Source organism: Glandiceps talaboti, chromosome 20 (genome assembly GCF_964340395.1).
Source record: "Glandiceps talaboti chromosome 20, keGlaTala1.1, whole genome shotgun sequence".
NCBI lineage: Eukaryota > Metazoa > Hemichordata > Enteropneusta > Spengelidae > Glandiceps > Glandiceps talaboti.
Window position 1 is genome coordinate 8,125,300 of NC_135568.1, and position 245,559 is coordinate 8,370,858.

At 36.1% G+C, this 245,559-nt stretch overlaps 12 protein-coding genes across 19 annotated transcripts; 5 read left to right on the forward strand and 7 right to left on the reverse strand.

The window, feature by feature from the left end:
• Positions 1-11,150: 11,150 nt before the first annotated feature.
• Positions 11,151-71,879, reverse strand: LOC144450515 (mitogen-activated protein kinase kinase kinase 2-like). Of its 2 annotated transcripts, none has more exons than XM_078141157.1 (15): positions 71,390-71,879; positions 41,506-41,623; positions 27,095-27,186; positions 26,454-26,494; positions 25,058-25,169; positions 24,004-24,171; positions 23,076-23,312; positions 22,310-22,371; positions 21,418-21,569; positions 21,130-21,225; positions 20,053-20,204; positions 19,407-19,532; positions 18,137-18,266; positions 17,521-17,695; positions 11,151-16,617 (listed from the first exon to the last, which is right to left on the reverse strand). In XM_078141157.1, the coding sequence occupies exons 2-15, from the start codon at positions 41,519-41,521 to the stop codon at positions 16,377-16,379; spliced, it is 1,800 nt and encodes a 599-aa protein (XP_077997283.1). In that variant the 5' UTR covers positions 41,522-41,623; positions 71,390-71,879; the 3' UTR covers positions 11,151-16,376. The 2 variants fall into 2 exon arrangements, with proteins under 2 accessions (XP_077997283.1, XP_077997282.1); XM_078141156.1 differs by having other exon boundaries at positions 21,004-21,225.
• Positions 71,880-75,599: 3,720 nt separating this feature from the next.
• Positions 75,600-81,421, reverse strand: LOC144450841 (uncharacterized). Its single transcript, XM_078141580.1, has 4 exons — positions 81,133-81,421; positions 80,467-80,612; positions 76,508-76,853; positions 75,600-76,148 (listed from the first exon to the last, which is right to left on the reverse strand). The coding sequence occupies exons 1-4, from the start codon at positions 81,347-81,349 to the stop codon at positions 75,997-75,999; spliced, it is 861 nt and encodes a 286-aa protein (XP_077997706.1). The 5' UTR covers positions 81,350-81,421; the 3' UTR covers positions 75,600-75,996.
• Positions 81,422-81,556: 135 nt separating this feature from the next.
• Positions 81,557-86,481, forward strand: LOC144450804 (uncharacterized). Its single transcript, XM_078141533.1, has 4 exons — positions 81,557-82,002; positions 82,836-82,987; positions 83,756-84,038; positions 85,002-86,481. Exons 1-4 carry the CDS (start codon positions 81,675-81,677, stop codon positions 85,145-85,147), a joined length of 909 nt encoding a protein of 302 aa, XP_077997659.1. The 5' UTR covers positions 81,557-81,674; the 3' UTR covers positions 85,148-86,481.
• An 8,944-nt stretch (positions 86,482-95,425) lies between these two features.
• LOC144451041 (uncharacterized) lies at positions 95,426-125,278 on the forward strand. Its single transcript, XM_078141799.1, has 17 exons — positions 95,426-95,475; positions 103,442-106,140; positions 106,647-106,690; positions 108,213-108,336; positions 110,294-110,361; positions 111,087-111,346; positions 111,995-112,193; positions 112,579-112,656; positions 113,370-113,453; positions 114,392-114,537; positions 115,852-115,966; positions 116,397-116,501; positions 116,936-117,094; positions 118,065-118,199; positions 119,847-119,948; positions 120,588-120,732; positions 121,295-125,278. The coding sequence occupies exons 2-16, from the start codon at positions 103,482-103,484 to the stop codon at positions 120,714-120,716; spliced, it is 4,407 nt and encodes a 1,468-aa protein (XP_077997925.1). The 5' UTR covers positions 95,426-95,475; positions 103,442-103,481; the 3' UTR covers positions 120,717-120,732; positions 121,295-125,278.
• A 2,891-nt stretch (positions 125,279-128,169) lies between these two features.
• LOC144451078 (dnaJ homolog subfamily C member 13-like) lies at positions 128,170-192,681 on the reverse strand. The gene is made up of 57 exons (XM_078141853.1): positions 192,617-192,681; positions 191,317-191,419; positions 189,601-189,676; positions 187,849-187,995; positions 187,065-187,109; positions 186,551-186,697; positions 186,017-186,070; positions 185,337-185,479; positions 184,621-184,780; positions 183,796-183,887; positions 183,233-183,399; positions 182,691-182,770; positions 181,750-181,816; positions 181,135-181,240; positions 180,339-180,438; positions 179,617-179,724; positions 178,900-179,055; positions 178,124-178,180; positions 177,291-177,488; positions 176,318-176,410; positions 174,503-174,604; positions 169,330-169,400; positions 168,762-168,807; positions 168,262-168,473; positions 167,422-167,581; positions 165,797-165,961; positions 164,672-164,776; positions 164,219-164,421; positions 163,691-163,775; positions 162,958-163,112; positions 161,814-161,859; positions 161,151-161,305; positions 160,429-160,630; positions 159,823-159,938; positions 159,359-159,437; positions 158,561-158,693; positions 157,563-157,747; positions 156,896-156,970; positions 156,227-156,343; positions 155,433-155,612; positions 154,772-154,939; positions 152,725-152,754; positions 151,585-151,698; positions 150,782-150,898; positions 150,358-150,411; positions 147,336-147,468; positions 144,431-144,522; positions 143,874-143,973; positions 143,403-143,477; positions 136,405-136,605; positions 135,310-135,391; positions 134,174-134,390; positions 133,546-133,725; positions 132,501-132,641; positions 131,616-131,756; positions 130,910-131,009; positions 128,170-130,393 (listed from the first exon to the last, which is right to left on the reverse strand). Exons 2-57 carry the CDS (start codon positions 191,391-191,393, stop codon positions 130,296-130,298), a joined length of 6,708 nt encoding a protein of 2,235 aa, XP_077997979.1. The 5' UTR covers positions 191,394-191,419; positions 192,617-192,681; the 3' UTR covers positions 128,170-130,295.
• LOC144450854 (uncharacterized) lies at positions 138,936-142,895 on the forward strand. The gene is made up of 3 exons (XM_078141595.1): positions 138,936-139,069; positions 140,621-140,793; positions 141,034-142,895. The coding sequence occupies exons 2-3, from the start codon at positions 140,646-140,648 to the stop codon at positions 141,798-141,800; spliced, it is 915 nt and encodes a 304-aa protein (XP_077997721.1). The 5' UTR covers positions 138,936-139,069; positions 140,621-140,645; the 3' UTR covers positions 141,801-142,895.
• Positions 192,682-194,639: 1,958 nt separating the features above from the next.
• LOC144450812 (uncharacterized) lies at positions 194,640-199,254 on the reverse strand. The gene is made up of 3 exons (XM_078141547.1): positions 199,161-199,254; positions 197,424-197,501; positions 194,640-196,966 (listed from the first exon to the last, which is right to left on the reverse strand). Exons 2-3 carry the CDS (start codon positions 197,497-197,499, stop codon positions 196,260-196,262), a joined length of 783 nt encoding a protein of 260 aa, XP_077997673.1. The 5' UTR covers positions 197,500-197,501; positions 199,161-199,254; the 3' UTR covers positions 194,640-196,259.
• On the forward strand, positions 198,638-203,389 carry LOC144450811 (uncharacterized). Of its 2 annotated transcripts, none has more exons than XM_078141545.1 (3): positions 198,638-198,813; positions 201,284-201,385; positions 202,510-203,389. In XM_078141545.1, exons 2-3 carry the CDS (start codon positions 201,292-201,294, stop codon positions 203,262-203,264), a joined length of 849 nt encoding a protein of 282 aa, XP_077997671.1. In that variant the 5' UTR covers positions 198,638-198,813; positions 201,284-201,291; the 3' UTR covers positions 203,265-203,389. The 2 variants fall into 2 exon arrangements, with proteins under 2 accessions (XP_077997671.1, XP_077997672.1); XM_078141546.1 differs by having other exon boundaries at positions 198,813-198,876.
• Positions 203,390-204,290: 901 nt separating this feature from the next.
• On the reverse strand, positions 204,291-208,409 carry LOC144451042 (ras-related protein Rab-5A-like). The gene is made up of 5 exons (XM_078141800.1): positions 208,277-208,409; positions 207,786-207,937; positions 206,130-206,252; positions 204,980-205,073; positions 204,291-204,403 (listed from the first exon to the last, which is right to left on the reverse strand). Exons 1-5 carry the CDS (start codon positions 208,407-208,409, stop codon positions 204,291-204,293), a joined length of 615 nt encoding a protein of 204 aa, XP_077997926.1.
• A 3,283-nt stretch (positions 208,410-211,692) lies between these two features.
• Positions 211,693-217,571, reverse strand: LOC144450667 (ras-related protein Rab-5B-like). 2 transcript variants are annotated; one of them, XM_078141315.1, is made up of 6 exons: positions 217,364-217,571; positions 215,306-215,567; positions 214,742-214,893; positions 214,336-214,458; positions 213,359-213,452; positions 211,693-213,007 (listed from the first exon to the last, which is right to left on the reverse strand). In XM_078141315.1, exons 2-6 carry the CDS (start codon positions 215,457-215,459, stop codon positions 212,907-212,909), a joined length of 624 nt encoding a protein of 207 aa, XP_077997441.1. In that variant the 5' UTR covers positions 215,460-215,567; positions 217,364-217,571; the 3' UTR covers positions 211,693-212,906. The 2 variants fall into 2 exon arrangements, with proteins under 2 accessions (XP_077997441.1, XP_077997440.1); XM_078141314.1 differs by having other exon boundaries at positions 217,356-217,571.
• Positions 217,572-222,141: 4,570 nt separating this feature from the next.
• On the reverse strand, positions 222,142-233,246 carry LOC144450876 (ras-related protein Rab-5B-like). Of its 2 annotated transcripts, none has more exons than XM_078141622.1 (6): positions 233,086-233,246; positions 227,284-227,562; positions 225,251-225,402; positions 223,781-223,903; positions 223,242-223,335; positions 222,142-222,744 (listed from the first exon to the last, which is right to left on the reverse strand). In XM_078141622.1, the coding sequence occupies exons 2-6, from the start codon at positions 227,438-227,440 to the stop codon at positions 222,632-222,634; spliced, it is 639 nt and encodes a 212-aa protein (XP_077997748.1). In that variant the 5' UTR covers positions 227,441-227,562; positions 233,086-233,246; the 3' UTR covers positions 222,142-222,631. The 2 variants fall into 2 exon arrangements, with proteins under 2 accessions (XP_077997748.1, XP_077997749.1); XM_078141623.1 differs by lacking the exon at positions 233,086-233,246 and adding an exon at positions 232,846-232,991.
• Positions 231,302-242,056, forward strand: LOC144450875 (EF-hand domain-containing family member B-like). Of its 4 annotated transcripts, none has more exons than XM_078141621.1 (9): positions 231,302-231,319; positions 233,718-233,843; positions 234,343-234,549; positions 235,082-235,265; positions 235,747-235,987; positions 236,378-236,684; positions 237,486-237,789; positions 238,110-238,291; positions 239,341-242,056. In XM_078141621.1, exons 2-9 carry the CDS (start codon positions 233,757-233,759, stop codon positions 239,509-239,511), a joined length of 1,683 nt encoding a protein of 560 aa, XP_077997747.1. In that variant the 5' UTR covers positions 231,302-231,319; positions 233,718-233,756; the 3' UTR covers positions 239,512-242,056. The 4 variants fall into 4 exon arrangements, with proteins under 4 accessions (XP_077997747.1, XP_077997745.1, XP_077997746.1 ...); XM_078141619.1 differs by lacking the exon at positions 231,302-231,319 and adding an exon at positions 231,526-231,563; XM_078141620.1 differs by lacking the exon at positions 231,302-231,319 and adding an exon at positions 231,909-231,925.
• Positions 242,057-245,559: the final 3,503 nt, after the last annotated feature.

A 245,559-nucleotide genomic window follows, 5' to 3' on the forward strand; every position in this document is an offset into this window, starting at 1 on the left:
CAATTTTTTTTTACGTCTGTGAAGAAACGGGCTTTCATGATGTATACTGCCATCTACTTTATATTCATATTTGTATTTCATTGAATAATTTCCCATCGCAGATACATATTTATCTTAAATTATCAAAAATCCCTCCTAAATTTTATGTTTCTGCATTAAAAACTTCTCTTATACGTATACTTGGGCCATGGGCACAGTGAAAACGAATTATCACTTAACAGGTGAGAAATGTCTTTTCTTTGTATTGCTAATAGCAACAGGTGATCCCAGAATCAACCCATTCCGGCCTGGGACTGTATGGTACGCCGTAATAGGGTGCCCTCAACCATCGCTCTCTAAATGGTTTAAGAATTCTGATTTTTTTTATTCATGAGGCGATGAAACAAAAAATTACGGGAATCAGTTCGCACCACGGCCAAAATATAAGCCTAGAGGTAATGGGTATGGTTCCGATGTGTTCATATGGGGCTTATAAGCTCTGCAATCGTCTCTGGTAGTTTGCAAAGGTTTCTATTGTTCAAACATGTGCCGACAGTTACCGACAAAACCGTGATTTGCTCTTCGGCAACAATCGGTCTTTGCTTCTTTGTTCGGCGTCGCTGTGGAAATCAAAGGCGCCGATAGTTCCCGAAGAGCAAATCACGGTTTTCTCGGTAACTTTCGGCGTATGTTAGAACAAAAGAAAGCCTTGCAAACTTCCAGAGACGATTACAGTGCTTATAAGCCCCCTATGAACACATCGGAACTATACCCATTACCTCTAGGCTTATATCTTGTCTGTGGTGCTAATTAATTCCCGTAATTTTCTGTTTCATCGCCTCATGAATAAAAAAAATCAGAATTCTTTATCAGACTTGTCACAACGCGATAAGAGATCGATGTATGAGGGCGCCTCATCACTGCCAACCATATGTAAAGACAATTTTTTTTACGTCTGTGAAGAAACGGGCTTTCATGATGTATACTGCCATCTACTTTATATTCATATTTGTATTTCATTGAATAATTTCCCATCGCAGATACATATTTATCTTAAATTATCAAAAATCCCTCCTAAATTTTATGTTTCTGCATTAAAAACTTCTCTTATACGTATACTTGGGCCATGGGCACAGTGAAAACGAATTATCACTTAACAGGTGAGAAATGTTTTTTCTTTGTATTGCTAATAGCTACAGGTGATCCCAGAATCAACCCATTCCGGCCTGGGACTGTATGGTACGCCGTAATAGGGTGCCCTCAACCATCGCTCTCTAAATGGTTTAAGAATTCTGATTTTTTTTATTCATGAGGCGATGAAACAAAAAATTACGGGAATCAGTTCGCACCACGGGCAAGATATAAGCCTAGAGGTAATGGGTATGGTTCCGATGTGTTCATATGGGGCTTATAAGCTCTGCAATCGTCTCTGGTAGTTTGCAAAGGTTTCTATTGTTCAAACATGTGCCGACAGTTACCGACAAAACCGTGATTTGCTCTTCGGCAACGATCGGTATTTGCTTCTTTGTTCGGCGTCGCTGTGGAAATCAAAGGCGCCGATAGTTCCCGAAGAGCAAATCACGGTTTTCTCGGTAACTTTCGGCGTATGTTAGAACAAAAGAAAGCCTTGCAAACTTCCAGAGACGATTACAGTGCTTAGAAGCCCCCTATGAACACATCGGAACTATACCCATTACCTCTAGGCTTATATCTTGTCTGTGGTGCTAGTTAATTCCCGTAATTTTCTGTTTCATCGCCTCATGAATAAAAAAAATCAGAATTCTTTATCAGACTTGTCACAACGCGATAAGAGATCGCTGTATGAGGGCGCCTCATCACTGCCAACCATATGTAAAGACAATTTTTTTTACGTCTGTGAAGAAACGGGCTTTCATGATGTATACTGCCATCTACTTTATATTCATATTTGTATTTCATTGAATAATTTCCCATCGCAGATACATATGTATCTTAAATTATCAAAAATCCCTCGTAAATTTTATGTTTCTGCATCAAAAACTTCTCTTATACGTATATACTTGGGCCATGGGCACAGTGAAAACGAATTATCACTTAACAGGTGAGAAATGTCATTTCTTTATATTGCTAATAGCAACAGGTGATCCCAGAATCAACCCATTCCGGCCTGGGTCTGTATGGTACGCCGTAATAGGGTGCCCTCAACCATCGCTCTCTAAATGGTTTAAGAATTCTGATTTTTTTTATTCATGAGGCGATGAAACAAAAAATTACGGGAATCAGTTCGCACCACGGCCAAAATATAAGCCTAGAGGTAATGGGTATGGTTCCGATGTGTTCATATGGGGCTTATAAGCTCTGCAATCGTCTCTGGTAGTTTGCAAAGGTTTCTATTGTTCAAACATGTGCCGACAGTTACCGACAAAACCGTGATTTGCTCTTCGGCAACAATCGGTCTTTGCTTCTTTGTTCGGCGTCGCTGTGGAAATCAAAGGCGCCGATAGTTCCCGAAGAGCAAATCACGGTTTTCTCGGTAACTTTCGGCGTATGTTAGAACAAAAGAAAGCCTTGCAAACTTCCAGAGACGATTACAGTGCTTATAAGCCCCCTATGAACACATCGGAACTATACCCATTACCTCTAGGCTTATATCTTGTCTGTGGTGCTACTTAATTCCCGTAATTTTCTGTTTCATCGCCTCATGAATAAAAAAAATCAGAATTCTTTATCAGACTTGTCACAACGCGATAAGAGATCGATGTATGAGGGCGCCTCATCACTGCCAACCATATGTAAAGACAATTTTTTTTTACGTCTGTGAAGAAACGGGCTTTCATGATGTATACTGCCATCTACTTTATATTCATATTTGTATTTCATTGAATAATTTCCCATCGCAGATACATATGTATCTTAAATTATCAAAAATCCCTCCTAAATTTTATGTTTCTGCATTAAAAACTTCTCTTATACGTATACTTGGGCCATGGGCACAGTGAAAACGAATTATCACTTAACAGGTGAGAAATGTCATTTCTTTGTATTGCTAATAGCAACAGGTGATCCCAGAATCAACCCATTCCGGCCTGGGTCTGTATGGTACGCCGTAATAGGGTGCCCTCAACCATCGCTCTCTAAATGGTTTAAGAATTCTGATTTTTTTTATTCATGAGGCGATGAAACAAAAAATTACGGGAATCAGTTCGCACCACGGCCAAAATATAAGCCTAGAGGTAATGGGTATGGTTCCGATGTGTTCATATGGGGCTTATAAGCTCTGCAATCGTCTCTGGTAGTTTGCAAAGGTTTCTATTGTTCAAACATGTGCCGACAGTTACCGACAAAACCGTGATTTGCTCTTCGGCAACAATCGGTCTTTGCTTCTTTGTTCGGCGTCGCTGTGGAAATCAAAGGCGCCGATAGTTCCCGAAGAGCAAATCACGGTTTTCTCGGTAACTTTCGGCGTATGTTAGAACAAAAGAAAGCCTTGCAAACTTCCAGAGACGATTACAGTGCTTATAAGCCCCCTATGAACACATCGGAACTATACCCATTACCTCTAGGCTTATATCTTGTCTGTGGTGCTAATTAATTCCCGTAATTTTCTGTTTCATCGCCTCATGAATAAAAAAAATCAGAATTCTTTATCAGACTTGTCACAACGCGATAAGAGATCGATGTATGAGGGCGCCTCATCACTGCCAACCATATGTAAAGACAATTTTTTTTACGTCTGTGAAGAAACGGGCTTTCATGATGTATACTGCCATCTACTTTATATTCATATTTGTATTTCATTGAATAATTTCCCATCGCAGATACATATGTATCTTAAATTATCAAAAATCCCTCGTAAATTTTATGTTTCTGCATTAAAAACTTCTCTTATACGTATACTTGGGCCATGGGCACAGTGAAAACGAATTATCACTTAACAGGTGAGAAATGTCTTTTCTTTGTATTGCTAATAGCTACAGGTGATCCCAGAATCAACCCATTCCGGCCTGGGACTGTATGGTACGCCGTAATAGGGTGCCCTCAACCATCGCTCTCTAAATGGTTTAAGAATTCTGATTTTTTTTATTCATGAGGCGATGAAACAAAAAATTACGGGAATCAGTTCGCACCACGGGCAAGATATAAGCCTAGAGGTAATGGGTATGGTTCCGATGTGTTCATATGGGGCTTATAAGCTCTGCAATCGTCTCTGGTAGTTTGCAAAGGTTTCTATTGTTCAAACATGTGCCGACAGTTACCGACAAAACCGTGATTTGCTCTTCGGCAACGATCGGTATTTGCTTCTTTGTTCGGCGTCGCTGTGGAAATCAAAGGCGCCGATAGTTCCCGAAGAGCAAATCACGGTTTTCTCGGTAACTTTCGGCGTATGTTAGAACAAAAGAAAGCCTTGCAAACTTCCAGAGACGATTACAGTGCTTAGAAGCCCCCTATGAACACATCGGAACTATACCCATTACCTCTAGGCTTATATCTTGTCTGTGGTGCTAATTAATTCCCGTAATTTTCTGTTTCATCGCCTCATGAATAAAAAAAATCAGAATTCTTTATCAGACTTGTCACAACGCGATAAGAGATCGATGTATGAGGGCGCCTCATCACTGCCAACCATATGTAAAGACAATTTTTTTTTACGTCTGTGAAGAAACGGGCTTTCATGATGTATACTGCCATCTACTTTATATTCATATTTGTATTTCATTGAATAATTTCCCATCGCAGATACATATTTATCTTAAATTATCAAAAATCCCTCCTAAATTTTATGTTTCTGCATTAAAAACTTCTCTTATACGTATACTTGGGCCATGGGCACAGTGAAAACGAATTATCACTTAACAGGTGAGAAATGTCTTTTCTTTGTATTGCTAATAGCAACAGGTGATCCCAGAATCAACCCATTCCGGCCTGGGACTGTATGGTACGCCGTAATAGGGTGCCCTCAACCATCGCTCTCTAAATGGTTTAAGAATTCTGATTTTTTTTATTCATGAGGCGATGAAACAAAAAATTACGGGAATCAGTTCGCACCACGGCCAAAATATAAGCCTAGAGGTAATGGGTATGGTTCCGATGTGTTCATATGGGGCTTATAAGCTCTGCAATCGTCTCTGGTAGTTTGCAAAGGTTTCTATTGTTCAAACATGTGCCGACAGTTACCGACAAAACCGTGATTTGCTCTTCGGCAACAATCGGTCTTTGCTTCTTTGTTCGGCGTCGCTGTGGAAATCAAAGGCGCCGATAGTTCCCGAAGAGCAAATCACGGTTTTCTCGGTAACTTTCGGCGTATGTTAGAACAAAAGAAAGCCTTGCAAACTTCCAGAGACGATTACAGTGCTTATAAGCCCCCTATGAACACATCGGAACTATACCCATTACCTCTAGGCTTATATCTTGTCTGTGGTGCTAATTAATTCCCGTAATTTTCTGTTTCATCGCCTCATGAATAAAAAAAATCAGAATTCTTTATCAGACTTGTCACAACGCGATAAGAGATCGATGTATGAGGGCGCCTCATCACTGCCAACCATATGTAAAGACAATTTTTTTTTACGTCTGTGAAGAAACGGGCTTTCATGATGTATACTGCCATCTACTTTATATTCATATTTGTATTTCATTGAATAATTTCCCATCGCAGATACATATTTATCTTAAATTATCAAAAATCCCTCCTAAATTTTATGTTTCTGCATTAAAAACTTCTCTTATACGTATACTTGGGCCATGGGCACAGTGAAAACGAATTATCACTTAACAGGTGAGAAATGTTTTTTCTTTGTATTGCTAATAGCTACAGGTGATCCCAGAATCAACCCATTCCGGCCTGGGACTGTATGGTACGCCGTAATAGGGTGCCCTCAACCATCGCTCTCTAAATGGTTTAAGAATTCTGATTTTTTTTATTCATGAGGCGATGAAACAAAAAATTACGGGAATCAGTTCGCACCACGGGCAAGATATAAGCCTAGAGGTAATGGGTATGGTTCCGATGTGTTCATATGGGGCTTATAAGCTCTGCAATCGTCTCTGGTAGTTTGCAAAGGTTTCTATTGTTCAAACATGTGCCGACAGTTACCGACAAAACCGTGATTTGCTCTTCGGCAACGATCGGTATTTGCTTCTTTGTTCGGCGTCGCTGTGGAAATCAAAGGCGCCGATAGTTCCCGAAGAGCAAATCACGGTTTTCTCGGTAACTTTCGGCGTATGTTAGAACAAAAGAAAGCCTTGCAAACTTCCAGAGACGATTACAGTGCTTAGAAGCCCCCTATGAACACATCGGAACTATACCCATTACCTCTAGGCTTATATCTTGTCTGTGGTGCTAGTTAATTCCCGTAATTTTCTGTTTCATCGCCTCATGAATAAAAAAAATCAGAATTCTTTATCAGACTTGTCACAACGCGATAAGAGATCGCTGTATGAGGGCGCCTCATCACTGCCAACCATATGTAAAGACAATTTTTTTTACGTCTGTGAAGAAACGGGCTTTCATGATGTATACTGCCATCTACTTTATATTCATATTTGTATTTCATTGAATAATTTCCCATCGCAGATACATATGTATCTTAAATTATCAAAAATCCCTCGTAAATTTTATGTTTCTGCATCAAAAACTTCTCTTATACGTATATACTTGGGCCATGGGCACAGTGAAAACGAATTATCACTTAACAGGTGAGAAATGTCATTTCTTTATATTGCTAATAGCAACAGGTGATCCCAGAATCAACCCATTCCGGCCTGGGTCTGTATGGTACGCCGTAATAGGGTGCCCTCAACCATCGCTCTCTAAATGGTTTAAGAATTCTGATTTTTTTTATTCATGAGGCGATGAAACAAAAAATTACGGGAATCAGTTCGCACCACGGCCAAAATATAAGCCTAGAGGTAATGGGTATGGTTCCGATGTGTTCATATGGGGCTTATAAGCTCTGCAATCGTCTCTGGTAGTTTGCAAAGGTTTCTATTGTTCAAACATGTGCCGACAGTTACCGACAAAACCGTGATTTGCTCTTCGGCAACAATCGGTCTTTGCTTCTTTGTTCGGCGTCGCTGTGGAAATCAAAGGCGCCGATAGTTCCCGAAGAGCAAATCACGGTTTTCTCGGTAACTTTCGGCGTATGTTAGAACAAAAGAAAGCCTTGCAAACTTCCAGAGACGATTACAGTGCTTATAAGCCCCCTATGAACACATCGGAACTATACCCATTACCTCTAGGCTTATATCTTGTCTGTGGTGCTACTTAATTCCCGTAATTTTCTGTTTCATCGCCTCATGAATAAAAAAAATCAGAATTCTTTATCAGACTTGTCACAACGCGATAAGAGATCGATGTATGAGGGCGCCTCATCACTGCCAACCATATGTAAAGACAATTTTTTTTTACGTCTGTGAAGAAACGGGCTTTCATGATGTATACTGCCATCTACTTTATATTCATATTTGTATTTCATTGAATAATTTCCCATCGCAGATACATATGTATCTTAAATTATCAAAAATCCCTCCTAAATTTTATGTTTCTGCATTAAAAACTTCTCTTATACGTATACTTGGGCCATGGGCACAGTGAAAACGAATTATCACTTAACAGGTGAGAAATGTCATTTCTTTGTATTGCTAATAGCAACAGGTGATCCCAGAATCAACCCATTCCGGCCTGGGTCTGTATGGTACGCCGTAATAGGGTGCCCTCAACCATCGCTCTCTAAATGGTTTAAGAATTCTGATTTTTTTTATTCATGAGGCGATGAAACAAAAAATTACGGGAATCAGTTCGCACCACGGGCAAGATATAAGCCTAGAGGTAATGGGTATGGTTCCGATGTGTTCATATGGGGCTTATAAGCTCTGCAATCGTCTCTGGTAGTTTGCAAAGGTTTCTATTGTTCAAACATGTGCCGACAGTTACCGACAAAACCGTGATTTGCTCTTCGGCAACGATCGGTCTTTGCTTCTTTGTTCGGCGTCGCTGTGGAAATCAAAGGCGCCGATAGTTCCCGAAGAGCAAATCCCGGTTTTCTCGGTAACTTTCGGCGTATGTTAGAACAAAAGAAAGCCTTGCAAACTTCCAGAGACGATTACAGTGCTTATAAGCCCCCTATGAACGCATCGGAACTATACCCATTACCTCTAGGCTTATATCTTGTCTGTGGTGCTAGTTAATTCCCGTAATTTTCTGTTTCATCGCCTCATGAATAAAAAAAATCAGAATTCTTTATCAGACTTGTCACAACGCGATAAGAGATCGATGTATGAGGGCGCCTCATCACTGCCAACCATATGTAAAGACAATTTTTTTTTACGTCTGTGAAGAAACGGGCTTTCATGATGTATACTGCCATCTACTTTATATTCATATTTGTATTTCATTGAATAATTTCCCATCGCAGATACATATTTATCTTAAATTATCAAAAATCCCTCCTAAATTTTATGTTTCTGCATTAAAAACTTCTCTTATACGTATACTTGGGCCATGGGCACAGTGAAAACGAATTATCACTTAACAGGTGAGAAATGTCATTTCTTTGTATTGCTAATAGCAACAGGTGATCCCAGAATCAACCCATTCCGGCCTGGGACTGTATGGTACGCCGTAATAGGGTGTCCTCAACCATCGCTCTCTAAATGGTTTAAGAATTCTGATTTTTTTTATTCATGAGGCGATGAAACAAAAAATTACGGGAATCAGTTCGCACCACGGGCAAGATATAAGCCTAGAGGTAATGGGTATGGTTCCGATGTGTTCATATGGGGCTTATACGCTCTGCAATCGTCTCTGGTAGTTTGCAAAGGTTTCTATTGTTCAAACATGTGCCGACAGTTACCGACAAAACCGTGATTTGCTCTTCGGCAACAATCGGTCTTTGCTTCTTTGTTCGGCGTCGCTGTGGAAATCAAAGGCGCCGATAGTTCCCGAAGAGCAAATCACGGTTTTCTCGGTAACTTTCGGCGTATGTTAGAACAAAAGAAAGCCTTGCAAACTTCCAGAGACGATTACAGTGCTTAGAAGCCCCCTATGAACACATCGGAACTATACCCATTACCTCTAGGCTTATATCTTGTCTGTGGTGCTAGTTAATTCCCGTAATTTTCTGTTTCATCGCCTCATGAATAAAAAAAATCAGAATTCTTTATCAGACTTGTCACAACGCGATAAGAGATCGCTGTATGAGGGCGCCTCATCACTGCCAACCATATGTAAAGACAATTTTTTTTACGTCTGTGAAGAAACGGGCTTTCATGATGTATACTGCCATCTACTTTATATTCATATTTGTATTTCATTGAATAATTTCCCATCGCAGATACATATTTATCTTAAATTATCAAAAATCCCTCGTAAATTTTATGTTTCTGCATTAAAAACTTCTCTTATACGTATATACTTGGGCCATGGGCACAGTGAAAACGAATTATCACTTAACAGGTGAGAAATGTCATTTCTTTGTATTGCTAATAGCCACAGGTGATCCCAGAATCAACCCATTCCGGCCTGGGTCTGTATGGTACGCCGTAATAGGGTGCCCTCAACCATCGCTCTCTAAATGGTTTAAGAATTCTGATTTTTTTTATTCATGAGGCGATGAAACAAAAAATTACGGGAATCAGTTCGCACCACGGCCAAAATATAAGCCTAGAGGTAATGGGTATGGTTCCGATGTGTTCATATGGGGCTTATAAGCTCTGCAATCGTCTCTGGTAGTTTGCAAAGGTTTCTATTGTTCAAACATGTGCCGACAGTTACCGACAAAACCGTGATTTGCTCTTCGGCAACAATCGGTCTTTGCTTCTTTGTTCGGCGTCACTGTGGAAATCAAAGGCGCCGATAGTTCCCGAAGAGCAAATCACGGTTTTCTCGGTAACTTTCGGCGTATGTTAGAACAAAAGAAAGCCTTGCAAACTTCCAGAGACGATTACAGTGCTTATAAGCCCCCTATGAACACATCGGAACTATACCCATTACCTCTAGGCTTATATCTTGTCTGTGGTGCTAGTTAATTCCCGTAATTTTCTGTTTCATCGCCTCATGAATAAAAAAAATCAGAATTCTTTATCAGACTTGTCACAACGCGATAAGAGATCGATGCGTGAGGGCGCCTCATCATGGCCAACCATAAAGACAAATTGTCTGATTTTTTTACGTCTGTGAAGAAATTGACTTTCATGATGTATACTGCTATCTACCTTATATTCATATTTGTATTTCGTTGAATAATTTCCCATCGCAGATATATATTAACCTTAAATTATCAAAAATCAATTCTAAATTTTATGTTTCTCTATTAAAAACTTCTAACATATTATTGGCCTGGGTCATGGGCACAGGGAAAACAACTTATTACGTAAGAGGTGAAAAATGTCAGTTTCTTTGTTTTGCCAATAGCAACAGGTGATACCAGAATCAACCCATCCCGGCCCGGTCCGGTCAGTATAGTATGTTGTAATGGGCGCCCTCACACATTGGTCAGAGTCTAATCATGAGAAGATTTTAAGACATTCTGATTTTTTTTATTCATGAGGCGATGAAACAGAAAATTACGGGTATCCGTTAGCACCACAGGCAAGACAGGAGCCTAGAGGTGATGGGTATGGTTCCGATGTGTTCATAGGGGGCTTATAAGCTCTGTAATCATCTCTGGAAGTTTGCGAGGGTTTCTATTGTTCAAACGTACGCCGAAGGTTACCGAGAAAACCGTGATTTGCTCCTCGGGAACCATCGGTCTTTGCTCCTTTGTTTGGTATTGTTGTGGAAAGCGTAATTTTCTGTCTAATCGCCTCATGAATAAAAAAAATCTTATGTAGTACTTGACTACTTAGTATAGGCATGGATTAGGATTGCTAGATTGAAAGTCAACATGTTTTAGGAAAGCTGGGTTATGTGTCATTCAGGTGTTGTCATAGCGGTACTCTGTTTAACATTTATGTTGATAATGTGAAGACCTCGGTAATTACAATTTGAACTGATTTAAACGACTTCCTTTGAATAGCGTTTTCGTGATTGTAATCAGGTTATTCGGCACAATTTTTCAAAACGTAAGTTTCACATTCTCGACACAAGTGTGGTATGAGAGACAAAGCGAGTACCATTACATGTAACGTGCGATCTAGAATGTAGTGTGAACAAAAAACAAGACCAGACACAACATTTCTTATAGTCATCCCACCCCCATGTTTTATTCGATTGTCATCATCACTAAAAGTCAAGTTTACAGAAACTCAGCATACAATTTAGACACTGTTAAATTCTGTCATATACAGTAGAATCTCAAGTCAAATAAAACAAGTCATAGGTCACAGGTCAAAGGTCATATCAGAATAGCCTACAAAAGCCAAATTGCACTTCATTGTAGTTGTAGCAATACTTATCAAATCTGTGATGATCAGAAGTGTAGCCTAGTTCTCCAGGAAGGGTCTGGGTGACCAAGACTAGATTATCTATGGTCAAAGCAATGTAACAGTTTAATTTAATTTGTTCATTGGTGGACTTGTATTCCCAGAATGCATCATTCAAAATGACAGATACGATGTACTTCCCATGCATATCCACTATTCAAGATGGCTGGTTTGCAAGTTCCATTTTATGATTGATAGTCGTGGTTACCCAGAATTCTTTGACTTCTGTCGACACCAGAGACTAGGACAATGCTGTATTAGTGATTGTAACATAAGATGGTGACTGTGACTTTCATTTTCATCAGCTCTGTATATATTGCATGAAAATCACAATACAAAATTTTTTGAAGGAAATCAACTTAGTTTTTAGCAAGAGTTGCCACTGTGTGATATTACTACAGAGTTTGTCATGTTGTCGGTCAGCCTCGCTGTGCAGCCATCATGGTCCAATCACTTACGTAGCACTCCTCCAGACTTTCGGGCGGTGATGGTGAAAGTAAGCAGAGTCTGAGAAACCAAGACTAAATTAATGATAGCAGATGGAATGGTAAATACAACCGGTAACAGTCAACTAAAGCATTTGCACTGCTTGTCATAGTCATTTACAGTATACATATCAAGTGTAAATGTATACTGTTACATTTACCAGTCCAGTATGTGGAGGTGTCTCTTAATGTAATCAGTGTCATAACTGTGATTATCAATTGTTCTAAGTCAAACCAAGACATCTTGTGACATTTAGGTTTACTCACTAGTCATTTTATGACTAACTTGTTCTTTGTACTGATAACATTTCGCTGCGTCAGTGCAGTAAGGTCGTATCTGCTAAGCAATTGCATAGGCAGATACGACCTTACTGCACTGATGCGATGATTTTATGTAAAACATTTTCATTCTTTATTTTGTAAAAAAAAAATGTGTGAAGCAAATATAAGTCAGGAGTATATTTTTACACTTGATGTGGATTCCATAAACGATGATGACAAACAGTAAAACACTTCACTTGACTGCTACTAGTTGTACAATATTTACTGACTGGAATGGCATAATGTGTTCTTGAGTTCAATGACACTGGAATTCTGAAGTAGATAATAAAATAATACCCACAGTAGCAAATCTTTCTGGGACATTCTTAAACAGAGTAACAAATTTTAAAGATTTTACAGTAAATATAGAAACAATTTGAACAAGAACACGGAATTAAGTAGCAAATATGTAAAAATGATGATAATTAATTCTCCTAAGTCACATTTTTACAATGTTTCATCATTCACCGTGAGCATCATTTTTGAAATATTTTGTAGAAAATGATAGACGTTATTCCAGAATGACAGTTTCCTTTTTGTTTTGTAGGTTTTTACTATGATTCTGTTTTATTTGTTTGAGATTCTACAGTACTTGGTGTATAAAATCATGACCATATATGGTTAAATTGAAACTGGCACAGTAATGACCATATATGGTTAAATTGAAACTGGCACAGTAATGACCATATATGGTTATATTGAAACTGGCACAGTAATGACCATATATGGTTAAATTGAAACTGCCACAGTAATGACCATATATGGTTAAATTGAAACTGGCACAGTAATGACCATATATGGTTAAATTGAAACTGGCACAGTAATGACCATATATGGTTAAATTGAAACTGGCACAGTAATGACCATATATGGTTACACTCAATCTGATTAAATTCTGAGGGTAAATATGACTTGATTTCTTTATATACCTCTATTTCTTTCATTTTAATTTCCGTTTGTTTTCAATTTTATTGTTCCAAGTTTGAGTGCTTTCGGCATTCACTCCTGGAACAACAAAACCAGAAAAAAATAACAGAAAAGGAGGTAAATACAAAAATCGATTTCACAACATCAGATTTTAATCCGATGGGTTACACTATAATTGTACACAATAATGACCATATATGGTTGTACTGTAATCGGTGTAGGTTATGACCATATATAGTTACACTGTAATTGGTGTAAAGTAGACCATATATGGTTGTACTGTAATTGGTGTAAAATGTTATGACCATATATGGCCGTACTGTAATTGGTGTAAAAAGTTATGACCATATATGGTTGTACTGTAATTGGAGTACAAATTTATAACTATATATGGTTTGCTGTATTTCAATCTTAGCTCGTACAAAGTATTTCTGTACACATGACATTTTGGCGGTATGATTCTAATATTTCACACCAATCAATGACAAGAATGTATGCCTCAAATTGCCTATCTTCTTTGAAATTAACAACAGGATTCATTTGTCCATACAATGTAGGTCACACAGACAAATTCTGTTCAGTATTAGGCCGGAAAAGTCATGATTCTCATTTATTTATGTGTTTCTCATGTTTTCGAATAAAATTACTGAAATCTCGCATGAGTGAAATTTTGAGTAATTGCATAACATCATGACTCATGATTGGACGCTTCTGTGTAAAAAAAAGTTTTGTGATGTTCACGATTTACGAGAAGTGAATATTGCAGACATATTTTCATAACGAGGTGTCTTTTGTTACCTGTCATCTGATTCAAAAGGTCACCTAATTCGGGTCAGATTTCGTCTGCCTGTTGCTATGGGGTGAAAGTTGTGACTGTATTAAAACACAATGCTTCACCATGATTGGTCTTTGCACTTGTCAATCATTCACACAATTAGCATAATTACTGGTACCAATTCACCACCGATGAAAACAGAAGAGTCCTGTCATGATTTTGATAAAAACGATGTTATGCAATCATGCGAAATTTCAGTCACACAAGATTTTTACTTTCAAACATCAGAATTGAGGAAAAAAATGCATATATAAATCAAAATCATCACTTTGCCAGTCTAGGTTCAACATGTGTATGTTGCCAAACAAATGAATCCAAATTCATATAAATAGCGCCCTCTATCATTAAGTTTTCTGCAACTGTTGAATTGTCTACCCATTAGCCAGGATGCATTTGATTTGCATATTCATACTTTGATTTGCATGTTCATGATTAGATTTGCATATTTATGATTTCTCATGATTAAAATGTCATTATTGCTAATTAATAATAATTACGATTATTTAAGTAAAATATTTATCATCTCAACCTCTCTGGGGACATAAATTTTATTCAAATATGCAGACAGCTTGGGTAGTCTCTTTGTGGGTGGCCTAATACAAAGTGTATCAAAAGAGATAAACACATTTCAAGATGTACATTTGTTTTCCACCATAGAAAAAAATCCTTTAAACTGATAGGTCATTCACAATTTTACTCGCATCATACTTTGTCATTTTAAAATTTGTCCTTCCTTCCTTCATGCGTATCTTAATGCAAAACTACTGTCAGCCATTTTGGAATCATTCTCCCATCCGCCATTTTGTAATCAATATGTCGTCTGCCATTTTGTAATTCATAATCTATGTGAAATCAAGCCAATCATGGTTTGTGATTTCTAAACATGATAGTGATCAATAAATCATACCCATGCAAATCAAAAGACGACATTACTGCAAAGCTTGAAGCAGCCTTTCTTGAATATGCAAATTATGACCTGCAGATTCTAAGTTATAATCTAAAACAGGAAGTTGAGAGGCTAGAGTGTAAAGAGATCAGTTGTGAATGGTCTGCAATAAAATTGGTCGACTTAGAATTGTATTTCAAGTTAATGGTATCATCAAACTAGTTATTTTGATATACTTTTTCTAGAGACAGGAAAATTGTTTCAAAAAAGTAGATAATAACTTCTCTTTATGATCTTTTTCTGTATAATAACTTCTCTGTGATAGCCACATTCTCTTGGAATACAGGTTTGAGGCAAGTCAACAAAATTTTCCATTAAAACGATAGGATTTTTTAAATGCATCCCCACCATTACCATTAGAGGGCGCTATTCAAACAAAGTAATCGTAAATTTAGTCAACAGGGGGCGCTATTCATTTGAAAATTGATTTGACCTGAACTTTTCCACCATATTATATCTACAAGCCTACAGCAATGACAGTTGTTGAAGAGACAAGTGAAGTGAGCTGAGGTACTCGTCAAATACTACAAAATAAACAATTTTTAACTACATTTTTCATTGAGTTCATACATTGTATCAAATTATCTCGACACCGATCCCCTTCGATTTATATTTATACAAAATTATGTTTTTATAATACAAAAAAAAATGACTTCATATAATACCGTACTTAGCATGGAAACAATTCATACAATAAATTTTACATCATAATTTCAAAATTATCATATGAGAATCACTGACCAATCAGACTGACAGTATTTTTAAAAATTGCAGAATGTAAACTTGATTGGTTAAAAAAATGCCTCATGCTATGAATAATTCATGAAAAAATTCCATATATGGAAATACTGATAAAACCAAGAAGACGTCACCAAAAAAGCAATGATGAGCAGTATGCAAAAATAAGCATTAATATACACAGATATTGATTCTTTTGTTTTTATATTCCTAGAAGTCCTGAAACTAGTCACTGCTTGGGTTTCAAAATGCCGTTATATTGGACTGATACACAAAATACCATTTTCCACTTCTCCAATAAATGTTAGTTGAGAAATCAACCACACTGGAATCCAACAAGTTTGTGTGATCATTTGTTTGCACAATATTCGTCGTTTACATCCATTGTTTAACATTCGTTCCTGGGTCTCCATGACAACAAGCTGACCAGGGTTGTAAGGCAGTGGTCCTCTTCATACTCCAACCACACATACTTTTCTACCAATTTTCAAAAGACTCCAGGGCTTTAATAGTTCCATATTTGATTTAAAAAACAACATAGAAATTGCTCTGGAATCACAAAATGCGTACCAAAAGTGGACAATGTTTTGCTCCTTGTAACTTTCCTTTGATCAAATCTGCAGCATTTTACACAGTAGACATCATATCTTATCAATTAATCATTTGCACATTCACAGGCAGTACATTCACCATATATTTCCAGTGCGTAATTTACAGCAGCAACATTCAGTTTGCTGATTATCAATCACTCAGTTACCAAGGAGACAGTAACAAATGGATGTCTTAACAACTCTGCAGCACTAGGTCTGTCCTCTGGAATCTTACTAAAAATGAGTTTTAGGAAGTCTCTGGCGTCCTCTGACACGTAATGTGGCAAATCTGGTTGTGTTTGCTGTGTTGCAATTTTAAAAATGGCAGCCATGGCTTCAAATTCAGCCCAGGGTGGGTTCTTTGTAAACATTTCTACAACGGTACAACCAATGCTCCTACAATCAAACAAAAAAAAATTATCAGAAAATTACAAGGCTATGGAAAGATACAACTGTGGAAATCACGCTATAGGCAAACTAAGATACAACTATGGAAATCAAGCTATAGGCAAACTAAGATACAACTATGGAAATCAAGCTATGGAAAGATACAACTAGGAAATCAAGCTATAGGCAAACTAAGATACAACTATGGAAATCAAGCTATAGGCAAACTAAGATACAACTATGGAAATCAAGCTATAGGCAAACTAAGATACAACTATGGAAATCAAGCTATAGGCAAACTAAGATACAACTATGGAAATCAAGCTATAGGCAAACTAAGATACAACTATGGAAATCAAGCTATAGGCAAACTAAGATACAACTATGGAAATCAAGCTATAGGCAAACTAAGATAAGCACAAACTAAAACTACAGCTGATATAAGCTATCGATGGAAATTGATGTAGTTACACTCACAGTGGGGTGGCATATCTGATAGCAAATTTTAAATGCTTAACCCTTTAATGACTTGGTTTCTGTAACTCTATGTAATTACACCCTATATATAGGGTATCAGGCTTTAATGACTTGGTTTCTGTAACTCTATGTAATTACACCCTAAATATAGGGTATCAGGCTTTAATGACTTGGTTTCTGTGTCTTTACATAATTAAAAGAATTGCGTAAAAAGTTTGTTATCGTACGTACAACGACATACATTTCACATATATCTTTAATGATTTGAAATTTATATTGAGTTAAAAACAAGGACTGGTATATGTTACTTCACATTGTTTTTACAAGTAGAAAAACATACTAAATTTGTTTTATAAATTAAATTTCCAAAAACAAATACCCAATTCTCATTCATATGATCACTTTAATATTTCGTAAGACATAGAGTTAACGTACCAAACATCTGCCTTTCTTCCGTAGCCTTCACCATTGATTACTTCTGGACTCATCCAGTTAGGTGTACCTGTGACAGACTTCATACCATTCAATGTGCAAATTGTTTGTAGCCTTTTAGATGCACCAAAGTCAGCTAATTTGACATTACCCACAGCATCTCGTAAAATATTTGCACCTACAAACGAAAACGTGTAGTCTGTTAATCTATATTAATTTAGCCAAAAGCCTTGTCTTGGTGTTAGTATCTCAAGAAGCTCTCTACACCAAAAACTGTCTTGGTGTTACAATCTCAAGAAGCTCTCTACACCAATCTGAAATCTAAAAGTTTTAACATTGATAGAACAGAAATCTATTTTGAAGTGAAAATACCACCTGTGCTGTAACTTACTGTTGATAACCTGTGTACAATATGACACCCCCCCTTCCCCCTCCCCATCCCCTTTGATAAGTTATGTAGAAATAATGATTCTAACATTTGATATCACATGTAAAATGACTCCCTAACTTATTTTTCATATCCCTATGTGCAACATGACTCTCTAACTTACTGTTTATATCCTTATGTGCAACATGATTCCCTAACTTACTTTTGATGTCCAATGACTCCTTAACTTACCTTTGATATCCCTATGTACAATATGATTTGAATGAAGATACGCAGCGCCCTCTAGGATTTGTTTGGTGTATTTCCTTGTAACAGCTTCAGTCAATGGTCCATACTGTTTTAATTCATCTTTTACTGACCCCTGTATAGAGTAATATAAAGACAGTTGAATTCTCTGTCAAACTAACTTTGACTAACTTTTAAAAAATTAAGTATTATGATTCATTGTGGATGTTAACTTGTACCGTACCCCTGGCACCCAGAGTTGCACTTCTCTGAAGCACTTTACATAACACAGCTTTGCTTAGGGACGATCAAACACACAAACAATATCAACCAGCTCAATAAACAAACTTCGTTCGTTAAAGGGGGCGGGAGTCTGGTGTCAATGTGATTGCTGAACTTCATTTTCACACTTCTAACCAAATTTTGAAAACTTTCACACCTTCAATGATAACAAGGTCTGTATTTAATATTGAGATGTTGATAAGTTGATTACAATTTACTTCTAATGTGATATACTACAGTGCTGGGTTTCCGGTAGTATTTTAATGTGTTTACAATCATGTTTTCACATCATATCGATCGATGGTAGTGGTGTGACCGCTACAATTTTCATCATGGTTTTACATCATACATGTATATAAACTTGTCAATGTCACATTTGTGGACATTCGTTTATGGGGGAGGGGGCGGTGACTCTGTCCTAAATGAACTAAGTTTACTTAATGAGCTTGCCAGACATTGTGCAATTGTCCCTTACATGTTACATACATGTAAGTTACATAAAACAAGTTTGTTACATAACAAAGTTTTGCACCTATCCCCCTCATTGCTTTTACATGGAACATAAGTTACATAACACAGCTTTTGCTTAGAACATATTATGTTATATAGTCTGGATGCCAATGTGGTTTCTAACTAAACCATGTCTGGGCAAAGTCCCTCAATCAGCACAAAAAGTTGTTTGTCCAATCAGTGAACCCCAACTATTATAGTGACATAAACAGTGTATAAGTAGCATCCTGAGCTTGACAAATATACCATATTTAGACATTACATAACTGCCCCTGTAGACACTAAATTTATGAGGGACTGTGTTATCGGTTAGAATTTTGTGATTGATTAACAAAGACATGATGTTAATGACTATGTGCGTGGATGTGGATGAAATTTAAATTACATCTCATGCAACTCAGGACTTCTACAGTAATGACTTTGACTATACCATGAGGAATCAATTATAGCGATACCGTATCGGAATATGTTATATAAGACTCACCCCAGGCATAAGTTCCATAAATATTGATAAAGTCTTCTCATCTTCACTACATCCAAAATATTGTACTATCCTTTCATGTTGAAGATTTTTTAATAATTCTATTTCAACTTTTAATGCTTTTACTTCCTGCAAAGAAATTAAAATCATAATAAGGTCAGTTTGTTTTAATTTATCACTTTCCAACACTATGCACAAAGTGCTTTATACAATCTCTAAAAAAATACTGGTGCATTTGCTTGCTTGCTAGTAACCACTCGTAAGCTCCAAGTAGCAAGTGGTTAGGGGCGAGATCAATAGTTCAATGTTGGATAAAAAACTAAATTCTAATACTTCAGACCCTCCCGCTCCCCCAACTAAATTCATCTTAATTAGCCAAAATTGAAAATTGCTTCAAACCACACAATCGATTTCAAATCAGTTCATAGTAGTATGTAGTGCTATGAATATAAAGCCAGTATGTAGTGAGTAAAAATAATAGTTCTTTTGTTGACACAGGACTTTATTTTAATGCCATGTATTTTTTTTATACAGCAAAAATTTTTCCCTTTCTCAATTTGATATTTTTTAAAGAAATATTTGTATTTAGGGGTACAAAACAGAGTAAAATTGATCTGTAGGATTCGAGTCTAGATAGATAGAGGCTTACCTTTCTCGCTACTTCTGAGCTGTCTCTTTCTAATTGTACTTGTTTTACGGCTAATTCTCTGCCTGTATCAGCATCATAACATATGTAGACTTGACCAAAAGCACCCTGGCCAACTAGTCGACCACGCCTCCAATTAATAGGCGCTCTTGGTGCTGCAAATACGAATATCAAATCAATTAAATAATTGAATATTAATGAGCAATTGTCTGAAGGAAGTAAATCAATTACAACTGTCTGTCAATTCGTGATGGATTACTACTGACATGCACCGTTTACCATTCCCCCAGATGCAGTGAGTGGTGTTGATTGTAGTAATAGTAACTTGTACTGTATAGGAACTAGAGTGATGGTAGAACTGCATGCAATGTAAAGACAGCATATTATACCTCCAAATCAATACCCACATAATAATCTATTTTCTGAACTTGTCCACACAACAATGTGTTTTCTTATTTACAGTATTTAGCATTATAAACTTGTGGAATATTGCGGGAGTTCTTTGCAAGTGTAACATACAGTATAAAGCAATGCCATCGATGATCTGATGGAAGGCGTATGGTTGATGGGTGAGGAAAGCATTAGTATGGTGTAAATGAACACACTTTTGCACAGCATCGAAAAAAAAAAGTTTGATAGTGAAGATAGATAGATGTAATGGTGGTTATTTGGCAGTAGATAGATGGAATGCATTATGTAAAATAATAAATAAAGAGACACTTGTCCAGAACAGAAAAGAACGGAACAGAAACAGAACAGCATCTAGTCTAAATACCACACAGTTTATTGATCCTTTCACCCCTCCATGTGCAGTGACAATGGTTTAACCCCATTGCTTACATGCTTATACAGGACATACAAAAGGGAAACAGAGGAGGTAGGTGAAAGGGTTAACAAACAAGTGGACTCTACACTACATTTTGATGTTTTTTTGGGGGGACTGCATTGACCTACATTTGGCGTTTTCTTTGAGACTAAGATCTTGTAAGGTTTTCATAAGTTGTAGGTCACTGTTTCTGCGTTCCATTTTTTCTAAAGCGTCGATATCAGCACCAATACCACTACTACTACTGCTCTTACTGAGTGATCCACTGCCTTGTGGACTGAACTGTTGATCTCTTCGTATTGCTGTGGGACTTGGTGCGGGAGGATGACGAATTGGAAATGTTCTCCTGCCTACAAAACGTAACGTACATAATTATATATATACCAGAGATTACTTGCATTGGTGTGCATACATACTAGTGGTATTTGAACTTCTACGCTCGTGAAACTACAGACACAAAGAACACTTGAAAATAATAATGGGGTTGTCATATTGCATAGAACTATGTGTCTATATATATAATAACATTCAGTACATCTTACCATCACCATAGTCTCTCATATAGGATTGTTGTTTATGTATTCTTGGATATGTACCACCCTTTCCAGCCTTCTCACCATTACTATACTGGATATCACCTGATGTAAAGTCATCGTAACTATTACTCTTTGCACGGAATGTCCGCCCAGTCACACTGCAAAGGATAAACAATACCAATCAATCAATCAATCAATCAATCAATCAATCAATCAATCAAACGATCAATCAATCAATCAATCAATCAATCAATCAATCAATCAATCAATCAATCAGTTAATTCATAAAGCACTAGTTTAAACTTTCCACATTCAGAGGCGCTGAATATTGTACATCATGTCAACATGACGAACTGAAATCGGTATATTACTTTCCATAATTATTACGCTGTGCAGGAAGTGTCCACCCAGCTATGCTACAAAGGTACACAGTACACCATGTTGGCATTACAAACTGATCAGTAAATTACTCTGGTGTTGTAACTCTTACTGAGAATATATCAATAAGAACAGCTAATCTTTTGGTTTAAAGATTCATTTCCTGAGGGGTCATGGTATACTGAACTATACTTTAATCAATTAATAATATGGTAAGTTTTGTCTGTGAGGTGGTAAGTGGACTGCCTGTCCAATCAGTTGCTTGTAAGTCACTTACCATCCCAATGACCTACTTTTGTATGCACTATCTGAAGTGTCAACGACTATCTATTTAAGTCAACTGGTAAGTTTATGGTAAGTACATATACCTTCCCAACATATCTATCTTTTTATGCACTAATGAATGAGTATGAAGCCTGATTATGTGATATGGTAATTTATGGTAATTTATGGTAAATACACTAATGTAAAGAGTACAAAGCCTGGTTATTGTATGGTAATTTATGGTAAATACACCTACCTTCCCAATGACCTGCTTTTGTATGCACTATCTGAAGAATGTTGACTCATGTTGTCTACATACTGTAATCAAACAGAAAATAATGGAAAGAAATGATGAAAATGTATGTAATACACTGAGGTATTCATTGGAGTTGTTACGGTGTTCTCTGTGGTCCAAGTTTAATGAATGAATTGAGTAAAAAGTGTAGTAGAATCACTGCATGCATGAGTATTACTGATGTCAAATTCTGTGCGTTGGGTTCATTTTTAGAGAATAAACACCACTGGTTATTAGAAAAGTGACATATATCAACATCAATGTTTGAATGAGACAATTTATTTACATGTAATGAATGTCATCATCAACATAACACAGTACAGGCTAAATCTGATGCTAGCATTGCCTCCTTCCTGGTCCAAAAACATGCCTATCGACTCCATTCACTGGCGTGACAGTATATTTGGGTTTGGGTGAATGTCATTTTCAACCACACAACCAAGTCTCTGGGTTATGGATCATAGGTGAAGCATTCAATGTACTGTTGTACTTAGCTGAAGTGGGCAGACATTTCCAAAAGATGCCGTTGAGGGCGCACAACACTAAGATATGTGCAATGCAATTTACAGGCATTGAACTACCTCGATCTCTGTACATTGTAGGCATGTTCATGTATTTGCCCCAAGTACATAAAGTTTATCTCACTTCATCCCAACAAGTGTCTGTGTTTTATGTCAGTATTTTGACTTGTAAGAGTTTAAGCTTCTGCCACTTTTAATACACTTACATCATCATATATATCATCTTCTGGAATAAATCGTCCACCACCACAAGACGAACCGTATGATCCACTGGTTGGCAAGTCTTCACTATCAGGGGTAATACCAGGAGGTGGTGAATGGGACTGTCTTGATGGCTGCACAGGTGCTGAATGTCTCTTGGTTCCATCTCCACCAGGTTCTGGAATATCTTGAGGCACTGAATTGGATCGCAATGGAAGGGCTTTACTATTGTTATTGCTGATCTGAAATGTACAAGAAAGGGTTTACATTGTTATTATAGGTATGAAGTAATCAAGAATAGGTTTACTGTGGGTTTAAATTATTATTGTGGGTATGAAATATACAATAGGAATGGGTTGATAATATTACTGTTGGTATGAAATATACAACAGAAATGGGTTGATAATGTTATTATATATATGTAATATACAACAGGAATGGGTTGATAATGTTATTGTATATATGAAATATACAACAGGGATGGGTTGACAATGTTATTGTATATATGAAATATACAACAGAAATGGGTTGATAATGTTATTATATATATGTAATATACAACAGGAATGGGTTGATAATGTTATTGTATATATGAAATATACAACAGGGATGGGTTGACAATGTTATTGTATATATGAAATATACAACAGAAATGGGTTGATAATGTTATTGTACATAAGAAATATACAACAGAAATGGGTTGATAATGTTATTGTACATAAGAAATATACAACAGAAATGGGTTGATAATATTATTGTATATATGAAATATACAACAGGAATGGGTTGATAATGTTATTGTATATAAGAAATATACAACAGAAATGGGTTGATAATGTTATTGACAATATTGTATATATGAAATATACAACAGTGCTGGGTTGATAATGTTTTAGTTGACATGAAAGTCAATAGATGGTAGAAAGTACTTACATGTGTATCAAATAGAGCACGTAGAGGCTGTGGCATACTTGGTGTATGGACCATATCTGGATTGGTCAGATAGATACGTAAAGATCGACTACTTTTACTCCGCGATCCGCGGTCCATCAACTCAATGGCCTGATCCAAATCAGATTGCGTTTTAATAAGAATTGTCAACTGAAAGGGAAAAAAGGTCACACACTTTTCAGTCTACACCCTGCTCTGAAAAAAACAACTTGTTAAAACAATTAACTCCCACGTTCACATTCTGCAGGGAATTAAGTTTTCACTTCTTTCATTTCAATTTCTCTGGTTTCACTTGTATTTAGATAATCATAAGAAATTGTAGCACATGGTAACAACAGCTGCTCAATCAGAAAGCCTGTATTGTTGTCATGGTAACAAGGTACATTGTTGTTATGGTAACAGTGTATACTACATCACTGATGACTACATACCACTCATCTGAGAGATGTTGTTTGTGATGTAATCACCATACAGGCTATCGCTACTGTTATTTGTACAAACTCAGATGCAGTCAACAAAATTGTTCTTGCAAAAAGCTGTTTTTATGCAATTTTTTTAGTGGGTGGGCACAATTTTTTTTGTGATCAGTAGCGGGAGGGGAGCAGACAAAAAAGTACTGTGGCAGGGGAAGTTCTGATTTGATACAGTGAGAGGGGAAAACTTGGAATTGTGGGGGGGGGGGGAGGGGCACACATTGTGTAAAGCACAACAGTTTTCCTAGTGGGGAGTGGTTAAATCATTGATAATATTGGGTTGCCAGTGAGCTGGCAGGTAAGATAAAACCCAGTGGGAGGGAGGGAGGGAGGGAGGGCACATATCCTTCACCACTAGTGGGAAGGTACATAAGAACAGCTAAACACCCCCGCCCACAATTTTTTTTTTTTTTTTTTTTTTTTGGGGGGGGGGGGGGGGGGGGGGGGGCAATTCTATTAAAAACATCATTTTTGGTGTGAAACAACATATAACTAATGAAAACCACAAATATGCCCCTTGCAAACTGAACATTACTAATTAGAGATATCAAACTATGTATTACCTCATTGTTGTAGCTGGAGTAATGCATAAGAAGTGGTATAGCCCCTCCATATGCAGTCTTTGCTCGGTTCAGCAAGTCAGTGAAATTGACTGGACGTGGTACAAACACACATCTGGATAAAACACAAAATCAGTGATTTTAGCAAAGTCAGTGAAACTGAACACAGTACAAACACACATCTGAATAAAACACAAAGCCAGTGACTTTAGCAAAGTCAGTGAAATTGACTGGACATGGTACAAACATGCATCTGGATAAAACAGCAAGTCAGTGAAACTGAACGTGGTACAAACACACATCTAAATAAAACACAAAGTCAATGAGACATGTAATATTGACAAACACTTAATACATATGTCAGCACAGCTTGAGAGACATTATAGTAAAGTCAAAGGTGAGGGGTAGACGATAAACTGAATCAGCCGCCCACGCATGTACATTGCAAAGATTCCACATGTCTTTAACCACATGAACACACAAATTCCTTGGGATTGACACAAAACTGACTTTCACCTCAATCTACCCATACTATTAGATACAGTTAACTTTTCAATCTATAACACTACATGAAGAACTGAAGTGATGTGACCTCTGACCTTTGATGACCTAGCATTTGAGGTCAACTGATAGACCAAATTCAATGATGGATTGATGAAACATCTGTTTATGGGTCTTTGCAAGTAATTTTTTCGCTGTGCTGTATATTTGATATTGTGTTTTCCGATTCAATTTATGTTTTCATACTGACAGAGTTGACAAATAATGTTATGCTCATTCATGTACTGTTATGTTGGTCTGCAATGTGTTCTTTTGTCATATGGTATTATTTTTATTCTAAACGTCATATTTCATAACTTAGTTCTGTATTGTTACATAGTATTGTTTTCAACTGTTAAAGTGTTCTATCTATTGTTACATTGAATAGATAGTTTTGTATTTAACAAATTATGTTTACTGGATCACGTTGTTACTTTGTTGCCATGTAGTGTTACTTTGTTGTGGTATTGTTACACTTCTTTGTCTTGTCCTGTTACATTGTTGTGTGGTTACATATTGGTGTCTTGTTACATTGTTGCATTTTTTTAAAATTGCTGTGGTTTTGTTACATTCTTGCATTTTTTTGCATTTAGATTGTTGCAATGTTTTGTTATTTTGTTGCATTGTCTTTTGTGTTGGTTTCTTATACTGTTTTTTATGGTTAGATTGTTGCAATGTCATATTACATTGTTACAATGTATTGTTTTGTGTGTTTACATTTTTATCCATGTTTGCTGCATTGTATTGTTCTATTGTGTACTTTACGTTATAACTTTTTTATTGTCGTATTTCATTTCTTTCTGCTCTATTTTCGTCCAATTAATTTCCTGTAATAATGTTCCATTTCACTACTCCTTACCTCTTTTCACCTTGGTACTCAAACTTGACTCTGACATCATTCTGCAGGATTAACAAAATACAGAAAGAAAGAATTATTGTTTGAATTATTGCCATAGTAACTGACCTTTATAACAACTATACTGCATTACCCTAGGGTATATGTTGTAAATATTGAGTGAAGGAACTGCAGCGCTAAACAAGGTAAAAAAAAATGTTCACATCCTACTGTTTTGCTCTCTGTTTTTAATGTACGTAGAGTGTATTTTCGTCATTTCTGTTCACCAGTCTGAAGACAATTTTCCGTGTTTTATATCAAGACAATAAAGTTTTAAATTCAATTCAATTCAATTGAAACACACTGTTGCTATGACAATAGCCTCTTTATACGTAGGGGTCCTATCACAAGTTTACCTGGAATCTACTACAAGTGGACAGTTTGTGTTTCTATCTTAAACGGTAAAAGTTTTTGAGTTTGTGCACGTTCACATACTTTTCAAGAAAAGTTCAAGGTAGTTTGAACAATTTGCCTGCATTAATGCCATTTCCTTCCTGTAGAACAGGACAGTATCAATTCTGATAACAGAGAGGACTAACTCTGAAATCATTTATTCCTGGCTAACGCTGAAAGTGTAAAATAACTTTTTAAAATCAACTACTCACAGCTGAGGATCCCCTCAATGTTCTTTGTCTTGTATTTTCAAGATAACCAGCCGCGAGATCTGACTTGATCACCTCCAACACTTCTTGTTCCTCTGAAAGAGAAAAAGAAGACAATTACATAAATTAAATACAAGAACTGGGTGACAGTATGTAGTAACCACAACAATAGTTGCCATGACAACAGTACAAGTATCATGTCCCAAATGTGTACAAATGTAGTAACACCCCAGTATTATGAAGAGTTAGTTGAATTAGGATTAAAATCTACGTGAGAAAAACAGTTGTCCGACAGTGGTGATCTAGAAAAAGTTGGCCTGAAATAAAAGAATGATCCTGTGTAATCCTTATGGCTCTACTGATAAAATAACACAAAACCTGGGATTGTAATCCCTAACCTTAAACATTTGCTGGGGGCCCTGAATTGTAAAACATCACCTTCTAAAATGATGGGTTAGCTCTCAGAAAGATGCCTCTTTTATCCACAGTGTTAGTTCATTAAGTTTAATCCTCTTTCTCCCAAGGTGGTTTTTGTTTGTACACAAGTAACTACTCATTAGTATTCAAAGTTATTTGAAACAGCACATTTGTGATCAAGGCCCATAACTGGATCAAACGCACAATCGTTTCAAAGTTGCAAAGTAACTAGATTTTGTTACCACATAACTAATCATTGCAGTAGAAAGACTGCATGGTGTAAGATTTACTTGTCAAGGCCTAACACAAGGATTTCACAGGATGTACAACTATTGACATCAGACCGTAGACAAACTAATTCCATCATTTGATAAGAACATGGCCACTTTACATAACACATTCACATTCACATTCGCAAACACATTCACAAACAAATTTCAAGATCTCCCTGCAATTCATGTACACATAAAGAGGCCGTAAAACTGTTCTTATCAAACCGTGGCGTGTAATACAAGTCTCTGCTGTTCCAACATACTGAGGAAAGTGTTTTTAATCTAATTAATTTGTTTACTTTCCCTGTTTGTAACAGATTGTGTTCATCCATCATGGTCTGATGTTGGCAATTATAAATGCCCTGCCAACATGTTATAATACACTGTTGCTATGAAGTTATTATTCAATTCTATAATAAATGAGAGGTAACATGTAATAATATGTCTTTTATTATAAACATACAGTACAATTTAATAAAGTCATTAATGATGGTTTATTGTTGATATACATGTGTGTGTGTGTGTGTGTGTGTGTGTGTGTGTGTGTGTGTGTTTGTGTGTGTGTGTGTGTGTGTGTGTGTGTGTGGTCTAAATTCTTTGCAATTATTTCTAATGTCAATCTATAGGACTTCCATGTCATTTTTCACGCCATCATACTAAGAACGGAAAGTGAGTGAAGCATAACCTGTGTGGTACGTATATAAGTCATAGATGTGTATAAAGCAAAATCTTTAATGACCCACACTGAAAATGGGGTGAGTGCTGATGGAGGAGGGATATCCCATAATTTAGTAGTTTGTATGTTTCCTATGTCATACTTTACATCTGGTATATCCCGGTACCTACGTGGAATGTTGAATAAAATAGATTCCAAATTGGTTCCATGTCCTTACATGCAGGAAAATCAGTTTGAAGTGATCTGGTTGAATCGGTTCGCAACCCTTTCACTCATAATGGTGGCTCAAGGTGATTTGAGGTACATTTCTTTAAAACAATGCAAAAGCAAATTGATTCAAATTCATTGCTCACTGTTTTCTTGTGGGGACAAAAACTGATATAACTAAAATAAATCAGTTTGAATAGGTTTTGAATTGATTCAGATGGAGGACCAGGCTTATATTTTACGATCACGACACGGTGTACTTGAAAAAGTCGGAGTTGCTCAACAGATCAGAAATCCACACCATCTTTGTTCCTAAATACTACACATACAAGATGAAACAACCATTGCTGCACGTTTTCCTAATATGCAAGTACAAAGAATTAAATGAATTCCTACCTTGTCAGGGTCATAACAACACACAGAAACTGTGAGAATACCAACCTATGTCATGTAATGGTATGTCAACTTGTTGACCTTTTGACCTCTGACCTTATGCATATTATTATTCTTTCTCTATCATAACTGGTAATGATTTGGTGTACATAGCAAACATATTTGTGATGACATCTTGTACATATTAGTAATAATACCTGGCTATCAATCTTTCTCTGGTACAGAGTATCTATCAACAAACTCTAGAATCTACTCATAGGAAGTTCTCAATGTGTACAACCGTCTACTTAAAGGTGCATGATTCAATCCCAGGTTCCCACATTAGTGATATCTTATCACTGGAGCCATGTGGAATACATAGGAGAGTATTAATCTGTTCTGGGCCAACATTTTCTTCAGCTCTCCTGAACAACTGTTTTTCAAACATTTTGTTTATCCTACTCCTAACTGGGTCTTAAACTGCAACTGTACTTACACTAAAATGGCATAAAATGTTTTACGATGACAAGATTATAAAATTATACCGCGATGACAAGATTATAAAATTATATCTGTTAAAAGATTCCAACACAAGAGGGATGGTATCCTATAATACCCCCCTCTATATCTCTTGAGCTGCCATTCAATCCACCTGTACTAGCAGGCTATGCACAGCTCAGGTTGTCAGGGATACAACTATCCTATTGAAAAATAGTCGTAAAATATAGCAAACATTTACACCTGATGTAACTATTTGACAATACTATACGTTGTTCGTTTTTTAAATATAAAGTACTGTCAAATTTTGGGTTTTAGTTCTTGACTTTGGTTGAACTTTGTAATATTATTCTAGGACATATTTTTAAACTTTAGCGGAACACATTAGGTGAAACAGAAGGTGTACAACATTGACGGGTTTGTTACTCCAACTTCCTACAAATTCATCATGACTGACTGTAGACTAAGTGTTAAGTACATGTACATGCAGCACTGTACTTCCATGTGTACACGTATGCCATAAGTGAAGTACATCCAGTACCAGACTTCCGTGTGTATGTCATAAGTCAATATCCATTCTAAATTACCACCTGAGGGTGAAAGCAAGTCTGTTTTGTTTTACACAGTACAGCAATGATGTTATCACCACACAATGTGTTAACTGCACTCTGCATCCAACTGAGTCATGGTGTCACTTTACTCCAGTGTAAAATAGGGAACTATATCAATTCTGTTTTCTCAGATATTGAGACCGCTAGAAAATAAATACTAGCCTAGGGCAGTGTCAAGATAGGTCATACCTCAACAACTGTTAGAGTAGTACAAGTAACATAGACTGGTTGACATGACCTGACTGGACTCAAGTCCAACTCTTTATCAGACAGTCTAAGCTTGCTGTAAGCACTGTATGTGTGTGTGTGCATGTATGTGTGTGTGTGTGTGTGTGTGTGTGTGTGTGTGTGTGTGTGTGTGTGTGTATGTGTGTATGTGTGTGTATGTATGAATGTATGAATGTATGTGTGGATATGTATGTATGTATGTATGTATGTATGTATGTATGTATGTATGTATGTATGTATGTATGTATGTATGTACATGTATGTATGTATGTATACGTGTATGTGTGTATACGTATGTATGTGTATGTGAGCGAGTTAGTGAGTAAGTGAGTGAGTGAGTGTGTGAGTGAGTGAGTGAGTGAGTGAGTGAGTGAGTGAGTGAGTGAGTGAGTGAGTGAGTAAGTGAGCGAGCGAGCGAGCGAGCGGGCGGGTGGGTGGGTGGGTGGGTGGGTGGGTGGGTGAGTGAGTGAGTGAGTGAGTGAGTGAGTGAGTGAGTGAGTGAGTGAGTGAGTGAGTGAGTGAGTGAGTGAGTGAGTGAGTGAGTGAGTGAGTGAGTGAGTGAGTGAGTGAGTGAGTGAGTGAGTGAGTGAGTGAGTGAGTGAGTGAGTGAGTGAGTAACACGTACATATGGACATACATTATGCCTAACATGACCTGACATGAACTTAAATACTGGAAAATTGTATATGAAGTTCTATTACTAAACTCTATTTCAGTCAAGTTAAGACTTTCCTTTGCATACATTCACATTACTGGTTTTTACCATCACGTATCAGCTGAAACTTATACAAATTCGATTCATGTTTGTACTGAATACACCATTGTTTAAGAGCCTCCAACCAATGACATTTTAAAAAAAAATAGCTACCACAACACTTGCGTGCATCTGTGTATGGTGTCGGACATGACCTGAGAAAAACACACACTATACCACTTGTGACAAGTATCAGTAATAACATGGCTATAGATAGATCAGTCCAATATCTAACTATGTTATTACTACCCCATACATACATTGTCCTTATGGTTACAAACACGTACTGCTTTTCATTTGTATTCTACATCATCTTTTGTCTTTATCACGAACCCAAACTTTACACAAAACCGACTTTAAAGAAAGTGAGAAGGAGATCATCAAAATGAATGAAGACCTTGGCCTAATTCTCAACACTTTTTATCTCTACCTACTTCACTGTATGACAGTTGTAGTGTGCATGTATAATGCTATAACCAGCAGAACGTGATGTGATGTAGTTTCTCTTAATCTAGCACAAATTGAGCTTTTTACTCACGTCAAAATACTATACACATACAGCTAAAAACAGGTAGTGTTTGCCAGAAAATATACATGTCCACCTCAATCATTTATCAAATTGTAGTTGTGATATATATATATACTCACAAGACAAGAGAACTTTTATTGAGACTGAAGAGAGTTTTGTTTGCTTTCATTCAGTTTTTTTTAAATTCCCCTAATAATAATCATGCTGTGTTCAGTTGTAAGTCAAGTAAAATGATAAATTCTGATTACAAATGTATATGTTACATACATACATATAGCTTTCTGGTGAACCCTGCCTGTTTTCGATGTAACAGAAAGTACATAAACTATTGCGATGTTAATGTCAATGCATGCCTTCTATAACATGACAATAAATCTTCTGCATTTTGTTAAAACAGTTGATTGTGTAGTACTAGGGATTCCCTTGACATGTTTTATACCTATGATAAATTATGTCATCTAATATTTGATAATTAGATGTTATATTCCCCAATATTTTTCTTAGTTCAGCCAAGGAAAATATGAGTGGCCTAAGGGGCCTTGTCAGTAAGAGTCGCTAGACTCGTAGGGACAACCTTTAGGTCACGAGTATTTTCTGGCTGAATGAAGAAAAATATTTGAGAATAATATAATCATACCAGCACCAGTAATATCAAAGAAAAATCAGGGAAAGTAATGACGACTTTGAACTCATACTTCGAAAACAGCAGAACAAGTGATGTAGACATGTGTTGTCGTGACATAGATGCGTGATGTCATGAGGTAGAACGATCAGAGTATATATTACATATTTTTGTTCAACTTGGCTCACGATAAGTTATCTATATCTGCCCTTCAAGTTGGATATGCTTGCAGAGAGAGATGCCTTGCAAATCTTCTTTAAAATGATTATTATTACTATGGTCTGAGTTCACTTAATTGCAAGTGATGATTAAGTATGCTTCAGTACGTAGAATATATTTAACTACATTTTAAATATGCAAGAGAAAGTACACCCCAAAAAATGTATATTAAAACTCTGCTTGTGCCCCTTTAATGTTAAGTGGTGTATAGTCACGTACTCAAATCTTAACATGTTGATGAAGGATGAGGTGACAAATCTATTAAATATGGAATCAATATAAAACATATCAACAGATCTATCTGTGTCATTATAGTAGTGAAATATGTTAACATCTGTTTTAAACATTAATATTACTATTAAAGTGAAGGGATTATACACTATATGCTTCATATTCGAGTTCAAGTACTATACTACCATTGCATTGCCACTGTGAATTAATAATCGGGTGATAATCAATCAATCAATTAAACAGTCAATCAATCAAAAATAAGTTATATCCTGCCAGAGTCTAAAACCATAGTTCTGTTCATTGGTGACAAAATGGGTCATTGCTGATGTCAAATGTCTGTTTGAACAGATGTGTCTTTGATTTGTTCCTCAAAGTTTTGATGATTGCCTCATCTCCAATGGTAAAGAGTTCCACAATGGTAAACTGTTCCACAGTCTACAAGTGCAGTTTGAAACTTACTACTCTTGTCTCAAGACCCTGAAACAAAAACTGAGAATGGAGGCTGACAGTACCTCTGAAGCCCTCGGCAGCATCTTTGGTGCAGCGCAACATTTGGTTGCAGTTAGCAGAATTTCCAAAGAGTCTAGCAGTTAAAATTAAAAAATTATCAAATCACAATATCAGTGAATCTATATACATTATCATGAAAGGTCACGGGTCAAGATACTTCTAGTAAGAACTGACCTTCACTTCAAAGTTTGTCCCCAACAGTTTTACATCTGTTTACATTAGATAGTTAGTTACCATGGTACCCAAGTCATCATCATTCTAATGTGTTTGCCGGTCTCCATTGACAACAACTGGTTTGGACGTCATTTAGATATAAAGCTAATCACAGTATGCCTTCCTTTCTGTGTTACATTTTTAGCAATCAGTAACTACAGTACATTGTCCTATCTTTGTGTTATATTTATAACAACTTACAGCCACCGTGTACTTTCCTGTCTTGGTTCTATATATAGCAAGTCTAGGCATGGATTTCCTTACTGAATGATAACTTCTACAACTCAAATACATAGTTTCATTATTTGTAGTGCTTTAGCGACGATCGCACAATGTCACACAAGCTCAATAAACCAACTTCAATCCTTTTGAGGGGAGGGAGGGAGGAGGTCCTTTTTTATTTAGTACTTTAAAGCAAGTATGTATGTGGGGGGAGATGTCATTTGCTTGTTCATGATTGGCTCTGTAGTTGTCTTCACTGAAGTAGGGAGGGTTATTTTTGTGTTTTTCCCCCCGGATCCGCAGACTACATGGGCTGGACAAACACATGAAAAAGACCGACGCAGGGTATTTAAGTGTTGCACATGCTGACCAGAAACAATATTTCTTTTTTGGCCTAACAGTACATGTAGATTTAGTTTTCATATTTGCAGTCATTTCAGCAAGTTATGTCCATTGTATGCCTGAGGTCATTTATTTTAAACAAATCTATGTAGTGTTAGTTTTCACAGCTGAGATATATTTTGACCAAGTTGTGTGCAGTTCACTGACATACATGTAAGTTAAGTTACTTTTCCTATTTGTAACTTTAGCAAGTGATATGTACCATATAATATATCATTAAAGATCTTCATTTTTCACAAATGTACAGAATGCAGAGTTAAGAGTTCACAGCTGAGATACATTTTTACCAGGTTGTGTACACTTCTGTCAGATAAGTTTTCAGTAACATGTATCTACTTGACAACGGAAGGGTTTGGTTTAGTAAGTTTCAATGGCTAAGTGTCTGTGTGGCTGTGTGTGTGGGTGGAAAACCAATCCTAATCACATCGTGACTATAAACTTTCATTAACATGTAACTTACACCAGCTTCACTCCCACGCTGACATTTACCAACATTTTAGGGAATTCTAAATATTGAAGTTAAATATTCAATGGAAGAATCGAGAAACAGGAAATGACTTCAGCTTGGACTGTAATATCGAGAGGTAGATTTAGATTACTGAGTATAGTCTCGGTTACCCAGACTCCTTTGCCACTGGGGGCTTTGCCTATGAGACCGCCCCAAGCAAGAGTCTGGGGAAAACCATGTTTCAACTACTCCGCACCAGAAGTCATAGTACATTTCTTCCAAGTCATAAAAAAATGGGCTTATGAGGCCAATTTGTTGTAATTAAGATGTATCACTTGCTTGAGAAGTGATAACCTGTCGCGAAAGTACCTAAATTGTTTAGCCTGCAATGTTGGAAGTGAAGTATTCCCCAACATGCACTGCTCTAGAAGCTACTTCCTGCACGGGTGACTTGGAATCTCGTTTCCCAGACTCTCACTTGGGGAGGTCTTGTAGGCAGAGCCCCCAGCGGCAAGAGTCTGGGTAACCGAGACTATACCGAGTACTAAAAGACAACACAACATGTATAATGTGTACGATCAAATTATCTTATCAGCTATTATTGGTACACGTAACCTAGAATTCAGTCACATGGAGATTTTAAGCTCTTGCGTTTTCCATATGCCTGGCATTTTGCTACAACAGTCTTTCATTCAAACCTACAGTTAGATTACAATTTCCTGCAGCAACGTTGAATATGGTAATCATGATACAGTTCACCCTTCCGAGACTCGTTGCTTCTAATCACTTGGTTTCACTATGATGTCATCTCACATTGGGAAGAATTAAAAACCCGATAAGAATTTGCACCTATTTTATGGATGGACGAAGTTTCATTTAAAGCAATGAGTGATTAGCGAAATGTCACGTATAGGGGAAAATCAAGACCCAAAATTCCCTAGACGACTGGGTACTAGGCTATAGTACATGTAACAGAACTGGAGAAGTATAGTATGAACATGTTATATACTTTTCTGTATTATCGTTTCACAAAATATATAATTTTGTTATTTTTGTATTTCAGGAATACACTTTTGTACCATAATAAATAAACAGTATTGAAAGTTCCTTTCTTTTCATGTTTTCATGGTTATAACTTTATTCAACATTTGTTTTTGTTTTTAATTTGACTTTCAGGAGAGATAACTGTCAATCTAAGTGCAGATATAAAAAGTGTAGGGTTGGCATGTAAAAAAAGTATGGTAGATACATGTACATTGTATTTGTAAGTATGCCATCTTACATTATTTGTGCCCTTGGAAATTGTACAAATGAAGCCATAAGTCAAACCTATCTGGTATTCCACATTACACAATTCACAGATAGATACTATTACAGTCTATGTAATGACACACATTAAATGTCTCCAGGATATCTGAAATGATGTGATTAAAATCTACAGACAAATCTACTATTGCCAAGAGCTAGTACTAGGATCTCTCAGTCTGTATATACATATGTAATTAACCTTTCTAACCATTTCAAATTCAAATGCCTGCTTTCCTTACACAAGGCAATACAATATCTATATACCCTAATACTATTACAGAACCCCCATGATGTGCCAGTACCAGTGTGGCATGGGTTATGTGTGTACCGATGGCCAGCTCGGGTATGGGTATGTGGCCAGTGCTGGAAACCCCTCGCCCCATTTTAGACCCAAAAGCAATACCCCATTTTAGACCCAAAAGCAATACCCCATTTTAGATCCAAAAGCAATACCCCATTTTAGACCATTACAGGTTTCTAAAAGATGAAAGTTTAGACCTAAATACATTTTCCTTAGGAGGCAACATTTTGGGACAATTGATGGCAGTTATGATTTCGTAAAGGACAATGGACCACATTTTAGACCAAGCAAAATAAAAAAATAATGCAAAGTTTTAGACTCTTCAGCTCGCAAAAAAAACAAACCTCATTTTGTACTGAGTGATAGTGCATCAGAAAACACCACAAGCTGAATATTAATAATACCCTGAGTATTATAATATTAGGGTGAATGTCCATTCCAAATGACAAAGTTTGCTTCCCTTGTGAACGCCAATGCAATATCTATATACCCATATACTATAACTTAACCCTATGACGTGTGAGTACCAGTGTAGCATACTTCAGCTATTTGTACAAGTGTTTGGGGTATTCTTAGTTTCTGTACTTTCAGCGTAACAAGTCAACGTACAACAGAAAACACCACAAGGCATGAGAGCAAATACCCTGAGTACCTACCACTGGCAGTTACAGGACTGTTATTATCACATACACTGTATGTTGATCAAAAACAGCAAATTTCATTTTTAAAAGTACAATTTTTCATATACGTTATTTCACATACACGGAAAGATCACAGGATAATTGCTCTATAGTATAATGTTTTCAGTATTATACCGCAATGCAAATACCAAAAGTACAATTACACTGCAGTGAAAATACCAATGCAAGTAATCATCCGTATATATGTAATACTATATAGTTCACCAAACTGTACTTCTTAGATTCCAAGAATGTGGTCACCCCCGGATGATTCATTCTGTTCTGAAAGTTCATATTGGTGTATGCATTGCAGTTGTTTTAAGATTTAAAGGCCAACTTCACATTAGAATTAAAAGTTAGATGTGGAGAATACTATTTTTCTGATAGAGATATGGAAAACCTGGTCCAGGGCAAAAGGATGGTCCCATATAATGACCCCATTTGACAATATTGGAGAACCCCACAGTTACAAAAGGTAATTTGTATTAACATGTACAACACTGTACATAATAGTCTTGGGGCTGCAAAGTCAACATAAAAGCCCTCCAAAAATTAACATATCTCTGAATTGTCTGTACAAGGTCATTTGGTATTCACTTGTAGCGCCATAGTTCACAGTATCTCCCTAGTAAACAAAGTACTCAATGTCATCAGTGAGTGAAAGTAGACATACACTACTGACTGGAAACAAAAAAAAACAATGTATTTGCATATACTTATGTGATTATGAGTGAACAATCTTGACTTTACAGGTACAAAAGGTGAAAACATTCCACATAAGATTACCCTCTGTGAATACAACAAGTGACATGAGAATTCACTATGTCTGAAAGCCTCAATCTAAGTGGTTGCATTACTGTTATTGTAACTGTTGTTTTTTGTTTTGCTTTATCTCCCTCTTCCTTTTTTTTCTTGAGGGGGAGGGGTGTGTTCTTTCTCCTGCAATCACTTTCTGACAAGACCAGCATCACACAAGCTCAGAGGCGTCATTGCTGTTATTGTTGTTTTTGATTTATCCCTCTTTCCTCTTTTTTTTTGGAGGGGGAGGGAGGCAATGTTCTTTCTCCTGCAATCACTTTCTGACTAGCCGAGCATTAGGTGAAATCAGTGCTAACACCAAACTAGCACAACTCCTCATAAAATGTGTGGAATGGGTTTAAAGCCTACACCACTGCATTAGTCTGTATTGGTCAAACAGACAGACACTTAGCCAAGAGAGTTGTCTCGGTGTTACTATCTCAAGAAGCTCTACATTGTACATACTTTGGTGTAGAGAACGTCTTGAGATATCAACACCAAGACAAGCACATCTCTCGGCTTACAGACACTAGGCTAGCAAATCAGGAAAGGGTTCTTTAACGATACCTATAGTTTGTACGATACCGTGTCTCATTCTATCAGTCTGAACTCAAGACTAGACCGACGATGACAGAACGATACAACACATCTTACAATCAATGGTACTGTCTACTGTAGATATAGTGGACCATACTTCCCTCTTATCTCAAGTTTTGCAGGTGTCTTTTGTCTGGTCCTACAAAACTCCAAACTGAATTACATTCTTATCATCACTTTCCTGCTATCTATTCGTCAAATCTACATGAATGAAACTTGAGCTGAAATAATCTCTACACCTAAGAAATTTTAAATCCCGTGGGAGTAAAATATTCCAAGGAATTTATATATACGTCTTCTGATACACAGAATACTCCTGGAAAACGTCAATGGTTGTATGAAGACATGGAATGTGGTATTGCCAGTTCTAGTCGAAGAATTTCAAACTTGGTATGCAGTACAGTAACAACACACACGCACTAACATTACATCTAGTGTAGTCCTATGGTAAACACTATAACATAGTTTGACATCACTGAATAGTTAACATTCACTTGTAATTCATTTTCACAACTATAACATTTTTTTGGTTTGGGGATTTTGTAAGTGTGGCTTTACTTGAGTTTATACATTTTGGGAGGTCATTATGCTGCATACTTACAAACCTATTGAAAGTATTCTACTGACAAATGTAAGGCAGAACTGAAACCAGTTATTTTTAAATTTATAAGCATAAAGTACAAATGATTTCAAGACATGCAAGAAAAAAAACAAAAGAAAAATGGATGAGGAAAGCCATATACCATCAACTATACTAACACTACCAGAAGATAATTTTTAATGCCATCAAAGGTATGCATTGGTTTTACCATTATACAAGATCAATTAAATTGCTATATTCAAGAACTTTTTTTTTTTAAATCGCCTGTTTTGTGCCACTTTTAATTAACTTTTAAATGTTTTTAAATACAAGCAAAAAGAAATTGCAAATTGTTGAATCAAATGAAAACAAAATAGCAAACTTATATTTTCAGTATCAAATGTCAAATAAAATAGTCAACTTTTGTCGTAAATGCATGTCAAATCCCTCAAAAAAAAACAAGTTTTCTAATGTCAATAGAGTAATGGGTAGAAAAAGTCTCTTTTAAAAAGCCATCTAAGTTATTCAGGCATTTTATCAGGGTTCCAAAAACAAAAATAATGTAGAAATATATGGAAACTTCACCAGCTTTTCCCCTCTGTTTCCAGGTTTCTCACACCTTGCAAAACACAGAATAATGGCAGAAAAACAGAATCAACATACCAATATGGAGAACAGCACAGTATAGTAATATGCAGCATATTACAGTGCAGTATGCCAGGATGCGGTGCAGTACAATATACTAGAGAGCGGTAGGGGAAGAGTGCCGAGTACAGACTGACAGTGTGTTGAGTATAGGCTCACCGCATCAGAACCGAAGTGGCAGCAGAGGTCACACAGTAGCCAAGAACATGACAAGTAAAGTCATTCACTACAAGTTCAATACAACAAAACCTGGACAGCTAACACGTACAGTAGCCAAATAGTAGAACTCCACACCAAGAAACATCAAACTCTCTTCAGTTTCATCTCATTAACACTGTATGTACTAAAAGAGTATGTGTGTGTTCTTTTATCACTTGACACACTTTACATTACAGCTGATATCAAACCCTGCAAGAGGTCATAGCCTTGACCATGACATGCACTCCATACCATTGAAGTGTGAATGGCTAATAAACTTCACACAATACTAAGTACTGGACATACTTTCTTGGTAATATCTCCGTGCATCACCACGTATACAGCTTAGGTCTACACATTATAGCAGGACCAACTTACACTTTACAGTAAATGTAAAATTAGCTGGCATCTTGTGCAGTAAAATAACATACATGAAATACTACACCAAGAGGATGTTACCCAGTCTCAATTTAAGGCACTCTAGCCAACACAGTAACATTCTAAAGCATATCATTTATTATGATCTGAAAAATATGCTAAAGATGATATGCAAATTAATATGCAAATTTGGCCACCTCTTTATTGGTCAAAATCGTGGAGAACCCTGCACTTGCTCTAAAGTACTTAATAAATAGAACAGTAACTGTCGTAAATAGTAGACTGAGTGACAGGTTTACTGAGAATTTTTACAAAAAAAAAAAAAATTGCGTCGTCACACCATTTTAGACAGACTGTCTTGACCAGAAACAATTCTCTTTTTTTTTTGGCCTAATACAGAATTTTTGTTAACGGCAGTAGGCAGGTAAAATCTACCTGAGTCCTTCAGGAATTTTACTGGAGTTTCCCACCAAATTTATGATACAATGTATTCAAAACTTTGCAAATTTTATGGTATTTCCCTACTCAGTTAAGGAGGTTCCCCAGACCTTAGCAGAAACATTGAAAACACCTATAAACTCTAGTTCACATTCACAAGAAGAGAAAAATCACCATGACATATAAGAACGTACGTCTTCTCAGTCTTACTGCAATTTATCTTTTTGGCACTCCGAGAGGTCTTCCTTTTCTTTCTCTTTTCTACTTGTTCACTGAGCTGTATCGGTTTTATCTTTGTAATGGATAGCATTCTATTAAACTGATCACTAGTTGTAGTAGTAACCCTAGGCAGTGTTCTTTAAATCTTTGTTCTATGCTACATGACTTGTAACCGACCTACTTTATGTGTATGTAATGTTTGTGTCTCTGTGTATGTATGTATGTATGTATGTATGTATGTATGTATGTATGTATGTATGTATGTATGTATGTATGTATGTATGTATGTATGTATGTATGTATGTATATGTGTGTGTGTGTCTATCTGTCTGTCTGTCTGTCTGTCTGTCTGTCTGTCTGTCTGTCTGTATGTATGTATGTATGTATGTATGTATGTATGTATGTATGTATGTATGTACGTACATATTTGTACATGTACATGTATATATGTACTTACTGTGTGTATCTGCATACATGTATGTACGTACGTATGTACTTACGTATTTATATACATATGTATATGTATCGAGTATCTAAATATCATATGTACATGTATGCATACATGTGTATCTATGCATGTATGTATGTATGTATGTATGTATGTATGTATGTATGTATGTATGTATGTATGTATTGTGTATACTGTATATATGTGTATTGTGTGCATATGTGCATATCACATGTACACATATATGTATCTGTATACAACTATATCTATGCATGTATCTACGTACATGTATGTGTATCTATCGTTTCACTCATTCAAACAGTACTATGCATCAGACCATATTCACCAACAGTTGAAACATCTCGTCATAAAAAGATCTGAATCAAGACTTACCGGTGGTAGTCATCATATCTGTGGAACTGTCATATGCAATGACAGCATACCCTTACATCCCCGTCAATAAAGTCAACAGCTTTGAGATGCTATTTTTCTGGAAATCTCTCAGTAAAACCTGCAATAAAATGAAGAGAAAACAATATTTATACTTCTATGAATAGTATGGAATGATTAATTTTTGATATAGAAAATAATGTAATGGACACACTTTTTATATGAAAGCCATTTCTCAGATAAATAGGAACTTTTGGCAATGGGTGAAAGCGATCTGTAGAAAGCTGTGCATTTCAGGGAAGATGAGGGGATGGAAATATCAGTAGCATACACCACCCTCCTGCTGTCATACGCCAAGTATGTGTGTCATTGAATTATACACAACATGAACTGAAGAAGGCTGAATGCTTGAGGCAAAATATACCAGGTAAATTATTTACGCTCTGAGCTCAGAACTAATACAAAATTACAAGCTTAAGAGTACATCAAACCGATCATATCACATCTAATATGAATAGAAATATCACATCTAATATGAACAGAATAGAAATAGCAAGAAATCAATCGAATGTTGTCTGAGCTATGAAAAACCTGGTAAAGAATAATAATAGTAATTTTCAATGGAATGACCCAGGATAGTGATGTAAGCACATACATTGTCATGACCAGAAAATCAGTATTTTTTGTTTGAACAGGTATAACCTGGTTTGCATGTGATGTAAGACATCATTGTCTATTACTGTTTTATTCATTATGGCTTTATACTCACATACATGTACATAATTCATACATAAATAAAGTTACAGTTAAACAACAACATGTACACAAAATCCTATGTGTATGTTTGCATATGAATACATGTATAGTTTTCTATTTTAATATAATATTCTATACCAAGCCTTGTTTTGTCCATGTAAATGGAGAACTCTTTCCCATACTGTGAACAAAGTGCTTTACAATTAGTATCCCTTACTACCCCAATAATAGCACAAAAGCCAATCAAACTCGATCAATTCCCATGTGAATTGATCAAACTTGATCAATTCACCTTTCTAACTTTTTACAATGTGCTACTATTGTCCCTGTTCAGCGCCAAACAACATTACGTCATATTGGATTTTGCGGCGTTATACATGTTACAAATTCTTTTGATTGATTGATTGATTGATTGATTGATTGATTGATTGAGTATACAATCCATTGCAGCCTCTGTAATGTGTAAGCACATAGGATTAAAGCATTCACAGTACAACCTCTATCCTACCAGCTGGTACACTGGATGTTGTACTGTGGTTCAAATCTTGGATTACTTACTAGGTACAATGTAAACGGGCACCTTCAGTTTTAGAATTTGGGTTCCATGGGTATATTTGGGTCCATGGGTATATTTTGGTTCCATGGGTATGCAATATAAAGCCAATTGCATGGGTATCTGCAGGCTCGTATCTGGGTTCCATGGGTATATTTGGGTTCCATGGGTATCTGGGTTCCATGGGTATATTTGGGTTCCATGGGTATGCAATATAAAGCCAATTGACTGGGGATATCTAGTATGAAAAACTAACGTTTACATGTGCATGTATGGCTAATTTAGGCATAATATATACTGTAAGTTAAGTCTGTAAGATGCAGACATTCGTATAAAACCAACTCATTTAGGGGTGTTTATATGGCTCAAGATCCAACCTATCATTTATGGATTATCTAGGTACAAAGTAAGTGGGCACCTTCAGTTTTAGAATTTGGGTTCCATGGGTATGCTGAATAAAGCCAGAATGTCTGGCACATTATCAAAACTAGGACCGACAGATCACATAGGTACAATGCAAGCAGACTCCTTCATTTCCCGAATCCAGAATATCTGTGTTCCACGCAGCGATGCAGTATGTCATCAACTATCTTGTATTAAACCTGTATCACTGAGAGATCAACATGAACATAAAGTAGGCACCATCAGCTACAGAACTTGGGTTCACTATACAAGAGTCAACCAGTTGGAGATGTCTAGCTCATTATCTGTGAGAAATTGAATTACTCCAAATTTCAAAGATATATCAGATAATGAGAAACTCTTTGCTTCAGAGTACTACCAATTTTCTATACCACAGGGGTTCTAAGTACAGAGACTGAGAAAGACTAAATTGTATCCCTCAAGGTTTGCTATTCAAAGCTAATGGGCCACCTTGAGGTATGGAGCCAAAGGTATTCATGTGTGAGGGGTAGTACAACAGTACCAATGTACAGTACCTTGGTAAAGGAATGTCACCCTGAACAACACATAATGGAACATCTTCAACAAAATTAACTAAGTGTACAAAGGAGAAAAGATATTGACAAGAATCACCAGCTGTAAGAGCTAACTGTAAACCACAGCTGTAAAGGTAGAGTTAACTATGGGGGGAGGGGGGTTCTTCTTGTACTACCTTGCTTGGTAAAAGTATTTCACTCAAGATGAACAACATGCATGTCACGACACAACTTCAACAAAACTAATTCAGTGTACAATGGAGAAAAAGACTGACACAAACCATGCAGCAATCAAGTGCACTGCACAGATACACATATAGTGTTAACTACATGTAAGAGGGGGTCGTTCCAGCAGTTTCAGCGTAACTTGCTTGGTAAAAGTGTTTCACCTTGCTTGGTAAAAGTGTTTCACTCACACTCACAACATGAACAACTTGTAATTGGACAACTTCAACAAAATTAATCTAGAGGATAATAACAGAGAAAAGAGACTGACACAAAACCAAACTCATTACTTTTAGAGACATTCAACTTTACTGTTCAATTCTATTCTATTATGTGCAAAATCTCATCTCCGCTGTCTATTCTTCATCTGATGGCACTTTCATTTGATTCTTCTCCAACTACCGTATAACAAGGAAGGGTATGTGCTATACATAGGGCACTCCCTTTCTGCTTAGCTGGTTGTATTGTTTGGCATACAAACACGGTATGCCTGACTTGTCATGCTTCAAAATCTGGTTTTGTTTTCCTCTCTCTTGTACCTGCTGACATTTTAAAAAGGTGTAGCTTTCTACTCTTACAAACTTCCTGCATGCCACAGACTACTCCAGTCAGACGACCTTACTATTTGTGTCTGGATTCAAGTACATTTTGAACACACAAATCATTTATACCAAGCCAAGCACGTCAACTTATGCACTACATTAATCATAGTAATAACAACTTTCTGTTTCATGTTACACTGAAATAGTTCAAAACATTTGAACTGTCAAACAGATAGTACATCCACAGAGACCAGAGTCAATTCTAGTCTGCCAAAGTTGTATAGCTAATACTGGTTTTGGTGGGCTGTGTTCAGATTGGATTTGTCAAATGTGATACCCGGCTTAGACCCTGATGTATATCACAAAGTAAAACGAATGGGAGGGATTGCTAAGAATTACATCATCAACTGGGACCAGAGTTAGTCTAAATATATGAATTCATACTAAGAAGTGAAAGATTCACTTCCACTTATAGGAGTGAAATTTAAATACAAAAAAAAAAACTTGTCTGAAAAAGTTAGTCCAGAACACAAGATTGATCAGATCCTATGTAATCCATAACCTGCAATAGCCTGGACTGATTGAATCCTGAGCCTCAAACAACACCAACTTAAACCCCCCCTCCCCCATCCCCCTCCCCCTCTCATACCAAGACTAAACTAGCCCAACTCTGAACTAAAATTGTTCACACTTGGTTTTTTATATTAAAGTTGGGTAAGACCACAGCCAACTGTGAGTCAGGTTAAAAAGTTAAGCATGAACCCCAATATTTCAGTCATTTAAAATTTGACAAGCTGGTAACTATGACCCATTCCTTGAGTGAACAAGAGAAAAACCGACATCATTTTAGATCAAAACACTCCTAGAAAGCAGACATTGTTGTATTGCCTCATTAACTATGGACTAGTCAGACTTCAATTTCACTTAGAGCAAGCTGTCATAATTATGGCCTTGTGTACATTTATCAAATCCATATGTATGATAGTCCAAATTGTCATCAGCTTATTGTCTCCACAACCTGTCAACATATTACACAGTATGTAGGTATGTTTTTTATCAAAACATGTCAAGTTAGCGTTCCTCCTTGCATCGTTTCACAAGACAGCTAACGACTCCAGCAACCTCTTCAGCAGTCACTTACATGTCATGAAAGGAAAAGACCATCCAGACATATTTCTGCCTCTCTGTATATTACACTTGTATTGGTTCCTGCTATCATACTGGTATGATTCTGAGGTCGGTCATAAGTAGTGCCTCAGTATTCAACTTTGAAATCTTATAAAGAAGCCATACTTGACATGATATGAGTTTGGCCATTTAGGGCATTTCCTGCAAAGGTTTATGGGAAAAACCTCTGGGATTGAGACCACATTTACCTAATCTTTTGATATTCTTCGTATCTGAACTGAGTTGACTTTAGTATAACCTTTATCAAGTTCATGTATAACGGCTCAACCTGGTTAATTCTTTCTTCCAACAAGTAATTACTTGCTTATAAATAATACCCCCTTGAGAGAGAGAGAGAGAGAGAGACAGAGAGAGAGAGAGAGAGAGAAATAGAGAGAGAGAGAGAGAGAAATAGAGAGAGAGAGAGAAATAGAGAGAGAGAGAGAGAGAGAGAGAGAGAGAGAGAGAGAGAGAGAGAGAGAGAGAGAGAGAGAGAGAGAGAGAGAGAGAGAGAGAGGGGGGGGGGATTAAATTTCAAATCTAGAAAGTGTTAACAGCTGAGATGAAGTGTATTGGTGTTTATATAAACAAGCATCAAGTTCAACAAGCACCAAGTTCATGTGTAATGGCTCAAAGTGGTTCAATTTCAAATCTACAAAGTGTTCACAGCTGAGATAAAGTGATACAATGTAAACCAGAACAATATTAAGTTCATGTGTAATGGCTCAAACTGGTTCAATTTCAAATCTACAAAGTGAGAACAGATGTAATAAATTGATCCTATGTAAAGCAGAGTCAAGTTCACGTGTAATGGCTCAAAGTGATTCAATTTCAAATCTACACCTAAAAAGTGTTAACAGCTGACATAAACTGATGCAGCGATAATCAACATGATGTTCATATGTATTCCACTTAAATGTTTCAATTTCAAATCAAGTGTGAACGGCTGAGATAGAGCGATAACGTGTAAGGTAAACCAGCACCTCAATTTCATGAGTAATGGTGCAAAGTGTTTCAATTTCAATTCTGCAGTGTCAACAACTGACATGCAATGTTAATCAGGATCTCAATTAAGTCACTGAACCACAGAGTCCAGACAACAAGTGGCGACATTATCACAGTATCAAACCCAGTCAATATATCGTAAACTCCTTCAACTGAAACCATTCCCCTATTGCCCTAAAACAGGGCAGTTCATTAAAAGTTAAGCATGTGTTACTCAAATGGCATTTATAGTAGTAATTGGTTGCGGGTCTATTGAGCTCTAGGGTAATTATACAACACCTGCAGTGCTGGGCTTACAATTTTGGTACAAAGAGGCAACCCCTCTCATAAATACAAAATACAAAACAAACGACAATATGCATTTAGGAAATAGAGGTAGCCATATTCTTATAATATGTACATCAAAAAAAAAATTCAAACTTTTATCAGATTGGGTGTATTCCTAAATCAAACTCTGTGCTCTACATGTATGTAGGTTGATAGAATTGTCACCCAGTTCCTTGTTTCGTCACTTTTTTTTTTATTGCATTTCCACTTTTGTTCTTTATTTCCCCACTACTTTTTTTTTGCTTTGTGTTGAATTTCCACTTTTGTGGAAAAAGATGATTACGAGCAATCTGACGACATCCACCATTTCAACGACTATAAAACATAAGATGAACTGCAGGTAAAAAATGACCTTCTAATGTACACAGAGTATGGGTATTGTGTTTCAAAGACGTGAAGTGAGCATCAATCCGGACTCCATACACTCACTATAGGGTCACTCGTATTGTTTTATATTGTTTGCGCACCTTGAAATAAGGAAGCCCTTTTGGGACACCGAACAATCTTTTTTCAATAAAACAAGTTTTACAGCCATTTACACAAGTGATCTTTGTTGAAGTATAATGGTGGATTTGCACTAAAAGCCTGGGAACACACCTACCTCAGACAGCAGGTTTTGTACCGTCTTTTACGATTAAATGATATGGAGCAATTAAAGCCAGGTTAGCAATGTAATGTTGGTAAATGGAATGAACAGTATTCCTTATTCATAGCAAAGAACACTATAGTATTGATTGTCACAATCAATTTGTACTCTTGATGGTGCTAACACTAGAAAAGATGTCAGGGCCAGAACTAGAAAATTTACTTACACAGATCCACTTGTTAAATGATATACAAAAGCCGTTGTGCCTTTGAGGGTGAAAGGATTGAAACCTTGCTTGCAGGCTATGATCATCCTCTGATTACAGTAGAGCTGAAGGATCCCTTTCTGATTCACTAGCCTTGAGTGAACCTGATGTTACTTTAACCCCAAGCAAATAGCAAAGTGCAGGCATTTAATAATAATTCTACTAAAATGCTAATACATGCTTGTGAAGTAGTCAACACAACCCTGGTGTTAACACTGCTAGCTCGATGATAGTGGAGTCAGAAAGCATTTTTTCAGCTCTTGAGAGTAGTTGTGTTCTATTCTAGTTTGTACAAAATTAAAATACATCAACCATACAAACTTACAAAGTAGAACTTTGTTATGTACATTCAGTGGCATTGATTTTTTGTAGACCTCTGACTTCTTACAACGCTGTGATTGGCTGTCTTGTATTGGACTGTAATTGATTGACAGTCAGTCACATTTCTTACAGGCCTGTGGCAGTCTTGATAGCCAACACTTACAGGACTGTAATTGCCTCACAGCCAATCACATTTCTCACAGGCCTGTGGCAGCCTTGACAGCCAACACTTCTAACAGGACTGTAATTGATTGACAGCCAATCACATTTCCCACAGGCCTGTGGCAGTCTTGACAGCCAACACTTCTTACAGGACAGTCACTGTAATTGCCTCACAACCAATCACATTCCTCACATGAACTCTGACTGCATGTTCATGCAAGATTTTTATACAGATTTTGTTACACACACCGTCAAGTCTTAATTAAAAGTGACAGTATACTATGAGCAGAATTGATAACGATTTTGAATTCCAGGTACAATCATATACTTGTCACTTTCAGCAGGCCCTGTTTGCCATACAGGTCAATGTACATGTATCCCCAGTCATTTGCACTTTCCTTTGCTATACATACAACAATAAACAAGTCTAAAAATAGCTCTACAAAGGACACTAAGAACTCGTCTTTTAGTATCTAAACTGACCTGTGAAATCTTTTAAAGCTTTAGCTGACCATAAATGTTAAGGAGTCCGATGTGACCTGGTATTGGCTACTTAGATTTGAAGTTATTGAATAGGACATAGCAAGACAACGCTGCCTTTGGTCATTCTACTCTGGTTCTGTTTATGGATGCTTTGTAACAAGTCAAGTAGAAACATAAAGACATCCATACAAGCTATGCACTGTGTGGGCAAATAGTGTATGCATACATACAGGTATGCATCAATATTACAAGCAATACTCTGTGCGTGTGTGTGTGTGTGTGTGTGTGTGTGTGTGTGTGTGTGTGTGTGTGTGTGTGTGTGTGTGTGTGTGTGCGTGCGTACGTGTCTATGCACGTGTGTGTGTGCGTGTGTGAGTATGTGCGTGTATGTGCGTAAATGTGTGTGAGTGTGTGTGTGCATGTATACGTCTGTCTCAGTGTGGGTATATATGTGTGTGTGTGTGCATGTATGTTGGTTTTCCTGTTAGACTTTATCATATTCAAAATTTTGAACTGAATAAATTGTTTATGATTTTTAAAATCGCAGAGCTCAGCCTACGATCACACAAGTTGTTAAATGACCAATCAAAATTAAGATAAATATTATGCAAATCACAAAAGTTTTATGACCAATCAGGATTAAAATAAATGTTATGCAAATCCTGTAATTAACATAGGATATCAATCTCAAATACAAGATCACATTTTCAGGACGTAGCTATTTAACTGATGCCTTCTGAATCAGTAATGCAGTCTGTGGAGGCAATTAGTATTACCCTCGCAGATTTTCTTCCCATCTCATTGGTAATGTTACTAAAGTTTGTCTATCATATAAGTTACATCTTTCCACCAGTAGACATTTGTTCAACATGCAGGACAGAGATCTGGCTTGCTAACCTTAAGGAAAATATCTTTCAACGGTGACTTGGCGTGGTAGCTGAGTCACTTATCTGCCACGTACATGTCTATGCATCAATTGGTCTACTTTGTAAGTGACAGCAGATATACACCATAAATCAACGCTGTGACATATCTGTCAATACCTACCAACATTGTCATCAAAATGAAAACTTAGATGTTGTGTATAACTCCAGTATTATACATGCATCATTACATGTCTTGCTCCATTTCAATACCTATCTATTTTAAGATTTGTTTTTTTTACATTCAGGTATTGCCAGTGTCTTTGCCATGGTTGTTAGCCTATGGAAATTGTTTTCATGATTTGCTGGTTATTAACGCTTAGCTCTAATATGTTGAATGTCTTCTATCATTTCACAATCATGTTTCCATTCTTACAAAACACCCTCTCATGTTAACAGGATGTACGTCACTAACTAATCATACCGAAAATACTGACATTAAGTACAAATTGACATCTCCACCGTCGTTGACCCTGACGTATCCAACAATAGAAATCTTCATAGCTCAGTCATTATAATTTTTCTATTTCATGAAGAAAACATCTTACTGAGAGCAGTTGAAATTGACTCTACCCACTCTCCAATATACTGATATGCTAACAATACATGTTTGCAACACTGTTTCATATCAAATTATTGTATCTCCCTCCTCTTCCCCAAGTGACTATTTTGACGCCGTCAAAAATCAAACCAACCAATAGTTGACTTCAAAGTTAGTTACAGAGATGAATAAGGGTAAGTTTGGCTCCAATTCATTCCATCCAAACTTATACATGAAGATCTCTCTTATCGACCACTAATTATAGTCTAGTTCCTATATGACAGTGTTACAATCCTCTCCACTCATTTATCGGCAAAGTCATTATTCTAGCACAGAAGTTTGTGCTACCCCCGCTGGGAGAAAGATAAACTACGCATGTCAATAGCAATCCATCACAAATTGACAGGCAATTGCAGTTGGTTAGTTACTTTAGACAATTGTTCATTAACAGAACTCCACTTCTCAGTCTGAAACTATAGTAAAATCACAGGATGTGATAACATCATCATGTTTATATGAACGCAGTCAGGGGTAGCACAGATTTCTGTGCTAGAATAACGATTTTGCCTATACGTGAGTGGAGATGATCGTACATATAGTAATCATAACACATCGTCTATGAACTAGACTTACTACATGTAATCTATACTTCGAAGTTAAATCCTCTTTCTCCCAACCTGTACTTCACAAACACCCCCTAGGGAGAAAGAGGTTGCAGTGTGTAAGCAGAGTAGTGTAAAAAGTGAGTACAACTCATTGTTCACCCTAATCAGGTCGAGTCAGAACCCAAATATCATGTTTTCAGACATGCACAGAGTCACGATACCAGGAGACAATACAACGACAAATGTTTACATTGTAATAAGACAACAGTAAACATTTAGGACCTTTACTTTTATACAGCTGACGTCAACAAGGTTACATATCTGTGTCCTTTTTGTCTTCAGTCATGTCTATCCAGTGCTATCGTCAAAAATGAATAAATGTCCGTCAAAGATGAAATAAACAGTAAACATTTAAGACCTTCACTTTTATATAACTGATGTTGTCAAGGTTACACATTTGTGTCCCCTCATTTCATTGTTGTGTTCAGTCATGTCTATCCAGTGCTATCGTCAAAGATGAACAAATGTCCACAACGATGAAGTAAACAGTAAACATTTATTTTAATGTAGCTGACATCAACAAGTTTACATGTTTGTGTCTTCGTCGTCGTCGTCTCTCCCCCCCCCCCCCCACCCATTTCATTCTTGTGTTCATCTATGTCAAACCAGTGTTCTACATGTAATCAAATATGAACACAATTCCATCACGGGTGAAGTCTATGAGGTCAGAGGTCATAAGTGCATCTGTACTACAGTGTTTCATGTCAAGTTTGTGACCAGTATTTAGCAGATCAGATAATTCAAACAGTGGTAAAACACAATTTACAAATTTATAAAGAAATTCACCACCGGGGATAAATTTTTAGTAATATAAATCCTCCACATGGCAGCAAACTTGACAAGGAATTGCCAATAAAGAACTAAACTAGGTTTTCTTAAACTCTGACGACAATTATCAGTTTTAAAATATTTACCGATGACATCAGTCACAGCTGTCAGATGTGAAAACAATAAAAAATTGCCCAGCATACCAAAATTCCACATTTCCCTTGACCTATTTCCATACATTCAACATGTAGTTACTGCCTACTTTACATATCAACAGCTGTTTGTTAGTTTGGTAATCGTCTTTGAACTAACTTTAGGATTGACCTCATTAGAATGATGACCTTGGCCTAGTAAGGACAACATACAGTATACATGTATATAATACATGTATGATTTCACATATCAATAACCATAGAATCAAATACATCAAAACGCTATTATCGTACAAAGTGATATCACCCCTGACAATACGCCACAATGTCATCAAAATTTGGGAATCATTTCCATACATTTTTTTTTTTTTTTTTTTAGTGCAATTGCGAACAATAGCCACTTCAGGAATAAATGACAAAGAGATCTCCAAAATGGCCAAACGAATTGGTTCGCTACTGCTCAGACTTGGTATAAATATTTTCTATTCAAAACTATAAACTCAGTGTCTGTGAACATTCACTTTCACACCAACCATTCCACTAGTTATGTACTTGAATATTAAATAAGGATGGAGAGTTTGACAAAACCTGTTGTCCTGAACGGGTGAAACATTTCTTGTAATTGGAATCCTTGATTGTGTAATAAGAACTATTTATGAACTTCTGTATTTACAGTTATGTTTCTCAAATGCCAAGTTCAGATAAGAATTACACATGACTACATTTTCCAAATTTTGATTTGAAATAGCTGTTTGGTAGTTGGTCCAGAACAAAGATGATCCTATGTAATCCTTATGGCTTCCCGTTGATAAGATAACATGGATACAAAAACCTGGGATTGAATCGTGGGCCTTTAAACAAAGGCAGTGATGCAGTATATTTTGATGCAATGTAAAACATTATGTAATATATTTACAAGAAACATCATGATACAGAATGCATATCAATATTGCAAGAAAATTTTACCCCGAGTTAAGGGTTCAAAACAAAACATAAACAGTGAAATTAGTTTGGCTGGAAAGTAAAATATTTATACTTTCATGCAAAACAATCGCAAATATGGTGATTACCCAACATGCACCTTGTTGACCAGAGTTGACATTCCAGGCTATAAAAAATATTTTGTGCAACATTGAAAAGAAATTCTGACAAAAGAGCTCCTTGTTTTCTATATCAATAATATTTAAATGGAAGGAAATATAATGTGTGTATGTGTTGAATTCCGAGTATTGGTGATAAACCTGTACGTTGTTGACTTACCAGTTGCCATGGTGATGACATCATTGAAATAAACACAGACAGGTTTATTTGTGGGGTGTGCAAACTGACGTTATTAAATGTTATTTAATTTGATTTTATATGAGGTGAATGGCATTTTAAGAGCTCCGTGTATGCAATCTAGTCCTGCCTTACAAAAGACACAGTATTAATAAATAGAACACGACAAAATGCACCTTCAAAAATACAACACAAGTTAAACAATACTGGAAGTTGTAAAAAGCCCTGTAACAATGGTATATGAGAAAATGGTCTTTCAGAAAACCTATTTTTATAATCTACTATTTTTAATAATAAAAGTGTACACATGTTGCAGTGTTCAGAGCAAAACAAGGCCATCAAAACCTTTTGTACTTTTTTCGCACTCAAATATCACATTCCAAACCATTTAAAAAGCCAACGTCAGATTAGGAATTAAATCTAGATATGAAATAAAGTTGTTTGACTGCTATAGAAAAAGTCGATCCAGAACAAAAGAATCATCCCATGTAGTCATTACATCGATAACACTAATATCACGACCTGGGATTAACCAATGGCATACAATAATTTGACATGAAACAGTGTTGCAAACATGTATTGTTAGCACATCAGTATATTGGAGAGTGGGCAGAGTCAATTTCAACTGCTCTCAGTAAGATGTTTTCTTCATGAAATAGAAAAATGATAACGACTGAGCTATGAAGATTTCTATTGGTCAAAACAACAAATATATCACAAGACCCAACACCAACTCCCACTTGGATCTAAATGGCAAGTACAAATGGTGTTACTGTAATGATCACTGTGAGAACATCCTATGGGAAACCACTGCATGTTGGACTATAGGTATTCTTTTCCTGTTAGTGTTACAATCAGCCTTTGTTTCTGCAGTAATGATCTATTGTATTCTGCTATCATTAGTTTCAACCCCACGGCCATACGCACACTAAACAGAGCATGATACACAATTTTAGCAGGTACTTATTTTTAAATCAGAACATTTTTTAGTCATGGCCTTTTTATTTGTCTGTCATTGTATTATATCATAGTTTTTGTATCTTTTGTGTTTTGACTGCGAAACCACACCGATTTCCATTGTAAACTTTTTAAGTTTATATGTGGCAATAAAGTTATTATTATTATTATTATTATTATTATTATTAGCCAATATAATTGAGAGCTGCCTTGGAATCATCACATTCAGGCCATATAGACACTAAGTAATAGGAGTGTATGTGTGTGTCTGAATTTGCTTTGACCTGTTACGGTGTGTCTGTCAGTTAGTCAGCCTGCCAATCTGTGTCTGTTTGTATGTCTGTCAGTCAGCCAGTCTACCTGTCTAACCATAGACCCTCTACCATTGGTGGAGGGTCTATGGTCTGACCTGTTACTTTGTGTCTATCAGTCAGTCAGTCAGTCAGTCAGTCAGTCTGTCAGTATCTGTCTGTCTCTTACTATACAACAATGTAGTATATAACCATCTTATCATTATCAAACTTTGTTCTCAATGTTTCTGCTTTGACGTTTGACACGTTACTTCCGTTTATACAAAGCTTTACATGACAATGTTTGAAAACAGCAACTTGTGAACACTGCTCAAGATACAACTGGTCCCATGACTAACTAACTGTCTGTCTGACTGACTGACTACATGTACAGCTATGCCAATTGGCCCGAATATTTGACAAGTCTTGTATACACAATAGTCTGAATCCAGCTATGCCAACTGGCCCCACTACTGACTAGTTTTCAACTTTTGTATACAGGGAAATCTGAATGTATGCCTAAAAACTGTCCGCAATACTGACTAGTTTTGTATACACAGTATTGTGGTCTAAATACACCTATGCCAACTGGCCCTGCTACTGGCTAACTTTATATACACTATACATCAGTCATCATTATCTGCATCAACAAAGTTACAATCAGAACACACTCTGTGTGAAACCTTTCAACTCTTTCCTCAACTATTTTTAGTGACAGTGCATATTTCCGTTTTAAAAGTCTATTTGTGTGTGATAACAATACCACTTTGTCCTGTCAGTGGTTCAACCAGGTGTCAAAGTTTATACAGGTCGGTCAGTAGTAGGAGTAAATAACTGAATCGTCATTATGGGATTTCTTTGATCCAGAATATTGGCTGTAATTCAATAATTTCTTGAATGTAAATAACACATCCACAGCATGCAGTGATCATTTTGTAGAACTATGTGAGTGACAAGTAATGAGTATACAGCATAAATGTACTCGTCACATGTACAGGGTGGCATTTCATCACGAAGCCAAAATTTTACATATTACCACACTTCAGAGTGAGAAATTCACACAATGCAAGTATCACACACTACAGGTGAACCATCCCTGAAAGTGTTGTCTTCGTTAAAGTATGGGAACACCAAAATTATGCTATTTTTTTTATTACACTTGAAGATATCAAAACCTACTGAGCCTTTTTAGATTCCCCTTTCATCCCCTCTCTTACTAAGATTTAACATCAAAATTACACTACTAGGTATCAAAATATACTAAGCCTTCCCAGACCTCTCCTACCTCCCCTCTTACTGTGATTTCCACCCAAATCATGCATATTTGACCAGATCTCCCCACCACCCTCCCCTTTAATCAGACCATGGATGTATTATGAATACAGCCATGGTCAGACCTCGCTTTAGTAAAAACACAATGCCTGATTATTATACAGTGATCGCACGTATCTGAACCACTACAAATGTCACGGGTTGATTTCAAAGTGGTAAATTCACAATATACAGCATTTCCTGTCATTCAGAATACACAGGGTACCACTCCTGGTACTTTACTATTAAATACTACTGGACAAATGACAACACAATTCTGTATTGATTTAATACTTTGGTTCACAAACAATGACGCCATGTCAAAGAATACATGATAGATTTGTATATTGCATGGAAATATGCAGACAGTTTATAGATTGGTATATTTACAAATATTTTGCATTCCACAGGAATATAAATTTACAAGTTACTAGCACATTGACACAGATATCAATAGAGTAAAGATAGATATAGATAAACATTCAGAAAATGACACAGCCAGCCAGACAACCTGCCAGCCAGCCAGACAGAGACAGACAGACAGACAGACAGACAGACAGACAGACAGACAGACAGACAGACAGACAGACAGACTGGGGCAGACATATAGACACACAGAAAGTGGCACTGAGAGAGGAAGACATACAAAGTGACAGAAAGAGTAAGACAGACAGGCTGACACAGACACACAAGCAGGCAGGCAGACAAACAGACAGACAGACAGACAGACAGACAGACAGACAGACAGACAGACAGACAGACAGACAGACAGACAGAGACAGACAGACAGAAAACTGACATGCAGATTGATGCAGACAAACAGATGGAGACAGGCTTGACACAGACACAGACACAGACAGAAACATACACAATACTGTTATGTGTATGGTATACACATAGATTTTTCAAATATACAAATGTATACATGTAAGTAAGCAAGGATACCAAAGTTATTAATAATACAACCCCTATAAAAGTAGTAAAATCACAAATGATTCATATTCCTACGAAACATCCATTTATCAAACTATCTTGCTATGTGAAATTACTCCCATTTGCTCATCATGAAAGTCACATGATAACATTAGTAATGGTTGACCTTTGAACCATGACATCATCAGCTACATCAAGAACATATGTCTGCTTTCCACCTGGGACCAATTGATAGCAGTGTGGTTGGTAGAGTCGTCATGGGAGACAAAGAAAACACAGACAAACTCACATGTTATCCATTGCAGGGATGGCATAATCAGGTCATATCATGCTTATTTCATACTAGCGTTTCTGACCCTCATAGCAATGTATACAGATTAATTTCTCACCTTCCATTAATGTAGCGTGATTCAAACCTACATTCTTGCATTAGTGTTCTTTTGTCAGTGGACAGTTTCTTACCCTAAAGTAACAGGAATGTTTAAAGATTAATTTCTCACCCTCCATACCAGGTAGCAAGTGGTTACTATTTAACATAAGCAGCCCAATAACTGGATCCAGATAATGTGAAGCAAATACAGGGCTCTGATTGGTTAGAAAAAACAAAGGAAACAAGCACATCTGTTGACTGTATTGTTATGTTGTCCAATCAGTGACAACCTTGTAATAATAGCTTCACATCACCCCACTGGATCTTTCACAATAAACTGGAAGCTAGTTCAAATATAGAATAGGAACTACATGGTATCAAAAATACTAAGTATAGTAAATAGCTTTGACTAAGTCCTTTGAGAATTCCCACACTGCATAACTTTATTAAAAGAGTTAGTCTGAACCAAATGGAGATGAATCACTTCACAGCAGTTAGCCTGAAAAGTAAATGAAGTGAATCAATATCACTTTGTACTTGACTATTGAACCTGATGTAGGATGTCTTAGACTACATGTACATATTGAAAGCCAGCCAAGTAAGGAATGCTTAGCTTGGATGAACATATATAGGTTGACCTTTCTTGAACATGCAAAGACAAAGAACAGTTTTGAAGTACATGTAGTTACCAGTATTGAATCCCCCTGATGAACTCAAGTTGTTATTCTATCAGTACTATAGAGTAGAATGGACCCCTGGGGGCTAACATTGTACTACTTGCAATTTAGTAAAGTTAAAGTTCGCATTAATCTGGGTATGAAATGGAATGTCTAACAGGGCAATAGAAAAATTTGATCCAGAACAAAAGAATGATGAATGAATGAAATTTATTTCACCAGATAACAAAAATAAGCTACACTTTCAAAGAAACGTATGATACAAATATACAAAATGAATACAAAATAAGAAGACAATTGTTATCTGATGTGGACCATGGAAATAGTTCAACGGAACTAGTCTTGTGTTATCTTATGTTTCAAATGATAAGGTGCCACGAATGCAAGAACCTGGGATTGAAACATGGGCCTTTAGAGTGTTGATGAAATATACCTGACTTCCTACATCATTTTAATCAGGGTTCCTCGACAATACTACAGTCCTGTAGAATATACAATAGCTATGCATTTCTCCTTAGTAGTACCAGTAGTAACCATGGAAACACAAATGGGGCAAGTATCAAGACTACCCCAGAAAGTGATTGCCACATCAAAGTCAATGCTTGCACAGATTTCTCTTGCTTTTACAGGGGTTCTGTAACCATGGTAACAACGATGAAGGGCAACACTAACAAAACAACTATTGTAAACAGACACAGACGCATCAATCATCTGTTTATGATATCATCAATGATCACAAGTCACAGCTGTTGTCTTGTACAATGACCATACATGTATATTTACATCAATATTATCATGTTGAATATTACAATGTCAAATATCTGACACTGCCTTGCAATGTATACCATACATGTATACGGCTATTTTCAACTTTATTTAGAATGAGGAAATTCTACTTATAAAGTTTTTAAATATATATTAAAAACAAGATTGTAACAGGTGTGTGATGTTATGACTGTTTTCAAAAGCTTTGCCATGACAATTTATAACTGTTTTTCTTACCCCAAGCCTAATTCTAATCTGACATGAGACTTCTGAAAATGTTCTATTAGCAAGCCTTACCTTCCCTTAAGAAACAATTTGAACATGGCCTAACCTTTCCGTATGTATGTGATATACCAGGTATATGTACATATACATTGTACCAGTGTGCCCTCTAATGATAGCCAAATTTTGTTGTTGTGAGTCAAAATGAGAAAAACCACATAGTAAGAGATAGGGGAACAATAAATTTTGGTGCATCACTAGAAATTGTGTGAGTCAGTGACATGTCAAATTCGCTGAGAGTGCACACTGCACCATAACAAGTATGTTATACACATAGCGTAACCCTCACTATCACAAATGGTACTATGACCCAATACTCTGTGGCACGTCTGTACTAGGCATAGCTGTCTATGAGTTTCTCCACTTGTAGTCTAGTTCCTATACGGACGGTATCATTACACTTTATACCAGACTACTCTACTTGGTGAAAACCTATAACTACACAGCTTTCTCATATCTTTCCTCAGGTACACTTTCTTCTATCCAATATTTGTATAGGGACAGATGTATTATCCATAAATTTGGTACAAGAGATGCCAAAATGCCTCCTGTCATTCCTGAATACTCTCTTAGTAAAATGAAAGTACTTGAATACTAGTTTTCCAACTACTTCACTGACAATCAAAATTGTACCAAGCCAGTCACAAAACTCTAGTACAGGTCATAAGACTGATTTCAAAATGTCAAGTGTGAACACCTCCCCCTCGTCTAAAGCCAACCTTGATTGAAGTAGTTACAAGCCCTTGAACCATTTTGTCGAGAACAAATAGTTGAAAGACTGGGCAGAATAAAAAATGCTGAGTTGCATACAGATATAAACATTAAGAAAGATTGACGTCATTTTAACCAGCAAGTAAACATATATGTTGTCATTGAAGACCCATGAATGATGATAAAAACAGTTGTCTGCTGGTGATAGATCGGGTAGTACTTGAAAACGCTGGTCTTGAATAAAGGAATAATCCTACTCATGGTCTCATTGATGGGAACTGGAAAAATTATTGTTATTAACAGCTAAGGTCAGATTTGATTAAACTGCAGGTGAGAAAACCAGTTGTCTGCCAGTGGTAGTGATTAGGAAATGTTGGTCCTGAGCAATAGAATGATCCTGTCTAATCCGTATAGCTTCAGTAATGGGAATAATTAACATGGGAAAATCAAATTTAATGTGTTATGATTTCAAATATTGTTATTAAAGGCCAAGGTCAGATTTGATTAAACTATGGGTGAGAAAATCAGTTGTCTGCCAATGTAAGTGCTGAGGAAAGGTTGGTCCTAAACAAAAGAATGATCCTGTGTAATACTTACGGCTTGTGAGAACCTGGGATTGTATTATAGACATTTAAAGCCAAAGCTAGGATTATGATAAACCTTAGGGTAAGAGAAACAGTTGTCTGAAAGTGATTGGGAGGATCATGCAAACATTCTGGTTTACAACTGCAGACATAAGAACTGTGGACGAACGAAACCTGTTACACACAGAGAAGGTAAACATATAGCTATGTTTGAATAATCTACTAGAGGGACCAGTCATTAGTTAAAATCACTCTTTGACGAAACCAACCTGAAAACTCTGTCAGATAACTATTGTTCACATCTAAATCCTAATCAGATATTGGCCTTTAAAGTTTAGACTTGTACCAGTGGTCCTGTTTTACATAACAACAAATTAAATGTGATGTCTGAAATTTCCTTCCATCCACTATAGAAATGACAAAACTGGTATTTACATTTGCTTTGCTGGCTGCTGTTGTGTGAATATCAAAGTACATTTTTAATTTGATACTAAATACACATAATATTAGTAATTTACGTTTATATACATGATATACATGTTTTGGCATGCAGATAGGTATACAGGAAAAGTTAACTTTACATCTCAAAATAACACACACACACAGTGCAATGTCCTGTAGCTTCACATCAGACAGATTCAAGGCTACATATTGTTACTGTACTAAAAAACAATACACTGAATCAACACAACACAGGTGGTCACATATGATTCATATACACACAGTGGCAAACATGGTGGTACATGTTTGAAAGAATACAGTATATGTTTTCTACTTTTACACACTTCTACTTGATACATGATCTAATCTCCTTAACTTCATCTCCAGTATCCATGGTAACGTAATTACAGAACTAAATAGCTTAGCAAATGATATTCTGTAAAAGCCAGAATTTCAATCCTAGGTTCTTGCAGTAATTAGTATTATCTTATCAGTGGAGCCATTTGGATTAATACACAGGATCATTATTTTGTTTACGATCACATTTTTCAATTATAAATTTTGCCAAACAACTGGAAAACTGTTTTAAAACCTCAATTTTACTCCAAATCCAAACTGGGTCGTTAACAGAGGACAGAAATATAACAATGTTGGTATCACATTTAACTCTGCCAGATAACTGTGTTTCATACCTAAACCTCAATCCTAATCCGAACTTGGGCATTAACAGAGGAAAATATGTGACAATGTCATAATATTTTACACTGTGTTGACATGTTAGTTTTGTCATGCATTCTCTTCATTCTACAACTTTTAGTGGGAGTTTGACCATCTGTTCAATTCATCAATGTTTATGAGCAAATAACGCACATAGTTCATCATTTCACTTTCTTTCATTTCATCTCTCAATTATCCTACATTCAATTTACACATGTGTTATCTAGTAAACAGTTACTTTGAAAATGCCTGGTATACATGTATGCCAACTGTGAAGGTATAAATCGTAACAATACTGTATAGGAACTAGACTAGGTATATGCCAGTAGGACAGCTTTCCAGGGTTCTAACCAGGGTTCTTGCATTAATGTTATCATTCCAGTGGAGCCCTAGGGTCACATGGGATCATTCTTTTGTTCTGGACCAACATTTTCTACAACTATATCAAAGTAACCTCGCAGAATGAGCATCATCCTATTTCCCTATTTCAAGGTAGATTAGCCATTTAAAGACCCAGGTTTCAATCCCAGATTCTAGCATTAGTGATATCTTATCAGTGAAGCCATAAGAATCATTCCTTTGTTGCATACCAACTCTTTCTATACAATGTAGCTCTACCAGACAACTGTTTCTGAGGATTTTATTACTTCTAAATTTTAACCCTACTCTGTACTGGGCCTTTCTTCATCACAATATATTGCTCTGTAATTTTAAGTGGACTGTACTGGCTGTTCTCATTAAAAGGGAAGGGTGAACAAATCCACTGGTCCCGGGTCCGGGACTAGCCATTTTTTTGGCCGGACCACACAAATTTTACCTTGTCTGGTCCATCGGACCAGTACCTTACTGTTAATAACTATGTTAAAAAGTCATCTGAATATACAGATTCATAGGTAAGATTTAATGTTTCATATTAGCGGGATCTGCGACCACTAATACTTTCAGCAGGTCCACTGGAATTTTTCAGGCACTGGTCCGGGGACCACCAGTTCAGAAAATGATTTGTTCACCCCTGAAAGGGATTGATTAAATTTCCCTAAGAGTGACAGAAAGAGAAATTGTGCTTTACAACAACTGCCACTTTTCAAATACTGAAAACACTAGTCTCAGATCAAGCAGACAGTGACACCAGCATTACACACATTCTGTTTGTCACAATGGGTGTATTTTGAATGGTCACTACAGCACTGAATTCCCCAATTACTGAGTTACTCAATGTAGAATTTCAACAATGCAACTGGAAGTTAATGTTACTGTACGTCTTGGTCACTATTTTCAAACTCCCTGGGGGATCAAATGAAGTGTAGCTACTGCACAACAAAACTTAAAAACAGTGACAAAAGCTCTCCTGCAGTGAGGGTGAGATTCCACTTTACAAAGACACATGATTGTTTCCAAGTACCTGTATACCTACACAGATGTGTGCTGTTATGTACAGTAGTCATGATTCTACTTTACAACCCAATAGGACAGACATAGGTATAAAATATATATCTGTACCTACAAAGTCATGTTACATTTTGGTGTGGTGTCATGTGCAACATGTTGTGATGGGGAGATTCCACTTTACAATACTACAGGCCACAGTGGTCACAGTCAGGTACCTGTGTACCTACACAGCATATACCACGGGTTGTTGGTGGCTGAGTGGTTAAACCACTTGCCTCTTACTGCTGCAGTTGGGGTTTGAACCCATTCAGGGTTTGATTAAAATTTACCATGCTGTAAAGTGTAAGTAAGAAAAGTGTCGTTCAGTTTGACTCTACCAAACAATGCAGGATTTCCCCGGATACTCCGGTTTCCTTCTGCATTAACACTGAACCCATGAGGGATAGCCTTCACTGGACTTCTTGGGAAAGTGTTTATATGCTTAAAGAACAATCCAGTATAAGTAAAGATTATTATTATTATATGGTATGCTGTGATGGGGAGCTTCCACTTTACATCATAGGACACACACCAGGACCACATGTACCTGTGAACCTACATAGCTGTACTATGATGGAATGTGATCAGGCGATTCCACTTTACAACACTATAGGCAATGCATAGACACATACCACAGGTACCTGTGTAAAGTCTACATGGCTGTACCACAGCATGATAGATGTATACATTCTTTACATGTATTAAACACAGGTCACAGGTTCCTGTGTAAAGTCCAGATAGCTGAACCACAGCGTGATAGATGTACACATTCTTTACATGTAATATTACAAGACCCACAGGCTCCTGTGTATTTACACAGCTGTACCATGGCATGATAAAAACCAATGGATATATCAATGTTTCCTATTCACATTATTACACTACCTTTAAAATTTCACTACAAAACATACTTCTGATCCTTTCACTTCTGTAACACAAAAATGTAATAGTTTGCATCATACATAGTATTTCTTTATATTAAAAAAATACCAATACTTTCAGCCATAAAAATCATAAAATGCACAGTCTGAGAAATATTCACAAGGTTTGAAAAAATATGAGCGAGGAGAAATCTAGCCACACTCCGTATTTTATTTTCTACAGTTTCTGAACAAATGAAGACTGGGAGAAATAAAACAGTATATCTAGATTAATGATATTTCATTTCATAACATAAACTCCATGTTTGTCTAGGGATGCAGCGCCTGAATCATTACTGGCAGCTGTGTACAGTGGTTGTCAGGACAACAATTTCCAAAATATTATTTTATGGGCTGTCTCTATGTGAAGCATCTGTATCAATGTAAACATTTGCTTCATCGGCAAGGTTCAACACTGCATCTATGAAAACACTTGCTGGATTGGCAAGGTCTAACACTGCATCTCTGAAAACACTTGCTGGATTGGCAAGGTTCAACACTGCATCTCTGAAAACACTTGCTGGATTGGCAAGGTTCAACACTGCATCTATGAAAACACTTGCTGGATTGGCAAGGTCTAACACTGCATCTCTGAAAACACTTGCTAGATTGGCAAGGTCTAACACTACATCTATGAAAACACTTGCTGGACTGGCAAGGTCTAACACTGCATCTATGAAAACACTTGCTGGACTGGCAAGGTCTAACACTGCATCTATGAAAACACTTGCTGGATTGGCAAGGTCTAACACTGCATCTATGAAAACACTTGCTGGATTGGCAAGGTAACTGTAAAGAAATGCAAATGAAAACACTTGCTGGCCTGGCAAAGCACAAAGTTGGTAAAACTTTGGCCACTGAATTGCTATTGTGTTGGCACCACTGTGTACATTTCGACTGTCAGAATGGAAGACTGAAAAATTTGTAATTCTGTACACTCCTGTAACCACTCATTAGTTTGTATGGTTACAGGAACACAAACAACGAAAGACTCTTTCATTCTATAAAAATAGCTTTGCACTCAGCGCTATTTCCAATTGTTCTATTAACCTACAAATGTCATTGAGGAAGGAACACCTGAAAACCATCAAGGAGTGGTGTCTAATATTCACTTGATAAATGAGATTCCTGGCAACACTTACAGATCATTCAACTTTACAGTTTCACTTCATGTACTGTCTAACCTGGCCACATACAAGAACAGCATGTACCATACATGTACTTCACCTGATATACTGACTAGCCACATACAAGAACAGCATGTACCATACATCATACTTCATTTCATATACTGACAAGCCACATACAAGAACAGCATGTACCATACATGTACTTCACCTGATATACGGACTAGCCACATACATGGACAGCAAATACCATATTTTGTACTTCACTTCATGTACTGACTAGCCACATACAAGGCCAGAACCATGTATATTGTAATCTGTACTGTATGTACCTAGTACCGGTAGTAGAAACTCCAGTCTGGTTAATGCTGATCAAAAAATTCACTGTAGCTAGAGAAGCCTATCTGTATAATGCTGGTCAATAATTTCATTAGACACCTGCCTGTATACTGTATAATGCTGGTCAATAATTTCATTAGACACCTGCCTGTATACTGTATAATGCTGGTCAATAATTTCATTAGACACCTGCCTGTATACTGTATAATGCTGGTCAATAATTTCATTAGACACCTGCCTGTATGATGCTGGTCCATAATTTCATTAGACACCTGCCTGTATACTGTATAATGCTGGTCAATAATTTCATTAGACACCTGCCTGTATAATGCTGGTCAATAATTTCATTAGACACCTGCCTGTATAATGCTGGTCAATAATTTCATTAGACACCTGCCTGTATAATGCTGGTCAATAATTTCATTAGACACCTGCCTGTACAATGCTGTTCAATAATTTTTATATACTCCCAGAGATACACATGTACCTGCCTATATAGTGGTCAATAATTTTCTGATATCACCTTCTAGAACAAATATGAAATATGGCATTTTAGAGAAATCTCACCCATTCTGTGACTCGACTTCAAATTCAGTCTATGTTTTACCCTAAAAGTAGTGTACATATATTCATGGAATGCTCAACAGAGAGTTGTTATATATTTCTTTTTAAGAATGCTACAGGGTGTTACCGTGTATACTATCATTCACATTTATGTCCAAACTATCCGTTTGATCAAATCTTAGATCTTGGAAAGAAACAACTCAAGTTAAACAAAACAGCCTCCTCGTTCCAACCTTTTTTTCCTGCGGCTCTTTCACAAATGTTACAATCACTTTCATCATTGTTGTCATGGTTACAACTTCAATCCTACTTCTACATATACTATCTTTCTTTCATCATTTTTACACACACACTTGAAACACTATCCTTGTTTTCCGGTATCTTCTTAATAGTGGCTATGTCTCTCATCTGTTTGTGACAGGTACATCTTAAAGAATTGGACATAATAACACTTAACTATGTTAGAATCTATTGTTGCCATGACTACCTACAACTAGTATAGAATTCTATGTCCTGGCCAATGGTCATGATAGGAACCTACTATGAAAGTGCATTAATAAATACATGTACAAATGTAGATAGAGCGAATGTGGTTATTCATATCTCCTGTTCTGCTTAATTTGTAGTTTTTAAGTACAAACAAAAAACCCTCCCCTTTCGGTAGTGTAGAAAGAGGATTTCATCTCAAAAGGATGTTCTCAATATCTGTCTGTCTGTCTGTCTGTCTGTCTGTCTGTCAGTGCAAAAACGCAAATGCAAAGTACAGTAGGACTTGAAAAGATATGGAAGAACACATCAGACAGACTCATACGTGAAAGCTTCTGGATAAAAAAACTTGACACATACATGTATGTAGAAAATGGAATAAACCGCAAAGAATAGCAACTGTTCTGGTTACCATTTTGTTACCATGACTGGAAATTTATGAGCGATAATTAGTATGATGGATTGGGCCAACTGAGGCAGCTCTGCAAAGCCTGAGCGAAACATCTTGGCCAGAAACACTTTACAATTTATTCAATATGTTCGAATGACACTGCTTAGTGTGTGTGTGTGTGTGTGTGTGTGTGTGTGTGTGTGTGTGTGTGTGTGTGTGTGTGTGTGTGTGTGTGTGTCTGTCTGTGTGTGTGTCTGTGTGTGTGTGTGTGTGTGTGTGTGTGTGTGTGTGTGTGTGTGTGTGTGTGTGTGTGTGTGTATAGATTCATTTATTTCTGTCTCATTTTCTCATTTTTAGTTTTGCAAATCATAGTACTGGTAACATATTTGTCATATAATTTGCTTTTCATAATTTTACCTTACATTATCCCTTAACCAATCCTTCCACTGTATAACTACTGGTTTATTCACATTCCCATGGCATAGAATCTTATAAACCATATTTTCCCTATCGTGTTTTAAAGGGAAACACATTCTGTGTTGCCTTCAGGCTAGAATTGATATCATTATCAAAACTTACATGGTCTATCAGTCACATCTAGGAGGCATGTCAAATTAAATACTCTTTACTAGTGTGCCCTCTGATGATAGCTAAATTTTGTTTTTGTGGGTCGATGTTACAAAAACTGGCATTTCTTGTGAGTCACCACACAGTAAGAGATAGGGGAACACCAAATTTTGGTGTGTTACTATAAATTGTGTGCGTCAGTGGCGCGTCAAATTGGTTTAGAGAGCACACTGCTCTTTACCACTTGCTATTAAAACACTGTGCTGCACTGTGTTATGCTGTGCTGTGCTATGTTGCACAGTACCCTAATGTATTCTACTGTAGTATGCTGTACTATACTGCAAGTATTGCACTACATTTTACTGTACTGTGCTGGGTTGTGTCTAAGTGTATACTGTACTGAATTAAGCTTTACATCAAAAATTAACTTTTACCACTAAAAACTGACAACAACAGTTACAATATTGAGTAAAACTGGGGTTATAATGCTATGACACTTCCCCCCCCCCCCCCCCCCCCGGGGGGGTCATCATGATATAGCACAACAGTTAAAAGTACAAGAACACAGACACATCTGATAGCTACTGTGGCTAATATGTTTTCACACTGTACTCCTTGAAATAACACCCATCACAAATTTACATAACAGAAGCATATATACATGTATATTATGTATATGTATACTAATTAGTTTGTGACTGTCATGAAACAATACAATTTTTTCTATAACTGACTGTGGAGAAGCCTGTTTGTGTACATGTACATCATCAAAACTATCCAACAACAGCAAATTTGCATGACATAGGGCCTAGGTAAACTAATTAGTTTGTTTAACCTTTCAAAGCTTGTCACCCATTTACTGTCAAGAAACAACATAGTAGAATGTATCTTTATAACAAGACATGGGGAGAAACCTGTTTGTGTATATCATCAAAACTATCCAATTACAATATGTTTACATAACAGAAGCATATGTATGGGTATACTAATTATGGTTATTATTGTCCAGATAATTACCTTGTTACAGTCCAGAAACATCTTTATAAGAAGACTACGGAGAAACCTGTTTGTACATTTATCATCAAAAATATCCAATTACAGCAAGTCTATGTAACAGAAGCATATATATATGAATATACTAATTACCTATTATTGTCCAGATAATTACCTTGTTATCCACCCAAAAACAACACACATAGAAGGTATCTTCATAAAAGACTGGAGAGAAGTCTGTTTGTATATATATACATCATCAAAACTATCCAATAACAGCATTCTTGGAAGTATTATAGTGACATTGTGATGTTATGTGTAAGGACAGTAGGTTACATACTGGGGTATAGGCTATCACATATAGAATGTCTATGTATAAAAATAACAGCAGGTTCAGTCTGTGGTGGTAAGACTTCATGACATCACAGGGTTCAAAGGTCAGCCTGGTCTTATTGCTAGTCATAAGACCTAGAAGTAAAACTTAGTGTTCACATACTCTAAATTGTGTATTTGGAATGTTTTATGTCTTAGATTTAGTATGGTTTAAAGTTAGTGAGAAATACATAAATAAGAGTATATTGTACCATATAAACAATACATACTACACCTATCAGGCTTGTTTTTGAACCAAACACAAACAAATCACACCTGGTAAGTAGCATAATGCATTCAGATGACACCTGGTATGTAAGACAATACATGCAAATCAAACCTGATAATTTGGCTAACACATCATAATCCCATCTGGTAAGTAGGTCAGTATAATACATGTAAAATTAATTGTGTCTGAAGTAGGATAATACTTGTAAATTGCACCTGGTAAAATCATGTATGTAAAGTAGGCCGATACATGTAAATCACACCTGGTATGGAAGACAATACATGTAAATAAGTAGGACAATACATGCAAATCACACCTGGTAACAAGTAAATTCCCCCTCATAAAGAGGACAACACATGTAAAATCACACCTGGTATGGGCAATACATGCAAATCACAGCAGTATTGGTAAAGGCGACATTACATGTAAATCACACCCGGTAAGGACAACAATATTACATGTAAATTACACCTGGTAAGGAGGGCAATACATGTAAATCACATCTTGTAAGGAGACCAATACATAAAAATCACACCTGGTAAGGAGGGCAATACATGTAAATCACACCTGGAGTGCACCAATAACTAAGGAGGATCATATAAACTGAGTCTCTTGACAAACCCTTTCACACTTCACTACTGGTACTCAATTAATATAATTTTATGAATTATACACATGTAACTGTGTAATTAGTCCACTAGCTGGTACATTTGTATTCCAACCATGTAAACTGTGTCGCCAAGTGAACCCTGGTGTTTAAGAGTTCATTACCTGGTTATCTATGTTATCATATTAACTTAAGTCTCCCAGTGAACCCTCTTGTGTTAGCAGTTAGTTGGTTATCAATTTTTTTACAATCACAGCAGGTTCTCGACCTATATAACTGCATGATGACCACTAGGAGTATATTTTACCATACTGCTACTAGCTGGTTCTCTACCTGTGTGCATAACAAGTACAGGACTTCTAGTACTATGTGTATATTTAAAATTTTACCACACAACTACTACCTGGTTCTCTACCAGTGTATAACAAGAACAAGGCTTCTAGTACTGCCATTGTGTATATTTTAGCACACAGTTACTAGTTGGTTCTCTACCTGTATGTAACAAGTACAGGACTTCTATGTGCATATTTTAGTAAATTTTTACCACATGGCTACTACCTGGTTCCCTACCTGTTTGTACAACAAGTACAGGACATCTCGTACTCTTTGTATATTTTACCACACGGCTACTAGCTGATTCTCTGTGTACAACAAGTACAGAGTTACTAATAGCATACTGTGTGTATATTTTACCATACCTCTATCTAGCTGGTTCTCTACCTGCAAAGCAGTACTAGTACTATTACATACATGTACAGTATTTGTAATACTATACCGTATTACCATTGTGAGCAAGTTCTCTACCTGTTATTAACTGCACATGACTACTAGTACTAGTAGTACCACAGACGTGCTAGTACTGTAGTAGTAGTTCATATGTAACGTGTATACGCCATGTGTATATTTTATCACATTGCTACTAGCAGACTATACATGGCTTCTACTATAGTCTGCACATGTATGTACATTTTTACCATATTACTTCTTCATGGATAACCATATTGACACACGCATGTAAGTTGACATGTTCAATACATACTCTATGTACACTGTGTTGGTTTGTATTGATGGTCTTACACTACAAACATTCCCGTCTGAATTAATAAAACTATAACTCAATTATAGATGCACTTTAATCGTAAAATACATGGATATATTATTGACTTGTTCATCCATTGTATCATTTCCATTAGACAATATAAATGGAGTCACACACCGTGAGAGCAGTTGTGATCGATAACACATTTCACTTTGTATATCAATAAATAGGTTATTTCTGACAACCTAGTTTCTAATATTAGCAACGTGGTCATATGACGACGGCTGACAGAGGTGGCTACGTTTCATACTTCCCTCAATTCTGAGTCACGCCATAATGATAAAATAATATCCATGATAACATAGAACCATAACAAATGATAAAATATAATAAATTCTGTATTGTGATAAATCTTTAACATGATTTTACATTCATGATTGTCTATTTATTATTTATGAATAATATTACAGATTTTTTTATTCATGCTATTGGTGTGTGCATTTTCATTATGATAATTGCATTGTAAAATGTTGAGGAGCCCAGTACTGTCTCTTTTGTTGTCATTTGGTGACTCATTTTCCAACAATAATTCACGTCTTTTGTTATCCTCCAAATACTAAACCAAGGTTAAGTGTGTGCATGTACACAACACAATGTGTACCATGGCTTATTGTTATGACTTGTAATGCTGTAGACACGATAACAGTATACATCCATATATGTCATTACTGCTAAAGTTGAGCCATCAGACACGGCAGAATGTCATTTTCCCACACATGTATACTATATAGTTCATTTTGGTGATAAGTGACATTCAAGGATTTATCTTCTTGTCATAAAAAATGCAACACATGGGTTTGTATTCCCCCGATCCCGTACTTTACACAGCTAATGCTATATTACTATTGGTTAATCATTTTAATATTTGTATCAATTTGAACCATTTTGCGTACACTAGCTACCTTCGCCATTCGATTAACTGGAACAGATCGCTTTCCCCTATTTTACCAACAATATCGTTATTATCGTCGCCAACCAACATGTGATTCGTTCGTATTAAATCTGCAATGTGTCGTGTTGGTTGAACACTCGTTAAAATTTACAAATTTCACACCCCGAAGGAGACTTACCTGCTTGAACTTCGTGTACGATCTTCGTCGATGCGTCGCGGTAGATCGGTTGTAACTTGTACACCGTGTCTCTCAACTAAATGGGGTCATTAAACCGATCCATGTCGGGCCATCGTGAAATTTTACAATATAGTCAAACAGCAGAACCCCAAGTCATGTCTTCATCACAAATCTGAACAGCTGATACGATCTTTTAACAGTTAAAAATAAATGGATACAACTCAAGCACAAGGTCACGGGCCTAGTTTTACACGTAAGATATCGCCACTACACAAACTAAACCAGCGGAGGCTGTGCGACCACTTCCTCACACCTCATTCGATTTTAGCTTGGAACAGCGACGAATCCGTACAAATTGGAGCGATCTTCACCCACAGTAAATTGTAATATTCCTCTCTAACCCATTAGTATCATAAATAACCTTTGTAATCGGTTGTAAACCTTGGCTTTCCGTGGTTGAATACTTCGGCGGAACCCTCCGTACGGTCTTGTGCATGCTAATGGTGGATGGCCCTCTACGTCACAAATATTTGTGTCCTTTGATTGCAACGTCACACCTACATGTGCACATAGACCGTGGGAAAGAAACCGCAGAAAGTATGTGACCTCTTCACCTGGTATATCGTCAGTGTGTGACCTGATGGGGACGGTTTCCACTCAACCAAATCGAATAAAACTAATGCGAGAGGAATTTTAAAAAAAAAACATATATGTGGATAAAAAAATAAACGACAATGAAAAATGAAAGAACAAATACAACAATACATCGGAGAGATGTGTCAAACTCCCGGTCAAACTTTCTGCAACTTCCTAAACTTTTGAGTTCAAAGAAACGGATCGCGGATGTCACTTTGCAACTAAAAAAAATAATTGTTTTGTTTTTGTTTTATTTTGTTTTATGGGTATTATTTAATCTTGTTACAGTAATTAAAATGTGTGCACTTGGTTTTTTATCGGAAAAAGTGGAGACAATGCTACATGTTTCGTTCACTTTCGTGGAACATCTAATTCACTTCAGAAATAAATGCGGATATGATTTTGAAATAACATTATGTCATATTTTTCACTTTGAAATTCAGTTACAGTCTTGGTAACTAAGCTTCTTCCCGTGTATTTTTATCATGTTACACGTAGGGTCCACAGGGGCGTGTAATATTTCATAGATTGTTGTTTTCCAGGTCTGTCAGAATCGAGTCCCGAATGACTCCGTATGTAAGCAAGATTGTATCAAACAGAGTCGGTGAACAGTGACTTAAACAAACTGTACTATTAAATATATCCCCTCTTTAACACCAAAACTAGACCTATAATATATATAATATATACAGACTAATTTACATATAATTTGGCTATACCATAGCAGTTCTACAAGTACTTGTTCAAAATATACAAGTTACAGACACTGAGACACGTATAAAGACATGAAAACTTGTTGACAAGTATAATCCTTTGTGCGGTGGCTTGTTTTCCAATTCATTAGCATCTATTCAAATTTCTATTGTAGTAACGTTTTGCAGTCTCCATTAGGGGCTGGCCGATAAGAGAAATGACGTGAAATGTGTCTTGTAAACACATCGTGACAGTCTCATCAATCTCGTTCATTTGAAGAATATCAAGACTTGTCTTTTTTCTCTGGAGGTTGTAGTTATTACCAATCCCTAAACTGACAAAAAAAGTGTTGATGTCGATTTAGTAGTAGACAAAATATACAAGCGGTAAATGAGCAATTCATCATTATGAAATTAAAGTTCAGAAACGCTTTGAACTTGAAGCGGGTGAAAGTTAGGGGGTATGATGTCATTATAACATTTGCTACTTCTTCCTGGGCTCAACTTTTAATTTTTTTCTATTTAACATTTGATTCGGATTTTTGGTTCTGCAGACTTGACTTCAAGTTACACCATAGATCCTACACGCACGGTCACACTATCTGTAACTGGAGTACCATTATGCCAATCAGACAATCCAGACAATCGACAATATTACCATAGTAACTGAACATTATTATATTACCTATAATGATACATTGCACATGTTACTTTGAGGTCGATTTTATCCGCAAGTAGTACAGTAACAAGTTGAAATCGTCTTCGCGTCGGAGAGATGATTTTAGGGTGCGGACTCAAAATAAATTCATTTATTGCACCATATTATTAGTATGTCTACTGCTACACAAAAACATTGCTCACAGGTGATTCAAAGCTGTTTCGAGTGTAAGCAAGTAAGTAATTATATCTAACAAAAAGTTTTTAAAATACATTCTACTCGTAGTGCAGCTTTCAGTGCAGCTTTCAGATTACCGCTTTTGACCTCTGAATAAATGCTGCAGTACTAGCATGCAGTACTTTCGTGTCAAATCAACCCATATCTACCATTATAGGGGAAACATTAATAGAAGAACAGAAGAAACAGGAAACTTGAAGAATAGAATAGAAACTTGCACTTTTTCTTTTTTATGTTTTAAGAAAAGTCTAAACCTGTTCAATTTGAAAACAGCGCTGAAATAAAAATACGCAGGATTTTGCTGCCCTCATTTCATTTTCAATTTCTCCGCGTTCCTCCAAGATATATGCGTCGCGGTGGAGTTACAAGAACTTCGGAATACACTTACGGTCAGGGACGTATATAAACAGCCGGGATGAACAGAGGTGTAGCTTTGAGTGGCCATGTAGGACGCCCTCTTTGGTACTTAGATGCACTGATCAGTTGTAGCTGGTATGAAGCACAGAGGGGAAATTCTGTGCATGGAGGTAGGAGAACCTATTACTGCAACGTCACTGTCACAGTTGGCGATACTTATCTTGTTTGCATATGATTTTATACATATATGAATGAACACACTACAAAATATAAAACACACTATAAAAATATGTTTCTATTCAGTACAAAAAGTTTGTATCAACACCATTTCTATTCGTACATGTATATGAATGAATGAATGAATGAATGAATGAATGAATGAACGAACGAACGAACGAATGAACGAATGAATGAGTGAATGAGTGAATGTGATGAGTGAACTTTCACCAAATAACAAAAACACTTTCAATGAACATGCATATGGATACTGTTATCTGATCTGATGTGGACAATGAAAATAGTTCAACAAAACTAGTCTTATCTATGGACCGTACATTTTCTACATTTCAAATCGATAATGGAACGCAACAAACTTTCAGAAGAAAAGTAAATCAAAAGTACACACACACACACACACGCACGCACACGCACACACACACACACACACACACACACACACACATACACACACACATACACACACACACATACGCACAAATATGCATACACCTCTATATACCTCATAACTCAATAATGTAAAGTGCTCAGAATATGAAGACAATAAAGAAAATAGTTAAGCAAATGTACTCATTTGCATAAACATACACAGTGAAATATACACATGCATGTATACACATAACTCAACAATGAAAAGTGCTTATAATACAAGGACAGTACAGATGAAGTGAGAAACAATGCAAATACAACGAAAGCAAATAATGTTAAAGAAAACACCAAAGAGAAACGATACATAGCAATGCAAGGGTTGGAATTAGTAAATCACGGAGTACTTAAAATATAATTTCATAGTTCCATCTTGAATTTTTGCCTCAACATTTTACTTTTAAGGGGGCATGGTAAAGAATTCCAATGCTTTGTCACAGCATATTTAGCACAGTTAGTGATTTTAGTGATGGGGGTGTAAGACAAATGCACACAGGGATTTCACTCGGCATTTACACTTAGGCCAAACAAAAAAAATGGTGAGGTTCCGATTACACTCAACTTTAGAATACGTGGGGTAGGTAGATTTTTTATTTTATTTCATTAGATATTTTTTTTCATGTGTGAGTGTCTCGTTCAGGTTTTCCACTGTTTTCCAAATGGTCTCTGTGTTATTTATTTCTTCCTATCAGATATACAGTCATTACAGATTGGAAAGAATAATTTTATATTGTCTTTTTAAGTTGATGTCAGTTTCCGCATCCACTATTTCTTGTGAGACTTCACAATTTTTCCACTTTTATTATTTTTTTCTTGAATACATCAAGAAAAGTGTAGGGTCAGTAGTGAAAATCTTGGTGGGGGTCGGGTAACCAGAACCATACAATTATTTTTTTTAGGCCTTATAGAAAATAAAATAAACAACAACAAATTCTACAAACTTTTGAAATAACTTTATTTGCTATTCCAATGCAATATACAATTGACATAACTCAGTGAGGCTATCATTTTCTACATACATGTACACAGAAAACTAAATATTTACACAATATTTGAGAACGGAGAGAGAGCATCCTGGTACACGGTTTATGATCTTAGACAAAGTCATATTAATATACGATAAAATTAATATCAGTTATCATCTATCATATCATATTATACAAATAAAAACTTCTGAAGAAAGAATTATTAAAAGTTCATCAAGAAAGATGTAAAGGTGTTTTTAGATATGTACACTTTACTTTTACATAGATTTTGGTACATATATACATAATAATATGCCAATTCAAGGAAGAGACAAAGTTCAAAGGTTATTGGTATTGTGCTCAGGTCAAAGGTAACTTCTTTAAGGTCAAAGGTTAGGTTTAGTACATGACTGTATCGTGGTGATCCCAATGCTTTGTATGTGGAGCAATGTAACCAAGTTCAGCATCTGGTAGTTTAGGTACGGGTAAATCTTTCCCAGTAAACTGTGGTAGGTCCTTGTATGCGTTCAGATCTCTCAAACGACCATCAACTGTTGAAAGACAAAAATTAGAATGAGTTAGAGGTATTATCCAAATACACACATGGTAGCAAGACTGTCCTATGTAAATGATGACTTAGACTTGTTCAAATCTCTAGGCTTTTTTCACCTTTATTTGAATTGTGCAGCATTTTTGTACTCATGAATATTCAGTGTTCAACCATTGATACATTATTTAAACTCCCATGATGCAATAGCCCATTGCAAAGATACCCTATAAAGGCAGAAGATAAACTTGACATTTCTCTGAAATCACAAGTAATTGTAGGCGATGTAAAATTATGAAATGACTCTCCAGAAACCGTGTTTTTATGAAAATTTCCTTGAGTGGTGTTCCCCTTTAATCTTACCAAATGGAGGTTGAGTTCTCATTTCAGGATAAGGAGGGAAGGGTTCATCTTCTGGCCATGTGTCAGACCGTGGTTCTTTACTTTGCACTGGTCTCTCATACAACCCTGTTGATTCCGCTGCTGTGTTTTCTTCCATTTGTGCCATTGCTGGGTCAATGACCCCTCCTTCAAATCTAACATTTCTATCTGAGGAGCCGGGTGTCTTCATAGCGCCCCCAGTGGTGGTTTGTTGTGAGGCACCTGGTGCCCATTTACTCTTGGCTAGTGCATCAAGGTGATGTTGTCTCATAGCTTCTTCCATGTTGGCACGTCTCTCTACGGTATTCTGGTAAAATGGTTCCAATTCCTGTGTAAGTAAAAACAGTAAATATAAAGTAACTTAATGTGGTAATACATAAGAGAAAGCATTTATGGATGAAGAATGAAAGTGTATTTGTTTATTTATTTTGTTACTTTCAGTTTATCCAATTGTAATCTTGTCAGTTTCTGTGTTTCCAATATATTTTGTCTGTCATGATGGTCAAGTGATGAGAAGGGCTTGCTCAGAATTTGCCGGTTGTCAATTTGAGCAAACTGCTATCATCATACATGTCCCAGTCAATGCAGTCATACAAATGGGAACCTATTAGGACAGGGGTTGCTATATGTGAAGAATTTAAGCCTACTTTCTTACAGTAGCTGTATGGATTGCATGTGCCCTTGGTAGTCAAGGAAGAATGATGGTCTGTTGTTTTATTCTGGGTCTGTGCTAGGCCCTGAGGAAAAATATAGTGCTTTTGAGTGAACCACTCATTTATCTATTTGTGTCAATGTAATCTATATATCTATGTAGTTCCTGTCAATGTAAAGGAAATGTTTTTTTTTCAAGACGAATAAATTAATAATAATATTGTCATTTAAATAAATGTGCATTATCTATAAAGATATCTTTATTTAGTAATTACAAATGTGTCTTTAATTCAGTGCTATATGATTACCCCCCCCACCTCCCCCCCCCCACACACACACACTAACATTGAATATTTGTCAGATAAATCTTGCTATCGCCGTGACACATGGACACACGGCTTGATACATGACACTGACCACCAGAGCATGCCCTGAGTTCACAGTTTTCATTTCAATTGTTATTTCACTGCATGGGTATGTGTAATGTAATAGGTGTAGTAGACTAGCCAGCCTTGGCCTTATCAACAAGTTGTTTAAAATTAAACACCAGGGAGTGAAAATTATCACCATGATAGATACTTCACAAGGAGGTAGCTTAATTTATCAGTCCTGTTTATGACAAGGAAATTAGGTAATTTGATAGAATTCTGTTGTATTCCTAGGTATTCCCCTGACTAGACAGTTACCATGTCAACCATAACATCAAGATACTGCATACATACTCAATGTAATGTCATGTTGAAATGTAATTTCTCCCTTGAGAGTTTATAGATTGTACAGTTCTTCATGACATGTGTGTTTAGTTATTATTTAACTTGTATGTAATCGATATGAAATCAGAGATCTCCAACTGGTACACAATCAGTAATCATATCTAAATGGTGTGACATAATTGATAAATGATATACCTCCTGAAGATAACACTGTTTAACAATACAACACACTAAATATTAGACTGTAAGATATGTTCCGCCCTCATCAGCCTCCTCTGACCTGCCTCCTCTCACCAGCCTCCTCTCACCTCGCAGGAGGGATTGACTGCTTTGTGAGGGCACTAAGTGTACCTTACAGACTAACTAGATATATATGCTATAATAACGCCTTTTTACCTCTCACCTCACAAGACTGATGCGTGAGGGCGCTCTGTTATGGTGGACCTAACAGACTAGATATATGCTAAAACGTCTTTACACTAATAACTACTGTTACACAATCAAGGTTTTTAATTACTTATAAGCAATGTTCACCTGTTCACTTAAACGGGTGAAAGTGAAATGTTACATGTTGAAGTAATAGGGAACTTGCAATCCAGACTGAGCATGCTCAGTCGCAAAGGACTATGGGATTATCTGTGGTTATCGTAATACTTAATCAGGAGCTACCGATAAAATGAACCTCCCACAATGGTCAGGGAACTATGAATTGATCATTTGTGGTTAAAAACAATGTAACATTATTGTTTACAATACTATTTGATTAGTATTTATGACCACATTTCCCATGATGCAACATTCAACATGGCGGGTTTGCAAGTTCCCTATTAGAACCCTTAGTAATGTAATAGGAACTATTCATACCATGTCTTACCAGCATGATTTACATGTTAAAGAGTATAGCTGATCTATAGCTGTATTATGATATTTATATATTCAAAAATATAACCCTACATTTTGCATCATTTCTCTAGCTGAATAAGCTTCGTAACAAAATCCCACAAACTATAACATTAGCAGTATTTTGCATGATTCAAATATAAGTGATTGGACCATAAATCAATGCTTTGTACACTAGCCTGTACACTCCACGAGTCTGTGTTATCATACATTGTCACTCCAAAGGAGGTCGAAGGGCATAAGACTATAAGTCTGTTGTCTATTATTTTCATTGCTACATTTGTATGGGCAGTGCTTGTTTGTTTTCATGTCCTGATTTTTATTTAGTTTGTCCAATTATTAGCATTATCTTTGTTGCTTCTAGATAAGTAGTAGTGAGCCCCTGATCCAAAAGAGATGTAGTAAATAAATAAATCTAAACAAACTAGACCTATAGTATAACCTTAATTCAGATACCTATCGTACACTACTGGTACATGTATTGTGGACTGTAGTGTAAGATAAATATGTTGTGTGGCTCTGCCCGTACCAGCCTTGTGTGAGAGCGCCCCCACATGGCATACCTTACAAACTACTGAAAAAAGGCCAAGCTATTTGTAGACATATACCACACAGTATGTAGTCCACAGGTAGGAGTACTTTATAACACATTTGGACTGATCACACCAATATTTACTAAATGGATTTAGAAATCTATTCCCCAGAGAATACAAACTTCAAAATAAAAAATTGTGGTTCGAGGGTCAAAAAATGAACTGTTCTTCTTTATCTATTACAGGTTATTATTTTGTCATAATAAACAGTTTTTGGTATTTATCATTTAAAACATACAACATAAAGTAATTTTGTCACACTATTCAGTTTAATGAAGTACTTAAAACCATGATAAAAAGTTCAATAAACACGCTTGTTTCATGAGTCTCCCTTCCTACACATACCGGTATAATAACAGCCCATAACTGGCATCCCTGATGATGCCAACGAAACTTTGGAATTTGGTTCCAAATTTTCCAAATTTTTTCTGACACAATTTATTCTTCACTGTGATAATAAAATGACAGACTACAGCTAAAACAGGCAGAGTTCATCAGAATACTATATGGGACATATACTTTTATGATCAAAACTGGTTATTTGATAGTTGGGGGTGTTGTTTTGCTTGCTAGATGAGAGCACTTTTATTGCTGAACAAGGTAGGATAGTGACGGAAAAGAGTTTTGTGTACATTCATTCAGCTTTTGAAACACCTTGCTGTGTTCAGGAGTAAAAGTGTTGTTATCTATCAAGTAAAAACAACAACCATAAACTTGCAAAATGACAAACTCTGATCACAAATGTATATGTTACATATAATCTTCTGGTGAATGCTTCCCGTTTTAGCTGTAACTTGACAGGCTGCAGAACAATACAGTAGAAATAAAAATTGTGTCCACTTTCTGATGATCAAACATGTTTGATAAGAACCACATTCAACCAAGAAACATCAACAAAATAAGAGATAAGTACCTCTACCCAATGTTACTTGTTGGACAGCTCTTCAGATGGTACTTATCTAAGTTGCAGTGATGTTACTTGGTTGAATGTGGAAACTGAACTGAAACATGTTTGATAATTTAAAGTGAACGCAAACATAATTTCCGCTGTACATGTGGTCAATTGCATTACTCCAATACCAACCTGTTTGACTTCCTTTAATTGTTGTAAATGTTCATCTAAATGCCTGTCAAGGTGATTCTGTCCGTGTAGATTGACATTTCTCTGACTACAAGCACGGCGAATTTCACAAACAATAGCTTTAAGTTTGGTTATTTTAGTGGTCAAAACTGTAAAATGAGTAAAAGGGACAAAAATGAAAATGTTATTTGTAAATAAACACAATTGTATAATAAAAACAAACATTCAAACATACATTATAATATAATATATAACGATGATATAATAGTCAACAAAAACAACAGCACATAATAATAATGATACTGATAGTCATGAATATACAGAAGAATAATATTACACCCCCACACAGTTCATGACAACTTACACACACCCAATATTACACCCCTCCCCCTCCAAAGGTTCAAACAAACAAACAAACACACACACACACACACACACACACACACACGAACTGAACGACTGGTGAGGAAGGGTGAACAAATTGTTGACAATCACACCCATCACTCACCACTCCATTGAGACACCACCTAGCACATTTAAATGAATATTTTACTTGTATTTATATATGTGACAGCTCGAAAATTTCACACAAAATATAAAACCGTTTTCTATAACATGTTTAAATACATATTTTTAAATATCTGTGTGAGGGTTTGAAAAAATACTTACATCTAACGAGAGGACCGTCGACATAATATTCTAAATTGTCGTCAACTTCTGGTCGTATCGTGTCCAACATTTTGGCAAGTTGTTTGAGTTCCTCGTCGAGCGGTTCGTTAAGAATAATTCCATGTCTATAAATGCTATCTATTCCCATTAAAACACTTGTACAACTGTCTCTGTATTGACTTCGAGTCAATGGTGTTGCTGGATTTGCCGAAGACATCGTTATTTAGTCTAAATTTGACCAAATGTGTGCATTTGTTGGGTTTCACGCTGAACCTCTCGCGGTGCTAAGCAATATTCGTAAACACAATGTGATTTGCATAAATTGTTCTATGACCCTTATTTGCATCACAGTCAAGTTGACCTCTCCCCGTCACGTGACCTGAGCTGTGGAGGCGATTGTTTACAAGGCGTTGTTACGTGGAAACGAAGCCATAGACTTAGCAGTCTACGTTAATATAGCGACACTTCGGAGGCAACTCACAGATTACAGCTCCGGTTATAACACAATTTAGTCAAATTTCTTCTTTATAAGACATTGAAAAATGACAGCTCCACCAGCGATTCCTGCTATCCGACCACCAGTTGATAAACCGGCTCGATTTGTTGGGCTAAGTCACAGTAATATAAGCTATAGTCTCGTCGATCATGCGTCGGCTGCAGACAATATACACCATGTATTTCACATTCTGATCCAAAATATCGCTGCCTGTGTAGAAGACCCTGAATATTACAGAACACAAGAACTATTGGAGGAATTCAAAGGTTTGGGTGTTGACATTAAAGAATTGGCGAGAGACAGGGCGTATGAAGAATCAACAAATAATTACCATTCCCATTTCTGGAAAGCAGACCACGAAGCAGAAAATAAAGGTATGACATGTTCATTTTTTTTTTTTTTTATCTCACATATATTTAAACCCAGTTTATTTATCAGTTGCCCACTTTGTTTTTCAATCCTTAATGTTATTGCATATTAAACATTCAATTATGCAAATTTATGCAATAAACTTAAGAAACACTGTTACAAATTGTACCCATTTAATACTCAGTTAGTATGCTAATGTTTGCTTAAGTACTACCTAGAATAGACTTTCATGAACTGTACATGTAAATGTTTAAAACATGCCTCTGTATCTAATGAATTCTGCTGTAAATTTTCAACAACTCCAGAACACATATCAGTTATGCTAAGACTCTAGATTATTGTAATATTAACAACGAAGATTCATGCCTTGCTTTACCAAAGTGTGTAAATGGGCACCTGGTAGGATATGATTGTTGTATGATGCGTTAAGCACAGAAAATGATACTGATAGTGCATGCATGCTACTAAAGGAGTTTTTTGAGAAAACAGAACAAGTTTTATGATCATAAATCTGGGTATTAATGCGCACTGCTTAGACCATATTGTTGGGCATATTATTAAAAATTATGTATAAATTGTCTATATAGGACTTATATTCAAATATATTTTACCAATACTTTTGACTTGCATGGTTTTTTTACTAGGTATACGTTATTTTCTTCTTTTTCACATTGTATTAATTTAGAATCTACAATTTCTTTGAAAAAGTTTCAAAAAAAATCCTCGTATTAAATGTGTCAGTCAGGTATATGTATACATTGTATTTTTCACTCAATTACATTTGTATTGCAGTTATTATAAACCACATCTGTATCTTCTTCTTTTTTTTCTGTTGCAGTGCTTATTGCCAGACTGTCTGAAGTAGCACACTATATTGTTGATTATAAAAATGAATGTTGTGTAGAAAGTAGAGGAGAAAGGGCATTGGATGATGGTTTCCTGGAGACTGTCTGTTTAAAACACTTGGAACATATTAGAAACTACAGACGAGTAAGTACATTGATTGTGTGTATCTGTTGTAGGTGGCCAAGTAGTTAAACCACTGGCCTCTTACCCCCACTGATTGGTCTAAAACGGGGTATTGGTTTTGGGTCAAAATTGGTCTAAAATGGGGTCTGGGGTTGACAGCATTGGCCACACACCCCTACCAGATCTGACCAGTGGTACCCCCCCCCCCCCCACCCGGCTCTTACCACTGCAGTCAGGATTTGAATTTGAATTGGGATGTGATTAAAATTTATCACACTGTAAGAAGAGTGTCATTCAGTTTGACTCTACCAAACAACACAGGTTTCCCCAGGCACTCTGGTTTCCTCTAGCATTAGCACTGAACCCATGAGGAGGCTCTCAAGTTTATGAAACATAAAGAACTGTATCCAGTGTAAATAATAATAATTATTATTACTATCATTTGTCCGACTATACTATTGACAACACAGAACAAGAGAGACATAACAACTGTGTTAAGGATATGAACTACATGTATGACTGTTTGCTCTTGGCTATCGTTGTAGGGGTGGGTAAATGGACTGAGGACACCAGGGTTTTACAAAATATATCAAAATATGAATTATGAATGACAAATAATATTCTCCCCTTTTACAGTTCAACACCTGAATATGCTCAATTTACAGAGAAAATAGCTTGATATGAAGTCAAGAAAATTAAGTTTCTTTTTTTTAGACTTTGTACATGAAATATAACATTTTATTTCTATTTGTGTAGTTCTGATTCTATTACTTCTTATGTTGTTTTCAGGAAATAGCTCCCCTTGTGTTAGAAGCTATCAATCGAAACATGCGTGTGTCAAATTTGTCGGGGCCGTTAAAATTTGGCAAAGAATGGGGACCAGGACCAGGCCCTCTGGATGACCCAAACTACAGAAGACCAGTACCAAATGAGTGTACAGTTACAAGACGTGAACATATAGGACCTCGTACAGACCCACCAACCGTAGATGGGCACAGATCTGGTGTATGGACCACGCCAAGTATGTATCAAGTACCAGATTACAGTGGCAGACCAGGTGCCATGAATTCAGGTGAGAAAATATGTATTATTGAACTCATTTTAGCAGGATGGAGTGATACTCTCATATGAAAACTGAAAGGTGACAGCAAGCTTGTACAGAAATAAAGATGGTAGGCAGCTTAAAAAGGTTAGCTGTACATTCCAACAAGCTTGTACTAGCTTGCAAGGTAGAAAGTTAAAATACAAAGGCCACTCTCACCTGTACAAGCATGTAACAACCCTTAATAAAAATGTTTTGAACTGTTGCATGCTTCTTACCCTAAGAAAATTTATCAACTCAATCATTTCGTGTACCCATACAAGCTTGCTATGTGCAGCTGCTTGTTGCAAACTGATATCAAACTCTTGTGGAAATTTCTCCCTTTTTTGGAGGGGAGGGGTTTTGATATTGAGTGTAAGAAGATATGGTGATATAAAAAGGTTATTACTAACGTCATTACACACTTTCTTCAAAATGTCCAACTTTGAACTTGTATGGCCATCCTGTTTTCAACTATAGAGGGCACCGTCACCATCAGCAATCAACAGGTGGCTTACAATTGAACCCATCTTTTACACAAGCATGATCATTATTTGGTGGAAAATTAGATTTCCTTCACCAAAATAATAAAGACAAGTCTTAATTTTGTGTTGATAGGTACCCAGCAATTAAATTTGTTTTTGTTTTACAAAAATCAAACTTAATGATTTAAATTTTGCACTTTTTTTTAGAAAAAAAAAATTTAACCAAAAGAAAATGTGAGGGAGGGATAACAACATGGGGTTTTAAAAATTGATGTAATTCTCAGTACCTGCAATAGCATTTCACCACATGCTGGAGAGTCAAAATAGAACAAGAAGGGTGACTTATTCTCACATGTGCCATGAGGAGTGGGAGTCATGGTGTGAACCTGAGTTTGTCAAAAGATGACCTAGAGAATCTAACATACTCAAACCATTAATACTATTATTGACAATGTTTGTTATCTTACAGGTACAACTGGTGTGTTGACTAACGATGGGAAATATGGAGGTCGTCATCTTCATGAGCGAGACATGAACGACCGTAGGAAACCACTGCGTGAAGAAGTCAGACATGTATCCAGTCGCTATAAACACATACATGGATTGTGTGAATAGATATCAATTTAGTTTCATAAGAGACTACATGTTGTCAGACAAGAAAATACAAGCACGTACAAAAACATATTTGGAACTTAAAGAAATCATGACATCACATTTGAATTCTGACATATCTACAGAAGATCGTGATGTCACATGATAACAAAAACTAGGGACATCACAATTAGATTCCTACATAACTACAGAAAATGGTGATGTCATAGTTTAACTAGAACATTACAACAGAAAACAGTGACATCACAATTAGATTCCTACATAACTACAGAAAATGGTGATGTCACGATTTAACTAGAACATCACAACAGAAAACAGTGACATCACAATTACATTCCAACATAATTACAGAAAATGGTGATGTCACAGTTTAACTAGAACATCACAACAGAAAACAGTGACATCATAAATTACATTCCAGCAAAACTACAGAAAATTATGATGTCATTATCATGTTCCTCAGAGTTCAACAAACTATTATATTAGATGCAGTGATATTTATATGCAATTTGATTTTGTAGAAAGCCTATCACATATCTCCATTCATAGCAGAGATACCGTACAACAGACAATATCATTTTCATTAATTTAATATGCAAATTATAAATAATATGCAAAGTCATTCATTTGTTGTCTTCTCATTTCAAATGCACACATTTGCATAACAATTCTTTGCTATGCAAATTTTCCAGACTCAACCACTATTTCATGTGTGAGACTACTTGATTGGCTTCCAAGGAACCATTGTGTGTCTACCACCAATCTCTCATACACCAGAGCTGATAAATAGTTTGCAAAACTTTGAAAGAATGATGTTGAAGCAATTATAAGTTGCTAGCTATGCAAGATTTAGATGTATATTTAGTTTCTAGTAAAATAACAATATTTCCCTGAGTAAGGGGATTGCCACCCCCTGTGCACACAATACCTGACCAGGAATGTTTCCCTGAGTATAGTGAGTGACACCCCCTGTGAACATAACACAGAGTAGGCATAATTTGCATCCTCTATGCATATGGACAAATAGTTGATGAAATACTAGTAATTTACAATTTACTTGTATTTTTTGTTTGTTTTTCCCTGCTTTGAATTTACATAAATATAATTTTCTTACGTTTTAAAACTAGAATTTATATTCAAAAATCTTTCCGGAAAATGTTCATGTTGAATGTGCTTTGAACAGATCAGAAAAGATGCAGGTCAAAGGTCAACAGAAAAGCTGTAAATATTGTGAGTGATGTGTATTATTTTATATTTTTTGTTGACCAGGGAAGTTAATTCACCAGTAGATAGATAGAACTCACTCCTGTACTCACTGTGTTTTACAATGTGTATCTTGTTGACTGCAATGTCATTTTTATTTTGCAATAAAAATATGAGTCAAAATATTTCATCGTTACCAGCTTGAGTGTTTTGTTATGTTGGAGAATTAGATGTTATTCCCCAATATTTCTCTTCGTTCAGCCAAGGAAAATATGAGTGACCTAAGGAGCCTTTGTCACTACTCGTCTAGCAACTCGTAGTGACAACCCTTAAGTCACGAGTATTTTTACGGTTGAGTGAAGACAAATATTAGGGAATAAAGAAATTTTACCAGCGCTAGTAATATCAAAGAAAAATCGGGGTAAGTAATTGAAGGTTTCGACTCATATTTCGAAGACAACAGAATCAGTGACGTAAACACGTGTTGTCGTGACATAGACACGCATTGTGGTGACGTAAAACAACCATATTTTTAGTTCCACTTGGCTCAGAACTCTTGGATAGACATAGCTATTAAGACCAGAACTTTTGATATATATCAGTTGTGGATAATGGCTTTGAAGTAGACTGTAAGATACTTCATGCTGCTCAGCCCTATCAGACGTTAATATCAGTCAAATCACAAATGTAGTTGATAGCGTCCAGCTGCGTCGTATCTTAGAGACTAGCTTTGAGGGTGATGGAAATCTTCCCCTCTATCAGCCCTTATCACACTATTAAACACAACCTGTATTACACACAAACCTGACTACAACACAAAGTGGGATGCAAGAAATAAATATTCAACCATAAGCAGTACAGACTAGAATATACTATGATATTGTGTGTGTGTGTGTGTGTGTGTGTGTGTGTGTGTGTGTCTGTGTGTGTGTCTGTGTTTGTTTGTGTCTGTGTGTCTGTGTGTGTGTGTGTGTGTGTGTGTGTGTGTGTGTGTGTGTGTGTGTGTCTCAGGCACTACAAAAGAAGTCAATATTATCGACACTTAATTGTATTCTTATAGAAACATACTGATACATATCTCGGGAAACAAGTACCTGTGGTGGTGGTGGTGGTGGTGGTGGTGGTGGTGGTGGTGGTGGTGGTGGTGGTGGTGGCGGCGGCGGTGGTGGTGATGGTGGTGGTGGTGGTGGTGGTGGTGGTGGTGGTGGTGGTGGCGGCGGCGGTGGTGGTGATGGTGGTGGTGGTGGTGGTGGTGGTGGTGGTGGTGGTGGCGGCGGCGGTGGTGGTGGTGGTGGCGGCGGCGGTGGTGGTGATGGTGGTGGTGGTGGTGGTGGTGGTGATGATGTGTGTGTGTATGTGCGTGCGTGCGTGTGTGTGTGTGTGTGTGTGTGTGTGTGTGCGTGCGTGTGTGTGTGTGTGTGTGCGCGCGCGTGTGTATGTGTGTGTGTGCGTACGTGTGCGTATATACGTACGTGTGTTGTGTATGTTGTAAATACGCTAATCAGCCAACAGAGTGGAATATCTGAAATATTGTATAGTAAATTAATATAACGTTTCGTGAAAGGAAATAGAAGCACTAACACGAATATAATATAATAGTCTGCGATACCGAATGCGCCTTAATTATATATTTGACCTCATATCTTGTATATTTTGTGATAAGACTGCAATCAAATTAAACAATGCGTGGTGTACTTATAGACAATAAATAACATGGTTTCTGTTAGTGGACATGGTCGAGTCTTCCTCACCATAGCAACAACCAAGCAAATCGCCCTCCCAGCATTGGTTACCGTCAGTTTATTGAACTTTATCCGAGTCCAACCCTTTAATATACGTATATGGCATATGTCTGTGGTGGTCACCAAACGTATGTGCCGGTGTCGTTCCGACAATAGCGCGGAACAAATCCGGACAGGTAGATTTGTTGACTGTGGTAGCGAATCTAACCAATGTTCAAGCTTCTGTCGAGTGTTTGTCACAATTTGTAGCGCTATATACGAATGTGATCCTAGAATCGATGAGAATTTGACCCCAGGTTCTGACCTACAGCCGTTGATTTGATCACTGAACCGTCAGCTTCGACCATATATCTTTATGTACAGGTGAGTTTCAAAGGGTTTTTGTTGTATATATTTAAGTTTAAACCATAGACGTTTTACAAAATTAATATAAAAATCGTCAGTGTATATACATCAACTTGCAGTTGACAATAACTACACGAAAATAAGAATTTGAAAAAGTCATATAAGTACAATATACATTCATTTGATGAAATTCTTTTCGCAGTCTGTAATGATGTTGAGTTCAATGACTATGACCCACGAATTTATATTTCGCAATATGTAACGATTAAGTGAAATGTATAAAAATGAATTGTAAGCTTAAGAATAGGGAACCTCAGATATTTGACTATGGAAATTACACTAAGTAAGGGTGACCGTGAAGTGAACGTCAAATCAAATCTCCTAGAGTAAGTTTAACCGTTGCAATTTGTTGCTGCCTATGCGATGGCCTCTTGGTCCAATCATAAGAAGAATTTTTTTTACAACAGAGAGCTATCAATCAAAATAGCGTACATTTTTGTTTTTGTTTTAGATATACTGCAATTATATTAAAATGTTGCCCGGTGAATTATTTTTTCATTCAATACGCGTGCCAGGAATCCTTGTTAATAAGAATTGAAATTCCGTTCTTTCTAACAATCACATAATGTTTACTATTATAGTCTAGAAATAACACCTGCATACCAGTAACAATATTGGTATGTGTCGATCAATAGTATAGATGGCCTGTTCATACTTGTATTTGTAAGATCAAAGTCTAACTACTTCTGGGGTCGTGTTTTATTGGGTGTTGGTGTTTACTGAGGAATTTGTCAGATACACAATTATTTTAAGTAATAACGGGATCATGTTCTGTTCACTTAATGATCACCTTTGGCTACATGATGGGATGTGTAGAAAGAACTTTTTGTGTCGCCAAAAAAAAAATTCCATGTGCTGCGTCGCGACTGTTTTTCCATGCTATAAAGTATATACAAACTACATTGTATATAAAGCGAGGTGAACATTTTGGTTTTGTTCAGCACTGACACATGTACAAGTTAATTCTCCCACATAACTACTAAGAATATGTGACGCGGTGAACTGCAATGATAAAATGGCACACCGCTATCGTGCTGTTGTAAAAACAGAGAAAACAGCATATAAGCGTACATGATGAAAATGCAATCTGATTAAAATCTGATGTGGTGAAAGCGGCTAAATGTTTTATTTACCTCTATTTCCATCGTTTTGTGTCGTTTGAAAAAATCAGATTGGGAAAAATGAATCCTCGAATTATGACACAAATTGTCCTGGAGTTTATATTATTTCCGCTATCTCTTCACATGTAGTACAAACATTTGAAATACATGTTTTAATAGCAAATATACTATACATCTATACACACGTGGATATATATATATCACCGGCAATTCTAAATTCACTGTATTATATTGAAACATCGTAACGAACTCTATACTGTTAAGATTAAAATCTGACGAATTAATCGACTTCATCATACTGGGTGAATTCATTGATTCTATTACTGTGGTTCTAACGAAATTCTTCGGTCCCATCAAATGTCTCACTCACGGTTTTTACCAAATATCTTATAAATGTGATAGTAATAATCGTTGAGGGCGTTATTTGATTCATCGCGTCTGCTCTCTGACTCTCTCGATCTCTTAGAACGTGTGGCCTTTCTTTCCTCGATTTCCCTCCGATTCATTGGAAGTTCTGAATATTCAAATATTTTGCCTTGTCTGTGATATTTATAACATGTTATCTTCTATATTACTTTCTCAATAACTGCACGAATTTTTCTCCAAAACTGAATTTAGTGTGTGCTTTACTGCAAAAAATCAAGTTAACGAAAAACTGTTGTGGCCAGGGCCATACTGGTGGCAGTATCCTTGTGATATATAACATATGTTGACAAATCTACGACATGTATATAGGCCCTACATTCAATGATAATACTAGTTAAAATTTCCAAAGCGCGTACAGATCACGAGAAATCTCTGTAAGGTTCGTAATATTGGCAGATTACCAATCTATGTATCTGCCACACAGAAACCGTTAAGTATATATATATAAAGTAAACAATAACTGTGAATGTTTCATCTTACACTATTGTGTACAGCTAACCCTTGACATAGAGACGGTAAGTCGTTAGATCCATGGTATGTGTTTTGTAATATACACAAAGCCTGGGGTGTATGTCTATAATGACGATATATTGGATATAAGTTATAAAAATACACAGTTAAATCACGTTGAAAGCAGAAAAACACGAAATCAGAAACAGTGTAAAAAGGTGGTAAAGGTGTTCCGATTCCAGTATAGGATGGAAACGGGACTATGAACCATGTCCCCGAATGTGTCAAAGATAAACCTGGTCCACTATGGTGCAGTGTAATGAGTTGGGTAGGAATGATGAACATTTTGCAAGCACACCACGCCCCAAAGAAGACAAATTAAAAAATATGGAATTACTTAGAAATTGTGAAAAAATCCCGAGGAAGCTTATCACTTTAATGATCAAGTCTGTGGTTTACTGTGTTACTCTATAATAATATAGATAATGTAGTAAGGGGCTTCAATAGGTTGCTAAAGGCACGTATGACCTTTGACATTAATATATTTCAGCACGTTGGTAGAATCAATCAACAGGTGGTTGTTTCGTATACAGCCGCGACTTTGATGTGACCTTTACCGGGACCTATGACATAGACTCTCAAAGTTATCACATGCTCAAGTGACAAGCCAGGACATATTTTTCCAATGACGCAATGGATCTCTCTCCAATGTCTTTGACGCATCGAAAACTAAAACAGCGTATCAGACGGTGCCGTAAAGAAGTTGCGTAGTGTTACGACGTTGAACTGTCGTAAAGGTCAACATAATGGGCAAGGTTTTCCAGATATAGGATATTTATGATTCCGTCACGTGATGTCGCGATCCAAATAATAAATGATGAACCTTGATTGATAAGATTAGATAAAACAGATAAATCCTTGAAATACGTAAGTAGATAAAAACAAGATACGATAGTATGGGGAGGGGTGTGTTTTAAATGAATAGTCTGTAAGATATGACATTCGTGTCACACTACCAACTACCACGCCAGGCAGGTTTAAAAGCCTGATGGGGGCTGGACATCACGACGTATCGTACAGAGGTTTAGAAGCCTGAAAGGGCTGAACAACACGATGTATCTTATTTATTGTGGTTTAGAAGTCTGATAGAACTGAACAACACAACGTATCTTACAGTCCATATATGAACTTGCTATGTTGCTTATTGGTGTTATCGAGTCAACAAATTAACAGAAAATTAAAGAAAGAACATCGTCAAACTAAATGGACTGACATGTACATAAATGTTTTTGAACATCCATGAAAGTCAAAGCATATGCAGCCACAAACAACAACAACAACAACAACAACAACAACAACAATAATAATAATAATAATAATAATAATAATAATAATAATAATAACAACAACAACAACAACAACAGCAGCAGCAGCAGCAACAACAACAAAATATATATATGAACTTATTGTGTTCCTTACTTATTAGTGCTACCAATTCAACAAATTACATGTAACAGAACAGAACATTCAGAAAGAACATGTTTCTGAACGTCCATGAAATTTAAAGTATATTCAGCTACCACCACCACCAACACCACCACCACCACCACCATCATCATCACCATCATCATCATCATCATCATCATCATCATCATCATCATCATCATCATCATCATCATCATCATCATCATCATCATCATCATCATCATCATCATCATCATCATCATCATCATCATCATCAATCATCATCATAATCAAGAAACAACAACAACAACAACAACAACAACAACAACAACAACAATAACAGTGCTGTCCCTATGAAATCCCTAGTGTTGACTTGTATTTACATAACAATACCAGTTGTTGTTATGTAAATAAGTCATATTGTTCAGTTCCCATGAAATAATATCGTAAAGGTTTTCGTACACTAGAACGGCCTCGTCTTGGGAGTACACCTGATAAAATCGATGACCGACTAAGTCAATGTGATTATCTATTGAACTAATGAAATCTGTTTGTGAGCTGTAAATAGCGATCGATAAGTTTTAATGCATGATTAGTGAGACAGATGTCCGGAGACAGAAGGATTTATTGATCGCTGCAACAATCTTTTTCTCTGCCGAATAATATAATTTAATCTGATCAACCTGGGCTACAATTGACCCATCTTAATTCATGCACTCACATAACCAAAGAGGTAATCGAAATTATAACAAAACAATAACCTTTGACCTTTGGACATATCAATCGATTGATTTTTTTCTAGCTTTGTATTAAAGTCGAAAAGTTCTTTTTAGTTCTATTGTTAACTTGGAGCTAAAATGACAGTATTTTTAGCAGTTCGTCGAGGGGTTGATACCAGTAACCTCTCAACTCTCCTGTATATAACAGTTTCAAAACTGATGATCGTGCTGTGTTCGGTAAACGTCATCTTCAATAGGAGCATTAAGGGTTTTTAGATCGAGACAAATTGCTTTTACGTGAAGAATCGTCTGGTAAATTGTGGTATTGACAATCGGATATCCCAATTACCGTGTTGTTCAAGGCACTTAAAGTGAAACATCCCGTCTATGCAAGGAAGGGGACGACGTGACTGACTCACTCGCTTGAAAAGCAAGGCATTCGTAGAGAAACCGAGTCACCGGACATCGTTTAATATCAAAGTCAAACATACGTACATTGGTTGCATGCATACCTTCGTTGAATAATAAGAAAGACTGGTTCTGATCCAGTTAGCGGCTTATACAATGATGCTATGCAAAGCTGGATATAACACAACAGTTATTGTACACCAGTGTCTTTGAAAATAATAGCACCCCTCGTCTGGAATGTCTTAATACTCTCATTCATCTACTGATGGTAACTATTGAAGTGACTTTAACACATTGACAAATAATATACTTTGCACGTGACTTGTGTCGAGGAATGATAATTATGCCTGGTAGCACCGATCGAGGTTACATCGTACTAGTCTGTCTAAGAGATGACGACCTGTGACGTCACTGTATTGTCTATGTAGTGCGTTTGATAAAACTAGCTGAAATCCTGATTTGTACATCTTGACTAAACATCATTGGAATATTTATACATGGGTATTTCTTATAAATCGATACCATGGAATTATCAATATTATTACACTCAGGTATGTATGTTGTTTTACTGTTACGCTTACTTGCCATATGCAAATTTACCGACGAGGGTATACGAGAGAACAACTTGTATCCGAGTCAATCCACCGTGTATAGTATTGTGAGATGTCCGAACAATAATCCGAATCACGACTTGCTCTAACAATTCCCCTTTTTGGGTTTCCGTTTATCATTTTAAAAGACAAACTGACAAATAATACCCATACTCTATGTTACATTATTGTTCCAACTAACCAAATACATATGTTATGTCGATGACGTCATTTCTGATCCGAAGACTTGTGCAATAAATTATTACAAAATAATGATTTCGTACGTCACTGATCCACTAGAGTAACTTTAAAAGTACATTTTAATCAACATAGTTGAGTTATTATGATACTGTAATTAAAAGTAACAACAAATTGGAGAGTTTTTCCCCTAAAAGAAAGATTCGGATCATGGTTCTGTTGTTCACCAGTATTTCTTATCCCCATGAAATATATCAAAACGGTGTCGATCCAAGTACACTGTCCCTCTGTCACGGTGAGTGACGTCATAGAAATAGCATAAATCGACCTTTTCCTAGATCATACGCATACACAATATAAACCATTCTTGCCAACCAGTATATTTCAGTGCTACTTTATAGTTTGGCAGTAAAAGGGCGAACGTGTAAAAGATACCAGTTGCCGTAAAAAGCTCCACAGCAGTACATTGATGCTGTAAACTGTGGTCTGAGTGTAAACTAGATGAATACAAATTGTTTACAAACACCATCCAGAGTACATATTTCTGCTTAAGGAGGTACGGTGTCGTATAAAGAGACATGTGGTTTACGATGATGATAAACAGGCACTAGTAATGTTGTTTTTTAAGTTAACAGTTCTTTAAGTTAAATATATTTGACGAGAAGCTTTATGTTCTTTTGGAATTGAGTGTAGTTCAGGGAGGAAAAGCCGACTGTGGAGCTCGTGACATTAGTTGAAGGCTAGGAATGAAAGGAAACATCATATTTATGTCTTAGAGGGCAGATGTTTCTTATCTTCATGCTTGTATACATGATGTCGAGTACTAGTACTGTCTACTTATAACAGAATGGCTTCACCTGCCATGCCATATTTTAGCGCGTCTACTCATCCCTCTTTCGATTTTCGTCATAAGCGGATCACTTGTTAAAATCCCTTTTGTTTAGTGTCTGTGCACGTATTGGTTTCAATGGTCACCAGGTCCCTAGATTCATCACAGACAAAGCACGTCACGTGACAATAAAGCTTAAAACAAGTATCTGAACAACAACAACAACAACAACAACAACAACAACAATAACAACAACAACAACAACAACAACATCAACAACCACTCTCTTGTTTACACGTTCACATAAAATGTACACTCTTTACATTGTAAAATTCGAGAACCTGATTATAACCTTACAACATGATTGGTACTAGCTTTTGAACCATTTCATACAACTATAAAATCAGCTAAAATAAGCGGGGGTTGTGGTTTTTATTAAGAGGAAAATAAATGAAAACAGATTTGCAATTGGTACTAATTGTTTTTCATATTTCTCCCGACAAAAGTTTTTTTGTAAAAGTTTACTGTGACATCGAATTCGATTGGTCATCTAATCATTAGTGCGCCCTCTCTTGTGAGCTATTTGATAACAATTCTGAGCAGAACTGTATCTGTAATGACCCTCGCCTCGCACAATGATTCGGAAGTGAGTCAAAAAAACTTGAATACTCGTCAGTATATTGAACACCTACGTGATCATGTTGTATCGTTGATGTTACAAATCAACAACTATGGATATATACGAGGAATCGTCGCACGATCAGTGCCGAAACGAGGTATGTAGATAAGACCCCATTCTGAGAATATTAGATTCGAAACTGAACATAGAGTCCCGCAAAGAGTCCACTGGCAATGATCGTGATTTCCCCTATTTATTATTGAATATTGCCTATGTATTTATAATGAGTCCACAGGACTCGATATTTCTGAGTTCGTTGTCAAGTTGAAGGCGTTAGGACAACGAATTTATGTCGTTTTTCGGTATGATCGCGGTCGACAACAATTAATCAGCAAGCAGACGACACCCTGAACGTACGCCCAGCGGTGTGGATACTGTATGTAAAGTGAAAGCCGATTATTTTCAAAAGAACATCGAGGCGAGCGCTATGTTCGTGAATTCTTTAGGGATATACCCTATTTTACTGTGTAGTTTAATAGCTGTAAAATAAATAGGGACAAATTTCGAGGGAAACAATGTATTATTATTACTGTCTACCTAGCTGTTGCGGGAGGAATGATATTTGAAAAATCTTCATATCAATACATATGCAATACGTTGCTTGGGAGTCTTTGCATTGCTTTGAGTACGTACCTATATATTACGTAATTACGGCTATTTGCTATTGCTTCTTTCAAAGTGTACTTCAGGGTCCCATTCAATGACTTGTTTACACCCATGTTTTACTCCTAGGCATGCAACAAATTCACACTCTTAGTTTACAGCATTCCTGTATAAATTCGCATAGTTTTCCACTTTTAGCACACTGTACTGTATGTAGCCATTATCATACAGGTATCTGGCTACATTGTGTAAGATCACACAACTGTTTTCAAACATGTTAGGCCAACACATACGTCTTTTGTTGTAAACTCTATGAAGGCCAAACTCATATGGTTTTTATTACTGAAATATAGATAACACTAGGAATTATTTTACAACTTGTTTTGTCATTTTTACAACAATAAGGTGTTAGTCATCTGATGTTATGGAATATCAGATCAAATATAAACCAAATAACTACCGCGATAAAGGTATGCTTGGACTTGTAAGAAAATTGCTGTTATTAATAGCTTTTGATTTTTAAGACAAAAAAGGAATTACAAATGAAGAAATTAAAATTTAAGAAAATGAGGATAAAAAGAAAAGAACCACAGTGGAAGTATGTGATTACACTTTGTTATCATTCCTGTTTTTTTATACTTATGTAACAAGTTCACTCTGGATGTATATGCTGCAGGGTTATGTCACATCTTCTCATCTCCCCTTTGCTATGGGTCTTCTCTATCTCAAACAGCGAGACTGCGAACAGATTTCATTCGCATGGATTTTCGGTATAGAAAACTACCTATATACACTTGCTAATGACTGTACAAGTTCAGAAAGCAACTTTGGATCTTTAATTTCAACCTATGTCGAGTGTCTTGTCTATTTCTGTCAATTTTTGTTATGTTCGCTTGAGCTGCAAAACATACGAAATGTATGATGTGTACAAGGCTGTATGCATGTGCAATATTGAGCTAAATCTGTTTGCATGACTTACAGTTGTCCGTTTTGTGGCGTGAGCGAATGTAAGACAAGAATTGACAGAATAGACAAGACATAGGTTGAATTTAGTAATTTAAAGTTCATATTTGTATTTTATATAGTCAGTAGCAAGGGTATGGGTGGTCTTTATTCCCCAAATCCTTGTGAAGTCTCGCTGTTTCAGATAGGGAAGAACCATAGCGGAGGGGAGAAGACGTGTCGAAAGCCCCCAGCATATACATCCAGAGCTAGTAACAAGTGTACTAAACAAAACAAAAAAGTTGGAATTTTCTCGGCCAATCCAACATAACGTCAACAAGAACAAAATGAACCAAAACATTATTTGGAGATAACTATATTTTCTAGCCTTGTTCCATTCCATTGCCTTTAGATGATAATTCTAGTAAATATGACCAAAATAAAGCAAAAATAAATTCTAGAAAAAGTCATAAAGTCTTTAGCTAGGTCTCTTGTAATGGATTTTAGATGGTTAATTCTGGAATATTTTTTTCAAATTAAAAGTTGACAGAAAGAAAATAAATTGCTAGAATACATAGCAGCCATACCATGTGTTGTGTATTTAAAAATCAATAAAGTACATATTATAGTTGCCCTGTAAATTTTATTGAAGCTCAGATGAATTATTGACCATGATGTCAACATGGTGGCTGTCTAGAATAATTTATTTAGTTTTTGATAAGTGTACCATGGGAACTCATATCAAGTCAATCTATTCTTTTAATAATGTCACTGACTATTTCTTTCTCAAAAACAAACGATTGTTAGGCGTATAATTGATGAGTATGTACATCCTGATGGTGTATTGACAGTGTCAAGGAAATCACTACTTTGTTTAACATGTGCTACTTTGTTGAATACTTAGAATGTTATAATGAGTGTGATTTATACTGAATGACTCATGCATGTGCGTAGTGCTTTAAATGCTGTAGTTGTCATAGCAACAGGTGGTTGGTACTTGTTAGCTGTTACTATGTTCTGTGACATAGCCATATATTTTTAAAAAAAAAAGATTATTATGGGACGAGTACGTTTTGACAGAATGAATTGAGAAAAGGTTGATTTTTTTCGACTTGTTTTGTAATATAGGCAATAATTCATGTAACCATACAAGTGTAAATCCCCGGTAACTAATTTCTCTGTTTTGTTAATTTTATTTAATTTTTTTAGCCAGTTTAAAAATATGCCAAACCTTTAAAAGAAACAATTTATTCCTTTTGATAAACTGAATTGCCTTGTTACTAATTAATGATGATAAATTGATACAGTGTACTCTAGCTTCATGTTCATATGTAAACATTTGGTGAATTAGATATGAATACCCATTGTCTAGGTTATATTATTTACTTTGACTGGAAAGTTTTGATTAGCTAATAATCTCTTTATTTATCTTGATCACTGATACAATGTACATAAGAGTGTTGTCCATACATGAACACTATGGTATGAATCCCTCTCCTCTTCATTTTGTTACTTTCCTTGATTAGAAAGTTTTGATTACCTAACAATCTCTCTACTTATCAAGATTATTCTACACTAGCTTGATGCCCATGTAATGATGTAAACAGTTGTATTTGGTATAAAACTCTCCCTTCTTTCTCATTACTTGTTTGTCAACAAATTATAACTTTATAGAATATTGATTGTCACAGTTGCCCATAAGACAATTAACATGTGGTCTCTAACTAAAGTGGAGGTGTAAATGGTAATAATACTGTATAGGAACTAGACTAATACATGCCACGATCAGTTCCACCATATAAATTGTCTACATCATAGTACATGTATAATAACTAGATGAGCTACTTATTGGCAAACCTCAAACCAGATATTTGGGTACTGATGATACAACGTGAATAATTTGATAGCATAACTGCTATCTATATACTAAAGTGTTGAGGATCCAAAATCCCTGGTAGATGGTATTATAGATGTATTATTACAGTGGATTGGCAATCAAAGTTACGGTTAATACTAAGATAAACAGAAACTGAAAAAAATGATTGTTTTTGGATGTGCTAGATTATACAAGTGAGTGATAGCAGTACCTCCAAGTCTGTTGTAGAGATAAACTGTCATTATTTAACATTGTACTAAAAGTTTAATCAAGTTTCTATGTTAGGAAAGTGTTTTCATACAAGGCCTAATAAAAAAAATTGTATGGTTCTGATTATGTTCAATTTTAGAATACGTGGGGTAGGTAGATTTTTTTTTGCGCAAGTGTCTAGTTCAGTTTTTCTATTGTTTTCAAAATGGTCTCTGTGTTGTTTATTTCTTCCTATCAGATGTACAGCCATTACAGAGTGGAAGAACAGTTTTTTTTAAAGTTGATGTCAGTTTCCGCATCCACTATTTCTCGTAAGACTTCACAGCTTTTGGGATTGTATTATTTTTTTCTCAAATATGTAAAAAAAAGTTTAGGGTCGGCAGTGAAAGTCTAGGTGGGGTCAGGTAACCGGAACCAAACAATTATTTTTAGGCCTAATAAAAAAGTGTGTGAACTCAGTTTGTGCCTTGGTATAGAAAAAGTGAAATAGATATGGTGAAAAAGTTATAGTCACAGTGGGCGACTTTACATAACTTGACATTTATTTATTTGGTGACCTTTGTCAGGTTGGGTTTGCATATCAAGATAATTATCATGACCAACATTTATCACACTGACCTTTATAGCATGACAGATTGAGGTTTGTATTGATAATGTACCTACAATATCCACATCACCAAGGTTAGATATTTTGACCTACTTTTAAGACCACTTGTTAAGTTCCTACATTTTATTGCTGATAAAAAATAAATATCTCTGTGGGCGACTACTGAATACATTCCTTTGGACATAGTATTGATTGCATGGTATACATATACCCAGTGTGTTTCCAGGTATGTCAATGGTTTTCTATATAGTTGGTCATGTATTTGATTTCACTGCAGTTGATAGAAATTGTCCTTCCCAGTGTTCTTCCTTAGCTGTATAGTTTCTATTGTATGCTCCCCAGGGAGTTGAGGAAATAAAGGGCTGTTGTGTCGCTATAGATCTGTGCCAGGGGTAATAATTGTAAAGCGCTTTGAGCACAGAGTGGGAAAGTACTATATAAAAACGAACATTATTGTTATTATTATCAGGTGTGTTAGCTGTGTTCAATTTGTCACTGTGCTAGTGCCAATGTGATTTCTTGATCAATGGTTGATACTTTGGTCTACCTAGTATATGCATTCTACTTCAGATGTGTTGTTTTCAGTGTACTAGCCCTATAGCGCCTCACAATTTGTCACTGTAGTTTCTTGCTCCATAGTGAAGACATTGGTCCACAAGGCATTGTACCCGAGCTGTGTTGTTTTCTATGTACATGTATTTGCCCTACCTATAATAATTACCACATATGGTGTTACCTACTGTGTTATCTCAGGTGTGTGCTACATGTACATTTGAATATATACCGTGCCTGTGTGTTCTCAAGTATGACTTAAATTGTAATTAATGTATACATTTTCTAGTATGTAATTTCTGTCATACAAATTGTGCTGTATACAAAGCCAATTCTAGCTTAGTTATGTTATATTTATCAACCTATATCGATATCACTAAGTCACTATATGTCAGATCATTTTACTAAGCAACATACGTTTCAAGTAAAGAATGTGTTGTGACAGTTGGCTTTTGTCCCATTTTGAGTGTCTTGTTGAGATTCCAACATGACATGTCTACAAAAAGAGAGAAGAATACATACACTAAAGTAACAGGTATTGTAACTGGTGGTGTTTAGAAGTCATTTATTTAGTTTGGACAATACAGTGACTACCTGTGTGTGTAATAGGTTAGACAGGCTGAGTGGTTGTTATTTAGTCTCAATGCGTGGTGTGTATACAGTACTTAGTATACAAAGACATGACGGTACACAAATGTACAGTATAATATTATGTATATTCATCATGGAAGCAATCAGATTCATATACAAGTTCTCTTCTTCCACTTTTGATTGAGAAACAGACATATTTCAAACAAATCACATGTCTTTCTTCAGTGTCTAACTGGATCTGACAGAATTATTCAAAATTGCTAGAGGTGTTGAATACAGTACTGTAACAGTGTATGTATGATATCTACAAAATATACTGATGTACACAATGTAGCCTGAAAGCTGTTAGTCTAGTTCCTATACCTGTCAACACTCTCTAGATCTCTATCCTTATCCATGTAGAAAGCTGTAGACCTGTATACATGTCATGAAGGACTAATGCTACTATGCTATTTCAGCTATCCTACCTGCAGTCTACCTGTAGACATGAAGGACTAATACTACTACACTATTTCAGCTATCCTAACTGCCATTTTGATTTTTTTACATTTTCACTCATACTAAAATGTAGGGAAGGATGAGTGAAATATCAAAAATCAAAATGGCCATTAGGATATCTGAAACAGTGTAATAACATTAGTGCTAGGCTAGAAGTCAGATCTGGTTGTCCAGATTTTTTTTGAAATGGCAATTCAATTGGTTTCCCCTGGTACCTTTTAATTTTTAGTGGTCAGATGGACTGATTAGTAGAGAAAATTAGCTCTCTAGGAAAAAACTCACAGGTTGGATTTGCCCACACCACATCATGATATATATGAATAGTAATAATAATAACAATAACTTTATTACCAAATTAAAAAGTTTACAATGAAAATTAAATTGTTGTGGTCCACAGATAAAAGAAAAATACATATAGTGGGGGTGGGGTGGAGGTGCAGAATGAGGAGGAGGTGCGGTCACCTCAAGTACAGCCTGAAAGCCTTTGTATATGTACTACTAGTACTACTACATGTACATGTACCTTCATTGTGTGTATCTCTTTCCAAATCAGCTGTAGACAAGTAAACAGAATAATTTATTGAAGAAGGCCATGCAATGTGTGTTACCAACACGTCTGAGTAATCAGTTTTATCTGTGTACTGCTACTAGTACGTATACCTTTGTGTCTGTGTTAGCTAAAGTGTAAGGCCATTGAGTTTATGGTTCCATTGTTACAAAGTCAATCAAGTGTTCAAGTTAGTTTGTTACATTGTAATAAAGTACATACATTGTAACAAACACATACTAAATGTTCTCCCCTTGTCTAGTATAAGTATGTATGGAATGCAAAGTGAAGTGTAACAAATTCTTTAGTTTATTGTACAAGTTAATGTAGTGTGACTTTGTAATGGCCCTGTAATACACCCTGTATTATGCTCTGACAATCATGATATTGTTACAATGTTGGTGTATTATTTGTAATTGCCTTTTCATTTGTGAATATTAAAACGCATAACTTGTACTAAAAATGTATATCGAAAAACCTTTCAAAATGTACAACTTGTAATAAAAGGTACTTATTGAAAAACCTTCAAAATACACATATTAAAAATACCATAGACGGTGGAGAGAGAAAATAGTTATAAAAAAACTTCAAAATGTGCAATTTGTATTTAAAAATACCTATCAAAAAACATCCAAAATACAAAATTAGTATTAAAAATACCTATCACCTTCAAAATATACAGCTTTTGTGTGAAGAGTACCTACAAAAAACCTTCAGGGGAGAGATCCTGACTAAGTGCATCAAAGCACAGGTGTTCTTTGTTAACACCTCACTATTTGATATGAAAGAAACATTTCATGATCACTACTACTACACTGTAGTGGATCACTTTGAATGCTAGTGACCCACATCTACTTACTATTCTACACTTGTTGCCCTGACTGTAAGGGACACCAGTAGATGCCTATTACCCCGAGGGCTGTTATACATCAACGATTCAATCCCAAGGCTGAAAGCCGAGGGAATAATGCTATACAACAGCATGAGGGGTAATAAACCCTACATGAACTAGTGCCCGAATAAGGCAAGGCAATAAGTGTTTTATAACACATCACATTCTCAGGCACATATTCTTTCCATAGTCAAAACTCAAAGCCAAATCACCAGTAGGATTCCTATGCAACTGTAATAGTGCCCTAGGGAAAATAGAAAATGAATATTGTTCTCTGTATGCAAATTGAGGTCACTATGGGTCACTGATCCGATTATGTGACAAAGTCAAAGCCTATCACTGAAGCCTGTATAAAAACAATGTGTTATAATGTTAGATATTATTTCCCAAAATTTTCTTTCATTCCACTTAGGAAAATACAAGTGACATAAGGGGCTTTGTGTAGTGACAGAACACATGTCTGAAGTATTTTACAGTTGAAAAAGAGAATATTTAGGATAATATACTTATAGTATGCAAGCACAATCTAAAAAAGTAGGGAAATACTGCCAATTGTTAACATTTTGACTCATATTGTGAACATCACAGAACTAATGATGTAGATGCATGTTGTGATGTAAAAGTACAGTAAATAAATCCTGTATTTTCTGTTCAAACATACAACTTGATTTGCATGTGGTTTCAAGGACGATATGAGTACACCTATATTTGACATTAAATGTTTGTGGTTTCTGTTTTGTTGTAGGTGTTCTGTGGGCTCCCAAGGAGTATAAACATTGTAAAGTATGGATTTACACTCAACAGACGTACACACCTTGGATTTCAAAACATTTATTGATTATGATGAACTAAGTACATGTACAGCCGAGTCAGACTTAAACGAAGAATTTACAGATTTAGAAAATTGGAGTGGAAAATGTAAACGATCAGACAGTCTGGAATTTCATTTTGACGAGGATGATTTCTTAGATACATCGAAAAAAGAAACGCCGACTGCCACGTATTTAGGTTTAGAAGCTGAATCTGGCACCCAGAGTCAGAGAGTACAAACTCCGTACAGGTTGGATTTGAAGCCAGTCAAAGTACAAAGTAACAGAACTATAAGTGACTGGTTGGAAAATATTGATAACCATTGGAATGTAGGTAAAGAAGAGGATATACCAAATAATAATACTAAAACAATGAATCGAAGGAATTCTGTTGAGACTGTGTATTCACAGATAGGACCAAGAAAATGGAAAGGTGCAGTGTACAGTAATAACAATAAACCCGCTGAAACGGGTAGACAACGATATGAACGAATTAGCAGAGCCAGGGCCACACCACATGCTCAGACCTCTGCAAGTACTACCCATACTGCCCATGATTCCAGCAGGGGTTCACCACGTTCACAGATCTCCACAAGTACTACCCATACTGCCAAGCATGAAAACGATTCCAGAAGACAGGATGATAGAACAACCACTGACGACTTCTCTCATTTGCTGGATACAACTAGACGAAGTCTGGATAATGCAAGCAGTGATGGAACACAGGAAAATAATGACACATCCTCAACTGATACCACACACAATCGTACTTATATTGGTACTAAAGATAAACATCCCACCGCTGCCACCACTGTTTCAGAAAAGGGCACAGCTATTAACTCATCAGATGTCTGCACAAATACTCCAAAGGCTAACAAGCCTGTTACAAGAGAAACCACTAACTCATGTAAAGGTGATGAATTTAATAATATTGACAGTCTGTCTACTAGAAGAGATAGGAAACAAAATGATGAAAGAACTTTAAGTTGTCACCATGGCAATAAAATGCTTGTTGATGATGTTGATTCCACTAGTTACCATGGAGAAGGGAAACAAGGAAGTAGAGCCTATTCTGCAGGTTACCATGGAGAGGTGAGACATGCTGGTTCAGGTAAGTCTGATCATCATTTATGGAAACAACCTGATGGTGCTAATTCAGCGGCTTTCCATGAAACAAACCATTGGAAAACAAGTCGACCAAAATCAGCGAATTCAAGCTTGTCTGAAAGACATAATAGAACATTTCCTCCAGCACTGAAACTAGCATTGGAATCATATAGAGAGAAAAGAGGGCGATCCAAAGACAAAGACATTGAGATGGATTTCCCAAGACTGCAGCGGTGTACTAGTCCAAGTCTTGCCAGGGGTCGAAGGTCACCAGTTGTTGAAGTCATTAGGCATTCATTAGCAACAGTCCAATCTCAGGATTTGACGACAACAACAGATTTACATTACAAGAGAGATAGATTTTATATTCCGACATTTGGTGAGTTTAAAAAGATGCGAATGTCAGGACAGCTTCCTCAGTATGATCGAGATGATCCGTTCAACAGACAAAGGAGCAGCTCTTTGAGAATTTTCAGACATTGTGATAGACCAGCTTTTGATAGCTATCAAACGTGGCCGGCGGAGATCAACTCAGAAAGTGTACATGGTTGTAAACCTGAAGAACCAACAAGTAGTAATAATTCTCCTGTACATACACCAAGGATTGGTACAGGTAAATCAGATGACAAACAGAAAGAGAAGGACATAAAACGAACACAGGTATTGAAACAGAAAATACAACAGAATGAACAGATAAACAGAACTGAAGTACCGAGTGTGAATGCGGAAATCAGAATTGAAAGAATGTCAGGTACTGAAAGCAATGATAGTGTGCAATTGACAAGACACGGTGATGAGATAGTTGGACAGAACACTGATACATCGACCAATGATACACCACTGGATGGTAGTACGATTGGTTCAATAACAGCAGGTATAAAATCTGATGCAGTGACTGCCGGTGATAACACAGGGACTCATAGAACACCACAGGGGAATACTGATAGCAGTGTCACTCATCTACCAAAGGATAAAAATGATGTAAGGGCCACTAATGTAACACATGGGAACATTGATATAATGTCCACAGGTGTTCCTCAGGGGAACAGCGATGTAGCGACCCCTGGTGTCTCACAGGGGCGTGATAATGTACCAAGTGTAGGTACCATTGGTGTTTCACAGGGGGATGATGATTTAGAGACAACAGATATAGGATCCAGTGACAGGTCAAACACTGACAACAAACAGGCCAGAGACAATTCATCTATTGACCAAGACATTTCACAAAATCAAGATAAACTTAAACAAATGAAAGAAAATATTTTAGGATCACATGCAAAACTACTGGAAAATGAAAAGGATAAGGAAAATCTTGTGGATCAAAGTGATATTACAAATAGGGATTATCATGAAAATGATGATCTTGATCTTGACAAAGATGAAGCCTTTGACCTTGACACTGAGATGACTAACAGAAGAGATACAAAGGATGACTTTGATTGGTCAGATGATGATGACCTACTGGTAGTCCAACCAATCAGAAGAAGGCTTGCTGTCAGACAGAAGAACACCATTGATGATTCAAAAGGTAATTTGCATATTGTAAACAAAATTGACTCATGTGTAGGTTCCTTTGAATTTTATCTAAGGTAATGATCATCAGAAAATAGGAAAATAATTACAAACGATTAATAATTACAATATGTTAATGTATATTAATGATATTTGATATTATTGTATGATTAGCAATATATTTGGTTAATAATATTTTCTTATTCAAGGTGACTCACTTTTTAATAGATGGTTAATCTGTGACTACGTTTTGGTTTTTTATATTTTTCGGTTTTAAATATTGTTACGGTTTGCTTTGCTATGTTTGATTATATTGTCTCATGTATTAGATATATGCTGGTCACACAGCTGTGATTAGATCAACAGAACCAGTGATGTAGACTAATGTTGTTGTGACATTCATGTGTGTTGTCATGACAATACACGTAGAATAACCAGGGTATAAATTCCATATTTATGGTGTGTGCATGGTATAATGTATTTCATGATCTGAATGTTCTTTACTTGTCTCTTCTTGTCTAGGTGAAGATACAGATTGGAAAACTGAACTGGATAACATGAAACAGGTAAAGTCAGATATTTTAGGACATTTCATATACATATAATTTGTTTGTTATTGTCGTGAATTACATTTATTGATTCATATTTTGTGTTATACGTCGTTGTTAACATTGTTGCCCTTTCTGATGAACTCATTATATAGTCATACGTCATACATAATCAACCAATCAGCATGCAGCCTGACGATAAGGCAGACGATCAAATCAAAATTTCTTGTGTGATGTAAGTTTCAGTTACAAGATGGAGTGCGCGTGCATTCTTGTGTGATGTAAGTTTCAGTTACAAGTTGGAGTGCACATGCATTCTTGTGTGATGTAAGTTTCAGTTACAAGTTGCAGTGCGCGTGCATTCTTGTGTGATGTAAGTTTCAGTTACAAGTTGGAGTGCGCATGCATTCTTGTGTGATGTAAGTTTCAGTTACAAGTTGGAACGCACGTGCATATAAAGAACAGAGTTCCCAGTGTATTCTACTACTTGCTTGTATTGTCATTTCTATTACTGCTGTTTTCCGAACCCCTTTTCTATTGTGAGCCATCCACAATTATATTATGATGATATGACAGAATACATGTCCCCACGCTATACATGTAGATGTGTGGAGCTTGATAAAGTAATACTTGAAGTGGCCATATGGATGAGAATTTGGTATTTATTTTGGATTTTTATTTGGTAAAACAGCTTCACTATGTTTTTCTACTAGAAAAAATAATGTGAAATAACATAAACCAAGTTCATGTTCGCAACTCGATAAACTGCAAAACATTAAACAATGTGTAAAATGTTTGTTATTGTACGTATAATAAGAAACGTTTTACACTATTTGCATTTTTTTACAATGTATTGAGTTATGAACATGGACTTGGTCAATGTTCTTTCACATTATTTTTTCAAGTAGAAAAACATAGTGAAGCTGTTTTATCAAATAAAAATCCAAAATAAATACAAAATTCTCATCCATATGGCCACTTTAAATAAACATACATGTTATTTACGTAAACTTAACTAATGAAACACAACATTTTTTGTATGGTGCAGGGCATGGTTATTTGAATCCAAGGTTTGGTTAGATCCAATATAATGATGTTTAGTTTGTATACCAGTATAGCGTGCACAAAGATCAGCTTTATACTTATTACCTAGGCACAGATCTATAGTGGCACAATGGTCCTTTATACTTCCTCAACTCCCTGGGGAGCTTACAACCCATTGCAGCCTCTATAAGCACATAGGATTAAAGCATTCACATTGCAACCTCTATCCTACCAGATCCCCAATTATTCAGCTGGGTTGACTGAGGCACAATCATGGTTCAAATCTTCCCCAAGGGTTCAGAAATAAGTGGCATATTGGCAAGTTCAAACCTACGGATTCAAAGTGAGCCACTCCAACCATTCGTCCATCAAATGACTTGTCTTGTTTGAATATGTTAATGAAGCCATCGTTAAGTAGAGAAACTGAAATTATTGAAATTGTAAAATGGTGACTTTTATTTTAATAATATCTACAATATCGTGTATTTTGTTGTAGAAGAACTTCAGCTCATCTTCTGACAGTGAACCAGAAAATCTCGATATCAATGATGAAGTTGAGACGCCAACAACAAGAAGAAAAAATGTGGGCCATGTTATGGCTGAATGGTCAAGATCCAAAGGTAATATAATGTTTTACAGAGTGTAGAGATAAACTACCTTCACACTTCCTATTGACAGTTGAACACATTCCACCAATGACAATAAGAAGTACTAGTGGGTCTGTGATCGATATATAGATAATCAACTTTAAGATTTTTGAAATTGGCTGTAAGCCACAAATGTGTACTTTTATGTTTGTATCATTAGAGCCATATAAAATGGTAATTCTGTTTTAGTTGAATGGGCATTCCGTTATTAATCTGCCAATTAAACTTAGACTGACACAGTTCCATAGTAATACTAGCTACGTTGTCTTGATCAACATGGCTCAACAGAATAGTCTGGAGAATGTCATTGTCAATTAAGCCAGAAAGTCAAAGTTAGATAGCGAATGAAATCTCGGGGCAGTAGGAAGATCTGAAGTGTCTTTAAATTGAGCCATTTCAAGGCTACATAATGGAAAAATCTGCTGTGTCTTGAAATTGACACTGGTCCAGGCTACCTAGCCTTAGTCTACATGCTATCTGAAGCATCAAATCATGACTAACCTCCTCTAGATCAATGAGAAATCATGAACCAAAAGTTGCTCATGTGAATAAGTAAACCCCCAATATTGCATAAGTGGTGTCATGATACACAAATGTATTATATTTGGAGATAATGTGACTGCTCACAATAGACACTTATAACTTATTTTTGAGCAGAATTCTGTGATTGTGATTGATAACAAAGATATTGTTAATGAGTCTATGTGGGTAATAGGTTCTGTTGAATTTGGAAGTTCATCTCTGGACCCCATTGAGCTAGACATCAAAAGAAATTTGAAAATTTGATGCCAGACTATACTAATGGCAAGACTGGAGTGTTTTGAAATTGACATGGTTCCAGACTAGTGTATTTACTTTCAAGGTCAATCAATACAGTGTACCTTGTTTTTATCAAAGTACTGGCAATTATAAACTTGTACAATCAATAACAGCATGACGAAATCAATTAGCTTACTTTACTGGCAGATATAATGAATCATACAACAAAGGGACGATCAATACCACCAATTTGTAGCTGTTTATGTTTGTCACAGAGTAGAAGTTCAAAAAAATGACAAAGATGATTGCATTTATTACGAGTCATGTGATTCTGTTTGTGACAGTGTGAGAGTTCAAAAACATGACATAATTAACCCTTGTATTCATTATGAGCCATTCAGATTGTAAAAGGGTGGAAGAAACGAAAAGTGATAAAATAAAAATTTGGACCATGTGATTCTGTTTGTTACAGAGTGGAATTTATAGTTTGAATAGCGTGATTCCTTACAATGCCTGCTGAGATGTAAAACTAAGAAATTCAAGCCATTTTTATTTATTTATTTATTTATTTATTTATTTATTTATTTATTTAGCATATTTATAAATTTATTTACCACAGATGTTAAAGCTGCACTAGCTGCAACTGAAATTTATATTTTTTGATCAGATAACCAACAATATATTTACTGAAAATTGTTAAAATACCAATAATTAGACATTGCATATGTGAATTAGAGGTTGATTTTATCTAGAAGTAGTATAGTAACAGGTTGAAATTGTGAGAAGTTGAGGGCGCTGTTTTTGGGTGTGGACTCAAAAATCAATTTGATTGGAAATATTGTACCATATAGTACACATACAGCTAAACAGATCTGTTACCCACAGGCAATTCAGCACTGTTCATGATGTACAATGTTATGAATTAAGTCATTTATTTCTTTTAAAACAGTTTCAGAAATTGTTCAAGTTACAGCTAGTAATACCTTAATAAAAATGATGTCATGATATTTTGTAGTTTTCTTTATATATTACAGGATAGACCTTTGATTACAGTCATCTGTCTGTTCATAATTTTTCAATGAATTTTTAAGCTTTTCCTCTGTTAAATGTTAACTAAGTTGTACATAAAAAATACTCATTTTTTTCACTTTGTACCTTAATTTTTTTTCAGAGAAAAAGTTGACAAAGTTTGAGAAAGAAAAAATGAAACAGGATATTGAAACAGTGATACAAGAAAAAGTAAGTGAATTATATGTGAAATTAGAAGTCTTAGGCATAATTTAAAAAATTGTGTTGTTCCGATTACGCTCAAGTTTAGAATAGGTGGGGTTGGTAGATTTTTTATTGTATTTTATTATATATTTGTTTTTTTTGCGCAAGTGTTTAGTTAAGGTTTTCCATTGTTTTCCAAATGGTCTCTGTGTTGTTTATTTCTTCCTATCAGATATACAGCCATTACAGATTGGAAGAACAGTTTTATATTGTCTTTTTAAGTTAATGTCAGTTTCCTCATCCACTATTTCTCATGAGATTTCACAATTTTTGCGATTTTATTTTTTTTTTCTCGAATACATAAAAAAAAGTTTAGGGTTGGCAGTGAATAACTCGGTGGGGGGTCGGGAACTGAAACCAATTATTTTTTAAAGAGATAATGATTTAAAATGTGATTTTTAAAAAAAATCTCTACTTTTTCTTCATATTAAATGTACAAGAAATAGATAAATATATGTAGTGATTTCTAATTTTATTCTGTAGGTAAAATATGGATAAATGTTGTCATTCCCAATATTTTTCCATAGGTGAAATGTACAAGAGCTATGGATAAATGTAGTCATTCCTAATATTTTTCCATAGATGAAATGTACAAGAGCTATGGATAAATGTTATCATTCCCAATATTTTTCCATAGGTGAAATACACATGAAATATGGATAAATGTTGTCTTTCCTAATATTTTTCCATAGGTAAAATCTACATCTAGCAGTAAACACAAAGATCGAGGTCACATACCAAGCACTGTCAGTGTGAGTAGTGTAGATAGTGGTATCGTAACTATTACTCCACCAGACACAATGAAAGAAAACAAGAAAGACATTGAGAGAACAGACAGCGGAGTTGGTTCAGAGACTGGTGATAATTTATACAAGAAGACTGACAGAGATCAACGTGATAATACTGTACAGTGTGAAGATTGTAGTTTAGCTATGGACATGGATGGAAAACAGTAAGTTTCACAATCATTCAAATCTGATAGCAACAACAGTACATCTTAAAAGACAACTCCAGACTAAGATTAAAATTTGGATATGAGAAGCAGTTATCTGATAGAGTTAGAGAAAAATCCTAGCTCTAGGATAGTCAAGCTATCTAAGAAAAATTAAAAACTTACACTCCATAATGAACTTTAAAAAGGTGGGTTTTCCGGGTGTGTTTATTTAATGTTTCCACCCAAGACACAGATGTATTGGAATTGTGACAGTATGATAATGGTAAATGTATGGTGATAATCTTTATGGCTGGGATATGGGTTTAGACAGGACCAGGGTTGCACAGTGGAAGGGCCTGTAAGCCGTACGACTGAGGTCCGCAAAACCCATATCTGGGCCGTAAATATCATATACTCCATGGAGTGGCACAGAAACATCATTTGTATCATATAATTACATAAATTGGCAGTGAAATATCTCTTCATTTGCAAAAAAAAAGGAAAGTGAAGCAATTAACAAAGCCAAAGCAAACAGATATTGATAATTGTTCCACTTGCCATATTTGGGCAAAGTGTGCTGGGGTGTAATACAGAAAATTATTGCCCTGGTTAGTTGTGCATGCTAATGGTTGATTAATATTAAAAATAACTGTGTTTATTTTTCAGAAGCATGGCTGGATTCACTGTATGCAGAAAGTGTGAGAAGAGACGAATAGAAAGGAAAGAGACTATCATGGAGATTGTACAGACAGAAATCAGTTACGGAGATGATTTGAGATTAATATCTCAGGAGTTTTATAAACCAATCAAAACAGCAGCTTTACTGTCTGATGAACAATTAGATTATGTCTTCTTAAATTTAGAGGTAAGCCAATCAATTGATTTTATTCTAATTAGAATAACCTTCAGTTAACCAATCAAAATATATTATCTCTGTACATCTGTTAAGGACAGTTATAACCAATCAATGACCTGATACTCAATCAAATGAAATCTTCTGAGATCTGTGAGGGGCAGTTATCCAATCAGTGACAACCTTCAGGGACAGTTAACCAATCAGTGACAACCTTCAGGGACAGTAAACCAATCAATGGCAACCTTCAGGGACAGTTATCCAATCAGTGACAATCTTAGTGCTAACCAAATTGTGTCTTCTTCTAAGGACAGTTGCATGTAGAAAATCTGTTTTATTAATTCTTTCACATTATACTGTCTTGAAATATAAAGTGCTTGTTATATTTTGTTTGTAGGAACTTATCAGGAGTAATGATAAACTAGCAGATGTTTTACAAGATGCATTAGATGAAGCGGCTGAGGATGGTGATGAGGTCAGTAGAATTTGTATAACTGCATGGTTCGCTTGGGCCACAGTAGCTGTGGTGTTCTTTTGGGCCACAGTAGCTGCAGTGTTCTCTTGGGCCACAGTAGCTGTGGTGTTCTCTTGACCCACAGTAGCTGTGGTGTTCTCTTGAACCACAGTAGCTGTGGCGTTCTCTTGGACAACGGTAGCCGTGGTGTTCTTTTGGGCTACAATAGCTGTGGTGTTCTCTTGGGCCACAGTAGCTTTGGTGTTCTTTTGGGCTACAATAGCTGTGGTGTTCTCTTGGGCCACAGTAGCTGTGGTGTTCTCTTGGGCTACAATACTTGCCAAATTCTCTTGATCTCTTTTATTGCCACAGTTGTGTGATCTTTTAGCTGAATTTGAATTATTTTAAACTGTAAAGCATATGAACTTCTGGCTTTGGGATGTTGTGATTGGCCAAGTAAATAAATGGAGCATTCTGATTGGCTATTAGCTAATGAATGGGGCATTGTGATTGGCTAAGCAAATGAATGGGGTGCCTATAGGTAAATGTCAGGGGTTTTGCAATTGGCTAAGAATTTGAATAGGGTGTTTTGATTGACCAAGTATCAGTTTATGCCATCACCAATACTGAAAGACTATGTCTTCAAATAGTAATACATTAAACTCAATGCAGCTCACATTTTTAATATAAATTCAATTTTCTTTATTATCTTTGTGTCTCTTTTGATTTAATAGGACTATGTTACTGTCAACTTTGGAAGTATACTTCTTGACAATATTGAATTATTTTTACCCTTTGAAGAGTACTGTATAAATCAGGTAAGATTTTTCCATGGTAACACAATCTTTACATGTTTCAGTAATCTTTATGATATGATTATAATATTTACTAGTCTGTGTTACCCAGACTCACACTGCTTGGGCTCTACTATGAGACCCCAGGATGAGATAGTCTCAGCTACCCAGACTTTCACCACAAGGGGCTCTTGACTACAAGACCCCCAGGATAAGATAGTCTTGGTTACCCAGACTTCCACCACTTGGGGCTCTACTATGAGACTCCGAGGATGAGATAATCATGGTTACCCAGACTTCCACCACTTGGGGCTCTACTGTGAGACCAACTTGACAAGAGTCTTGGTTATTACCAACACTCTCACTGCTGGAAGCTCTAGTATGAGACCCCAAGGATGAGATAGTCTTGGTTACCCAGACTTCCACCATTTTTGGTTCTAGTATGAGACCCCAAGGATGAGATAGTCTTGGTTACCCAGACTTCCACCATTTTGGGCTCTAGTATGAGACCCCAAGGATGAGATAGTCTTGGTTACCCAGACTTCCACCATTTTGGGCTCTAGTATGAGACCCCAAGGATGAGATAGTCTTGGTTACCCAGACTTCCACCATTTTGGGCTCTAGTATGAGACCCCAAGGATGAGATAGTCTTGGTTACCCAGACTTCCACTATTTTGGGCTCTACTATGAGACCCCAAGGATGAGATAGTGTTGTTACCCAGACCCAGGTTTTCTACCCTGACTTGTCTATCAATTAACTCATTATAGTGATAAGGCCTCAGATCATTTGTATTTTCCATGGCTGAAAGAAGAAAAATATTGGGAGTGTCAGTGTCAGGCCCCACAGAACCAGGGTATTTTTGAGAATGATGTATCTTGAGGAAGACACAAACATTCTTGATTTGCAAAAAGGTTTTGTGTATGACAATTTATGTGAATTTTTTTCCACATCATTTTTACAGGCTGCAGCATCCGTGTTGTTATCCAATTTAGAAAGTGAGAAGGAACTGTTACGTGTTTTCTTACAAGTTTCACAGAAAGACAATGTCCAACTCCGTAAATTACATCTCAAATCATTCTTAATGACGCCAGTGCAAAGGATAACAAAGTAAGTTTCATGAAACCAAAAGCAGGAGTTTTCAAAATACACAGTGGTACATATTATTTGATTCAACATTTCCCAACAAAATAACAGTTCTACCTTGAAGGCTTAATTTTATGAAGAGATGGGGTAATGGAAATGACAGATCAGTTCCTTAGGAGATTTTTTTAATCTCATAATCTTCAAATGTTGTGAGTTTTATTGTTATTCATTTATAATTGTGGAAATAAAAATTGTAAATATACCCAAATTTGTTTATAAATTGTCCCAGTTACTAGAAGGGCTATATATGTTCATTCCACTTTTTTGCAATCACTCACTCAGGTCATTATTTCACACAAAAGAACACAATTGTGTCAAAAAAATATTTCATTCAAGTAACACACAATTTATATAATACTGGTCACAGGTTTAACTTTGACTGTATGTCTTAATACTATAATAATTAACAATGTTTAGTACAGCAAACAGCTTGTACAGAAAATATTGCTAAATGTAATCTATGAATTTTAAAAGTACTGATGGCTGGATGTGGCAAATTGTAGTTTTGGTACTCACAACATTTAGCCTTAAAAGCTTCTTTATCTAATGTGTCTGACTTGGAATTGTTGGTAGATCACATGATACACAACTTATAGATGATGAAGTTGGTGGTTGCTCTCAGTTACAAAATGTTTTCTACACAGATTTCTAGATTTCATTCAAACCTGGCAGAATCTAACAGAAGGGTGTTATATACTATCATTCAAACCTAGCACAAGGGTGTTATACACTATCATTCAAACCTAGCACAAATGTGACATACTACCAAATAAACTTGACATAATGGTGAAATACTGTTAATCAAATCTAGTACAAAGGTGATACACTGTGATTCAAACTTGGCACAAAGATGACATATATACCAGTACTATCATTCAAACATAGCACAAAGGTGACATATTATAATGGCCATGTACATCACTTTAAATACTTTTGTTAGCTCAAATGCAACTGAATGGCAGCCATATTGTCAAAATCACTGCTTATTATAATAACCTAACTGACCAACCCCAACCAAATATAAATCTGTAGTACATAAAGGCTCTTTTCAATTGTATTTTATCCCTCATATATTTCATTTGGCTAAAACATGTTATCGAAATCTACTTGTGTGATTGGTCTAATGTACATGTACGTACTAACATGATAGTTTTATTGACTGGTATCCCCTTCTTTTGATTGGTCTGTTACAATCACATGACTTTTTGTTTGATTGACAGTTATCCTCTTCTTTTGATTGGTCTGTTACAATCACATGACTTTTTGTTTGATTGACAGGTATCCTCTACTTCTAAGTCGACTTCATAAGACCACACCAGAACATAATGAAGATGTTGAAGCAGCCAAGAAAGCACAGCGCAAAGTTGAAGAAATTTTAGAACATATTAATGCAGTATGTACAATTAGTTCTGTTTGTCATTGTTCTGAACTTTCTTCTAGCTGAGATTTTAAACGCGAACAGTGAAGTGTATCGAATCACTTGATGTAAAGATGTTTTATTGAAAAGTCTCAGATTAGGGGAAATGTGTGTCATGGTTGCATTTGCACAACTTTAAGTTCCTAGAAGTTACTTGATGAAAATAAAACTGTTTTGACTGTCTGCTTTGAATACGATCATTGTGACATGTAGACTTTTTAATGGTTAAGGTTACAGTAAGGTTACAGTATTCAATTACTGTGTCCATACGTTCCAGTCTATGAACAGCTTCTGAACAGCACTCCTAGTGGTCAAACTATAAAATCTCTTGTTTTTTTCTGATAATCAGTCGATGCTGAAATGTATTGCTACTTTGTGATAACTGTAAGTTTTTGATTGATTGTAGAAAAGCCAAGGAGTTGTTACATCAAGTGGTAAATCCAAGGGAATGAAACGTACGCCATCAACGCTGTCACTCAATTTTAACACAAGTTCAGCTGAATTAAAGAAGGTAAGATTGGTAGTTTGTAACCAAAATAAATCATGTATTGGAGTTTGATATAAAGCTAAAACGATATTAGGCTTGGTGTTTCACTCACTGGACATTATGTTTCTGAGACAAAGATAGATATGTTTCAAATCTACACTAATAACAGAGACATAATAAACACAGGTGGATCCTTTCCTAATCACATTGAACAGTGATAAACATTGCTATTCTTTCATAGTGCTGTAAAAACTGTGTGTTTCTCAGTAAACTGTAAATTATCGGAAGGTTTTTGCAGTCAGTTCTTCATCTGCTTGTTATTGGTTGGAAACTATACATCATTTTATGTATACATGTAGTACTTAAATTTTTCTGTCCATTCTCCTTAGCTTTCGTAGGGTGTGTAACCCCTTTAACTTTGATCGTTTCTTTTAATACAATCTATCTATTCTATGTAGCTTTCACTAGATACACTAGGGTGGAACAAGGAACATGTCAGATTTGTCAAAATTGCACGTCTTCAGTGTGCACAGCCAACGGAACAAGCTTGGCAACGTGTGAAAAAATCGGACTTACAGTTCAAAGCTGTGCATGTAATACTAGCACTACACGGACAGGTAAGTTGATCTAAGATTTACACAAGAACTGGCACTATAAAAATGTTATACTAGCACTGCATGGAGAGGAAAGTTGATGCAAGATTTACACAAGAAGTGGCACTATAAAAATGTTATACTAGCACTGAATGGAGAGGTAAGTTGATGTAAGATTTACACAAGAACTGGCACTATAAAAATGTCATACTAGCACTGAATGGAGAGGTAAGTTGATCTAAGATTTACACAAGAACTTGCACTATAAAATGTCGCAGGGCTGTAACACTGTACTGCTAACATAGGTATTGTTATTCAAAAATAGACTTAGAAATTAAATTAAACTTATACAAATCAAAGTGCAATCTGAAAAGTTGATGTGGTCAAAGCGACTATATGCCTTTATTTATCTCTATTTCCACTGTGTTGTGTATTGTTCTGGGTGATCATGTAAATAAGGTGACAATCACTCTGAACAAAAACAAATGACACAACACAGTGGAAATAGAGGTAAACAGATTGGTCAAAGTGCCAATTAATAGTTAAAGGGGGAATTCTACTCCAAGAAGTAAAGTCATTTTCATAAACTATGGGTTCTGGAGAGATGTTTTACACTGAAGGGAAATAGGCACTTAGGAGTCATGAATATTCATTGTTCAACCATGAATATATTATATTTCATATTCGACAGTATTATTGATTTGTGTTCACAGTGAGAAAAAATGTATTATTTTATATGCTTGAGCACTATTAGTATCTTTATTTTGTGAAATAATATGTAACAAAAACTGTGAGATGTAAACAATGAGATTATGCTACCTAATTGAATCTCTATGGTCACTCTGGTTTGGTAGTAAAAAAAGATTATGTTGCCTAATTGAAACTCTATAGCCTCTCTGGTTTGGTCGTAAAAAACATTGTGCTGCCTAATTGAAACTCTATATCCTCTCTGGTTTGGTAGTAAAATATCTATAACTCATCATTTCTATCTTAGAATGTACGTGATTATAAACTACCTGATGAAGATGAAGATGACAATAAACTCATGTTTCCTAGAGACACTCTCATCAAACAAGCTGCCCTGGTGATATTTAGAGATAGAACAAATGAAAAATTTACACTTCATAAAGTAAGTATAATACCAGGTTATACTGCCACCTAGAGGTCAACTACATGTGTATTTACAAAAAATTGTCATTTTGAGAATTGTTGATAGACCTGTTGCCAGTTCCAAGATGCATTGCACGTCTCTCCATACAATGCCATATATTATGTACGTGCGGAGGGTTTTCATGCGCTACCCAGGGGGATGGTTGTCACATGACAGTACCCTGGGTTTACTCGTAAAATCCCACTCTGTCATCGATGGTGTTCAGTCTTTGGTCTATAAAATCACCCATAATTAAAGAGGTCAACATGTTTTACCATCATTTCCTGATGAAAATGTTATTTCAAATGTAATAAAGACAAAACAAGACTAAATCTAACAACATAAGCGACATCCTCTCGCCCAATGCATCTTGGAACTGGAAAATCAACTATTGGATGACATTGATGAGATTCTTACTAAATTAAACTTCTAGTTGAAAACTGAAGCTCTATACATTGACTGAGTGATTGATTGATTGATTGATTGATTAATTGATTAATTAATTGATTAATTGATCAATAATTTTATAGACCTTCAGTTCCATCTAGTTTAAATTAGTGAAAATACCATAAATTTTTTTATGTCAGTGATTGATTGCTTGATCGATCCACTTCACTATCCAAAAGTTTATGTTCCTGATAAGTAATTCCCAAACTATTATAAAAGGATGTTTGTCACTTTATCAAAACAGCTTTACAATTGTGAAATGTAATATAAAGTTGAACTGCTTGGTTGTTTGACTAAGTTGAACTGCTTGGTTGTTTGACTAAGTTGAACTGCTTGGTTCTTTGACTAAGTTAAACTACTTGGTTCTTTGACTAAGTTGAACTGCTTGGTTGTTTGACTAAGTTGAACTGCTTGGTTGTTTGACTAAGTTGAACTGCTTGGTTGTTTGACTAAGTTGAACTGCTTGGTTGTTTGACTAAGTTGAACTGCTTGGTTGTTTGACTAAGTTGAACTGCTTGGTTGTTTGACTAAGTTAAACTGCTTGGTTGTTTGACTAAGTTGAACTGCTTGGTTGTTTGACTAAGTTGAACTGCTTGGTTGTTTGACTAAGTTAAACTGCTTGGTTGTTTGACTAAGTTGAACTGCTTGGTTGTTTGACTAAGTTAAACTGCTTGGTTGTTTGACTAAGTTGAACTGCTTGGTTGTTTGACTAAGTTGAACTGCTTGGTTGTTTGACTAAGTTGAACTGCAAGTTGGAAAAAGATGCTGAACTCTATCACACTGATTGATTTAAAGTGGCCACATCGATGACAAATTGGTATTGATTTTGGATTTTTATAAAATGGGACTATATGTTAATTGTCATGGTTTCTGGATCTGGATCTGGATACATAATTGGCATCGCCTCCTTAGGAGTATCACGCCAATGGGGGTCAAAGGTTAAGATATGAATACTACTGATTTATAAGTGATCTCTACGTCTTGTCATGAATGAATATGTTGAAGGTGATTCAATGACAGAAGGGGGTCTTGCATACAGAAATAAATTAAGAAATAATTAATACATTTGAGAACAAACTGACTTCTGGGGCAAAATTTGTTTACATCCAGGTAGAAATGTGCATGTAGAATCATATAGTTAATATAGAATGAAAAATACAACAATTTTTGTTAATACAGGATCCTGTGATGCTAGAAAGGTGCGTGGTTTCTTCTGAGATTGGGTCCCATGAGATGTTTGAAATCATAGACATGTCCACCAATGAAGTATTGGTGTTCAAGGTAAGTGTTAGTTAAATTTAGGTGTGCTGCATATTATGACAAACTTTTGGCTAGAGCTCTACGATAGCTTTGGAATGACCTACCACAGGATATACGCCAGTCCACAAGCCTGGAAATCTTCAAAAAACGACTGAAACATCACATGTTTATGCGAGTATTCTGTGTAAATTGAACACCATCTAGCGCCTTTGAACAATTTGACTTTTTGGAATTTGGCGCTAGAAAATTTTTTTTTTATGATGATGATGATGATGATGATGATGATGATGATGATAGACAAGAACTAGCGTTATTGTTGTGGCATATTGATGTAAGCTATTGAATGGAAAAATCGGGGAAAGAAATGGTAATTTTGAACGTTTTGAGTCGTTTTTCAAACACAGTAGAACCAGTGACGTAGACATGCTTTGTCATGACATCGACGCATGTTGTCATGACATAGAATGACCAGAGTACGTATTCCGTATTTTGACTCATTTTTCAAATACAGCAGAACCAGTCACATGTTGTCCTGGCAATTAGAAGCTCGTTGTCGATACATAGAACGACCAGAGTATATATTCCATATTTTTTGTTCTAAATGGCTCATGCATGGTATAATTATCTCATCTTGATAAAATATTAATTTTCATATTACAGACGGATAATATCAAAGAGTGTCAGAAGTGGATACGTAACATCCGTTGTCAGACGACAAATCTTGGATCATGGAGAAGACGACGAAATGCTTTAGCTAACATCATGATAACCAGTATGAGCAGAGTTTAACCCACCGTTACCACATGTATGTCAACAAATATTAAGACTATAGATTTTCTGTTTTTTGCGGAAATGTTTTCATTTATAGACCAGAATTCTTTACACCGAGGAATTAATTAACTACTACAATCTAAAATCAGGTTTAGATGTCAACCAAGATGTTATCGAAAAACAAAAATTTTGATGATGTACTTTAGGCGGGAAAGTTGAGACTAATAGTCGAAGACATTATGTGTAAATTTTCTTTTATAGACCAACATTCTTGACATAAAAGATATCACAAGATGTTGGAGTGAAACACAGTAAGGAATAGAACAGAGTTATAGATAAGAGAAAATAGAACATTGAGAATACTGAATTTTACCAAAATAATATTACATAAAATGAAACAGATCTTGCAATAATTCACTGATACACTCGTTACATTTGTACAAATTAAAACAGACCCTACTGCTAATTATCTAACAAATTGTAGTTCATGTGGCAGCAAATAGATGATGTAGTGTAGTTTATAGTACAGGATATCAAGTGGCTATCAAACAGTCCCACTAATATTGTATATCAATTGATTTTATGTCTCTTGGTAGATCTTGTGAGATATTGCAAATATGCTTAGCAATGGTTGTTATCAAACAGTCCCACCTGCAGTATTGTATATCAAATGTCCACAAGATGAAAACTCACCTGTTTGCATGGTACCAAGTACAGTTAGTGGCCATAATCAAATTAACCATTGGCAAACTACTGTAGTGTTCCATTGGTGTAGGTTGCGAATTTCTCATGTTGAAGGCTATGCAGGTCCAGACAGCACACAGTAGCCAGCAGCAACAGGTAGTATCAACTAAGTTCACCATTCAGGCCTTGATGTTAGAAGAAGCACATGTCCGCTAGTTTAGGGTGTAATTGTAGGTGTCTACTTAACACTGATTGGGTGCACACAAACCCCACCAGATGTTTAGCTGTCGACCTGTAAATTAGCAACCTGTCATGACAAAAGGTCCCTGACCTATACCTGTCATCATCTCTGGTTAACAAGTTCACTAGCACATAATGCTGGATCAAAATCTGGTGACAAAAGAATTAATAAACGATTTCAGTCTAAAATCAAACCAAGATGAACCAAAATGTTACAAAAATTTTGGTTATGTAATTTAAGCGGGAAAGTTGAGACTAATAGACGTATGTGTAAATGTTTTCTGTTATAAAATGAATATTCATGACATCACAGAATTAATCAATGAATCCAGTCTAAAATCAAGATGGGATGAACCAAAAAGTTGTCGAAAACAAGAATTTTGGTCTTTAAATTTAGGCGGGAAATTTATGTCATGTTTTCTGCGAAAGGAAAAAGCTAATTTGTGTGCAATTGTGATCTAAAATTCTTACATCAATGAGTTAATAGACATTATTTTTTTGATAACAGTCTAAATTTAGGTCAATATTTGTCAAAGATTTATAAAAATGTTAGAATTTTGTTCATAAGGCAAAGTAGTTTTGTACAAAGGGGCACTGTCAGCTGTAAGTTGTATATTAAGTAAATCAGTATATATACTAAAATGTATGCTTTCCATGTATTCTGCATTGTCACCTATACTAGGCCACCCAAATCTACTGTAAACCTGGAAATTTTCACTAAAGACCTATTTCCGCTTATTTTGTCAGAAAACAAATATAAGTGGTGACCAAAATGCCTTCTTGTACGTTAAAAATAGTAACAAATTTAAAGTCTTTCAGAACTAGCCAAAGATTGTCAAACTAGCAATTTTTTTTGTAACGAAAAAATCTAGGTTTATGTGTACATCATTTCGACATTTCATGACTTACCATGGATTTATCAATAAAATATTTGAAATATGATATGCTTATTAAGTTTGCCATGTTTGACTAGAATCTCATACTGATGTCGTCTTAATACCAAAGTTATGATGAAGTGAAAATATTGATGTGTTGAAATACAAATGGTTTGCAATAAAAAGTTTCACTGTATTCTTCAACTGAACCATATTCATTCAAAATTCACAATGGTTAGCCCCAAACTCTGGAAGTTTAATAATAGATAGACCAGTTACAATCAAAAACAGTTAAAATTGTGGGTATATGTCTTATATGAAGACTTGTTAATGCAAACATTAAGCAATTTTGATGTGTTTTTGATTTAGTATACACGCTACTTTTTATCTTTCTTTTGAAGTTCATTGGTCAAAATCAAGAAAACTGCATGATGTGCATGGTGCAGTTTTCATATACATTCTTGATATCAAATTTTATGCAATACATACATATTGATATTATATTTGGTGCTACAGATTTTGGTCAATGTTTACATGAATAAAAATGTTATTTTTCTATTGCAATACAGGTTTTAATAACAAAGAAATGGAATTTTTTTTTGAAGATTCTGAGGGACTGCCGTGAAATATTTCAGGCTTTAGTAACTGCTAGAATGAGAGATTTTGTAAAATATGCTAAAAATAATTACAGTCTGATTGAAGTTAATGCTCACCAGCTTTAAAACAATTTCATCATGGCTTCCTACTTGAAAAAATCAATGTGAAATGTCATAGACCAAGTCTGTGTTTGTAACTCAATAAATTGCAAGAAACTAAAAACAATTCGTAGAAAGTTTGTATTAACAATAACAAACGATCGACTAAATTGGAATGTGATGATTTAAGGTGTAATGTAAGCTCTGGTATTGTGTGTTAAAAACTTATATAGCTGGTTTCCATGGCGATGTAAACTTATCAACTCTCAGTCTGCAACAAATGACATGGTTGTCATGCCAACATTTATGAGTGAAATTTATGTTTTTGAATATAGTTTTATGATATTGCCATGGAAACCGTTTTACAATTTTGGTATAAGAACATAATGTGTCTTCCAATACTGCAAAGATTTTGTCAAGTTTAAACTAAATATACAGATTTACTGCCAATCATAGTCCTTTGTGAACATTAACAAGCGGTTTTTGTTGGTTCATGTGATATAGAAATATATGTGTATATATTATATTCTGTTTGTGGTGTTTTTATCATAGTGCCTGTATCTCTGTGTCAGAGGCCAAGATGCCAGCTATTGTAACATGGTAATTTATAGCCCTCTTAAGTACCACTTATTATTCGTTTGGCCTAATATTGTTGCATTTGTTAGTAACAATGTAACTGTTTGACTGAATAAAAAAATAGTAATGTATTTTTTGTCAGACTGGCTAAAGTCACTGTAGCATTCACTTGTGTCTGGCTGTAAAGTTCGTAAAATTGTTGCATTATTAGTCTGGCTCAAAATAAGTCTTTAGTAACATTGTTGCATTATCATTTGATGCTCAATTGTTAAGTCTACAAATTATAACGTTGTTGCATTTTTATGTCTGGCTTAGCAAGTTTTAGTAACATTGTTGTATTGATATGACTATAGCTCAGCAAGTTTTAGTTACATTGTTGCATTGATATGACTAGCTCGGCAAGTTTTAGTTACATTGTTGCATTTATATGACTAGCTCAGCAAGTTTTAGTAACATTGTTACATTTCCTTTGTTATAGATATCCTTATCTTGCCAAGTTAGTTAACATTTATGGTATTTCACATTTTGGAATTGTAACAAAAATGTTCTGTAAGATTTTGTCTCAAAGCAGGTGTGATTTGATTTGAACAGTTTTGATTGTAGTGGACTAGTTTTACAAGGTTACAACTTGGCAGTACAATTGTGAAGCTATATAGCTTTCTAGTATCTTATACAATTGAAACCAGTAAACCTGAGACAGTACAAATTATCTTGCTTGACAAAAATCATACTACCCTGTAACATTGCTACATTTATAGTTGAGCCAGATGACGAGATATTTGTAGCAATATTAGTAAGCTTTTTATCAAACTAAATGAGTTTCATGTTTAATGGCTTCAATTGTGTAACGAACAACAAAACGATGGATGAACTTCACAGAGCCATACACTGATTTGCATATAATTTGCATACATATATATGCAATAATGGTTTTGGTATTGCACTGCATTGTTGCCAAGTTCAAGCTAATTACATATTGATGCCAGTCATGTAGCAGGTTTCATTGCGACACTTAAAAATGATAATTGCAGTTTTCCTTTCTTTTTCAAGTTGCTTTGGAACAAACTCTGGAGTAATTTCTATCATTTCCTGAAAAATACACCAAGAATAATGTTGCTCCGTCTTACAATAACTATTAAGTCTTAATTGTGTTGATTATTTATGATGTAATAATGAAGAGCAAATGAAGAGAAACTCATCAAGGGTGCTGCCAGTTTGTTAATTTTTGGAAAAAAGTGGTGCCCTTAGCTTAAGTTTGTATTTTCAAACAGTCTCCATCACACAAGGTATTGCAGATGTATATTTGTAAAATATGTTTTGAATTCAAACTATGTTAAGTGGTACTTTTATCTTATCCAGTCTGTCAGGGAATAATGCTACATATATCTTGTGTATTGTTACATTGTATTAATTTTGTTGTCATGGTGACAGAGTGCAGCCATTTTGTTTGGTAATTTTGAACCGTCCAATAGGTATCATGTGTAATATTTGTGCTAGTCAGTGGAATTGAAATAAGTTATATAATGTATATTTTAATTGTATATATTTTTCAGTATAATGTACATAATAATTATGGAAATAAATATTCAACTTGTGGCGAGAAAAATCGTGTATTTTGTAATTTAAGCCTTTACCCATAAAAACAAACTTCATCAGTACTATAGTCTTAATGATTCAGTTGTTGGTCCACTTACGACTGTGGTAATCCAGCCTTTGGTTTACTAAGATAGACGCAAACTAAAAGTATTGTTCTTCAATGTGATAGATTACACAAGTGGGTGATAGCGGTTCCTCTGTTGTGTGATTCTAATCACCCTATGATCAACATAGTGTAAACATTGGAAGTCCCAAAACAGCACTGTAAGTTCACGAAACTCTAAATAAACGGGTTTTCAGAGAGGTCTCCCTACTAAGATTATAATTAAACCAATGTCCATTCAATAGCTTATCACTGTTGTGTCAACATGTTGTGACAATAGTTTCAGTTTGTGTCTACCTTAGAAAACCAAAGGCTCAATTACAAAGGTAATATGTAACCATACACTCCCTACCCACATTAGGGTCGCACAAATAATTAGAGGCTAGATCAATAGTACTTTGACATTTCAAAACACAGTCACATGAATAGAGATACAAACACACCACATATGCCCTCGGATCAATTTTACAATACACGAAAAAAACACTGGTATGTTAATTGCTTGAATGCATTGAACTAAGAAAAAGAGTTCATGCAAAGACAAAATTAGGTAAAAACACAACAAAACTGATACAAAATCAACAGGTGTTTTTGATGTAGTCTGTTTATTAAAAGTGGAAGTTATAATGTAAATAGTAAGTCATAGTCAATGTTACAACTTGTAGTGTTCTATCAGTAAACATAGTCATTTGATTTGGGCTCCTGTGGTGTTTATGGTTGATATTATAACTTAAGAGAACCCCATGACACGTGAGTGGAAGTGTGGTGTACTCGTGCTATTTGCATGAGTACTTGCAGTGTTCTCTGCGCCCGTACTTTCAAGAGCGTAGCACGTGAAAATGCAGCAGAAAAACAATGCAAGCATGAGTGCCAATACCTCTGAGTACCCACACTGGAACTTTAATAGGTGGCATGGGGTTCCGTTATTATTACAAATGTTTATCTGAAACGGCAAATTTCAATGTTTATCTGAAACGGCAAATTTCGATAAAAAATCTTAGTGTGATCACATGATCATGTCCTTATTTGCATATCATTTGCATACAGGTATGCAATAATGTTTTCGGTATTGCACTGCATTGAAAATACCACTGGAAAATGTATGTGTACCAGTGCAAGTAATCTCTGGTACATATGTAATAATTACTGATATTAATTAAATTGCAAGTCTTTGCATTAACTTTGTCTCATTCCTGCTTACCACAAGCAAGTAAATGCATCAGTGTTTTTTCATGGGTCGTAACACACATACACAAACTTGCATACCTAAACATACACTATCAAAGCAATAAACAAGACACATATTACTGTACAATGTATAGACGCATTTTAATGCTATTTTTCATATGATTCTGTGGAGTACATGTAAACCAAACTAATATACCCATGATCGTATATTGCATGTTGGTGTTTTCATCTCGTTTCTCTATTAAAAGAATCAGGTCAAAGGTCAAAGAATATACAACTAATTAATATTCACATTAGAATCATCAAGAGCAACAATATATTTTCACTGGAAAATGAGACACATCCTGCTCCACGCACCACCCCTGTGGTAAAATGGGAGATCCCAGTGGAGAAGAGACACAAAGAGCAAATGAAATCATTTGATGATCATCTCATCGGATAGTGTTTGTGAAGTGGATATGATTTTTATTTACAATTCCATTTTCGATCTTTACAATAAACCTCACAGAATTAAACACATTAAAGGTAAAAAGATAAACTAAAAAAGTTGTACATGAACCTGACACTCCACAAGATATCGTAAGAAGCAGACTCTTTCAAAATCAAATGCATTTTCTTGAACTACTATCATTTGCTCATAATTGCAGCATTAAATCTACGTAGTCAAAAGCTGAAATAAAGAAATGAGAACCCTATCAGAACATCTCTCAAAATGACCACAGAGGGCAGTAAATAAATTACTTAATAATCTATCCTCTTGTTTTCGCATAAACACTTTAAATCAGGTACTGAGTTGGCAAATCAACTTCATCTTCACAATTTCTTTTAACTTCAAACTTAAAAGTGTTATCTTAACCTATAGATGAACAAAATAAAACACGGCATATCTCTGAAACTTCAAAAAAATGTGTGATTGAAGTATCTCTTCTGAATGTCTCACTGGATTTCTCACTGTATGTTACTGTGTTCCTGTCAGACTGCATGTCAGTATTTATCACCATGTATGGTACTATATTCTTGTCAGTGTGCATGTCTGTGGTTGCCAGTATGTAAGACATTTCCTGTCCATTCCTCAATCCAGGTCAGCATCTGTCACTGTATGTGACTTTTTCCTGTCAATGTATGTGTATATATGTCACTGTATGTAATTATTTCCTGTCGATGTATGTGTGCATTTGTCACCATATGTGACTATTTCCTGGACTATGAAGTCCAAGTGTGTCTTACTCAATAGATATTCGTCACCAAGTCTATATCTATTGCAACAGTTCCTACTTAAATATCAAACTGTATGTGTCAACATTTGTCACTACTTCTGTCCCTAGAACTTTCTCTGGGCGACTACCTCGAGTGTCATAACTTCTACAGTAGTCAGTGTAGTAAGACAGTTAGAATGTCAATGTGTTCATTTGAGTTTGATATCTGAACACTTTTCTTATGTATGAGTGTCACTTTATCTATGACTGTGCCACAGAAATGGATGCATTAGGTGTTTGTGTGTGTGTGTGTGTGTGTGTGTGTGTGTGTGTGTGTGTAAGTATCTGTTAGCCCTATACAGATATTTGATATGGTAAGATAGACATGTCCAGGCAAGAATTACATCTACAGCTTCGACTGATGTCTAATTCAATACTAGTAGGTACATTGATGTATACTATGTGTTATAAATCACCACCATATACCATTTCATTTCATAGTATAAAACAGCTGTAAGACTAACAAACTATCATCCGTTCCTGTAAAATTAATTCCAGAGACTGTCTATGATCAGTGTATATTATCATGCAATCTGTCAATCAATCATATTTATGAAGAATTTCATTTTGGGAATTTGGAAGGGCTTAACTCAAAATACAGTTAGAATCCTGGTGTCATACATACAATGATCTTAGATGTATGTTCACTGAGATTCTCCCACTGCACATTTTCAATTCCGTATCACAAAATTTCATTTCCTTCATCAAAGACTTGGGATTCATTGCCAGGTTCTCACATTAGTGTGGTCCTATAAGTGAAGCCATACATTACATCACTCTTTTGTCCTAAACCAACTTTTTTTTTTTATATCTGTATCACAAAGCTGTTTCTCTTTCCAAATGTTAATCCTAACCCAAACTGTTCCTTTAAGTAGTCCAATTAAACACAAATTCATCATTTTAAATATTTTATTTCCAGATATATATACATCTAATAGGGGCATCTGAAATTTCAAACCTGATTTGGGTACTGGTAATATCTCATCTTGACCACTCACTTTATTTGCAACTTTACTCAAATAGTGTACACCTTCATTTGCATATGTTGTGTTTTGCATGCTGAACTTCAAATGCATGTATGATGTTTGGTTTTAGGCACTTTATGTAGTATCCCCAAATTGTCTGCATTTCATGTTATGGAAGGTACGTTGATGTACAATTTTACAAGCCATTGATTGGTTAACTTTCATAACCCCTGTAGGCCACTGTAGTAGACTTCCATGACCCCTGTAGGCCACTGTGGTAGACTTCCATGACCCCTGTAAGCTGCTGTGGTAGACTTCCATGGCCCCTGTAGGCCACTGTGGTAGACTTCCATGACCCCTGTAGGCCACTGCAGTAGACATCCATGACCCCTGTAGGCCACTGTAGTAGACTTCCATGACCCCTGTAGGCCACTGCAGTAGACTTCCATGACCCCTGTAGGCCACTGCAGTAGACTTCCATGACCCCTGTAGGCCACTGTAGTAGACATCCATGACCCCTGTAGGCCACTGCAGTAGACTTCCATGACCCCAGTAGGCCACTGCAGTAGACATCCATGACCCCTGTAGGGCACTGCAGTAGACTTCCATGGCCACTGTAGTAGACATCCATGACCCCTGTAGGCCACTGCAGTAGACTTCCATGACCCCAGTAGGCCACTGTAGTAGACTTCCATGACCCCTGTGGGCCACTGTAGTAGACTTCCATGACCCCTGAAGGCCACTTTACTAGTATGTCAGGCGCCATCTTTGACATACTCACATCATGATGTAAACATGCTGTCCAACACTTGTGGTCCCCAATCGCCACAACAATAAAGATTTAGTACCATTTTTATGAGCTAATTAGAGATTTGAAATCCTTGTTTGGCCTGTTTTTTTTTTAGTGTACCTCCAGGAATGCCAGAAAGTAAACCTGGATTACACAGAGGTCACAAAAGTGGCAAATTCTGTGAAAACTGTGAGCAAAACAGTGGACTTTATGACAACAATGCATTATGGGAAATGACACATCAATCAAGGAATTTGATTGTGGATGTCGTTCTCCCTGATATGAATCTTACGGAGTTAGACATCTGGAATTGCTGTGGATTTCTCCTGGGTTTCAATCCATATGGAGTGAGACATCCGGAAGAACTAATTATGGACTTCTTCTCGATTGTCATCCATATGGAATGAGAAATTTGGAATTGCTATGGACTTCTTCCGGATTTGAATTCAGGCATCCGGAAGAACTCATTATGGACTTCTTCCTGATTTCCATGCATATTGAGACATCAGGTAAAACTAATTACAGACTTCTTCCCGTTTTTCATCCGTACACAATGAGACATCTGGAATAGCTAATTATGGACTTCTTCCTGATTTGAATCCGCATAGAGTGATACATGTGGAATAGAACTAATCATGGATTTCTTCGTGACTGGTATCCATAGGTGGTGGTGCACTGGGCATAGCACTAGCACTCCCCTGTGTTAAGTAGCCAGCAACTCCAGGACCTATTTAGAGTAAAATGTAAAAAAAAAAACAGTCAATAGTTGAATGTTTTGGGGAAAAAAAAAATATTCTTTATCACTCATGATAAATGTCATGAATCTGTGATCAAATTATTTTCACAGAAATGACAGAAGAGATTCCTTTAAACCATGTCTTGGTTGAAATTACTATAAAATCAATTTTAACCCAACATGAATGTCACTTATTTGGGGTGGGGGTGAAAAGTTCATAGGTCAAGCAAGAGTTCATAGGTCACTGTTGTGACATTAAAATGGCCGATTAATTTTTCACCCAACATAAGTTTCACTTTCTTTGGGTAAGAGGTTTATTGTTATGGCATACATGAATCTTTACCCAATATCAATGTCACTTTTTGAGGCAGAGTTCATAGGTCAAGCAAGAGTTCAAAGGTTACTCCTTTGGTTCATATGCATTGACATTGATCAAGCATTCAATTTTCACTATCTTCCGAGTATTCATAAGCAAAGAGTTCATAGGTCATTGCTATGGTAACAAACCTGTCAGATATCCTGCCACGTTGGTTTCCGTGATAAACAGGTCATGTTTTTGGTCCTTGTAGGAACTCCATACGTCAGATTTCTCTAATAATGCCGTAACCTAGGTAAAGAAAGCAAACATCTCAAAATCAACATACAGTCAAATTTAGTTTTCCATATTTGGTTGTTTTGGGGTCAAATGTAGAATTCTAGTACTTTCAAATCTATTATAACGTTAAGTCCTGGTGTCAAAAATCATGAAATTATTCTCCAGAACCCATAGTTTATGAAAATTTCTCTATTTCCGGGAGTGATATTTCTTTTTTTTAATAGTGTTATTTACTCTCCAAATTAGTGTCTCATGTTCATTAGTACAACAACATACATAACACCACTTTAGTGTGTAATTTGAGACTAATTAGTATTCAGTTATGCAAATTACCAAGAATCATTTGGTATTCAAATGTCATGAGCATATTCATAGCCCTCAGATTGCACAGTTTGACTCTTTGAATGTGTTCAATAAAAAATATAGTTTTTACACAAGTTGTGTCTATGTCATTAGTTTTGCTGTCCTCAAAAATATGTCCAAACTTCTGCCATTATTTTCCCCTCCATTTCATAAATTATGCTTGAGCCATAGCAACCAGGTCATGACCTCTGTAATTTTGGCAGCCATCTTGTTTGTACAAGCTATACAATGACCTTTGACCCTTCTCATACTCACTTCTTCTCCATATTTGAGACTGGTTGTCATGGCTTTCAGTGACTTGACAATCTGAGCTTTAGTAGCGGAAGGGTTTTCCAGCATGTCTAAAGATGAATCTAAAAGCCTCAGTAGAATTGGAACTAAGTCAACTTTTAAAGCCTGTAACCAAGGAAACAATACAACATTATACCAGGTACGAGCCAAGTTCAACTAAAAAAGGGAATACATACTTTGGTCATTCTATGTCATGACAATGTGTGTATCTATGGCACTGGTTCTGCTGTGTCAAAACGTTCAAAATTGCCATTTTTTCCCTGATTTTTCTTTGATATTACTGGTGCTGGTATAATTATGTTATTCTCCAACATTTTTCTTCATTCAGATGCAAAATGCTCATGACCTAAGGGTTGTCACCACAAGTTGCTAGACGAGTGACAAAGGCCCCTGAGGTCACTCATATTTTCTTTGGCTGAACGAACAAAAATATTGGGGATAACATCAAAACATGTCACTCTAGGATGTAACTTTTAAGGTACACCATGTTGGAGCGCCCTCAACCGACCCCTTTAGAAGATGATTATGATATGGCTTACAAGAGACAAGACATTTGTGAAATATTAAGATGTACTGACAAAGGTATAAACCTGAATTATGTTACTCGGTAAAGAGGCAAGAAATGTTTAGGTTTTCTGTGGCAGAATACAGTTTGTAAAGAAACTGGAAAGTTGCTGTCAGCAGTGGACCTCAAGTCATGAAAAATGTACACAACACATCCTGTTTGATGGGTTGTAGTATACAACTTATCTGTGATAGAGGGCAGTAGACACCTCAACTTATATGCGTGATAGAGGGCAGTATACACCTCAAACTTATTTGGGTGATAGAGGGCAGTAAACAACTTACCTGCGCTACTAGATCATCTTGATCTTTTTGGAACATCTTATGTAAAGCTTCACATGCAAGACCAATCATATCACGTCGTATCTTCATTCCCATGATAATCTGACCAATACACTCTGTCTGCGCCATAGCAGTAACACAAATCTAACAAAAGAATGAGTGATGCAAATATTACAGCTGTATCAGGATGCAATACACAGTTAATCTTGTATAATACTACTGTGGCAGTCGAAGTTTCGGCTTACAAAGACAGGCACAAAGGAAAACCATTGTTCTGACATGGTAGATTACACTGACAGCAGTGCCTCTGTTGTGTGGATATAATCACCCTGTAATCAAAATACTACTCTGGCAATTGAGGTCTCAGTTTGCTAAGACAGACACAAACTAAAACTATTGTTCAATGTGATAGATTACACAAGTAACTGACAGCGTGCCTCTGTTATGTGGATATAATAACCAGCTCAGATAAAACCAACCTTGCCTTTGTTCCTCTTAAAGTAAATCAAGAGGTATAAATGCTTGTCCCGTTATAGGTCTGTGCGAAATTTACTAAGAGTATGGAAAGTGTTTTGAGTACAAAATTGACTGTGAGAGGGCGCTATACATGACAGAACTCCAAGTTGCTTGAATGTCAGTGTAGCGTACTCTGAGTATTTGTATGAAACAGAGTGCCGCAGTGTTCTCTGAGGTTGTACTTTCACGAGTGTGGCAAAAAACACCACACAAGTGCAAGTGCAAATACCCCAAATTCCACACTAGGATTCTGCTGTTATTACATGTGGTTTACAAAAATAGATAATTTCGTAAAAAAATATATAATAACGTCGTTCATTTGATCTTGCATACAGAGAATGATTATTTGTATAAAGGAACGCAATAATTTCAGTACTGCACTGAAGTGCAAATAACACTAATTTGCATATTTACCAGTACAACTAATCTCTGTACATGTGAATTATGCATTTTTATCATTTGAAGTAAAGTTGAATTCCGTACACCAATGGTGGACTCTATTATTTCAAATCAGAACTGAATGAATACTTACCCCACTGTCAGCTATTTGGAATATGACTTTGATGGTAGATCTGGGTATTGCATCATTTCTGGAACTCATACATTGGAAGATCTTGGGTATATGACCTAAAGGTGGCAGTTGGTCAGCGAGAATAGGTTGTGCCATGAATAATGACACCACAGCCGTTGTCACGGTTTCTAAAACTTCTCCCTGAAATGAAACAAAAATAATGCCAATGGTAGTCTATAAATTTGTGCTTTTTGGGTGGTCACATTTGGAAAGGTAACTTTATGGTCTTTGGTGGTTACTTTTGTTTAAAGGGACACAGTCTGTAACTTTATGGTCTTTGGTGGTTACTTTTGTTTAAAGGGACACAGTCTGTAACTTTATGGTATTTGGTGGTTACTTTTGTTTAAAGGGACACAGTCTGTAACTTTATGGTCTTTGGTGGTTACTTTTGTTTAAAGGAAAGTCTGAAATTTGTTTTATTTTATTTTATTTTATTTTTTTTTTTGGGGGGGGGAGGGGTGGTTACATTCATTTAAAGGGGCAGTCTGTAACTTTATGTTTTTGTTGAAAGGCCTAGGGTGCCTTTACTAATATTTCTACAAACTCCCTCTAGCTGAGGATGCCTGCACTGGTATTTCTGTACACTTACTGAGGGTGCACGCATTGATATCAACTCCACATATTTCTGCATTAGTTCTATCATGAATTCTTTGGGTCTTCTAAGCACCCAGCTTGGTTGCGCTATAAACAGTCTTAGATAAACATCACCAATAGTTAGCTCGCCCTCTACGTCAGTGTAGACCACAGCAAAGTCTTCGGGTAATCTCCAGGTAACGTCCGGATCATCTTTCTGTGCTTTATAATGTCTATAAATAGCAAAATAATTGAAATTATGACAGTGCAGTATAAATAACAAACTTTATAGGTCTGAATAAATTTGGAAATTGTTTGAATTGTCGCCACTGAGATTTTGGGCCGAGAAATTGTCGTTCTTGTGGAAAACCTGCGTTTTTTGGTAGGGTAAAACTATAAGCACTACCATTGTTAAATACAGATCAGGGAAATTTTTTCTATGGAACCCAGCCATTGTCACGATTGTAGAACCCAGACTGCAGTGGTAACAGTCTCATGGCCTAAGTACTCAGCGATCGACAACCTCACAACTTACAACATAAAACCACAATACATATGACATTGTAGTGTTCTGAAAACCACATCACAACCTTTATACGTACACTAAAACAACATAACAAATAGCTACATCCATAAACTCCTCCACTGTCATTGGTAACTAGCCAGGTATAAAACCAACCAACCAATATGCAAATTAAGAGTAAACTTCAGAATGACATGACAAGTATCATTTGTCACTCGCCAAAATATGAATTTTAAATGTGAGAGACTTTGCTATCTGTTTGTAGCTTTACAAAGCTTTATCAAAACTTTATAAACATGGACAGAATTGCCATGACTACAAACATGATTGATGTATGCAAATATCCACCATCACAAGACCAATGTATGCAAAATGTTCATCACATGATCAATGTATGTAACTACCCATCCATCACATGATCAATGTATGCAACTACCCATCCATCACATGATCAATGTATGCAACTCCCAAACCATCACATGATCAATGTATGCCACTCCCAAACCATCACATGATCAATGTATGCCACTCCCAAACCATCACATGATCAATGTATGCAACACCCAAACCATCACATGATCAATACAGGTATGCAAATATCCACCCATCACATAGGTATTTCCACCTACCTGTCTTTCATGTGTTTGACAGTTGCCGACACTTTCTCTCTAGACTCGTCATTCCAAATGAGTTCAGGGTTTTCATGGCTGCCTACAAACAAATACATGCATACAGTGTTCAGCACACATTTAACTCTTTGTCATAAGTTCAAGGCAATAAATGTGCATATTGCTCTTTGAACAAAGACCTTACTACTGGTTTATAAGTTACACATATTGCCCTCAATAGCAGCTTCATTAGACGGGTTATTAATTACACATATTGCCCCAATATAGACTACACTAAAGGGTTATTAATTACACATATTGCCCTCAATAAAGACTTTCAGCTTCTTTCAACCTATTTCATTCACTGCTTCATGCAAACCAGTGGCCACGACACACATTTTAGCCCTTACTTTGCCAAATCTAGTGCGCCCTCTTGTGGCAGTTACCGGAGAAGTAGCTGGAACTTCAGTAACCTGAATATTACATATCAACATATCCAATGTCTAATTATTTGTATTTTCACAATTTTCAGTAAATAAATTGTTGGTTTTCTCAGTCTGACTGAAAAATTACTACTCCAGTGACAACTAGTACAGCTTTACATGTGTGAGAGCCCGTCCTCCATTAAGTTATATGTCAAATTCAATGAGTTTTTTGAAATTTTACACAAGTAGACAAATAAGGCCTGATGAAAAACATGTTCCGGTTACCCAACCCCACCTTGTTTTTCACGCTGGCCCTAAACTTTTTTTTTATATATTTGAGAAAAAAATAAAAAAATAGTGAAAATTGTGAAATCTCGACAGAAATAGTGGATACGGAAACTGAAATCAACTTGAAAAGACAATATAAAACTGTTCTTCCAATCTGTAATGGCTGTACATGTGATAACAAGAAACCAATAACACAGAGACCATATGGAAAACAACAGAAAACATAACTACCTGAACTCGACACTCAAATATGAAAAAAAAAATATTTAAAAAAACGAAACGAAAAATCTATCTATCACACCTATTCTAAAATTGAGAGTAATCGGAACCACACAACATTTTTTTAAAAAGTTAGCTTTTCCTTTGGGAGCTAAAAAATGAGTCCATAAATTAAAAATCTTACCTTCAAACATGTGAACACTGGATTCAGGACTATCTCTCATAGCGTCCATGAATATACCAGGTAAGAATTTGCTGAGGACAATGCGTACACGGGGTCCAATTAACTTATCAGCCGTCATTTTGGAAAATAATTCTGCAGTTCTTTCTCTGACATTGGGATTGGTGGAATTACAGAAAAGATCTAGTAAGTATATCAGAGCACCTGTCAACAAAGCATAACAATACAAAATGGTAAATAACTGTATATGGATTCACTAGCTTTTCCAAAATTTGCCTCATGGTGGCGCTCTACTTCCTGTCTGTGTGTACCTTGGGAGTATACATTGTATAGGTTACTTGGTTAAGGACATACAGTACTGCTGCTTTCCTCGATGTCTGAACAATACGAAAAACATCCATGATTTACACTTCTACAGAGTAACATAGGGACAGAGCTAAATGGTACTATGAGGTGATGATACCCCCAAATTGAGCGAGGGCGCTGTATTTTCAATTTCCTGTCTGCACTCTGAAATGGCTTATGCAAACTCTTCACTTGTCTTCTTCATTGGTACAGCCCACTTCAAGTTATGATTCTAAGGCTCTGTTTGATACAACCATGCAGCAACCAATAACTTGAATAAGAAAGTACACAATCTATACTTAGAAGATCAACACTTCTGACAACAATTTGTCCAAATGAAGTAAACCAGTTAAACGTCCAGCAACCAGATGTAGACACACGAGGGCGCTAATGTTTTGATGTCTGCATTTGATGTATGCATGGTGGTACTTTAGTTTGTTTCATTAAATTAGACAAAATGTTGCAAGAAACTGTATACATTCAATCTTGCTGGTGTAGCTTGAGCAGTTTCTCATTGGTTTCTGCATGGTTGTATCAAACAGACCTGATGAACAGTAACTTGGAATGGGCTGTAGGTGAATGCCTTATATTGAAGTACATCGAATCTAACCAAGGACAAAATACAGATGTGTAAACATTCAGAGTTTTAGTAAATATTGAGACTTGTACATCCAGCCGATGGTTGGATTACTTACATATATTGATATAAACTCTGGAACACAAGTAATAAACAACAAGTATACATTTGTAAGACAAGCTGTCTCAGTTAGTTTTATAATAAACACTGACATTTCTTGTGAAGCTTTTGTTTCTGTTTTATGTCATCATTTACTGATAAACAGAGTTCATCTAAAGTACACTTGTAAACTTTGGATAGAGTTGTGTTGAACTCAGTTTTAAGATGTCTCAATGGTTGTGTGTGTATGTATAAAGTATGTATGTATGTATGTATAAAGTATGTATGTATGTATGTATGTATGTATGTATGTATGTATGTATGTATGTATGTATGTATAAGGAACTAATAAACCAGTCCGTTTAGAAATGTTCGGGTTGTCACCTGGCATTTCTCTGTCTCGCCAATATTTCCTTTGAAAAAGAATATTTATTCGAAACGTCGGATTTAACAGCTATATATACGGACTGGTTTATTAGTTCCTTATGCATTTCTTTATACTACAGTCCTAGCAGCATTATATATTTTTTATGTATGTATGTATGTGTGTGTGTGTGTGTGTGTGTGTGTGTGTGTGTGTGTGTGTGTGTGTGTGCGTGCGTGCGTGCGTGCGTGCGTGTGTGTGTGTGTGCATGCGTGTGTGTGCATGTGTAGACATGCTTCAAAAGGGAACCATGTTTTTGCCAAATTCAAGATTAAGGGTTTCTATCTGTTAGAGTATTGAGAAATAGCATTACTTTGTTGACATCCTAATCCAGGCATCCAAAAACCAAATCAATATGCAAAATATACCACTTCAAGTCTACATAATCCACAAACTCAAATAAAATAAAATAATCCCATTTCATGAATTGTGTAATATTCTGTCACAGTGTCTGAAAACATCCTATGGATAAAGCTTATAGTGAGACACATTGTATCACTGAAGAGTTGATATGAATACTTGATCTGTACCGGTCTATAACCAGTCTTGTACTGCTTATAGACACAGTAATTATTATGACTGGATTTGGACTGTTGTCAGTTCATTCTAGGTCCTGTCAAACTGGAGACACAAAATGGAGAGTTGGTACCTACAGATAATCTGAATCATTTTGAGACCAGTCATATGTAAATCTGTTGTTATGTCAACAGCCAATCACAGGGGTGTATTTTACAGTGCTGCCAAATCAACCAATCAGATATGTTTCTCTGCATGTACTTCTCTGGCTATTTGCATATATGACATTGAACAGAGTACACAACTGTGATGTAACCTATTCACAAGAATGTATCTCAAATTTTTCTTACAATTTTCCCATGACATCCAAGACCTTTGAACAACTTACTCAAAAACAATTCCTGGAAAACAGGATTTTATTGTAAAAATATCTGAAATCAGTTGTTGAGTTCTACTTTGTGACTATATATGGTTGTCATGGAATTCTTGTATTCCTTGGGTGGTATAATGAGAATCCACTACCAGAATGTATAAATAAGACAGAGGTAATGCTGTGTAGCTTCAGATTGGACTGGACACTGGAGTAGAGGCACTGTTATAGACTAGAGTCTACTAGCTGAGCTACATAGAAACTGTGCATCTAGCTGATGTTTGAGTTGTTCTACAAGTTCTGACATCTACAGAGTTGTTCTACAAGTTCTATACAGGTAATGTTGTATTCCTACTGTGATTTACATTGATGTAAGTTGCATTGATGTTTCACTCTTGCAACATGTTTTGAACACAAATACAACAATATTTGACAAACTGTATCTCTTAGCCTGTCTCAAACTGCTAAAACTACCTACTACAATCTTCTACCAACTGTATCTCTTAGCCTGTCTAAAACTGTGCTAAAACTACCTACTACAATCCTCTACCAACTGTATCTCTTAGCCTGTCTAAAACTGTGCTAAAACTACCTACTACAATCTTCTACCAACTGTATCTCTTAGCCTGTCTAAAACTGTGCTAAAACTACCTACTACAATCTTCTACCAACTGTATCTCTTAGCCTGTCTAAAGCTGTGCTAAAACTACCTACTACAATCTTCTACCAACTGTATCTCAGCCTGTCTCAAGCTGTGCTAAAACTACCTACTACAATGTTCCACCAACTGTATCTCAGCCTGTCTCAAGCTGTGCTAAAACTACCTACTACAATGTTCCACCAACTGTATCTCTTAGCCTGTCTCAAACTGCTAAAACTACCTACTGCAATCTTCTACCAACTGTATCTCTTAGCCTGTCTAAAACTGTGCTAAAACTACCTACTACAATCTTCCACCAACTGTATCTCTTAGCCTGTCTAAAGCTGTGCTAAAACTACCTACTACAATCTTCTACCAACTGTATCTCTTAGACTGTCTAAAGCTGTACTAAAACTACCTACTTATAGAATAGTTTCTCTATTGATCACAGTGTAATCTTTCACTCCCTGATTTTTAATTTATAGTACATTTCACCAGGGAAGTTTTAAGTAGAGTCTTCAGGATATCAACACTTTGGGATATCTAATCTGGTATAATAAACAAAGTTAGTAAAGTTGTATTGTGTTCTAGTTGCTAATTTAACATCAAATGTTGGAGTTGTTTGTTTACCATCCGAGTGAAGTGAGTAAGTGTATGTGTGTCATATTATCTGTGTAGTGACTAGCCAGCCTTAGTCTTATCAACAATTTGCTTACAAAAAAAATCAGGGAGTGATCAATAGAGAAACTTGCTACTAGTAGGTAGTTTTAGCACAGCTTGAAACAGGCTAAGAGCTACATGTACAGTTGGTTGAAGATTGTTGTATTGTCACAATATCACTGTAGACTAACAATACCACAGACACAAAGCACACAGCAGGATCCTTTACCCAATCAATTTGAAAGTGATGAAGTATTGCCATTATTTAACACTGGAGTAGAATCAGGCCTCTGATAGTAAAAATGTAATTACAGTGATACTTGATGAGTTCAATAGCTTCAATTGTTTACTTTACAACTGATAATCAACATGGTAACTTATTAACCTCTACTAGCCACTGTGTGCTGCACGTCACCCTGATCATTGCTTCTTTTACATTTGAAGCTGTGTATGTGTGTAAAACATGTCTCACTAGTAAAACCCATGGTATCTTCATTTCTCCTGTAAAATGTCAAATTCTCAAATTATACCGTAACTTTTTAAGTCCTATAACTCTTTAGATTCAAGTTATTTTCTTTCTTGTTTCAGTAACCATAACAACCTAGCATCAACAATGAAGACATTTGCATTCCAGTTGTTGGTACAGTACTGTATTGTAGTCTGTGTTGTACAACTTTCACTGACTGTTGCCCAGCAACAAGATGAAGACACTAGGACTGATGGAGCTCAACGCTATGGAAATGGAATCCCTGGTATCCCAGGTAAATACTATTACATGTAATATTGATACATAGCACACATACATGTATTATACCATACAGTACAAAAAGTTCAAGTTCACCACTATTCTTTGTTAAAACTTCTCAAGTTCAACAATGTTAAAGATTGCCAATCCTCTTCCATGTCCAACACTGTCAAGGTTTTGAAATTCACAGAGTTGATGTATAAAATGGTAAATTTTTAAATATTTAAAAAAAATGGTACATGATGAATTCTTGTAGGTGTTCCGGGTACTAATGGATTACAAGGACCTATAGGTCCCAGAGGGGACAATGGAATACCAGGTACTGTAGGACCAAAGGGAAACAGTGGTTCACCAGGGCTGGATGGAACTCCTGGTGAGAAAGGTGACACTGGTGAACTTGGGTCAAGAGGTCAACCAGGTCAGAAAGGAATAACAGGTAAACCAGGACCAAAAGGAGCAAAGGGTGAAATTGGACAGAAGGGAATACATGGAGTTGAGGGACAAAATGGTACAAAAGGTGATACAGGCATCAAAGGTAATAAAGGGTCAATGGGAGGTCAAGGTATACAAGGACCTATAGGTCAGAAAGGAGAAGTAGGTCAGGTACAACAACAACCTAGAGTAGCATTCTCAGTTGCCAAGACAACATCCATAGGACTTGTGTCTAGTCGTACAGTGATTGTTTATGATAAAGTGTATTCTAATGATGGAAATGGTTATAATACATCTACTGGTAAATTTACATGCCCTGTCAGTGGTATGTATTACTTCATGATTTCTGCATTACGAGATAACAGCTATAACTTACATGTGTGTTTGATAAAGAACACTACCAAGTTACCCTGTATATATGCACATAATTCAAGTGGTAGGTCCTATGGTGCTGCATCTAACAGTGTAATCATAGATGTAGACCAAGGTGATGAAATCTGGGTTAGACTTGGTGGTGGTTATGCTGTGTACAGTAATCACAATGAATACACAACCTTTACTGGTTACCTGTTGTATTCAAATACACAATAAACAAAGACAGTCTGCAACACTAAATAAACATTTCAACTTTTTTCTTCACAATAACTTTTTACCGTCTTGTAATTCTTTTCAGATCTAAATAATCTTGTATTTGTAGTTTGTTTAAAAGAACTGAACTTATTTTATAGAGTGATAAATGAATTAAAAATTACAACTAATAATAATATTATGAATTATATATCAAATACATAAAAAAATACTTTTAACAGCAACGATACTATAGTACATTTATTAAAATATCAATCTGGTTGTCATGGCAGCAACTATAAACATAAAATTACTTTGTTATTTTACAAATTTCATTTATCCCCACATACAAGAGTAGACAAATTTACATAAACTCTATCAATGTCATTCATAACATCAAATTTTATTTTTAAAAGATTCTGACATTAAACCTGGATGCTATTTCTTCCTTTTTTATTAGTAAAGTTATTTATAGTACATAGATTCATAAATTTATATCATATTCAGAATGTATCGTACACTATAATTAACACAGTATGGGTTTTTAAAAAGTAGAGGGGGCAGGGGTGGAGGGTTTGACTTTTATGAAAATGAATTTTAACAACATAAGTCATTAGACTCAAATGAATATTTCAACTTGTCTAGATAAGTTAATTAACCGTGGTATTATATATATCCATGTAAGAGCCAAGTTAAACAAAAAATATGGACTATATACTCTGGTGGTTCTACATCACGACAATGCACGTCTATATCATGACAACGCGTGTCTATGTCACCAGTTCTGCTGTGTTTGAAATATGAGTCAAAACATTCAAAATTGCAATTACTTTCCCCAATTTTTCTTTGATATTACTGGTGCTGGTATAATTATATTATTCTCCAATATTTGTATTAAACCACTGTGTTATATTCTGTATACACTAGTCATAGTATAGTGTCAATGACTTATACAGAAGTACATCAAATCTAACCAAGGACAAATTACTGACATGTAAACATTTAGAGTTTTAGACAATAATAGTAAATTTTAAGACATGTACATCCAGTCTATGGTTGGATTACTTACATATATTGACATAAACTTTGGAACAGAAGTAATAAACAACGCGTATACATTTGTAAGACAAGCTGTCTCAGTTAGTTTTATAATAAACACTGACATTTCTTGTCAAGATTTGGTTTCTGTTTTATGTCATCATTTACTGTTAAACAGAGTTCATCTAAAGTACACTTGTAAACTTTGGATAGAGTTGTGTTGAACTCAGTTTTAGGATGTCTAAATGTGTGTGTGTGTGTCTGTTTGTGTGTGTGTGTATGTATGTATGTGTGTGTGCATGCATGCATGCATGTATGTATGTATGTATGTATGTATGTGTGTCAGTCTGTCTATTTATCTGTAAAATTAATCAATATTCTTTTGTGGAGATAAAAATAATCATTCATGAACACATGTTGGCTACCGTGGGAAATACAAGTGTGTGTACAAGTGTATGAGGTATGTTTGATATGAGATTTTGCCAAATCTCAAAACCTTGACAACTGTACTGCATTGCATGGCCATCTATTGTAATGGAAAGTCTGATTATCTAACACAGAGGGCAAAGGTCAATATTGTCAACTTACCTTTTGACATGGCTTCCTTGATAATCTTTGTATTTGAAGATAACGCATGTAATGTCTCTAGTACTGTCAATCGACCTAGGTCAAATAACAGAGAAGAAATTCATAATCTAGAATTCTTAACTAACCAAGGTCAAATAACACAAAGTAAATTAATAATCTAGTATTGGTAACTGACCTAGATCAAATAACATAAAGTAAATTTATAATCTATAATATATAATCTAGTATTGTGAAATGACCTGGGTCAAATAACACAAAGTACAAGTTATTATCACAATGTGAGATAGAAATACCAACTAAAGCCTGCACAGGTGTTTACATTTGTAACACCAACACCAAAATGTACAGAGACAGAGGGGTACCTAATGATACTGGGCGAGATACTAGCTGGACCTGGTGCATCACGAAGGGCAAACATAGAGACAGAACTATAGAACACAGCACTGTAATATACACAGAGATGAATCTTACCAGCTGGCAGTGTTTGTAACACCAATAATAAACAGACCAACACGTTGGCATCTGCAATGTTTGTCACACAGTCCTTGTTACCAGTTACACTAGCTATCACCTGTAAGAAAATGGTAACAGATGTTGTACTTCTCACGACATCATAATTTTGTAACATTGCACGATAATCCCTCAGAAATCATGAATATTTTTTTTAGTTTATGGTCTCAATTTCGCGGAGTAGTGTTCCTCTCTTTTTCAATGGAACACTGTACAATAGGGAACTTGCAAATCCGCCATGTTGAATGTTGCATCATGGGAAATGCGATAATAAATACTAATCAAATAGCATTGTAAACAATAATAGTACATTGTTTTTCACCACAAATGATCAATTCATAGTTGCCCTGACCATTGTGGGAGGTTTATTTTGTCAGTAGCTCCTGATTAGGTATTACAATAACAACAGATAATCCCACAGTCCTTTGCATCTGAGCATGCTCAGTTTGGATTGCAAGTTCCCTATTGAGTAGGGACCCAATTTTTGACTTGTTATCATCATTAACAGTGTGGCATACCTCCAATGCTAACTGTTGGACTTTACCAGCACCCTGTATTCTGAGCAGTGAGAAGAGTAACTTGAAGTGGCCGATACATTGTATTTCACAACCTGAAAGAAAACACAACACAAATTATGATTGGCTGATTTGAGAAATAGGGAGTGGCCTCGCTGGACACTGAGTGAAAAGAACAAGACAATGTACCTGATAAACTTAAAGAAAACACAACACAACACAACACAACACAACACAACACAACACAACACAACACAACACAACACAACACAACACAACGCATCGCAACGCAACACAACACATGACACGACATGAGTCACACAACACAAAACGACACGATGTGACATAACACAACATGACACAACACGACAAGACACAACGCAATGCAACACAACACACACAATGAGATTAAACACATTTTGGAGAGGATGATCTGACCTAGTTGGTGATCCTGTTTACTAGCTGTAAATGACCACAAAGTCAATACATACATACATACGTACGTACGTACGTACGTACGTACGTACGTACATACATACATACATACATACATACATACATACGTACGTACGTACGTACGTACGTACGTACGTACATACATACATACATACATACATACATACATACATACACACATGCAAACATATATACACACATACATACATACATACATACATACATACATACATACATACATACACACACATACACACACATACACATACACACACACACACACACACACACACACACACACACACACACACACACACACACACACACACACACCAAACAGTTACTGGCCTTAAACATATACAGGACATGACCGAGAGATTGACACAAATAAATTTCAAAACACTAACTAAATCGCTAGTCACACAGTGAAATTACTTTCCATGTTGTAGTTTATTTCACTGAATCAACAACAGTGTGAAATGCTTGACTTGATGACCCCCTGACCAAAGGTGATAACACTCAATGCACATGTGGCTCATACCATTATACTAGTAGGGACATGTTGTTCTCGGTACACAACAATTAGGTATACAAGAATAATTATTTCATTGTATAACAATTCAAATATATCAAATAAAACATGTTATTTGCTATCAGTCAGTCAGCATTGATTGTATTATTGTGTTTATTTATAAAGGTGATTCAAATGATTTGTAGTAGAACCCCATTCATGAAATGAAGTTGTCCAAATGACGCACAAGAATAATTTTTTTGCTCAAAAGTCACCGAGTTTGTATACTTGGCTGGTAAATAGTATAAAGATTTCATCATTTTTGCCAACCTCAGTTACTTCCATGATAGCAATCATTGACTGTCATCTTGGTTTTTCAAACGACTTTAAGGGTTGACGTTGCCAGTCCTTCTGCATTGCTTTCTGCAATATTCTGTATCAGGTCATATACAGTTGACTTTGGAATGCCTACCTAGTACCTCCGTGTGTTATCTGCTCTGATTTTTGAAATGATGAACGATATCAGACCTCATGGCATCAATTCTCATGGAAACATTATCACTGTAGGATAATTTCACTGACATCTGTTTTGACTGGACAGTAGTCACGTTGACTCACAGCTTTGGACCATGGATGGGAATGCTTACAGACTGCAAATGTATAGATTTGAAACTCCAAACCGGCATCCAGTTTGAAGTTTCAATGTATACATCATTTCCTAGAGGCTCATTCCATTTCGGATGTGTGGGTGGGTGTGTGGGTTGGTTGTCAAACAAACGCTCTCAAATCTGAGCATTTATGCTATTTATTGTTATTTACTTTGTAAAAGATAAAACATCTCACAATCAAAAATACACACGGTCACCATCCATTTCATTTTCCCCTAAATCAAAAATTAATATGCTATAACCCAACCCTAAAGAGAAATGGTATGCGCCATGGCATGTCCTGCCATATTTTATCCATTACTATCTGTAAACATAGGAAGTCAGTGTTCTGATTATGTCTAGGATTTCACTGTCTGTCAAATAAACTACCATTTTTCAAGTAGATTTGTTGTGTGGCTACCCATATCGTAAATAATTTAGACAAAAAGGTGCCTGTTCGAACTGCGACTGACTGTATCATATCATTTTAATTGCAAAAGTGACACATGGAAAAGACAACGAAACAGTCATGAAATCATTAAAGTGTTGCATTTTGACTATGGCATTTGTAACATCGTGCACATATACACTACACGTATTTTGTTTATTTTACCAAGCCACTGTTACTTGCTACAAAGTAAGCGATATAAAACACGCCTATCAAAAACACATGTTGCTTTAATAGGGATACACTACATTGTCAGCTTGTCAGCAGGCCTTCCATGCATACAGTGGCTTGGTGTCCCTAACATTTTCGTGGTAGTCAAGGGTGACTACCAGTTTTTGAACTTCGTAGTCATTTTGGCAAAACTGGTAGTCAATTGACGTAAGACTATGGCTAATTTTCAACTTTGATAAAGAATATTGATTCAAAACGTCGGATTGCATTTACTGATCAGGACTGTTTCACTCGTTCCTTAATGCACTTCTACATATACATACATACATACATACATACATAAATACATATATAAATATATATATAAATATATATAACTCGGTGAGTATCAATCTGCTATATATATATATATATATACATACATACATACACACACACACAGTAAATAATACATGCACACTACATATATGTGCACAGATATGGCAAAGACAACAGTCAGAGAAACACATTTATACACACAAATGCAGAAATAGGACGAGTCACTTGGGACATTTACTAGAGCGCCCTCTGGAGAGCATCTACTAGGACTAAAACTTATGACAAAATTATCACCATAACTGCATGCACTCTGACTGTGAGTAAAGAAATGTCCTTATACAAACAATAAATATTTACCTGGATTATTCCTGATTACATTTCTCAATGCTTCTAAAGCCATCTCTACATGAAGGAGTCGTTTTTTCTGAGGAGCCGATGACTTGGTAGTGTCCATACCACCAGACTTCAATGCCATCAGAGAATGTAAATACTGCAATGTCAAAATGATACATATTTTGAAATTGAATATACGTATTGTGATGAACTTCTTGGAGTAAATTTGTGGTCAAACATTTCAAGATTTCACATTGACCCTGGTGCTAGATATGACCTTGCCCTGGGTACCATCAGGTCTGACCTTATGGTCATTAAATGTAGTTTTGACCTTGACCTTGACATCTACAAGTGACTTTCAACTAGGCACCATTAGATCTGACCTTGGTATCATTAGTTTTGACTTTGGTATCACAAGTGACGGTCAACTGGGCACCACTAGATCTGACCTTGAGATCATTAGTTTTGACCTTGACCTTGGTATCACAAGTGACGGTCACCAGGGCACCACTAGATCTGATCTTGGGCGCAATAGTTTTGACCTTGACCTGGGTACCAATGTATCATTAGATTTGACTAAGGTCAAAGATCAAGGAATATAATACAGTTTTGTTCAATATTAACTTTCAATGTACAGCCCATTTCAAGCTACTGTTCAGTGGCTCTGTATGATACAACCACACACAACCCATTCAGTGGCTCTGTATGACACAACCACACATAACTAATTCAGTGGCTCTGTATGACACAACCACACATAACCAATTCAGTGGCTCTGTATGATACAACCACACACAACCCATTCAGTGCCATGGCTCTGTATGATACAACCACACAGAACCCATTCAGTGGCTCTGTATGATACAACCACACACAACCCATTCAGTGGCTCTGTATGATACAACCACACAGAACCCATTCAGTGGCTCTGTATGATACAACCACAGAGAACCCATTCAGTGGCTCTGTATGATACAACCACACAGAACCCATTCAGTGGCTCTGTATGATACAACCACACAGACCCCATTCAGTGGCTCTGTATGATACAACCACACAGAACCCATTCAGTGGCTCTGTATGATACAACCACACAGAACCCATTCAGTGGCTCTGTATGATACAACCACACAGAACCCATTCAGTGGCTCTGTATGATACAACCACAGAGAACCCATTCAGTGGGCTCTGCATGATACAACCACACACAACCCATTCAGTGGCTCTGTATGATACAACCACATACAACCCATTCAGTGGCTCTGTATGATACAACGACAGAGAACCCATTCAGTGGGCTCTGCATGATACAACCACACAGAACCCATTCAGTGGCTCTGTATGATACAACCACACACAACCCATTCAGTGGCTCTGTATGATACAACCACACACAACCCATTCAGTGGCTCTGTATGATACAACCACACAGAACCCATTCAGTGGCTCTGTATGATACAACCACACAGAACCCATTCAGTGGCTCTGTATGATACAACCACAGAGAACCCATTCAGTGGGCTCTGCATGATACAACCACACACAACCCATTCAGTGGCTCTGTATGATACAACCACATACAACCCATTCAGTGGCTCTGTATGATACAACCACAGAGAACCCATTCAGTGGGCTCTGCATGATACAACCACATACAACCCATTCAGTGGCTCTGTATGATACAACCACACAGAACCCATTCAGTGGGCTCTGCATGATACAACCACACAGAACCCATTCAGTGGCTCTGTATGATACAACCACACAGAACCCATTCAGTGGCTCTGCATGATACAACCACACAGAACCCATTCAGTGGCTCTGTATGATACAACCACACAGAACCCATTCAGTGGCTCTGTATGATACAACCACACAGAACCCATTCAGTGGCTCTGTATGATACAACCACACAGAACCCATTCAGTGGCTCTGTATGATACAACCACACAGAACCCATTCAGTGGCTCTGTATGATACAACCACACAGAACCCATTCAGTGGCTCTGTATGATACAACCACACAGAACCCATTCAGTGGCTCTGTATGATACAACCACACAGAACCCATTCAGTGGCTCTGTATGATACAACCACACACAACCCATTCAGTGGCTCTGTATGATACAACCACACAGAACCCATTCAGTGGCTCTGTATGATACAACCACAGAGAACCCATTCAGTGGCTCTGTATGATACAACCACACACAACCCATTCAGTGGCTCTGTATGATACAACCACACAGAACCTATTCAGTGGCTCTGTATGATACAACCACACAGAACCCATTCAGTGGCTCTGTATGATACAACCACACACAACCCATTCAGTGGCTCTGTATGATACAACCACACACAACCCATTCAGTGGCTCTGTATGATACAACCACACAGAACCCATTCAGTGGCTCTGTATGATACAACCACACAGAACCCATTCAGTGGCTCTGTATGATACAACCACACAGAACCCATTCAGTGGCTCTGTATGATACAACCACACATAACTAATTCAGTGGCTCTGTATGATACAACCACACACAACCCATTCAGTGGCTCTGTATGATACAACCACACACAACCCATTCAGTGGCTCTGTATGATACAACCACAGAGAACCCATTCAGTGGCTCTGTATGATACAACCACACAGAACCCATTCAGTGGCTCTGTATGATACAACCACACACAACCCATTCAGTGGCTCTGTATGATACAACCACACACAACCCATTCAGTGGCTCTGTATGATACAACCACAGAGAACCCATTCAGTGGCTCTGTATGATACAACCACACAGAACCCATTCAGTGGCTCTGCATGATACAACCACACAGAACCCATTCAGTGGCTCTGTATGATACAACCACACAGAACCCATTCAGTGGCTCTGTATGATACAACCACACACAACCCATTCAGTGGCTCTGTATGATACAACCACACACAACCCATTCAGAAACTACATGTTCCACACTACGATAGCAAGATTACAATTACGTACATACATTACATTCTTTTTTAATCATTTGGGTAACTCACCTGTGCCTGTGATCCCAGGAAATCTAACAACTTTACAGTGAAGTCCTTTGCATCCTGTCAGTGAAGAAAACAGAAACCTCAGTACACGGTTATGATGAAGAATTTGAAATTCAGATAAAAATATACAAAAAATAAATCTTTTTCATTAAATGTTTCAAATTGGATAATTTCAAACATCACTGATGCACTGGCTCTGATTGGAACATTCAAAACATCAATCACATGACACAGTGACTCTGATTGGAGCATTCAAAACATTAATTATATGATACACTGGCAGTGATTGGCGCATTCACAACATCAACGATACACTGGCTCTGATTGGAGCATTCACATCATCAATGCATGGCTCTGATTGGTGCATTCACAATACCAATGATACAATGACTCTGATTAGAGCATACTTACTAGATTTAATACTTACCTCCAATGGGAATGTAGGTTGTTCATTGTACACCCTGACAAATATTTCTCCAACTACCAACTCCTTGGCATGGATAGAAAACACAAAGTCTGCCCCGAATGAAGGATCACATTCACCCTGGTAATAAAAAATGTAGGAACCCGTCACAGCGTGTAAGACTTACATTTCATGTGATGGTCATGTCAGACAAGTTGTCACGAATGAATTTTTTTTTAAAGTAGTTTTCTCACAAGTGTGAAATTGTAATTCACTATTCATCAGACCCTGAAACCATACAATGGAATCGGCAAACCTAAAAAGTTGTACAGTCCGTGTTCTATAATTATCTCTCTCAAGTCTGATGTACACTCTTTTTTGAAGAATGCAGTTCACTTTCAATTTTTTTGAAGATTGTAGTTCACCCTATGAATTTTACTGATTGGAGTTCAGCCACTGTTAGTCTTTGAAACTTGTAGTTCAACCAATGCATTTTTTGAAAATTGTAGTTCAACCACTGTTATTCTTTGAAAATTGTAGTTCAACCACTGTTATTCTTTGAAAATTGTAGTTCAACCACTGTTATTTTTTGAAAATTGTAGTTCAGCCACTACTATTCTTTGAAAATTGTAGTTCAGCCACTGTTATTCTTTGAAAATTGTAGTTCAACCACTGTTATTCTTTGAAAATTGTAGTTCAGCCACTGTTATTCTTTGAAAATTGTAGTTCAACCACTACTATTCTTTGAAAATTGTAGTTCAACCACTGTTATTCTTTGAAAATTGTAGTTCAACCACTATATTTTTTGAAAATTGTAGTTTACTTACTGTTCTAATTTTATCAGATTGTTGGTTCTTGACGAATTCAGTCAACTCTGCTCTTGTAGCATTGTCCCAAATCAAGTAGGGATTTTCTGTATTACTGTTCAAAATCTTCAACACCTACCAAAAAGAAAACCAAAATTAGTTTTTTCAATCTCAGTAAAAGGCCATTTTCACCAATTTGCACTACTTCACTAGAATAGTGTTATAAGAAATGGCAAATCTGGAGTCTGAACACTTGGATAAGGTATTCTGAAGAAACATAAAAATTCAGAAGCTAAAGACAATGTTCACATTTGCTAACACAATACTGAGACTTCAGTTTCAAGGGGTTCAGCTCCAAAGTTTGTTTGTTTTCTGTAACATGTTGCCTCCAATGTACAAAAGGCCTCTTCTAAGCCAGATACATTTGCTGATTTTTCTAACTCAATATCAGAAAGATTGGCATGTTGCAGGGGTGGTTAAAATGACTTTTCAAGATCCCTAAGCTTTGAGAAATGTAACTGAGATCAAACCAGCTTACTGGAATGGCTGGCAATTTTTTTCCATCTTTTTTTATGCTGTATATTGAGATAGGACATTCTGGTTCTTTGAACACTTTTCACAGGGAAAAAAGTTGTCATTTTATTTGGTGTTTTTGCTAAGGTTGGGGAACCCCGATAATAGAAAGAACACAGTACAAGTGGCACATTTTTCAAATGTATTGTACCATAATTTTGGTGAGGAACTCCGATGAAATGACAGAGGAACTCAGGTACATTTTACCTGCTTTATCACCCTTGAACAAAAACACTATGATTTGTTTACAGTTTACAATTCCTGACAAACTTCTTTCACAAAAATATACTTTTGCTCCAGAAGTAATCTACCAGTGACTGATTTAGAAAAAATGTGATAAATAACTCCTTACCTTGTTTGCATGATATTATCATAATAGTCACATATATTGCAAATACAGTAACACATACAGCTCATTCAAGAGTCACAAGCAAATAATGTAAACACCTGGGACAATAACACTTATATGCAAATTATCATGCAAATATTTGCAAACACCTGGGACAATGATGATTATATGCAGATTACTATGCAAATACTGGAAACACCTTCAACAATAACATGCAAAAGACCTCTACGCCTACTTACTCGCTTAGTATGACGCTTCCTCAGTTCTCGCTTTAGTATTAAGAGTGACAGAAGAAAGTTAGCGCTTAGTAGGGGTGGATACAAACTGACCAATTATGCTCGAGAGTGCATGTAAGTGGACAAATCACATGCAGGAAGGTGATTCAAACTGACCAATCAGGTTTAAGCTAAGAGGTAGGTGTACCAATCATGTGTACAAAGTGTAACAAACAGGTCAAATATCTTTACTTCAATTTTATCAAACAAATCAACGATGTCAAGAACACACTAGGGAAAGTCCTGTAGCAGTCATTTGATACTGAAAGTAATGCTTTGAAATGTGATATACAGTGAACGTTACCAAATATATAGACTCACATCATATGGTCCTTAATTTGACTCTGGATAAAATTATTGACTTGTATCAAAGTTTTCAGAGTCAGCAGTTGAGTCTGCAACTTATGAACAAGGAAGGGATTTTTCATATCTGGAGTCAAGTTCAAAGTCAATTAGTGATCAAAATGGGTCTAGTTCAATGCTAATCACGACATATTTACAATTATGTCAGAACAATGATTTACAGATGTTTGGCATGGAAATAAAACTCTCATACGGCAAGAAAAAAAGAAGAATTGTTTCTGGTCAGGACATTTTGTTTAAAAGATGAATAGATGCAATTCTTATTCTCAACAAACCTGTCACTCAATCTACTATTTATGGCAGTTACTGTTCTTTTTATTTAGTACTTTAGAGCAAGTGTATATATGGGGCAGATGTCATTTGCTTGTTCATGATTGGCTCTGCAGTCATCTTCAATGAATTAAGGAGGGTTATTTATGTGTTTACCCCAGATCTGCTGACTGCATAGGCTGGACAAACATGAACAAAAAAAGACCGACACGAGGGTATTTAAGTGATGCATGCGCTGACCAGAAACAATTTTTTTTTTGCCTAATTACATTGTGTTTCTTTTGGGGTTTGATATTTTCTTTCATATTCTGTCACATTGTACACATATATGGTATCTCAGTGCATACTGAGTATGTAGTTACTACAGCTACAGTGCAATTCTGTATTTGTCAGTTATGCTAATCAAATGGTTAGTATGGCAAACTTGGAATCTGCAAGTTGATGATTCGCTATTTGTTTCTGCATGATAAAAGGGTAAGACTTGAATCACCATTTTGCCCCAGCCAACCCAGTTGTGTGAGGAAATAGAACAAGGGAAAACTTTAATTCTATGGGTCTCACTTTCTGAAGGATGATCTGCTCACCAGGAAATTCAAGGGACACAAGTTATTTCAATGATTATAGTTGATTGTAGTGAGTTTCTTATGTCTGTTATTTCAACAACACAACTGTCATCTCTTAGATAGGTAATGGTTATTATAAATGACACCCTTTTGTGTTTGTTATTCTTAGACTTATAGTTCATGTAATTGAAAACATGAACTGATAAATGACAAATTGTTTGCATTATATTAAACTATATGTAATACTATGACAACTCCATGATGAGTGAATGCAAATGTGGGGTACTCATGCTATTTACATGAGTGCTTGCAGTGTTCTCTGTGCCCATACTTTCATGAGTGTAACGAGTGAACGTGCAGCAGAAAACACTTCAAGCACAAGTGCAAATACGTGAGTATCACAATGTCACTCACATGGCATAAGGTTCTATTATTATTACATTATATTTATCCAAAACATCAAATTTCCATATTAATGATACTGTGCAATCACATGCTTCAAGTACAATGAAGAATTATGTATTCATTTTCTTATCATTTGCATGCAGGTATGCAATGTTTCAAAAAATGTGTAAAATGTTTGTTATTGGAGGTACAAGAACACACTTTTCCACACTTTTTTTTTTTTTTTTTTATAGTTTTTTGCAATTTATTGATGTGCAAAGATGGACTTGGTTGATGCTGTTAACTTTCTTTTTTTTAAGTTGGAAAACATCATAAAGTTGTTTCATAAAATTAAAAATCCCAAATAAATACCTAATTTGGCTACTATAAATGGTATATGATGTATTACATTTAGTCTTACGTGTACTTACATCATTGGGGTTTTCTGTTGATAGCTGTCGAGCTAAGTATGGTGTTAACATTGCATTCAAAGGTTTCTGCACTGCTGGGTTATCTGGTGTCCTGTCTATATCGTCAAGGTAACCACCAAGTCTTGCCAAGGCATGGAAACAAAGACGGGCCAAGTTATTGGCAACTTCCTGAAATACAGATATACGGAGAAACGTTCAGTGAGAGTCAATGCCGAGTGTCATTATGGATTCTATATTCATACTAGACAGCCAAAAGAAAACATTTTTTTTTAAAATCAAATTTATGTATGTAACTTAGGTACAATACTACTGGCTTTGTAAATCAGTCAACCTTCTTTTACAGCCCTGATATGAGTTTTATAAAGAGAGACTACAATTTACTGTCCAATCAGGATGAGTGTCTTGTAATATTGCAGTAAATAGGCTACTGTCCAATCAGGATGGGTGGCTTGTAATACTGCAGTATTAAACACAGGCCAACGTCCAATCAGGATGAGTGTCTTTTAACACTGCAGTAACACTGGCTACTTTGCATAGAGAAGGACTAATTATGGTCAGGTGATACAAGACAATGCTACAGCATCATCATAAAATATGCAAATACATGTAGGTCTTTTCAACCAATCAGAGAGGGTGATTAGTGACATGTGATGACACTTACCTGTTGGTTTGTTTCTTGTTTCTTTTCTACACCTGATTCTTCCAAGGTGAAGTCATAGTTAAAGAGATACAGGATAAGGTGCCATACGATACCAGCTTGGAGGAGATGATTTTGAAGGTAGTAGTCGACACTGAATGCACTCACACACTCAGCAGCCACAGAGTTCAATATTGGAAGGTTCTGAAAATAAGAAACCAAGATATATGTTTAAAAGAACTACTTCTCTGTAATAGTGTTTGTGTACCTAGCTAGTAATACAGTGTTTGTATACCGAGTAATACAGTGTTTGTACACCTTGTAATACAATATTTGTAAACTTTGTAAGTGTTAGTACACCTTGTAATACAGTGTTAGTATGCCTTGTAATACAGATATTACATACCTTATAATACAGTGTTAGTACACCTTGTAATATAGTGTTTGTACACCTTGTAATATAGTGTTTGTACACCTTGTAATACAGTATTTGTACACCTTGTAATAGTGTTTGTACACCTTGTAATACAGTGTTTGTACACCTTGTAATACAGTGTTTGTACACCTTGTAATACAGTGTTTGTACACCTTGTAATACAGTGTTTGTACACCTTGTAATACAGTGTTTGTACACCTTGTAATACAGTGTTTGTACACCTTGTAATACAGTGTTTGTACACCTTGTAATACAGTGTTTGTACACCTTGTAATACAGTGTTTGTACACCTTGCAATACAGTGTTTATACACCTTGTAATACAGTGTTTATACACCTTGTAATACAGTGTTTGTACACCTTGCAATACAGTTATTACATACCTTGTAATATAATGTTCTTGAAAGTTCTTTGATGATACTTGGCAGCTCAATAATTTTCTCTCTACATGCGCCAAACTGTGCTGCAACAGCATAACACTTGATAACATGGGTGCACACCTACAAAATAACAAGATAAGAATTATCAACGATTCCCATATGACATCATGAGTTAGCTTAGATCAGCTTGGACCTACAGTATTTCATATGTACTTATATTTGACATGGCTGACTCAAAATTACAGGGAACACAAATTTTACGAACAGTGTCATGCAAACGCCAGTAACTAGCAGGTACCATGAGAAAACCATTACTGACTTTTACTGGTTCAAATAACTTTGATAAATTGTTTGCCACAAAGCAGCATTCTAAAGTTAAAACAGGAGTAAACAGGAGTACCCAGAAAAAACTTTACTGTTCGGTTGGGTCACATTAAGCATTGCCCTTCTTAAATACAGACCTTGCTAATTTAACTGGAACCTAGCTAATGACAGCTGGTTGTAACCCAGACTGCTTGGAGTAAGAAGTGTACAAGCTAACTATTCAGCCATACTGACAGAGTTCCTAGATGTGCACATAAAAAGTTCAAGTCTGATATCATGAGAAGAATACAAGATTTAATATATCAAGTTATTTTACAGCAGAATTCAGGTATAGTAACTTGTACGTACCTGTACTGGCATATTGTCAGGAGATGATGAAGAATTCAACATGGTAGAACATCGAGAAAAGGCATCTAGTAAACTCTGTAAAGAATGTAATAATCAAAATCAATGTCATGAATTACTAGACTCTGTACAACACTATGGAAAGGTGTGCGATAAAGTCGACAAAAAATCACTCCATGCCACAATATCTACCGGTATATTCTATCTCTCCCCAGCTCATAATCAATGTTGCTTCCTCCTGACCTCTGTACCCCCACCCCATCTATTTTACTTCTCTCCTCATCTCTAGTAACCCCTCTCCCCTGACTTCTAATGTACCCTTCTTCCGTACCTCTAGCCCCTATCTCTTCCCAGCTCCTAATATATGCTGTTCCATCCTTCTATCACCCCCTCTACTTTGATGTCTATTACCCCTCTTTCTTACTTCTAGCCCCCATCTCTTCCCAGCTTCTCATCAATGTTGTGCCCTTCTTACCTATATCACCCTCTCTCCTTTTACCTCTACCCGTCTTCCATCACCTGCAGTCCTTATCTCTTCCCAGCTCCCCCTCAATGCTATTCCCTCTTCCACTCCATTACTGGCCTTTCCCCTGGCCTCCATTACCCCCTACCTCTATTACCTCATCATTCCCAAGCTCCTCCTCACCCCTATCCCCCCTCCCCTTCTCACCTCTATTCCCCTTTCTCGCCGTAATTCCTCAGCATTCAAAGCTGAACAGTTGATGGTGTGGTAGGCTAACTCTGTTGCAGCAGCCAGTAGTGGTGCTGTTTTGGAAAACAACATCTGATCGCTTGTTTCCATTTGGATTGTTTTGATAAGCATGGGATATCCTGCATATTTGTATGGCTGCAGTTCTGTAGAAATATCAGAAAGTTTTGATAAGCATGGGATATCGTTTTGATAAGCATGGGATATCGTTTTGATAAGCATGGGATATCGTTTTGATAAGCGTGGGATATCGCTTTGATAAGGATGGGATATCGTTTTGATAAGCGTGGGATATCGTTTTGATAAGCATGGGATATCGTTTTGATAAGCGTGGGATATCGTTTTGATAAGCATGGAATATCATTTTGATAAGCATGGGATATCATTTTGATAAGCATGGGATATCGTTTTGATAAGCATGGGATATCGTTTTGATAAGTGTGGGATATCGTTTTGATAAGCGTGGGATATCGTTTTGATAAGCGTGGGATATCGTTTTGATAAGCATGGGATATCGTTTTGATAAGCATGGGATATCGTTTTGATAAGCATGGGATATCGTTTTGATAAGCGTGGGATATCGTTTTGATAAGCATGGGATATCGTTTTGATAAGCGTGGGATATCGTTTTGATAAGCGTGGGATATCGTTTTGATAAGCATGGGATATCGTTTTGATAAGCATGGGATATCCTGTATATTTGTATAGTTGCAATATATATGTATTGGCAAACGTAAATTCTACAAAATTTATCATTTTGGATAAACATATATACCTTACATAAAAAAAACCAATCTACATGAGTGGTACTTGCACTGTGTTCAGCTAAACATTATTAAAACATACTATGTTCATGAAAGTACGGCCACAGAGAACACTACAAACACTCATACAAATACCCAGAATACATCACACTTACACTCATATATTATGGGGGGGGGGGGGTTCAGTTACATTACCATTGCTGTGTCTGTTGTATAGTATACTCTGTGCTTTCAATATAAGAACGATGTTATCTGGATCTGGTCCATTTGTCACTTTGTGTTTACTACACAAGAATTCATACGCTTTGTTGACTTTCTCAAACATGTCCTGTAAATAAGGACAATATAAAAAAAGAGCTTCAGTTCTCCATACTCTCTGAAAAAGTTGGCATTCACTTTTTCAAACCTCCATACTCTCTCTGAATGAGTTGCCATTCACTTTTGAAAAACCTCTATATTCACTGAAAAAGTTGGCATTCACATTTGCACACCTCTCGAAAAGTCAGAATTCACATTCACACATCTCTGAAAAAGTTGGCATTCACATTCGCACACCTCTGAAAAAGTTGGCATTCACTTTTGCACACCTCCATACTCTCTCTGAATGAGTTGCCATTCACTTTTGAAAAACCTCTATATTCACTGAAAAAGTTGGCATTCACTTTTGCACACCTCCATACTCTCTCTGAATGAGTTGGCATTCACTTATGAAAAACCTCTATATTCACTGAAAACGTTGGCATTTACATTTGCACACTGCTGAAAAAGTTGGCATTCACAATTTGCACACCTCTGAAAAAGTTGGCATTCACATTTGCACACCTTACATTCTCTCAAAAAGTTAAAGTCCACATTTCTGCAAATTAATTCTACAAGTTCAGTATCCTTCCATCTATCACATGGTTTATATCATTCTATTCATAAACTTGCCAGACCCCACACTATACATGTATTCACCCTGCCATTTGGATTTTACTTGTTACATATTCTTACCCTGCCATCTGGATTTTTGTCAGGATGGTATTTCTGAGCTAGTCTAAAGTAGGCTTTTCTGATATGAGATTCAATGTACCTGATGAGAAAAAAAAAGTGTTGAAATATCTTTAGAACTTATTGTTCCTGTTTGTTATGCAATAATTTTGGTGGTCTGTTGTCAGCTACATCAGAAAAATTTCACTTACTACCATGCTAACAGTGCTGTATTATGTTAAATATCAACCACCTAGCATGGCAGAGAGAATCAATATGGCATCCTTTACCTGCCCTCAGAAAAATTTCACTTACTACCATGCTAACAGTGCTGTATTATGTTAAATATCAACCACCTAGCATGGCACAGAGAATCAATATGGCATCCTTTACCTGCCCTCTTTAAAACTAGTTTCAGATTCATAATTTGGTAAAGTCAAATTTTAATCATCTAGCTTAATAAAGAAAATCAATATGGCATCCTTTACCCGCCATCTTTCTTTGGAAGGTTTAGTGTGTCATAGGCTTCATCCATAGACATAGCTGATGGTTTCTTCTCTACTTCTTTCTTCCATTCTTCAAGAATGTCCTTCAACAGTCTTACCTAATAATTGACAAAAAAATCATTTTAGGTGTAGATTTACTGGTTAATTATTTCCCTAAATGTCAGATGTAATTCTCAACAAAATACTGACAGATTTCCAGACAATGACATGGTTTTCAATAATTTATGTTTTTGTAGAATTTCATCTAACAGATACCAACAGTTTTTAGCCAAGCAAGAAACATGTACAGGTGCAGAATTTCTTGAAAGGGAATGTGCATATAGATTTCCATATGGTACAGGATTTCTGATTGGCTAGTCTGGGGAGGAGGATATACTTATGGCGTTTCTGATTGGTCAGTCAAAAGCTGTCAAAATACTACAGGGTTTCTGATTGCCTAGTCAGGGGAGGAGGATATACTTACAGAGTTTCTGATTGGTCAGTCAGGAGCTGTCAAAATACTACAGGGTTTCTGATTGGCTAGTCAGGAGAGGAGGATATACTTACAGGGTTCCTGATTGGTTGGTCAGGAACTGTCGAAATACTTACAGGGTTTCTGATTGGCCAGTCAGGGAACTTCTGAACATCACACAGATGTCGTAGATAATAGATATTACAGAATAGTTCTTGTTCAAGTTGTGGGTATTGTATAGCTGGGATTGGACAGTATTGGTAGAGAGCTCTGGTGTTACTTTGAAGCCTTGGACTAAAATCTGCTATATGGGACGCTATCTTCTCAATCATCATCCGCCTGCAAGAATAAATCAACTTTGTCAATCATTCATTTTCAGATTCCAAGATGTATTGCATGATGTGCTTGACTGCCAAGCAAAGGTGTACTTAGTTTACAGGAGTCTGATTCTAAGATGTATTGCTTGATGCGCGTGACTGCCAAGGGTGTACTTAGTTTACAGCAGCCTATTAGCAACACTGTTTCTATGGTGACAGATCTTTTCTGCGCACTTCATTTTGCCAGAAAGTTTTTAATGTTTTTAAGTCGAGTCTTAACACTCGGTTTTTGATTTTATTATTACAGTACTCTGAGATGAGTTTTTAAAATGGAAAGCATTCTCTTAAAAAATAAATATTATTATGAGATAACAGTGCTAAATTGTTACTTTTATGCCTTTTATTGTCTTACACACAGAGACACAGACACACACAAACAAACACACACACACACACACAGAGACACAGACACACACACACACACACACACACACACACACACACACAATGATAGTGAATCCTTACTACATCATTTCACTTACCTCATTTCATTACTCCAGATAGCTTCAGGAGTATCAAATTCTCCGAGATAAATCTCAGCAAATTTCTCAGCACCATGATTCTCAAGATAATGAACCATGGCTTCAGGAAGTATTGGACCCAAGACACTTCTCTGCATTATATCTGAACTCTTGAGCTGAAAAGTAATAAATAGTCAAAAGTGATTACACAGACAGAGTTGCGTGTAAAACAAATTATCACAGGTCTTCTTAGAAGATGTGCAACTATTGACATCAGACTGCGGACGAACGGAACCGATTACAAACAAGGGAAAGTAAACAACTGAATTGGATCAATAACACTTGGCACAACAAATTGGAAGTATAGAGACTTATATTACATTTCATTATTTGATAAGATCAGCTGTATGGCCTCTTTACATAATAGTTCACGTTCACAAACAAATCAGAAGTTCCCCTAACATTTCATGTACACATAAAGTGACCATAAAACTGTTCTTCTCCATCCATGAAAGCGATACAAGTTTCTGCTGTTCCAATATGCTGTGCAAAGTGTTATTTATCCAATTCAACAGAATACCAAGGTACAAAACAGTACTATGGGGTGATGATACCCTCAATTTGAGCGAGGGCGCTGTAGTCTCAATTTCCTGTTTGCAGTCTGGAATGTCCTATTGTTCTTACCTCATCAGCACGGAATGCTTGTTTTATATGTGAATACTGCAGAAACCTACAAATTCAAACAAAAAAAGATATTTCACCGTTGGTTTCTATCCTTTTCTAAATTACCTTAGGACCTGTCAATTTCAGTACATCATAAGCCCTCACATTTGTCAGAAATGAAGGTTTGGTTGACGGATTTTATTTGTATTGTGTTACTGTATTCCTTTTAGTATGCATATCGTTAAATGACAAACTTTAACTGTATGTTACTATTATATTTGCCTTTACTACAGAAAATAAAATAGAACTACCTTTACTATAGAAACTGAAATAGAACTACCTGTACTATAAATAGAACTACCTGTACTATAGAATCTGAAATAGAAGTACCTGTACTATAGCATCTGAAATAGACCTACATTTACCTTTACTATAGAATCTGATATAGAACTGCCATCACTATAGAATCTGAAATAGACCTACATTTACCTTTACTATAGAATCTGATATAGAAATGCCATCACTATAGAATCTGAAATAGACCTACATTTACCTTTACTATAGAATCTGATATAGAACTGCCATCACTATAGAATCTGAAATAGAACTACCTTTACTATAGAATCTGAAAGAGTCCTACCCTTACTATAGAATCTGAAATAGAACTTCCCTTACTATAGAATCTGAAATAGAACTACCTTTACTATAGAATCTGGAATAGAACTACCTTTACTATAGAATCTGATATAGAACTACCTTTACTATAGAATCTGAAATAGAACTACCTTTACTATAGAATCTGAAATAGAACTACCTTTACTATAGAATCTGAAATAGAACTACTTTACTATAGAATCTGAAATAGAACTACCTTTACTATAGAATCTGATATAGAACTACCTTTACTATAGAATCTGAAATAGAACTACTCTTACTATAGAATCTGATATAGAACTACCATTCCCATAGAAACTGATATAGAGCTACCTTTACAACAGAATCTCAAATAGAACGATTACACCAACTACATGTACTACCAGAATGCCACAGGAACTCAGACGAACTTCCTGTAGAAATACAGATCGTGCTTTGAGCTCTCTTTAAATCCAGAAATCACGAAAATACTATAGAAACCCAGCGATAGTTATTAAACTATATGACTTACTTTCCAATTGGCAGTACGTTAGATCCCGTGTACATTAGGATAAAGAAGAAGACTCCGCTCAAATACAGTCTTTGTAACTGTGGGTTGTCTACCATGATATGCTGCAACAATATGGCCACTTTCTCTACTAGCACTGGGTCAAAGGTCAACAACAACTGCGGGACACAAAAATCAAGAATACTGGTAAACTGAGATGTGAGTAAAGGTGTTACAATGATACGCTATTACAATGTTTTGTAGTCATGTTGTAGAAGTGGCAACAGTATCTACAAACCTGTATATTCTGTATACAAGAGATATTTGGTAGCCCTACCTGCAGTATTGAAAAATGTAAACTATGTATGGTGGCTATAGGAACACTTTGTGGTATAAAGGTGGTTTTACATTATATACCAGTTCAAATCTCTGAGGTCATAGGACAACTGTGTGGTAGTCATGGCGACAATACTATTTACACACTTGTTCATAATACACATCTATACTTATGGGTTTTATGGACACTAAAAACCTGTAGATGTGGTAGTCAAGGAGATCCCATCAACAAACTTGCTGTACATGTGGTAGCCATGGAGACAATATATACATACTTATACATGTGGTAGCCATGGAGACAATATCTACACACTTATACATGTGGTAGCCATACCTACATACTTATATATGTGGTAGCCATGGAGACAATATCTACATACCTGTACAATATGTGGTAGCCATGGAGACAATATCTACATACCTGTACAATATGTGGTAGACATGTTGCTTCTGATAAGATTCGTTTTGGTCTTGGTAGTGGTCTAACAATTGCCCCTTCACTGTCTCTGTATGAGTAACAATAGATAACCATATCAACTCTGTCAGATACTATAACAAAACTCCATGATACGTGAATGCAAGTGTGGCACACTCAGGGTATTTGCATGTGTATGTAATGTTGTTCTCTGCGACCATACCTTCATGAGCATAGTGAGTGAAAGTGCAGCACAAAACACTGCAAGCATGAGTACAAATACCTGCCTATCCAAACTGGCACTCAAGCGTCATAGGGTTCTGTTATTATGTAACACATGTTTATCAGAAACAGCAAATTTCGGTAAAAACGGTACTGTGTGATCACATGTTGACGCATACAATGGATAAAGTGTCTTCACTATCATGCACATACACAATAATGTTTTTGGTACTGTACTGCAGTGCAAATACCACTAGTATGCGCACACATCGGTGCAAGTAATCTCTGGTGCATATGTCATACTGTACTCACCGACTTGGATAATAATCACATATCCTATTCAGCATGTTTAATATTAGAGTTGCTAATTCACTTTCATTCATCACAGCTTGTCCAGATGCCAATAGACACCATTTCAGTTGCGGTATTGTATGCAGAGGACGCCATCCATCCATTCCCTGTGCCCAACACCTGGTCTTTGGGACCAAGGTACCTTCCTTCCATAATTCCTTCATCTATAATAAGAAAACAAAAATAGCGCCAATGGCACTGTAGTACAACTGACTATAATAAAATTACAATAACATCCTCATCAAATTTCAGACCAAGCTCAAAATCAGAATTTCTTTAAATCTAACTGCACGTTGTTATCATATCTTGAATGACATATACGTGTCTTGATACTTCAGTATCTACTAACAGTCACATCTAAGTTTCAGTCCTATTTTACCTGGTAGTTTTACTCAGTTGAAGTTTTTTAATTACCTCTTTGAAACTGTATGGTCCAAGTCTTTCCTTCTCCACATTACCAAAGTACCATTCTTTCTCTGTGTCTCTTTCCATGTCAGGAGATGCTTCTATTACATTGGTCTGATTATATAAATAGATAGATAGATAGATAGATAGATAGATAGATAGATAGATAGATAGATAGATAGATAGATAGACAGACAGACAGATAAATAGATAGATAGATGGATAGATAGATAGACAGATAGATAGATGGATGGATAGAGATAGATAGATAGATAGATAGATAGATAGATATATAGACAGACAGACAGACAGATAGATAGATAGATAGATAGATAGATAGATAGATAGATAGATAGATAGATAGATAGATAGATAGATAGATAGATAGATAGATAGATAGACACATTAAAACCTGCACTAGCTGCAATTGGAAAGTTATCGAAAGCTGTTTTGACAGAAATGACAACTTACTCATACTGTTGTACACCAGTGTGGCTTCTAATGATAGCCAAATTGTATTGCTGCGAGTCAAAATGAGAAAAACTGGCATTTCTTGTGAGTCACCACATAGTAAGAAATAAGGGAACAAGAAATTTCGGTACATCACTAGAAATTGTGTGCATCAGTGGCGCATCAAATTGGCTTAGAGGGCACACTGTTGTACACTCATAGTACTGAATCACCTATAGGTAAACATATTTGTGTAGATGTACCCATCATACGGTACAATAAATCTAATCAAATTGATTTTGGGGTCCATAACCCTAAAATTAGTTCCCATAATGCTATGCAGGGTTTCACTCATACATATATGGAGAGATGGACATCTAATTAACATGCACAAAGTCTAATTATTGGCATTTACCAACTTTCAGTAAATATATTGTGGAACAAGTTCAAATTAAAGTCAACAATATATTATCCGAGCTTGATGTTATTCAGATTAATTTAACAATATCTTTTGAAGACTATATAATCATAATGAAGATATTTTCTGACATCTATCATCATAAAATCTATGTTTTTGGTAAAGAGCTCCTATCCAATAGTAAAATAATACTTTTGGTGAAAATCTGGTATTCACACCGTGACCTTTGACCTTACCTGTAGTGGTACAGTGACCTTTGACCTTACCTGTAGTGGTACAGTGGCACGACTTGTATGTAGATGTGCCAGCGTCAATAAATCTACTAGAATCTTGATTCCATTGGCATCCATCAATTCTTTCACATTCCTTCTGTTCATTATGAGTTTGTTGAGAAACTGAATCAGTCGATCCCTTTCTAGTTTGTCTGTACACTGGAATTCAAAATGAGCCAAATTAGTTAGGAGTTACTACACTATTAGCTTGGAGTTACTACACTATTAGATAGGAGTTACTACACTATTAGCTAGGAGTTACTACACTACTAGCTAGGAGTTAACGCACTATTAGCTAGGAGTTACTACACTATTAGCTAGGAGTTACTACACTATTAGCTTGGAGTTACTACACTATTAGCTAGGAGTTACTACACTATTAGCTAGGAGTTACTACACTATTAGCTAGGAGTTACTACACTATTAGTTAGGAGTTACTACACTATTAGCTATGAGTTACTACACTATTAGCTAGGAGTTACTACACTATTAGCTAGGAGTCACTACACTATTAGCTAGGAGTTACTACACTATTAGCTAGGAGTTACTACACTATTAGCTATGAGTTACTACACTATTAGCTAGGAGTTACTACACTATTAGCTAGGAATTACTACACTATTAGTTAGAGTTACTACACTATTAGCTATGAGTTACTACACTATTAGCTAGGAGTTACTACACTATTAGCTAGGAGTTACTACACTATTAGCTAGGAGTCACTACACTATTAGTTAGGAGTTACTACACTATTAGCTATGAGTTACTACACTATTAGCTAGGAGTTACTACACTATTAGCTAGGAATTACTACACTATTAGCTAGAGTTACTACACTATTAGCTAGGAGTTACCACACTATTAGCTAGGAGTTACTACACTATTAGCTAGGAGTTACCACACTATTAGCTAGGAGTTACTACACTATTAGCTAGGAGTTACTACACTATTAGCTAGGAGTTACTACACTATTAGCTAGGAGTTACTACACTATGTAACAATAACATTCCAACTATATACTTTGTATTATAAACAACATGGAACACTATAACACTCACCCTTTCCAGCATTCCAACTATATACTTTGTATTATGAACAATGTGGAACACTATAACACTCACCCTTTCCAGCATTCCAACTATATACTTTGTATTATGAACATGGAACACTACAACACTCACCCTTTCCAACATTCCAACTATATACTTTGTATTACGAACAATGTGGAACATTATAACACTCACCCTTTCCAGCATTCCAACTATATACTTTGTATTATGAACAACATGGAACACTATAACACTCACTCTTTCCAACATTCCAACTATATATTTTGTATTATGGACAATATGGAACACTATAACACTCACCCTTTCCAACATTCCAACTATATATTTTGTATTATGGACAATATGGAACACTATAGTACTCACTGTTTCCAGCATTCCAACTATACACTTTGTATTATGAACGTGGAACACTATAACACTCACCCTTTCAAACATTCCAACTATATACTTTGTATTATGAACAATGTGGAACACTATAACACTCACCCTTTCAAACATTCCAACTATATACTTTGTATTATTGACAATGTGGAACATTATAACACTCACCCTTTCCAACATTCCAACTATATATTTTGTATCATTGAAGGCACCAATTTCTTCATAACATCTTCCATACACAATTGTCATGGCTTGTAAACACATACATTTCATATGAACCTTGCTTGTCAGTAGGAATCGGTGATATAAATCATTGTAGAATTCATACCTGGAACAACAGCATACAACATTAGTTATGATAGTCAAGTTTTACTTCCAAGATCGAACCAAACATTATCTTTTTTTCATTCTCGAATTTTAGTATACTTTATATATATAGTAATATCTTTCCATGGACCAGACTTGCATTACAACCAATCAAACACCTTCACCTATCTGAGTTAGGAAATCTATTTTGCATATCTTTTGGCACTCTGCCAAACTAAACCAACCAATCAGAATTCAGGAAATCTATATCATAGTATCTGCAATCTGCCAATAGACATCTTACTGTATTGAAGTGTACAATGGTCTCTGTTAGTTTTTATTTCCAATACTGAACTCAAAGCATTTTACGATTATTACCCCTGGTACAGACCTAAAGTGACACAACCTATTATACCCCTTCAACTCCTTGAGAATACAAAATTCACTGCAGCCTCTATAAGTGCATTGGATTAAAGCATTCACATTGCAACCTCTATCCTACCAGGTCCCCAATTATACAGCTGGGTTGACTGAGGCACAATCGTGGTTCAAATCCTGCCTAAGGACTTTAGACATTCGAAAACAAAGAGATGCGACATGACTCAAACCCACAACCTGGCCACTCTAAATATTTGACTATCATAATTCTATATAACTCAATAACTTTACAATTTGTAAATAAATAAATAAATAAATACTTACGATCTCTTTATTGCACTTGTTTCTTCGTTTTCATCCTCTTCCAACAAAAGTCGTAAATAATAATCACCAATTTTGATTTCTTCAGCAAGGCACTCATAGCGGACTTCAAATTCTGCATGATTCCATGCAATGACGTGGTTTCCACTCAGGTCTTTGTCTATATTGAATGCCCTCATTTCAGCCTCCAGAGCATCACGTAATTCCTCGCGTGTCTAAAAAAATGTCATTTAATTATTATTCGATGGTGAACCACAATTAAATACAGTTTTCATCACTTTGACCAGTGATAAATAAATTGTCTTCCTATTGACTAAGATGGCACACTCTCTGAATAATTTTCAGACACATTTTCTTTGAGCCATTTTTTCTGCCATAGAGGGCACACTGTCTCTGAACAACTTACACCTATCGCAAATACCACCTATCATAATGTGTACCCTTGGTAAATCTTACATCAGTCTTAGTTTTTACATGTTAGTATTTAGTCAATCATGTCTTACCTTGTGATTCCATATAAGGTTAGCTTTGGCATGGTCGATGCTGAATCTGTAAAACACACAAAGCAATAATAAAAATATAAGTAGATTTAAATTTATTTTCCTTTCTGTAGAGTTTAGAAAAGTACAGATAAAACTACTCAATTCACATCATTTCCTATTTTAGGGTTGAACACTCTGGTCTGAGATAAATGATGAGCTATTTACATTAATATCTGAATACTGTGGTTATCTAATTGATTGTTTTTTTAAGATGGTAATAAGCACTTAGGATTTATGATATTAATATTAAGTTATGCTGTCTCCAATAAGATGAGTGTCCATAGCGAAGATGTCCACTGAACAATGAATGACGAATAAGTTTCAACTTGGTGTTTCATGGCAGTGGCATATATTGTATATGATGTAAAATCATATTTATTACCTTCAAGAACCAAAAGTAATGAAATTTTATTTACTACGGTGGTATCTCCTTTTAACAGCTTATTCGATATATGTATGTGTCTGCGTTTAACTTTTCACTTTTTACACAAATATGAAAGAAATTATTTATAAATTCATTTATACTTACTTGTAATAGAATAATATCCAGTTGGCTTCACTTTTTATCCTTTGCCTCCGTTTTCTAAGTACTATAGGTTTCTGAGGAAGACATACACACATAAAAACAAATTGTAAATGACTTCAGATACCTTTATAAAACAGAAATCAGATACCTTCCTAATACAGAAATCAGATACCTTCATAACGCTGAATTCAGATACTCTCCACAGAGATAGCTGATACCTTCCCAATACTGAATTCAGATACCCTCCTCATATAGAATTCAAATACCAAGTTCCTAATACTGAATTCAGATACCCTCCTTATACAGAATTCAGATACCCTCGCCATACAGAAATCAAATACCTTCCTAATACAGAATTCAGATACCCTCCTCGCACAGAACTCAGATACCTCCTCATACAGATACCACATACCTTCATAATACAGAAATCAGATACTTTTATAATACTGAAACCAGATACCCTCCTAATACAAATATCAGATACCAGATAAACAGATTGGTTCAACAGTTGTCTTGCAACACTATATAAAAAGTTGGTCCTAAACAAAAGAATCATCTTAACTAATGCTTATGGCAATGGTGATAAGATGACATTTACATAAGAACCTGGGATTGAATCATGAGCCTTTAAGACCCATATATACTTGATAATTTCAAACTTATCAGACATGAAAGAGGTCCTTCTATATACAGTACTAGTATTTAAAATTTAACTGTTTTTGTATTTTTACTGCTTATATTCTTGTATGGATACTATTACTAGCTGTCGCTTCAAAAGACGAGACAATACAAGACAGAAAGCACAAGTTATGTAAAGCATGAAACTAGATACACACAGAGTGACAAAATTATATAATTATGATGTATTGTTAGTACGGCCACTTTCTATGCTGATATTATGACAGTGTTGGTGAATATACCAGCACTCACAGCCACAATACTATTCTATTAGAAATATAGTCTACACAGTGATGCCAAAGAAATTAACAACTTGTATTGTTTTATACTTGGATAGATGCCAAAGAAAATAACATATTGTATCGTTAATTTGGACTGAAGCCAATGAAATTAATAACCTGTGTTGTTTACTTGGACAGTTGCCAAAGATATGAATAACTTGTATTGTTTACTTGGATAGATGCCAAAGATATTAACACAATTTAACTTGGACAGATGCCAAAGATAGTAATAACTTGTGTTGTTAACTTGGACAGATGCCAAAGATATTAATAACTTGTGTTGTTAACTTGGACAGATGCCAAAGATATTAATAACTTGTGTTGTTAACTTGGACAGATGCCAAAGATATTAATAACTTGTGTTGTTAACTTGGACAGATGCCAAAGATATTAATAACTGGTGTTGTTAACTTGGACAGATGCCAAAGATATTAATAACTGGTGTTGTTAACTTGGACAGATGCCAAAGATATTAATAACTTGTGTTGTTAACTTGGACAGATGCCAAAGATATTAATAACTGGTGTTGTTAACTTGGACAGATGCCAAAGATATTAATAACTTGTGATATTTATTTAGACTGATGCCACACGTGCCTCAAGAAGTTATAATTTTATTTTCTGTGATTGCAGTCAAAGACAACGATTAGATATATTCATTGTTTTGGTCCACAGCAAAGAGACCCAAACAACTACGTAATAATGACTTTTTATATATAGCCTGGGAGACTCACCGGAGAATTCTGTGTTAGCCAGCATGAAAGTAAGAAAGAAGGAGAGAAAAATGAGAGAATGATGTGTTAAGAAAATGATTCAATGGGTAACATAAGCCGAGTGAACAATGATACAATGTATAACTAAGTGCAAAGTCTGAGGACAATTCATATGTATGCTAAACATGAGTATTGTTCCAATATGCAAATTTAGTAATGATGTCATTATTACAGTGATAACTTACACATGTGCGCAACCATGTATATCAGTTGGTATTTGCACTGCAGTTTCAATACTGAAAACACGATTCTGTATCTATATGCAAATTATATGCAAATGAGTATGCAATCGTTCAATGTACACCCAAAATAGCATGATCAGAAAGTATGATTTTTAATTTCGATCTGATATAGAAGCACAACAGAATATCACGATGCACAAGTCCATGTGTAAGTATTTACACTTGTGTTTACGGTGTTTACTCGCTACACTCATGAGAACACTGCAAGCACTCATGCAAATATCCCAAGTATAACACACTTGCATGTGCATGTGTCATGAGGTTCTGTCATATTACGATACATTAGGAAATATTCACTGATCTTAGATTATGCACTGTATACAATTATAGTAAACTAACTTTAATATCCTTCTGCTGTCAATAATTGTGCTCTAAACTTTTCAATAATTAAATCACATGTAAAAAGAAATTATGTATTGAAGATTTACTACTATGGAAAATACAGTGTTCATGTTACCCAGAATCATGTACATGGCAAAATATTGTCATTTTGGAACAAAATTTGAAACAACATGTGACATTTCGATCTGTCTACTGAAGACCTTTAGGAACGTAGTGTTACAGTCATTTTGAAGCGTCTCAGGATTGAGATGACATGTATATCACAGTCGTTAGAGAAAACAGACTAATTATGTATACAGACCGAGGACTGAAACTATTACCATGAAAGACAGTGCATATCTCTCTCATACAGTAAACCTCGAAATTTTCACCACTAGAAATTTGTGTCCGAGTCTACAGCTAGTTCTGAAAGTCTGATTTTTACTATTTACTACCAGACTGGTATATTCTGTTTATGTACAAGAAGGCATTTTAGTCACTACTGATTTCTGGAATTTTGTTTCTAGCGAAAAAAGTGAAAATATCTCTTCAGCGAAAATTTCCAGGTTTACATGCATCATATCACAATTGTAAACTACATGTGGACTATACCATGCAGACACATACAACAATTGTATTACAATGTATATAAATTCACTCTACAAGAGACAGACACAAGCATCAATTGTATACGTTCTGATTTTCGCTCCTGCACAGTTTACTCTCTTCTGCGGTCAAAGTAGCTAGTGACATATATAGCAAGCATTACTTACTGATGGTGATAACTGCAACCAAGCATGGAGAATATAGAGTAGAAGTAAAAGTCAAACCAGAAAATATCAGTATTAGAGTGAAATGAATGAGTGATTCATGCATTACTAGTACATTTAGATAGAGTTGGAGATTTGTTGTTATTTACAGTACTGGTGATCTCAGTAAAGAGGTTCATACACTTGAACTTTAAATATGTAGAATTTCTTTGATACATAACCAAGTTACTTTTTTTTCATGTCTAAATTCCTGCAACATAACTGTTGCCTTCCTCTTGACAAACTGATAATTTACTGTTCACCACGAGATTGCTAATGAAATCCCCCAAGTGATGAACAGAGACAAACGGGGAGGAACTGTCATAGCACAATTTGTTTACTACACTGCCCTCTAGTGGTGAACAGTAATCATTGTCGGTTTGACCTAAGCAAGGTGATGGTTACGCTGCCAAAACATAGACATTAAAAAAGTAACTTTGTTGTGTATCAAAGAACATTATTCGAAGTATTGGTGATATAAAATATATACTAACTTCTTTCTTAACACTAAATATCAGGACAGAAAACTCCTTAACCATGTGTTTTTGTCAGGGCGCCCTTCTACAGATAATTTGCATGCTAACTATGCATGCTAATTTGCATGCTGACTTTGCCTAATTTGCCTAAGTACACAGGATGTTTTGCTCGTTGACTAGACTGTGGTCTATGAGAAGCAGCACTTATAGCCGAAAATTAGCATATAAAGAAAGGAAGTATATTATAAAGACAAGATATAGGACTAAATCTGGCCAATGACAAACGACACTGTCCAATCCCCTATCCAATCTCAAAGATTCTATCTGACCATTTACAAACTCTCACCCCAAAGATACAGTCTTGCCATTGACTGTACCACCTTAGACTCTATCCTCCCATTGACATGCAATCTGACAGACCATCTTCCCATGTCTGACCACTGCCATCCCAAAGACCCTCTCTTCCCATTGATCATCCCCATCTCAAGGACTATGTCAAGCCATTGACCACACCGTTCAAATGACTCTGTCTGGTCAATGACTATCCTAACAGGGCCTCCGTGTAAATCAACTATTGTTGCTTCCTGGTTACCCTATTCAGTACTACTCCTCATTCCCATGACCCTGTTGACCCATGACCCCGTTGACCCATGACCCTGTTGACCCATGACCCTGTCTGGACATTGATTATCTTCATTCAAATGACCCTGTTGAGGCATTGACTTCAATACACTCCATATCAGGAAAATCTCACAAAATCCACAGAGAAACACTGCATATTATACAAACCCATAATACAATTGTAATCATAACACATATACATGCCACATAATAACATTGTAGCATACTTTAACACAATCAACTGATACACGGTAACATTGTAGCATACTTTAACACAATCAACTGATACATAATAACATTGTAGCATATTTTAACACAATCAACTGATACATGATAACATTGTAGCATACTTTAACACAATCAACTGATACATTATAACATTGTAGCATACTTTAACACAATCAACTGATACATTATAACATTGTAGCATACTTTAACACAATCAACTGATACATAATAACATTGTAGCATACATGTACTTTAACACAATCAACTGATACATAATAACATTGTAGCATACTTTAACACAATCAACTGATACACGATAACCTTGTTGCATACTTTAACACAATCAAATGATACATGATAACATTGTAGCATACTTTAACACAATCAACTGATACATAATAACATTGTTGCATACTTTAACACAATCAACTGATACATAATAACATTGTAGCATACTTTAACACAATCAACTGATACATAATAACATTGTAGCATACTTTAACACAATCAACTGATACACGATAACATTGTTGCATACTTTAACAGAATCAAATGATACATGATAACATTGTAGCATACTTTATCACAATCAACTGATACACAATAACATTATAGCATACTTTATCACAATCAACTGATACATTATAACATTGTAGCATACTTTAACACAATCAACTGATACATGATAACATTGTAGCATACTTTAACACAATCACATATTTCACAATAGCTTTCATATTTAACTTACGTCATTTTTCTTCTTTTCTTGCATAAGTTTGGCTTTCCAGTGAAGCAAAAAGTTCTCAACTTGTTTCCACTGTGGGTTGCCATGGCTTCTATTAGACTGATCCTAATTATGTAAAACACAAAATAATTGGGTGAACAGTTAAGCGGGTAGCACACTACTTGCAATCACTGTCGTTTCAGACTGTTGAAAGTTTATACCCAACCTTTACCCTACCTGTGACCCATCTAACCACCATCTCTGTCCGCGAGGGTAGTATGAGACGCAGTACCACTTTTGACTGTCTACAGATCAAAGCTTAAAGGGGAGTGATCAACATGGGTAAAATAGGTCAAAGATGGAACTTCGTCTCATACACTCACCACATTTAGACATCCTCTGCTCAAGATTTACACCAGGTGGAAAGCGACATGGTCAAGTATGACTTTTTGTACAGTGAAACAATGTCTGTGATACAAAAAAAACCCCATCATGTCGCCTATTTGAAATATAGACTCACTTCAGTCTGGTAGTACTAAACTCATCTGGGCTACTTTCACAGTGTCTCACACACTCACCTAGGTTATACTGTCTCACACACACTCACCTAGACTACTTCACCTTGTCTCACACACTCACCTAGACTACTTCACATTGTCTCACACACTCACCTAGACTACTTCACATTGTCTCACACACACACACACTCACCTAGACTACTTCACCGTATCTCATACACTCACCTAGACTACTTCACCTTGTCTCACACACTCATCTAGACTACTTCACATTGTCTCACACACTCATCTAGACTACTTCACATTGTCTCACACACTCACCTAGACTACTTCACCGTGTCTCATACACTCACCTAGACTACTTCACCGTGTCTCACACACTCATCTAGACTACTTCACATTGTCTCACACACTCACCTAGACTACTTCACCGTATCTCACACTCACCTAGACTACTCCACATTGTCTCACACACTCACCTAGACTACTTCACATTGTCTCACACACTCACCTAGACTACTTCACATTGTCTCACACACTCACCTAGACTACTTCACATTGTCTCACACACTCACCTAGACTACTTCACATTGTCTCACACACACACACACTCACCTAGACTACTTCACCGTATCTCATACACTCACCTAGACTACTTCACCTTGTCTCACACACTCATCTAGACTACTTCACATTGTCTCACACACTCATCTAGACTACTTCACATTGTCTCACACACTCATCTAGACTACTTCACATTGTCTCACACACTCATCTAGACTACTTCACCGTGTCTCACACACTCATCTCGACTACTTCACATTGTCTCACACACTCACCTAGACTACTTCACCGTATCTCACACTCACCTAGACTACTCCACATTGTCTCACACACTCACCTAGACTACTTCACATTGTCTCACACACTCACCTAGACTACTTCACATTGTCTCACACACTCACCTAGACTACTTCACATTGTCTCACACACTCACCTAGACTACTTCACATTGTCTCACACACTCACTTAGACTACTTCACCTTGTCTCACACACTCACCTAGACTACTTCACATTGTCTCCCACACTCACCTAGACTACTTCACATTGTCTCCCACACTCACCTAGACTACTTCACATTGTCTCACACACTCACCTAGACTACTTCACCTTGTCTCACACACTCACCTAGACTACTTCACATTGTTTCACACACTCACTTAGACTACTTCACCTTGTCTCACACACTCACTTAGACTACTTCACATTGTCTCACACACTCACTTAGACTACTTCACATTGTCTCACACACACACTCACCTGGGCTACTTTCACGTTGTCTCTGACATGTAGTAGATCTCTTTCAAGTGGCACATCTTCATCTGAATCTAAGTAGCTTAGCAACCCACTTGGCTGTAAACATAAGATAACAGATTGTAGGATAAGGATTAAAATTTGATTCCGTGAGACAATTGTCTGGCAGAGCTACCACCCATATGGTTCACTGGCTCTGTTTGATACAACAACACAGAAGCCAAAACACAAATGCAAATGCTACACTTTTAAGCCCAAGGTCCAGCCAGGCTAGGTGCCTATGCTACAGAAGTAGATTTGCACATGTGCAACGGAATATGTTTGTTTATGTGGGAGGAGCATTTGGTAAATCAGACCCAGGTAGTTTATCAACATATTAGTGGTTGTTCACACATATTGGTTACATGTAGTTCTTGCCTAATCCAAAGAGTCCCTTGTTATAATTTTTCCAAGTGACAGTTCTGCTACATATTTTTCACAGTGCGTATGATATGATTGATATAACACTAACGCAAAAAACCTGGGATTGAATCACAGGCCATTAAACATCAATGTTTGAATCCCAAGTTCCCATAGTTACTAGTTCTTATTGTGACTAATCTTAAAAATAGACTCATTGCAGTCAGATGGACAGTTATCAAGTATTAAGGTGCTAACTACCAGTAAACCACTAATGACTCTTAACCAGTAGCAACCAATAGCAACGAAGTCTTACTTTCCACTAATCTTCTAAGTAGACACATTGCAGCCAGACGGCCAGTTATCAAACATTAATCGCTAACTGCCAGTAAACCACTAACAACTCTTAACAAGTAGTAACTAGTAGTAACCAACAGTAACCAAGTTTTACTTACCACTAGTCTTCTAAGTACACTCATTGCGGTCGGATGACCAGTTATCGAACATTAAGCGCTAACTACCAGTAAACCACTAACAACTCTTAACCAGTAGTAACTAGGAGTAACCAAGTCTTACTTACCACTAGTCTTCTAAGTAGACTCATTGCAGTCGGATGACCAGTTATCCATAGAGCTACAAGTTGTCTACTAAGTTGTCTGTTTGCCAACATTCTATTGTCTGAACTCTGCGTAAACATAGCAGCGTGTAGATGTCTGGGTAATGCTCCTTCTGCTAAGGCTAAATCTTGCATCTTGGCAGCAATTTCATTGTCTCCTTCCTATATATGGTGAAAATACAACATGATTTCAAACAGTCTCCCCCTAGCATAACATACAGCAGAGTTAAAAAGTAGGTGATGCAGGTTCGAACCCCATCACGGCTGTTTGTTTCTGAGTGACTGAAGTCCTTGGGCAAGATTTGAACCGTGACTGTGCCTCAGTCCACCCAGCTGTATAACTGGGGACCTGGTAGGATAGAGGTTGCAATGTGAATGCTTTAATCCTATGCATTTATAAAGGCTGCAATGGATTGTATGCTCCCCGGGAGTTGAGGAAGTATAAAGGGCCATTGTGCCATTCTGATCCGAGCCAGGGGTAATAATTGTAAAGAGCTTTGAGCACAGAAAAAATCGCTATATAAGAACAAACATTATTATTTTTATTATTATTATATCTCAGTGTCTCATTACAGAAGTTGATGATATTCTCAACATGTCAAAAAATTCTGCTCGCTTTCTTTCAGATCAAATAATTTTTAGGAACTCACACCACTGTTTAACCGCATTTGAGTAACCGATTCACGTACTGCCATGTAATGTTGTAATGTTGGCACCCATTTTTCCTCATGTGGGGCGCCCTCGTATGACCAAAATGACAACTGTGATTACTTGACAATGTGATGATATCCACTCACCTCAATTATAGCTTTCATTACTAATCCTGTACCCTTCACTATCGCCATGGAGGGATGCTGTAATTGGGTAAAAAATGTAACAAAAAAGAAATAAATATATAATAATACGAGTAAGAATTGTTAAAACACTAACCAATAGTTAACCTACATCTTACCTCAAGGAAGAATGCATGTCAAGGGCAAATTTGTTTTGAAAAACAAATCACACCAAATCAACCCTAACTTTGCCATATCAAAACTTTTTCTGGGTGATTGGAAATAATTACAGAAATATGGTTATTCACAATGTTGTTTTTTTAGGAAATTGTCGATATATCATTTTTTGCATGGCCTTAGTATTGATTCAGTGAGTGTGGTGGTGGCCATTTTGAAATACTATATGGATACACATCTTGATCATTTGTTCTCTATTTTCACAAAATTGCACAGAAACAACTCATTTTCCTTCTTGATTTGAACTAAGAATAGACTGGAGTATTCTTAGTATTAGCAAAAGATTTGTGCTTCCGAGGCACTACTATACCAATCAGATTGGTATAAGACAGGAAAGGTAAAGACTCTAGAGGGCAGGCTTCAATGATATTATATCAATGCAATTGGTGAGACAAGAAAGGTAAGGACTCTAGAGGGCAGGCTTCGATGATATTATATCAATGCAATTGGTGTGAGACAAGAAAGGTAAGGACTCTAGAGGGCAGGCTTCAATGATACTAGATCAAATCAAATCTTCATGTGATAAGGTATGGTATCAAACACAGTGATATAGTGAAACTTACCTGGAATAGTTTATAGAGTATTCTTCCATGTTCTGCTGCCATTTCTAGTAGGGTATCAAACTGACTTCCATCTGTAGTTTCACTGTACGGTGCACATAATGCAAATGTAAGGAAATCCAACAGTGCACTGATCACCAATGCTCCGGATCCACGACCCTGGTTAGAGCAAAAATCAACATTATTTGTTGGCTTACTAGCATATACTCGGTGTTCTCCCCACTATAGAAATAGCACAGTGCAAACACCGTCCTTGCCATCTAGGCCACCATGCTTGTCAGGTTTCTACCGTGTTTCAAAAGTGTTCTACCATCCTTGAGCTTTTCTAGTAATCCTCAAATGACGTTGCCAATTTGGTACAAGCTAGCGAGTGTTTAGAAAACTAAAGTGTACAATTTTATTCAGACCATCAAGCTTTCTACTTGTTTTTCTCAAAACTTATCAACGTACAAACTAACTTATACACTCTAACACAAGGGCTACATATGCAAAATTCCGTCATTATCAATCAGTGTCTGCTTGCTCCTCCTTTACAAACCATTTGAACTTTTAAAAAATCCAGGAAAATCTAAGCTTTGTTATCTCATGGGCATAGAAAAATGCTGATATATGGTCCTTGGAAAATTCCAGTAAATTTTACTTACCACATGGACTGTCAACAACTCCAGTAAATTTTACTTACCACATGGACTGTCAACAACTCCAGTAAATTTTACTTACCACATGGACTGTAAACAACTCCAGTAAATTTTCAAGGAATTTCTTAGATGAAAGGAGGGATGATTTGTTGAGTTGTTCTTGTCTTAGTTCATAGTCGTCATGCATAGGCTGGCAAAGACAAAATAACAATGTAATAAATATAAGACAAAAACTGAATGTATAAAACTGAACTGCTAGTTAAAATACTTAACAGTTTGTGAAATGATTTATACACTATTCTTCTCCTTCCCTGAATGGCCAAAAATCATTCCTCCTACCCCCACCCCCACCCCCACCCCCATCATGAATGATGTAATGAATGCATGAATACATCAACAACACTTAATAGATACCCATCACCAAAAGTCAATATTGGGATGTATCTTTTGGCTCTACATTTATTTTAGATTATACCTGAAAACCGTTTTGCTTTTTGTTTCGTTCTGTTTTTTTGTTGTTGCTGTTTTTTTTGTTTTTTTTTGTTTTTTTTTTTTGGGGGGGGGGTGTTTGGCACTAACATAAACTGGTGAACTGAGAGGAAATACGTGGCAGATTTATTTAGCGTAAATCAATACACTAAACTTACAAAAGATGTGGTTTATTAATCTATGAGCACACTTTAATCAAAGTTGTTCATGTGCCAAAACAAAACAGAGCTAGAATGAGAAGAAAAAAAGTTCTTGTGTTAAATTTTTTTAGCACAATACAATAAAGACTGTGAGAGTTATCAAAAGTAGACATACCTGCATTAATGCACATAACATATCAAGAGCTGCATGATTTACACCATCATCATTACGTTTCAATGCTTTCACAACTTTCAGACCAACTTTTTCTCGAAATCTGTAAGGACATTGAATATTAAGACTTTAATACATAACAAATGTTCTCTAGTTTTCATCATGGTAGAAATCTTTACAAAATAACTACTATTCACAAACTCTACAGTAAGTGGTACCTAGGCCATTAGGGGCTAATAATACCAAATTAAACACAGGGTATCAGAACAGATGTATGTCCTCTGTCTAAAGTCCTTATACATGCTGTAATGGAATTTAATACCTGTTTTTATAACACATCTGATTCATTTTCATATAGCCTTCAGTGATTGGCTTAGATCGTATCACATGGTATGGACTACTGACCCATAGTGACCTAAATTTGCATATTGGGGAACTATTTGCATTCTATTTTCCCTAGAGCAATATTCATGTAGTCTTCTTAGGGATTTGCTTTGACTATGGTAACAATATGTGTCTGAGAATGTAATGTGTTATAAAGCATTTATTGCCTTGCCTTATTTGGGCACTAGTCGACATCATATTATCCCCTGAGTTGTTACGTAACAACTATTTTCCATCTTAGGAAACAGTTGTTATGAAACAGCCTTTGGGGTACTAATAGACATCCACTATTGCCCTCATAGCCAGGTAATAAGAGTATAATAGTACCTAATATAAAATCTATTATTACACCAGTATCATAAAATTCATACTTCTTACATTTTACATTCCGATAATATTCTACAAATTCACCTACTTGGGTAATGCAGTGAAGGCTTGAAAACCAGCCTTTGATGCAACTAGTCTTCTGAGAGCATGGAATTGACTTTCTAAATCTGATGGTGAAATTGTTGACTGGTCGCCTGAATACAGAGAAAAAAAAGGTGAAGTGTATACGTTGAGAAAAGATCAAGATCAAGGGTTAACTTTAGTAAAATGGTTGAGATCTGTTTTTCACAAAAGAAAAAATGATAATATCAAGGCTTGTTGTACAACTCTGCATAGAGATCATTTATGTCCGAAGATAAAAAGCCAAATTATTGGTAAATTCAGATTGTAAATTCAATTTATCAAACAACAGTTGAATGCCCAGTTCACATTGGGATTAAAATTTAGGTGTAAAAACAGTTGTCTACGATAGAAAAAAAGTTGGACCTGAACAACAGAGTGATTCTAGCTGATGCTTACAACTCCACTGATAAGATAACAATAATGTGAAAACACAGGATTCAACTATCGAAAAAGTTTGTCCACAACAATAGCACGATCCAATACAATCCCCCATTATCACTCCACTGGTGGAATAACAATGATGTGGATATCTGGGATTAAAGTTTGTATTTAGTATAAATTGTGCAAACATTTGACTTACCCTCATGAGATAGCAGGGCTGCTATAGCGCCATTGATAAGTTTTTCTTTGTTCTCAGCAAAGAAGCCCTACAAATAAGAAGAATGGAATATTAGGTCAAAGCCCTTCAAATAAAGAATGGAATATTAGGTCAAAGGTCAATCACTACTTAGTATTTATCATCTTCTATGTTCCACAAATTCTTGCATGTGAGATATTGAAATCTTAAAACAACAACAACAACAACAACAACAACAACAACAACAACAACAACAACAACAACAACATGATGAGTCCTATGATTGAACACCATCCCTACCTGTACATTACACTCAGAACTGTGTAATCAGACCTTTACTTGCTGAAGCCTCTGGCCTATTTCATTCCGTATGGTGTTACTGCATGTAGGAGTGTTTCCCCCTGTGATATACTTACATCTTATGTTACTGCATGTATGAGTGTGTCCCCCTGTGATATACTTACATCTTGTGTTACTGCATGTATGAGTGTGTCCCCCTGTGATATACTTACATCTTGTGTTACTGCATGTAGGAGTGTGTCCCCCTGTGATATACTTACATCTTGTGTTACTGCATGTAGGAGTGTGTCCCCCTGTGATATACTTACATCTTGTGTTACTGCATGTAGGAGTGTGTCCCCCTGTGATATACTTACATCTTGTGTTACTGCATGTAGGAGTGTGTCCCCCTGTGATATACTTACATCTTGTGTTACTGCATGTAGGAGTGTGTCCCCCTGTGATATACTTACATCTTGTGTTACTGCATGTAGGAGTGTGTCCCCCTGTGATATACTTACATCTTGTGTTACTGCATGTAGGAGTGTGTCCCCCTGTGATATACTTACATCTTATGTTACTGCATGTATGAGTGTGTCCCCCTGTGATATACTTACATCTTGTGTTACTGCATGTAGGAGTGTGTCCCCCTGTGATATACTTACATCTTGTGTTACTGCATGTAGGAGTCCACTATAAGATACATTGTTGTTAAATCTATATACAGCTTCGGAAAAATTACCATCTGGAAATAAACAAAGCCAGTAATAAATATCAACATAATGAACGATTTCTTCATTGTAGATAGATAAATAGTGAAGAAGGAAAATTTATGCAACTGGTTATACACCTGTATAGCACTGCAAGTTCTGCAGAAAAACGCAAATGAATTTTTCAAAATCTGTTTTGTTGCTGCTACTGTAGTCCCAGTAGAAGACAATATGTTGGGTCCCTCGGTGTTATTTTGCACACGTTCATGATCATGACCAATTATCACAAACGGTGTTTGCACGAAAATGAAGTTCAGCCATTGCAATGAACCAAATCCTTCCTTCCGAAATGAAGGAATTTTGCTTCCTGAGCGTAAGTGATATTTTGAGACTATCCCTTGTTGCATGTATAATACACTAATACTCTATCACTACATGAATATCTGGACTTGAAGTACATCTAATCAACACTCAAAGTGTACAGCGTGATATCTTACTTGGAGGCACAGCTAAAAATCTCAAGTGTTGACTTTCAACCTCTTCATCAACTGGTATGTACATTGGTGCAAATCTCTGACCACGGTTGGTCTTTGTCATCTTAACACACACATCTCTGTTACCACTGGCTCTAACACCATCCAGTAGAGTTGCTAACAATGAATCTCTGAAAAGAACAAGTTCAATTTTCTGTTACAGACGTGGCACATGAAACCTGAATGCTTACAGGAGACTTTGTCTTAGCTTGCAAATGACATTAAACAATGCAAATATTTTTGTAGAAATTACCATAAACTGATAAGACATAGTAGTGATGCAAATGTGTTTGTCAACACTTGCATGCAGGAACTATTATAGAGGTGATAGGTTATTGAATATACTAACATATCTATAGGCATGCATGAACAACCCACGGCCATACATCATCTCAATAGCATGCCAAGTCTATGAAAATGACTTTAGCTAGACGTTTGGTTGTTTATCGCATCAGATGAAAGCCTGAAGGTCTAGCAGCAACACTACTGTACGACACAAAGACAGAAATCTTTGATGACAGACTAACCTGTCTGTTGACATGTAAGCTCTCTCATAGTTCTTGACAAACTCCACTGTAAACATTTGAGGATTCTCTTGATTTCTGACAATAGAAAACACCTGCAACAACAATCAAATAAGATTTTCATACAATTTTGTGAACACCTCTGAAAAAAAGAGCACAAAATTAGAGTGCAAATGCCCATAGCATGTATATATACCGATGCAAGTAATCACTGGTACATATGCAAACACATCACTGGTATGTATATATATAAGCCAATGTACGTAGTCACTGGAACATCTGCACATATGATGATGCAAGTACTCACTGGAGTGTATGTGCACACAAACTGATGATGTAATCACTGGTACCTAATATACTTTAATTACCTGTACAGTCCTTGCTTATCAACATTGTAAATTTGCATATTCAACTTGTGTTTTGGTGCTGTGGCCTATCAACATCATATACATAAAGACTCTGGAAATTGGGGCTTCGGTTTACTAAGATAGACACAAACTAAAACTATTGTTGTTCACTGTGGTAAATTTCACAAGTGGGTGATGGTGGTTCCTCTGTTGTGTGATGCTAATCACCCTGTGATCAAGATACTGTAAACATTGGAAGTCCCAAAACAGTACACTGCAAGTTTATGGAACTCTAAATAAACTAGTTTTCAGAGATGCTCTCTACTGAGACTATAATTAAACCAACATCCATTCAATAACATGTTGCGAAAATAGTTTAAGTTTGTGTCTATCCTCGGAGGTCTATCTTAGTAAACTGAAGCCTTGATTTCCAGAGTAGTACACACAGCAGTGGTGATAATGTATTGGATCAAATACTTACATCACAAAGTGGTTTCACAGTAACCACAGCGTAACTAGCAGGGTCACGTTCTACAATACATGTTTCTGTCAATGCTAATATACGTTTTACTGGTTCTTGATGTCTAGGACTGAGTTTCTGAACGCTAAATTCTGCTAGTGAAGTCAGACTTTCATCATTGCTGTAATAAAATAAACAGATAATAAAGTTCAAAGTTAAACCACCTTTGTAATAAGCCTTTCCAAAATTTGCCACGGTGGCGCTCTACTTCCTGTCTGTGTACTTTGGAGGTATACATGGTATAGGTTACTCAGATAATCAAAGAGCGCTACTGCTTTTCTCGATGTCTGAACAATACAAAAAACATCCCTGATTTACACTTCTACAGAATACCAAGGGACAATGTTCTTAAGAAATGGTACTGAGGTGATGATACCCCCAAGTTGAGTGAGGGCGCTGTATATTCTCAATTTCCTGTTTGTAGTCTGGAATAGCCAATTCATTTGGTCTAAACATATTGCTCTGCCTGATTACTAACGTTTATTGCCTAATGAATTCCCCAGAGATTACAAAGTTAACTTACTCCTATTTTCTGTCTACATATTGGACTAATTACTGATTCAACAGACTTACCCATATTTTCTAATTTTTCTAAGTGCAAACTGTTCAAATGCAATTGAATCTTTCCTGTTTTCTCTCTACATATTGGGCTGGTTACTGATTGAACGCATACTTACCCATATTTTCCCATTCTTCTAAGTGCAAACTGTTCAAACGTAATCGGATCTTTCCTGATTTTCAGTGAAACACCAATATAACACCCTGAATGCTCTATTGCACTCTTGATCAGGTCATCTCGCTGTTCACAGGCAAATAAATGCTATAAAAAAAACCAGAAAAACATCAATCAGTGATATGAAGCACCACTGATAATAGTTTCTTTCAAACAAACTGAGTTCAATATTATTGCATACACAGGTGGTGGTCAACCATTAAGATGTAGTAAGCACTTTGGACATAACCAAAAAATTTTTGCAAATTTTTTGTTCAACCAAAGTCATACCCATTCGCACTTAAAATCAAGAAAAAAATGAAGGGTTGCTGCATAAATTGTTGTAACAGAGCTCAAAATGATATCAAAAGTCAGCCATTTTGGATTCCAAAATGGCTGCTGAGTAATGTCTTAATTAACTCTATGGGAAAATAGAAGCATGTCGATAAGCTTGAAAAACAGACAATGACACCTAAAAATATTTGAAATATTCACCAAAAAGGATAGTTACTAGGGATTATTAACTTAGGAGTATTATATACGAGAATCACATTTAGTCAGTAAGGCATGAATGCCATGGCTTACAGACTAGCCACTGCTGTAACCACAATGTTATTGTTTTCTTACAAGTTATTGTTTACTTACAAGTCTATTGAATCCACCATGAATAATAGCAAAACCACCTGGATAGTCTGACACCTGGAAAAGAAACAAATACAACTAAAAGTCATATCATTTTGTCTTCAACACTGGAACAACTCTGACATGTTTATTTTAACACATGCACACATGAACATGGGGGAGGGGATCAGCCATTTCTCTTCATTTGAAAATATTTTTATGACTTTGTCATTCAAAGATTACTAAAGCTCAAGGATGGTAGAACACTTTTGAAGCAAGGTAGAAACCTGCCAAACATGGCAGCCTAGATGCCAAGGACAGTGTTTTCACCATGCTTTCTCTAAAGTGGGGAGAACACAGCACAGTAGAAACCTGCCAAGCATGGCGGCCTAGATGGCAAGGACAATGTTTGCACCATGCTTTCTCTAAAGTAGGGAGAACACAGCACAAATGTAGAGATTGCCATCACCTTCTTGTATACAAATATTAACTTACAATAATTCTAGTTAGTGTTTATCTTGGTTTGACGATAGCTTGACTGCCGCTGTAGTAACTTACCGATGTAAATCCTTCTATATCTTTGTATTCATATCGACATAGTATTCTGTTGGTGCCTGGATCTTTCTGGTTTATTGACGACGGTGTGATCTCTAGAACGATGGGAATACGTTTCTCACTCCAGTGGTGTTTATAGCTATTGAATCTCTGCAAGTATTTCAAAACAATCATTTTAAATGAATATAAACAGTTGGTTTCCTGGATCAAAAAAGATGCGCTGAGTGCGACAACATCACTGTATGGTAATTTTCATACTTGTTTTGTCCTCACTCGTAAAAAATGACTTCATTAACAGTAAACTCGCAACTCATTCACTTCGCTCAAATAACAAAAGTCTACTTCATGTACCCTGTTGTAATACTAAGTCAAACGCTGACCGTGCGTTCTTGCGAGCAGCACCAGTTTACATTACGAAATTACAGAACAACAGATTTATCTTTGATGTGTGGGTGATTTTAAAGAATAAAGACTAAATATCTCTGGAGTGGCTAGCTTTGGAGGATGAAGAACTCACCTTCTCTGACCCCTTTCTGTACTCAGCAAATTCTGTGTAAAAATGCTGCAAAAGAAACAAACATCATTTTAGACTCAGTTGTATTGATTATATCAAGATTCTACTGACATCATTCAATTCCTTTGAAACACATAATAATGATAATAAATGTAACTTGGTAACCTAGAAAGTGTAACTATGGTAACCTAGAAAGTGTATAAACTATCCAGAATCACCTATAGATGAATTTACATAGTTTTTGTTTACTTTCACACACACACACACACACACACACACACATACACACACACACACACACACACACACACACACACACACACACACACACACACACACACACACACACACACACACACACACACACACACAAAACAAGAATGAATACCAGTGTTGTTATTGTTTACCAGTAAAGTTAACTAACGATTTCATCATACAATCATTAGCTAATTACATCACTACGTTGATGACATCTGAGTGATTTGGACGAAAGCTAGAGTTGCTTCAAAAACTTGATTCCAATTAGGTAACTTCGGTGTTAATAATTTTATCATAGATATTAAACAACAGTAATAAATGGTTATAATTGCTGGCTTTTTGTGTACATCACTTAGATTTATTTTTGTTGTTATTGTGTAACTTGTACCCCAAATTTGCATGTATGTCTTGTGTTTAGTTTCTTCACCAACAATGACTTATATTAAACTTTTTGTGGAATGTCGACATCAAATTCATTTTTCAGTTGAATGGTTTCTTTATTTACGCACCAACACTCATTTTTACTTACCAGTGCTTCTGTTAGGACATCTGACCGATGTTCGGTTGAAAATCTCATTGTCTCATTTTTCTTGCCTTTTTTGAACGTGATGATAAATTCTGTATTGGTTTGAGCTTTGATGTTTGGCGAGATGTTGCAGAATTCAGAATATCTCCACTGTTACAAGAAAACAATACAATATCTACATTGTAACAATATTCAAAATATCTACATTGTAACAAGAATACCACATTCAGAATATCTACATTGTAACAAGAATACCACATTCCGAATATCTACATTGTAACAAGAATACCACATTCAGAATATCTACATTGTAACAAGAATACCACATTCAGAATATCTACATTGTAACAAGAATACCACATTCAGAATATCTACATTGTAACAAGAATACCACATTCAGGATATCTACATTGTAACAAGAATATCACATTCAGAATATCTACATTGTAACAAGGATACCACATTCAGAATATCTACATTATAACAAGAATACCACATTCAGAATATCTACATTGTAACAAGAATACCACATTCAGAATATCTACATTGTAACAAGAATACCACATTCAGAATATCTACATTGTAACAAGAATATCACATTCAGAATATCTACATTGTAACAAGAATACCACATTCAGAATATCTACATTGTAACAAGAATACCACATTCAGAATATCTACATTGTAACAAGAATACCACATTCAGAATATCTACATTGTAACAAGAATACCACATTCAGAATATCTACATTGTAACAAGAATACCACATTCAGAATATCTACATTGTAACAAGAATACCACATTCAGAATATCTACATTGTAACAAGAATACCACATTCAGAATATCTACATTGTAACAAGAATACCACATTCAAAATATCTACATTGTAACAAGAATACCACATTCAGAATATCTACATTGTAACAAGAATACCACATTCAGAATATCTACATTGTAACAAGAATACCACATTCTAAATATCTACATTGGAACAAGAATACCACATTCAAAATATCTACATTGTAACAAGAATACCACATTCTAAATATCTACATTGGAACAAGAATACCACATTCAAAATATCTACATTGTAACAAGAATACCACATTCAAAATATCTACATTGTAACAAGAATACCACATTCAAAATATCTACATTGTAACAAGAATATCACATTCAAAATATCTACATTGTAACAAGAATACCACATTCAAAATATCTACATTGTAACAAGAATATCACATTCAAAATATCTACATTGTAACAAGAATACCACATTCAAAATATCTACATTGTAACAAGAATATCACATTCAAAATATCTACATTGTAACAAGAATACCACCTTCAAAATATCTACATTGTAACAAGAATACCACATTCAGAATATCTACATTGTAACAAGAATATCACATTCAAAATATCTACATTGTAACAAGAATACCACATTCAAAATATCTACATTGTAACAAGAATACCACATTCAGAATATCTCAGATGTAGCAAGAAAATATCACAATGTTCTGAATAATTGTATGATGTATACGTTAATGGAAATGCTTGTGGACTTGCAAAAGATAAAACCAATTCTAAACAACTGCAAGTCCAGTGGGATAGATTAATAATTACTTCATTATTAACTTCATACCTGGATGATTGAGAAATTCTGAGACATATTATAAACCAATAGTTCAATAAAATGGCTTTGTATCCTTTTAAGAACACATATTTTTTTATAGAAGTTTAAAACTGACCTGATTCGTGACTTCTAAACTGCCTGGGTTATATGTAGTGATTCCTTTCGTTCCAATAGAAAAAATTCTCTTGTATCTGTAAAGGGCAAGATACACGAGGTAACTTGGTGAGAAATTCCTCACATACGATAAGGCTAGGCTAGTATGACTGAGTAGTGTACACTGGCCAATTCACTGAGCAATGCGAGAAGCAACGAGCAACAATTTGCAGAAAATGTAACACGCTGGACTCCTTGTGACGCATCTGGCAATGTCACAAGGCCCTGCATATGTGTGTACATGGAGCAATTACAATACCCGTCTACATAGCGTGTACAAATTTAACCCGTTATAAACAGGAAAAGTACACAAATGAATTGGATTAATAGCATTTAGCACAGCTGTGCTAGAAACACAGAGACATTTCCTTCAAGCAGAGACAATGTAGGTAAAGACAACAAGATAACTGACACAAAGTGGGTGCCTCTGATGTAGGTTGAGGGGCCTCTTTTATGACTTTGTTTATATGTCATGTTCTAAAACAAACCACAGACAAGAATATTCTTGTCTGTGAACAAACTCACAGTGTGGACTGTTCTTGGACTTTTTCAATATTAAGGAGTCAATGCTGATGCATTTACTTCTGTAATATTATAACACTACCGTTGTCCTGACGTTATGTACAGTTGTATTTTATCTGTAAGAGTACTTTTTGGGAGAGAATCTTCCTGACGTACTGAAGTTTATATTCATCTACAACAGACTAAAGTTAGTGTCAGGGTAGTCCTGCTTGCAGACAGAATAAATCATCCCTTCGTTCTCTGTCTGCAAGCAGGACAAGTGAAACAATGCCTGTATGCAGAACTAGTGACAGAGTAGACTTTCAATGTTAAGGAGTTTTCAAGTTGACGGGCTAGTACCAGCTGATGTATTTTGACTTTGACATAACAATTTAATATATAAACAGCAAGTCACATTGTGAATTTTACTTGCAGAAACAGGAAGTGGTAGGTATGTCCCTAATCTCAACAGTGACTTTACAAAAGTTTACTGATTACATAAGCTTGTGCAAAGACCACCATAGCACATACCATTTCTCAGTAGGGTTGGTCTGTGAATTTTGAAATGTTGCATCTTAATTTTTGTGAAAACGAAAATGAGTGGTATATATTTTTGATCATGGATTGTTTAGTCTATCACAATATAATTGGCAAGAAACAGCATGAATACTCAGATACAGGTATATTTGTTATCTGTCTGACAGAACACACAGCCAAAATGGAATGAGCAATGGAAGGGGGGGGGGGGAAGTCGTCTATACTATTATAAACTGAGGCCTGTACGCAGCACAAATGTGTAGGTTTTACATTCTTCTATGATCCAATCATTCCTGTCCATGGTTCAAGTCTGTGACTAACAATTGTACAGTTTGCCACTGACAATGTCACACAGTCACGATGTTTTCACCAGAATTGGTGATTGAAATAAAATTTGACAATGCAAGTTTATAGAAAGTATGGTTGTTTATATATTTGTCGGCATAAAAATCAATTCATTGGGAGCAATTCAAAGCAAATAGAAAAAAGAAAGAAAAAAAAGTGACAGCAAATTGGAACCCAAAATTTTGTTAAGAGAATCAACCGTTTGAGCACTGATGGGTCCCTGAGACTCGAAGCTGTTCAACTCTAACTTGAACCATAGGACGTCACCAGCATAGAGTTTTTTCTTATAACTTACTTTCCTCTCCATGAATGTTTAGTTGTAAAATAACAACTAATGTCTTGGTTGTCTTTAATAGCTGTACGATTCTCCATTTTGATACTACCAGCTCACTTCACATCTACAACAAGGAAACAAGTTTACTGTGGTTAATGCTTAATACTTAAACACAGAGTTGAGGTAATGGCCCAAAGTAACTAAGAACAGAGAATCTTGGCAAGAGTTGAGATACATGTATATATGTGTGTGTGTGTGTGTGTGTGTGTGTTTGTGTGTGTGTGTGTAATATAATATATATATATATATATATATATATATATATATATATATATATATATATATATATAGATAGATAGATAGATAGATAGATAGATAGATAGACAGACAGATAAATAGATAGATAGATAGATAGATAGATAGATAGATAGATAGACTAAGCAGTTTCATTTGAACATATAGAACACACAGTAAAGACTGGACATCAGTGTGGACTAGACACAAACAAGTACATACATACATACATACATACATACATACATACATACACACACACACACACACACACACACACACACACACACACACACACACACACACACACACACACACACACACACACACACACACACACACACATACATACATACATACATACATACATACATACATACATACATACATACATACATACATACATACATACATACATACATACATACATACATACATACATACATACATACATACATTACATACATACATTTCACGAAATTACAGCGTAAACTGATATGTATCTTGCGTTGTATCGCTTCTAGTCCTGCTGGCAGAAGAAGTACGGAAACTGATCTAACATGGTCCCTCAACAAGGAAAGAAGGAGACGGAAAGGGACATTGTCAGAATCGAGTCCCGACTTACTCCGTCTGCACGTAGGACTAAAACAGCTATCATTGTATCATACACAAACGTAATCGTGAGTCGCTATAGTGTTGATTTATATAAATATATAAACGGGTGAAATATACGGCTAATCTGGTCTCTAATCTACTCATTTCGCTTCTGACACTGTGCATTTCTCCCAATTTTGTTTGCGAAATGCGAAAAACGGGACGAGGTGCCGAAATGACTTGAGTTAGCGTGTGAATTGTCCGGTCCCTCCCCCTTCTGAGCTAACTATGTAATCTACGTGTAAACTCATAATCATCTACACTTCGACATCAACCGATCTCGATCTCAAAATAGTTATCTTCAATGACACTGGGGAAAATATGTATGGAGCCGTCATAACTGACAGAATGTTTAAAACGGTATCAATCATACCTATATAGGTGACAGGAAGTAGCTGAGAAAACGTTCGGCAAACAGAAAGTTCACTCCTTCGTCGCCATTTTGAATAAGAGTCATGTGCTAATTTTCACTCCCTAGGTAAGTGGTACATGATAAGTAAAAAACTTCTGTTATGTTATGGCGAGTCAAAATCCTGGTGTACCGTCAACATTCAGATATCTACTCAGCTACTCTTACATCAAAATATACAATATACGGAAAAATACCGTTATCAGAATTTTAACGCTTCCTTCAAAATAGGCAGCCATATTAATAGTAGTACTCTAGGTAGGTTGTCTTCCCTGCGCTGAGGATGAAGAGCGCCTCTCTCTATATCTCGATCGCTCGCAAGTGAAATTTACAGAGAAATTTATTCAACTTCCGTTCGTATTCTCAGGGCATTGCAGGAAATTGATTCAATTAACTTTGATAACAATGTTGCTTGTTGTCCAAGTTCTTGCATTAATAATATTTCGGAACTTAAAAAAAAATTATCCTCTTTATAATTATAAAAACTCTTAGTGACCGCGCCAACAGTCAGTTTCTCCGACGGGAGGGGGATTTGTTGGTTGATCTTTCAATTGGGCCGACGAAAATTAAAGTCACTGACCCCAACCCCCTCTCTGTAAAACCGTAAACAGGCTGACCCATCCATCCCCATCCTCAGGCCGAAGAAACTGACAGGTCCCTTAGGCTAGTACTAGTCAGTATAAACCAAAGTTTGCTGAAACCCGCACAATCTAAAAAGTTGCCCATGAACAACGTTCAGCGAGTGGATGTATGTTTAGAATTTCACTTTCAAGATGGGAAGAATTCTGATTCTTTATTAATATACTTATTGTCAGGTAACTGGTTTAGATCGTAACTTTTTTTTCGAGTAAATTAAGTACTTTGGGCATACTACTGCTGTCACCAGTTCCACATCCCACTACCGTGCCACCATTGTTTAGGATTTCTCTCTAGGGTTTGTAGAGTAGGCCACCTAATATGTCGGTTACAGTCACAGTGTTCCTGTCATTATTGTCTTGAATTTTCTAATGAATCATATATACTTACAGCTTGTTTTGACAAAATAAAGATGTTGATAGATTAGTAGTATTGGTTGCAATGTTAGTCCCAAAGTTTACTACACTTGTGGAAGCGTACAGTAAATTACTTGAAGATTGTATGATGAAGGTGAATACTGATATGTAGTTTATACATTTGCCTGAATGAACAGAGAACTTTTTACAAGTTCCTTGACTAAATCAATTCCTTGTAAATACCTGTAAAACTATGAAAGAATGCAATGTTCGAAGCCCAGGGTTCAAAGTAAAATGACTTACTATCTTACCAGCCATATCACTCAAACATACATGTGACTAGTATTTCCAGACAAGGTAACCACTATGTATGTGCACCCTGGTGTTTAGTGCTGATATTATCTCTAAGTCTGTCTGTCATTGTTGTAACACATGCAGAGACAAAGGTGGAAAACAATACTAGTAATCTATCAACATAAAATTATATTTAAACATTTTTGTTTTTTCTTCTCAAAACACTTCATGAGAAACCTGGTCGGACATTTACAGTCGTTGTTGTACTCATTTGTAATGTGAGAAAGCTCTACGCCGAGGTATGGGCTTGAATCAACAGGTTTTAGTTTCTGGTTACAGGACCATGTAGTTGAAGTACTTTGGTTTACGCCTTGGACACACCATTCTGATAACTGTGAACCTGGACGGACTGAACTGACTCTGAAGTCAGTTATCAATGGTATTTTAATGTAGTGTATCAGTGTACCATAGAAATATACATCACCGGTGTGGGATGGGGATGGGGTGGGGGGATGGTGGGGTACACCATCAGTGTGGGGGTGGAGGTCCTGGTCGGGTGTCATACTATTGCACATGCAAAAATATAGCTTCATTGTAGTATTTGTTTGGTGGAGAAGACAATGTTGTACACAATACATTCATCACTATAATACTATTTTGTTACATGCATGTATTTATATTTTGCATCGTACATGCACCGTCACTATTATAGCACATGTGTAATTTTTGTTTTATTTTTAAAATATAAAAAAGATCACATCGGAAACTACAAAACATATACACATTTCATCAAAACTAAAGCAACAAGAAATAAGCCTTCATAGAATATATAGCCCCCAAATGGTGTGTTGTATTGCAAAGTTATTGTGCAAATTTGAGTGGTGTCTCAATACAAAACTTTATAATTTATTGACCAATTTGTCATTTGAATATGGAGGACAGGTCAAGGGTCAAGATATAAAAAGAAAGCTTAATTTGCTTCTGTCAGTCTATACTTACATGTAGTTATTGTGTTCAACATCTTGAGTTAATGTACATGTTCATCGTTTTAAAAAAATGTAAATTTAGTGACATTGTCCTTGTCTTCATATCTCGCTTGAGATCATCCCCGGAATGGTAGGAATCACAATTCATCAGATATTCAAATTCTGGGGCCGATCTATACCTGCACTTCATTTTGATTCCAAATGTATAGTTTGTATAATTTTTTGTAAGATTCGTCGTGAATTTCAATATACTGGTATAACATAATGGCAATTCTTTTCATTCCCCCACTCTGAGTAAAACTTTGACCACTCTTCACACACACGTGACCTAGCATGTCGACACAACTCCTCTGTTATTTCTTGTTTGTGGCTCCAAGGTCAATATCACTTATAATATACCTAGTGATAATGCTGTCCCATGATTCGCTAGAATCAGTCACGTGATAGGAAAATAGAACGACTATTTCCCTAGGGAAGTAGTTCCATCAACTATTACATGGTCACGTGACCACCGCACATTCACAGCAGGTCAAAATGGCAGCTTCGAACGATGTCGTCTGCCAACCTCAAGAGAAGAGGGCAAGATTTTCATGAGGTATATTATAAAACACATATTGCCTGGCCTATATTTGGGCTATAGCACCCTTTATTAAACGGGTGCTATAGCCCTCATGGCCAGGCAATATGTATAAACCAAGGCAAAGATTTCCCTAGAAAATATACCTCCCATCACAATTATCTTATGCTAATAGGGTGTACCTGCAGATGCCAAATTACCTAACTGGAAATAGTGTCTATGGCATTTGAGCACAGGTGTAAAGTTTGTGATAATTTTCCAAAAATGTATAGTGTTGCTATGTGCAATTTCATAGTTGCAGAGTGACTATATGTCATATTTTTAAACAACTCTTCATAGAAGACACATTTGCCCCTTAAATACTTTACATGTACTTCTAAGTGGCTGAATGGAGACATCATGTAACAGAAATTGGTGGCACCAAATAAATACTACAAAATATCGGTAATAATAGAGGAAATTGCTGAATTTTGATATTAAAGCAAACCTGACGGTCTGAGTCAAGACCAAAGGTCAATGTCTCAAAATAAAGCTTAAACCTGGCAACATGGGGATAGACACTTGAATGTTTTTGAGTTATGATTATTCACTACAAATATGGCTGCCATTGAGTAAAAAGTGATATGAGCACCAAAATTAATGCGTGTGTATGTTTATCTGGTTCTACATATGTGAATTGTGTGGTACTGCACTTTTCACATATAAATGGTCTTTCATTGGTGTGAATCCCCATGTGTGTTTTCATGCTAGACTTTTGATTAAAACTTTGACCACGACTCTTCACATGTAAATGGTCTTTCATTGGTATGAATCCTCAAGTGGGCTTTCAGATGATGACTTTGATTAAAACGCCGTCCACAATCTTTACATACAAAAGGTCTTTCATTGGTGTGAATCTTCATGTGTGTTTTCATACCACTCTTTTGAGTAAAACTTTGACCACACAATTCACATATAAATGGTCTTTCATTGGTATGGGTTCTCATGTGTGCCTTCAAACCACTCCTTTGAGTAAAACTTGTACCACATGTTTCACATAGAAATGGTCTTTCATAAGTATGAATCTTCATGTGTCTTTTCATATTACCACTTTGAGTAAATCCTTGACCACACTCTTCACATACAAATGGTCTTTCATTGGTGTGAATCCGTGTGTGTCTTTTCATGTTACCACATTGAGTAAACCTTTTACCACACTCTTTACATACAAATGGTCTTTCATTGGTGTGAATCCTCATGTGTGTTTTTATACAACTACTTTGAGTAAAACTTTGACCACATTCTACACATACAGAAAGTCTTTCATGGGTGTGAATCCTCATGTGTGTTTTCACACTACTTCTTTTCATAAAATGTTGACCATATTCTTCACATACAAAGGGTCTTTCATTTTCGTCTTCAGGAGTCAGTACTTCTAAGGTTATCAGTCCATGTTGATATAGGCAATCTATTATTATAATTTCATCTGATGGAACAAAAAGACACAGTGATGATAAAAATGACTTTAAAATCAATAACTGAATTACACAAATGATTTGTATTACATGGAAAGATGACTGAATATCTTGACATTTCCATATATTCATAGCCTATCTGTAGACTAGAATGACTATCACAACTACAAGTCTAATCTGATGACCATTCAGAGCTACATTTTGTATTCTCAAATGGAATTCCTATGTAAAGTATGATTGGTTGAATACATATTATATACATGCATTAAGGTCACATGATGAATCCATAATTAGATGTCGTCATGGAAATGTGACCTCACTCTAATTACGTACTTCATATTCTATTCAAATGTACATGAGTATTTGCACACGTTATTTCCTTTTTATCAATTAAAACTGTTTTCTCTTGCAATCTGACTTGAAAAGGGAAGGGAAGAGGACTTATGAACTACATGTACATTTACATACCTCTCATCAGAGAGTGTATCCTTCTCAAGTCGGTGAAGTTCAAGTCATGATCATATAACTTCATTACGTCATCCATTTCTTGATCAGAAAGAAGAGAAATACCACATACTTTATATACGAGAATATCTCAAGAGATATGTGTTAAGAATTGTCATACAATCATCATCAATCCAGAAGTTGATTCTCAAAGTTGGAGTGTATTATACTGTATTTTTGATGATGACGAAATGAAGTGTAAAGTACAAATTACATAAATCATAGCCCTCTCTTTACAATTACACTGCAAAGAGACAAAGTTTGAACATTTTTGATTTTTTTTGTTCTAGTCATTCAAAGTAATGCGACAAATCCACCTGGAAGTAGTGGGAAACATCCAGTGCCTTTAAAAATGTTGATATGGTGGCAATTTGCTTCCAGTTAAAAATCGGAAGGAAAATCACATCACACCAATAACAAAAGAATTTCATACCCAGCTATCAAATATTAACAATCAATCGAATATGTACTCATTTTACATTTCTTTGACTTTAGTAGTCGCTGGTAAGATCACAAAAAAGTGTAAATATTGGAACTTTTCCAGTTTGACTGTAATTTCACATGGCCCACCATATAAAAGCCATCATATTTGATCACGATATCCAATAGGGCATTATATGTAAGGAGGACGCCTGGAATTAAAGTTGAACTTGTGATTTCGGGATTTTTCGTCATCCGAACTGGGACTTCTATACCCAAGATGAGGTAAAATGACTAAGTAGTCAATTTGTTCCTAATATTTGACCACAGGGTGTATTAATTCTTTAGTTACCAGCATTACTGGTAAGCCCATGTTTCACAGCTATGTCTCTTCGCAGGACGGAGAAGGAAGGGACAACTTATTCCCACAGTCACTTGTGAACTAATATTCCATTCTAGGATGGTGATATTCTAGTCTAGGATGATCATAATACAAAATATTGACGTTATTATAAGAGGTATTTATGATATTCAACAAATACTGTTATCAATGACTGTTGTAGACACAACAGTCCACAACATTATCGGAAATGGTATTTTTTGAATATTGTAAATACCTATAGTGAAACGGGCCAATCAGTGACATATTACGTAGTCAGATGACCCATAGGGGATTGGTATTTGATTGGTGCAACCAGGCTGGGGAAGTACCCTTATAAGGAAATAGAGCCTCCAGCAGAGGTCAGGGTCAAGATATGTGTTTCAAGAGTCTCTCTCTCAGGCTTGCAGCCCTTGGTTGAGATAACACACTGTGTTAGAAGACTCCGAGCTTCATCCTGTTGTATCATTGGTAAAGTCCTACTACATGTACCTGGAATTTATCTCATCGTATCTAAGTGGTAAAACTGGTCTTGGTATTGGTGAGATCTAACTGGTAATGCTAAATAGTATATTAATTCATATCACAGAACTGTGGACTGAATCTATTCTAAGCAGGGTAAAGAGCCTATCTCTATTTGTGAACTGGGGGCTACCGAATTTAGGCCACCTCTCACTTCTCGTACAGTTAACAATAACATTGTTAAATTCCCACATCCACACCAGTTCACAACATACATATATAATTATAATCATGACACAAAAAAGTCATAACGTCATTATTTTGTATTATTGTCACTATTATGATTAGACTAGAATATCACCATCCTGGAATGGAATGATTCAATGGGATCAAAATGGATCTAAATGACTTTGATACTTTCTAAAATACCATTTACTTGCCTTTATAGTCCAAAGTTATGGAATTAAATGAGAAATTTAAGTGATCGTTAAAATCCCACGACGTGATCCATCATTGGAAAGATCTAGATGTGAGTTGGCCTTGAATGACCTCCCATGAATCAGCGGGGCACACCATATGTGTTATTTTTAGTACTAAGTTTCGAATAATACCATTTGCGTCTACCATGTACCAGAAGAGCTAGAAATCAGTTCGAGCAATCTTTCAAACATTCCAATACATGTATCAGAAACAAATCTGTCAATTTTCAATCACCGTTTCAAGAGATTATTATATAGCTGATCTTGCGATCTTGTGACAGCCTCACTGTCGTAGTTCTCCGCGAACGAGCAACTTCATGACGTCATGAGTATGTGGCGTGCGCGTGATAATAACCGGGGATAATATCCAAGACACAGCCTCACAGGGCACTCAACTCTGACAGTATATGCATTTCTGTTTAAATTAATGCTGGAGATTCCTAGACAAATAACAGTATTCATCGCATCCATATATTTAGACTGTCGACAGTCGCTCGCGCCTTTTTTGCCACGTTTCATCTAAAATTACTAAAGACGTCGCCGCGCTCCGATCACCGGCGCAATATACTACTACAAATTACAATCGCACAAGTAGTTGATTAGCGAGGGCCGAAGGCCCGCTCGGGCGATTATAGTAATATTGCGCCGGATCGGAGCGCAACAACGACTTTAGTTTTTTAGATAAAACGTAGCAAAAAAGGCACGAGCGACTGTCGACCGTCTACCATATATTTTATTACTTGAAAATGTACCTAAAAAAGATCTGATCTGTAGACTTAGGAAAAGCTTAGGCGTAAAAAAAAATAATTGTTTGGTTCCAGTTACCCAACCGCACCTAGTTTTTCACTGACGACCCTAAACTTCTTCTTTTTTTACGTATTCAAGAACAAAATCACAAAAATTATGAAGTCTCACGAGAAATAGTGGATGCGGAAACTGACATCAACTTAAAAAGACAATATAAAACTGTTCTTCCAATCTGTAATAGCTGTACATCTGATGAGAAGAAATAAATAACACAGAGACCATTTGGAAGACAATGGAAAACCCGAACAAGACACTCACACATGAAAAAAATATATAATAAAATAAAATAAAAAATCTACGTACCCCACCCATTCTAAAATTGAGCGTAACCGGAACCACACATTTTTGTTTTTTTAGGCCTTATCAGTAAGTTTGATAAAGTTCATATTTCATTCACATACATTTAGCGACACTCACTCTATAGTAAATTTTTTTGAAGCTGTTAAGTTAGTGGCCTTGAACTTAGAAGTCTGCACTTACACCATCTCTTCCCTATTGAATGGTTCAGAAAGAACATCTCGTCAGCTTATTGCTTAATCTTCTTTCTCCCAATTTGTATTATGTTGTGAGGATTAAGATCATGATAGTGCTGTCATTACTACCAAGGTTCAGTATTAAGCACATAAATATGAAATAGGTGCTGAATTTCAAATCACCACCAAAAGATGTGCTAATTATCCAATGGATTGGCACTCAAATGTAATCCAGTGATATTACAATGTACTGTGTCTTTCATGTGACTGTGCAACTGATAGTTAATAGATACATTGGTAAAAGAATGAATATCATGGAATTTACTTGAAATATGGTGGTCAGAGAGAGGCAGATTGTACATGGTACATTTAATGCGTTCATATGGAAGTGATGACATTATCATGTCCCCATGTGAGTTTTTATTCATGAGCAATCATCTGAAGGAAGTAACTAATATTAACCAACTGCCTCTCAATGTGTGATGGATTACTACTGACAGGCCAAGTTTACCCTTTGCCCACCATGGGGGTTTTGCCAGATTAACGGTAAAATGTGGACTTGGACTATATGAGAGAGTGAATACAATAGTAACTCGTATCATATATAGGAATTAGAGTGGTGTGGAGGACAGACTATAACTTAGATAATTTGTACTTTACACTTTATTTTGTCATCAACAACACTGCATAATGCACTCTAAATGTAAGAAACAGCTTCTGGTTTGATGGCGATTGTATCACAATGCTATACACATGTCTCTGTTATAATCTAGTACATAAACTGTTGAATGTTTCTTCTTTCAGATCAAGAAATGGATGACGAAATAAAGTTATATGAACGTGACTTGAACAAAGCACATCAAGTGTTACTTTACCGACTAGAGAACAATACACTCTCTGATGAAGGTTTGTAAATGTAGTTGTTATTTATATCCTTTCATAAATTTTACAAATTATGCGTCACCTATCACCAATCTTACATTTTGATTGTCCTGTGAGCCCTGCAAACCTAAGAGACAACCAGAAATACAGCTATTACAGTGTTTTAAATGTCAAATTTTCTGTAAACCATACAAAACACTGTTTTATACATTGTAACAACTTTTGAAACCATATAGTTCATGTCACAGGGAAATTGTCAACTACAGGACAGCAAAAGTACTGAGATGACAACTGCACAGTCATACAGGATTTCCTAAATTTGGTGAAAATGTCAAAATTACTACCACATTTTACACACAGTACAGGGTACACTTTTTTGCTTAACTATGACAATAAAGCATATAACATACATTTGTGTACTTTTAATGAAATACTGTTCTCAATACAAGGACACACTCCTAGCTATTAATTCATAGTCATGAGTATCATTTGCCAATACTATCCACATCTTGCTACTCAAGGTCATTTTTTCCAGTGGCTCACTGGTTTAACATTATCACCCAAAAAGTGAACTCTTGCAGTAAAATTAAAAATGCAATGTCAACTAGTAAATCACTTGAATAGTAGACATGCTACCACGCCTTAGACTTCATTGTGAACCTATTCTTCAGTAAAGTGTGTTGCAGAAAAGTGACTCATCTTTTAATACCTTGACTGGGTCTTGAATGCAGAACGTGTGTCTTTAACCACAATGCTATGAAGTGAATTGTGCAGCACTTGCCCACAACTCAAACGGTATACGGAACTTTCAATTTGAATCCCACTGCTATTGACCTTTTCTACCAACAAAAAACACTGATGTTTCTTTCTTTTCACAAATCAAACAAAGTAAGAAATTGTCTTTTCAAATACAAATCATCACTGCTGTACAGAGTAGTTTTACATCTAGAGAAATTTTTCATTCAGCCCAAGGTCAAACCAAGCTTTGTCATAGAGAAACAATGACATATTTTTATATAGTCCAGGGCATCTATCCTCATTAAACCATTCTAGGTTAGTTTTATAGAAGTATTTACTAGACCCCACTTGTGGAGAAAGTGTCCAGGGATCAAATACAATCATCACTGTGTGTCTTTTTGTTCCATCAGATAAAATTATGATAATAGATTGCCTGTGTCAACATGGACTGATAACCTTAGAAGTACTGACTCCTGAAGACGAAAATGAAAGACCCTTTGTATGTGAAGAGTGTGGTCAACATTTTATGAAAAGAAGTAGTGTGAAAACACACATGAGGATTCACACCCATGAAAGACTTACTGTATGTGAAGAATGTGGTCAAAGTTTTACTCAAAGTAGTTGTATAAAAAGACACATGAGGATGCACACCAATGAAAGACCATTTGTATGTGAAGAGTGTGGTAGAAGGTTTACTCAATGTGGTAACATGAAAAGACACACACGGATTCACACCAAAGAAAGACCATTTGTATGTGAAGAGTGTGGTCAAAGATTTACTCATAGCAGTAATGTGAAAAGACACATGAGGATTCACACAAAGGAAAGACCATTTGTTTGTGAAGAGTGTGGTCAACGTTTTAGTAATAGCAGTCATATCAAAAGACACATGAGGATTCACACCAAAGAAAGACCATTTGTATGTGAAGAATGTGGAGAAAGCTTCACTCAAAGTAGTAATATGAAAACACACATAAGGATTCACACCAAAGAAAGACCATTTGTATGTGAAGAGTGTGGTCAAAGATTTACTCATAGCAGTAATGTGAAAAGACACATGAGGATTCACACAAAGGAAAGACCATTTGTTTGTGAAGAGTGTGGTCATAGTTTTACCCAAAGTAGTAGTATGAAAACACACATGAGGATTCACACCAATGAATGACCATTCATATATGAAGAGTGTGGCCAAAGTTTTACTCAAAGTGGTGGTCTTAATGTTCAACTAGTTTTGGCACCTCAGTGACATTTTCACCTTCCATAAGGAAGGTTATACATTAGGGGTGAAAAGTCTGTGTGTGTGTGTGTGTGTGTGTGTGTGTGTGTGTGTCTGTCTGTCTGTCTGTCTCATCGTTTTCTCCAAAACGGCTGGCTCAATTCAAACGAAATTTGGCAAACGTGTTCCATAGGGTAATGGCAAGAACTATTTAGGTTTTGATAAACATACCATGAATATTAATGAGCAATTTACGTAATTAATGGTTTTCGGTAATTAGGCTATATCTCAAGAATGCACACGTCGAATCCAATGCAATTTGGTTCGTACATTTGCAATACCAAAGTGCACCTGTCCTGAAAATATTATTCATGTAGCTTTTAGTTTTGATAAGTTATTGGAATATTTTCGGTAATTGTTTCTGGTCAGGAAACACTGTCAAAACTGGTGTGACAATGCAAATTTTTTTTTAATTGTTCATGATCAGTTGTGCAGTTGTCTTCTCGGAAGTAGCAATTAATGTAGGCAGAGTTATTTTGGGTTTCCCCTTGGATCTGCAGTCTGTATTGGCTGGACAAACATGAGAAAAAAAATCAAAGCATGTGTAGGGATCACAAAAGCTGAGTGAAGTCGAGGATGGCAAGCTTTCCTGTGCCGAGAATAGGAGGTGGACATTTGAACAACATTTTTGACAACTAATTAACTTTCATTGGGACTTGAAAAATCACAGATATAGAGCTAAATTTCTTGCATAAATCAATAAATTGCAAGACTGTACCCTTACGGAAGGCATTCAGTTTAAATCTGGTCAAGAACTTGGATTTGAATTCTTAAAATCAGATGTGCTGAATCAGTATACTACTTCTGTGATTGGAAGCACAGTAAATACTTACATAAAACTAATATTTTAGTCCACTATTAAACCGAATCAATATACAAGAAAATATTTGTCAAGGGTCAAGACACAGATAATATTCATGACTTGCAACAATTCTTTGAAGTTGGCTGAGCTGTTGCTTCATCATTATAGTGTATTTTTATCGTTTCTTCATCCAAAGGGGTTGGTTCACAATCAATAAACTTCTTGGCTGTAAAAACAACAATATTAATACAGTTAATGTAGAGTTTTGATGCATTATGTTTAGTTTCAGCCCAGGGATTCATTCCTACAGATTCTCGTAGTCTACCTGTAGACGTGTATAGGACTAACGCTATAACACTATTTCCACTATCTTAACTGACATTTTAATTTTTAGAATTTTGGCTCCGTCACGTCCAACAAGTTAAAAATGATAGCTGTGTCACACTGGTCTAGAATGGCGTTCCTGCATACTCTGTTATTGGTTGAATACATAATACGACATTTAAATCATGCCATCAGCTCACATGATGAATCCACAATTAGGTATTGCCATGGAAATTACATAGATCATTGTGTGTGGAGGGGTGGGTACATTTTGAGAACTTCCAATGGTTACATTATCTTGATTACAGAGTGATTATATCCACACAACAAAGGCACCTTTTGTGTACTCTATGTATTTATATATAGAACAGCAACAGTTTTAGTTTGCATCTATCTTTAGTAGTAGGCCAAAAGCTCAATTTCCATACTGGTAACACATTGTTTCTAATAATTCATTTAATTTTAAACACTGACTTACCAAGTGCAAGAAACAGCTCATTCACGTTCATGCCAGTTTTCGCCGAGACTTCCATAAATATTAAATCTTTACTATTGGCAAGTGTCTGTGCATTCTGTGGAGATATTGAATAAATCTTGTATGTATGTATGTATGTATGTATGTATGTATGTATGTATGTATGTAAGTGTATACAATATATATATATATATATATATATATATATATATATATATATATATATATATATATATATATATATATATATATATATATATATATATATATATAACTTGGTGAGTATCAATCTGCTACAGTGCTCTATACCGCAGTGGCAGAGCGTAATAGTTTTGGTATATATATATATACTACTTGGCAATATATATTGATTAAATTCAATCGCCTGTGGAAGGAACCATGGCAAAGTGGGATGTAGGCATATCAGAGTTCTTGGAGCACATAATTCAAAAATGTTCGCTTTGAAAATGTATGGCACTAAAATAAAGTGTCAACAAAAGAGAGATATTTTTTCTTCATTACATACTGGCTTGGCATTCACAGCACTACATACTGATTTGAAATTGATTGTGCTGTCTGAAACAATTTTCAGTTTGGGTCAATTTAGTTAGAGGAAGGGGGGGGGGGTCTGAGACCTATTAAAGTAAAAGAATTTAGTTTTAAATTACATTACAACGGGCTGCCTCTGTCCGTCCATGCATCTGTCTGTCCATAACTAAATAAATATGTTATTTCTCAGACATGTAACATGCAATTTCACTCATACCATGCACATATGCACGCCACTTTGTTTTGTGAAATATGCAAATTGATCAAATGTCAACCATATTTGAATTTCTAAATCAATAATTTCTCAAAAACTATAATACAAACTTCGTTCAAGTGTCTACACCTCTATTACCAGATACAAGTGATCTTATGATACTTTGACCTTTTCAAAATACATGAATTTCTTGCATATCACATATAATCAGTGGTGTTCATTTGTCTTCAGTTTTGGTGTTCAAGCAGGGAGATACTTGATCAATTGTTATTCTTGGAGCTCATGTCAATTTTTACTGAATGGTGGCCATGTTGTTGCTAAAAATCAACATCTCTTCCACGAAGGCTTGTTTAAGTTATCCTACATTGAACTATTGATCTTGCCCCTTACTTTATTCTTGATCAATCTCCTATCGATAAGATCAGCCTTGTTGCCCACTAGCGCTATCACCATATCGGCAGTAGCTTGTCTCTCTAATTCTTCAATCCAGGAGTTTGCAGATGTCAGCGAGTCCTATAAAATAGAAGTTATCATCATAAGTCACTTATACACATATATCAACATATTTCATGATCTCGTACTTGTAAAAAAAATTGTCCATTGGGGCAACATGTTCACCTTCCTATGGGAGTGCCCCTCGCCCCCTTCCCTGTGCATTGTTACCAATACCTCGTTTCCGTGATACCTTGACTATCACCTTCAAGCCAGTCACTGAATAGGTTCAATAAATCAGTACACACCAGATTTAAACTGAATGCCTTCCGTTAGGGCACAAAGTTTTGAGATTGTCGGTCCTACAGACAATTGTTGGAATACAACAGAACATATGCAATAAGTTATTTTTTCTCATTGATTGCTATTTGCTCATTGCTGTTAGTGATCTCCTGGCCAACTACAACATGTAATGTGAAGCTTTATAGAACGTTGTAGCATAGCACTCACCGTAGAAAGAGATTTAAAGGCCAAAAAAAATTGTTTCTGGTCAGCGCCCATCACTTAAATACCCCCCTTCCCCACGTTAATTTTTTCTTCCGTAAGCCAATTCAGTCTGTAGATGAAAGGGAAAAAACAAAAGTAACTCTCCCTACATTAATTGCCACCAGTGAAGACAACTGAAAAACTAATCATGAACTAGCCTGACATCTGCCCCACATACACACTTGCTGTAAAGTACTAAATAAAAAGAACAGTAACTGCAATGATAAGTAGATTGATTAACATTTGTTGAGAATGTAAAAAAAAAAATAAGTGCATCATCGCACCCTCTTTAGACAGCATTTCCTGACAAGAAACTATTTTTTCCTTTTTAGTGGCCTACAACAATATGCCAATAACTTATTAAAACTTAAAGCTACATCAATAATATTTTCAGGACAAGTGCGCTTTGGTATCAAAATTGTATGCATCAAATTATATTGAATTTAAAGCATGCATTCTTGAGATATAGCCTACCGAAAACCATTAATTATGTAAATTGCTCGTTAATATTCATGGGATGTTTACTGAAACCTAATCAGTTCTTGTCACTACCCTACAGAACACATGCAATAAATTTCGTTTGAATTGAGGCAGTCGTCTTTTAACAAATGGGGATAAAGTCACACCACTTTAGACAACATTTCCTGACCAGAAACTATTTTTTTTCTTTTTGTGGCCTACCGAAAATATGCCAATAACTTATTAAAACTAAAAGCTACATTAGTAATAGTGCGCTTTCGTATCGCAAATGTGTGTACCAAGTTAATGAATTTGACGCTTGCATTCTTGAGATATAGCCTAATTACTGAAAACCATTAATTACGTAAATTGCTCATTAATATTCACGGGACTTTTACCAAACCCCAATCAAGTCTTGCCATTACCCTACGGAATATGTCTTCAAAATTTCGTTTGAATTGAGCAAGCCATTATGGAGAAAACGATGACACAGACACACAGACTTCCACCCACTAAATACATCTCTTCCTTGCGGAAGAAAAAACGTTAGTATCTGCCAACAGCGCCCGCTAGTGATGCAAACAGTCTCCAGCAGTAACAAGTTATTACCTCTTTTGTAACATCGTAGACTACAATGGCTGCCTTTGCTCCCCTGAAGTACAATTTTGTTAAACTGTGATATTTTTCTTCGCCTACAGTATCCCAGATTTGAAACTGTACCACGGTATTATTCAGACAGACTCGTTGTGTCCAGTAAGTGGCTGCAGAATAGTAGAAACGTAACTGTTATTGTCATGAACTTATGATGCATATAAATATGAATATTTATCTTCCATTTATAAATCAATTGTTCTTGAAAGATATTATTTAATATTATTTAATATCTAATATGATTTGAACAGGTGTTGGTTTATAATTACAAACCAACACCAGTTCAAATCATATAGTATATTATATATATTTGTATAGTTCACGCAGATTTCGCAACGGTTCTGTCTGTAATCTACAAATAACCAGCTAGCAGCTGGTACCCGTCCCCTACTCTTCCATTTTATAATACCACTAGATTTTACTATTATTAAATCTACGTGAATACTTGCCTGTTAATGTGGGTTCTGAAAGACCGAATTTTCCCTTTACCAGTCGAAGTATTATACTCGTCTTTCCTACGCCATGGTCTCCTAATAAAACCACTTTAACCTGCCGAAATCTAGTTTTGTTACTCGATGACATTTTGTCAAAGCGTGGGTATTTATTCTACCGTAAGTCTCCTGGAGTCTTCCGCCGTCGTTTGTTGGGTGATGTTGACAGCGTTGAGTATATTGATTGATCGGCGACCCCCTTGTGTATCTGCACCCATAAGGGCGTGTAATCATAGATTGTTGTTTTCCAGGTCTACAGACTAAATATAACAACCTTTTGACTATATATTCCTACCTGTAAGGAGAAAAGTATAGAGATTGATACATTTGTACATTCGTAGCAGCAGAATTCGTACGATATTTTCCTAAGAAAACGGCAATCTAAGCGATAATTACGTGACCCTGTGTCTGCACCTGACACAATATCAAGACATGTAATGACAGCTACTTCAATTGTTATTATAAACTGAACTATTAGAGCTACCCAAGCTACAAGTGCATGAATGGAACAACTGTTTAATTTATTAGATATAAAGACTGATTCATTATACAGTAAATTCTGGAAAAGTATTGAATCACCTGTTGGTAAACGTATTTTTGTGTCTGTACACATAATATGGGGACCAGGTGTAATTAAACCAATGGGTCCGCACCCTAAAGACAGCGCTTCCAACCCGAAGACGATTTTCAACTTGTTACTGTTACAGTACTTTTTAAAATCCACCACTGCTGCACAATGTCTTTATGGGCAATTTGACTTTTCAGTGAATACACTATTGGTTGCCTGATCGTGAAAATATAGTCCTGCTTGCATACGGAGGAATTCGGGACTCGATTCTGACAATTGTCCTCAAGTCAGTAATACAGACTCGTGCACCGTCATGGAAGCAGGACTAGTGAAAATAGTACTCAGGGTAGTGACGTAAGAGTACTGATCATGTTTGAGTCCTTATTCAATTTTTTGTGTGACAAAAAGCTGATAGCGACGACCTTATTTACTTCTCTTGATAAATGTTGAATTCTAACTGCATACTATCGAAACGCCGGATATAAATGTGCGAAATTGAAACCATGGCAACAGTCGCTTCCGATATAGAGTAATCGCTGAAACGTGGGCTGACTTGTCACTATATAAAACGATGTATTGTTATACCGTGGATTGCATAACTTATTAGATTTTTCAATAGTCTAGTTGTACCCACAGGGGCGTGTAATATTTCATAGATTGTTGTTTTCCAGGTCTACAGACTAAATATAACAACCTTTTGATTAATATATATTCCTACATGTAAAGGGAAGAGACCTATAAAGGATATACATGTAAAGGGAAGAGACTCTATACTACTAATATTTCTTAGTAGTATAGAGATTGATACATTTGTAGCAGCAAGATTCGTACGATATTTTCCTAAGAAAACGGCATTCTAAGCAATAAGAAAACAACAATCTATGATCAATTGTACCACAGACTGTGGTTGTACGTGACTAAGATACATACGTTTCGCACACTCGCAAGGAAAGAACAGAAACGACTCCCCGCTGACTATTGTACACGTGAACAACTTGACAATTTGAGTATGTATATGGACTGGCTACCGGGGAGTTCTACCTAGTTCTTTAGGGAGGGGGCAACAAGGATGCCATTCTCTGAAAGCATACACACCATTTCTTTGGAAACTGACGACCTTCAGTACTATAGCACCACCAAACAAAGCATTATGAACGTAAAGGTATAGCTAATGCTTATGTTTGGAAACCCCAGCCCCTGTCTTTCGTTTCCTATTGTGTGACCATGGCTTGACCGAATAATGCCTAGTCACGAGTTTATGCCGTAGCAGTAATATATTACTAGTACATGTATATACATTGTATGCAGAATATAGACAGGAATGCGGATGCAATAACCTAGCATGTAGTTGTGTTGTTCCCACTACGTACGAAATACAATACATTTTGACTTGGAGTGCCTTTTAACTTGCTGCAACACCGATGCCTACTGGTAAAAAATGCCACAGAACAGATATAGAAGTAAATATTTGTTGAAACCATGTCCCCGATCTCCATGGTGCAGTCATGTCATTTCAGATAAACACCATTTATCACATACCTTGTCTGTGGCTTATATCTATAAAGTAGATAATGTGTACAGTAGTTGTCTGAGAACAGATACAATGTTGTATATTCAAAGGAATTCTTTTCCACTTTGCAAAATACATGGACGTTGAAAGAAAAAAACACTTACACGTTACATGCATGTCCTCCAGTTAAAGTCTAAGAATATTCTGTCTGCCACGACGTGCATGTATCAGTATGATCAAGTGTTGGTTGAGTTTGTCATGATTGTACTGAGCTCAGAGGTCAAAGGTTAGTCTCGTAACTCATGTCACTTTGCCGACAAAAAGGTAAACACACGTAATTTACACAAGGTATGTTTTGAGAACTAGGAGTGGAAAACTTAATCTAAACCCTAAGCTCTTTTCGTCGATTTTCGTTGTCCTGACATCACCGAATAAACTCTTCCGATTGTATATATCGTATTTCGAGTTTAAATTATAGTATATAGAGGCTAAGTTTCACGAAGTTTAGTCATTCGTTAGTACACAAGTGCCTGGCAAGACAATTCGTAAATGAGCAAACATAACGTTTTAAAATAGAATGAAAGGTATATATTTACGTCGATAAACGAAAAGTTATGATCGAATGGTCAGTGAAGAGTTTTGGTTATAGAAAACTACACTTGTCAAAGTTCTTATATACGAAATAATGGCTCCAAAATAACTTTGGCGACCAAATTTATATCTCCTCAACCAAATTTCGATTGTATGTTGTAGGCCATATATTGCAAAGAGCGCTCAGTGTGGAAACCGTATCTCTTTTGGACATTACTTCATTGGGTTCCATAAGAAGCCTGATATCTCAGAATCTCCGTACAATAAAATGTTTATAGAATTGGAAATTTCCACACTGTACTGTTTTGCCTAGCCCTGTTACATGTAAAAATACTATGGTGTTGTAACTTCATGTTTAGCAAAAAAAATCAAGTATGCATTTGTGCGTATCTCTTCCAGACTCGATCTTCTTGAAAGTAATGGAATTAAAAGCGGATTCAATATGATGGCATGTACCCAGAGTGTACTTCAGACACAACCGTGATTTTGATTTTCCATTTATTATGTCGACCTACTATTATGAAATAATTGAAAAATACATCCGTATGGAAAGTTTGCTTGGTTGTGTCCATTCAAATGTATCAACATGTAGACACACATCCATCCGTCCATCAATCTATCCACCACCCCTCCCCCTCCATTTGGCATACATATGACAGGAAAATAAATATGATTATAGATATACAAATTTATTTCATATCGTGTGATAAATGACATCGTTAGATTGCCAGACAATGTTCTCTTCCAATAATATGCATATGTATAATGTACTAGGACAAATTTCATTTGAGCATTGCCTGTTTAATACGATACACCCATCATATCTTTATATGCAAATTACTTTTATAAACACACGTATTTGCATAAAATCAAACAAGACGGTTTCTTTTGTGTGTATAAGCTCAATCCAATTGATGCAAATTTGAAAGATATACAGGATATGTAAATGTATAAATGAATATACAAATTTACCAAATTACTATGCATTACAAAACAAACAAACAAACAAGCTCATCTACCTTGCAAAGCTCTATATACTAAATGTCTTACATTAAGCTATCCGGCTGATTTCAAAATTGAGTGTACGCAGACAAAGACACAAAAATATCGTCAAAATAAAGATAAGATCATATTCTTGACTAAATGTCACCGGGAGTAGGATGCAAACCATTGCCATAGTTGTATTAAACCAACTCTCTTCCGTAGTATTACATAAAACTCTACTCTATCACTATTATTCAGTAGAGATAACCCAAACCAGACAAAGGGCAAGTTTTATGGGTTGTCCTTCGAAATCTCAATTGTCATTTCCTTTTGGTTCTAGTCGTCCATCAACTCTCAATACTTAATTCTTATCGGTTGTCCATCAACTCTCAATCGTCATTTCTTATTGGCTGAAGCTGTCCATCAGCTTTCAATCGTCATTTCTTATTGGTTGATGCTGTCCATCAACTCTCAATCATCATTTCTTATTGGTTGAAGCTGTCTTTCAAACGTCATTTCTTATTGGTTGATGCTGTCCATCAACTCTCAATCATCATTTCTTATTGGTTGAAGCTGTCTTTCAAACGTCATTTCTTATTGGTTGATGCTGTCCATCAACTCTCAATCATCATTTCTTATTGGTTGAAGCTGTCTTTCAAAGGTCATTTCTTATTGGTTGATGCTGTCCATCAACTCTCAATCACCATTGAAGGTAATTTCATGAGGTAGGTGTTGGAATTATTCTCAATGAGAAACGTATTATCCAGTTTATCTAAACATTTGTTTCTAGGAGCAATTCTGAATATATGACTTACTACAACCATATGAGTTAAAGTATAGTCGCTGAGTAACACCGAGACTCTGGAATAGGTACAGGTGGAATGTTCAATCAATTGCACGAGATGGAACACAGTTTATATTTGTAACTAACAATTTCATGAATGACAACACCCCTTTGATTGTGATTGGTTGTCACTGCTCAACCTTGTTGCACCTGGATTTCCAGCGTCGGGTTCAGCTGTCTCTAACTTTTTAGCTGAAAGAAAACAAAATATCGAGAGGTTAGCTGGGGAGAAATATCTGTTCAGATACAGCTAAATATCACATGCGCGCGCACACATACAAACACAAACAAGAGTTACACCACTCTCTGCCCCAGTCTTTCTCTCCCACTCTTCCACTTTCTGTCTGTCCTTTCACTGTCCGTCTCTTCTGTCTCTCTCCATGTCTGTCTGTCATTCTTGATCTGTCTGTCTGTCTGTCTGTCTGTCTGTCTGTTTGTCTGTCTGTCTGTCTGTCTGTCTCTCTCTCTCTCTCTCTCTCCGTGTTAATTGTATGTTCCTACATACATTTGTATACACATGACGTCATCAGTAAAACAACCTACCTATTTCCAAAAATATCTCGTCTACATTTGTGGCTTGCTTTGCTGAAGTTTCCATAAATATGGCATTCGTGTCTTCTGCATATGCTTTTGCTTCCTATCATCAAAATGAATGGTAGTATCATATATTATATGAATGTGTGACTTCAAAGGAATTTCATACAAGTGTACATATGTTATTTATCATACACACAGTCTTACATTTACACTGTACATTGGTCACTATATATGTTGATTGTTTCCTGCTCCTTAACACGTAAGTGTAACATGTACGATTTTTTGTATATTTGCAGATTCAGTATGTTGGGGAGGGGGTTGGTGGTGGTGATTGTGGGGGGGGGGGGGCTGCAGTTGAATGTTGGTGACTGTCGTTCGGTTGATAGTTATGGCACAAAAATGTGCTGTTCAAAACATATTCTCTGTCTGTCTTTGTCGTTTTCTTTCATTCTCTATACAAATAGCATATTTGTGTGTGAATCAAATAATGGATATTTTGCTCTCAGCAAGACCTATATACCATGTATGATTATCTGCCTCAGATTCAAGCAGAATTTTAAAAAACATCGAAAAAGAAAAAAACTTTCTCGACTGTCCCAGGTTGTTTCTGTCTTACATACATACGTCATACATACATACATACATACATACATACATACATACATACATACATACATACATACTAAACTGAACTTGAATGTTGAAGATTTTGTATTTTTTCTCAACAATGAGAAAGCGGAGAATAAATAGTCTAGAATAAGCAAATGGATATTCTTTTAATATTCTGGTTACATTTTCAGGGCAAACTGGGAATATTGTGGTAAATAAGGACATGGGACTACACAACAGTGGTCCCCTGCTAGCGGCTCAGACCACTGAGCTAGAGGCTCAGCTCACTGAGCTAGAGGCCGGCTTACTGAGCTAGAGGAGACAGACCACTTAGCTAGAGGAGAATTGTTAAAAAGACAAAGATGGTACTGTACCTCATACTCTATCATCCTTTTGTAAGCGAGGTCCGTTTTATTGCCAACTAGTGCTATTATTATATTTTGACCAACCAGAGACCGCAGCTCGTTAACCCATGCCTTCGCACGTGCAAATGTTTTCTGTAAAATGAATATTCAATTAGCTTACTGGTATAGGTAATGTTTACTTGTTTGACAATGATGTCGACGGAGCTTTAGGGCGACTTTCAGTTTCGTTTTCGATGAATTATGATAGATTGGCATCTATTTTCTTTGGTAAGTTTAACAAAACCACAGACAAGGAAAAAAAGAAAGTTTGTTCATTGTCTGTGTGGAAACACATTTTTTTAAAATGTTGCCATAGGCTGACAATTTTTTTTCAGAAATGGCGGACTTGTGTCCCGTAGTCAGCATATACACTGACCTCATCGGTAATGTCGTAGACGACAACTGCAGCTCTAGATCCCCTGTAGTACATCTGTGACATACTGTTATATCGCTCCTGTCCTGCTGTATCCCAGATTTCAAATCGGATTGTAGTTCCAGTCAAACGTATCGATTTTGCGAACTGAGTAGCTGAATATCGAAAAATACAAAGTGGTGAAAATCTAATCCTCTGACACAAATATTGCCCATCTACGTCACTGATCATGTAACGTACGTAACGTACGTAACGTGACAGATCCAGGAAGGGGACAGGCTAACACAAATATATATTTAATATTCAAGCAGTCATATACAGGAAAGGGTACTGGAATACAAAATTTGACACATGACGCACATGGCGAAAGTTTGAAAATACATTTTGAAAGATATAATACTCAATATTCGGATCTTCACAATTCAATCGATCCCATTCAGTAGTGCACTAAAACCTGCGATTCATCATATATAAACATAGGAATAGACACTCTAAATGTTGGTGGTTTGCACCTTTTATATACAATATAGTCCATAATCTGTGCACCCTAAGTCAATACACACGTACCTGTAATAGTTGTTCGTTGCTTTGTACTAAATTCTCCGTCCACAAACCGTGTAATCAAGCTTGTCTTTCCAACTGAAGAATTTCCAATCACGATCAGTTTGAAATGAGATGTTCTCCCTTCAAACTCCTTCGACGATTTGCTCTTTCCGGACATTTTACGGCCCTATACACGATTAACTTTGACTCAATAAAATAGTGCCAATCATTATCCTCTGGGTGGGTCACCGGTGGGGCTGGGGTCGGTCACCGGTGGGGCTTGTGTCTATTGTGCAAGAAATGAAACAGTTACTACGCACATCATATTTACTGGATCAGTACGAATAATCTATATGTATGATATGGATCGATAGCTAAAAAGGAGTAATTTTACACTTTCACTTTCATCGCGAAATACCGCTGTGACAGTGGAACTGTATTTTATACTTAACGATGACGATGTTATCCATCCACAAAAGTGAGTTAAAAAATGTTAAGTTGAGGGATAAGGTATCCATGGATACTAAAATCCCTTTAGTTCACCATTTGTTTATTTCGGCAGAAATATCCGTATACGCGAAAACAGACGTGACTATGGTTTGTGGAATGTGTTACGGCATTCAACTTTGTTGATTCTACTTTTTTTTACTACAAAACACTTCAGGTTTTTTTCAGATTTGTCCGAAACTTTAAAGCTAACGGTGAAACATAATCATAATTTCTACGAATCACATCTAAGTTTTCGTTTTGCTTCGCACAAGTTTTTCATGGGAAAAAAGTTATTCATTAATATTCAGCTTTCGTAACAATCACGTCATATCAAATTGTTAGACAACATTTGACGCTAATCGCCGAGGCTAAGAACTAAACCACAACAGAAATCCTGACTTGTAAGGCGAATATCAATTCTACAAAAAAATTACTACAAGTATTTGGGTTTTTATTTATTTAATTTCCTGAGCGACCATTTGTATTAGAGATGGAGCGAGTCCGGTAGGTCCACAGTATAATGCACTTGTTTGAATAAAAAACACAAAACATGAAAAACATAATTTAAACTCTACGTTCGAAACGACTTAACTGGTCGTTATAAATCATTCATTTTGGTTTCCCATATAGACCGAATAGGATATAATTATATTACTTGTTGTCATCGGGCGTTCAGGAGATAATTAATTTCGAAGATTTGCAGAAGTCTTTATTTACTCTACGCCTACAGCTGTATAAATGTCAATAAATCTTTCCTATGTGTTTGGATATTTTGAATAATAGACTGACTTCTAAATAAAGAAGTCCGGTACCCTAGTAATGACGAAATCATTTCCTGGTTCAGGGTACAGTGTAGGAAAGTTCAACTACTCACTGTCGCATGACACAAAACAACGGAAATGGATGACGGGCCGGGGTCATGCAACGCAACCGTATACACGGCAAATACAATACGGAAGTGAATATTCTGCCAGGATTATTGTTATGTGACTGTAAACTGGATTCATAGTTTTGTTCTCGTGCCCAATTTTAGAGAGCAGCTTTGAGGAAAGTTGTTGTGAATTCGCCTATAGGCCAACTGTTTGATCTGTGAGACATGTTGTTGGCATTGGCAACCGAGTTACGAGTAACTGTACTGTACTGTAAAATGATATGAACTTTGTGTTATGTCGTGATTTTCTAATCAAAGTCTGAAAGCAACCGAGTCCTGTCAAATGAGCCACACCATAGCCCATGCTGTTGATACTATGCATGGCTGAACTGTTCACCATTGTTGACATGTCGACATTTGTGAACGTACAAACTATGCCACAACCTGCACTGAACCGTGACACGTTCACGGTTCACACCATATTTCCCGACATACACTGTATGCATCTCATCCCGAATAGTTCTATGCCTGGTTCGCCAGGCATAGTCCAGCGTAAAGACAAAGATTGATCCTGACCACGGTTTCATTCAGTTTCTTCAAATGTAACAAGATTGACTCGGACAATCTGACTGGAATCCCCATGTAAACGATACACCCGGCCTGAATAAGGCAGGGTGCTAAAACGTACTTCTGAAGTTCTGGTATTCGACCTACCTTTTTACCTTAATATTCACAGATTTTCACTGTCACTTTTAGGTTGGCTGAATGGTCTCCTAAATACATGAAGATGAACTGTCTTGAATGTCAAGGTCTCAGCTTACAAAGTGACTTTGAAAATTCCCCTCGGAGTTTCTCCTATTCCTGTACAATATGTCTGTATCTGTGTGTTCAGTCCAGATAGCAGAGTACAGTACACATCGTAACCTTTGAACCCCAGCCACACTAACTAGAGACGTGATGGGACCAGATAGGCATGTGGTTAATCCCCCAACTGTTTATGATGCGAGACAAAGAACATCATACGTCTGATTGGATGAACTAGTCGAAACAACTGGTGTAGTTCGAATCGTTTGTACAGTAAGGGAATTATCCTTATCATGGGATGGGTGGGGGTTAGGTGAAAATAAATTTCATGGGGGGGGGGGATTTATACTGGCAAAGTATGCGGTATGCGAAGGACTTTTAATTAACAATCGATTATAATAATTATACTGCATTCTAATACTAAAATAATATGTCAGTCTACATCACAGACTGCTTCATCTAACCCCTTTTATTCAACCCTTGCCCAAACAATGCTGAGGGATATTGTTGAAAGAGATTTGGAGCATTACACCACTTGTCTGTTATGGTTACTAGTATTTACACTGTAAAACCACAGACAAGTAACACACTTCATCAGACGCGTCCTTGTTAATTCTTCCAATAGCGCCCACAACGGCTGATGTAGAGATACGTCTTAGGGACCATTCATTTTCTCCAGCCGGGGGGGTTCATTCACTTTTGGAAATGTCCAATGTGTGTGTGTGTGTGTGGGGGGGGGGGGGTGATTGATTGGTGTAGCGTGTTTTGTGTGCAGAAACAAACTATAAACAACTGAACTATAGAAAGACTGTACTTGAACTGAACATGGCAGTTTGTTTTTATTTCTGTAATAAATTTAGAAGTGTTTTACATAAATGTAATAATTAAGTCTACTCGAATTTTTAGTTTTGTCAAAATATTATAAATATTCAGTTTCATCAATAAGCGTTTTCAAATTGGTGAACTGTAGATGGTGTTTATCAAGAATTATTTCAATAGTATACATGACATGTCCAAATATACATGTAGATAGCTACACACGAGTACAAAATGATATTCCATTTACCCATGCATGTTTGTTTCTTTGTATCATGGTTCCTGTGCTCCCTGTGGTAATGCCACAAACCCACATTAACCATGCATGTTGCAGTAACACCACACACATGAATTATCTTGCAGTAATGACACAAACACACATGGACCATGTTACAGTAATACCACACACCCACACACACGAACCATGTTACAGAATGCCACAAACACCACTTCAAACAACTAATCCAATACAGTTGACTTGCGGCCACACAAACTTTCCACAGCATAACATTTCTAACACACACACACACACACACACACACAATAACCTCCAGCCAAATACTCCATTTTCTTTACCAGAAGCTTTATTGTCTGTTGTATACAGTCAGAAGCATTATATTGTTATAAAAAACATCATTACATGCCACATACATCATTGCTGTAGAATGTCTGGTTTGACTTTTACAAAATAGGTTTGATTTATCACCCCCAAACTACTCATTGTAAATAACGGAACAAAAAGATACATGGCACAGTAGCGGGAGAGTTGGTCACCTGCTGGTAGCAACATTGCATGGAATTGAAAGTGACAGAGCTGATGGAAGTGGTAGAAGCAATCTCGTCTGGGCAGGAAGAGACAAATATACAGAAAGATGCTTGTTAAAATTGGAGAGCGTTGGGGTTATTAATACAACCGAGATCATAGTGTTGTACAAACTACAGGCTATGCAACATCATTATAACTAAACCAGTTCATTCTCCTCGGACTCTGTTGCTTGGTGACAGCATCATTGAAAATATGTGTATTATGTATCAATGATACTTGTAGTTGGTACACACAGAATGTTACAATGTAACATTCACAGACAAAGTTTATTGGGTAAAGACATTGATTGAATAATTGTCTCGGACATTGTGTTCACTGTCAGAGAGAACACCGATTGTTTTTGGTACTTAATGTGCTATGTGTGGTAACCTTGATTATCACACTTCCATGACACACTGTTGCAGTTACTTTATTACCACCTCATAAACGGGCATCCAGGATATCACTTAGTTGTGTTTTCAATGGGAAACAAATCAACAGTTGGTTCAGTCATTAACTGTAAATTGCACAAAACTATGATCTCGGCTGTAGGCTTCTATATAGTTGTCAGAGTTCAAACTTGATACTGTGTACACACCTACAAGGGCATCACACACTACCCAAATTTTCAACCCACACCAAAACTTCCATGATCGTGACGATAACCGAATATGGAAATCCATCTTTCTTAGTTTCGCTCGCTAGCATATAAGCTCACACTTTAATATATACATTCAGTACAGCACAGAATGGCTGACGAGAAGGAATATAGGAAGCAAACAATTACCCTACTGTCCCAAAATATTACAAGAAACTTCCGGCTACCTTTTCAAGAACCATCATGTGTTTATCTTTTACTTTCAAACCTTTAACAAACTCTTATGTTAGCTACATCTCTACACATCAAGCTCTGAACGTGATATACACCTACTGTGTATTGTAGACTTAGTATTTACATAGCTTGGCTAGGCTTATCTCAATAAAACTCTTGGTGCATGGGACTTAGCGAGCGAGGCACTTTTTGCAAAAAATTTTGTTCAATGGTCTTCCATAGCAGACTGGTTACAGGCATCAGAACTGTATATGTGTTTTGACAGCTATGTACTACAGCTCTGGCTACTTTCATGTGATCATGGACTGAGATGACAAAGAGTACACTGGAAAGCTAGTAGTGGTGGTGGTTTTTGTTTACTGCTGACGTCAAACAAGTCACTACAATTTCTCACATTCTTGAGAAAAAAGTTACGACACGATTGTATCTCATTCTGAGACACAACTGAATATTACTTATAGGTTATGGTCAGTGTTGTGAATTACAATGTTTTCCATAATATGTAATTTTAGACACTGAGGGCGCTCTTATCATCCCTTTCTACAAAGGGGAAGGGATGACAAGGACAGTGCATTTTACAGTCTAGTAATTTCAGTTACACTGTCACACTTATTGCCAGGATTTTGACAATATATTGCAAGTAAATAGAGCAACATGTCTTGCTTAAATTACACTACAACACAAACATGTCACATATCTGATGATAATAATAGATGTATCTGTGAAATGTTGTGAATTATGGTATGTTTTCATTGCGCAATAAATGTCTGTCTGTAAAACATACTAAAATTCCATGGTCACATGAAAACTACAGTATCACTGGTTCAATGACCCTTTAAGTTGGATCTTGGTACACATCAGCATACTAGAGATTTCACCATGACTTCAGCTATGAGATGTACGAAAAATTCCAGAATACAGATGGTTCTGTTTGAATAAAGCTTTCCAATGTACTCTGTGTTCTTAGGACAACTTAATAGTCAATGAGTAGTCTGGGAAATATTGCATAAGGCTCACATACGGATCTACAAAAGTGGGTAGGAAAACAACACACACAGATGGCTTCTCTTTGTGAGCACTAAGCAAATCACTCGAGGGTTTGTCACAACATTCCCTGCCAACACAAAGTAGTTGTGACCGACTCGCTACGCTCTCTCAATGCATAATCCGATCACCCCTCCCGTCCCAGTGCTCACACATCTATTGTTTCCTAAATGGACCACACCACAAACACACTGTAATGGGGTGGAATGAATAAAACATAGTTATAACTGATCCAGCACACACACAACATGGAATCTGATCATCCCTTCCCATACAGTGGTTTGCACTCACTTCTCTAATGGGAATAAGTGAGCTGCATCAAAGAAGCACTGCAGTGGGGGTGGCAAGAGATCAATGTATACAAGAAGTCACTGGTTATCCTTGTCTATAAATTCTCAAAGTTGCATGGAAAATGTAAATGGAGAGAAATCAACTGATTGGGAAGTCCGACATGGTTTCTACAAAATGATTCTAAGCCTTCACTGATACATGCTTACACAATTCATGATTAACACGATAACCTCTTTATTTATTTTTTTCCAATTCACGTTGATTAAGTGTTTCAAATCTGGGGATCATGACCTGCTTTATATTCATGATAAAGAATTTTCATTACTGAACACGAGGCCATGAGAACGTAGTGACAAGGATTACTAGAGACAACGATATCTTAGCGTTACATGAAGAAGATAAAAAGAAGCTACAACACCACCAAATACAACAGTCTTGGTACTTCCTTTGTAGAAAGACTAATATTCTGTACAATACTGTGTCATTATCTTTCTTATTAGAGTTTGCATTCAATAAAGTCACTTTTTGAAAGGAAAAATTGTAAGTATGTTTGTTTACTGGGTGGGGACTCTGTACATAATGATTACATATATATCATACTATACTTTTCCATCAGGACTAAATATGGGTTCCTTAGATGTACAGTTACTATGGAAACCTTCCTTAGATGTACAGTTACTATGGAAACCTTCCGGTACACATTCAGGTTTAAATATATATCAGATACTATTTTGAAAGAAAAAAAAAACCCAAGGGACACTATTCAAATTGACAAGAGTTTTTTTATACATATGTCTCTTTACTGAAATCACAAAATAAGCTTCCCTCTCAATGCTGTTGATGATCTATTACATGATGTAAACCCTATTTTCACACCCCCCCTCCCTCCCTCCCTCCCTCACCCTCCCCCCCCCACAGATGAAAGCTGTTGTCTATTAGCATGTCAAGTGGACTGCATGTAGCAATCTGAACTGTCAGTCAGCGTTTTTTACATTAGTTTAGCAAGTCCCAACCAAAATATAACATCTTACTCAGAGCTCTTGCAGGGTACAACAGTCGTGAATAATTAAATAAAATTTGAACTGAGATATATACTACTTATTTGGCATTGGATTTCTAAATGTGTTACTTTTTTTTTTTTAGCACTACTTTCGTTATTCTAACTACTATTTACAAGTGGACTGCTAACAACCATTTTTTGGTTCTGTTTCAATTTTGTTTGGCTCTTAGCAAATCTCCAGTAAATTATAATTCTTCCCACAGTTGAACGATAACCAATGCAAGCTACTCTTGGTTGTTAAGTGGTAACTTGTCGTGGGAAATATAGGTAAAATAAAAGAGTAATCTGGGATAGTGTCAAATGATACGTAACAGTGTGTGTATGTAAAATGTATGACTTCAGGACTTGCAACAGCCACCAGAATGTGATTGGTTACCATCTCGTCCACTACTGGATATTACGTGTGTGTCAGTAACCTTTGGAGGTCCCTCGTTTTTGGGGAGCTTCTTGGCTGGAAAGAAACAGCACATTCAGAAGTTTATTTCATGCAACACTAACAAATTATCAAGCACGAAACCCTACACTAGAAGTGTGGTATCGACCAGCCTATTTTGAAAGACACCACACCAAATGGGAAAGTTGATATATAAATTGAAGATGTTGTATTCTCTAGACTTTCTCATTGATACTGATAACGGAAACCATAGTGATCCACAAATGGTCTTACAGAAACTCAACGTATATAGACATCATTCCATAATATTTGACTTCAGAAAATGAGTGACTTAAGGGGTCCTGTCACTATGAATTGAAGACGAGTACTTTCTAGCTGAATCAAGACAATTATTGAAGAATAAATTTAAGTCTAAAACAGACTGTAGAACACATTTTGGGGAATTCATAAGAATGCTTAGTTTGTTTGATAAAGTCGTTTTTGTTTTTAAATTTGGAGAAGGCATGTTTTGTTTGACCAATGCTAATTTCTTATAAGTTGAGTCGTGAACTTACCTATCGCCAAAAAGATATCATTTACATTCATAGCCGTTTTCGCTGATGTTTCCATAAACAATAAACTGTTGTCTTCAGCATACGCTTGTGCTTCCTGTGTAGATGAAAATACCAGACATGGTAATTTAATTCCACAGTAAACTTTGCATTACATAGCTCTTATTTGCTCAGTTGTCCTGAACTACTACAGGGTTCTAATTTGACTTCTACTACACATGGTAGTCAGATTTAGCCAAGCGAACTGTTTCACTTCACGCCTTGAAGAAACTTCCATCAAGCTTTGTCAACCAGGGCTTGAATTTCAGATTTTGCGATGTGAATTATTTCAGCTGTAGGTATCTAAAGGGTATGCATACACCAGCTATGGTATGTCAATTTTGTACAAAATTTGAACAAAATTGTTTTGCGCTTATTAGTTATGTGTCAAGGCACAGAACAACAGCATTACAGGCAGAATCCATGCCAACAGCCCCCCCCCCCCCCCCCCCCATCCCAATATTGTCTCCTCTGTCTTTTCAAAGAAAATCTAAATGCCTTACCTCATATTCCACCATCCTTTTATTTGCAAGATCTGCTTTGTTGCCAGCCAATGCTATAACTATGTTAGGACTGGCTTGTCTTTGTAATTCTTTTACCCATGTCTTTGCACGTGCAAATGTGTCCTGCAACAAACATGTATAAAAATCAATCATTATTTGACTTGTATGCTTATTCTGTCATGAACAAAGAATCAGGACTTGAATTTAACTTCCATTTTTCACTTCCATTTTTCAAAGTCAAATTAAGCCAAGTGAATTGTTTCAGGTACAATCTTCAATTGATTTCCATTGGGGTCTTATAGACCACCATCTCATAAATCTGGTAGTCAAAATACAATGGATGATGTCCTTGGATTACTGCTAATGTGAAGCCCCGACAATGATGTTCCTACTGCCAGATAATACAAGAAGCCATACCATGGTTACCAGAAAAACAAAAGATTGCATAGTTTGGCCACTAGGAGTGCTGTTTAGAAGCAGCGGACATGATATCAGAGTACTAGACTCCTGTGAGAAAATCAAATTATCCTAGTGTCCCATTGATAACTTGCTGGCTTTTCCAGTTAAAAATTCTGCTTAATTTGCCTCAAAATCAAGTAATTTTCAGGACCTTCAGTTATTTTAGTTACATTTTGATGATTTGTCACGTATAATTGTTATTTAGTCCTCATTTTTCTTCGTCTGGGACACCCTCTTGTGACACTTCTTTTGAAAATGACTTAGATGGGTAACATGAATAGATCACTTTGATCACTGTCTATGAGATAAGTAACTACTCATACACACAGGGAACCAATCACAATATTTGTAAAGAATTACAATGTTGAATGCACAGATAACAGGAATTATATAAACCTGATTCACAATCAAAGAGAGTGAACTTTATCAAGTAAGACCATGCAGATGATAAATGCTATAGAATAAACCAACTTCAAAATGCAAGATGCAGGGGTTTTTCCAGCACAAATTATCACAAAATTTGTTTTCCTGCATTCAAAATAATAACTTTTATGTAAATGTAAAAGATGATCACAATGTTGAGCCCCTAGTTCTGTACAAAACATCACTCTGAGGACAATGAGAATGAATGTAACTTGGTTTTTTTATTTTATTCAGTAAGAGGTATATTTGAGACCAGCCTAAGGGGCCTTGTCATTTGATACTGGTGACAATGAATAATATGGTCAGCCATTTCTTAGAAACTTTAATTATATATTAAAGATAAGAAAGATTTGGAAGTGTTATGTCAACTGACATGGTGGACAACCACCAATCAATTTGGTACCCATAGTACCTTTGTCATGTGGACAACCACCATAACAATTTGGTGGTGTCCGTAGCATGTTGTCATGGCAGACAACCACCATATCAATTTGGTGGTACCCATAGTATCTTGTTGTGGTGGACAACACCAATTCCTGATTCTCAATTTGTATTTGACTTGAGGTCAGAAGTAAACTTGTACTGTACCTGATTTGTAACATCATATACAACAATTGCTGCTTGCGCTCCTCTGTAATACATCGGTGCTAGACTGTGATATCGTTCTTGACCTGCTGTGTCCCAGATTTCAAATTTTACTGTTGTGTCATCCAGACATACCGTCTGCGTTAAAAATGCCGCTAGATTGAAAAGAAATCAATAGGTTAACGTCAATGCAATTACAGAAAGTAGAATGTGCTGGCAGAAGAGATTACTCTATTGTAGTTCAATATTGAAATCCTAATTATAACACAGTCACAAAATTAAATCAATACCACAGAATATTGAAATCAATAATCTGATTTTGGTCTGTGGTTATATTATTAACCCTACAAGCTATTAATTTCTTGAAAGTCAGTAATATTTATAACGAATTATGGGTTACGGTTTATATGGTTACTGAGTAGTGGCGTTATTAAAATGAGAAATACAGTTCTAATTGTAACATAATACAGCATACATCCTTGTAATTTTATCTTAATATAACCAGGCAGAGTAATGATTTCTGCAGTGCTCTGTAACTATAAATGAATAGTTCACTTCACAAAAATGTTCTGGAATAACAACAATTTTTTTTGAAATACAATTAAAGAGTACTTGTAAGTGATGCCTAGCACAAAATGTCTAACTGACAAACATGTATTATTGAACGTACTATAAAAGAATGGACACCTTTTGTAAAAAATATTGTTAGTTTTCAAAGTCCTATTAATTTATCAAAGATGTGACAATTTCAATTTTGCCTCATTTCACATGTCTGGGGAAAACTGCTGTTACAGTATAATGGAATGGCGTTTATCTTATTCATTTTTAAAATCCCTAAAATTTCATAAACAGGATGAGTTTGTCAACGCTGACTTCCAATTCACTGGAAATGATCTCCCATAAATACTTGTCCCCTTTTTAGTAGATATGGATAGTTATAATTACAATGCATGGACATTTGATTACTTTACCATTTGGGAACTCTGTTTGAGGAATCACGTGATCATGGAAATGTGGCATGCTAAATGTATATGATGGTGATATCATTACCAACAAACCAAAACTATGACAAGAAATTTGACGTAAAAATGTACGGCAACAAGCACCAGTACACCATCATGTGATGACACAGATAAAGGTCAGTAATAATCAGTGCATTTTGTCTTTTCTCAACATGACAGCTTCTTTTTTCAAACTGCTCAAATGTTTACGGTTTACTTCATTGGAAAACTTTCAACATCATATTTTAAAAGTTGGCAAAATTTCAAAAGCCCACTATAAATTATGTTTTGATTGGTCTTTACGACCATTGTCCAATAAATCAACTGTGACCAATAAACACATACAGAATTCAAGACAATGTCCATGCACTGGCACACTTTATGATAGCCATTAATAATGCAAGGTACCTGTGAAAGCATTTTACCTTGTGCTGGCGGGCCAAAATAGAACAAGAAGTCGACCTATTACATGCATGTATAATAATGCATGACTGTGTAGCATGTGGAGTGGAAGAGCGTTGACCAAATAACAATGTACTGTTCCTGTTTACACAGTGCTTTTCCTGTACTGAATGATTATTTTCATGATGTGCCCAGATGTTAAAATTCAAATTTCAGGTAACATGAATTGTTGAATAATATTTGACTTTTATCTTTAAAGTGGCCATATGGATGAGAATTTGGTATTTATTTTGGATTTTTATTTGATAAAACAGCTTCAACATGTTTTCCTACTTGAAAAAATAATGTGAAATAACATATACCAAGTCCATGTTCACATCTCAATAAACGGCAAAACATTAAACAATGTGTAAAATGTTTGTTATTGTACGTATAATAAGAAACGTTTTACACTTTGTGCATCTTTTTACAATGTATTGAGTTATGAACATGGACTTGGTATATGTTCTTTTGCATTATTTTTTGAAGTAGAAAAACATGGTGAAGCTGTTTTATCAAATAAAAATCCAAAATAAATACAAAATTCTCATCCATATTTAAATTGTAGAATGTTTCACTTGTGTATGTACTTACCTCCAATTGTACTTTCTTGGTATTCATGGAACTGTCCTTTTACAAAACGAAGAACTAAACTTGACTTTCCAACAGCGGATTCTCCTAGTAATACCAACTTAAACTGGCAGATTTTTCCTTGTGTGCCGTTGGGCCTCTGATTCCCTCTTCCAGACATAGCAAACTGTATTAGTTTAAATATACACAATCCTATGCAAGTCTGTTTACAGTTCAATTCAATACAATCCAATTAAATATCCCCTTATCTTGTTTTCCACTATGTTAGCTTGAATAGCGTATCTGAAAGTGAAAGCATACAAGTCAGTTGTTAGCATTAGAACTGGTACTTACATTTACAGATTGCTGTCGTGAAGACTCATGTCACACAAAAACATACTGAAAATTGACATTTGAGTAATGGCTTACACAGAAAGACATTGAACAGATTGTCCTGGGGCATTCGTTTCTTGCTAGTTGTAAGATAGTTATAAATGTGAGATGATTGAACTACTGACTAATGGGTTCACGGCATATCAATATACTGGCCAATTTCGGATTATGTCACATGTCACTCAAAACATCATTATTTTCAAAATCTAAAAGTTTACAACTTAACATAATTTTGTTGTTGAAGATACAAGAGTTATGTTGAATTTTCTCCTTCACACATCTGTCAAAGCTACTGCTCTCAATCAGACATTCACACATTTGTGAAAGCTACTGCTCTCAGTCAGACACAGATAACATGAGGCTTGGGATCTTAGACATATTAAAATTACACTGACACAATTTGATAATTTGTAGACTTTTAATTTTTTTTCCTGTGGTAGAATAAACAGAGATTTCCTGTGTGTCAGGTCATACATTTTTATGATAATATATTACTGCTGTTCACAATTAAAAATCTATGCAAGGTTTTTCAATACCCAAGTTCTTAAAAAAATAACATACATGAAAGTGAAAATCCCTATTTCCCCACCCCCTCCACCTGCAAACTTGTGAAAAACATGACTATAAGAAAGATTTCAATAAATCGTAGAATAGCTTATAGGCTTTGTGATTTAGCCAAATTAATTATTAATTAATATATCATTAATGTTGAGTTCGATCTAGCCTGTGAGATATAGACATTCGTACCATGCTATCAGCCAACAATCATAGTGGTTAAGACGCATGATAGGGTTGAACAACATGACGTATCTTACAGTCTAACATTCACCCTACTACAAAATACGATCCCAGACCAAGGAAAACAACGTTTTAATCATGATATCTGTCTATATCGAAGTAAAGTATATAACAGGTTTTCCTTAACACATATCCAAATTTCAATACCTACATCTTACTTATTTATGACACGTATACGCTGAGTGAATCATACAGATTTCTGATTACCATGTCAACATTCAAACACAGAGATACATCCCACAACACACATAGACACCTATACCTACAGCGGATTGTTTAGTTCCATATACACTGTAAGTATATCAATGGAGTACCAAAGCAGAGAGACACCCTTGTTCTACTTGCACTGGCCTCATCCAACTGTTATAAATATCACACAGCAGTTTTAAACACTATTATTATCTCTGGACTATTAGTAGCTTATCAAAACAGATTCAAACATTTTGCCTTAGACTGCAGAGACCCAATCAAATTGTAATAAATGTCTTCTATATAATTTACTACTGGTGTATCACACAGATTCTAACATTTCATCTAATTGCAATGACCCAATCAAAATGTTATTCAGTCAATGTCTATTTATAATCCATTACTGAGTTATCAAAATGGACATAAATATTTTGCCGACATGTATTGACACAATTAAATTATTATACAGTATCTATAATTTATTACTGGTATATCAAACAGATTCTAACACTTCATCTAATTGCAATGACCCAATCAAAATGTTATAATGTCACACAACCATAACACTATTAGATTTGCATGGGAAGTTTTCGGTATGACACAAGTGGAACACAGCAGGTAGATTTTACCTACTCCCTGCAACTAACAAAAAGACTTTTCTGCATATTGCAATCAACTTATTATTATTGCATATTAGGATTACTAATGCTTAGATAAATGTAGATATTCCATCATTTTGGCATTTCAAACTCGTCCTCATTCTAAATGATTTAGCTATGGCAATATCTTTTTTAATATCCACTAGATTTTCAGCAAATTTTGTTACAATACATCAGAAGGCAAACATCCATGAGTGTGGTAATTGTATTTTCACGAACCTTCTATATACATATATATGATGATATAAATACATGTATTATATTATATTATAGAAATAATTTCATAACCATGTACCCTTTCGTAAACCTTGAGTTTCAAAATCCTAGATATTGCATTTCTTTCTGTTTATAATAATAATAATAATAATAATAATAATAATAATAATAATAATAACTATGTTAGTTTTCATAAAGCGCTTTCCCACTCTGTGCTCAAAACGCTGTACAATTATTACTCCTGGCTCGGATATATATCGGCACAACGGCTCTTTACACTTCCTCAACTCCCTATGGATATACAATCCATTGCAGCCTTTATAAATGCATAGGATTAAAGCATTCATATTGCAACCTCTATCCTACCAGGTCCCCAATTATACAGCTGGGTGGACTGAGGCACAGTCATGGTTCAAATCTTGCCCAAGGACTTTAGCCACTCAGAAAAAACCGGCAGCGATGGGACTTGAACCTGCAACCTGCAGATTCCATGTCGGCCACGCTAACCATTCGCCCGTCATCATCTAGGGTTATACTTGATTAGTTGTTAGTCAACTACCTCTAATCCCTTTTTCCTGGTATCATACCATAGTTTACAATTACTACACCGTATCTAATGTAATTATATTTCACTTCTGGGAATAAATGTATTATTACAAATTCCAATGTCATGTTACAGGTAGCTTTGTAAACCAGCCCTCAATCATTTTGATAGCCCTGCTTGCAGACAGAGAAAGATGTTCCAATACACCTTCATTCCCTAGTACTTGACAATATCAGAGTCAAGTCCTGACTTACTCAATCTGCAAGCCGGACTATCCTTTTGAGTCAAACTATGATTACATACTGTATTTAAATGTATTTGTAACAATTTACTTATAATAATTAAACAAACTTTCCTGTTGAAATTTAGTGATTATGATAAGTAGATACCCTTTTCTTTCATACTTTGCTCCCTAGACATAATATACAATATTCACTGCAAGCTGATATCCATCCAATTATTCAATGCCTTTCACTGGTTATATATAAGTACATCACAAATACACTGGAATCCATCCACCTCAAGAAATGACTGGTTGCCTGAAATTCAGGGAGCCTATTTTCCTTGAAAGATGGTGAATGTCTTGGGAGGCAGATTGCTTCCATAACTGACTGGTAGCCTATGCTATTCAATAGAGATTGTGAAATGAGCTGACATGAATATAGCTTCCCTGCTTATTGGCTTATACACAACATGTAGCTGATAATCCATAGTCCTTTTCTACAGAATGACTGGGAAGTGCTTCAGCACAAGTATGGCTTTTTTGATCAATTGTCTGGCAAGATAGAACTTATGCAGACGTAACCATGGAGTGAATGTGAAATGTCTTGAGATGGCAAAATGGGGATCCATCTATGTCCTTTCCATGGGAAAAAATGGGAAATATTTTGGGAAAGTACTGCTTCCAGTTCAAGTAGCCAGGAACCAATGCTGCCCTTTCCATATAACGATGTGAAACATCTTAGGACGAGTAAGGCTTCTACGCCATTTGACTGGTAGCATGGAATCATATAATCCCTTTCCATGAAATGACAGTGAAATGTCTTTGTCTGGCTTCCAGGCTGACAGGTTGCACACATCCTGTGGTCAGTATCAGACAGGCAGATCACAAGGTGAAAGGGAAGCACATTGTACACAATGAAGGCTGGTGAGTCACACTCACATTACAAAGCCCCTTATCATTGTTATAATTACAATGGGTACACAGTCACTTAGTACACTGCACCCATACTGTACTTAGACATGATAACATAAACTCTGGGTATGAATGTTTACATGTACACATTTGCTATGATTTTGCTCTTTTCCCCCATAATAGCACTGTGTAGTTGACACCTGTCTTGCCTAGTTATGAGATATGTACTCTGAATATGGGTTCATATGCAAGTTATGTTAACAAAGCCATGCAATGAGGTATAATTATTTACATGTATTGGTAGCAAGTGTCTTGGACATAATACATGATTCTAAGAATCTCCTACTAAAGGATGTTGTTTCTGTCACAGGTAGGCCCTCACAACTTTTCTGAATGAAAGAATTGTTTGAAGTCAGTCAGTAGTTCCCACACTAGAAGCTAACAAGTTTCTGACAAGAATACAAGAGCCTGTTTACAACTTTTCATCTCATTTAGTAAAAATGTTTCATTCAATAACAGTTTACACATAACTAAAACTTAGAAACATGTTTGTTTCATTTTAATAATAAGTTTTGTCAGATCTATGTAATGTTTAGGTTATATTAACCACCCCTCAAAATCACAAGATGTAAAAATCTTATTTATATTCGCTTTTGTTCCTTTTACTGACTAATCAATTGTTTGTTGAAGCCCCAAAATGTATTCACCTGACCTATTCAAGGACTCCTTATGGTAAGTTCAACTTCAAGGTAGTTAGGTACCTTGGGTTACAATGGGTATTACTATATTATCTATGCTAAACCTTTTCAATCTATACTTTAAAACACTGTGGTGTAAAAAATCATCACACATAGACATGAATTGAACTAAATCAGGAATGATGACTTAGGGACTAGAGACATTCAAGTGGTTTATACAGCTTCTGTCTACACCTCAGGTGATAATTCTATTTGGGAGATTACGTCAGCATAAAGGTATGTAAACAACCTTGTGAAAGGCATCAGTAAAGACAACCACAAGTGATATACAAACTAAGTATTAGTCTATATTTATTTTGTGTGTGTCTATGGTGGCTAGTGAAGGGAAAACTTACAGACGAACGTCACAACTTATATCATCACTGTGCATAGATTTCTAATTTTGAAGCCGTGTTTACATTTTTGTACACAAGAACATTAAAAGTTTGAGGAGTTGGTCTTTAACTTTTTCATCAACATAAGAGTCGTTACTCTTCCACTTAACAACACTCGATTTTTCTGGAGTTAAACACTTTCACGTGATTATGTAGCAATGAACCGAAACGTAACGCCACAGTCGACGTAATAGAAGATTGTTAGTAATATTACGTACGTCATAATTTCGACATTTCTGTGTCTGCTATATTCATTCCACATTATCATAGCCCGCCGACATTTACCCAACGAAAATATCAGTTAGATGAAAACCATAGACGTCAACTCGATTTGGCCTTTAATCGGCCTTTATATAAGACTCAGTAATCCGGTGAAAATTAACGAAGCCCTAGAAATTGAAACTACAGAACCAGGAAGGTAGCCATTTTGAAATGACACAGCCCAAGATAGCCATTTATACATTAAACACTGTAAATACACAAGTTATTGAACAAAGGATAAAATTCACTAAATACTTACTTCAGACTGCTTCTTATATAGTTCAAAAATATTTCCAACAGTATTGTAAAGTGCCTTGTTTTCAATTTGTTTCCTATCAATTACTACTACGTCGTACCACCCTCTCCAGTGACCGTACAACAACTTACTGAATATGTCCTTGGCATCAAAAATATCACTCCGCCATGGCATCAATACATTTCACGGAGAGTCTTAGATAGTTAATACAACGGATAAGTGAATAATACAACGTTTACTTACTATCTGTATGTGATGTTCAGCAAAAGTTTTGATCATTCACAAAATTATTGATGGTACTATGTGACAGTCTACCTGGGGAGGGACACATAGGACCCCCTGAAATGGCTCTTCCTTTTGTGGGAAACCCGTTAGATCTTAAAACATGACGTCATATATTACTGTTCTCGTCTACCGCGAGTGTGATATTTGAACGAGATTAGCCTAACGGTGACCTGTGAGTCAAAGGTCATTTCCTGGTCATAACCAGCTAGTCTTACAAAAGTGTTTATAATTTCAAGTGAACCAATACAATAATATATTAAACAATTAAAAATTACAATTAGCAGTCGTAATTTTTGAAATAAACTTCTTTTGTGTGTTTTTCAATCTAACTGCACACGTGATAATAAATAAAAAAGTTTTGATAATAATTGTCTAGAGAACGAGGATACATTCATAGCAACCATAAACAAATAGTCAGGTGGCTGGAAAAGGCTTGCACTTCGGGTCGATAGACAGAAAATAACGAAGTTGAATCCATACGTGACCACGAGACGCACCACATCAACATAGTGGTGAACACCTTTTAGGACAAAGTGCCAGTTAATCAGTATTTAAAAGCATAAACATACGAATCTATTTTGTTAATCAAGTAAGAAAACTTCGGAGTACAATTCGACATCAAATTCGTTATGGATACCGTGCAGCTTGTGAGAAAGGGTGTTGCAGTGCAAAGCAACAGTGCTAAGTACACCGACAGAAATCCAGATATATATGCGGTAAGTTCGATGGCAAATTCAAGGGCCTATAAGTTTGCACCAGGTTGACACGCTTGCAATAGTTTAATCATATTTGCAGGCCACACATACCTACTAGTACACCATCTTTTCTCCAGGTTTCAAGCGTATAATATTATGGTATACCCTGTAACTTGTCTGCATGTTCCCTCAAACAATTAAAATGGAAGATGGTACTCGGTTGATTACGTCAAATTAACCCAAAATCTCACAAATAAACATTTCATATGTATTTTTAAAGTCACATCAAAAACCTAACACAAAGATATTTGAAATCAATCTTGTAATACAATTATTATTTTCAGTTAATTTCTCACGCCTACATTCATTGTGTTTTAGTACATATTACATTCTACTACAGTATCCTCAGGTAGAAATTATGTATTTTTTTTGGAAAAAAAATGTATATTTGGAATTTAGATATAATACAGTAATATACTTTTAATATATTTTCTAACTTTAAAAACATTTTATTTTGCAGGCTGGTAAATTAATGAGTATAACTGGAGACAGTGCTAGAGATTGTTTAACTCATGAACAAAGACCACCAACTCCAGACACTGTTAAAAAGTTCCAGAACTTTTATGAACCTGAAGCAGGTGCTGAACGTATATTCTACGGCCGTGCCAATGATCCCAACATAGCAGCTACAATAAGCCATGGAATCAGCACTAGACCCTCAGATTCTGTAAGTGTGAAGTTTTTCTTTCAACACGCTGTCACTGGAGACAAAACAACAACAAAAGCAATAATTGATGATGGTAATACGAAGTCAATAGAATTTAGAAAGAGTGTACATGTGATCATTCATTCATTCAATGATTCATTCATAGCATGTGGTGTACACTATCAATTATCATTTCATATACTGATGTATGTCACTGAATGTTAAAACCTGATATATATGTAACTTGTAAGCCTAGATATTTTCGCCACTAGAAAATTTGTCAATTTTATAGTATTCAGCTGGTTTTAGAAGGACATCTTTTTCAAATTACAAATGTACCAGATTCTTACATTGTGGTCATGTACAAGAAGGCATTTTAGTTGCTACTTATTTTCACATTTTTATTTTCCAGTGAAATAAGTGAAAATAAGTCTTTAGTGAAAATTTCCAAGTTTACAATAATACCCCTAAGGGCCCTTACTTCATCCCTGGATGCCAAATAGTTGTCATATCTCTCAGTTCATTTACAAAGTATTTGTTTTTTGTTACTCAGGCTGGTGCCCTGGCAAACCCAAGACCAAAAAGTCTGTATAATCAACGTATGTTGGATAAAAAGGAAATAGCAATGTATGCCAGTAAACAAAAGGCACCACTTGGACGATCTCACGATCAGACTCCTGGTTTTCCAGATGGCATGGATGGCAAAGAAGCACGATTTGGAATTAAAAATGTCTTTGGTGAGTTTTATTCTAGATAATACATGTAGGTATTGATGACAGATAATTTACAATAGTTGAATCAATAAATGCTACTTAAACTCATAAATGACTGCAAGGCAACTTTATAATGATAGGTAATAAATGAAGACTTGTTCATTATTTTTAAAACATGGTACTTTTACTATTTAGAGCACAGCCTTACCAAGGACATAGATGCTGATATGAAATACAGGGTTTATGTTATAGCTTGTAGACTTGGCAGATTGTCATAGTTTAGTACCTTTCTGAATTTGATAATTGTGTAAATAATGTAAAAAAGAAGATAAATTAACCCAGCAAAATTACAAGGGGGGAGGTGGAATGGTTAAAGAGTTCGAGAGGGAGACACAGAAGCAGACAGAAGGAACTTGGCTCTGCACATTACATCATTTTGAGATCTTTTAGATTTGACCCACGTGTATTCTTTAGAAGTAAAGCTAACACACACTTTATTTTCTAGATGGCAGTGCTGGCGAACTAGTCAGTCCAGCAAAGGCCTATGATGAGGTGATGACAGAGGCCGGTGCAGGACACAACTTGTATATCGTTACTCACAATGATTATGACGTAGGTGAAAAGAGAGACAGGAAATACGATTGGTCACGTTATGCCAAAGATAGTCGATTTGGTGAACCAACTCCCCATGACAACGATGGAAGACATGTGAAGAAAACCTTGAAATGGCTACATGATGAACAATCGTGAGTATAGAATCAATACTTGCTTGCTGTGTCGTAAATGGGCCGTAGGAATTAATTGAGGATAAAAGTCAAGAAAAACTATGGTACTCTAAAAGACATTGTACTATTTCCTCTCTATATTCCTTCATTGATAACAATATCTTTGTTTTTGATCATATGGATGACAAAGGATCATTTATTTTGGATTTTGATAAAATAAAAAACTCAACACGTTAATTTTGTTGTTGTAATTTATTAGTTACAAACAAGGACTTGATCGATGAATGATTTGATAGATTTTTTCATGTAGCAAAACATTGTATAGTAACAATGAGTTGTTTTATTCATTGAAATTCCAATCATTTGCTACTACATTGTATAATAACATTACTACTAATGTTGCATATACAGGCGTAAAACTACTAAGATCATTTCAAAGAGGGTAGATGACTTCCGTGAACGTACTCAACCACAATTAGGTCAAGTTCATGATCCAATTAAGGATACACTTCTAGTACCATCAGATCATACGTATGGTATTATGATCCGTCCTGACGAGTACGGTGCAGGAGATCTCTTACATGGCAGGGTTCCTGGTAACTATCTACGTGGTCAAGATAGAGAACGTGGTGTGGTTGCAGCCATCAGACAACATCTCAAAAAAGCCAACTACCATAATTTTAATGATCTTGCTGCAGCTTTCAAACACTATGATAAGGTAGGAACATGATTATTAATATAAATGAAAAAATACAAATCGATGAATTCTGTAAACCTTGAGATTTTTGCCATGAGAAAATTGCACAATTTGAGAGATTTACAACAAGTTCTCAAAGAACCAGATTTCACAAATTACTAAGCCTGGTGCACTGTTCATTTACAAGATGGCATTTTTAGTCACTATATATTTCCATGTTTTTAGTTTCCAGTGAAATACACTTAAACTAAGTTTTTAGCGAAAATGTACAGGTTTGCAGTATAGGACAGATGACCATGACTTTACTGCTGTGGTAAATTATACATGATGTATAATTTACCACAGCAGTAAAGTTCTTAAACTCAGTGGGAGCGGGCATACAAACTTTTCATACGCCGACTGAAATTTTGAACTTAACTGCAAAAGGTAATGTCCCCTTGAAACTTTTGATGAGAATTGCATGATTCATGGCTGCCCCACAATATTATATATTTCATTTTTTTTTTTAAATTGCATGTAAAATTCTTCTTTTCTGTTTAAGATGATGTGATTTTTATGACTGTTTTGGAATGTACATGTGATATTATGGAAAAGTTGCTTGGCCTGAGGGAAGGGATGTGTGGATGGGGGGGGGGGGGGGGGGGGTTGGGGGTGGGTGGGGGTTCCACATGCACTAGCCATACAGTACATCATACCGGTATTCTGAGGGATCTTATGATGATTATGTACTGCTATGTTTTTCCTGTATTTAACGTTTATAGTCTTTGCTCCTCTTCTTAGTAACTACCCTGCAGTAACATTGGTTATCTTCTTACTTTTCAGAATGGAGACGGTAAGATCGATATTAATGAACTCCGTGCATGTTGTGTACAATTCAACTTACCAGTAGAACCGGAATTACTAGAACAATTACTTTTTGCTTGTGATGCCAATGCTAATGGATACATCGATTACGTAGCGTTTGCTAATTTTCTCAACTGGAAAGATAAAATGGATCAAGGGGTTGCTGTCAAAAGAGAGGGAGATGTTGAAACTATACAGAAACAAATTGATAAAGCTATTGGTGAACACAGAACATCAGCATCAATGATCAATGCTACAGTGGGTGGACCATTGTCAGCTAAAGGTAAGAATTATGTTTCTTGGTGCGTTTGTTTTGAAAAAATAAACAAAGGACATAGTGGCACTGGTAAGATTTATAAGCCTTTTATAGATAATGCAGGATAGTGATTAACCAACTTTTAGCTTTTTCAAGACGACTCGAATTATCATAATTCTTCACCGAAGAAAATGATCAACGTTCAATGTATTTTCATCCTGATCATTGCTAAAATTGTTGTGGCAGGAGGTTGGCAACACGTGATGGCGTTGCCTACTGATTTTTGTACAGTAATCTTGTCTCACATATATTTGCTAACAATTTTATCCCTGCATTTAAATTTTTAGGTTTCCGTTGCTATGGTGTACCTACAATCCGTAGTGATTTGCCAGCACCTAGATTCCGCCGTATTTCAGATCGTAAAAATTATGGAGATGAGTCTGATGCATATGGTCTAGTTAATCCATCTATGTACAGTAATAGAGGTGTATATGAAAGGGATTTCTTCAAAGCCAGGAGACCAGATGAGGTAAGGAGATTTTATATTCCAATCACTTAGGAGTCCATAACCTGCCTATTAGCAAATCTTTGAATCTGGAAGTAGTCTGACTGAGAATAGTCATGGATTTAGCTAGTACACTGGTTCCCAACTCTGATGTATTTATTGTCATATTTGAACACTTTTAAAATTATTTTTTCCATTTTTGTGAAAAGTTAACCTAACAGGAAGGCAATCCCACATGTTACAATATTTGGGTTTACCATACTTTTACCACACTTGTCTGTGTATAAACCTCCCCTCCTTCTTTTGACCATTTTTTGTCTGCTTTTTAACAATTAAACAATTTGTTTACAATCCCCCCTCCCATGATGAGGTACTGTGATATGTTTGCAAGATGGTAAATCGTCCCAACCTATAATAGTCGTGTCATTTTTCATGCCTTTCTTTGTACTTACTGTAAATCTTGACATTTTCACTAAAGACTTATTTTTACTTGTTTTGCTGGAAATGAAAAAAATGAAAAAATAAGTAAGTGACTGAAATGCCTTCCTGTAAATGAACACAATGTACCAGTCTGGTAATTAGTCAAAATTAATTGAGAACTAGCTTAAGACTGCAAAAATGTAAAATTTTCTAATGGCGAAAATATTTGTTTTCATTATGTGTAATGTGTAAATCCATTCTCGTCCCATTTCAACTCGCCCTATTCAACTCGCCCCAATTTCAGTGCATTGGATTTCTAGGATGATTGAACAATAAAAATCTGGTTTTCCTACCAAAACAAGGGAGGGATAAACCAAACTGAAAAGTCAGCATATTGGATGTACGATGTTTTTTACATCTTATTATCTATTAGCGTAACATCTTTCATAACTAAAATACATGTATACATAAATGATATTGCAAAGATCTGCAAATTACTTTCTTACGTGAATTTGAACGAGTGGGGTGAGTTGAAAATGGGACGATTTGAAATTGGATGAGTTGATGGGACGAAGTGAATCGCAATCGTTATTTACAACCATGGCATTATCTGCACTTTTTGACAATTTTTTTTCCATTTATTATATCCCCAGATCAAGAGTATCTTCACTAACATCGGTGTTCAAATGGATCACGAGACATTTCAGAAACTTTGGGAAATAGCAGTATCACGTAACGACAAGGGTCAAGTCAGTGTTGAAAGTTTCCGAAGTGTTTTGGATGATGTACAAGCACAAAACCTAGCTGAAACAGCAGCTTCATAAAACTCATGTGCCATAAAAAACTACCAACCTCAGATCACCATGGATATGATAATAATAGACGTTACCATAGTAATGATGTAACCATGGACTAGTCCAGTGATTGGTTTTAAAAATGTGTTGCCTTATATTGTATTAAGAAATTTACCAAAGAGTTGTGACAGAATCAGTATTGAATTTCGATTGGTTGGAACTGCTTACCACTTTCCTCCAGTAATTCTCCGTCCATATATTTGTGTGATACTAAACTACTATGCACTGCAGACAGTATTCCATGGAAATCTTTACAACGTTCTTCAAAACATTGGGAAAGTCACGGAAAGCATTCCTTGGTTATCTTTGAACTGTGCAAACTTCTTCCAAACATTGGAAATAGCATAAACGATATTCCTTGATTTCAACTCTACAGACTTTCTTTGGGAATAACATAAACAGTATTCCTTGGTAATTTTTACAGCTTCCTTTGATCATTCCATTGGGACAGTATTCCTTGGCAATCTTTACAGCTTCCTTTGATCATTCCACTGGGACAGTATTCCTTGGCTATCTTTTCACCATACAACTTTCTTCTGGTGTTGCATATAGCATGAACAGTATTTTTTTAATTTTGACGCAACTTGATAACATTATTCAAATGAATGTTATCATATCAGCAGTATTTCTTACCTTTACAAGCGTAATTTCACAAAGTTATCACAGGAGTGGGTTTGTTGAATCATATTTACCTATCAGCATTTATTTATTTGTGCTATGCAGTTTTTTTCAGAAACTTTGAAGCCACACTTGTATGAAGCTACACTTCAATGTCTAAACTTCAATTTCTGAAAACTCCCACCATTTTCCAATTATGCAATTTATCACAAGTTCCAAGTTCTTGATATATTTCATTTTTGAATAAAATGCAGTGTCTTATAACTTAATTACAGTGGTCCTATCACAACATATTCCAAATACATTTTGTCTCTCTATGAATTTTTTGATCATGTTTGATCTTGTTTCACATTTACATATATTGTAGCAATGATTAACTTAGCAGTTTGTAGTACGGGCACTGAACAGCTCAGAGAGTCACAATTTAGAATAATGTTAGTTATATAGGAATGTACTAAAATATAAATACAAGCAGGCCTACTTGACACTCCAAGATTGGAACAGTTTGTGGTAGTTCCTACACCAGTATTGTGAATTGTCTAAGTTAGTATTAAGCAGTATTACACGGTTGTGAATAACTATAAATCGCTATGTATTTAACTAAATAGTGGAATGTATCAGATGTGTGCCACTAACGCACAGAATTTCTAGTGACGCACCAAAATTTGGTGTTTCCCTATCTCTTACTATGTGATAACTCACAAGAAATGCCAGTTTTTATCATTTTGACTCACAACAACAAAATTTGGCTATGATTAGAAGGCACACTGAATGGTACATAGCACTGAATTCCTAAATAGCTGCTCACTTTACCAAAAAGTGCTTCATGAAATTGTACTGATTCAGTAATCAATGTATAAAAATACTAGTCAATATTTTCACTATGGGAAAAATTTGTCACATGTATAAAAAATATGCAGTGAAAAACACCCACATGAAGTCAGGAGTGGCATCAAACAGAATGAACATATCAATAATTTATTTGAGGGTATATACTCTTAGTCTTGTATGCCTTGGTGAATCACTCATGGAGTGATGTCATACTATCATTTCTATTTGTAGTAGGACTACCAGCACACGCTACTAGACAACAAAAACTATATTACATTTGAATATACAATGTGGTTTTAAACCTATGCAAATTTTACTAGTAAACTGTGTGCTAAGATGCAAAGTATTATGTTATGTTCTCAGTATTTATCACACATTGTATATTCTGAAATTACACTTGTATGCCTTTGTTTCACTCAGAATAGGAACAATGTGTTTGTGGCTGACTTTAATATGTAGTCAGGAAGATAGAAGGAGTTTGGGTGCTCTTATGACGGCCGTGGTGAACCCCTCACACAAGACTGATGTGGGTGGGATGGCAGGTCATATCTTACCGTCTAACTTATATATCAATAAATATGTGGATTTGTGATTTGTATATACATATTTTCTGAAAAAAATAGTCAATTTGAGACGTTTTACCACTTATGCCTTACTACCCACGCAGGGGATGTTATATGTAGTATTACTTCAAATGTTAGAGGTTACCAGACTTGATTCAATCAACCCCTTTAGATTCAAGTGTTTTTCTGCCAAAATTTAATAAATAACAGAAACAATTTCCTGGTTGGTATTTGGTAATGTTTTACTTTTTTTTTTGAAAGCTCTCAGGGCTCGTCTCTGTAATAAAATGACGTTGGAAGATTTCTGATTTGAAGAATTTTCACATTTTTGGCTGAAATGCCTGATACTCAAGGGGTTAATGATCATACATACTTTTAATTAACGTGTTGATTTTTAGAAACCACACTGATAGTCATGAACTTGTACTTGTTTTTAGTCATTTCATAGATGTTTTATTTGTTGCTTATGACATATTTTACAATAAAATTGGACATATCAACTTGTACAAACTTGTCTTGTTTACATATATTTACTTCCTGGTTATATATCACTGTTTGTATATATGACACATCACTTGTTATATACATCACACACAATAAGATAAACGTGACACTTCAAATGTTATGATACAAATAGGCCACATATTACCACCCCCCCACCTCCCTTCATCCCACCCAGTACATTATCAATGTACTTTGTGCAGCAAGTGACATTAACTATCATTTGCATGATTATACAGGAAGTGACAGTACCAAATCACTTTTTGCATAATTATACAGGAAGTGACATTTACAATATACTTTTTGCATTATACAGGAAGTGACACTAATTGTACTATTTGCATGATTATACAGGAAGTGACATTACCAATGTACTTTTTGCATAATAATACAGGAAGTGACATTACCAATGTACTTTTTGCATAATTATACAGGAAGTGACATTACCAATGTACTTTTTGCATTATACAGGAAGTGAAACTAAGTGTACTATTTGCATGATTATACAAGAAGTGACATTACCAATGTACTTTTTGCATAATTATACAGGAAGTGACATTACCAATGTACTTTTTGCATAATTATACAGGAAGTGAAACTAAGTGTACTATTTGCATGATTATACAAGAAGCGACATCATGGAAGTGTCCTCATTGTATTTGACAACAAAGGTTTTGACCTCTCAAACATTGAATATAACAAGAGAAACATGATAAATGTTGATAACTATGTCTAGAATGAGGTAAATGCTGGAAATTACAGTCAAGAACATGATATTGGTTGACATTACAGTCTTGTTTTTTTTCAGTCAAAAATGGTATTATGCAAAAAATTCATTGCTGCGAGTTGAGTCACTATTACAATACCTTGAATAGAGATTTATTTCAGGTCAAGTCTTTAGATTTGAATTGATTGGTTGAATACTTACTATTTCTATATCATGATAACAAATGTTCAAATACATCAGACCACGTACTGCAAATTAGTAAACCTTACAAAGCCACAACACCCCTGTAGTTCAGTGTACAGTCTTGTAGTTCAGTGTACAGTCCTGTAGTTTAGTGAACAATCTTGTAGTTTAGTGTACAGTCCTGTAGTTTAGTGAACAGTCCTGTAATTCAGTGAAGTCCTGTAGTTCAGTGTACAGTCCTGTAGATCACTGAACAGTCCTGTATTATTAGTGTATATCACTAAACAGTCCTGTAGTTCAGTGAACAATCCTGTAGTTTAGTGAACAGTCCTGTAGTTAAGTGTACAGTCCTGTAGTTAAGTGTACAGTCCTGTAGTTAAGTGTACAGTCCTGTAGTTCAGTGAAGTCCTGTAGTTTAGCAAACAGTCCTATAGTTCAGTGTACAGTCCTGTAGTTTAGTAAATAGTCCTGTATTTAGTGATCAGTCCTGTAGTTCAGTGTACAGTCATGTAGTTAGTGACCAGTCCTGTGGTTCTGTTATATGCCTGAATTGATCTGTACCATCAGTATGGTACATGTTCCCTGATAAATGAAAGGGGTACATAGACCTCTACTAATTTGTTAGTTGGTGAAATATTGCAGTCCAGTGTGGTACTGGGGACACAACCTTGCAAGACTTCATAGGATAGAATGTAACACTTTGCTAACTACCTTCATGTGCATGTACATGGAAAAGACAACAATGTAGAGTATGTTATTGTCATGTGACTTGATGTAAGTTAAAAATTCATTCCTGGTTTGGCTTATACAAGGGTACATAAATATACTCAGTTTCTAGGCAATATATTAACATTACATAAAGAACTTGAGATAAAATGTCGTCAGTCAATAAATTTATAAATAGCTGATGTTTCAGGGTATAACCGTTCTATGAGCTAAAACCTAACAGTACTGAAAGTATAGGAAATGTATGATGATATAAGTAGAGTGGAATAAATGGACTAGAGTGATGAGCACTTCAGATCTGTAAAACTTTCCATGCAGATTGTAGTTGTTGCATATTAACATAGGATATTGTGCATGTCAGCATAGGACTGTGACTGCTGGACACAGTACACACATATTGGCACAGTAGCCTTTGTATTTGTACTACAGGGTATTTGAAATGATATTACTGCTGAAAGCCAGCTTTCAGCCACCTAAGTTTGACACAAACTAAAACTATTTTTGTTCAATGTGGTAATTACACAAGTGGGAGATAATTTTCCTTTATCTTGTGGACATAATCACCCTGTAATGAAAATCATAAAAACATTGGAAGGTCTCTAAAATGTATATTGGAAGATCATGAAAATCTAAAAAAAAATAAACGCTGGGAGAAAGACTCGCTATCAGAAATGCCACTCTACTGTGAGTACAATAATTACACCTTCTTACATCAACATGTTGCAACTATAGTTTTTGCTGCGTTTATCTTAGCACGCTGAAAGTTTGTTTTCCTATAAACCAGCTAACCTTTACACATAGGTTGGTGCTGTACACATTCAAGTATTAATACTACAGTGCACATGTAGTCTAGTATGTGTTTTGTTTGAAAACATGAAGTCTTACAAGCAACAGAACATGTTTTTTGTTAAACTATTGTATCCCTTAAAAAAGAGGTGTACAGTGTAAGGAACTGAATGAATTGAATTGAGCGCTTGTTTTCCAAATGAACAAACTGAATCTAAGTTAAACAAATATTGTAGGGTAGTTCAAATAAAACTGAAAGATTCATCAGTTGGTGACAGCTTCATTTACAGATTGTGGTTTAAATACAGGAGTGCAAACAATGATGAATTTTTCAGTCGGAGATCACATGTGGTCAATTCATTGTGTGGATACACTTTCTCAGCCTGAAAGATCCAGGCAATATTTCTGCTTATATTATGAGCTCACTCAAACTTTCCGGTATATTGTGTGATTGGTAGCAACAAGATTTTGGTGGTGAAAGGAATTAGCACAAATGTGATCCAGATGTTGGGCACCAAGTGATAAGTGGACCAATGGCTGGACCTTTCAGACAACACTTTTTCTATGATCAATGGGTAACAAAACACCGATAACATTGGAAGTTTTATTCAAAGAGCTGCATAACTGAGTATAAAATTTAGGTATAATAAAGTGGTTTCAATTTTTGGAGCATTTATTTGACTTTGAAAAACACACTGCTTCTAGTGACCTGTCCTTTCATTTTGGTATATTTTTTTATTTGAATATGCAACCTCATTTGTAATTTGCAATTAACCCCAAAGAGGAGGGTGGGGGTGGGTGGTTACATGTGTACCCTGGAGGATTCAAAATGCAAGGCTTTAGTGCAAATATTATGTTATAGAGATGCCAAGACATGGGATCAAAAGTCTTCAAGTACATGCTTCAAATTGCTTCAGAGTGACAAATACGACCAAGGGGTGTTTCAAGACTATATTTAAATATTTTTATCATTATTAGTTTTGTTCATTTATTTATTTTCCATCAGTGTCTGTAAATCATACTGATGATACTGTAATGTATAAATAATATACAAAATAAACCACCAGAATTTGTGCCATGTAA

What these genes read in the sequence shown, in the direction of transcription:
- LOC144450515 (XM_078141156.1), bottom strand. An exon ending in CATTGAGGGGATCCTCAGCT is followed by an intron (nt 26,495 to 27,094) that starts GTGAGTAGTTGA and finishes TTAATCCTGCAG; the next exon opens with AATGATGTCAGAGTCAAGTT. An exon ending in AAAAGCAGGTCATTGGGAAG is followed by an intron (nt 21,570 to 22,309) that starts GTAGGTGTATTT and finishes TATCCTTTGCAG; the next exon opens with TGTGACTGGGCGGACATTCC.
- LOC144450841 (XM_078141580.1), bottom strand. Translation starts at nt 81,349, where the DNA reads ATGTCTTCGGCAAATCCAGCAACACCATTGACTCGAAGTCAATACAGA. An exon ending in CGACGGTCCTCTCGTTAGAT is followed by an intron (nt 80,613 to 81,132) that starts GTAAGTATTTTT and finishes CTCATTTTACAG; the next exon opens with TTTTGACCACTAAAATAACC. An exon ending in GAGAACTCAACCTCCATTTG is followed by an intron (nt 76,149 to 76,507) that starts GTAAGATTAAAG and finishes GTCTTTCAACAG; the next exon opens with TTGATGGTCGTTTGAGAGAT.
- LOC144450804 (XM_078141533.1), top strand. Translation starts at nt 81,675, where the DNA reads ATGACAGCTCCACCAGCGATTCCTGCTATCCGACCACCAGTTGATAAA. An exon ending in CCACGAAGCAGAAAATAAAG is followed by an intron (nt 82,003 to 82,835) that starts GTATGACATGTT and finishes TTTCTGTTGCAG; the next exon opens with TGCTTATTGCCAGACTGTCT. An exon ending in ATATTAGAAACTACAGACGA is followed by an intron (nt 82,988 to 83,755) that starts GTAAGTACATTG and finishes TGTTGTTTTCAG; the next exon opens with GAAATAGCTCCCCTTGTGTT.
- LOC144451041 (XM_078141799.1), top strand. Translation starts at nt 103,482, where the DNA reads ATGGATTTACACTCAACAGACGTACACACCTTGGATTTCAAAACATTT. An exon ending in AACTGGATAACATGAAACAG is followed by an intron (nt 106,691 to 108,212) that starts GTAAAGTCAGAT and finishes ATTTTGTTGTAG; the next exon opens with AAGAACTTCAGCTCATCTTC. An exon ending in TTTTAGAACATATTAATGCA is followed by an intron (nt 115,967 to 116,396) that starts GTATGTACAATT and finishes GATTGATTGTAG; the next exon opens with AAAAGCCAAGGAGTTGTTAC.
- LOC144450854 (XM_078141595.1), top strand. Translation starts at nt 140,646, where the DNA reads ATGAAGACATTTGCATTCCAGTTGTTGGTACAGTACTGTATTGTAGTC. An exon ending in TGGAATCCCTGGTATCCCAG is followed by an intron (nt 140,794 to 141,033) that starts GTAAATACTATT and finishes GAATTCTTGTAG; the next exon opens with GTGTTCCGGGTACTAATGGA.
- LOC144451078 (XM_078141853.1), bottom strand. Translation starts at nt 191,393, where the DNA reads ATGGAGAATCGTACAGCTATTAAAGACAACCAAGACATTAGTTGTTAT. An exon ending in ACTGGCCAATCAGAAACCCT is followed by an intron (nt 159,939 to 160,428) that starts GTAAGTATTTCG and finishes GTCAATTATTAG; the next exon opens with GTAAGACTGTTGAAGGACAT. An exon ending in CTGACAATATGCCAGTACAG is followed by an intron (nt 156,344 to 156,895) that starts GTACGTACAAGT and finishes GTTATTTTGTAG; the next exon opens with GTGTGCACCCATGTTATCAA.
- LOC144450812 (XM_078141547.1), bottom strand. Translation starts at nt 197,499, where the DNA reads ATGGATGACGTAATGAAGTTATATGATCATGACTTGAACTTCACCGAC. An exon ending in GATACACTCTCTGATGAGAG is followed by an intron (nt 196,967 to 197,423) that starts GTATGTAAATGT and finishes TTGTTCCATCAG; the next exon opens with ATGAAATTATAATAATAGAT.
- LOC144450811 (XM_078141545.1), top strand. Translation starts at nt 201,292, where the DNA reads ATGGATGACGAAATAAAGTTATATGAACGTGACTTGAACAAAGCACAT. An exon ending in CAATACACTCTCTGATGAAG is followed by an intron (nt 201,386 to 202,509) that starts GTTTGTAAATGT and finishes TTGTTCCATCAG; the next exon opens with ATAAAATTATGATAATAGAT.
- LOC144451042 (XM_078141800.1), bottom strand. Translation starts at nt 208,409, where the DNA reads ATGTCATCGAGTAACAAAACTAGATTTCGGCAGGTTAAAGTGGTTTTA. An exon ending in TTCAGAACCCACATTAACAG is followed by an intron (nt 207,938 to 208,276) that starts GCAAGTATTCAC and finishes ACTATTCTGCAG; the next exon opens with CCACTTACTGGACACAACGA. An exon ending in GGAGATTGATCAAGAATAAA is followed by an intron (nt 205,074 to 206,129) that starts GTAAGGGGCAAG and finishes ATATCTCCACAG; the next exon opens with AATGCACAGACACTTGCCAA.
- LOC144450667 (XM_078141315.1), bottom strand. Translation starts at nt 215,459, where the DNA reads ATGTCCGGAAAGAGCAAATCGTCGAAGGAGTTTGAAGGGAGAACATCT. An exon ending in GCAACGAACAACTATTACAG is followed by an intron (nt 214,894 to 215,305) that starts GTACGTGTGTAT and finishes TTCGATATTCAG; the next exon opens with CTACTCAGTTCGCAAAATCG. An exon ending in TCTACGACATTACCGATGAG is followed by an intron (nt 214,459 to 214,741) that starts GTCAGTGTATAT and finishes TTCATTTTACAG; the next exon opens with AAAACATTTGCACGTGCGAA.
- LOC144450876 (XM_078141622.1), bottom strand. Translation starts at nt 227,440, where the DNA reads ATGTCTGGAAGAGGGAATCAGAGGCCCAACGGCACACAAGGAAAAATC. An exon ending in CCAAGAAAGTACAATTGGAG is followed by an intron (nt 225,403 to 227,283) that starts GTAAGTACATAC and finishes TTTTCAATCTAG; the next exon opens with CGGCATTTTTAACGCAGACG. An exon ending in AAAGGATGGTGGAATATGAG is followed by an intron (nt 223,336 to 223,780) that starts GTAAGGCATTTA and finishes TCATCTACACAG; the next exon opens with GAAGCACAAGCGTATGCTGA.
- LOC144450875 (XM_078141621.1), top strand. Translation starts at nt 233,757, where the DNA reads ATGGATACCGTGCAGCTTGTGAGAAAGGGTGTTGCAGTGCAAAGCAAC. An exon ending in GAAATCCAGATATATATGCG is followed by an intron (nt 233,844 to 234,342) that starts GTAAGTTCGATG and finishes TTTATTTTGCAG; the next exon opens with GCTGGTAAATTAATGAGTAT. An exon ending in CTTTCAAACACTATGATAAG is followed by an intron (nt 236,685 to 237,485) that starts GTAGGAACATGA and finishes CTTACTTTTCAG; the next exon opens with AATGGAGACGGTAAGATCGA.